The 248456-nt window shown below is 41.2% G+C and overlaps 5 protein-coding genes, 2 long non-coding RNA genes and 2 other non-coding genes across 15 annotated transcripts; 5 read left to right on the top strand and 4 right to left on the bottom strand.

The window, feature by feature from the left end:
* The first annotated feature begins 45854 nt into the window (after positions 1–45854).
* LOC127484053 (small nucleolar RNA SNORA26) lies at positions 45855–45975 on the top strand. Its single transcript, XR_007910834.1, has one exon. It is a non-coding gene; the product is annotated as a small nucleolar RNA SNORA26 (small nucleolar RNA).
* A 56457-nt stretch (positions 45976–102432) lies between these two features.
* SEC23A (SEC23 homolog A, COPII component) lies at positions 102433–168465 on the bottom strand. Its single transcript, XM_008269515.5, has 20 exons — positions 168284–168465; positions 161538–161779; positions 160042–160099; positions 159745–159831; positions 157941–158177; positions 156087–156166; positions 154890–155034; positions 151994–152152; positions 149296–149411; positions 146128–146251; positions 144316–144396; positions 142080–142169; positions 139177–139283; positions 125611–125764; positions 119404–119481; positions 117192–117353; positions 113886–113972; positions 112023–112178; positions 109079–109144; positions 102433–103837 (listed from the first exon to the last, which is right to left on the bottom strand). Exons 2-20 carry the CDS (start codon positions 161756–161758, stop codon positions 103748–103750), a joined length of 2298 nt encoding a protein of 765 aa, XP_008267737.1. The 5' UTR covers positions 161759–161779; positions 168284–168465; the 3' UTR covers positions 102433–103747.
* Positions 167749–172287, top strand: LOC108178360 (uncharacterized). The gene is made up of 5 exons (XR_016217372.1): positions 167749–167918; positions 168141–168255; positions 168737–168911; positions 170736–170925; positions 172049–172287. It is a non-coding gene; the product is annotated as an uncharacterized LOC108178360 (long non-coding RNA).
* On the bottom strand, positions 168625–180709 carry LOC149122995 (uncharacterized). The gene is made up of 2 exons (XR_016217373.1): positions 180573–180709; positions 168625–168825 (listed from the first exon to the last, which is right to left on the bottom strand). It is a non-coding gene; the product is annotated as an uncharacterized LOC149122995 (long non-coding RNA).
* Positions 180710–182194: 1485 nt separating this feature from the next.
* Positions 182195–208596, top strand: GEMIN2 (gem nuclear organelle associated protein 2). Of its 3 annotated transcripts, XM_070053731.2 has the most exons (10): positions 182196–182408; positions 182757–182841; positions 185038–185127; positions 185363–185422; positions 189267–189380; positions 194536–194580; positions 197705–197773; positions 198878–198988; positions 202994–203052; positions 208106–208596. In XM_070053731.2, exons 1-10 carry the CDS (start codon positions 182236–182238, stop codon positions 208143–208145), a joined length of 846 nt encoding a protein of 281 aa, XP_069909832.1. In that variant the 5' UTR covers positions 182196–182235; the 3' UTR covers positions 208146–208596. The 3 variants fall into 3 exon arrangements, with proteins under 3 accessions (XP_002718197.1, XP_017203760.1, XP_069909832.1); XM_002718151.6 differs by lacking the exon at positions 194536–194580 and having other exon boundaries at positions 182195–182408; XM_017348271.4 differs by lacking the exons at positions 194536–194580; positions 197705–197773 and having other exon boundaries at positions 182195–182408.
* On the bottom strand, positions 201519–201625 carry LOC127483873 (U6 spliceosomal RNA). The gene has a single exon (XR_007910667.1). It is a non-coding gene; the product is annotated as a U6 spliceosomal RNA (small nuclear RNA).
* Positions 208597–214133: 5537 nt separating the features above from the next.
* TRAPPC6B (trafficking protein particle complex subunit 6B) lies at positions 214134–228012 on the bottom strand. 5 transcript variants are annotated; one of them, XM_008269516.4, is made up of 6 exons: positions 227554–228012; positions 223911–223978; positions 223059–223212; positions 221683–221766; positions 216583–216676; positions 214134–215242 (listed from the first exon to the last, which is right to left on the bottom strand). In XM_008269516.4, the coding sequence occupies exons 1-6, from the start codon at positions 227632–227634 to the stop codon at positions 215211–215213; spliced, it is 513 nt and encodes a 170-aa protein (XP_008267738.1). In that variant the 5' UTR covers positions 227635–228012; the 3' UTR covers positions 214134–215210. The 5 variants fall into 5 exon arrangements, with proteins under 5 accessions (XP_008267738.1, XP_002718202.1, XP_089165457.1 ...); XM_002718156.6 differs by having other exon boundaries at positions 223059–223176; XM_089309331.1 differs by having other exon boundaries at positions 223059–223176; positions 223878–223978; positions 227554–228000.
* Positions 219478–220330, top strand: LOC100338677 (large ribosomal subunit protein uL15-like). Its single transcript, XM_051822184.3, has one exon. The coding sequence runs from the start codon at positions 219484–219486 to the stop codon at positions 219928–219930; it is 447 nt and encodes a 148-aa protein (XP_051678144.1). The 5' UTR covers positions 219478–219483; the 3' UTR covers positions 219931–220330.
* Positions 228013–239266: 11254 nt separating the features above from the next.
* PNN (pinin, desmosome associated protein) lies at positions 239267–246493 on the top strand. Its single transcript, XM_002718158.6, has 9 exons — positions 239267–239420; positions 240107–240178; positions 240570–240638; positions 241093–241165; positions 241279–241373; positions 241523–241598; positions 242951–243106; positions 243192–243330; positions 243996–246493. Exons 1-9 carry the CDS (start codon positions 239308–239310, stop codon positions 245408–245410), a joined length of 2208 nt encoding a protein of 735 aa, XP_002718204.1. The 5' UTR covers positions 239267–239307; the 3' UTR covers positions 245411–246493.
* Positions 246494–248456: the final 1963 nt, after the last annotated feature.

Below are 248456 nucleotides of genomic sequence, written 5' to 3'. Positions count from 1 at the left end.
TAAAATGGCATGATTGGTGAAGGTATGTCTGCTTTTCCTTAGGCAGAATAAAGAAAGAGAAATAAAATATATGTATAAAAGTACCTCTTTCTAAGAAGTTTAAATGTTTTATCATATTCTATTCAATAATTTTTAACTTTATGGGGCATACTTACTTTAGAGAATTAAAAACATATATCTGTCTGTACCCCAGGGAGCTGGCATCTTGTCTACAACCAAGGTTGAATGACTTGAAGCCTACAACAGCTACTTACTTGGCCCAAATTCACAACGGAAAAGAATCTTCCAGAACCCCAAAAGCCAAATTCCTTACTCATGCAAAGCATTTTATGTGATTTATATCAGGCATTTTTACATTTGCAACAAATAATTAGAAGAACCAAAAATGCATTTTCATAAACTTCATATGCTATCTGCAATTGCAAACTGACAGCTGGAGTGCAATTTTGCTCTATATTTAGAAGTGTTTTTTTTTTTTTTGATTGTGGGGGTCGGTGTTATGGCATAATAGTTAAAGCTGCTGTGTGTAACACCAGCATCCCATAGATACCAGTTTGAGACCTGGCTGCTCCACTTCCGATCCAGCTCCCTGCTAATGTGCCTCAGAAAGCATCAGAAGATGGCCCAAGTGTTTAAGCCCCTGCACCCATGTAGGAGACCTGGTAGAAGCTCCTGGCTCCTGGCTTGGGTCTGACCCAGCCGTGGCCAGTGCAGCCATTTGGGAAGTGAACAAGTGGATGGAAGATCTCTCTGTGTCTCTGCCTCTCTCTGTAAGTTTGCCTTTCAAATAAATAAAATCTTTAGAAGTAGGGTTTTGTTTGTTTGCTTATTTGCTTACATAGTGTTTGTAATTTTGTTTTTGTTGTCATTGTTAATGGGTTTGAATATATTTAAGCCAGAATACACCGCCCATCTTCCAGAATCATTTCCACTGCCTCAGGACTTACACCAGCTTTTCCCTTTCAAAGCAGCACCTAATGCTGAAGGCCTTTCCATTCATGTCCTAGATCTTACAGATTAAGTACTCTATTTCTAATCCAAAACTTTAATTTTCAGTGTTTAAAGATTTCATGTTGTCATTGCTTCAGTCTTCCAACCCAGTGTGCACACTGTCAACTGCATTCATTCAGTAAATATTTATTGCATCCCTACTAGTATGGTCTAAGTGCGGCTGAAAACAGACAAAAGAGGCAGACAAAATATTCTGCCCTCTGGGGGAGCACATTCTAGTACAAAAGAAAAATATAAACAAATGCAGATCTGAATAGAGGCAGCGCAGTGTTTTGAAGGAGATACCAAGAAGGTCTCTCTGAAGAAATGACATTCTGAGCAGAGGTGTAAATAAAGAGAAGGCAAATTCCTGGGAATAAACAAGTGCAAAGTTGTAAGACAGAACGCTGCTTGGTGTGTGTGCAGAACAACAACAAAGAGCACAGTACACAGAGAGGCCTGGGAAATAAGATCAAAGGACCTAGTAACTAGATCAGCGACCAGTTCACACACAGTGTTTTTTTGTTTTTGTTTTTGTTGTTTAAGATTTATTTATTTTATTTGAAAGGCAGAGTTTCCAAGAGGTAGAGGCAGAGAGACAAAGAGAAAGAGAGGTCTTCCATCCCCTGGTTCACTACCCAGATAGCTGCAATGGCCTGAGCTGCACCAATCTGAAGCCAGGAGCCAGGAGCTTCCTCTGGGTTTCCCATGTGGGTGCAGGGGCCCAAGAACGTGGGCCATCTTCTACTGCTTTCCCAGGCCACAGCAGAGAGCTGGTTTGGAAATGGAGCAGCTGGGACTCGAACCAGCACCCATTTGGGATGCTGTCACGGCAGGCAGCAGCTTTATCCACTACGCCACAGCGCTGGCACTGGCACACACAGTGTTTTGTTTATTTGTTTGTTTGGCTAGCACAGTATTGATTATTTTTGGTTGTCCTTAGTGGGTTGAATACCTTTAGGCCACTGAATACCTTAGAGGCTATAGTAAGGCCTTGGACTTTTCTTTAAATTGGATCAGAACTACTGGAGGTTTTGAGCAGGGGAGTGAAATAACCTGACTGGATATTTTTTTTAAGAATTTAACAGGGGCCGGCGCTGTGGCATAGTGAGTGAAGCCACCACCTGCAATGCCAGCATCCCATATGGGCAATGGTTCGAATTCTGGCTGCTCTACTTCCGATCTAGCTCTGTGCTGTGGCCTAGGAAAGCAGAAGATGGTCCAAATCCTTGGGCCCCTGTGCCAACATCGGAGACCCAGAGGAAGCTCCTGGCTCCTGGCTTTGGATCAGGGCAGTTCTGGCCTTTGTGGCCAATTGGGGAGCGAACCAGTGGATGGAAGACCTCTCTCTCTCTCTCTCTCTGTCTCTCCTTCTCTCTGTGTGTAACTCTTTCAAATAAAAAAGTAAATCTTTAAAAAAAAATTTAATCCAGGGGCTGGTGCTGTGGCATAGTGGGTTAAGCATCCACTTGCGGCACTGGCAACCCATATGGATGCCAATTCTTGTCCCAGCTGCTCTATTTCTGATCCAGCATCCCTGATGATGTCCTGGGAAAGCAGTAGAAGATAGCCTAAGTTCTTGGGCCCCTTCACCTGTGTGGGAGACCTGGAAGAAGCTCCTGGCTTCAGATCAGCCCAGCTCCAGCCATCGCTGGTGGGGAGTGAACCAGCAGATAGAAGACCTCTCTCCCTCTCTTTCTGTCTGTAACTCTGTCTCTCAAGTAAATAAATCTTTATAAAAAAAATAAGAATTTAATCTTGTTGCTATGTTTAAAATAGGCTCTGTGGGGGAAAGAGTAGATGAAGACAACCAGCTAGGATACTACTACAATGACTCAGACAAGAGATCTGAACGTTAGACTCCTTAGTAGTATCGGTACAGGTTTGGGCTATAGGAGGTGAGAAGTGATCAAATTTGGGATACATGTCAAAGGTAGAGTTTACAGAATGTGATGATATGAAGCTGGAAAATATATGAATCAAGATTCTCCTGAGAAACCAATAGGAAATATTTACAATTAGAAATTGGCTTGCACAATTATGGAGACTGAGAAGTCCCACGATCTGTAGTCAGCAAGCTGGTGAGGGGACGCTAGGAACCAGGAGAGTCAGTGGTGTAAGTACCAGTGCAAGAACAAGAAAATGCCAGTGTCGCAGCTCATGTATTCCAGCAGGGACAGAGAGTGAAAGAAACAGAGAATTCTCTTTTCCTCTACCTTTTTTGTAATACTCAGGCCCTGAATGGATTGGATTATGCCCACCCATGTTAGGCAGGGTAATCTACTCTAGCTACACATTCAATAGCTAATTTGAATCTGGAGGCCACTTTACAGACAGACCCAGAAATAAAGTTTAACAAAATATCTGTTATTTGACTTGTCCTCCAGTGAAGTTGACAAAAAACTAACAATCGGGGCCGGCACCATGGGTTAATCCTCTGCCTGCAGGCCAGCATCCCATGTGGGCACCAGTTCTAGTCCCGGCTGCTCCTCTTCCAGTCCAGCTCTCTGCTATGGCCTGGGAGAGCAGTGGAGGATGGCCCAAGTCCTTGGCTCCTGCATCCACATGGGAGACCGGGAAGAGGAACTTGGCTCCTGGCTTCAGATCAGTGCAGCTCCGGCTGTTGCGGCTATTTGGGGAGTGAATCGATGGATGCAAGACTTTTCTCTCTGTCTCTCCCTCTCACTGCCTGCAACTCTGCCTCGCAAATAAATAAATAAAATCTTAAGAAAAAAACTAACAATCACAGAAAGTAAGAGATGAGAAAGGATGACTCCAGGGATTTGAGGCTGAGCAACTAGTTAAACAATTTTGTCAATTCTTCTCATGGAAAGTCTGGGAGAAGAAAAGGTTAGAAGGCAGAATCAAGAATTAACTTTTGGTCAAGCAAATCATATGATGTCCACTTGACATCTAAATGGAAATATCTCATAGTCCATTAAATGCTATGGATTTAGAAGAATATTATGAATTATAGAAGAAAAATTGTGGGCAAATATTTCAGCTGATAAACACATAGATGGTGCATAATGTCATGATAATGGGAAGAAACTGAAGAGCCAAAGTGACTCCATTTTAAAACAATAAAAAAGCAGCCTCCGTTTCCCATAGCAGACCCGAGTCCTTGTAAAAGCAGACATTCAGGCATTCCGGAGATGTCAAAGCTTACCAGGGACAGCTAGCTCGGGAGACCAAGGACAGCACAGTAGAGATTGCTGAACAAAGTAACTCCCTGCACCCAGAGCTTCCGTGCTGTAAGCCCCCGCTAATGTAACTTTTTTCCTGCTGATGTAGCCCTTTTTTCCTTTAAAAACTCTCCCAAACAAAGACCGGGGCCTCACTCCTTCCTCCACTGCACCGGTTGGTTGGATGGGGTCCCTGTCGCGGTTTGTACTCCTGAATAAACCTTGCTTTTTGCAGTTGGGTGTGATCGACTCTCCAGGGGTCTCTGTGGGGATCTAAGGATCTGGGCACAGCAAAACACCCAGGAGTTAACACAGAGAAGAACTCAAAGAACTAAGCACTCTCAGGAGCACACCACCACTTAGCATAAGGAGGAAGAGGACACACAGGATTGGCTGGTGAGGCCTGGGAATGTAGCATCCGGGGAGCCAAGTGAAGAATAAATTAAAGTATGTAGCAGTGAAGGAACAACAACTTGGAGCTTTTTAGAAAGGCAAATTCTCAAGTCCCATCCCAGAACTACAGAATTTGAAAGTTGTTTCATGCAGTCCTTCAAAAGAAGATGATACACACTACAGTTTGAAACCCAAAGGAAGTGAGTAAAGGGAAAGTAAAGGCCATGTTGAAAAAGAATTACAATGTTCTCTAGAAGTATTAGTCAAAATTCGGACTGAATACATTCTCCTTTAAACTCTGAGGTGTGCTAAGCTGAAATAGTTTTCTTTTGTAGTGTCAAGGGATATTTACATAACTAGCATCTTTGTACAACAAATTCCTTAGGAGTCTCCATTCAGTTTCACTTTCACTGGATTTATCCAATGCATATGGTGGCTGTTGTTTCAAGAAACTTGCATCCTAACACTTTCTTTGCAAACAGATACTACCACATCCACCCCTCCCAAAACCCTGAACCACATTACAATTCACACTGCAAGTTGGAATATATATATATATAAAAAACATGAAAATACAGTACCATGCTGTTTTGATTATAACTGTCCTGTAGTATGTCCTGAAATCTGGTATTGCCATGCCTCCAGCTTTGTTTTTGTTGTACAAGATTGCTTTAGCTATTCGAGGTCTCCTGTGCCTCCATATGAATTTCAGCATCATTTTTTCCAGATCTGAGAAGAATGTCTCTGGTATTTTGATTGGTATCACATTGAATCTATAAATTGCTTTTGGGAGGATGGGCATTTTGATGATACTGATTCTTCCAATCCATGAACATGGAAGATTTTTCCATTTTTTGGTATCCTCTTCTATTTCTTTATTTACACAAGATAAACATTAATTTCTTACATAGTTTAGACCACTGCCTCCCAAATTTATCTACTCAACAAAATCACCTGAGAGGTTTTGTTGTATGTTTGCTTATTTGTCTTAATACAGATTTCTGGGCTCTACTTCAGACCTACCCCCAAAAGACAGTCTTGGAATCTATATATATTGAATTGACTTTGAAGATTACCTGGGCTTAGAAGCCACTATTATAAATTCTAAGTGCTTTAGAAATTCAGAAACCACCAAAATCTGCCAGGGCTTAGCAGTCAAGTAAAACTGCGGCAGAAACAGGATTTGACTGCAGAGTAGACTATCAACTATAGTAGCCCACAAATGGACAGAGGAAAGGGAATGGATTCTCTAGGCAAGAGCGATGTTATGACAAAGGTGAGCAGCAACAGGAGATGGTGCTTGTGATCCTCTGAGATGGCTAGACTCTCAGAAAGTAGAGGAGACACAGTGAGGAACGACAGGAGACAAGCCACATAAGGAGGCACCTTATTTTTAGTTTTAGCAAATAATAGCTCAAGCTTCAACACAGATGGATGTGACACAAAGAACTGGAGGAAGGGAGTCGTAAGTTTTAGCTCAGCTCTAAACTAACCTGCCAAAGTCCCAAGATAGGTGATTCTGGGTTATGATTCTGAATTAAATGAGATTTTTTTCCAGATTGGTGATTGCGGTTAAAACAAAAACACAGGACTAAATAGCACATAATATTTTTTGCAGACCTAGCCTTTATAATTCTATTTATAAGTCTCACTCTTTCATCATTTCTGGAGGGTCCCTTTAAGTATCCTATGTTGTTCTTTGAATTCTGCTTCTTCACATTATAGAGAGAATAAATTTCTACGTAATGTGGCAATGGTGGATGATTTCATTTCATTAATTTCACAATAGGACACTCTGTATGTACATTCCAGTAGCAATCAACCTTGAACAACACACATCTTATCCCAAGATTTGCTCTGAAGAGCAAAAAAAAAAAGATAGATTCACACAAAAGATAGATTCATATGCCACACTGACCTAGAAGAATAAAATTCTACAGTAAACAACATGTTAGATAAATCTGACATGACAAGCATTTCTGTGGTAGTGGCCATTTTTAATAAGAGACTTACTGATATATGAAGACTAATACACTCATGGGATAAAAACTACACCTTATATTTCCAAGTACACCTGACACAATCCAAAATCAATTTTTTCCTCTTTTTGAACTTAGTTCCAATCTGTCAAGATCCATCCCTATTTAGCCTCATCTCTAGTATGTCCCTATTTCCATTATATTATTTAATGATGACCATTGCAAATCACAGAGATAAAGACTGAATGGAAGATAAAAAGTTGTTGCTGAAAAATAATTCAGTGTTTCTTACTTTAATACTGTTTTGCTGAAAGCTCACGAGATTATTCTCAGGAACAATTCTTCAGATTTTTTTCTATAAAGTAAGAATGTTCAAAGGAAATTTCAAGGACAAAGGAATTATGATAACAATCTCAAAATGAAGCAAAAAGCAAGAGATGCCATTTAAAGAGACTCTTTTCCTTAATTCTGCTTAATACTATATGAGGATATCTGATGGATTATACAAGCTCCCCATAAGGGACACAGAGGATAAAAACTATAGAGGAATTACAATGATTTATTCTAGAAGTCCTTTTTTCTCTTCATCTCGTATAATTTCAGTCCTGGAAAATGATCTCTTTTAAGGTAGTAACAGGATGTAGTGAAACTGACCTTCCTATCAAAAATTTCCCAGGTGGGTGCCCAGCGCTATGGCACAGAGATTAAACCTGTCGCCTGCAGTGCCGGCATCCCATATGGGTTCTGGTTCAACTCATGGCTGCTCCACTTCTGATCCAGGTCTCTGCTATGGCCTGGGAAAGAAGTAGAAGATGGTCCAGGTGTTTGGGCCCCTGCAGCACGTGGGACACCCGTAAGAAGCTCCTGACTCCTGGCTTCGGATCAGCACAGCTCCAGCCATTGTAGTCATCTGGGGAGTGAACCAGCATATAGAGGACTTTCTCTCTCTTTCTCTCTCTCTCTCTCTCTCTCTGTAACTCTCCCTTTCAGATAAATAAATAAATATTTTTTAAAAATTCCCAGGTAAAGAACTCCAATATCAAAACCATTCATTGTTTTTCTGACATGTTTATTAGGTTTAAGGACTTCCAAATAGCATTAAAATAGTTTTAAAAGCTAACAAGCAGTTGGATAAGAATAACATCAAGGCCGGCACCGTGGCTCAATTGGCTAATCCTCCACCTGTGGCGCCAGCACCCTGAGTTCTAGTCCCAGTTGGGGCACCGGGTACTAGTCCTGGTCGCTCCTCTTCCAGTCCAGCTCTCTTCTGTGGCCCGGGAGGGCAGCAGAGGATGGCCCAAGTGCTTGGGCCCTGCACCAGCATGGGAGACCAGGAGGAAGCACCTGGCTCCTGGCTTCGGATCGACACAGCGCCAGCTGTAGCAGCCATTAGTGGAGTGAACCAATGGAAGGAAGACCTTTATTTCTGTCTCTCACTGTCTATAACTCTCGCTCCGTCTCTCTCTCTCTCTCTCTCTCTCTCTCACTGTCTAACTCTGCCTGTCAAAAAAGAAAAAAAGAAAAAAAAATAACATCAAGACAGGTGTCACAAAACAGTAAAATCCAGTATATGCTTTTAGCAGGTACTTCAAACTAAATGCTTATGTGATGCATAGCAAAGACAGGAGTCTTAATTAGCTACAGTGATCAAGACTAGTTTTATGAAAACTCAGATTTTAACAAACTATGAGTGCTCAGCAAAGTTAAGACCTTAAATTTTGAGGGCACCCTCTGAAAGTCCAGTCTGTTCTATCACCTACATAAATTTTATATTTGTCCCCTCCTACCCATCTTCTCTGCCATTGACTGCCATCAGCTCTTGCCTGAATATCTGCATCAGCCTTGTTTCTGCTTCCACTTTTGCCCCCTCCAATCCATTGATAATGTTGGTCTATTTTCAGTTGCTGTAACATACCAAGCCATCTCAACCTCACTGTCCCTATATCTTGTTTTTACTGCTGTATCTGCCCAATAAATGTATGTTCATTGAATTAATAATTGTTTCTTCTGATTTGTGAACTCCACAAGAACACAGATCAGGTTTGTTTTATCCCCTACTGTATTCCCAAAATCCAGCAGAGAACCTAACAGAAAATGGGTATGCTAGGAACAGTTATTAAAGGAAGAAAAAAAAGAAAGGAAGGATTAAATGAACAAATATCAAAATTGCTGAATTAGTTTTTCTTTAAGGACTTACTGTTATCTTTGTCATTATTATAATACTTGTTAGTTTCCTTTGGAAGAACATAATAACACCATGACTCATCATAAAATTAAAAACAGGAAAATTCCACAGAAATAATTGCCCTGTTAGAATTGCTTTATAGCTATCTATTTGGCTGTTTAAAAAATAATTAATTTCTATTAAAATTTAATAACTGCACCTAAATTAGCCCCAAAACAGCATCACTAATACCTGCTGTCTTTATTTTCAAATGCTAATATATAAATAGCATGCTTTCCATATTTTAACAAGCCTTTTACATGAATATTAAAAGGACTATGTACATGATAGAAACTGTCTTAGTAACAGCCACATAAAGTAATTTGATTCCTATAAAATAATTGTATCTGCTCAGGGAAACATCATGTTTCTAATGCTGGAGGTAATATTACCTCAGCGACATTAGCAAAATGAATTGCACTTTTTTATTACATCAAGACATATGCCATTTAACAAACACCACCAAGGATGTTTCATATTTAGTACCCCAGGGTATACCCTGCAGTAAAAATGCACTATGAAAGGAAAATTATTTTATACTTTTCCTTGTAAATTATTCTTTCTCTCCATGTGTTGGGTCTTATTAATAACATTTTTTAAGCACAAAGACATGGATGGCACTTGACCATAGTTACTAACAAACTTATGCTACGTTTGCCCACCAGGATCAGTGTTATGGTATAAAAACAGTGCAAATGGGGCCGGCGCTGTGCTGCAATGAGTTAAAGCCCTGGCCTAAAGCACAGGCATCCCATATGGGTGCCAGTTCTAGTCCTGGCTGCTCCTCTTCCCATCCAGCTCTCTGCCACAGCCTGGGAAAGCAGTGGAGGATGGCCCAAGTCCTTGGGCCCCTGCACCCATGTGGGAGACCCAGAGGAAGTTCCTGGCTCCTGGCTTCGGATGAGCACAGCTCCGGCAGTTGCAGCCATCTGGGGAGTGAACCATCGGATGGAAGACCTCTCTCTCTGTCTCTACCTCTCTCTGTAACTCTGTCTTTCAAATAAATAAAATAAATCTTTAAAAAAAAAAAAGTGTAAACACAGACAACAGGATGAGAGAATTTTTTTAGTGTGATATCAAAAGATCTGCAAAGACCTTTAGAGCAAGGAATTTAAAAGCATATGATATACCTTGTGGGGTATATGTAAGTCCTGCAAAGTATAAATTTGGTCTCTGGGAATACTGGTCTTGTTTAAGTATTGCAAGATTTCTCCAGAACAGTACACTGACATCTCAGTAACTGTTTCTCTGGGATTGTAACTGACCTTAATAATTCTCTTTGCTATCAATTATCTATGGCTAATTTAATTGATCTTCTGCTAGTATGTTAACAACACAGGCCTTCTATTATAGCAAACTATGCAATTTATTAAAAATTTATTGCTTTGGTGCTTTGCTTCTAACCTTCAAAAATAACACAATTAGGATAGGCATTTGGCCTCCTATTTAAGATGCTCATGTCCCACATAAGAGGACCTGGGTTCATTAAACAGCTCTGGTGCCTAACTCCACTAATCCAGCATTGATGGCTCAAATAATTGACTTCCTAAAACCTATATGAGAGACCTAGACAGAATTCCTAGGTTCTAGCTTCAACCCCACCCAGACATAGCCACTGCGGGCACTGAAGAAATAAATTATGGGTGCCAGATTCTAGTCCCGGTTACTCCTCTTCCAGTCCAGCTCCCTGCTGTGGCCAGGGAGGGCAGTGGAGGATGGCTCAAGTGATTGGGTCCCTGCACCTGCATGGGAGACCAGGAGGAAGCACCTGGTTCCTGGCTTCAGATCGGTGCAGCGCCTACCGTAGCGGCCATTTGAGGAGTGAACCAGCAGAAGGAAGACCTTTCTCTCTGTCTCTCTCACTGTCTACAACTCTACCTGTCAGCCGGCACCGCGGCTCACTAGGCTAATCCTCCGCCTTGCGGTGCCGGCACACGGGGTTCTAGTCCCGGTCGGGGTGCCGGATTCTGTCCCAGTTGCCCCTCTTCTAGGCCAGCTCTCTGCTATGGCCCGGGAGTGCAGTGGAGGATGGCCCAAGTGCTTGGGCCCTGCACCCCATGGGAGACCAGGAGAAGCACCTGGCTCCTGCCTTCGGATCAGCGCGGTGCGCCGGCTGCAGCGGCGGCCATTGGAGGGTGAACCAACGGCAAAAGGAAGACCTTTCTCTCTCTGTCTCTCTCTCACTGTCCACTCTGCCTGTCAAAAAAAAAAAAAAAAAAAAAAAAAAACCTCTACCTGTCAAATAAATTAAAAAAAGAAAGAAAGAAACCAGTGATTTGGGGAGCAAACCAATGGATTAGATCTCTCCCTCTCTCTCTCTCTCTCTCTCTCTCACTCTCTTTCTCACCCTCAAATAAATAACTTTTGAAAAATACACAGTATAGGGGCTGGCACTGTAGTGTAGTGGGCTAAGCCTCCGCCTACAGCACCAGCATCCCATATGGGTGTCATTTCATGTCCCAGCTGCTCCTCTTGCAATCCAGCTCTCTGACATGATCTGAGAAAGCAGCAGAGGATGGCCCAAGTGCTTGGGCCCCTGCACTTGTGTGGGAAACCTGGAAGAAGCTCCTGGCTCCTGGCTTTGGGTTGGCCCAGCTCTAGCTGTTGTGGCCATGTGGGGAGTAAACCAGCAGATGGAAGATCTCTTTCTCTGGCTCTCCCTCTCTGTTCATTACTCTACCTAATAAATAAAATCTATTTAAAAAATCACACAGGATACATTTTTAAAATTCTACAGGTTTATAAATTAGGCTTTCTATACCAATTTTAATAATTGTCTCCTAAGTAGAGAAAAGTTGGAAAAAATAGAGTAGTTCCAAAATAACACTGTAATTCTGCCATTAAATGTTATTTGCTGATAATATTTTGTGTGTCACTTGCTATTTAATTTATCGTAAGCAGTCATTCACACAATTAATAAATATTTATTGATTGCCTTCTATGTCATTATTCTAGATATTGGCAATATCACAATGAATAAAACAAAGAAGCCAGCTCCCATGAAAAAAGTAGTGTTAATGAGATAGACAATAAACATATAGATATGTGGGAGTACAAGTATTCTGAAGAAAGGTATTTTGGCTACATGGTGTCATTTTCAGAAAAAGCATTGGAGAGGGGCCAGTGCTGTGGCACAGCAGGTTAAAGCCCTGGCCTGAAGCGCCAGCATCCCATATGGGCACCGGTTCTAGTCCCAGCTGCTCCTCTTCCAATCCAGCTCTCTGCTATGGCCTGGGAAAGCAGTGGAAGATGGCCCAAGTCCTTGGGCCCCTGCACCCACATGGGAGACCCAGAAGAAGCTCCTGGCTCCTGGCTTCAGATTGGCGCAGCTCCAGCCACTGAGGCCAATTGGGGAGTGAACCATTGGATGGAAGACCTCTCTCTCTCTCTCTCTCTCTCTCTCTATCTCTCTCTGCCTCTCCTCTCTATGTGTAACTCTGAATTTCAAATAAAAATAAATAAATCTTAAAAAAAAAAGCATTGGATGGAATCAAGTGTTTACTTGATTTATAAGGACTTTTATAAGTTTATAAGGATTACCAGATCATCTGGGTAGTAGTGATGGTATCCTATTGTTTATAATGGTTTCTTTTCTTTAACTTTTATTTAATAAATATAAATTTCCAAAGTACAGTTTAAGGATTACAGTGGCTTTCACCCCCCATAACTTCCCTCCCACTCGCAACCCTCCCATCTCCCACTCCCTTTCCCATTCCATTCACATTAAGATTCATTTTCAATTCTCTTGATATATAGAAGATCAGTTTAGTATATATTAAGTAAAGATTTCAACAGTTTTCACCCACACAGGAACACAAAGTGTAAAATACTGTTTGAGTACTAGTTATAGCATTAATTCACAATGTTCAACACATGAAGGACAGAGATCCCACATGAGGAGTAAGTGCACAGTGACTCCTGTTGTTGACTTAACAAATTGACACTCTTGTTTATGGCGTCAGTAATCGCCTTAGGCTCTTGTCATGAGTTGCCAAGGTTAAAGAAGCACTTTGAGTTCTCCAACTCTGATCTTATTTAGACAAGGTCATAGTCAAAGTGGAAGTTCTCTCCTCCCTTCAGAGAAAGGTACCTTTCCACTGGGTTCTCACTCACGGAGATCTTTCATTTAGGTCTTCTTTTTTTTTTTTTTCCCAGAGTGTCTTGGCTTTCCATGCCTAAAATACTCTCATGGGCTCTTCAGCCAGATCTGAATGCCTTCAAGGCTAATTCTGAGGACAGAGTGTTGTTTAGGACATCTGCCATTCTATGAGTCTACTGTGTATCCTGCTTCCCATGTTGGATTGTTCTTTCCTTCTTAATTATATCAGTTAGTATTAGCAGACACTAGTCTTGTTTATGTGATCTCTTTGACTCTTAGACCTATCATATATTGGTTTCTAGTCTGCTTCTCCCACTTGGCCTTTGTGGGTATTTTTTGTAAAAATCATATTTCTATATGGTAATCTTAGAAATCTATCTAGAAATTAATCAAAACTTACTAATTACCTATTGTTGAATATTTGGCAATTTTAACAATTGTAGAAGGCTGCTGCTGTGGCGCAGCAGGTTAAAGCCCTGGCCTGAAGCGCCGGCATCCCATATAGGCACCGGTTCTAGTCCCGGCTGCTCCTCTTCCAGTCCAGCTCTCTGCTATGGCCTAGGAAAGCAGTAGAAGATGGCCCCTGTCCTTGGGCCCCTGCACCTGCATGAGAGACCCAGTAAAAACTCCTGGCTCCTGGCTTTGGATCGGCGTCGTTCCGGCTGTTGCGGCCATTTGGGGAGTGAACCAATGGAAGGAAGACCTTTCTCTCTGTCTCTCCCTCTCACTGTCTATAACTCTCTCTCTCTCAAATAAATAAATAAAATCTTTAAAAAATTATAAATAACTGTCAGCAGAAATTCTTTTACATACATATTGATACAAATACCTAATTATTTTGGAAATACTAGTCCCTATACATCTTAATGTTTTTGATTTATTTATTTCTCCAGAATTATGCCAATTTTTGTACCCCAACCTGCAACTCAAATTTTTCTATCATTCTTTAAAAAAAAAAAACGCATTCCTTTGCTGTTTTAATTTCATAGAAAAACTGTAGCTAACATATACTAAGAAATTACAAGTTGGCAAACACTGCAAAATGCTTACATATATCTTTATATTTGAAAGTTAAAAATCTAAAATTTTAAAGAGCTAAATAAATGGCAAAATTCCCTCAGCTATTGAGTCAGAGCTAAGATGTGAATTCAATTCATTTGATTTTTTTTTTTTGACAGGCAGAGTGGACAGTGAGAGAGAGAGACAGAGAGAAAGGTCTTCCTTTGCCGTTGGTTCACCCTCCAATGGCCGCCGCGGCTGGCGTACCGTGCTGATCCGATGGCAGGAGCCAGGTACTTCTCCTGGTCTCCCATGGGGTGCAGGGTCCAAGCACTTGGGCCATCCTCCACTGCACTCCCTGGCCACAGCAAAGAGCTGGCCTGGAAGAGGGGCAACCGGGACAGAATCCGGCGCCCCGACCGGGACTAGAACCCGGTGTGCCGACGCCGCTAGGCGGAGGATTAGCCTAGTGAGCCACGGCGCCGGCCTCAATTCATTTGATTTTATAACCTATTAAATCACAACACTATATACAACCTAATTAATTTAGAAATAATGACTAGTGTTTAATTGATATTGTATTATTATTATATTGTCATATATTTATTTGTAACCTTGAGGCTGTCCATTAATCCATGAATTTCTTCAACTATCCATGTGGTAGACCCTATGGAAATGATGTTGAGTGAAAACAGACATGAGCTCTAGTCTCTCAGAAGACACAGTCTAGATTAAGAAAAGTAGCAAATTCAAGTTTAAAAAAAAAAGCTGCAGGCAAGGTCAAGTACAGATTTGTTTTCCAAATCTATTCCCAGTTATGGCAATTTTGGAAGGTCAGGATCACAACTGCTGCTTGCAAGGACTCAGAGATGGACTCCCTAGTATGCTGAAGAGCTGTAAGCCCTGTTGCTCAACTAGAAGCCCCACACCATGACTAAGAAGTCAAGTCTGAGTTTTGAGCAGCCCTATGACAAGGACATTGCTTTGAGGGAGAGCTCAAAAGAGGCTGCCCCTCTTCCAGTCCAACTCCCTGCTGTGGCCTGGGAAAGCAGTACAAGATGGTCCAAATGCATGGGACCCTGCACCCGCATAGGAGACCAGGAGGAATCATCTGGCTCCTGGCTTTAGATTGGCGCAGCACCAGCTACTGCGGCCATCTGGAGAGTGAAACAATGGAAGGAAGACCATTCTCTCTGTCTCTCCCTCTCACTGTCTGTAACTCTAACTCTCAAATAAATAAATAAAATTTTTTTAAAAAGAAAAGAAATTTATGTACCTTAAATAAAATTTTTGGGGACGGCACTGTGGCATAGCAAGTAAAGCCGCCACCTGCAGTGCCGGCATCCCATATGGGCACCGGTTCAAGCCCTGGCTGCTCCACTTCTGATCCAGCTCTCTGCTATGGCTTGGGAAACCAGTGGAAGATGGCCCAAGTGCTTGGCCCCTGCACCCATGTGGGAGACCTGGAGGAGGCTCCTGGCTCCTGGCTTTGGAGCAGCACAGCTCCAGGCGTTGCTGCCAAATGGGGAGTGAACCAGCAGATGGAAGACCTTTCTCTCTTTCTCTCTCTCTCTCTCTCTCTCTCTCTCTGTGTGTGTGTGTAACTTTGACTTTCTAATAAATAAATAAATAAATCTGTAATTAACACACAATTATTCTTAGGTGTTTAAATTTTAACTGAAAAGTGATCCCTCTTACGAATTTGGAAAACATTATGTTGAGTGAAATAAGCCAATCCCAAAGGGACAAATACCACTTGTTCTCCTTGATAGGTGACAACTAACTGAGCACCAAAAAGGAAACCTGTTAAAGTGAAATGAACACTATGAGAAACGGTGACTTGATCAGCCCTCACCCTGACTGTTGCTGTGCAGCTTAATATGTTATCCCTCTTAGTATTTTGTTTGTTTGTTCTACTTAATACTTTTGGTTGAATACTGTAATCAATACACAATTCTTCTTAAGTGCTGAAACTTAACTGAAAAATGATCCCTGTTAAATGTAAGAGTGGGAATAAGAGAGGGAAGAGATGTGCAATTCGGGACATGCTCAAGCTGACTTACCTCAAACGGTAGAGTTAGAAACATACCAGGGGATTCCAATTCAATCCCATCAAGGTGGCATGTACCAATGCCATCTCACTATTCCAAGTGATCAATTTCAGTTCACAATTGATCGTAATGATAGGACTAAGAACCAAAGGGATCACATAAACAAGACTAGTGTCTGCAAATACTAGCTGATAGAATAAAAAAGGGAGAGAATGATCCAACATGGGAAGTGAGATACACAGCAGACCCATAGAATGGCAAATGTCCTAACAGCACTCTGGCCTCAGAATCAGCCCTTAAGGCACGCGGATCCGGCTGAAATGCCCATCAGAGTATTTCAGACATGGAAAGCCAAGACACTCTGGGGGAAAAAAAACCTAAATGAAAGATCTCCGCAAGTGAGATCCCAGTGGAAAGAATGGGTCATCAAAGAAGGAGGTACCTTTCTCTGAAGGGAGGAGAGAACTTCCACTTTGACCATGGCCTTGTCTAAATATGATCAGAGTCAGTGAACTCAGGGGGCTTCCATAGCCTTGGCAGCTCATGACAAGAGCCTAGGGTGATTACTGATGCCATAAACAAGAGTGTCAATTTGTTAAGTCAGCAACAGGAGTCACTGTGCACTTACTCCTCATGTAGGATCTTTGTCCTTAGTGTGCTGTACATTGAGATCTAATGCTATAACTAGTACTCAAACAGTATTTTTCACTTTATGTTTCTGTGTGGGAGCAAACTGTTGAAATCTTTACTTAATGTATGTTAAACTGATCTTCTGTATATAAAGAGAATTGAAAATGAATCTTGATGTGAATGGAAGGGGAGAGGGAGTGGATAAGGGGAGGGTTGCAGGTTGGAGGGACGTTATGGGGGGAAGCCATTGTAATCCATATTCTGTACTTTGGAAATTTATATTCATTAAATAAAAGTTAAAAAAAGAAATAAAATAAATTAAAAAAATTTTTTTAAATCCAATAAAAGAAAGAGAAAAAGAGAGGGAGAATAAGATGTAATGATGTGACTTCGTGGGTTGGAAAAGGATAAACACGAGCATGAAAAAACTCGTAGCTCCTCTGCCTGGAAGGACCCCTACCAAGCTGGTCACAGAAACCAACAAACCCAGCGTGTACTTGCAAGTAGAATAAGGAGGGCACAGAGTAGGTCAACCACTTTGCCAAGACAACTTTTGTTCTCTCTGGTTGAGAACCTTTTCTACAGAAGACCTCTAACTTCCTGCTATTGGTTTTCGACAGCCTGGGTCTCTAAATCTACAAGATTATGGGCAAAGGAATCTTGGATCAACTCCATCATCAGGGACTGAATATCATATATACTTGAAAAAATTTTTCTGAAGGAAAAAGTAAATTGAAAAATCTCAGAAAATCCGGGGATTCCAATTCAATCCCATCGAGGTGGCATGTACCAATGCCATCTCACTGTTCCAGGTGATCAGTTTCAGTTCACAGTTGGTCTGGTGGAGGGACTGGGAGTCAAAGGGAGCACATAGACAAGTCTAGTACCTGCTAACGCTAACCGATGGAGTAAATAAAGGGGAGAGTGATCCAACATGGGAAGTGAGATACTCAGCAGACTCATAGAATGGCAGATGTCCTAAATAGCACTCTGGCCTCAGAATCAGCCCTAAAGGCATTCGGAGCTGGCTGTAAAGCTCATGAGAGTATTTCAGGCATGGAAAGCCAAGACACTCTGGCAAAAGATCTCTGCGAGTGAGATCCCAGTGGAAAGAACAGGTCATCAAAGAAGGAGGTACCTTTCTCTGAAGGGAGGAGAGAACCTCCACTTTGACTATGACCTTGTCTAAACAAGATAAGAGTCGGAGAACTCAGAGGGCTTCCATAGCCTTGGAAACTCATGACTGGAGCATAGGGAGATTACTGATGCCATAGACAGGAGTGTCAATTGGTAAAGTCAACAACAGGAGTCACTGTGCACTTACTCCTCATGTAGGATCTCTATCCTTAATGTGCTGTACATTGAGATTTAATGCTATAACGAGTACTCAAACAATATATTTCACTTTGTGTTTCTATGGGGGTGCAAACTGTTGAAATCCTTACTTAATGCATACTAAACTGATCCTCTGTAAAAAAAAAAAAAAAAGAAAGAAATTATCAATTCCCAACTTGACTCTCACTGGGATTAAACATGACAATAGGTCTGCTCTGATTTCATCATCATTTTAAAAAAAATCATCTATTATTTTTCACTTTATGTTTCTGTGTGGGAGCAAACTGTTGAAATCCATACTTGATGTATACTAAGCTGATCTTCTGTATATTAAGATAATCAAAAATGAATCTTGATGTGAATGGAAGGGGAGAGGGAGTGGGAAAGGGGAGGATTGTGGGTGGGAGGGACGGTATGGGGGGGAAGCCATTGTAATCCATAAGTCGTACTTTGGAAATTTATATGCATTAAATAAAAGTTAAAAAAAAAATCTCCGAAAATCCTACTGTAAATGGAACACAGAAAGTATCAGTTAAGTTTCAGCACTTAAGAAGAATTGTGTATTGATTACGGTATTCAACCAAAAGTAGTAAGTAGAACAAACAAAAAAAAATACTAAGAGGGATATGATATTAAGTTGTTCATCAACAATCAGGGTGAGGGCTGATCAAGTCACCGTTTCTCATAGTGTTCATTTCACTTTAACAGGTTTCCTTTTTGGTGCTCAGTTAGTTGTCACCTATCAGGGAGAACATGTGGTATTTGTCCCTTTCGGATTGGCTTATTTCACTCAACATAATGTTTTCCAAATTCGTAAGAGGGATCACTTTTCAGTTAAAATTTAAACACCTAAGAATAATTGTGTGTTAATCACAGAGTTCAACCAATGGTACTAGAACAAAAAAAAAAATACTAAAATGGATAAAGTATTACATTGTACATCAACAGTTAGAACAAGAGCTGATCAAGTCACTGTTTCTCATAGTGTCCATTTCACTTCAACAGGTTTCCACTTTGCTGCTCAGTTAGTTGTCGCCAATCAGGGAGAACATATGATATTTGTCCCTTTGGGACTGGCTTAATTCACTCAGCATGATGTTTTCCAAATTCCTCCATCTTGTTGCAAATGACTGGGTTTCGTTGTTTTTGACTGCTGTATAGTATTCGATAGAGTACATGTCCCATAATTTCTTTATCCAGTCTACTGTTGATGGGCATTTGGGTTGGTTCCAGGTCTTAGCTATTGTGAATTGAGCTGCAATAAACATTAATGTGCAGACAGCTTGTTTGTTTGCCAATTTCATTTCCTTTGAGTATGTTCCAAGGAGTGGTATGGCTGGGTTGTACGGTAGGGTTATATTCAGGTTTCTGAGGAATCTCCAGACTGATTTCCATAGTGGCTTAACCAGTTTGCATTCCCACCAGCAGTGGGTTAGTGTCCCTTTTTCCCCACATCCTCTCCAGCATCTATTGTTGGTAGATTTCTGAATGTGAGCCATTCTCACCGGGGTGAGGTGAAACCTCATTGTGGTTTTGATTTGCATTTCCCTGATTGCTAGTGATCTTGAACATTTTTTCATGTGTCTGTTGGCCATCTGGATTTCCTCTTTTGAAAAATGTCTATTGAGGTCCTTGGCCCATCTCTTAAGTGGGTTGTTGGTTTTGTTTTTGTGGAGTTTCTTGATTTCTTTGTAGATTCTGGTTATCAACCCTTTATCAGTTGCATAGTTTGCAAATATTTTTTCCCATTCTGTCGGTTGCCTCTTCACTCTCCTGACTGTTTCTTTTGCAGTACAGAAACTTCTCAATTTGATGCAATCCCAAATGTTATTTTTGGCTTTGACTGCCTGTGCTTCTGGGGTCTTTTCCAAGAAGTCATTGCCGGTACCTATATCTTGCAGGGTTTTTCCAATGCTCTCTAATAATTTGATGGTGTCAGGTCATAGATTTAAGTCTTTAATCCATGTTGAGTGGATTTTTGTGTAAGGTGAAAGGTAGGGGTCTTGCTTCATGATTCTGCACATGGAAATCCAATTTTCCCAGCACCATTTATTGAATAGACAGTCCTTACTCCAGGGATTGGTTTTGGATCCTTGATCAAATGTGAGTTGGCTGTAGATGTTTGGATTGATTTCTGGTGTTTCAATTCTGTGCACTCTGGCCTCAGAATCAGCCCTTAAGGCACGCGGATCCGGCTGAAAAGCCCATGAGAGTATTTCAGACATGGAAAGCCAAGACACTCTGGGGGAAAAAAAAAACCTAAATGAAAGATCTCCGTGAGTGAAATCCCAGTGGAAAGAACGGGTCATCAAAGAGGGAGGTACCTTTCTCTGAAGGGAGGAGAGAACTTCCACTTTGACCATGGCCTTGTCTAGATATGATCAGAGTCGGTGAACTCAGGGGGCTTCCAAAGCCTTGGCAGCTCATGACAAGAGCCTAGGGTGATTACTGATGCCATAAACAAGAGTGTCAATTTGTTAAGTCAACAACAGGAGTCACTGTGCACTTACTCCTCATGTAGGATTTGTCCTTAGTGTACTGTACATTGAGATTCAATGCTATAACTAGTACTCAAACAGTATTTTTCACTTTATGTTTCTGTGTGGGAGCAAACTGTTGAAATCTTTACTTAATGTATGCTAAACTGATCTTCTGTATAAAAAGAGAATCGAAAATGAATCTTGATGTGAATGGAAGGGGAGAGGGAGTGGGAAAGGGGAGGGTTGCGGGTTGGAGGACGTTATGGGGGGGAAGCCATTGTAATCCATATTCTGTACTTTGGAAATTTATATTCATTAAATAAAAGTTTAAAAAAAGTATCAGTTGAAAAGATAGCTTAACAGAGGTGTCCACATTATAAACCACTGAGGAATTGCTCTTATCATTTGCTTAGTGTGGGGCTGTCACCGTGGCTCACTTGGTTAATCCTCCGCCTGCGGCGCCGGCATCCCATATGGGCGCTGGGTTCTAGTCCCGGTTGCTCCTCTTCCAGTCCAGCTCTCTACTGTGGCCCGGGAGGGCAGTGGAGGATGGCCCAGGTGCTTGGGCCCCTGCACCCATATGGGAGACCAGGAGGAAACACCTGGATACTGGCTTCAGATCAGCACAGCACCGGCTGTAGTGGCCATTTGGGGAGTGAACCAATGGAAGAAAGACCTTTCTCTCTGTCTCTCTTTCTCACTGTCTATAACTCTGTCAAATAAAAATAAATAAATAAATTGTTTAGTGTGAAGAAACTAGATGTTGGCCAGAAGATCACTGGATAGCCTGTACAGTATTGCATTTGTCATTATTTAGCTAATTTAGACTCAATTGTATGTTGTCTCATTACAATACAAATTCAATCATTCTGATCAAATCCTTTTAGTCATCTTAATGAAACCTAAGCTGAGGACTCTCCTCCTCTGACTTATTTTATATGGATCGCAGAATAATTAAATCAAGATTCTAGAGCCCAAAATGAACAGAACCAGAAGCATAACTTCTCTTAAAGAATACTGTCTTGTGGGCTGATTTCTCCTGGGCATGCTATTCTTTCTCATTCATTATTTCATTTCTTCCTAACAACAGTTATGAATTATTCTGGGACAGATATTATTAAGCCCCTGTTAAGAATGAGGAAACAGACTAAAAATGAATGTCTTGACCAAGGTCACACAACCAGTAAGTAAGGCCTGAAACTCTGGCTACTATTCAACCACATCATACTTCATCCTTTCATTTCATCAGATGTTTGCACTGCACCATGATTTGGAAATATGTGTATTTATTTATTTATTTATTTATTTTTCAATTCAATAATCTTACCATGAAACTTTATTTTTAAAATAGAAGTACCACGGTTGGTCATGGAAGCTATAAAAACTCGCCACGGCTTTGAGAGACTTGTTTACTGCTCACTGATCGCCACGACAATGCTACCATAAATAACCTCAGATAGACTGCTATGCATATACGCAGAAGACATCCATATGCATGAGTCACCTGTCAGCTAGCTCTTCAAGCCCATCATTTCCAGTACCTGTCAACTGTCATCAAGGACTCTCTGAGTTTGTGACACAAACAAAACTTACTCTCTCAAGAAGTTGAAAAGCATACAGTGCCATAGAGATTTGAGATTAAAAAAAAAAAAGTAATGCCCACTATTTGATGAGAATTATGTATATAGATTTGTTGTTTCACTCATAATTGTTCTTTTTCACACTTAGAGTAAGGATACAATACCAAAGATAGAAATTCAAATACATTTTTTTATTTGTGCTTGAACAATATTCACAGTATTCACTTCTTATGAACCACCAAAGGCAACACATAGAATAGAATTATCTCTTGGAATCTTCCAGAACACACTACCAAATGACAATTTATCCTGATGTGGTACCTATAAACTACAGCAATTCTTCAGGAAAGCCTTTGATCATGTGGGCAGGATTAGTTTGATGTGTTAGTATGTTTAGAATGAGGAAGTCATTGATATTACAAGTCCAGGCAAGAACCAGAAGTTAGGACAGAAGGGCCATTCTACAGGCTAACAAGGAATGCTTTATGTAATTGTTTAAAACTAGGAAGAAGAAAGAAGAGATCCCAACAGGAAAGATCAAAATCAATCACAGAAGAGAAAGACAAGGAAAGAAAATCATCCATGCAGACAATTCACAAGTAGTAGAGATTTCAGCAAGTAAGAGATGCAAAGCCTGGGTAGACAAGTAAGTAAGTTCAAGGCATCAGTAGTCAAGGCACCATGATATAAATCTGACTGATACAAAATCTGACTGATACAAAATTTGTCTTGTCTAAGAGCTCTTTAAATACTGGCTGCCAAGTCTCAGTACATAGCTGCAAAGAAAAAAGTGGGTTCACCTGTCTCAGACTTGGCTTCTGGTAGTTCATAAATTAAACAACGGTATCTTTGTATAGGAAAAAACCCTCTCTCTCTCTCTCTCTCTCTCTCTCTCTCTCTCTCTCCCCCTCCCTCCCTTTCTCTTTCTTTCTCCCTCCCTCTTTGTCTCTCCCTCTCTTTTTCTCTCTCCCTCTCTCTCTCTCTGTGTACATATATATGTTTTTTGCCTATACAAATATATAGAGAGAAATATATGTGTGTGTATATATATATATATATAGAGAGAGAGAGAGAGAGAGAGAGGTAAATTGAGACAGAGAGACAGAGACAGAGAGAATGGGTTTGGTACTTTCTATGGTTTCAGACACCCCCTGGGGTTTTGGAAGATATATTCATTCCATGGATAAAGGGGGTGCTACCCTATCCCCATTTTACAGATGAGGCACAGGGGTTTTAGGTAATTTTCTCAAGGTCACATAGTCAGTGTACCTGGACTGTAACTCATATTTTCCAACTTCAGCAGCCACACCTAGGAAGAAGGACATAGGGGTAGTGGACTGTTTTCCTGCAAAGATCCATCTGGATATTTAACATAATTCATGGTCCATACAAAATTATCAAATTAAAAATTAGCCTGCTTTAGATTTATTGAATTTTCTGTACCACCCGAGGCTGCCGTGGCAGGGCCAGACCAAATGATTTCATGGGCCTTATACGGTCCACAGATGAGACATTCTCCACCCCTGCATGACATCAGATCTAATAACAAAGTAAAGGAAAGAGAAAAACAATTATTCCACACTCCAAAATCTCCCTTCTTTACAATTCTGATTCCATATAGCAAACAGCTTAACTTTTTAGCTTTCTTTCACCATCACCTTCTCTGACATCTAAAAATGCTGAGGATGGAAAGTGACAAAGAATTAACATTTACTGAAAATATACTTAGTGCAGATTCTATGCTCAATACAGCAGCACCTTGGGGCACTTTTAGAATATTCCTGCATTTAGGTTCTTCCAGAGTCAGGGGAAGATCAGGGAGTCCTCTTACTAGCAACTATTTTTGCCCAAAATCAAAAAGCAAACACCAAATATTCCCAACAGTCATAGCCAGAAAGGAGGGTTCTAGAGGGTGCAGTAGGTCAGAAATTGAAGGTAAAAAACAGGAAGGGAACTTAGACAGTCAATGAACACTATAGAAATGAATTCTGTGGTGGATGCCTACACATTTATATGTTCATGATAGCCTTTGATCTGAGCAGGTAAGAGGTATTTGGAAGGCCTAAGAGTAAACAGATGAGTTCTCTGAACTCAGGAAGCTTCCTAAACTTCCTGTGTGATGAGTAAGTACCACATTCTCTCAATACTACCTTCCCAACCAATGACAAATATATGGGGGCAGAAACTCTTTGACCATAACCAGACACTGAAAAATGATAACAAACAGGGAATACATTGGAAAGAAAATGAAGAATGAATACTATCATGGGTATGAGAGCAGAGGATAGTTAAGTGGCTTTTTCCATTCAATCTGTCTACTCTAACCTTTCTCATGAGGGCGTCTCACACATTAGGAAAGGACAAGAAAGCAACCAATTAAACATCTGTCACCACTTTCCCTTTAGTGTTTAATTTGAAACAACTTTCTATTTCCTTCTAAATTAGGGTTGATTATTCAAGGGAGAGCTGGCTGCATTGTACATGACTTTGGCTTGGCCCAGACAAGCATTAATCAGCCAACACATCAACAGCAAAGCCTGCAGGTTCAGCAAGATTGAAAAGGAACATTTTCACAATGGTTCAGCAAAGCTGCCTGTGTGAGCACTCCATTCACTGACAGTAACAAGATTAATGAATACAGCCACCTGTGTGGTGCTTTGAACATTTCCCTCAAGCTAATTTTCAAATACTGCTAACCAAGGAGTCAAAAATCACATAATGAAACACATCATATCTGATGTTTATATAGCACTAGACTGTCTATTAGTGAATGTAGAAAATGCTTCATGTTTTACTCGAATCTTAATTTTTCAGGTATTCATTATAACAGGCTGACTGCCTCAACTGATTTTGTGATACAAATCTATTTAGATCATCAGCTCTGTTTAGATCATCAGCTTTGACTTTCCTTGCGTAGCTGAGGTATTTTTCTATTGCTGCTCCTTTTGCTCACAAAAATTCATGACCAGTATTTACAACCACAGAAGTATGAACACCAAGTGGCCACTTCCTTCATGATCATCTGCACTTAGTGGACTGACTTCTCTCTCATTTCCCACCACATCGCCTCACATGCCCTTGCTGAGCATCATAGAAATTCTCATCTTTTCCCTAAATATATCATGTGCATTGCTCATTGTATTAGTCTCCTAGGCTGTCACAACAATACACCACAAGCTAGGTGGCTTAGTTTATGTTCTCACAGTTCTAGAAGCAAGAAGGCCAAGATCAAGGTGCTAGAAAAGTTGGTTCCTAGTAGGGTTCTCTTCCTGGTAAGCACATAATAGCATTCTCACGGTGGCCTAACATGACCTCTTCTCTGTTAATCATGGACAGAAAGCCAGTTCTGGTGTCCTCTTTTTTACAAAGTTACCAGTCTTAACAGATTAGAGCCCACCTTTCTGACCTCAATCCACTACACTTTCATGTACTGTCATCAGTCTGAAAGGTGCTTCTTTCTCTCTTCTCCACTACAAAATGTTTCACTCAGGTTTCCAGATCCATTCAAGTATTTTCCACCAAAGAAGTCTCCCCCAATCCGACTAAAGAATAGACTATAACCATTGTGTCATTTATTTCATTATCCCCCACACTGTTTCTTGTCAGGTATTTCTTTGTGTTTTTTTTTTTATTTTTATTTTTTTATTTAGTAAATATAAATTTCCAAAATACAGTTTATGGATTACAATGGCTTTCCTCCCCATAATTTCCCTCCCACTCGCAACCCTCCCATCTCCCGCTCCCTCTCCCATTCCATTCACATTAAGATTCATTTTCCATTCTCTTTATATACAGAAGATCAATTTAGTATATATTAAATAAAGATTTCATCAGTTTGCACCCACACAGAAACACAAAGTGTAAAATACTGTTTCAGTACTAGTTATAGCTTTACTTCACACTGGACAACACATTAAGGACAGATCTCACATGAGAAGTACTCCTCTTGTTGACTTAACAATTTGACACTCTTGTTTATGGCATCAGTAATCACCCTAGGCTCTAGTCATGAGTTGCCAAGGCTCTGGAAGCCTTTTGAGTTCGCCAACTTTGATCTTATTCAGACAAGGTCACAGTCAAAGTGGAAGTTCTCTCCTCCCTTCAGAGAAAGGTACCTCCTTCTTTGATGGCCCCGTTCTTTCCACTGGGATCTCACTTGCAGAGATCTTTCATTTAGGTCTTCTTTTTTTTCCCAGAGTGTCTTAGCTTTCCATGCCTAAAATACTCTCATGGGCTCTTCAGCCATATCTGAATGCCTTTAGGGCTGATTCTGAGGCCAGAGTGCTATTTAGGACATCTGCCATTCTATGGGTCTGCTGTGTATCTCGCTTCCCATGATGGATCATTCTCTCCCTTTTTGATTCTATCAGTTAGTATTAGCAGACACTAGTCTTGTTTCTGTGATCCCTTTGACTCTTAGACCTATCCGTGTGATCAATTGTGAAATGAAATTGATCACTTGGACTAGTGAGATGGCATTGGTACATGCCACCTTGATGGGATTGTATTGGGATCCCCTGGCACGTTTCTAACTCCACCATTTTGTGCAAGTCTGATTGAGCATGTCCCAAATTGTACATCTCCTCCCTCTCTTATTCCCACTCATATTTTACAGGGATCACTTTTCAGTTAAAATTTAAACACCTAAGAATAATTGTGTGTTAATTACAGAGTTCAACCAATAGTACTAGAACAAAACAAAACAAAAATACTAAAATGGATAAAGTATACGTTGTACATCAACAGTTAGAACAAGAGCTGATCAAGTCACTTTCTCATAGTGTCCATTTCACTTCAACAGGTTTCCCCTTTGCTGCTCAGTTAGTTCTCACTGATCAGGAAGAACATATGATATTTGTCCCTTTGGAGCTGGCTTAATTCACTCAGCATGATGTTTTCCAGATTCCTCCATCTTGTTGCAAATGACCGGGTTTCATTGTTTTTGACTGCTGTATAGTATTCGATAGAGTACATGTCCCATAATTTCTTTATCCAGTCTACTGTTGATGGGCATTTGGGTTGGTTCCAGGTCTTAGCTATTGTGAATTGAGCTGCAATAAACATTAATGTGCAGACAGCTTGTTTGTTTGCCAATTTCATTTCCTTTGAGTATATTCCAAGGAGTGGTATGGCTGTGTTGTATGGTAGGATTATATTCAGGTTTCTGAGGAATCTCCAGACTGACTTCCATAGTGGCTTAACCAGTTTGCATTCCCACCAACAGTGGGTTAGTGTCCCTTTTCCCCACATCCTCGCCAGCATCTATTGTTGGTAGATTTCTGAATGTGAGCCATTCTCACCGGGGTGAGGTGAAACCTCATTGTGGTTTTGATTTGCATTTCCCTGATTGCTAGTGATCTTGAACATTTTTTCATGTGTCCGTTGGCCATTTGGATTTCCTCTTTGAAAAATGTGTTCTCTCTCTCTCTCTCTCTTTCTTGTGGGGAGCAACTCGGACTAGACTAAGTTACTGGAATTAAGACTTATTCTATGCATCTGCTCTCCCACAATATGGCGCTGAGAAGGGAGAAACAGCTTCTACACAGCTGCCTCCAGTTCAACCAATAAACTGTAGGACCTGCTCCTGATTGGAGGAGAGCAGCGTACTCGGCGTGTGGGTAGCAGAGTTGGGATTGGTGGAAGAGGACTATAAAGGAGGAGAGAGACAACATGCACCAGGAACATCTAAGGGGAACATCTATCTGAAGGAACACCTGTGCAGCCCCCGAGAGAGCTGGCCGGTGGTGTGCCGCTCCCCCGAGGAAGTGGGGAAAGTGGCTAGGGGGAACCGCCCTTCCACGGAGGTGGAAGGGACGGTAGCCAACCCGGGAAGAACCAGCAGCAAACCCGGGGAGGGCCGAGCAGACAAAAGAACAGCGCAGGGTCCTGTGTTGTTCCTCCACGAAGAGAGGGAGCGACACTTTCTCTCTCTTTCCTAAAGCACTATGAGTTCCTTAGAAACAAAGACACTGCCAGGCTCATCTTGGATGGACTGTAACACCTTGATAGCCTTGTGTGTCATAGTCACTCACTCATTCTGTATCTAGAATGCCTACTGTATTGACTGTATACAGTAGCCACTCAATAAGAAAGAATAAATGCATTTTCTTTTTTCCCCAAGACTGATATTTTCTTATTTAATACCATTTTTTCCTTTCCAAACTCATTTCCTTTATCTTTTTTCTTCCCTACAATATCAATTAACATTTTTCAAATCTCCCTAAAAGTACGGTCTAATCTCTCTTGCCTTACTCTGTTCCCTGTGTTGTTTGCAAACAAACTCTGAAAGCCTCAATATTAACTGATGCCTATATCCCACTAATCCCAAATTCTGTCTGCATCCCAGACCTCCCTGTGGAGCTTCAGTCCTGCATGCCCAGATTCCTGCCTGACTTCTCTTTTGGATGTACCACAGGCAACCCAAGTACAGCCATCCACCTAAATCAACCCCACATCAAATCATTCTCCAAACCCTGTAGATTAGACATCCTCAACATTTCTCTGTCTCTTCCTTTATTGAGCCTGTAGGCTAATTCCCAAGATTATAACAGTGATGGTGGGTGTGAGGATGGTATTGAGAGTGGTAGATTATGGTGCAATGGTGATGACAACAACAATTACACCACCTTAATTATTTTGTCCAGTGATGGACTAGGCACTTTCCTACCGCTCTCCTACATTCCCTTTTGATCTCATCATACTAAATGCAATTCCCCCAATTACATGTGATATTTCTCAAATGTTTCTTTCAATACACCATTCTCTCAGCCATTGGTATCATCCTCCATATTTTATATCCAGTTAATTCTCAGTTATTCTTCAAAACTTGTGTTGTCACCAACTCCCAAAGGAAGATTTCCAGGGTATTCTTTATGTTCCAATGAACAACAAGCATGCCTCTTCCATTACACTTGTGTTGGGGTAAAATCTGGCAAGATGAACTAAAGGTTACCCCTGCCAACTTTTGTCTTCCACAATTTAATCAGGAACTGTTGCTGCCTAAGAAAAGAAACACACACATACTCACACACTCACAAACACACACCATGAATTGAGGAGCTGTTTGACTTTAGAAATAAAAATTGAGGATCATTTTGTTTTCCCAAATCACTTATTTGAATTATTCAAAGTACATGAAAACTTGGACTCAATTTTTTAATATAAAACTTATATTCAGTGATATTACGTATCATTGTCTTACACAGAATGAACAGATGATTATTTATAACTCTTTTAGGGTAAAATGAAGAAATGAATGAATTTCAATTAAGAGCTATTTTATAGCACTGACATATTCTTAGGACCCCCAGTTAATCTCAAATGAAGTTAAAATCAGTAAAATATCTGATAGAGTTGCAAGGTTGTCAGGCTTCAGTTACATCTTTCAGACTAAAGCAATTATGTACAAACTACAGTATGTGTCTGAGTTCAGCAACTGCCCCTGACGACAAATGGCTCCTTAAACAGTTTCATCAATGTTGCTAAACACCAAATTATGAGATAGATCACCAGTATCCAGAGCCCAAAATGTAATCAATATTACAACAAAGAAGCTAGGCTTATTACATTTCAAATGGCTAAGTTTAAATGGATAACAGAAGAATGCACAAATAGTCCTTTCTGTGCCTCTATGAGAGGACACAGAACAAACCCTTAACAAATGGGATAAAATACAGCCTCACAAGAAAGAACAAATTTTGATTGATTAGCCTAGCCAGGCTCAAGCACTACCCTGGAACTAAGGGCTATGATCACTTGAAAAATGTCAGCCCAACTGGTCAAACGTTAGTAAAAAATGTGGGGTATTCCGGTTTTACGATTTCAAACTGACCAGTCATCAGAGCACTCAAACTGCTTAAACAAAAGTGCTCCTAAAAAAGCTATTAAATTATCTAGATTTTAGTATGGTTTTAATCACCTCCTAATTTATTTCAAAACACTATTTACTAACTGACTAATTGGATTTTTAAAATTTTATTCTGCAAATTACTTTCAAAAAATTTTTATTGCATTTAATCTACATTTTCTTTCACAAACTGATTCTCTAAGGTAGGAGTTTAACTGAATGTGTTGCAAAGAACAACAGACTACAACTGTGATGACTCAAGCAAGCTGAAAAATGACCCTTCTGGGAACAGAGTGTTGAAATGTTCTCACAGCCCCTATTACATGTACAAAAAGTAGCAATAAGCCACATACCACCTTCCCCACATAAAGGATATAGATCTAGACACATGTGTAATAGAAACAAGTAAAAAATGGCAGGACTATCTTACACAACTTGTAAGTCTCATTGCTTTATAATTGTACTAGATACACCTTGAATTTTATACCATAATATCAAATAAACTTAATTTATCTCATGAGCTATAGATTACCAAGTACTTTCATATACAAGGATACTTCAAAAAAGTTCGTGGAAAATTGAATTAAAAGGTAAGCTTATTTTGGTGCAGAAAAATTTTGAAATCCATGCATGTGAGTACTTCATCTCAAGAGATCCTCATGACATCACCCAAAAGTACTATTTTTCTCTATTTCCTGCTGAAGAAACCAAGATTCAAAAAGTTGAGAACTTTGCCCAAGATCGTATAATTGGAAAAGTTGAAGTCACAGCTTTGTCATTAAATCTAAATCCAGGATTTTTTCTAATATACCCTACATTTATATCTCTATGTCTACTCAAACACATACACAGAATATGAACCCATTTCACCAAAAACATGTATGTACTGGATGCTTAGTACTGTGTTAAATGCTTACTACTCAAAGATTAATCAGATAACCTCATTAAGCCCCTAAAAGCACAGTCCACAGGAATACAGAAACATTACCAATATTTTCTTTTTTTTTCTTTTTAGCTTTATTTAAGATATACAAGTTTCATGTATTTCATAATATACAAATTTAGGAACATAGTGACACTTCCTCTCCTTCCACCCCTCCCGCCCATGCTCCAACAATTCCTCCTCCTCCCTCTCCATTCCCATCTTAATTTTTACAAAAATCATATTCAGTTTACTTAATAATCATATAATCAACTCTACACTAAGTAAAAGAGTTCAACAAATAGCATGAAGAAAGAAAAAAAAAAAAAAAAACACTGTTCCTCAACAGAAGAAACAAGGGCTATAAACAATCACAATCATCAAATCTCAAAATGTCTATTTCATGCCAATACATTAATTTTAGGTACTCTATTACTTATCTCAGATCAGGGAAAACATATGATATCTGTCTTTTTGGGACTGGCTTATTTCACTAAGTATAATGGTTGCCAGGTACGTTCATCTTCTTATAAAAAAAAAAAGGATTTTATTTCATAGAGTACTACACTTGAGTAGTACTCTATAGCATATATATACCATAATTTCTTTATCTAGGAAAAAGCTGATGGACATCTGGGTTTATTCCATATAATTGCTATTGTGAATTGTGCTATAATGAACATAGTGGGTACAGATAACTCTTTCAGATGCAGATTTCTTTGGGTTTGGGTAAATCTCCAAGAGTGGGATGGCTGGATCATATGGTAGGTCTGTATTCAGATTTCTGAGGTATCTCCATGCTGTCTTCCACAGTAGCTGCACCAGTTTACATTCCACCAACAGTGGACCAGCATACCTTTTTCCCCACATCCTCCCCAGCATTTGTTGTTTATTGATTGCTATATGAGAGCCATTCTAACTGGAGCGAGGTGAAACCTCATTCTGGTTTTGATTCGCATTTCCCTGATGGCTAATGATCCTGAATATTTTCTCAAGTGTCTGTTGGCCATTTTAATTTCCTGTATTGAAACATATCTGTTCAAGCCTTTTGCTCATTTCTTAATTTTATTGTTTGTTTTGCTGTCGTTGAATTTCTTGAGCTCTTTATAGATTCTGGATGTTAATCCTTTGTCAGTTACAGAGTTTGCAAATATTTTCTCCCATTCTGTTTATTGCCTCTTCACTTTGCTGAGTGTTTCTTTTGCAGTATAGAAACTTCTAAGCTTGAGGTAATCCCATTTGTCAATTTTGGCTTTGATTGCCTGTGCTTCAGGGGTCTTTTCCAAGAATTCTTTGCCTATGCCAATGTCTTACAGGGTTTGCCCAATGTTCACTAATAATTTGATGGTATCAGTTTATAGATTTAGATCTTTGATCCATTTTGAGTAGATTTTTGTGTAAAGTATAAGGTATGGGTCTTGTTTCCTACTTCCATATGTGGAGATCCAGTTTCCCCGGCACCATTTGTTGAAGAGACTGTCCTTGCTACAGGGATTGATTTTAGTTCCTCTGTCAAAGATAAGTTGGTTGTAGATGTATGGATTGATTTCTGGAGTTTCTATTCTGTTCCAGTGGTCTACAAGTCTGTTTTTGTGCCAGTACCAGGCTGTTTTGATTATAACTGCCCTGTAGTATGTCTTGAATCAGGTATTGTGATGCCTCTGGTTTTGTTTTTGCTGTATAAGACTGATTTAGCTATTCAGGGTCTCTTGTGTTTCCATATGAATTTTAGCATCATTTTTTCTAAATCTGAAAAAATATCATTAGTATTTTGATTGGGATCATATTCAATCTGTACATTGTTTTTTGGTAGAATGGAAATTTTGATGATGTTTAATCTTCCAATCCATGAACATTTTTCCATTTTTTAATGTGTTCTTCTATTTCTTTCTTTAATGTTTTGTAATTTTCATCATAGAGATCTCTGACATCCTTGGTTAAACTTATCCCAGGGTATTTAATTATTTTTGGCATTATTGTGAATGGGACTGATCTTAAATGTTCTTTCTCAGCCATGACAATGTCTATGTATACAAAGGCCATTGATTTTTTTCATGTTGATTTCATATTCTGTATGAATATGAAAATATTCATATTTTGTAACTCTTTACGAGTTACAAAAGTCTCTCATTGAGTCTTTTGGAGCCACTATATATAGAATCATATCATCTGCAAATAGGGATAGTTTGATTTCCTCCTTTCCAATTTGTATCCCTTTGATTTCTTTGTCTTGCCTAATGTCTATGGCTATAACTTTCATGACCATAGTAAACAGAAATGGTGAGAGTTGGTATCCTTGTCTGTATCTTAGAAGGAGTGCTTCCAGCTTTTCCCCATTCAACAGGATGTTCCTTCTATACCCAATTGCTTAAAGCTTCCACCATGAAAGGACATATTTTATTAAATGCTTTCTCTGCATCTGTTGAGATGACCATATGGCTTTTGTTCTTCAGTTTGTTAATATGATGTACCACATTTAATGATTTGTGAATGTTGAACCACCCCTGCATACCATGGATAAATCCCACTTGGTCTAGGTGGATGATCTTTCTGATGTGTTGTTGAATTCGATTAGCTAATATTTTGATGAGGATTTTTGCATCCATGTTCATCAGGGATGTTGGTCTATAGTTCTCTTTCTCTGTCATATCTTTTTTGTGATGCAGGTTTCATAGAAGGAGTTTGGGAGGATGCCCTCCCTTTCAAGCTTTTTGAATAGCTTGAGAAGAATTGGAGTTAGTTCTTCTTTAAATGTCTGGTAGAATTCAGCAGTGAAGCCATTGGTCCTGGGCTTTTCTTTCTTGGGAGGATCTTCATTACTGATACAATTTCCATTGTGGTTATTGGTCTGTTTAGGTTTTCTATGTCTTCATGTCTCAATTTTGGTAGATTGTAAGTGTCCAGAAATCTATCCATTTCTTCTAGGTTTCCCAATTTGTTGGTATATGTTCTTTATTGTAATTCCTGATGATTCTTTTATTTCTGTGGTATCTGTTGCTTCATTTAGTATTTCATCTCTGATTGTGCTGCTTTGGGTCTTCCCCTTCTTTTTTTTTTGTTTAGTTGCACCAGCAGTGTATCAATTTTGTTTATTTTTTCAAAAAAAAAAGCAGCTCTTCTTTTCGCTGATCTTTCATATTTTTTGGTTTCAGTTTTGTCTATTTCTTCTGTAATTTTAATTATTTTTTTCTTCCTACTAATTTGGGGTTTGGTTTGTTGTTTTTCTAGGTCCTTGAGATGCTTTGATAGTTCATCTATTTAGTATCCTTCCAATTAGTTTATGTAAGTACCAATTGCTATAAACTTCCCTCTTAACACCACTTTTGCTATAACCCATAATTTTTTTTTGTTTTCTTTTAAAGATTTTTTTTATTTATTTATTTTAAGAGAGAAGAAGAGGCAGAGAAAGAGCGGTCTTCCATCTACTGATTCACTCCACAATTGGCCTCTACAGCCAGAGCTGCACCGATCCAAAGCCAGGAGCCAGGAGCTTCCTCCAGGTCTTCCCATGTGGGTGCAGGGACCCAAGAACTTGGGCCATCTTCCACTGCTTTCCTAGGCCATAGCAGAGAGCTGGATTAGAAGTGGAGCAGCTGGGACTCAAACTGGCACCCATATGGGATGCCAGCACTGCAGGTGGTGGCTTTATCTGCTACACCACTGTGCCGGTCCCAACCCATAAGTTTTGGTATGATGTAGTAGTCTTCATTTGTTTCCAGAAATTTTTTGTTACTCTTTTGATTTCTTCTATGACACACTGTTCATTCAGGAACATGTTGTTCAGTCTTCATATGCTTGCATATGATCTAGAGATTCTTGAATTGTTGATTTCCAGATTAACTTCATTGTGGTCTGAAAAGATGCATGATATGATTTTGATTTTTTTTAGTTTGCTGAGACTTGCTTTAAGGTCTAGGATATGGTCTATCCTAGAAAAAGTTCCATGCATTGATGAGAAGAATGTGTATTCTGCCACTATGGGGTGAAAAGTTCTGTAGATATGTTAGGTCCATTTGGTCCGCAGTGTCAATTAGCTATGTTGTTTCTTTGTTGATTTTCTGTCTAGTTGATCTGTCCATTGATAAAAGTGGGGTATTGAAGTCCCCCATTACTATTGGAGTCTATATTTCTCTTTATATCCATTAACATTTCTTTCAAATAGCCAGTCACCTTATAATTCAGTATGTATACATTTGTTATAGTCACATCTTCCTGTTGAACTGATCCCTTAATCATTACATAGTGCCCTTCTGTATCTCTTTTAACAGTTTTTAATTCTAGAATCTATTTTGTCTCATACAAGGATAGCAAAACCTGCCCTTTTTTGCTTTCCATTAGTATGTAATATCTTTTTTCATCCTTTCACTTTCAGTTTGCATTTACTTTCTTTGGTTAGATGTGTTTCTTGTAGGCAGCAAATAGATGGGTCTTGTTTTTTAATCCATTCAGCCATTCTGTATCTTTTAACTGGAGAGTTGAGGCCATTTACATTCAAGGTGAGTATTAATAAGTAATGACTTGGCCTTGCCATTTTTCCAACATTATCAGCATTTCAACACAGCCAATTTTTTAGTATTTACCATGTGCTAGATACTCTTCAAAGCACTGTACAAATATTAACTCAATTCTATATCATAAAAACACTAAGTTGGGCAGTATTAATATCACCAGTTACAGATAAATAAGCAGAGGCACAACCAAACTATTATGAATATTGATAAATGTGGTGGAATGAGAGGGCCATGCCAAGGTGGCCACTGGCAAGCGAGCATTAGTTACTCAGGAATGGCTTTGGAAACTGCCTGGCAACAGGCTGTGATTGGATGGCTTTGGAAACCGCCTGGCAGGCTGTGATTGGATGGCTTTGGAAACTGCCTGGCAGGCTGTGATTGGATGGGGCATAGACTGCCCCTTGACCAGACTGGCTGGTCTTGGCTATATAAGACATAGTTTCAAATGAGTCTGTGGGCTGCTCGCCTCAAGCCTGCTTTCACCCGACTCCTGGGGTCTGTGTGGTGACTCCGGGCCTCTTGCCCCCACCACGCTGTTCCTCTCAGAAACGAATCCACTGCAACATTGTTGAGAAATCAATGGCAACAGATAAATAGTAAAAAAACAGAATAGTTTGGTGCTAAGGTTAAAGAAATGTCAACAAAGTAGTTGTTATTTGAGCTGAACTATAAAAGACAAACTGCACTGTGGAAAGTAGAAAGGAAGAAATTTCCAAGCAAAAAAGGAATAGCATTAAAAAAAACTGGCAAAGCTGAAGAAGAGTTACCCTGCCTCCTCGAACATGATATGTGCTCTCTGGTGGGCCTACCTTTGTGTTATTCCACTACCTACAATTCCTTTCCTTCTTACCCAACCTGATGTATCCATCAAGGCTTACTGATTAACTGGACATGATTGGAAACAAAAAAGAAACTCAAGGATGTTTCCAAAATATTTGAGTGAAACATCGGATGGATGGAGCTGCAACTAACCAAAATGGAAACCTATAGTGGTTGCTATTTGAAGGAGAAGATAAGGGAAGCTGAAAATGGCTGTGTGCATGTGTCCAGACAAAGCTGTACTCCCCAAACAGGCACCATCTGCCTAGAGGAAGATAAGCCTTTTTTCTTGTTTACACAAAAGCAAATGCTATAGCAACTCTAAGAAAAAATCAGGGGTTTGGTTTCAGGCTTGTTAAGGGATTTATTAGACATCTAAGTAAACACTTGGATAAACAAATCTGGAGGTCCCTGAACAGGTCCAAAGAGAAAAGATAATTTGTGAGTTACCAGCTTAATTATACTATGAAAAGCAGGAGCCTGGATGAGTTCATCAATTGAGCGGGAACAAGTAAAGGAAAGATTCAAATGCTGAGTGTCCAAAAGAGATCAAAGTGATGTACAGAAACCAGCAAAGGAGAATAAGAAAATGTAACCAGTGAAGTAGGAGGAAACTCAGGAGATACCCTGGAAATTCAGTAAAGAAGAAATAAAGCCAAATGTTCCTGACAGATCAAATAGGAAAAGGACTGAGAAACTACACCTGGAATAACAATATGACAGTCATTGGTGACTTTGACAAGAGCAATTCAGGTTTTTTTTCAACTTTTATTTAAAGAATATAAATTTCCAAAGTACAGCTTATGGATTACAATGGCTTTTTCCTCCTCATAACTTCCCTCCCACCCGCAACCCTCCCTTCTCCCACTCCCTCTCCCCTTCCATTCACATCAAGATTCATTTTCAATTATCTTTATATAAAGAAGATCAATTTAGCATATATTAAGTAAAGATTTCAACAGTTTGCACCCACACAGAAACACCAAGTGTAAAATACTGTTTGAGTACTAGTTACAGCATTAAATCACAATGTACAAATGTACATTAAGAACAGAGATCCTACATGAGGAGTAAATGCACAGTGACTCCTGTTGTTGACTTAACAAATTGACACTGACAAGAGCAATTCTAGTGAAATAAAAAGGAAGAATATCTAATTGTATTGTGTTTAAGAATAGAATGGAAGGTGAGGAACTCGACACAGTGAGAAGACAACTCTGAAAGCTTTGCTGTAATAAAGGAAAACAGGAAAATGGAGCTGTTTCCGGCAGTGCTGTTAACTACCATTAGTTATGTCTTAAGCTGGGAGAAATAACTGCAGGCTTGTATGCTAATGGGAATGACCCAGTTGGGAGAGAGGAAATGATGATGCAGAAGAAAAAGGAGAACTTTAGTGGAACAGTGTCCTCGTGTAGATATTAAAGGAAGGAATCTAGGACACAAGTGGGATGATTGGCCTCAGCAAAGCACACACAATTCCTCCACAACAATAGGACAGAATGAAGAGTAGAGCAGCGTGCAGGTGCAGGTAGGCACGTGGAAGCAGTGGTGGGAATTCTGTCATGTCTCTTCTGGTCTATCTACTCTGAGAAATGAAAATGTAAGTCAGCAGCTGACAGCAAGCACTGCAAAATACTACAAGTGTTACTGGCTTATTGTCTGACAAAAAACAAGTTGTCAAGGATGCAGAACAACAGAAACTCTCATAACAACTGTTGGGCCTTAAAATGGTGGGACTACTTGAAAACTAGCTGCATTCAGTAAAGGCAAGGACATACATATTCAATGACCCAACAATATCACTGCTAGGTTTTTATCCAGAGAAGTGTGTTTGTGTGTGTGTGTGTGTGTTCATGATAACTATACAGGAATGACTATGGCATGATTGTGCTTATGGTAGTTGATAAAAAATATTTTCCCCAAAGAAACCTTTTATTTAATGAATACAAACTTCATGCGTTTCATAAATACAACATTAGGAATACAGTGATTTGTCCCACAATTCCCGCCCTCCCACCCGTACTCCCATCCCTTCTCCTCCCTCCCTTTCCCATTCCCCGCCCCATTCTCCACTAAGATCCATTTTTTATTAACTTTATACACAGAAGACCAACTCTACACGAAGTAAAAAGTTCAAAATATGCACACACACAAAAAAACTATTCCTCAATAGTCAAGACAAGGGCTGTTCAAAGTCATTGCATCCTGAAGTTGATAAAATATATTTTTAGGGGCAGTATTTGACACAGTGTTAGGCCCTCTCTCAGAACACCCACGTTCCATATCAGAGTACTTGGGTTCATGTCCTAGCTCCACTCCCAATTCCAACCACCTGCTAATGCACATCCTGGGAGGCAACAGGTGATGGCTCAAGTACTTGGGTCCACATAACACATCTGATTGAGTCTTTGGCTCCCAGCTTCAATCCAGCCCAGCCTTGGCTGTTGTGAGCATTTGCAGAGTAAACCAGTAAATGGGAGATCTCTTAATCTCTCTCTCTCTCTCTCTCAAAGAAATACAAATAAATATTTTTAAAAGTTTAAATAAGATAGTGGTTACCATTAGGAAGGAGGGAAGGAGATGTTATGATCACAAATGACCATACAGGAAGATTCTGAAGTGTTGACAAGTCCTCTTTCTTAAGCTTGATTCTTTGTTAAACTGCACGAGTACATATATTGTCCATGCATTTTAGTTTAAACATTTTTAATATTTAATTTCAACATTAAATGTTTTGAATACCTCAGTCTTGCCTCCTGGCGTTAACTTCTGATTTACAAATGTCTCATCAGATAAATATTCCATCAGTTCAAGATACTCCCACTCTGCTCACGTTCCTTTTCCTCCAAAGACAATTTTTCAAGGGGATTATATGAAATCTTGACAGCTGGAGAGGGGCATCTGTAAATCTGTCACATCCCAGCTGGCAACAGGACATCATGCGTTGCTGTCTCATCCATATGTGCTCACTTCCTGCTTCAACTGTGTGCCAGTCTCAAAGGCAGTGCATTCTAAACCCTCCTCCCTGAAACCTGGGTCTTCTTTCAACTTCCCAGTGCTCTGGTCACTTTCACACGGCCCTCCATGTGTGCATCATCATAGAATCAAATTGGGCAAGGATCACCCGGGGTACTTTGGGAAAGTTGGTACAAAGTGACTTGTCAACCTTGATAAATTGTAGATATTTAGCTAGTGAATAGGTAAATGCTCTCAAAAACAAGATAGGAGCTGCTCCCATCATCGCTGTAATACAGCTGGGCTACCACAAAGTACAGGGGAAGGCAAAGTTCCCAAAGTAGCCAAAAGTAGTTCCCAAAGCAGTAGCCATTATGAAGATCAAATTCTTCAGCAGAAGAGTGGAGTAGAAGATTGGAGGTGGAGGATGGCTATGTCCTAGGGGCTTGAAGACACATAGAAGAGAGTTCATTACATGGTAACAAATTACAAAGAAGAAAAAGAAAAAAAAAATTGAAGGTCATTGTTTAGCTTCAGCGCTGAAAGTTTCACAGTAAACAAGAAGGGGGAAGATGCAGAGATAAATGTTTCAAAATATCCTTCTGGAAATGTAAATATATTGTGAAAGAGATAAAATGTCATTTGAACAAATTAGGTTGCTGGTCAGGAAAGCCTTGAACAAGAAGTGTTCACAAGAAGAGGATGCACAGATTAACAGCTAGAGTTGAGGGTGAGCCAGAGCTGGGTGAGTACCCTATGCGAGGAAGAAGATGGGGACAACAAGGAGACCTCTCACAGGCTATGAAAGTGCTCCAAAGATAGCACAGGGTCTAGAAAATGGAGAGACCCCAAATTTTAGAATCATTATTTCCTCAAATTTTAAACCTAAAAGGTACTCAACAGATCACCTAAATCCAAAAGCTGTCTTTGAGAGACAAGGAAACTGAGTCCCTCACTTTGCCTGCCTCATAATTTACTCTAGAGTCCTGCTTCCCTTTGCACAGAGTGGATGCTGTCCTACTCTTCCCAGCCACAGCCTTTATCTGTTCACATTTGTTTTTTGTCTAATCAGTGTTGCATGTGATGGTTTCAGGTCAGAGCCACTCAATCATGCTTCACCATGAAGGAGATTCTAATAAAGAGTTTTTGTTCTTTCTTTGTATAATTTGGAGTTTTAATCATAGCAGAGTTGATTGAGGCTTTTTTTTTTTTACAGGCAGAGTGGACAGGGAGAGAGAGAGAGACAAAGAGAAAGGTCTTCCTCTGCCGTTGGTTCACCCTCCAATGGCCGCCACGGCTGGCACGCTGCAGCCAGAGCACTGCGCCGATCCGATGGCAGGAGCCAGGTACTTATCCTGGTCTCCCATGGGGTGCAGGGCCCAAGGACTTGGGCCATCCTCCACTGCACTCCCTGGCCACAGCAGAGAGCTGGCCTGGAAGAGGGGCAACCGGGACAGAATTCAGTGCCCCAACTGGGACTAGAACCCGGTGTGCCGGCGCCGCAAGGAGGAGGATTAGCCTAGTGAGCCGCGGCGCCGGCCTGATTGAGGCTTTTTATTATTGTATATAGTACACCAGGCTCAAAGTCTCTTTTCTAATAATGATAAAACCATGTGGTCTCTCATTGACTGCCTGGCATAGTATCCAGGCATTGATGGATCGTGGGATTTTATAAAGATTATTTCAGATTAGCTAATCAATTTATTGAAGGAGGTATCTATTAGATGCTCCTGTCATATGAGTGACTGCTGTTGACAAGAATAAAATGATATAAGTTTCAAATTCCCTTCTCCCATGCTGCCTTCAGATTAAACATTAGTCTGAGTCTGCATTCTTACATAAGGCATTCTCTTATCATCTCAAATAAAATGACGAACTGACATAAGTGAACTTAAGAAAATTTATTTTAAATTCTGCTACTATTTCTATGGGTTTATCCTATCTGCTCAATATGTATAACAAAAGACATCCTCTTTGGGACAAATCAATATACATTGAGATGACTATCACTGTCTTTTTACTCAAACTATATTATATGCATCTAATGACAGCAGTGACCAAGTGAAGTGAGAGTAAACCATTGTTTTCAACCCAAGGTCAAGAGATATTATAGTTTAATGATACATCATATCCCTCCACCTTCCTCCTAGCCTGTGACAGCCCACTGGTGCTACTCAAGTAGTAATTTAACAAATATCTCTAAAGTCTCCAATGTAATCAAAGGGCAACATGGGAAAGGGAAAATAAATAAAGTTTTGAAGCTTATTTTTATCTCCTTGCCTTAAACAAAAAAAGAAATATAAATACTTTTAAAATCTCCAAATATTAACCATATTATTTTTGAAGCTGCAGTTGTATAGCTCAAATATAATTTAAATCTCAGCATTCACAAATAATAAAAACAACCAAGATCCTTTCAGCAACTATTTGAGCAATGTACTTGATACAAGCTTTGTAATTTCCACAATATGTAACCCAAGTTCATTCATATTACAAATAGAAAGCTAGGTCCTGACTATTTCTAAAGAAAACATAAATAATTTAGTATTTCTAAGCAACAGCCCATGTAAATACACCATGAAATAAATGTTATCTGATTAAGCAGATTTACAAAATCAGTAACAGCAAGCCCCACCCACTGGGCTATAAGAGAGCATCCACATAACATAGTCAAGGTCCTGTGTCAGGACCATTACCAAAAGCAGTGATCAGCACCAATAAGCTGAGGAAGAAGGGGAGGTAAAGGAGACGTGTATTTGACATTTTCACAGTATATCTTTGACTCTTTTGTTAGATATTTTCCCCATTATGTCCCTGGTAATTACTAGTCACTATTTCCCCTTAGCAGGGACAAAGTAGTCAGTACCAGCTCCCTTGGACCTTCAGGCAACTTTATCCTACCTGAATATAGTTGTTGTGCAATATTAATTGGACACACACCAATCTGGATTTGTCATTGTTGTTGTTAGTGTCCTAAGGCTAACTCACAGACTCCCCGTCTCACTAATTATTGAATGTACTTATTCAGTGAACAAGTATTTGAATGCATGCTAGATGTCAAGCAATGTAGAATCGCAGGAAAGAACTATACAAAGAAGAAGGAGATGGATGTCCCAGACAGAGGAATGCCACCTGCCTTATTTTCCTCATTCCAAGCAAGATGTCTTTGGCTGCTCCATTTTCTAACCACTCAACAGCTCTGACCTGTCTGGCGTCTTTGGTGAGCTTATCTCTACTAATCTTGACCCACTGTATCAAGGAAGAAAATAGATTGCATGTAAGTACTTATTCATTTCGGTTTTTTAATTTATTTTTATTTATTTGAAAGTTAGAGAGATAGAAATAGAGACAGAGAAATTGTGCAGCCACTGGTTCACTCACCAAATGCCTGCCCTGCAATCACTGATGCTTACCAGGCAGATGCCAGGAATCTGGAACACCATCTGGGTCTCCCACATGGGTGGCAGGGATTCAAGTACTTAAGCCACCATCTGCAGCTTCCCAGGATGCACAGTAGCAGGAAACGGGATAGGACACAGAGTAGCCAGGACTCAAAGCAAGCACTCTGACATAGAACACAGGCGTTCCAAGCAGCAGCTCTACCTGCTGCACCACAATGCCCAGCCCAAAGCACTTATTATTTTAGTAGCAGCTTGTAATTCACTCCAAATTATTTCTAATCTTTGAAAATTAACCCACTAGGCTAATTTTAAGAAAAAATGTAATAATCACATAGTAGTGACTATATAAGTGATTATCAGTGTGACAGTACCAGGTTTTCATACAGGAAATGCATTATTCCATAAATGTATCAGTGGGGTTAATAGTGTAAATAATAAGTCAAAAATCAGATAACAGGTGAGAATGGTGGTATCAATGTGATCTGTAAAAAGAATTTTCTTCAGAGCCTCAAATGTCTTCTGACCAAAATGCTTAAATAAATGAATTGTAACTTTTGGTCCTAGGTAACAAAACAAAAATCTACTTTTCATGTATCATAATTGCTTAAATCTTTATTGAATTAATTCATCTTAAAATGAAAAATATAACTTAAGGCTACACTTGTTTAAATTGGAAAATACATTTTTTGTAGTTTTTATTTATTTAATTTATTATTATTTATTTTATTTATTTAATTGAGAGAAAGAGCTCTCCTCAGCTAGGTCATTGTTCAAACGCCCACAATGGCAAGGCAAAAGCCAAGAGCTAGGAAGTCAACCCAGGTCACCACGTGGGTAGCAGGAACCAAATTACTTGAGCCAACACTGCTACCTCCCAGGTTTCTATACTAGCAGGAAACTAGAGTCAGTAGCTGGAGCTAGGCATTGAACCCAGGTACTCTAATGTGTGATATGGACATCATAAACATCCTGTTAACTGATATGCCAAACACCTGCTCTTAATTATATTTTTTAAATATACAATATGTACCTGAGGGTTTTACTTCAGCAATAATCCCAGCTAGTACATCTCAAGACATAATACATATCTATACATATAATTAATGTATTATCATAAGTGTGGTATCATAAGAAAATTAACTGAGTCTCACTTTTAAAATTTTAAAATTTTAAATTTTAAAAATTTAAAAATCTTTTGTATTATTACACAAAATAATATTATAAGCACAATATTTAATATTAAAACTAAAAAAAATCAAACACAAAATTACCTCAAATTCATTCCTTAAGAATAAATTTTAAAGAAAAATATAGTAACCCATGAAGATAGTATCAAATAAGATTATGAATATCCTTGTGGAAAAATTAAAACTGTAATCTTATTTTGAATAGAAATAAATATATATATATATATATATATATATGTGCGACTTCAGCTCTTCCCTCTGCAGTTTTCTGAAAACAAATGGAAAATAATGGAACTTCCTGAGTGCCTTTGCAGCCTCTGATTTAGGCCCAGGAGATTTGGTAGGGAACAAGGCAGGTGTGTTCTGCCCCTATGGAATTTGTATGAAAGAGACAGACAAGAACTGAGAAACTGCAGTGTTATAAACAATGGGAACCTCACCTAGTATCATGGGAAGGAAAGATGGAAAGCTCTACTTTAGGACCTACTAACCACTGGTTCCCAAAGTTAAATACAGGAAGGCTTTTTTTGTCTACTTGAACATGTTTAATGTTAATAACTGGCGGGTGACAAAAATAAATGATGTGAAAGCTTATGAAACCACATCCCAGAGTTATAACCCTCATCCCTGGGCTGGGGTTCCTGACTCCTTTTCTCTCAAGTCATAATGAAAGCACAGTGTTTACTCTCTATTGAAAAATAAAACTCTTTTATGAAGAAGAATAGCCCATTTCAAGGGTGGCCTGTCTATATTTGACCCCAGGGCTGGTACCTTACATAATGTATGGCCTTTGGAACAGTCAAAATGGAAAGTAAGAATGAACATATGTTAACATGGTTGCAGTACTCCATCTAGTCTTTTTAACTACCAATTCTAGACTCCATAAAATCGATTAGGTGAAGACAGATATGGATCATGAAGACAACTAAAGCAAAGAAATCAACTCTGTCCGTTTCTTCTCATTTTCCCACAGCTCCTCAAGGTCAGGGCACATGTCTGCTTCATTCTGTAAATCTTCCTTAGGTTTAGGACAAGGTTGTCCACAAAGGGAGCTCTTCCACACACCCTTGAGAGAAGAGAAGATTTTAAAGAATTCAGTGAGTTATTTTCACTGAAAGTAAATGTGGCATCTTGAAACACTGAATAGATAAATCTGACTGAGAAAAAGATGCCTGTGAGAAAATGGTAAAAAAAAAAAAAAAAAAGAGTCTGGAATTGTGGGTAGAGGCCGACCTAAAGAAGGTCTGGGAAACCAGTTCAAGGAGCTGGAATACTGTAGAAAATAAAACTCCACCAAAAGCAATTTTGGATGCACTTTTCTTCCTTATAATGGAAAGAAGCTACAGAGAGCTTAAGAGGGAAGAGAGACAGAATTTAGGGAAACTAGCAGGATATGATCCAAAGAGAAAGTAGGAAGGAATGAGGGCCAGAGGTAAGACGGTAATGGACTCATGATAATCAATGGTAAGAAGGAATACGGGGTAGGAGGTGGAACTAAGAGACCTCCAAAATACCCACTCACTTCACTGAGAGAACAGTAATGCAACTGACAAAATGAATCCCCAGGAAATCAGGAAGGGATTTGGTTGGAGGGAGCGAGATGAGTTTGTTTTAAACACGTTCAGTTAGAGCTAATAGTGAAGATGCAATGAATAAATTCAATTAGGACGTGTTTATTTGGAATTTATCATCTGTTTTCTTTTTTTTACAGATTGAGGGGCACAGCACAGCAGGTTAAGACAGTGTTTGAGATGCCCACATCCCATATCAGAGTGTCTGGTTCAAGTCCTGGCCGCTGTTTTCCTGATCTACCTTCCTGCTAATGCATCTGGGAGGCAGCACATGATGGCTCAAGTACTTCAACCCCTGAACCTTCAGGGGAACGAGACCCAGATGGACTTCCTTGCTCTGACCTTGGCTGGCCCAGCCCTGGCTGTTGCTGGCGTCTGGGGAGTGAACCAGCAAATGGAAAATATTCTTTCTCTCTCTCCCGCCCCCTTCTCTTCTTCCTCCCTTTCTGTCACTCTGCCTTTCAAATGAATAAACAAAGCTTTTTTAAAAAAAGATTGGAGTAGCTTAACTAAATTCAAAATAACACAAAGTACAGTTATTTTTGGAATGACAGCAATTCAAAAGCCCACAAAAAAACAATTAGGGAAATAACAACTACTAGATATTAATGAGTTAATTAAAAAACAACTGGAAATTCAGAAATGGTGCTCAAAGGAGTGGTAGGTTTAGAATGATATGTGTAAGCCACCCTTTCCTGTGCCCTTTTACAGCTAACACAGTGCTTTAAGAGGCTAACACAGAAGGGGAAACTAAGTCTCCACAAAACCCAGAGAAGAGAGTGTGACCTCTTCTTTGGATCCTGTCTGGAGTCACAGCTGAACAAAAGAACTGTATATGTATAAGTATAATTTATGTATCAGTATTTTCCAATGTCTGCTCTGACTCCTGTTTGGTGCAGGGTGTACAGGAGCAACAATAGAAGGTCTGGAATGCTATTTAAAAGGTGCGGGGGAAACATTGCAATGTAGGAGGTTTCTCTTGAAGCCACGTTTGCACAAAAAGAGAGCACTGTTTTTATTTAAACTGAAAGGTTTTCCTGAAGTGGCCTGGGATAAGCGCTAAAGGAGGTAACATGAGGTATAAAACTCTCCCCTAAACACCTCTTGGCTCTGACAATGGCTAAACGAAAAAGATCCTCTCGTCATCCTGGCCCTCAGCCCTCTAAGCTACAAAGAGTTCATGTTTTCAAAAGTGGAGAGAAAAGACAATAAGAAATTATGTAAGACAATAATTCTGATGGGGTGAAAGACATTATCTAGGTTGTAAAAATCAGGGAAGGCCTTCTAACTAAGTGATGTTTGAGTTAAAGCCTATAAATGAGTTGGAGGAAACTAGAAGAGAGATTTGTAGACAGAAATAAAAATCCATGCAACCTTAATTCACAGGGAAAGATGAATAGTGTCAAAACATGCTCATGACTATGGATTTCTAGCTCAGGCAACCCCTGATATTAGAGAAAATCTTCAAAAATTAGGGATGAGACTGAATACCCCCTTGGCTGACATCCTAAAGGTGGCCTCTACATTCTATTTTAACAGAAAACAGGAGGAAGAAGAGTGAGCTATGTAGAAGCAGCAAAATAAGAACAGAAAGCGGGCCCAATACATAGCTGCCTTATACAGTGATCTGCTGTCATGGAAACCCAAGAAGGTCAGTCACCCCTAAATGGCACCTGTTACTGATATGGAAATCCAGGACATTGGCAAATAGTTGTCATGACAGAAGCTGGGTTCCAGGCCAGCGCCACGGCTCACTAGGCTAATCCTCCACCTGCAGTGCCAGCACCCCGGGGTTCTAGTCCCGGTTGGGGCACCGGATTCTGTCCCAGTTGCTCCTCTTCCAGTCCAGCTATCTGCTGTGGCCCAGGAAGGAGGTGGAGGATGGCCCAAGTGCTTGGGCCCTCACCCGCATGGGAGACCAGGAGGAAGCACCTGGCTCCTGGCTTCGGATCAGCGTAGTGCGCCGGCCATAGCGGTCATTTGGGGGGTAAATCAACGGAAGGAAGACCTTTCTCTCTGTCTCTCTCTTACTGTCTAACTCTGCCTGTCAAAAGAAGAAGAAGAAGGGGGGAGGGGGAGAAGGAGGAGGAAGGAGGAGGAGGAAGGAGGAGGAAGAGGAGGAGGGGGGAGAAAGAGGAAGAGGAGGAAGAGGAGGAAGAAGAGGAAGAGGAGGAAGAAGAGGAAGAGGAGGAGGAGGAAGAGGAAGAGGAAGAGGAAGAAGAAGAAGAAGAAGAAGAAGAAGAAGAAGAAGAAGAAGAAGAAGAAGAAGCAGCAGCAGCAGCAGCAGCAGCAGCAGCAGCAGCAGCTGGGTTCCAAAGAAGCCCTGCCTACTCTGCCAAGAACCTAGCTACTAGAAGCAAGACTCTCTCCAGGGTCAAAGGAGTCCCATATCAGAATCACAAAATCTGTTGACCCTAAGCTGAAAAATCCCTTCACTCCTCCTGGCACCCAAGTCAGCCGTCACTACTGAGGGGACACAGTTTACAGTCAATGTTGACATAGAATAAGGGACATGAATTTTCTTTTAGATATAGTAGCCACCTACTCTGCTAGTCTCCTATTCAAGTTAGTCCAGCCAGGTAATGGGAGTCAACGGGTGCCTTCCATAAGGAGGTTCACACCTCCCTGTAATATCTCTTTCAGTACCCATGCAAACCCATAGGCCTAGGCCTCACACATACCTAGCCATCCTTGAAAGCCTACCCAATTATTATTAAGCCTAAAACCCCTTCCTGTCAGTTCCTACTTGCCTTTAAATGGATTAGAAAAAGGCTACAAAGCAATAGCCAACCTGGACAGTGTTGCAAAAAAGGTTTATAGACGGCCTAAACCTATTTGGGTAGGCCTTGTAGAGACCCTAAAGGAATGATCTCTTGAGAGATGGAAAAGATAGTCTAAAATATAGATGATTTGTTAGTCTGTTCCCCAACCCAGGACTTCAGTTTTAGGCATCTGACTAGCACCCTTAACTTCCTAACAGAATGTGGCGACCTGCTATCCAAGACAAAATAAATACAACTGCTCTTTCAGGAATTTAACTATTTAACAGAGACTTACCCCAGAGAGGATACAAGCCATTTAGCATATTCTTATATGCCACAATTTTAAGGTAGCTCTGAGAATTTCTTAGACCAACAAAATACTGCAGGTTATAGATCCCTAGTTATGGGGAAATATCAAAGCTCCTATATCAGGCTCTCAAGAGCAAGCAAAAAAGGGCCCACTCCTTTGGGGAAAAAAAAAAAAAACAGAATGCAGCACTCACCCAGTGAAAGGCTACATGACTAGGACCTACATGCCAAGGTTGCCAAACCATCTTAGTTGTTTCCTTTTTTTTTTAAGATTTATTTATTTATTTGAAAGAGTTACAGAGAGGTGGAGGCAGAGAGAGAGAGAAGACTCATCCCCTGGTTTACTCCCCAAATGGCCACAATGGCTGGAGCTGAGCCAGTCTGAAACCAGGAGCCAGGAGCTTCCTCTGGGTCTCCCACGTGGGTGCAGGGGCCCAAGGACTTGGCCCATCTTCTACTGCTTTCCCAGCCCATAGCAGAGAACTGGATCGGAAGTGGAAAAGCCAGGACTCAAACCAGTTCTCATATGGGATGCCAGCACTTCAGGCAGCAGCTTTATCCACTACATCATAGCACCGGCCTCATCAAAACATCCTTCAAAACAGATCTTAGACATGCTAACTGCTGCTCTAAGGGGTGTCTGTGCCATGCATCATAAAGAATGTTGCTTTCGGGTAAAACTGGTAGGGTACAAAACCGTATTAGCCATTTCTTGGATGAGGCCAGACAACTCCAGGACCAGAATGAACAGAGATGGAATTTCTGACCCAGGACTGATTGGTGGAAATCCTGGTTATTGTCCCTCCTCGATCCTATAGTTCCTACAATCGTACTGCTTCTCTTTATACCATGTATCTTTAATGTATTTATTTGTTGTGTCTGTAATAGAAACTGTCCAGCTCCAGAGGATCATAAGCCATGACTTCCAGCCTACCTCATCAGATGATGTGACCAGCCTTCTGGATAGTGCAGGACAGTCCTTCCCCAGGCCACCTTTGAAACCATAGAAAGAACAGCAAGACTAATATCCGTAACAAGCTCTATGCCCGTATTCCAGCTCAAAGAAAACACAGAAGACAAACCTTCACACATGCTTCCTTCTTAAGATTTTATTTAGGGCTGGTGCCAAGGTATAGTAGGCTAAGCTTCTGCCCGTGGTGCAGGCATCCCATATAGATTCCAGTTCGTGTTCCAGCTGTTCCTCTTCCAATACAGTTCTCTGCTTATGGCCTGGGAAAGCAGTGAAAGATGGCCCAAGTGCTTGAGCCCCTGTACCTGTATGGGAGACCCCGAAGAATCTCCTGGCTCCTGCTCCTGGCTTCAGATCAGCTCAGCTCCAGCCAATGCAGCATTTGTGGAGTGAACCAACAGATGAAAGACTTCTCTCTCTGTCTCTCCCTCTCTGTGTCTGTAACTCTGCCTCTCAGATAAATAAATCTTTAAAAAATTTATAGGTTACTTCTCTTGAGGAGGGAATGTTAAAGTAGTTAGGTAGACATTAGCCTGTGTGTATATGAGGTGCCAAAGAAAATGGGAATTTCTTCTGTGCAGTGGAATGAGGAAAAACGTAGAAGTAAGCCTAATCTGCAACAACTTTATCTAAATATTGATTTCATTTGATAAACTTGCTAGGTGGGTCCCATCCCTCTCCTGGAGCATTTTAGGGGGATCTTCACCACACTGCACCAAGGGGGCTAATAGATCCAGTATGAAGTTCTGCTTGCCCAGCAAGCCCTCTACCCAACAATATCCCAGACAGAGAGAAGGGAAGAGAAATGGAGGGCCCAGACCCAAATCCATTAAAAACCCAGTCCAGATGTAGACTGGGCTCTCAGTTGTTTCCTGATATGCTTGCCTGGTCTGTAAGGTATGTACTCTGCATTAAACTTGGCTAGCAGCAGTTAGCATGTCTAAGATCTGTTTTGAAGGATGTTTTGATGAGGCCGGTGCTATGATGTAGTGGATAAAGCTGCTGCCTGAAGTGCTGGCATCCCATATGAGCACTGGTTTGAGTCCTGGCTTCTCCACTTCCCATCCAGTTCTCTGCTATGGGCTGGGAAAGCAGTAGAAGATGGGCCAAGTCCTTGGGCCCTGCACCCACGTGGGAGAGGGAGGGAGGGAGAGAGGAAAGGAGGGAGGGAGAGAGGAAAGGATGGAGAGAGGGAAGGAAAGAGAGAGAGAGGGAGGAAGGAGGGAAGGAAGGAGGGAGAGATGAAAGGAGGGAGGAAGGAGGGGAGGAGGGAAGGAAGGAGGGAGAGAGGGAGGGAGAGAGGGAGAGAGGGAGGGAGAGAGAGAGGGAGGGAGGGAGAGAGGAAAGGAGGGAGAGGAAAGGAGAGAGGGAGGGAGGGAAGGAGGGAGGGGCTAGTACTGTGGCGTAGCAGGTAAAGCCACCGCCTACAGTGCCAGCCTCTCATTTGGGTGCTTGTTCAAGACCCAGCTGCTCCACTTCTGATCCAGCTCTCTGTTACGGCCTGGGAAAGCAGTGGAAGATGGCCCAAGTCCTTGGGCCCCCGCACTCATGTGGGAGACCAGAAAGAACACCTGGCTCCTGGCTTCGGATCTGCACAGCTCTGGTCGTTGCAGCCATCTGGGCAGTGAACCAGCAGATGGAAGACCTCTCTCTGTCTTTTCCCTCTCACTGTCTGCAACTCCTTTTTTATTTTTTCCAAACCCTTGTGTCAAGGGCTAACTTTCAATAGATCGCAGCGAGGGAGCTGCTCTGCTAGCGCCAGGTTCCCCCCACGAATGTGCGGTGCCCTTTCCAGCAGCGCCCAGGAGGAAGGGCTGTCCGCCCCAACCCCGGTCCTGACGCGTGGCAGGGAGCGTGGCACAGGCCACTGGCGGGAACAAATTTTCCAGTCTAAACTCTGCCTTTCAAATAAATAAAATAAATCTTTAAAAAAAAAAAGAAAGAAAGAAGAAAGGGAGTTTGCCACCTTTGAGGGTCAGGGGTAAGAGGGCAGGAGGTAAATTCAGAACAAGCAAGAGCCACAAAATCAGGCTGAAGTGGTAAGCTTTTATAGATGAGGAAAATGAAGTTTGAAGAGGTTAAGTAATACACCATACCTTCCCCAGTGGGAAACTGAAAGTCAATCCCAGAATCCATGTCAGTTTAACTCCCTACCTATACTCCTAATGTCTCCAGCAACCTCCTGATATTGAGTCCCTTTGAGGTTCTTGTTGGCATACAGATTCTAAGGCTCTACCCCAAAATTTCAGTATCAGAATCTCATAAAGAAAATGATCAGTTAGCATCGCACTGAAACAAGTCAGTACATTCATATTCAGTCATTTGAGGAGAGTTTGATAAAGGGTCCGGTTTAGTCATTAAAACAGGTGGGAAGCCCGAGTTCCAAAATTGCATCTGTGCCCCATGCATAAGAACATACAAAATATTCAGGGCAGGTGTTGGGGTGCAGCCTCTTCTTGCAAACCCAACATCTCAAATGTGCACTGGTTCATGCCCAGCTGCTCCACTTCCGATCCAGCTCCCTGTTAATGGCTTGAGAAAAGCAGCAGGGGATGATCCAAGCGTTTGAGCCCCTTGCCACTGGCTACTGTCTCCTGGCTTCAGCCTGGCCCACAGCTGGTTGTTGCAGGCATTTGGGGAGTGAACCAATGGACAGAAGATATCTCCATCTCTCTCTGTCTCTCCATCTCTCTCTGTAATTCTGACTTTCAAATAAATAAATAAACCTTCAAGAAAAAGAACATACAAAACATGCACCAGCTGAACCAAACATGGTACCTATATGAGTTCAGCACCATCATTCGGGGAATTACTTTGGTTTCCAGATCTGACTTGTTTTTCTAGAACACAGTAATACTGCATTATGAAATGCTGATTGTTTCTGCTACCATGCATGACCTGCCTGGAGCATGAAATGAGAATTAAAGCACAATACAATTATGGCTGTTCTCATCCTTCTCAAATGTGTTCTTCTTCCCCAACAGGCGCAGGTAAGTGCCCCTTATTTTATTTAATTTCCAACATCCTACTCTGCCTCCCACCTCGTGTAGCCTGGAGATCCAGCCGTAGTCAATGCCTAACTTAACCATAAACAAACATGTCAGAACTTCTGCATCCAATTAAGTCTTCTCTTTCTAAATAATCACCTTATGAAGCTAAATATTTAGTCCATATAGCTGCATTTTTATTCTGAGGAATTCTCATTAAAAAAAACTATTATTTCAAGACAAATCCTGAAAGAGAAAAAAGGAGTCATCAGGGAAGAATGACATCCATACATCAGCTTGAGAAGACATAGTGGTATTCTGCCCATATGGCCATGCACAGTACACAGGTGAGCAAAAACCTCTACTCACAGCTACCAGCCAGCTGTTAAAGCCTCCTGTTAGCCTCTTTGCCAGCTACTCACCATAATTCAACTCTTTCATCTTAGGAGGACAGAACTAAATACTTGACCCACAGAAGTGTTTCCAAAAATGAGAGAGGTAAGAGTGGAGAGAGAAAAGAAAGAAGGAAGGGCGTAAAGGAGGGAAGAAATGAGAGTATCAAGGGGAAATAAATGTATCTGAAATTTGCTATCAGTAAGACATTAAAGGGTGGGCATTTCACCCTAAAAGTTAAGATGCTGGTTAAGACATGTACATCCCATATCAAAACGTTTGGGTTTGAGTTCTAGCTCTTGTCCTGATTCCAGGTTCCTGCTGATGCAGACCCTAGGAGTCACGGGTGATGGCCCAGGTGATTGGTTTCCTGCCAATCTCCTCAGCCGAGAGAATGAAGTTCCTGACTCCCATCCTTGGCCCAGCCCAGCCCAGCCCCAGCCATTGTTGGCATTTGGCATTGAACAAGCAGATAGAAGTTCTCTCCCAACACCACCTCCCCACTCCCTCCAGCTTTCTCTCTCTCTCCCTCTGTCTCTCAAATAAAAATAAATAAATAAATAAATAAGACACTGAACACTTAAGAATGCTGTAGAGTGTGAGCTGTTTCAGCTAAAAATATTTGAAGCTGCTGAAGCAACCACAGTGGACTAGCTAAATAATTTATGGACTACACAATGGAAAATTTTGCTATGATTTAAAGTTATGATATAGACCTATATTCATTGAGCTGGAAAAATCCTAAGTGAAAAAAAGCAGGTTACAGAATTATATTCACAATGTGATCTCAGTTTTAAAATATGTGTGCCTATACTTGTGTATATATGTACCCAGAGAGAGGGCAAGAAAGAAACAAGGAGAAAGAGAAGAGGAAAGAAATATCAAGATGTAAATGGATATCTTCAGAAGGGAAAAATATGAATCATTTTTCTTTCTTTTTGCTTATTTCTGTTTTCTACAAGGAATATGGTATGTAAAGAAGGCTGTCAAAAAGAAAACTGGGTAACTGTGGTTGAAAATTATCAGCCAAGTATTTACTCAACAATTACTATTTATTCTATGTCATCTTCTATTAACTTTTTTAAATAAGATCCACACTTGGATAGTACTTCCCAAGTGCAGGTGCTGTTTTTTGTTTCATTTTGTTTGCTTTTCAGACAGTGAGAGAGAGCTCTCATCCACTGATTTATTACCCAAATGCCCATAGCAGCCAGGGTCAGGGCTGAAGTCAGCAGACAGGAACATAATCCAAGTCTCCCCATACAAGTGGGCAGGAACCCAACTACTAAGTCATCACTGCCCCCTCTGAGGATCTGCACTAAAAGGAAAGCAGAATCAAGACCTGGAGCCAGGAACTGAACCCAGGGACTCCAACATGGGGCACAGGAATCCTAACCAGTGGCTTAGACTGAACTGCTAGGTCAAAGTCATGTCCCAATATTGTTTTTTTTTTTAAGATTTATTTATTTATTTGAAAGTCAGAGTAACACAAAGAGAGAAGGAGAGGCGGGGTGGGGGGGGTCGTCCATCCTATGGTTCACTCCCCAATTGGCCACAACAGCCAGAGCTGAGCCCATCTGAAGCCAGGAGCAAGGAGCTGCTTCTGGGTCTCCCACATGGGTACATGGACCCAAGGACTTGGGCCATCTTCTACTGCTTTCCCAGCCATAGCAGAGAGCTGGATCAGAAGTTGAGCAGCTGGGACTCGAACTGGTGCCCATATGGGATGCTGGCACTGCAGGCAGCGGCTTTACCGATATGCCACAGTGCCGGTCCCCTATGTTGGCTTTTAAAGGAAGCCAATACCATATCATAGACATAGTGATGAGAATTAAATACTGGCCGGCACCACGGCTCACTAAGCTAATCCTCTGCCTGCGACGCGGGCACCCCGGGTTCTAGTCCCGGTTGGGGCACCGGATTCTGTCCCAGTTGCTCCTCTTCCAGTCCAGCTCTCTGCTGTGGCCCGGGAAGGCAGTGGAGGATGGCCCAAGTGCTTAAGCCCTGAAACTGCATGGGAGACCAGAAGGAAGCACCTGGCTCCTGGCTTTGGATCGGCGTGGTGCGCCGGCTGCAGCACGTTGACCGTAGCGGCCATTTGGGGGATAAACCAACGGAAGAAAGACCTTTCTCTCTGTCTCTCTCTCTCACTGTCTAACTCTGTCAAAAAAAAAAAGAGAGAGAGAATTAAATACTAATATCTAGAGTCCATATCTAGTGCACGCTAAAATTATCACATTTTGCATCTCCAGCATGCATTATTAGCTGAAAAAGCAAGAAGAAAATACAGAAAATATATAAAGTATTGCAACTGATTGCTTACAAAAGAGAGAAAATAGAAATTATTAGCATATGTACATAAAAATCATCTGGAAGGGTTAAAATGAAATGTATAATAGCCAGCATCTGTGGGGAATGGAAACTAAGCTGAATGGGATGAAGATAAACCTCTTCATGTGTTTTGATGTTTGAAATTCATGAATGTATTGCCTTGGATAGAACAAAACATTAATTTTTGTACTTCTCACAAACTTACTTTTAATCATGTTACCCCACGATTGTTCCTATGTGATTGGTTTAGTGATTTAGTTTTGATTTCGTATTAATAGTCAAATATGAAATATGATTTCATATTAATAGTCAAATATTCACATGCATCTTTTACATTTTTTTACTTGTCTTTTTGGCTTCCTTTCAAATGTTAAAGGTATGAAGACCTGAGTAGAAAAGAAGTCTCAGGACATGAGCAGCCAAATGAGTAAACCCTCTGGGAAGTTAACAAAGGTCAGATACTCAGAAAATAAACCACAGTTGAGGATTCATTGCTAACAGTCATGTAGGAGGCACGTGTTCTCATTATTATTCTATTTTGGATTCAATATTAACTTCTCTTGAGTCACACTTCTGCCTCTATTGTTTTTCCATTAACAAGGGTGCACCCAGTGGGGACATCTGCCCAACACTAATGAGCCATTCACAAGAGAAACAAGAACAGGGAACCAGGAGCCAAAGTAAAACAATTAGAGGGAAAGGGAGACTGTCGGCTCCTGACCTAAATTGAATTGCTTTTATGAGACAGAAACAGATTTTTTAATTATGTAATCCCTTTGTTTCTCATTTCCTTTAAAATGTAAAGGTCAAATTCGCCTTGTGAATGCACAAGACCAGATCTGATGTTACTGTGTCTGTGATGACAGAAACAAGAAGAGGTGCTTTGTTCACCTCAATGGATGCAAGGCTTTTTTTTTTCTTTATGTTATAATCCATTATGAAGTTTGGATCAATTAATTAATAACTACAATCTTTCACCTTTTCCATCTTATTTTTCTGTCCAAATATTATTCTAAGAGAAATTTAGTCTGCATTTACTAAGTAACAGAATTATATGAAGGCTTAAAGATTTGAGATAAGCAAAAGTCTAGTTAACAACTTTTGCAAGATTTGCTTTGTTTGAGATTGCTTTAACATACTCATCTTTCCTCAAAGTTTATTAGTGTTACATTTCAATAACACAAAAGATTTTTCTTCTTATACATTTCCCTCTGCCCTACGTTCTGCTTCCCTCCTCCCTCATCCCCAGCTGATGTCCCCATACTCTGGAGCCCAGCTAAGTGAATCCACCTCTTCAACAGTGACCTCCTCTGTGGCATCAGCACCCTCTCTGATTTCCTGCATATTTCTATTTACACCATACACCTTTGCACTTAAGTCCCCTTTGTCTTATCTTTCATTGGTAAGAAATCTAATGAAAGGACAGAAAATAAAAGGAGTTAAGGCACAGCTGTCCCTGAGTTTCAATCAGTGTCATCAAAACCTCCCCTCGTGTCATCAAAACCTCGTGATGTATCAGGTAAAGCCATCGCCTACAGTGCCAGCATCCCATATGGGCAACAGTTCAAGTCCAGGCTGCTCTACTTCTGATCCAACTCTCTGTTATGGCCTGGGAAAGCAGTGGAAGATGGCCCAAGTCCTTGGGCCCCTGCACCCGCGTGGGAGACCCAGAAGAAGCTCCTAGCTCCTGGCTTCAGATCAGCCCAGCTCCAGCCATTGTAGTCATTTGGGGAGTGAACCAAAAGATAGAAGACTTTCCCTCTCCCTCTCTCTCTCTGCCTCTGCCTCTCTGTAACCCTGCTTTTAAAATAAATAAATAAATAAATAAATAAATCTTTTTTAAAAAAAAAAAAGGAACCTCCCCCATCTGTTCATCTCTTGCCCCTGCTTTCTGTCTGCACAGGTTTTTTCAAGCAAGCTCTTCCCACAAGGTGTCTTATATAATCCTAGCAATTGAAGACCCTCACAAAGAGAACCTCCTTTCCCAAAGTTATGGCAGGGGTCCCAGGACCAATGGTAGATGCTCAGCCCTGAATTACTAACTCGCTCCATAATAGCAGTAGAGATCAGCTCCACCCAAATTCCAATTTCTCAAAGGAAAAAGACATGTACCCCCAAAAGGAAGCAGAGATTCTGACAACAAAAGCAACAATGCTGGACAGACACATGCAAAGAGACAACAAGAAAAATTGTCCTCCTGGGACTGGCATTTTGGAGCAGTGGATTAAGCTGCCATTTGTAATGCTAGAATCCCACATCAGAGTGCTGGTTAGAGTCTGGGCTGCTCTGCTTCAGACCCAGCTTCCTGCTAGTGTGCCAGGGAAAGCAGCTCACGATAAACCAAGTACTTGGGGCCCTGCCACCACGTGGGAGACTCAGATGGAGTTCCTAGGTTCCTCGCTTGAGCCTGGCACAGGAGTGAGTGTTGCAGCCATTTGGGGATTGAACCAGTAGATGGAAAACCTCTCTTTCTTTCTCTCTCTCTCTCTCTCTCTCTCTCTCTCTCTCTCCCCCTCTCTGTCACTCTACCCTTCAAATGGTTTTTTTCATAATATGCATTTTCCACAAATTTTTTAAGATCCATCATAAGCTTGATCTGTTACATATATATATATATATATAAAATAGTCACTAAATAAGAAAATTTCTCTTGCCAAAACCATGAGAAATCAAATATAAAGTTCAGTGTCTACAAGGAAGGACACCTCCACAAACAGTAAGGGCCAAAACACTCTATTTTCAGTGCTGATAGACCCCAGCCTCTGAAGATTTCCTATCTGGAAATCCCAAACATTGGACTTTCATTATGCTTCAGGGAAATTTTAAGATGCTCTGCTTCCTTTTTGAAGCACCTGGAGCAGGAATCAGTGAACTTTTCCTGTCAAGGATCAGATAAGACATATTCTAGGCTTTGTGGGCCATATGGTCTCTGTTGCAGCTATTCAGCTTAGCTCCTTTAGTGCAAAAATAGCTTCAGACACTGCATAAAAGAGTGGGCATGGCTGAATTCCAATAAAGCTTTATTTATGGATGCTGAAATTTAAATTTCACATAATTTTCACATGTCATAAAATATTACCCCCTTTGATTTTCTTTCAACCATTTCAAACTGAGAAATACATTCTTAACTTGTAGGCTACACTGAAATAGGCAGGGAGCCAGAATTGGATAATGGGCTTTAGTTTGCCAACTCCTGTCTAGTGTATTTCATTTTTTTTTCTATAAGGACCATCTATGACTTTACTGGAATAAGATGGAAGCAAAAACTAAATCTGGAAAGTTGAATGCTTTCACTTTTTCAAGGTGATAGTCAGTTGAAGTATCAACAGGCATGATTCTTCAGTGTTAAAGATAAGATGACCTCTGTCTGTGGGCCTACAAAAACCAATTAACCATGTTCACTGTGCTTTTCTAGAATTGATGCCATAGAGGCTTGAGATGGAGAAAAAATCTTTTGCAGATTTAAATTGTATCACTAATATATTAGATATTGGGGTATCATTGTCTAAACAAGATAAGAGTCGGAGAACTCAGAGGGCTTCCATAGCCTTGGAAACTCATGACTGGAGCATAGGGAGATTACTGATGCCACAGACAGGAGTGTCAATTGGTAAAGTCAACAACAGGAGTCACTGTGCACTTACTCCTCATGTAGGATCTCTGTCCTTAATGTGCTGTGCATTGAGATTTAATGCTATAACGAGTACTCAAACAATATATTTCACTTTGTGTTTCTATGGGGGTGCAAACTGTTGAAATCTTTACTTAATGCACACTAAACTGATCCTCTGTAAGCAAAAAAAAAAAAAAAAGAAATTATCAATTCCCAACTTGACTCTCACTGGGATTAAACATGACAATAGGTCTGCTCTGATTTCATCATCATTTAAAAAAAATCATCTATTATTTTTCACTTTATGTTTCTATGTGGGAGCAAACTGTTGAAATCCATACTTAATGTATACTAAGCTGATCTTCTGTATATTAAGAGAATCGAAAATGAATCTTGATGTGAATGGAAGGGGAGAGGGAGTGGGAAAGGGGAGGGTTGTGGGTGGGAGGGATGGTATGGGGGGAAGCCATTGTAATCCATAAGTCGTACTTTGGAAATTTATAGTCATTAAATAAAAGTTAAAAAAAAAAGATATTGGGGTATCAGTGAATATATGAATAGTCCAGCTAACTTTTTTTTATTTTTAAGGCCCAAATTGAACAACATATCTCATTAATTGGGGGGGCAGACTTTTTCTAAATTAATGTATAGATTCAATCAACATTAATTAAAGGCTTCCTATGTTCTAGACATTGGCTGACAATAAGTAACATTTTGCTTTATTCCACAAAGGAATTGAAGGAGCTAAATGACATATACATGATGTTTTAAAATTGTTAAATAAGGGCCAGTGGTTGTCACAGCAGTAAAGACATCACATGGGACACTGCATCCCATACCAGAGTGCCTGTGTTTAGGTTCCCACTGCTCTCCCAACCACAGCTTACTCCTAGAAAGCAGCAGGTGATGGATCACATACTTGGGTCCCTGCCACTCATGTGGGAGACTGCATTGAGTTCCTGGCTCCTGGCTTTGCTTGGCCCAACATCAGTTATTGCACCATTTAGGGACTGCATCAACAGATGGGAGCCAGTCTCTCTCTCTCTCTTCCTTGCTCTCTTCCTATCAAATAAAACAAATTTTTACAAATAAAACTGTCAAATTGTTTTGAGAATTATTGTGTAATGATGTTATTTAATTCCACTTCTAACTTGGTGAATCCACTGAGAAAGTTTACATTATTATGTAAATCTACATTGTTGCAAGGAAATAGAAAGCCAGGGAAGGTAAGGGACTTCAAGGATCAGATCGTAAATCTAAGTCTTTTGGCTCTAAATGTTTTTTTTTTTTCATAACACTTGCTTATGTTCAAAGATAGAGATTTTGTGTGTAAAGTCAGGCCCTTTGTGAACAAATATCAATTACCTATAGCATATGTGAAATTTTAAAATCCACACTTAAAGACAAATACAGAATAGTGAGGTTATCATTCTCTACAAGCACAGAAATTTAAATTGAAAATTGTGTCTTGTGAGGTAAAAAAAATTCAAGAACAAAAGAAGTCCCAATTTATTGTGCATTTGTAAAACCCAACAGTGGAAACACGGGCATCATTCCTGCAAAAGATACAAATACATTTCCTTATAAAGATAGACCAATCTTAAAATAACAGACGGTCTCATCTTTGCCTCTACCTGGCCAAGCTTTATCCTCTGCTCTTGCCACACGTGTGCCCACATTTCTTTCCCCCTGGTCTAACACCTGCCCAACAAACTAAGAGCCATTTGCAGAATATGGTGGACTAGAAAGCCTCTAAGACATAGTTGTTCAGAAGGGACATCAACCATCCCATAGGTGGGTTGAGAGCTTAATGACTCTGTAAATACACAACTAGCTCCTTCCTCCTGGAGAAACCGACTTATCTTTCAAGACTCAACCTCAGGCGTTCCAAGACGGCTGAATAGCGGCCTTGCCCTTGCCTCTGCCACAAAGAAGAACCAGGACAACAAAGGAAGGACCATGTTTCCAGGAGATTGAGTAAAGTGATGGGAACTCCACACAGCACAGAGACTAGGAAGGCCAGTAGAGAGAAGCACAAAGCATACCACAGCCACTGCCCTCCTCCCTAGCCAGGGGTACTCAATACTACCAGGAAAAGGTAAGCAGAACACTCTGTGACCCTTCCTAGTTCTTAATGACAAGAAAATCCCATAGTTCTCAGTGGCTTTAAATCCAGTCTAGAAAGCTGACTGGGGTCTGAGTGACTGCTTTGATCCAAGTAAGAAACCCACATTAGATACCCTATCTCCCAAAGCCCTAAACCCAGGCTGCTGCAGCATAGCCACTACAAAACTTCATTCTGTATCAGGTAACAACAAGCAGCCCATTGCCATCAAAAGCCCCTAGAGACAGAGGCAGAACACTTAACAGATTAGGCCCCTCTTCATCCTGCTTCTGCAGAAATATTGGGCAGTGGTAGCCAGCACTCTGGCTTAGTAGGCTAAGCCTCCGCCTGCAGTGCCAGAATCCCATATGGGCTCTAGTTTGTCTCCTGGCTGCTCCTCTTCTGATCCAGCTCTCTGCTTATGGCCTGGAGAATCAGTGGAAGATGGTCCAAGTGCTTGGGCCCCTGCACCTGCATAGGAGATCCAGAAGAAGCTCCTGGCTCCTGGTTTCCGATCACCCCAGCTCCAGCCATTGTGGCCATTTGGGGAAATGAATCAGCAAATTCCTCTCCCTCTCCCTCTCTCTGTCTATAACTCTACCTCTCAAATAAAAATTCTTTTAAAACAAATTTGGGGTACTATCCCTGGACCCACACTTGCTTACAACATGCAGTCTCTGCTTCTTGGGGCTCAGTGTCAACAGCAAACACATGCCCAGAGGACCAGAACTGAGGAAGTCCCCTTCTGCATCTAAGGCACAGGGTGCTGGGTGGCCAGGAAATAGGTCCCAGCATCATCCTTGCATAGCCTGTGGGAACTGGAAACTGACCCTTCTGTGGCCGTCAACTCAGGGACTGCGATTCTTGGTGCTCCAATCCCTGTAATGACTTAGTCTTACTGGTGGGACCTGGAGAGCCCTATGTGCATTCCTCTGCTTCAGACTCATTGCTGGGAGTCCACAGTCTCCAATACAACCTGCCCTCACCTTATAATCCCCGGTAAGGACCCCACTCCATCTTGCAACTCTGAAACTGTGACTTGATTCTGTAAGTCTCAGGGACACCTGCACTCCCCTGTGGGGCATGGAAAGGACCCTATCGCCATTCCTCTTCTTCAGGACTACACCTGCTACTGCATAATCCTCAGTAAAACCTGAAATAACTGTGTGGAGCTGAGTCAAGTTGCTCTTTGAGTGCTACAGCTCTGGGACTGGGACTGCTGGAGCTATATTCACAGAGTCACCTTAGTTCACACTTAGTGACCTGGGTAGGGACCCCATTATATCTTGAATCTCCAAGTCTGTGAGTGTTTATTCTGTAAGTCTCAGGAACACCTGTGCTGGCCTATGGGATCTTGGGGAAGCCCTATCTGTATCCCATTGATCCAGACTTGCATCCGCTAGTGCACAATCCCCAGAATAATGCATGACCAACCTGTGGTACATGGGTAAGGTACCTCCAAGTCCAAAATGCTAGGACTGGGACTGATGGAGCCATATTCCCTAGAGTCACCTTGAGTTCCCCTCATGGGAGGATGCTATCTGCATTCCTCTGCTCCAGATCTGTGCCTAGCAGTACACAATCCCCAGCATAACCTGCATATGAAATGTGAGATGTATGTAAGGTCTTCACTGTTTCCTGCAGCTCTGGGATTATGACTGCTGGCTCTACAAATCCTCAGAGCATGATCATATGCCCTGTAGGACCTGAGAAATAGCAATCATTCTACTATGCATGCCCATGATTTCCAGTGAATAATATCTAGCATAACCTACATTTTCCCCACAGGACCTGGGACGTTATCCTTCCTGCCCTGCAGTTCTAGGACTGTGACTATTAGTACTATATTCCTCAGAGTCACCTGAACCCACCATGTGGGACATAGGGAAGATCCTACCTCCATTCTACTGCTTGAGGCCCATACCTGGCCACTACACAATGCCTTTATAACCTGTATTCATGCCATGGGACTTGCACAATGTCCTCTTCACATGCTTCAATGCTGGAAATGGGGCTTTTGGTGCTATAAGCCCCAGAATCACCCATGCCCTCCAAGCAGGACCTAGGAAAGCCCCATTCACATTGCACAGTTCCTGAGTCATAACTATTGGTGCCACAAGCCCCAGAATCACTCAGATTAGGTTGGTGGGACAATGGGACAGTTGTTTCTGTGTCCCACGTCACCAAGAATGACACTAATGCACCACAAATACTAGTGTGATAGAAACCCAACTTCCTGAGACCAGAAGATACACACCTAGAGAAGCCCAAATCCACTTCAAAGTCACTGCTGATCTGCTATAGATTAGACAACTGGGCACTCATAGACAGTGTTGACACTGATTACAGCTGAAGAAATTACTCAGCAGTTATACTTCTGGGCTTATCTAGAACCAGAGGTAAAGTGACTGACAGCCTATATTACATCTAAAAAAAAAGTGTTTTCCAACAAAATCTACTCCATAAAAAAGAAGCCATTACACCAGATGGGAAAACATCAATGCAGAGACATGGGAAACATGAATAAAAGAAGCATGACAACATCTCCCGTGAAGAGTACAATAGTTCTTCACAAATAGATGCTGATTTGAAGGAAATCTATAAAATACCTCAAAAACAACGCAAAATAAAGAACCTAAGGGAACTCAGTGAGCTGCAAGAGAACAGAATACAGATAGATAATTCAAAGAAATTGAGAAAACAATGCATGAAATGAATGAGAAATTGAACAAAGAAATAGAAATCATTAAAAAGAATCTATTAGAAATGTGAAGCAGGGCTGGTGCTGTGGTGCAGCAGGTTAACGCCCTGGCCTGAAACACTGGCATCCATGTGGGCACCAGTTCAAGTTCTAGCTGCTCCACTTCCAATCCAGACCTCTATTATGGCCTGGGAAAGCAGTGGAGGATGGCCCGAGTCCTTGGGCCCCAGCAACCTCGTGGGTGGCTGGAGGGGGCTCTTGGCTCCTGGCTTCAGATGGGCACAGCTCCATCCATTGCAGCTAGTTTGGGAGTGAACCAGCAGATGAAGACCTCTCTTTCTCTCTCTCTCTCTCTCTCTCTCTCCTTCTCTCTCTCTCTCTCTTTCTCTCTCTCTCTGCCTCTCCTTCTTCCTCTGTGTAAATCTGACTTTAAATAAATAAATAAATCTTTTTAAAAAATCTCAGTAAAAAATAAGACGGGGTATAAGAGAGGGAAGAGGAAGTTTGTAACTGTAAAGCTGTAAAATGACATCGTAATTGTTAAATTGATCATATCAAGTGTTAAAGTAAACATACAGATTGGATTAAGCTTTAAACAGACCACATAAATAGCATCAAGTGCCTGGTAATAACAATAGACAGAATTATAAAGGAGGGTATGTCCAACATAGGAAGCAGACCACACAACAGACTCATAGAATGACAATCGCTTCAAGTAACACTCTGACCTCAGAATCAGCCCTTAAGGCATTCAAATATGGCTGAAAAGCCCATGAGAGCAATGCAGGCATGGAAAGCCAAGACACTGTGGCAAAAGATGATCTACACAAAGGATCTCTGTGAGATCCCAGTGGAAAGAAGGGGCCATCAAAGAAAGAGGTACTTTTCTCTGAATGGAGGAGAGAACTTCCACTTTGCTTATGGCCCTGTCTAAATATCGATGGAGTGTGTGGACTCAAAAGGCTTCCATAGCCTTGGCAGCTCATGACAAGAGGCTCAGGTGATCACTGACATCATAAACAACAGTGTCAATTGTTAAATCAACAATAGGAGTCATTGTGCAGTTACTCCCCGTGTAGGACCTCTGTCCTTAATGAGTTGTACTATGAGAATTAATGGTAAAACTTGTCTTCAAACAGTACTTTATAATTTGTGTGTCTATGTGGGTGAAAACTGTTGAAATCTTTACTTAGTATAGAGTTGGTCTTCTGTATATAAAGTTAATTAAAAATTAATCTTGGCTGGCACCGTGGCTCACTAGGCTAATCCTCTGCCTGCGGCACTGGCACCCCAGGTTCTAGTCCCGGTTGGGGTACCAGATTCTGTCCCGGTTGCTCCACTTCCAGTCCAGCTCTCTGCTGTGGCCTGGGAAGGCAGTGGAGGATGGCCCATGTCCTTGGGCCCTGCACCTGCATGGGAGACCAGGAGGAAGCACCTGGCTCCTGGCTTTGGATCAGTGCAGCGCGCTGGCCGTAGCAGCCATTTGGGGGGTGAACCAACAGAAGGAAGACCTTTCTCTCTGTCTCTCTCTCTCTCACTGTCTAACTCTGCCTGTCAAAAAAAAGATGAATCTTAAAGAACGGGGTGGGAAAGGGAGCTGGAAGTGAGACAGAAGTGGGGGTGGGAGGACAGGTATGGGGGGAAGTACTACTATATTCCTAAAGCTGAACCTATAAAATTTGTATTTATTAAATAAAAGCTTTTTTTAAAAAAAGTAAAGGGGTCCCAACTATGCTCCTGATTCCAGGTTCCTTCTAGTGTACACCCTAAAAAACCCACATTGAGGCTGGCGCTGTGGCTCAATAGGCTAATCCTCCACCTTGCGGCGCCTGCACACCAGGTTCTAGTCCCGGTCGGGGTGCCGGATTCTGTCCCAGTTGCCCCTCTTCCAGGCCAGCTCTCTGCTATGGCCTGGGAGTGTAGTGGAGGATGGCCCAAGCCCTTGGGCCCTGCACCCCATGGGAGACCAGGAGAAGCACCTGGCTCCTGCCTTCGGATCAGTGCGGTGCGCCGGCTGCAGCACGCCGGCCGCGGCAGCCATTGGAGGGTGAACCAACAGCAAAAGGAAGACCTTTCTCTCTGTCTCTCTCTCTCACTGTCCACTCTTCCTGTCAAAATAAATAAATAAATAAATAAATAAATAAATAACTCCACATTGAGTTCCCAGCTCCCAGGTTCAACCTGGCCAAGTCCAGGCTGATGCAGGCATTCGGGGAGTGAACTAGCATATGAGAGATACCTCTCTCCCCAACTCCTTTCAAATAAATAAATAAAATTTAAAGCCAGAGGGGCCAGCACCAAGGCTCACTTGGTTAATCCTCCGCCTGCACTGCTGGCATCCCATATGGGCACCGGGTTCTAGTCCCAGTTGCTCTTCTTCCAGTCCAACTCTGCTGTTGCCCAGGAAGGCAGTGGAGGATGGCCCAAGTGCTTGGGCACCTGCACCTGCATCAGAGACCAGGAAGAAGCTCCTGGCTCCTGACTTCGGATCGGCATAGCTCCGGCCATGGTGGCCATTTGGGGGGTGAACCAATGGAAGGAAGACCTTTCTCTCTGTCTCTCTCTCTCACTGTCTAACTCTGTCAAATAAACAAATAAATAAATAATTTAAAGCCAGATATTATCCAAAGCTTAATTTTTTATTTCTTCAACTATGTGAAATCATATCTACAAACATACCAAAATAAAGGTTTTCTTATTTAATAAACTGGAAAATGAATAAAATCTCAGAACTTTTCTTTGTTAACCTTTAGTTTAAACATGAATGACAAAAATACATAATCAATTTTATCAGCCATATAATAGAATGAAATTCTATCATTTGCAGCAAAATGGAACTAGAGGACCTCATATTAAGTGAACTAAGCCAGAAACAGAGAGACAAATGCAGCACATTCTCACTGATATGTGGACAATAAAAGAAAAACTTAATCTGAACACAGAATGGTGATTACTAGAGACTGGGAGTAGTAGCGAGGGTTCAGAGAGTTTGGATAATGGGTACCAAATCAGAGTTAGATCAAAGGAACAAGTCCCTAGTGTTACACAGCATAGTGGAAAGACTACAGTTCACAATAACCTAGTAGATGTTATATGAACAAACAGAAGTAGAAGCTCCAAGCCTCCAGTCATAAAGTAATGTCAAAGAAGGGGAAATGCTGATTACCTTGTTTTGATCAGTACACATTGCATACATGTATTGAAATGTCACAGTGTAGCCCATAAATTATTATTTTTAATTTTAAAAAAAAGAACCCACCTCATTCACTAACCATGCACCTTGTTTGAGCATTTCATCCCAATATAGCACTCTCTTAGCACAGAGTTTCACTTTAATAAGCCTGATAGCCTTAACCTAGTGTTAACAGTACCTGCATATTCACAATATTTCCAATCAGAATATAACTTTTTTAAAATATTTATTTATTTGAAAGGCCAAGTGACAGATAAACAGAGGCAGAGACAGAGAGATCTTCCATCACTGGTACACTCCCTAAATTCCAGCAACAATCAAGGCTGGGCTAAGCCAATACCAGGAGCCCAGAACTACATCACAGATGGTAACAGTCTAACCAACACAGGTGATAAGGACCTAACCACTTGGACCCCCACCTGCTGCTTTCCCCTATATTAGCAGGGAGCTGGATTAGAAAACAGAGCAACCAGGACTTGAACCAATGTCCTGATGTGGGATACCAGCACAGCACAATCAGCTGCTTAACCCTCTGCCCCACAACACTAGCCACAGAATATAACCTTTTGACATCAGTTTCATTTCCTTCTATCCCTGATTCTTTGTCAATATCTATCACAGCAGCAGTGTGAGAGTCCATTACGTCAGTGGCCCAATTGGCAGAATCCACATACTTGTATACTCTCCTGTTTAACTGGGGTTCGCCATGTAATTCCTGATCTTGAGCACTTAGGAATTCTGAGCTAAACTCCGCTGGAGCGAATGAGGCCCTACCATTTCAGTGTCCCAATTTAGTGCAGCTTCCAACTGACCCACAAGCAAATGAGCCCTAGAAGTAATTTTCAGTAAAGTCAGAAGAACTATCCAGCTGAGCCCCTCTCGGCAGAACCATAAGAAAATAAGTTTGACTGCTCTAAGCCACCAAGTTATAGGTTTTTTTATGCAACAATGGATAACTGAAACAGGTACCTGGAAAATTTTCACTGACTGAATGAATGAATAAATGGAATTCTTGATTTTTCATTGCTTTTGCCACAAAATTACCATACCAACAAACATGACATTAAAAACTCATACAGAGTTGATTGAGGAAAAGGAATGCAAAAAGAGGAAATAGCATTTATTGAGAACCTTCCATGCCCAATACACTATATATAGGCATTTTCTCATTCATATCTAAATTTCTCAACAACAGCCCATTAAAGCTGATATGATTTTTCTTATGGTTTTACTAATGAGCAAACTGAACCTGTAGAAAGCAAATTAAGTTGGTCAAGATGAAACAGTAAGAATATGTAAAAACTTGGATTCTAATACGAATCTTTGTACTTACAATGTCCATGTTGCTTCCATGCCATTTTACTGCCCTCACAGACACTGGTAGCCAACCATACTCTCAGGTTTCAGTTCCTTATGCATGATACTACTCATCCCAACTCCCAGAATGGGTACAGAATTCCAGAAACTCTTGTGAATCACACTTACCCATTCAGGATAGTCTGGCACAAGAAGTCTTTGAGACCAGGAGACCAGACCTGAGACTAGATTCAGTGACCCCCCCTCACCCAGATGTACCTATGCCAGTAGTACCCCAGAAACTTAGAAAAGCAAAAGGAGAAGGGATGCATCTCTGCTCAATGGCCCCTCTTTAATATGTGTATCTACAGCTTGGCATATCCATGAATATTCTAGATCAGTAAGCTTGAAATGATAGAAAATAAATATGTATTTTGACAAGAGCCTCAGTTGATTCCAATGCATAGCCAGGTTTGAAAACCACTATTCTGCTCTGTTTAAAAGCACAACTAATTCAGGAAAACTGTTATCTTTACTCCTCAGAGCACATGTCATACTGATAGTATATGCACGATGATACATTTTGAATTATGTGGACTGACTATCTTGACATCTTCATTTCACTAGATGTCATTAACTATATTCCTTAATGCTGACTTTTTTAAAAAAAAATATTTATTAAACATGGAAATCAGTCTGGAGATTCCTCAGAAACCTGAATATAACCCTACCGTTCGACCCAGCCATCCCACTCCTTGGAATTTACCCAAAGGAATTTAAATTGGCAAACAAACAAGCTGTCTGCACCCTAATGTTTATTGCAGCACAATTCACAATAGCCAAGACCTGGAACCAACCTAAATGCCCATCAATGGTAGACTGGATAAAGAAATTATGGGATATGTATTCTTTAGAATACTATACCGCAGTAAGAAACAACAAAATCCAGTCATTTGCAACAAAATGGAGGAATCTGGAACACATCATGCTGAGTGAAGTAAGCCAGTCCCAAAGAGACAAATACCATATGTTCTCCCTGATCGGTGACAACTGACTGAACACCAAAAAGGAAACCTCCTGAAGTGAAATGGACATTATGAGAAATGGTGACTTGATCAGCATAGCCCTGACTGCTAATGGACAACTTAATACATTATCCCTCATAGTATTTCTTTTTGTCTGTTCTACTTAATACGACTGGTTTAATTCTGTAATTATCACACAGTTATTCTTAAGTGTTGAAAATTAACTGAAATGTGATCCCTGTTAAACATAAAAGTGGGAATAAGAGAGGGAAGAGATGTATAATTTGGGGCATGCTCGGGCTGACTTGCCCCAATTGGTAGAGTTAGAAACATACCAGGAGATTCCAATTCAATCCCATCAAGGTGGCATGTGCCAATGCCATCTCACTATTCCAAGTGATCAATTTCAGTTCACAATTGATCATAATGAAAGGACTAAGAGTCAAAGGGAGCACATAAACAAGTCTAGTATCTGCTAACACTAACCGATAGAATAAATAAAGGGGAGAGTGATCCAACATGGGAAGTGAGATACTCAGCAGACTCATAGAATGGCGGATGTCCTAAATAGCACTCTGGCCTCAGAATCAGCCCTAAAGGCACTCGGATCTGGCTGAAAAGCCCATGAGAGTATTTCAGGCATGGAAAGCCAAGACACTCTGGCAAAAAGATCTCTGTGAGTGAGATCCCAGTGGAAAGAACAGGTCTTCAAAGAGGGAGGTGCCTTTCTCTGAAGGGAGGAGAGAACCTCCACTTTGACTATGACCTTGTCTAAACAAGATAAGAGTTGGAGAACTCAAGGGGCTTCCATTGCCTTGGAAACTCATGACTGGTGCATAGGGAGATTATTGATGCCATAAACAGGAGTGTCAATTTGTAAAGTCAACAACAGGAGTCACTGTGCACTTACTCCTCATGTAGGATCTCTGTCCTTAATGTGCTGTACACTGAGGCTTAATGCTATAACGAGTACTCAAACAGTATATTTCACTTTGTGTTTCTATGGGGGTGCAAACGATTGAAATCTTTACTTAATGTACACTAAACTGATCTTCTGTAAAAAAAAAAAAAAAAAGAAAGAAATTATCAATTCCCAACTTGACTCTCACTGGGATTAAACATGACAATAGGTCTGATCTGATTTCATCATCATTTAAAAAAAATCATCTATTATTTTTCACTTTATGTTTCTGTGTGGGAACAAACTGTTGAAATCCTTACTTAAGGTATACTAAGCTGATCTTCTGTATATTAAGATAATCGAAAATGAATCTTGGTGTGAATGGAAGGGGAGAGGGAGTGGGAAAGGGGAGGGTTGTGGGTGGGAGGGACGGTATGGGGGGGGAAAGCCATTGTAACCCATGAGTCGTACTTTGGAAATTTATATTCATTAAATAAAAGATAAAAAAAAAATAAGAGTAAGAGTGGGAATAAGAGAGGGAAGAGATGTACAATTTGGGACATGCTCAAGCTGACTTGCCCCAAATGGTAGAGTTAGAAACATACCAGGAGATTCCAATTCAATCCCATCAAGGTGGCATGTACCAATGCTATCTCACTAGTCCAAGTGATCAATTTCAGTTCACAATTGATCATAATGAAAAGACTAAGAGTCAAAGGGAGCACATAAACAAGTGTAGTACCTGCTAATACTAACCGATAGAATAAATAAAGGGGAGAGTGATCCAACATGGGAAGCGAGATACTCAGCAGACTCATAGAATGGCAGATGTCCTAAACAGCACTCTGGCCTCAGAATCAGCCCTAAAGGCATTCGGATCTGGCTGAAAAGCCCATGAGAGTATTTCAGGCATGGAAAGCCAAAACACTCTGGCAAAAAAAAAAAAAAAAAAAAAAAAAAAAACAAAACAAAACCACCTAAATGAAAGATCTCTGTGAGTGAGATCCCAGTGGAAAGAACAGGTCTTCAAAGAAGGAGGTACCTTTCTCTGAAGGGAGGAGAGAACCTCCACTTTGACTATGACCTTGTCTAAACAAGATAAGAGTCGAAGAACTCAAAAGGCTTCCATAGCCTTGGAAACTCATGACTGGTGCATAGGGAGATTACTGATGCCATAGACAGGAGTGTCAATTTGTAAAGTCAACAATAGGAGTCACTGTGCACTTACTCCTCATGTAGGATCTCTGTCCTTAATGTGCTGTACATTGAGATTTAATGCTATTACGAGTACTCAAACAATATATTTCACTTTGTGTTTCTATGGGGGTGCAAACTGTTGAAATCTTTACTTAATGTATACTAAACTGATCTTCTGTAAAAAAAAAAAAAAAAAAGAAAGAAAGAAAGAAAGAAAAAAGAAATTATCAATTCCCAACTTGACTCTCACTGGGATTAAACATGACAATAGGTCTGATCTGATTTCATCATCATTTAAAAAATCATCTATTATTTTTCACTTTATGTTTCTGTGTGGGAGCAAACTGTTGAAATCTTTACTTAATGTATACTAAACTGATCCTCTGTATATTAAGAGAATCGAAAATGAATCTTGATGTGAATGGAAGGGGAGAGGGAGTGGGAAAGGGGAGGGTTGTGGGTGGGAGGGACGTTATGGGGGGGAAGCCATTGTAATCCATAAGCCGTACTTTGGAAATTTATATTCATTAAATAAAAGTTTAAAAAAAATTTATTTATTTAGTTGAAAGTCAGAGTTACACAGAGAGAGGAGAGGCAGAGAGATAGAGGTCTTCCATTCAATGGTTCACTCCTCAATTGGCCTCAACAGCCAGAGCTGCACCAATCCCAAGCCAGGAGCCAGGAGCTTCTTCCGGTTCTCCCACATGAGTGCAGGGGTCCAAGGACTTGGGCCATCTTCAATTGCTTTCCCAGGCCACAGCAGAGAGCTGGATAGGAAGTGTAACAGCTGGGACTCAAACCGGTGCCCATATGGGATGCCAGAACTTCAGGCCAGGGCGTTAACCTGCTGTGCCACAGCGCCGGCCCCTCCTTAATGCTGACTTATAAAAAAAAACAGTTTAGTATCTCAAAGTTGAGTTTTGAAAATCACAGTACTCATCCTAAAACTTATGGCATTACCTCATAAAATGACAAAGTAGATTTAGGTTTGGTTCCTTGAACAGACACTAATGCATCCTTACTATAGTATTTCCAGTTGATATAAAGTCATGATGCATAATAATGTTTTGGTCAACCATGGACCACATATATACTATGTAACCAAGGTGTGTAGTAAGCGGTACCACTGAGTTTTGTTTAGGTACTTTCTTTGATGTTTTTATAACAAAATTACCTAATGATGCCTTTTTCAGAACATATCCTGTTGTTACGAGTCTGGTGATTTCAATGTATTTCCTGGTGTCATATTTCTCTACCTTGTGAATTAAATGCAATATATTATTACTTTCAGATAAAGTGGAATCTGGCTAACATACTCCCATCACTCTATTTCTCTGCATTGAAGTATCCATGAAAATGTGAGACAAAATCCACATGTGTAGGTAGGTAATCAATAACCTCATGCCAGAAACTCCATGGTAATCAACACAAAGCCCAAGGCACTTGACGTTGCACTGGGAAAAACCTGTTTTTTGTTGAGCATATCAAATACCCCGATTTGCATCATGAAAAAGCAGCTACTTGGGGGAAAAATAAAAACAATGCACAAACCGAATAGATATTTCTGTTTTCCCACTTTCAGTCCCCTTCTCAGAGTCCTAAAAATGTAGCAACCAAAGAATAAAGCAATGGCCCACTGTGCTCTCTTGAGTGCTTCTCTATATGCCAAACACAATATCACAAAAAACCCTCCTTCCTGATCCCACTCTTCCAAATCATTGCACCTAGGGAGAGACTGTAAATTTGACAAAACTGTGTGGCAATAAGAATGTGTACAGAGGTGAGAGACATGCAAGGAAGAACTTGTGGCTTCTGCCATGGAACAATGAATGCTGATGGTAATGGCTGTTTATACATTATGGTGACTCACTTATTACAGAAATCAAGCATTAGAAATAGATGCTGGGGCCAGCGCCATGGCTCACTTGCTAATCCTCTGCCTACGGCGCCAGCACTCCGGGTTCTAGTCCAGGTTGGGGCGCCGAGTACTAGTCCCAGTTGCTCCTCTTCCAGGCCTGCTCTCTGCTGTGGCCCAGGAGGGCAGTGGAGGATGGCCCAAGTGCTTGGGTCCCTACACCCATAGCGTCCATTTTGGGGGTGAACCAACGGAAGGAAGACCTTTCTCTCTGTCTCTCTCTCTCTCTTTGTCTATTACTCTCTCTGTGTGTCTCTCTCTCACTGTCTAACTCTGCCTGGCAAAAAGAAAAAAAAGAAGAGAAAAGAAATAGGTGCTGGGGCTGGCGCCATGACGCAGTAGGTTAATCTTCCACCTGTGGTGCCAGCATCCCGTATGGGTGCCAGTTCGAGTCCTGGCTACTCCTCTTCCAATCCAGCTCTCTGCTGTGGCCTGGGAAAGCAGTAGAAGATGGTCCAAGGCCCCTGCACCAATATTGGAGACCAGGAAGAAGCACCTGGTTCCTGGCTTCGGATCGGCGCAGCTCCGGCCAATGCAGCCATTTGGAGAGTGAACCAACGGATGGAAGATCTTTCTCTCTGCCTCTCCCTCTCACTGTCTGTAATTCTTCCTCTCAAATAAATAAATAAAATCTTTAAAAAATAAATAGATGTTTAGGTACTTTCTTTGATGTTTTTATGATGTCATAAAAACATCAAAGGCCAGCGCTGTGTCACAGCAGGTAAAGCCACTGCCTATGGTGCTGACATCCCTTGTGGGTGCCGGTTTGAGTCCCGGCTGCTCCACCTCCAATCTGGCTCTCTGCTATGACCTGGGAAGGCAGTATAGGATGGCCCAAGTCCTTGGGCCCCGGCACCCATGTGGAAAGACCCGGAGGAAGCTCCTGGCTTTTGGCTTTAGATCAGCACAGCTCCAGGTGTTGTGGCCAATTGGGGAGTGAGCCAGTGGATGGAGGACCTCTCTCTTTGCCTTTCCTTCTCTCTGTGTGTAACTCTGACTTTCAAATGAATAAATAAAATCTATTTTAAAAAAAATAAAGAAAATTAAAAAAAATAGATGATGTGTCTGTTGAAAAAATGCCTATTGAGAAATGAAAAACTGTGTTGACGACTCAGTTCTTTGACCTGCCCTTTACGTCTAGAAGAATAACTTCCTAGAAGAATATTTTCAAACTCTGATTGGACTTCTAAATAAGTATAGTATAAAAAGACATGGGTTCTGTTAGAGAAGCAGGACAAGAAAATGAGGCAATAAAATGATGAATGACTTTAAGGAAATTAAAACTATAGTGCACAGCATTGTGCTGATGAACAGTTTGTCAATATATATTCAACCTGATTTTATGTATGGCCTTGTAACCTACAAAGCCCCTCATAGGTGTAATATTTACCCTAAGAAACCTTACAGGGGTATTAGGATACAAATTTCATGAACATTGCTGCATTATTTAGCCAAACACCATAGACAAACCAATCATCCAACTGTTGACAGATAATATGGTGCTAGACACAAATGATGGAACACTGTAAAGAAATGAAAATGAGCAACTATAGTAATTCAAATGAAAACCACCACACACACAGTGACTTATGGAAGAAGCCAGGCAAAAATTCCATATTGGTTGAATTTATATATGCAAAGTTTACAAACTAAACAACAATATTTAGGGATCCATACTTAGGTTGCCGAACCATTTTCATAAAAACAAAAAGTGAGGCAGTGATAACAGACAAAGTCAGGAGAATGCTACTATTAAGAGTGGCAAATGTCTGTGCTTGGGACAACATATGTAGGAGACTTTGGTTTCTTAACCTGCAGACATCCTCAAAATTTTGCAAGATCTCTATTTAGGATTATATACTTTTCTTCATGTGCTCTATACTTCATGATAATTAAAAGTATTAGAAACATATTAGTCAAATAAAAATCCAGGTTATGGAAAAGACATACTTGATAAAAGAAAAAAAGATGATAAACTTGTATATTCTTATATAATATAAAAGAATAAAGTTAAAAACAAGGAGAGATGAGATAGTAACCATGAGGAGAGAATGGAGATACTGAAATTTAGACAACTGATATTGTCAGGGAAAAAAAAGCCAAAATGAAACAGAAACTACAGTAGGTACCAAGCTAAGTATTTTATATAAATTAACTCTGTGAGGTTAAATACCATAAATGTCTAACTTTCCCAGGCCCTTATGAATAAGTAGTAAGCAGATAAGTGGTAGACAGAAGTCTTGTACCCTTGCCTGTGAGCTACAAAAGTCAGTCATCCAAACCAGTAAGGATCACACTGCCTCCTACTTTCCTACTTTGTATTTAAAATATAATGTATTGTAACATTCCAAGCCAAAGAGAATAAGAACACCTTTCAAAAGATTTTAATGGGGTTAGCGTTGTGGCATAGCAGGTTAAGCTGCTGCCTGTGATGCCAGCACCCCATATAGGCACTGAAAGACATCACAACTGCTCCACTTCCAATCCAGTTCCCTTCTAATGTGCCTGGGAAAGCAGCAGAAGATGGCCCAATTGTCTGGGCTCCTGCCATCTACGTGGGAGGGAGACCCAGACGGAGTTCCAGGCTCCTGGCTTCAGCCTGGCCCAGCTCCACTCACTGTAGCCATTAAGGGAGTAAAACAATGGATGGATGATCTCTCTCTCTCCCTCTCTCCGTAACTCCGTCTTCTAAATAAATAAATAACTCCTTAAAACAAAAGATTTTAGGAAAATATATTTTGATCCACAAGTTTTAAATGTAGCTATCTTGTTCCATTTGGGCTGCTCTCACAAAATATCATAGATTAAAAGGATTATACTTAGTGAAATAAGGCAGTCCCAAAAAGACAAATACTATATGTTCTCCCGAGCTGTGGTAACTAATAGAGTACCTAAAAGGTAATCTATAGAAGTGAAATTGACACCTTGAGATACAATGACCTTGAACAGCCCTTGTCTAGACTGTTGAGGAACAGGCTTTATTTCTTTTCTCATAGTATTTGTTAAACTCTGTACTTAGTGTAGGGTTAATCTTATGTGTATAAAGTTAATTCAAAATAGACCTTAATAAAAAATAAAAATGGGAATAGGAGAGGAAGGAGGAAGAAGGGTTGGAGTGTGGGTGGGAAGGAGAGTAGGGTGGGAAGAATCACGATGTTCCTAAATTTGTATTTATGAAATGCATGAAGTCTGTGTAACTTAAATAAAAGGTTTCTGGGGGGGAAAGGATTATCAACAACAAAAAATTATTTATTTCAGCTTTAGACTGGGAAGTCCAAGATGAAAGCAATAGCAGATTTCATGCATGGTGAGAGCCCACTTCCTGACAGTCTTCTTACTCTAACCACATAAGGCAGAAGGGGTGAGGGTGTCTCTCTTGGGCCACTAATCCCATTCATAAGGGCCTCACCCCATGACCTAATCACTCCCACAAAGGCTCCACCCCCTGACACCATCACTTTATAGATGAGGATTTCAACATATGAATTTTGAGGGGATGAAAACATTAATGACCAGAACAGCAGTCAAGTTATTTCATATTTGTAAAGCAATTAAGCAAACTTAGTTATTTCAGGAATATATCGATTCCCACATAATTTTTTAAACGTTCGTAGGCAAATTTCAGTTGACCAAGAAAAGAAACCTAGAAGGAGATAAAAATGAAGAAGTAATGACACAGAGGTATTGTCCCAGAACTCCAAAAACGACTGAAACAAAAACATTTGAATATGGTGATAATCACTATAAATACTAAACCAAAGCAATAGCAAAACATTCTTGATAGACAGGATTTTTAAATTTTGTACATTAATCTAGATTTTAAAATCCAGATTGCATGAATAAAAACTTGCAAAAAAAATTAAGTGAGAAAAAATGAGCAAGGCCAGTCTGCTCAAACATGTCATCAAAGATAGAGTTTTACTTTTTAACAGAGAAATGTAAGTTACATAATGCTTTGAAAACTGAATGCTACCAGCAGAATTTAAATGCATGTGTGTCTGTGTGTTTATCTCCAAAGAAAGATAAAAGCAAAGAAAATGTGATCCATATTTCAAAACAATGGAAATGCAAAGAAACACGAAAACAAAACATGAAACAAGATAACAAAGACCAAATATATTAAAGTCAAAGGGTTTCAGATTGAGTGCAAAACTGCTGTTTTTAAGAGACCTATCTAATATAAAGTGACATAAATGGGACAAGAGTGAAAGAAAAGGAAAATGTATGAAGGACATAGGGAAACATAACAGAAGCAGCAATGAAAATAATAATATCAAATTAAGACAAACTTAAGGCCAACAACATCACATAGACAAACAGGATCATTTTGTATTGTGATATGACCCTTGGTCCACAATTACAGTCGTCCTTTTATATGCTAACTAGTATACTGAAACACATATAGGAAATATTTCCTTTAAAATACAAGGATACATTCTCAGTAACTCAACAGTAATGGGAGAGTCTGATGTAGTCTTCATTGTAACAAATCAAGTAGGCAGGGAAAAAAGACAATGCTTTAAGAAATAACAGGATCAATATTATATAATTATAAAATTATGCATCCCACAAAACAAAAATATTCTCCTAAAAACCTTGTAAGTGAAAGGAAAAAAATCTAAGCTACCATTGGGATCAATTTAGTTAATGACCAAACTGAGAGCACTACTTATAAAAGAATGTTAAGGGCAGCCACTGTGGCATATAAGGTTAAGCCACCGCCCACAGCGCCAGCATCCAAGTGGGTACCGGTTCCAGTCCTGGCTGCCACACTTCCCACCCAGCTCCCTGCTAATGCAGCTGGGAAAACAGAAGAGGTGGCCCAAGTGTTTCTCCCCTGAACCCACATGGGAGACTCAGAGGAAGCTCCTGGCTCCCACGGCACTGGCCTCGCAGCCACTGAAGAGTGAACCAGCAGATGGAAGACCTCTCCCTCTCTGCCTCTGGCTCTCCCTCTCTGTAATTCTGCCTTTCAAATAAATAAATCTTTAAAAAAAATTGAAAGTATCCCTCTCCCCTTCTTTAAAAAATATATCATTCATGAGGTAATCAGAGGAAAATATTCATAAACACATTTGCTTGTGTGTTTTTCTTTTTTTATTTTTTTATTTAGTAAATATAAATTTTCAGTTAATGGATTACAATGGCTTCCCTCCTCCCCATAATTTCCCTCACACTCCCACCCCTCCCATCTCCCGCTCCCTCTCTCATTCCATTCACATTAAGATTCATTTTCAATTATCTTTATATACAGAAGATCAATTCAGTATATATTAAGTAAAGATTTCATCAGTTTGCACCCACACGGAAACACAAAGTGTAAAATACTGTTTCAGTACTAGTTATAGCATTACTTCACATTGGACAACACACTAAGGACAGATCCCACAAGAGAAATAAGTACACAGTGACTCCTGTTGTTGACTTAACAATTTGACATTCTTGTTTATGGAGTCAGTAATCTCCCTAGGCTCTAGTCATGAGTTGCCAAGGCTGTGGAAGCCTTTTGAGTTCGCCGACTTCGATCTTATTCCAAAAGGGTCATAGTCAAAGTGGAAGTTCTCGCCTCCCTTCAGAGAAAGGTACCTCCTTCTTTGATGGTCCCATTCTTTCCACTGGGATCTCACTGGCAGAGATCTTCCATTTAGGTCTTCCTTTTTTTTCTGGGGTGTCTTGGCTTTCCATGCCTAAAATACTCTCATGGGCTCTTCAGCCATACCCGAATGACTTAAGGGCTGATTCTGAAGCCAGAGTGCTATTTAGGACATCTGCCATTCTATGAGTTTACTGTGTATCCCATTTCCAATGATGTATTGTTCTTTCCCTTTTTGATTCTATCAGTTAGTATTAGCAGACACTAGTCTTGTTTGTGTGATCCCTTTGACTCTTAGACCTATCAGTGTGATCAATTATGAACTGAAATTGATCACTTGGACTAGTGAGATGGCATTGGTACATGCCACCTTGATGGGATTGTATTGGGATCCCCTGGTATGTTTCTAACTCTACCATTTGGGGCAAGTCCATTTGAGCATGTCCCAAATTGTACATCTCTTCCCTCTCTTATTCCCACTCTTACATTTAACAGGGATCACTTTTCAGTTAAAATTTAAACACCTAAGAATAATTGTGTGTTAATCACAGATTTCAACCAATAGTACTAGAACAAAACAAAACAAAAATACTAAAATGGATAAAGTATTACATTATACATCAACAGTCAGGACAAGAGCTGATCAAGTCACTGTTTCTCATAGTGTCCATTTCACTTCAACAGGTTTCCCCTTTGCTGCTCAGTTAGTTGTCACCGATCAGGGAGAACATATGATATTTGTCCCTTTGGGACTGGCTTAATTCACTCAACATAATGTTTTCCAGATTCCTCCATCTTGTTGCAAATGACCGGATTTCATTGTTTTTGACTGCTGTATAGTATTCTATAGAGTACATGTCCCATAATGTCTTTATCCAGTCTACCGTTGATGGGCATTTGGGTTGGTTCCAGGTCTTAGCTATTGTGAATTGAGCTGCAATAAACATTAATATGCAGACAGCTTGTTTGTTTGCCAATTTCATTTCCTTTGGGTAAATTCCAAGGAGAGGTATGGCTGGGTTGAATGGTAGGGTTATATTCAGGTTTCTGAGGAATCTCCAGACTGCCTTCCATAGTGGCTTAACCAGTTTGCATTCCCACCAACAGTGGGTTAGTGTCCCTTTTTCCCCACATCCTCGCCAGCATCTGTTGTTGGTAGATTTCTGCATGTGAGCCATTCTCACTGGGGTGAGGTGAAACCTCATTGTGGTTTTGATTTGCATTTCCCTGATTGCCGGTGATCTTGAACATTTTTTCATGTGCCTGTTGGCCATTTGGATTTCCTCTTTTGAAAAATGTCTATTGAGGTCCTTGGCCCATCTCTTAAGTGGGTTGTTTGTTTTGATGTTGTGAAGTTTCTTGATCTCATTGTAGATTCTGGTTATAAACCCTTTATCTGTTGCATAGTTTGTGAATATTTTTTCCCATTCTGTTGGTTGCCTCTTCACTTTCCTGACTGTTTCTTTTGCAGTACAGAAACTTCTCAATTTGATGCAATCCCAATAGTTGATTTTGGCTTTGACTGCCTGTGCTTCTGGGGTGTTTGCTAAGAAGTCTTTGCCAGTACCTATATCTTGCAGAGATTCTCCAATGCTCTCTAATAATTTGATGGTGTCTGGTCATAGATTTAAGTCTTTAATCCATGTTGAGTGAATTTTTGTGTAAGGTGAAAGGTAGCGGTCTTGCTTCATGGTTCTGCATGTGGAAATCCAATTTTCCCAGCACCATTTGTTGAATAGACTGTCCTTACTCCAGGGATTGGTTTTCGGTCCTTGATCAATATAAGTTGGCTGTAGATGTTTGGATTGATTTCTGGTGTTTCAATTCTGTTCCATTGGTCTATCCATCTGTTTCTGTACCAGTACCATGCTGTTTTGATTACAAATGCCCTGTAGTATGTCCTGAAATCTGGTATTGTGATGCCTCTGGCTTTGTTTTTGTTGTACAAGATTGCTTTAGCTATTCGAGGTCTCCTGTGTCTCCATATGAATTTCAGCACCATTTTTTCCAGGTCTGAGAAGAATGTCTTCGGTATTTTGATTGGTATTGCATTGAATCTGTAAATTGCTTTTGGGAGAATGGACATTTTGATGATATTGATTCTTCCAATCCATGAGCATGGAAGATTCTTCCATTTGTTGGTATCCTCTTCTATTTCTTTCTTTAAGATTTTGTAATTCTCATCCTAGAGATCCTTAATGTCCTTGGTTAAGTTTATTCCAAGGTATTTGATTGTTTTTGCAGCAATTGTGAATGGGATTGATCTTAGAAATTCTTCCTCAGCCGTAGCATTGCCTGTGTATACAAAGGCTGTTGATTTTTATGCATTGATTTTATATCCTGCTACTTTTCCAAAATCTTCTATGAGTTCCAATAGTCTCTTAGTAGAGTTCTTTGGATCCCCTAAATAAAGAATCATGTCATCTGCAAAGAGGGATAGTTTGAGTTCTTCCTTCCCAATTTGTATCCCTTTAATTTCTTTTTCTTGCCTAATAGCTCTGGCTAGAACTTCCAGAACTATATTGAATAGCAGTGGTGAGAGTGGACATCCCTGTCTGGTCCCAGATCTCAGTGGAAATGCTTCCAACTTTTCCCCATTCAATAGGATGCTGGCTGTGGGTTTTTTATAAATTGCTTTGATTGTATTGAGGAATGTTCCTTCCATACCCAGTTTGCTTAGAGTTTTCATCAGGAAAGGGTGTTGTATTTTATCAAATGCTTTCTCTGCATCTATTGAGATAATCATATGGTTTTTCTTCTGCAGTCTGTTAATGTGGTGTACCACGTTGATTGTCTTGCGCACATTAAACCATCCCTGCATACCAGGGATAAATCCCACTTGGTCTGGGTGGATGATCTTTCTGATGTGTTGTTGCATTCTATTGGCCAGAATTTTATTGAGGATTTTTGCATCTATGTTCATCAGGGATATTGGTCTGTAATTCTCTTTCAATGCTGCACCTTTTTCCAGCTTAGGAATTAAGGTGATGCTGGCTTCATAGAAAGAATTTGGGAGGATTCCCTCTTTTTCGATTGTTCTGAATAGTTTGAGAAGAATTGGAGTTAGTTCTTCTTTAAATGTCTGGTAGAATTCAGCAGTGAATCCATCTGGTCCTGGGCTTTTCTTTGTTGGGAGGGCCTTTATTACTGTTTCAACTTCTGTCTCAGTTATGGGTCTGCTTAGGTTTTCTCTGTCTTCCTGGTTCAATTTAGGTAGGTTGCATGTGTCCAGGAATCTATCCATATCTGATAGGTTTCCGTGTTTGCTGGCATACAAGTCCTTGTAGTAATTTCTGATGATTCTTTTTATTTCTGTGGTGTCTGTTGTTACGTTTCCTTTTTCATCTCTGATTTTATTGATTTAGGTCTTCTCTCTTCTTTTTTTAGTTAGTTGGGCCATGGGGTGTCAATTTTGTTTATTTTTTTCAAAAAACCAGCTCCTCGTTTGGCTGATTTTTTGTAATGTTTTTTTTTATTCAATCCTGTTGATTTCTTCTCTGATTTTAATTATTTCTCTTCTCCTATTAGATTTGGGTCTGGTTTGCTGCAGATTTTCTAGATCCTCGAGATGCATTGAAAGCTCATCTATTTGGTGCCTTTCCAATTTCTTGATGTAGGCACCTATTGATATAAACTTTCCTCTTAACACTGCTTTTGCTGCGTCCCATAAGTTTTGGTATGTGCTGCTGTTATGCTCATTTACTTCCAGAAAATTTTTGATTTCTCTTTTAATTTCTTCTATGACCCATTGTTCAATCAGGAGCATGTTGTTCAGTCTCCATGTGTTTGCATATGCTCTAGGGATTTCTGAGTTGCTAATTTCCAACTTCATTCCTTTATGGTCTGAGAAGCTGCATGGTATGATTCTAATTCTTTTGAATTTGCTGAGACTTGCTTTATGGCCTAGTATGTGGTCAATCCTAGAGAAGCTTCCATGTACTGCTGAGAAGAATGTAAATGCTTTCTGTGTAGGATGAAAAGTTCTGTAGATATCTGTTAGATCCATTTGGGCTATAGCGTCATTTAAATCTACTGTCTCCTTGTTGTTCTTCTGTCCTGTTGATCTATTTCTGAGAGTGGAGTATTGAAGTCCCCCAGTACTATTGTATTGGAATCTAAGTCTCCCTTTAAGTCCCTTAACATATCTTTTAAATAGACTTGTGCCCTGTAATTAGGTGCATATACATTTATAATAGTAACATCTTCCTGTTGAATTGAACCCTTAATCATTATATAGTACCTCTCTTTGTCTCTCTTAACAGTTTTTGTGGTAAAGTTTATGTTGTCCGATATTAAGATGGCTACGCCCGCTCTTTTTTCATTTCTGTTGGCATGGTATATCTTTTTCCAGCCTTTCATTTTCAGTCTGTATGCATCTTTGTTGGAAAGATGTGTTTCTTGTAAGCAGCAAATAGATGGCTTTTGTTCCTTAAGCCAATCAGCCAGTCGGTGTCTTTTAACTGAAGAGTTAAGTCCATTAATGTTTAATGTGACTATTGATACATAGTCACTTTGCCCTGCCACTTTCCTGGAGATATTTTCTAGTATATGCTTTGAGCTTCCTATGCTCTTTTACTGGTAGGTGTTCTTCCTTTACCTTCTTTCATATTGATGGCCGTGTTTCTGTGTTTCTGACTGTAGCACATCTTTAAGTATCTTTTGCAGGGCCGGAAAAATGACCACAAAGTCTTTCAATTTCTGTTTGCTATGAAAGGTCTTTATTTCACCTTTATTTCTGGGCTGGCAATTTTTCTCTCTTAGCACCTGTGCTATGTCTCGCCATTCCCTCCTAGCTTGTAGTGTTTCTGATGAGAAGTCTGCTGTGAATCTGATTGGAGATCCTCTGAGAGTAATCTGACGTTTCTCTCTTGCACATCATCTTTTCTTTATGTTTCACTGTGGTGAGTTTAATTACAACGTGTCATGGTGGGGATCTCTTTTGGTCATGTTTACTAGGGGTTCTATGAGCTTCCTGTACTAGGATGTCTCTGTCCTTCTCCAAACCTGGGAAATTTTCTGCTATTATCTCACTAAAAAGGCCTTCTAATCCTTTCTCCCTCTCCATGCCTTTAGGAACTCCTAGAACCCGAATGTTGGGTTTTTTAATAGTATCCTGTAGATTCCCAACAATATTTTTTAGATTTCTAATTTCCTCTTCTTTTCTTTGGCTTGACTGTATCCTTTCCTGTTCTCTGTCTTCTATGTCCGATATTCTCTCTTCTGCTTCACCCATTCTGTTTTTAAGGCTCTCTAATGTGTTTGTCATTTGATCTATTGAATTCTTCATTTCATTATGATTTCTCATCACTATCACAGTTTCATGTTCTACTAGTTGTTTCATTTCATTTTGATTCCTCCTTAATATTTCATTTTTGCAAGAGAGATTTTCTATCTTGTCCATTAAGGATTTCTGTAGTTCAAGAATTTGTTTTTGAGAACTTCTTATTGTTCTTATCAATTTTTTGAGATCCGCTTCTTGCATTTCTTCTATCTCATCATCTTCATAATCTTGAATTGGGGTGTCTTTTTCATTTGGGGGCGTCATAGTGTCTTCCTTGTTCTTATTACCTCGGTTTTTGCGTTTGTTGTTTGGCATATTGGAGATATTTGGTTTCTTCACTGTGGTGTTTTTTTTTTTAACTTTTATTTAATGAATATAAATTTCCAAAGTACAGCTTATGGATTACAATGGCTTCCCCCCCATAATGTCCCTCCCACCCACAACCCTCCCCTTTCCCACTCCCTCTCCCCTCCCATTCACATCAAGATTCATTTTCCATTCTCTTTATATACAGAAGATCAGTTTAGCATACATTAAGTAAAGAGTTCAACAGTTTGCTGCCACACAGAACCATAAAGTGAAAAATACTGTTTGAGTACTAGTTATAGCATTAAATCTCAATGTACAGCACACTAAGGACAGAGATCCTTTCATGAGGAGTAAGTGCACAGTGACTGCTGTTGTTGACTTTACCAATTGACACTCTTGTTTATGACATCAGTAATCACCCTAGGCTCTTGTCATGAGCTGCCAAGGCTATGGAAGCCCCCTGAGTTCACTGACTCTTATCATTTTTAGACAAGGCCATGGTCAAAGTGGAAGTTCTCTCCTCCCTTCAGAGAAAGGTACCTCCTTCCTTGATGACCCATTCTTTCCACTGGGATCTCACTCGCAGAGATCTTTCATTTAGGTTTTTTTTTTTTTTTCCCCAGAGTGTCTTGGCTTTCCATGCCTGAAATACTCTCATGGGCTTTTCAGCCGGATCCGCATGCCTTAAGGGCTGATTCTGAGGCTAGAGTGCTGTTTAGGACATCTGCCATTCTATGGGTCTGCTGTGCATCTCACCTCCCATGTTGGATCGTTCTCTCCCTTTTTTATTCTATCAGCTAGTATTTGCAGACACTATTCTTGTCCATATGATCCCTTTAGTTCTTAGTCCCATCATTATGGTCAATTGTGAACAGAAATTGATCACTGGGACCAGTGAGATGGCATTGGTACATGCCACCCTGATGGGATTGAATTGGAATCCCCTGGTATGTTTTCAACTCTATACTGTTTGAGACAAGTCAACCTGAGCATCTCCTGAATTGCACATCTCTTCCCTCTCTTATGACTCTAGATTAAGTGGTCTGTCTGTTTTTGATGGAGCCTTAGAGGCATGAGATGTGTGTGGCCTGAGAGCTCTGTTTGGTTCCTCAGGGTTAAGGGTGTGCCAAAGGTGACACTCCCAGGTTAGGCGTGGTAAATCTCTCTCTCTCTCTCTCTCTCTCTTTTTTTTTTTTTTTGATTCAAAAGGGAAGTAATTCCACACAGCTGAACAGAATTGGAGGTTGTTATCAGGCAAATGTTATACCCACAGGAGCCAGAGATCGGAAGCTCTTTCCCAAAGACCACACAGGGAATCTTTCTTGCCCTCAGTGTGGGCTCAAATTCTCCTGCAGTCTCCCACTGGGTTGCCAAGGTTACCGAATTGTAGTGTCTCTGGAGAGTACTCACGTGAATTCTGTGAGCTCTCTCCCCCACCGTCTCTTTTTTCACAGTCTCAGTTCAGTAGCACCACACATTCACTAGGTCCTAATCTCCTGTTAATTCACCCCCCCACCCCGCCCCCAGAGTTAGGTTTTTCTGCTAGGCTCAGGGCCGGTGCAGACCTGAGGTCGTCCTGCTTATGACGTATGTCCAGAATGGCGCCTGCTCTTTGTCTTGCTCACCTATAAGAGGAGAGCAGAGAGAGAGAAACTTGTGTCCATATCGGTCACTTTTTTTTCTCTCTCTCTCTCTCTTCTAGTTAGCCTGGTGAACTTTTACCCACAGGGTCGTTCCCTCTAGTCTCCCCTTTCTGCTTGCCTGCCGGTGTCTCGGGCTATTGAGGTTCGGCTCACCTTGCGTTCCAGCGCTGGTGTGTTGAGTCTGCCACTGGTGTCCCAAACTGTGGGCTCCCACATTCTCCACGCAGGTCCACCAAAGTCTTAACTCCAGAGATTGATGATGTTTGCTCAAGTTTTACTGAGGCAGTTTGAGCTTCTTCAGTTTTCCTCCTCCCCTTCCAGCACTGGCTCGCAGACTCTGCGGCTCCCGCGGCTCGGCTTCCACACGATGGGCGACCTTGCTCTCCCCGTAGGTCCTCTAAGTCACAGCCACTAGATCTGGAAGTTTCCTCTGCAATTTTTTCCTGATCCTTTTCCTCAGGCTACCGTAACTCCACTTTTATTAAACTATCTTTTCCCGGACTATTGGTGCGCGCCCTCACTATTCCACCATCTTGGCTCCGCCCCCCATAAACACTTTATATAACTAGCAAGAATGTGTCAAAAGAAAACAACTGAGCACTTAGAAGAAAGCAATAAAGAAAGTCAAGGATTGGCACAAGGAATAAACTAACCAGTAAGATAATAATGGGCGCACAGCGCTGGCGGGAGAGGGCGGCCTCAACTTGGGCTGGCACTCAGTGTGGTGGCCGGCGGGGAAGGCACGTGTGCGCAGGCCCGGAGCAGCACCCCGCCGTCGCTTCCGCTCTCCGGGTCTGCGCAAGGACATTCTGGGCTCCCGGCCTGGGTCCTGGTCGGTTTCTGGCTGGCGCACCACAGTCTTCGGGTGGCGCTTGGACTTGCTCCCTATCTCTGGCTGCGGACTCCCTGGACCCTCCTGGCGAGCACCTCTCATGTTTGCAGGACAGTGGCGTCAGCAAGGTGGCTGAGTTGAGCTGCCTGCCGCTCAGCCCCTCTGCAGAAGGGATAGCTATGGAGTGAGGGACTGAGGACAGAAGCTGGATGGTGGCAGGGGAGTGGCGAGATTCCTATGGAGCACAAGAACTCAACACAGCACCATAGAGAGGACAGCTAGGCACCCTGTTTGTCCTGGAACAAAGGCAAACATCTCTTAATGGCGAAAAGGTGAGCTGGAGGCCTCCTTTGCCGTGTAGATGGCTGCCTCAGAGACTACCATTTGGAGAGTTGCATGGAGTTTGCATGGCTCTAGTGTCACAGAGGAGCCCATTTCGTAAATCCCCATTCCTCATGACTTCAGCTCCTACAGTTCTAAACCATCTTGATAGGGCCCTCTGCTGGAATGCATCTCACGCTAGGAGTAGCCAGCATGCAACTCGACTTTTGAGCTCTCATTCCACCCTGCTCACACAAGTGGCTGCAGCACCATAACCCCAGCTGCTCAAAACCTCGGCCTAGGGGCCAGCTCTGTAGTACAGCAGGTTGAAGCCCCAGCCTAAACTGCTGGCATCCCAGGTAAACTTCACAGAGGGGAAGCTGACACACAGCGGCAACCTGACACACCCACATATGCCTGCACCCAACCTGCCAGCCAGCTAGGCAGCAGCCCTAACCTGGTGAACCTGCTGTGCAGCCACCTGGCCCACAGCACCCACAGGTGCCTCAGCCCAGCAGCCAGCCAGATCATGGCCCTACTCACTGGGGAGTATGCCACAACCATTGGCCATCAGCTTGTACTGGCACCTGTGTCCAGCACAACAGTCAGGCAGCAGTTCTGTCCCTAGCAAAACTGCACCACATCTCTGCCTTGTAGCCGCAGCTACTGGGGCTACCATAGACATTGTGACAAGGTCTGAAGAAACCAGACAGAAAGTTCAGTGCTGGGGCTGGCACTGTGGTGTAATAGGTTAAGCATCTGCCTGCGGTGCCAGCATCCCATATGAGCACCAGGTCGAGTCCCTGCTGCTCTGCTTCCAATTCAGCTCCCTGCTCATGGCCTGGGAAAGCAGTGGAAGATGACCCAAGTGCTTAGGCCCCTGCAACTTCGTGAGAGACCTGGAGGAAGCTTCAGCTTCAGCCACTGTGGCCATTTGGGGAGCGAACCAGTAGACAGAAGATCTCTCTCTCTCTCTCTCTCTCTCTCTCCCTCTCTGTAACTATGCCTCTCAAGCAAATAAATAAATCCTAAAAAAAAGAAAGAAAGAAAAGAAAGTGGTGTACTGTGCCCACCTACAATCAAAGCTAACATACAATAGAAAAATAACACCTAATTCTTTCCTAAAAGGAATTGTAAAATTGGAAAAGTTCACTGTTGCACCAGTGTAGGTATCAACAACATAGAGACACTAAAAACATTGAATAGCTAAAGCAATCTTGTACAACAAAAACAAAGCCAGAGGCATCACAATACCAGATTTCAGGACATACTACAGGGCAGTTGTAATCAAAACAGCATGGTACTGGTACAGAAACAAATGGATAGACCAATGGAACAGAATTGAAACACCAGAAATCAACCCAAACATCTACAGCCAACTTATATTTGATCAAGGATCTAAAACTAATTCCTGGAGCAAGGACAGTCTATTCAATAAATGGTGCTGGGAAAATTGGATTTCCACGTGCAGAATCATGAAGCAAGACCCCTACCTTAAACCTTACACAAAAATCCACTCAACATGGATTAAAGACCTAAATCTACGACCTGACACCATCAAGTTACTAGAGAACATTGGAGAAACCCTTCAAGATATTGGCACAGGCAAAGAGTTTCTGGAAAAGACCCGGGAGGCACAGGCAGTCAAAGCCAAAATTAACTATTGGGATTGCATCAAATTGAGAAGTTTCTGTACTGCAAAAGAAACAGTCAAGAGAGTGAAGAGACAACCGACAGAATGGGAAAAAATATTTGCAAACTATGCAACAGATAAAGGGTTAATAACCAGAATCTACAAAGAGATCAAGAAACTCCACAAAAACAAAACCAACAACCCAATTAAGAGATGGGCCAAGGACCTCAATAGACATTTTTCAAAAGAGGAAATCCAAATGGCCAACAGGCACATGAAAAAATGTTCAAGATCACCGGCAATCAGGGAAATGCAAATCAAAACCACAATGAGGTTTCACCTCACCCCGGTGAGAATGGCTCACATGCAGAAATCTACCAACAATAGATGCTGGAGAGGATGTGGGGAAAAGGGACACTAACCCACTGTTGGTGGGAATGCAAACTGGTCAAGCCACTATGGAAGGCAGTCTGGAGATTCCTCAGAAACCTGAAGATAACCCTACCGTTCGACCCAGCCATCCCACTCCTTGGAATTTACCCAAAGGAATTTAAATTGGCAAACAAACAAGCTGTCTGCACCCTAATGTTTATTGCAGCTCAATTCACAATAGCTAAGACCTGGAACCGACCTAAATGCCCATCAACGGTAGACTGGATAAAGAAATTATGGGATATGTACTCTATAGAATACTATACCGCAGTAAGAAACAACGAAATCCAGTCATTTGCAACAAAATGGAGGAATCTGGAACACATCATGCTGAGTGAAATAAGCCAGTCCCAAAGGGACAAATACCATATGTTCTCCCTGATCGGTGACAACTGACTGAACACCAAAAAGGAAACCTCCTGAAGTGAAATGGACACTATGGGAAACGGTGACTTGATCAGCATAGCCCTGACTGTTAATGAACAACTTAATACATTATCCCTCTTAGTAGTTTTTTTGTCTGTTCTACTTAATATGACTGGTTTAATTCTGTAATTAATACACAGTTATTCTTAAGTGTTAAAAATTAACTGAAATGTGATCCCTGTTAAACATAAGAGTGGGAATAAGAGAGGGAAGAGATGTATAATTTGGGACATGCTCAAGCTGACTTGCCCCAAATGATAGAGTTAAAAACATACCAGGAGATTCCAATTCAATCCCATCAAGGTGGCATGTACCAATGCCATCTCACTATTCCAAGTGATCAATTTCAGTTCACAATTGATCATAATGAAAGGACTAAGAGTCAAAGGGAGCACATAAACAAGTCTAGTACCTGCTAACACTAACCGATGGAATAAATAAAGGGGAGAGTGATCCAACATGGGAAGTGAGATACTCAGCAGACTCATAGAATGGCAGATGTCCTAAATAGCACTCTGGCCTCAGAATCAGCCCTAAAGGCATTCGGATCTGGCTGAAAAGCCCATGAGAGTATTTCAGGCATGGAAAGCCAAGACACTCTGGCAAAAGATCTCTGCGAGTGAGATCCCAGTGGAAAGAACAGGTCTTCAAAGAAGGAGGTACCTTTCTCTGAAGGGAGGAGAGAACCTCCACTTTGACTATGACCTTGTCTAAACAAGATAAGAATCGGAGAACTCAGAGGGCTTCCACAGCCTTGGAAACTCATGACTGGAGCATAGGGAGACTACTGATGCCATAGACAGGAGTGTCAATTGGTAAAGTCAACAACAGGAGTCACTGTGCACTTACTCCTCATGTAGGATCTCTGTCCTTAATGTGCTGTACATTGAGATTTAATGCTATAACAAGTACTCAAACAATATATTTCACTTTGTGTTTCTATGGGGGTGCAAACTGTTGAAATCTTTACTTAATGTATACTAAACTGATCCTCTGTAAAAAAAAAAAAAAATTATCAACTCCCAACTTGACTCTCACTGGGATTAAACATGACAATAGGTCTGATCTGATTTCATCATCATTTAAAAAAAATCATCTATTATTTTTCACTTTATGTTTCTGTGTGGGAGCAAACTGTTGAAATCCTTACTTAATGTATACTAAGCTGATCTTCTGTATATTAAGATAATCGAAAATGAATCTTGATGTGAATGGAAGGGGAGAGGGAGTGGGAAAGGGGAGGGTTGTGGGTGGGAGGGACGGTAGGGGGGGAAGCCACTGTAATCCATAAATCGTACTTTGGAAATTTATATTCATTAAATAAAAGTTAAAAAAAAAAAAAACAGGAAATATGCCACTTTGAAGCGAGCACAATAATTTTTTTATTTTATGCTTTGGTGTTTATTTATTTTCCTTTCTTTTTTTAGAAAGCTTTTATTCAATAAATATAAATTTCATAGGTACAGCTTTTGGATTATAGCAGTTCTTCCCCCCATACCTGCCCTCCCACCCCCACTCCCGTCCCAACTCCTACTCCCTCTCCCATCCCATTCTTCATCAAGATTCATTTTTAATTATCTTTATATACAGAAGATCAACTTTATACTAAGTAAAGATTTCAACAGTTTGTACCCACACAGACACATAAAGTATAAAGCACTGTTTGAAGCCAAGTTTTACCATAAATTCTCACAGTACAACTCATTAAGGACAGAGGTCCTACATGGGGAGTAACTGCACAGTGACTCCTGTTGTTGATTTAACAATTGACACTGTTATTTATGACATCAGTGAACACAATAATTTTTTTAACAGCACCTTTCGAAGAAGAGGAAATTGTCTGAAGGGAATTCAATATATTAGTCTTAAGGATGCTCCATGAGATAGTATCAGTTAACACTTTAAAGGCTTTTTTTTTAAAGTGATTAATAATTTGAGGAATGCATTCAACATAGGGAAAGACATCACAGATAAGAACCAACCAGAAGCCTTGCAGCCAAAGAATTCAGTGAAGAACTACAACAAGAGAGTAGATCAAGCAGAAAAAAAGGATTTCTGAACATGAAGAAGGACTTTAAGCCTCAATTTCCTTGTTTGTAGAAAGCAGACAATAATGATGGGTACCTACTACATAATAAAAAGTCATAGGGTGGGGCCAGCGCTGTGACACAGAGGGTTAACACCCAGGCCTGAAGCGCCGGCATCCCATATGGGCACCGGTTCTAGTCCCAGCTGCTCCTCTTCCAATCCAGCTCTCTGCTATGGTCTGGGAAAGCAGGGGATGGCCCAAGTCCTTGGGCCCCTGCTCCCACATGGGAGACTTGGAAGAAGCTCCTGGCTCCTGGCTTCGGATTGGTGCAGTTCCGGCCATTACGGCCATCTAGGGAATGAACCATCAGACGGAATACCTCTCACTCTCTCTCTTCTCTCTCTCTCTGTGTAACTCTGACTTTCAAATAAATAAATAATAAATCTTTAAAAAAAAGTCATAGGGCAAGGCCTCCAGTGACAATGATGACAGCCAACTCTTAACAGGGCATTTATTAAGTAGTGGGCAGTGTTCTAAGCAATCACAATCAGTTCATTTTCACACTTCTAAGAGCTGGATACTATCATTTTCTCTATTGTGTAGCAGGGGAAGCAGGCTCAGGAAGTTTAGGAAATGTGCCCAGAGTAACTCAGTCATGGACAGTGAAGCTGAGCCTTGAACCGAGGCAGTGTCCCAGATGCTGAGCTCCTACCCACTTCCTAGGGCCAATTTTCTGCTCTTGGCATTTGTGCTTGGGTAGAGTCAACTTCAGTGGGCTTTTTTCTTTAGAAGACACGAACTATATCTGCTTTCCTTACTAGATGAAAATGTATCTGATTATGCACTTGAAAAAAAAATTTCTGAACCTGAACTGTTGAATTACTCCTACTGGACATAGGAAATACTCAGACCTTTATGCTTAGAAATAGGTGACACAGGCCGGCGCCGCGGCTCACTAGGCTAATCCCCCACTTTGCGGTGCCGGCACACCGGGTTCTAGTCCCAGTTGGGGCGCCGGATTCTGCCCCGGTTGCCCCTCTTCCAGTCTAGCTCTCTGCTGTGGCCAGGGAGTGCAGTGGAGGATGGCCTAAGTACTTGGGCCCTGCACCCCATGGGAAACCAGGATAAGTATCTGGCTCCTGCCATCGGATCAGCGCGGTGCGCCGGCCATTGGAGGGTGAACCAACGGCAAAGGAAGACCTTTCTCTCTGTCCCTCTCTCTCACTGTCCACTCTGCCTGTAAAAAAAAAAAAAAAAAAAAAAAAAAAAAAAGTGACACACACTATTTCTAAGGCTTACCAAAGCTGTTTATCCTCACAGGAGATCTCCACTCATTTGATAAGTAATTCATTCAAGCATGAAAACTGGCACAATGGTTAAAGTGTCACTTAATGTAACTACTTCCCATACAGGAATGCCTGGTTCGAGTCCCAGCTCCACTTCCAATCCAACTTTCTGCCAATGCATACCCTGAGAAAACAGAAGGTTATGGCTCAAGCTCTTGGGCTGCTGTCACCGATGTGGGACACCCAGATTGAATTCTTGGCTTTAGCCTGGCCTAGCCATGTCTGTTTGTAGGCATTTGGAGAGTGAACCAATGGAAGGGAGCTCTCTCTCTCTCCCTCCCCCCTCCCTTAAATAAAATTTAAGATTTTGAGAAAAAAGAAAACTGACTAGAATTGAGAGAATTTTTAACACTTTACAAATTTAACACTTTAGAATCTCCCACTACAGATATACTTTCTGACATAAATTACCTTGAGTGTGGTTCCTGTGCTTTTGCTGAATAAAGAGTAGCACCATGCTTTAAATGTGTATTTAGATCATGAACAAAATGAAGATGTGATCAAATTATATGTTCTACTAGAAATTAAAGGTCAAAAATGCAGTCAGTCCTGGAAAAGTTAGGAGGTAGCAAAATAAAAAATCCACCCAGCCTGTTTTGTGCTCTAGAGCACATCTTTTGAAAGAATTGACTTAAAGAGCAAATAAAAAAATTTCCATGTGTTTATCATTTCCTTCTGAGAACTCGGACTTTAAAGGTTTTCATGCATGATATAGAGCTAAAGTAATTCCTAGCTTTATACCTTTTCAGCAAATTATTTTTTATATTTGGGGTCCAATTACTTCATACAGGAGTAAAGATAGCTTTCAAAATTCAAAGACTAAAGCAGGGGTGTTGATAGAAAAAAAAATCACATAAATGATTGGAAGTGTTCAGAATTTAAAGTGGAGAAGAAAGGTATTAAAAGATTTTTCTGTCTTACGTAGTGGGCACTGCCTCCCTGCGGTGAAAACATGCTAGTGCCTTCGATGTATAATCACTTCTTAATTGCAGTTTAATTTATCCTTTCTAACTTGTTACTCTGAACTATTTCCTTCTTTATTTTTAGTACATTTTTATTTTCTTTCCTTAGCCATTCTCTCTTTTGTTCACTGAAAGCTTAATAATGTAAAAAAGTGACTTAAAGCATTCACTCAATTCAGTAATTCTACAAAGACAAGTAAACAGAAAGTGAAAATAATGCAGAGAAATGTAAAGACATGTCTCAAAACAAAAGGGCACAAGTTTTGTTTCGAGATCTCTCTGAAGTTTAATAGAAAGAAGACTTGGCTACAAATAAAATTGCAACACCGACTTTGTTAAATCATAAGATTCAGAAATAAAGGACATACACTATAAAGTATGACTCATCTAACACATGGGGAAGATTTTTCGTTGATTATTTGAGCTGAAATTTTGGTTTGTTGCAGGGAAGTTCCTTTCAAGAATACACAATTAAATGCTTTATGCCGCTCTTTCTACCGATATGCACCTGGTAGGCTAGTTCCATTCCTAACATTTTAGAGTCATCAGCAGCTGATATTTTTAGCACAAGGCATTGCTCTATAAATTATTTTTATCTCTAGCCTATCAGCATTTATTTAACCTACATACTATTGCATAGAAAACGTTAACCAATAATATCCCTGAACTATTTTTTAGACACCAGTACCAAAAAACATCACTGATGCTATACAAGGAGTCAGAGAGCTTTGCAAGGGAGTGTCCACTTTTGGCTCAAACTCCAAGCAAGGAGGGACTCTTTTCATTAAAACGTCTTTCCCATGGCTACAGTCCACAAAGAATCCCTCCTGCTACACTGCAGATCAGCAGCAGAAAAGCCATAAACACACAATATTCTACAGAATGATGCAGCATCATGTCATCATTTTCATTAACAAGAAGAATGGACAAATGGTCTTGCCCAGGGAGGCTGGTGCTATGGTGTAGTTGGCTAAGCCTCCTCCTGCAGTGCTGGCAATCCCATATGTGTGTCAGTTCATGGCCCAGCTGTTCCTCTTCCGAGCCTGCTCTCTGCTTATGGCCTAGGAAAGCAGTAGAAGATGGCTCAAGTGGTTGGGCCCTTGCACCTTCATGAGAGACCCAGAAGAAGCTCCTGGCTGCTGGCTTCCAATCAGCCCACCTCCAGCCATTGCAGCCATTTGAGCAGTGAACCAGCAGAAGAAAGACTTCTCTCTCTGGCTCTCCTTCTATCTGCCTGTAACTCAAATAAATAAAGTAAAATCTTTCAGGGGGCTGGCCCTGTGGCGTAGCTTGTAAAGCCACCACCTGCGGTGCTAGTATCCCATATGGCTGCTGGTTCGAGTCCAGCTGCTCCACTTCCCATCCAGTTCTCTCCTATGGTCTGGGAACGCAGTAGAAGACCTGGGAAAGGTGGCCCCTGTGTAGAGGGACCCAGAGGAAACTCCAGGCTCCTGGCTTCGGATCGGCCAAGCTCTGAACTTTGCAGCCATTTGAGGAGAGAACCAGCAGATGGAGGAGATTCTCTCTCTCTCTCTCCCCCTCCCTCCCTCCCTCTCTCCCACCTTTCCTCTCTTCCTTCCTCCTTCTGTGTAACTCTGCCTTTCAAACTAGTAAATAAATCTTTAAAAAAAAATAGGCAATTTAAAAAAAATTACCTTGTCCAGTATTTTGGAGGCAAGCACAGCTTTTCATTAGAATTAGTTGATAAGGGCAGGCATTTAGCCTACTGCTTAAGATACCTGTGTCCTGGGGCTGGCGCTGTGGCACAGCAGGTTAACACCCTGGCCTGAAGCGCCGGCATCCCATATGGGTGCTGGTTCTCGTCCCGGCTGCTCCTCTTCCGATCCAGCTCTCTGCTGTGGCCCTGGAGGGCAGTGGAAGATGGCCCAAGTCCTTGGGCCCCTGTACCCGCATGGGAGACCTGGGAGAGGCTCCTGGCTCCTGGTGCAGCTCTGGCCATTGCAGCCATCTGAGGAGTAAACCAGCAAGTGAAAGACCTCTCTCTCTGTCTCTCTCTCTCTCTTTCAAATAAATTAAATAAATCTTTGAAAAAAAAAAAAAAGATACCTGTGGCATTCACTGGAGTACTAATATTTGATATCTAACTCCAGCTTCCTGCTGATGCAGGCCAGGCCCTGGGAGGCAGCAGTGATGGTTCAAGTAACTGAGTTTCTAATACTCACAAGGGAGACCTGAATTGTGTTCTTGGTTTCTGGCTGCAACAGGGCTCAGCCCCAGACACTACAGGCAATTGGAGACTGAACCAGCAAAGGGGAGCATGGATGCTCTTCCTTTCACTTTCTTTTCAAGGAATAAATAAAAATTATAAAAAGAATTAGTTGATAAAAACTCTTAAAATTTGATTTGAACATTTATAAGCAAATCCTCTGACTAGAAAAGGATCTAAAATAAGAACAGCGTATCCTAGAGAAAATATGGGGGAACAATTGGGTAGATAAACTAAAAAGAAAATCTTCATTTCCAGGGCCATGAGTACATAGGAGAACAGAACTATTCTCAAGATGGACTGATTGCCGGCGCTGCGGCTCACTAGGCTAATCCTCCGCCTTGCGGCGCCGACACACTGGGTTCTAGTCCCGGTCGGGGCGCCGGATTCTGCCCCGGTTGCCCCTCGTCCAGGCCAGCTCTCTGCTGTGGCCAGGGAGTGCAGAGGAGGATGGCCCAAGTGCTTGGGCCCTGCACCCCATGGGAGACCAGGAGAAGCACCTGGCTCCTGCCATCGGATCAGTGTGGTGCGCCGGCCACAGCGCGCTGGCCGCGGTGGCCATTGGAGGGTGAACCAACGGCAAAGGAAGACCTTTCTCTCTGTCCCTCTCTCTCACTGTCCACTCTGCCTGTCAAAAAAAAAAAAAAAGATAGACTGATTAAGAAATATCCTCAGGGGCCAGCATCATGACATAGCAGGTAAAGCTGCCACCTGTAAAGCAGGCATCGCATACAGGTGCTGGTTTATGTCCCAACTGCTCCACTTTTGATTCAGCTCCCTGCTAACGTGCCTGTGGAACACTGCCAAGTGACTGGGCCCCTGCCACCCTTGTGGGAGACCCAGAAGAAACTCCTGGTTCCTGGCTTCAGCCTGATGCAGCACTGGGCATTGCAGCCATCTGGGAAGTGAACTAGCAAGTAGAAAATTTCTTTCTATGTTGCTCCTTCTCTCTTTCAAACTAAATAAGTAAATCTTAAAAAGATGAAGTATCCCAGAGAGAAGAACCAGAAAGGAACTCTGCTCAGCAGCAAGTGGCTTGGAATAAGGTATTAAGATAACCCAGAGAGCAGATCCCAAGTGAGTGGCGAGACAGACCACCATTCAGAAACAGATGAGGAATGCATGTTTCCCACCTAGCACATGACTAGCCATTGTTCAGCTGGGCCAGGTCTATGAGCTAGAGTGATCTAAGTTTATTAGATAAGTGTGACTCAAGTATCCCAAGCATCCCAAGCATTTAGATGAGATACTCAACCTGTGCTATGCCATTTTAGATGAGACTTGAGTGCACGATGCAGAGATTGCCAAGGGACAACTGTACAATGTTAAGGATTTGAGTACTTTATACAGGTTAACTTTGGATTCATTTATTAAGAGATTTTACCTGTTATAGGAACAGAGCCATATGTAACATATAGCATAGCTACATTATTAATCACATTCTATGATTACATTCTTCTTAACAAATAAAAGTAAGCTCTGGACATGTTTAAACATATCTCTATTTGACAATCACAGCTTCAATAACCTGTTTAATCATAAGAAATCCTCACATTCTCCCACAGAGTTATTATTTTGTGGAAGGTCTCACAGAAAGGTGATTTCTTCAGTTGGTTTCTGACACAACAGATACTCGAGTTAGGAAGCTAACGGTACTGACTTAGAAGTGAAAAGTGCATATGGAGAAGCAGATATGGCTTTTAACTTACAGGCTGAGTAAGCACAACTGGTGCACTGGAATGTTCTTTCCAGACAACCCACAATAATAAAAGACTACCTCCTTGAAATCATGCTGGACACTAGACTCCAAATGGAAACTCAGGATTACAGTCATTTACAATAAGCCATGTCAGAAGTGTATATGGCTCTCAGTTAGTAATGTAATTGAAAAGACCCAACACATTTGATGATGAGAAAAGCCACCACCCAACAAATGAAAAAGCAGGAGTCCTCAGTCCAAAATCAGTCCAGAGGCAGTCAAATTTATTTTTCTAACTCCAAGTAGAGTCATATTTATCTATTCTGTAATGATTATCTAATCACTTAATAAGCATGCCTAATTCAGAATATTTCATTACATGCCTTGGCAATCTATTTCATGCTCCCTCTCCACCAAAAATGGGAGAAATCTCCCTTAAAATAACTGAAGACAATTATAAGTTAAGCCATTTCGCGATTTATTACTCAGCATCTTATTTTCTCAATATCCCTATTACAATATAAAATCTAATTCTGGGTATTATCAAAATCCCGAATTCAATGAAAACATCCTCTTCAGTTACATGATGTTGTACTACCACTAATATTTCAGCAACTTGATAGCCTTTTTAGTAGAAAGGGTATTTTTTGCTGAAAAAATATATTTGGTAAATCAGTGGGCTCAATGTTCTCACTAAAAATAGAATTTTAGAGTTAAACATTGCTGTCTCTCAGGGTCTGTGTTAGCAAGAATCTGGAATGAGTGGAGCAGTGACTCAAATCCGGGCACTCTGATATGGCATGTGGGCATCCCAACTAGTGGCTTACCTGCTAAGCCAAACACCTGCTTCAGGTTTAAGTTTTATCATCCCATCCAGGAATTCAAAACAATGTCAATGAAAAAAATACTCCAAATTAAAAAAAAAAAAAAAAAAAAAAAAAAACCACCTTCTATTGCTTTAAGATCTATACAATCACTAAGATTGCAGCCAAGTTTTAATATGCATGTTTTTGTAACTTAACACATATTCAGAGAAATCCCAGTTACATAATCTGATCCCAACATTAAGCCTAGACCACCTGTAGTTTTAATAGTCTAACAAAAGAGAAAGAATGGGCCAGCGCTGTAGCTCACTTGGTTAATCCTCCACCTGCAGCGTCGGCACCCCGGATTCTAGTCCCAATTGGGGCGCCGGGTACTAGTCCCGGTTGGGGCACCGGATTCTATCCTGGTTGCTCCTCTTCCAGTCCAGCTCTCTGTGGCCCAGGAGGGCAGCAGAGGATGGCCCAAGTGCTTGGTCCCTGCACCCGCATGGGAGACTGGAAGGAAGCACCCGGCTCCTGGCTTCAGATGGGCGCAACGCCAGCCGTAGCGGCCATTAGGGGAGTGAACCAACAGAAGGAAGATCTTCCTCTCTGTCTCTCTCACTGCCTACAACTCTGCCTGTCAAATAAAAAAAAAAAAGAGAGAAAGAATGAACAGAAAAGAGAGAATAGTTTAATTTCATAAGGTAATCTATTAAAAGCCAGTAAGAGAAACAGAAACATCTGTAATGTTCTTTGATAAAATGTGAGAAGGATATAAATCAAGGACATGCATAAAAAGTATATATGCATGTATTTTGAGGAAACAGAAAATGAAGATAAAAAATGTAAAGATAAGCATTAGAGAGCAAACAATACCAACTTGTTAGGATTGTTGGAAAAACAAATTAAAATATTATACTCATTTAAAATAAAACCAATTGCAATAAGCCACAGAATTTAATTTGTAGCAACTAATAAAAAACTAGTTACCTGTCTCCAGTGCCAACTTTTCAACTGTATCCCTTGTACATTTTCCTAAGGAAAGCTGGGGTCCAATTTGATGCACAGGATACATCATTGCCAGGCCAAAGTGCTGGGGTTCGATTGTGTAAGGTTTGTATTTCGTAACTAGCACTCCTGTGCACAATATGGAAAGGGAGTGAATTGAAGGAGGAATGAGAAAAGGAGACTGGGAAAAGCAGGCTGTTTATGGGGCTAATTCACTCAACCAGGTGAGACACGATGAAGGTAGAACAACAGCAAGAGGCAGGACAGTAAATTGATTAGGGAGATACCAAAGAGATATAGAAGAGTTAGCAGATCTCAGTTACTGAAGACACTGAGGAAAGTTAAAGCTGAAAATGATTGGTCTCCAGCTTGAACTGGACAAGTACATTCATTAGATGCTGTCTCCCACCTAGGGAGTATGAGAGGGGAGTTTATCCAGTGGGAAACTGGATTGAGAAATGTCAGGACAGTTGGAAAAAAAAAAAAAAAAAGAAGAAACTTATCCCATTACTCCGGAATATAAGTGTACACAGACAAGGCCTAAGGTCATGTCAAGAGAGCAGGTCAACAGAGCTGCAAGGGTCAAGAATGAATTCCAAAACAGTTCTGGGCCATACACAAACACCTCTCATTGCTGGCAGCAATTTAGTAAATTTCTTTAGCCCCAAGTTGCTTAAAAGGTGCTTGGATCCTCTCAAAATTCCTATGCTGAAATTTTTATCCCATGTCACATTAAAAAGTGGAGCCTCCAGGAGGTGAGAGCTCAGCCCTCATGAGTGGGTTGGGTATCTAAATACTTGCATTTGTGGATTTTAACTTTTTTGGAGCACCAAAACAAACATATTTTAGTTCCATTTTCTGTGAACTTTTAGCAGTGGCCTCACTATAGGCCAGAGTGTGTTCACCCCCCTCCCTTGTGAAGACACTCAGAAGGCACCAGCTATGCAGCAGAGCCCCCACCAGACACTGATTATACTGGCACCTTGACCTGATACTTTCCAGCTACTAGAACTGTGAGAAATAAATGTCTGTTGCTTGTAAACTGCCAAGTCTAAGGCAATGTTATAGCTGCTCAAACAGACTAACACAAAGGGTAACAAGCTAAACATATTTTTCAACTGTCTAAACAGCTAGTAATTTAGTGGTAGCGGAACTATGCTAAGAAAATGACCCACAGTGTTTTCTTTAAAATGGTAAGCTGGGGCCGGCACTGTGGCGCAGCGGGTTAACGCCCTGGCCTGCAGTGCTGGCATCCCATATGGGCGCCAGTTCGAGACCCGGCTGATCCACTTCCAATCCAGCTCTCTGTTATGGCCTGGGAAAGCAGTGGAAGATGGCCCAAGTCCTTGGGCCACTGCATCCATGTGGGAGATCTTGAAGAAGCTCCTGGCTTCGGATCGGCACAGCTCCAGCCATTGCGGCCAATTGGGGAGTGAACCAGCTGACCTCTCTCTCTCTCTCTCTCTTTCTCTCTGTTTCTCTGCCTCTCCTCTCTCTGTGTAACTCTTTCAAATAAATAAATAAATCTTTAAAAAAAATAAAATAAAATAAAATGGTAAGCTAAGAGTATGGTGATGGGGCCAGCACCGTGGCTTAACAGTTAAAGCCATTGCCTGCGGTGACGGCATCCCAATGGGTGCCGGTTTGAGTCCTGGTTGCCCTACTTCCCACCCAGCTCCCTGCTAACACACCTGGGAAAGCAGTGGAAGACGGCCCAAATGCTTGGGCCCCTGCACCCATGTGGAAGACCTGGAAGGAATTTCTGGCTCCTGGTTTCAAATCAGCCCAACTCTGGCCACTGCAGCCATTTGGGGAGTGAACCAGCAGAAGGAAGATATCTCTCTGTCTCTCCCTTTCTAACTCTGCCTTTCAAATAAATAAGTAAATCTTTAAATTAAAAAAAAAAAAGTATGCTACATTTGTTCATCCTTATCCCTTAAATACAGAGGTACTTTATGCACCTTACACTGCAATTGACTTAGAAGTAGAGGACAGTTTAGGAGTATCATCTTACCACTTAAAACAAGAAACAGCATCCTTAAAAGACATTACAAAGGGACAGGCAAGTTAAGCATATGTTATCATCACAGGGTCATTCCTCAACTCAAAACATGTGAGCTCCCAAACACTGCCTTAAAGCAAAAATGATGCTACTTTTGGGGTGATGAAAATGCTTTAAAATTGATTGTGCTGGTTACCTAACTCCATGAAACTACCAATGTATGTGAATTATATTTCAATAATAAAGCTATTTAGGCCGGTGCTGCAGCTCACTTGGCTAGTCCTCCGCCTGCGGCACTGGCACCCTGAGTTCTAGTCCCGGTCGGGGCACCGAATTCTGTCCCGGTTGCTCCTCTTCCAGGCCAGCTCTCTGCTGTGGCCTGGGAAGGCAGTGGAGGATGGCCCAAGTGTTTGGGCCCTGCACCCGCATGGGAGACCAGGAGGAAGCACCTGGCTCCTGGCTTTGGATCAGTGCAGTGCACCGGCCGCAGCACCCTTTGGGGGGGTGAACCAATGGAAAAAGGAAGACCTTTCTCTTTTTCTCTCTCGCTGTCTAACTCTGCCTGTCAAAATAATAACAATAATAATAATAAAGCCATTTTAAAAAATGAATCATTTTTCAATCCACTAATAGATTTTTTTTAAGATTTATTTATTTGAAAGGCAGAGTTAGACACACACACAGGCACACATACAGAGAGAGAGATCTTCTGTCCACTGGTTCATTCCCCAAATGGTCATAGAAGGAGGGGCAGAGACTCCTGGAAGCCAGGAACCAGGAAATCCATTAGGGTCTCCAACATGGGAGTAAGAGCCCAAGCACTTCGCCATCTTCGGCCGCTTTCCCAGGAAAATTAGCAGGGAGCTGGATAGGAAGTGAAGCAGCAGGGACTCGAATCTGCACCCATATGGGCAACAGCTTAGCCCACTGTAGCACAACACAGACCCCCCTCCCCCCACTAATAGATTTTAAATGCTATAATCTACCTTAGGCTTCTTAGACTTTCTTAGATTTCAAAATTACCAAAACAACAGAGAAAAGTGTATTTTATTGGCATTTAGGCCTAGCATAGTTCAATTCAAATAAAATGGAACAAGGCAATTTATTTAAGCTAACTGAATATAACATATAAACCATTTTAACTTTGTTTTATCATATGATTGTGTTCATGCAAGTACAATCATCCAAACTGTCTTTCTAAGCATATATCATAGCACCACCTTTTATCTGCAGTACTTGATAGGTAAATTTCATTGTCAAAACATTTCAGGCTTTAGTGATGTAAACATGTTTGCTACAAGTAACCTTTAAAAGGTAAAAGTGAATGATACTAATGAATATATCAAGATAGAACAGATAGAACCACATAATATAATTAAACAAACATTATATAATACTGTTTCAATAAGAATCACAACTTAATATATTTCAGAAAGGAAGCAAAAATAAAATGTGTAAACTCCCAAAATAGTGTTAAAAATACTGAAGGATATAATGTAAAATTTATCTCAGTAAGACAAGGGGAAACAACAAAACCTTGCAATGAAAACCAAATTTGGTTTAGTAGGTACACCAAGCATTTTAATGCAAAGGCCTGCTAAAATGCACCCTGACACAACAGCTTATTATTCATCTCCTGTAAAAAAACTTACCAAGTTTTATCACCTTTGTTGGTTACTTTGTAGAAATTTCATATTTATTGTCAGTTGTGAGATTGTTACACCCAAAAAAACTTTTCATCTTTACATTGTTTGTGCAAATAATCAAAAACACTAAATTATTCTTTTGAAAATTAACATTAAAGCCAGATAATTCCTAAATAAATCATCATAAAAATAAATCTGCCTTAACAGGATAAGTACAAAAAAGTGTATATGTAAGTGCTGAAAATCACAGAAAATATCCAATGAATAAGCAAAAATGTTCACATTTATCATTACTACTCATATTGTTTCTTTCTGGCTTAAACTAGGAAGTTTTGAAATGGTCAGCAATGACATTCAGTGCCACTTTGGATTTGTCTTGCAATACACAAATAAGTTCTATTTGTCATAAAAGGCAGACTCTATTTTTATTCCTAAACATTATTAAACTATAAACACCTCAAAATTTTAAAACCAGATATAATACTGTGGTAAGCAAAACAAATTTGTTCTTAATGCTCTCATTATATAAGCTTCATCTACAAATGTGAACATTTTTCCAAATGTTGTCTGAAACCATACTAATAGAAAAAAAAGTCTAGCAAGATATCTGTTGTTTTCCACAGATAAACTGAAAAGCAAAACAATTTTAATTGAGATATTATTTCATCATTTTGAGTGTCTTGAACATGTTTAGCATTTCATGCGGCACTGGACACAGCAAGTTTCTTCAGATGATCCATAAATACTTGTAAACTAACGTCATCTGTGAGAATAGGTGCTCCAGATTCCTAGAGGGAAAAAAAAAGTATTTGCTATGATTACAACACAGTGATAACCTTGGACCGGATAAGCAATGTATAAACAAATGTCTAAAATACGTAAAGAAATCATTTTAAGTAAAATGTCTATGCCCTTGTTGAGTAAAAAAAGACTCTGAACTGGTCCTCATCCTGGTTCTTGAGGGAAGCTCGAAATACTTCGAATTCCCTGAGTAACAGGAATGTCACTGCTACTCACTGAGCACTCAGATCACACGTGAGTTTATGATGTGAGACGAGAAGGTTCTGGATGGCAAGAGAGCACCAGAAAGCCCAGATGTGATTGGAGCTGGAGCTTTCAGATAGCCTGAGCTCCTGCCTCTGTCTCTCCAGCATTTTAACAGAAACGTCAGCTGAGAGGAAGCAAATTCATAATGTCATTTCTAAAACAAACGTCCCAAGCTTTCAAGGAATTTTAAATCTATTTCTTTTGAGTTCCAATTAATTAACAAAAGTTAGAGAAAATTCCTAACAACCATTTTAACAAAAATTATGTTGACAGAACAACCCTCGTGACCCCAATCCACTAAGAATGCAATTTTAGGGCAGGCACTGTGCCGTGGCAAGTTAAGCTGTCACTTGGGAAGCCTTGCTGCTCTACTTCCACTTCAGCTTCTTATAATGTGCCTGGGAAGGCAGAGAAGATGGCTCAAATAATAGGTTCCCTGCACCCACATGGGAGACCCATATGGAGTTCCAGGCTCCTCGGCTTCAGCCTGGCCCAGCCCAGATTGTTGCAGGCATCTGGGAAGAGAAGCAGTAGATGGAAGATCTCTTTTGTCTGTCTCTCTCTGCCTTTCAAATAAATAAATACATAAATCTCTTAAAAAATGAAATTGTACTGTAGCAAGAATATGTATTTCTAGGTAATTTTTTATTAAATTTAAAATTTTTTTGAATTTATTTGACAGGTAGAGTTGTGGACAGTGAGAGAGAGAGACAGAGAGAGAGAGAGAGAGAGAGAGAGAGAGAAACTGGTCTTCCTTCCACTGGTTCACTCCCCAAATGGCCACTACGGCCAGCGCACCACGCTGATCCGAAGCCTGGAGCCTGGTGCTTCTCTTGGTCTCCTATGCGGGTGCAGGGCCCAAGCACTTGGGCCACTGCACTCCCTGGCCACAGCAGAGAGCTGGACTGGAAGAGGAACAACCGGGACAGAATCTGGCGCCCCAACTGGGACTAGAACCTGGTGTGCTGGTGCTGCAGGCGGAGGATTAGCCTATTGAGCCGCGGCACTGGCCTAAATTTTAAATTTTTCTTCTCACCCTCAAGTTCTTCTGTATTGATAAATATAGGGGCCAGTGATGTAGCACAGCAGGTTAAGCAATACCAGCATCACATACAGAGCACCAGTTCAAGTCCAGTTGTTCTGTTCCTAATTGAGCCCCCCTGCTTATGCACCTGGGAAGGCAGCAGATGACGGTCCAAGTACTTGGGCCCCTGCCACCCACGTGGGAGATCTGGATAGAGTTCAGGCTCCTGGCTTTGACCTGGCCCAAGTCCCAGGCCATTGCAGCCATTTGGGGAGGGAATCAGCAGATGGAAGATCAAACCCCTCCCCTCTCTGTTACTCTTTCAAATAAATAAAATAAATCCTTTAAAAATGTTCATATAAAAGTCTAAAACAAGAAAATTGATTTTCAGAAGAGATCAGCAAAATAGTGGCGAATATGAGATAAGAGTTAACAGTTCTTGTGGTTCTGGTCTAGTACAGCCATAGAGATCAGGCTCTCTGCCATAAATTTCCCTGAATAAAGGAAAATCAATTTTATGTCATGTCAGTTCATTCACAAGAACTTGAAGAACCTGACAAGGGAGGGAGGCAACAGCACTAGGATTAACAGCATTAAGTCTGGGGCCACACCGCCCGGGTACAAATTCCTGACTCTGCCACTTATTCCCCGACATCTATACACCTCCCCCATGATTTGGAGAAGTTACATAACCTGTGTCTGTCCTAGTTTCCTCAAATGTAAAATAAAGAGAACAGGATCTATCTCATATGTATTACAATGATTAAATATGACTTACACTGTATAAGGCAAACAGAATACTTCTCACATAGTAGGCACACACATGCTTAGGATATTTTCATTATTACTTCCTTTGAAAACCTATTATTTTAAACACTGATACACTTCTATTTATTCTACATTCAGAGTCAGAGAACTATAGGTCTCAAAAATGTGACCTAAAGCAGTAAAAACTCAGTGGCTCTTGCTCTAACTACTCCTGATTTTTTTTTTATTTTACTTATGTTTCCCACCTTAAATCACCCGATCCCAATCTATTTCCCCTACTTAACACAAAATAGATATGAAGTTTCTAGCTTATACACTACAGAAATCTTATTTAAAATTATAAATACTAGTGCCTAGCTCAAATTTGTTTCAAAAATTAGCAACTGTTTGTCTCGATTTTTTTTTAACGTCCCAATATTTTTTTCTCTTCAAAATATATCCAGGATTAGGCAGAAAGGTCCCAGCTTAGTCACTTAGTTATATGAAGCACTACAGCAACAAAGTTCTCCAGCACCCTGCCTACAAAGCAGTGTGACAGTGGTGCCCTCTTCAGGCCACTCATGGGTAATACCTCTCACTGGGTACTTGATTTCTGACCAGAAAAAAGAAAAGATGAAATGCCATTAATTTTTAGTGAAATGCGTTGGCTACCAAGTTAACTCACTAAATTAAAAATATCAAGTTATCTTAGAGATTAAAATATCAGAGTCTGAAGTCAGACAGGCTGGGTTATATCTGGATCCTCCAGTTTAGCTATGTGATCTTAGGTAAGTTACTTATGAAGCCTCAATTTCCTCTTCTGGAAAACAGGGTTAATAGCATCTACCACACACAAGTTTTTTAAATAATTAAAGTGCATAAAAATATCAGCATACCAGCAACAACAATATAAAGATTTAATCTATTAGTTATCATGATTACCTATAAAAATACTAACATAACTTCTTCTAAAAATTGTAGTCAATAAAGACCTTTGTTTATACCTTTTGTGCCCCTACTTTCAGAGAGTAATAATTAAACTTCCAAGTGTAACACAGGTTTCCTTTCCTGTGTTAAATATCTTTAGAAAGAGACTGTTCTATCCACTGATATCAGTGAAAACTAATAGCTAAAATTTACTGAGTATTACTGTCCAAATCAAGCATAAATTACTATTAAACTCTGCAGACAAAGAAATTAACTTGCAGAGTCTACATCCTTAACTACCAGCCCAGAATGATGCCTTTCCACGTTTAACAACTCAATAAGTTCTTTGTAAGTCTACCAACTACATCACCACATTGTAATTTAAACCCAGAGAAATGAGAAACAAGTCATTATTTCCATGAACTATAATTACAAACTAAACCATGCTCAAATGCAAATCTAGACACAAACAAGTATGTTTTATCTGGTCTGTGTTGTGTTGGTTTTCATTTTTTTTTTTTTAACTTAATTATGGAAAGGGCAATAATCAGGTACAGGAGAACAGCAACTGCCTCCTTTAGAGAAGGATTTGCGAACTCTCCACACAAACCCTCATTCACCACAGTCCCCGGACTCCCGGGTCTGCTTCCAGATACTCAGTGCCAGGTTTTCTTAAATCCAGACGGCTTCACCCATTTGTTGCTCACCTGGACCCTACATGCATTCCATGTCTGGCCCTTGACAAATAACTATTTTAGTCTAATTTAACTTTCCCTTTCCATGTTGATCAACTATTACTTCCTTAAACTGCATGGACTGATGCTACTTCTCTATCCTATTGTGATTTCATTCTTTGCATAACTATACATAAGTTCCCCTTAAGTTGCAGCATTTGGAACTAAAACCAATACTCAATTGCCAAGACTAAGTATAATGAAAAGGCTGGTTCATGATACATTTGGTATACCAATCTTCCACATGATAGCATTGTACTTGACTTTTTCTGCCCCCAGCAAGTGGAATAGGGTAGAGGATTATATTGAGAGTGTGTATGTGTATGTATTATAGGAACATAGCTTTTTCTCTTTTATCTGTACCCTTTTCCAAACTTCTATGATTAAGCTCCTTTTCTTGCTATAAAGACTCTCATCTTTCAGGACTTTCAGATCTTGCATTCAACTTATCTCTTAACTCCTAACCAACTCTACACTCTTCCACACTCTATTCTCCACTCTCAAGTCCTGTTCTGTTATACTCAATATTTACTATGTTTAAGGTATTGTGGGAAACCAAAAATGAAAATCATACAGGTATTTCTCTTAGTAATGTATAATCTAAAAGGAGAAATAAGTGCCTCAAAAAATGTTTAGAATAAAAAAGGAAGACAAGGCAAGGACATTGCACAAATTCAATCATGCAATCATATTCAAAGAAAGAGGTCTTAATCCCAGTTATTGCTTCATTTATCTTCAACCCAACCTGGATCTCATAGTTGGTCAATCAACATTGCCCCCAATTATTCTACTCCCTTTCTAACATGCTCATCTTTCTCATCCCCAGTACTAAATTATCCCCAAGTCTTCCATCTTGGATCCAGTGCCTGAACCATAAAGCATGGTTGAGAAACTTTTTGGAAGTATGCTATAAAAATTGTTAGTAAATAAAATGAGCCCTCATACTGATATAAAAACCTCTTAATCATCTTCTATTGATTTCTTATATTCCTTAATCGTTTCATTTTCCAGTCCTTAACCTCACCTTGCTCACTCTTAGCAAATAATGTATTACTGAAAGAAAGGTAAATATCCAACAGGTATTTACTCTCCACTTCAAAATTTGGCTTCACCCTTCTCATTTCTTGCCTTTTTAAAAATCTTTAATAATAGGCTGGTATTGTAGTGTAGTGGGCAAAGCTGCCGCCTGCAGTGTCAGCATCCCATATGGTGCCAGTTCGAGTCCCAGCTGCTTCACTGCAGATCCAGCTCTCTGCTCTGGCCAGGGAAAGCAGAAGACAGCCCAAGTGCTGTGTATTATATACTTTATTGCTTTTGGTTTCTAGGGTGTGGTGCCACACTTGGAATATGAAGATTCTGTCCATTCAATAGGATTATTTTTCTTCCCCTATGTTGTCAAATACTGTTTTCTACTCATTTTTTTCCATTACTTTTCCAATAATGGAAAAATTTATTACTAAATACATAGGAGGAAAAATATACCTCTCACTAAAATGACGAACTGCAAATACACAGAGAAATAACTTTTAAGACCTGCTATTTATACTTACCTGTCCCCAGGCATACATATTATTATGGGTCTGTGAAGGGTTGACTTTTGAAAGCAGAAAACGGGCCTTAAAAGCAAAGAAGAAATAATATTATCTATTAGAAATATATTTAGTTAACAGTAGCTCAATAAATACATTATAACATGTATAATCAATTTTATTTAACAGGTATTAGTATATTTTTTTAAAGTGCAACTTTTAAAAATATTAAGTAAATTTTAAATTGTATAGACTACTATTATAAATAGTAAATGTGGGGCTGATGCTGTGGCATAGTGGGTAAAGCCACCTACCACAGTGCCAGTGTCCCAAATGGGCCCAGTTCAAGGCCCAGCTGCTCCACTTCGATCTAGCTCTCTACTGTGGTCTGGGAAAGCAGTGGAAGATGGCCCAAGTCCCTGGGCCCCTGCACCCATGTGGGAGACCCGGAAGAAGCTCCTAGCTCTCAGCTTTCAATCAGTGCAGCTCCAACCATTGCGGCCAACCAGGGAGTCAACCATGGGATGGAAGACACCCCCCCCCCCGCCTTCTCTGCCTCTCCTTCTCTCTCTGTGTAACTCTGAATTTCAAGTAAAATAAACAAATCTAAAAATAAAAAAAAGGAGATGGCTCAAATCCTTGGACCCCTGCACCTACATGGGAGACCCGGAATATACATTGAGAGACATCAATGAGAAAATTAGTCATAAATTTTCAAATCATATTGGAAGAAGACTGGTGATTACACAAACCTTTCTCTATACTCTAATCAAATTAACCCAGCAGTGAAAAATACTGGCTCTGCAGTCAGAACACCAGAATTCAAAACCCAATTTCTCCATTTACTGTGTCTCCTTGGCCACATATAACCTAAATTTGTTTTATTACCTGTAAAATGAAGTTACAGAATTCTTATAAGAATCAAATGAGAAAAGGCATGCACTATGAAAATTCTCAATTCATGAGAACAGTATAATACGTTATGAGAAGTACAGTAAGTACAGTAAAACCCTAATAATAACTGTAATCATTTCTAAATAACAGTGACTAGTACTTGCTATCTATTTTGTAATACTGCACTAAGCACTAGGGATATAGCAATAAGCATGGTCCCTGCCTTCAAGGAGCAAGTGAAACAAACTTGTAACAACTTTTAACTATTTTATTACTAAAACTAGTAAGATGGCTAATCCTCCGCCTGCAGGTTCTAGTCCCGGTTGGGGCACTGGGTACTAGTCCCGGTTGCTCCTCTTCCAGTCCAGCTCTCTGCTGTGGCCCAGGAGTGCAGTGGAGGATGGCCCAAGTACTTGGGCCCTGCACCTGCATGGGAGACCAGGAGGAAGCACCTGGTTCCTGGCTCCAGATCAGCGCAGAGTAGCGGCCATCAGGGGAGTGAACCAACGGAAGAAAGACCTTTCTCTCTGTCTCTCTCTCTTTCACTGTCTATAACTCTTTCTCTGCCTCTCTCTCTCACTGTCTAACTCTGCCTGTCAAAAAAAAAAAAAAAAAAAAAACAAAAAAAAACAAACAAAAAAAAAACTAATAAGAATTACCGGGGACAAATAAGAGGTATTTAAGAGTGTATGTTGGGAGCCGGCACTGTGGTGTAGCGGGTAAAGCTACCGCCTGCAGTGCCAGCATCCCATATGGGCACCAGTTTGAGTCCTGGCTACTCCAATCCAGCTCTCTGCTATGGCCTGGGAAAGCAGTGGAAGATGGCCCAAGTTCCTGGGCCCTTGAACCCATGTGGGAGACCTGGAAGAAACTCCTGGCTCCTGGCTTCAGATCGGTGCTGCCCTGGCCATTACGGCCAATTGGGGAGTGAACCAGCGAATGGAGGACCTCTCTCTCTCTCTCTCTCTCTGCTGCTCCCTCTATCTCTCTGTAACTCTTTCAAATAAATAAATAAATCTTAAAAAAAAAAAAAAAGGAGTGTATGTTGGGGCCAGTGCTGTGGCGTAGAGGGTAGAGCTGCTGCCTGTGGCACTGGCATCCCATATGGGTGCCAGTTCGAGTCCCAGCTGCTCCACTTCTGATCCAGCTCCCTGCTGATGCGCCTGGGAAAGCAGCAGGAAGATGGCACAAGTCCTTGGGCCCCTGCACTGCATGGGAGACCCACAAGAGGCTCTTGGCTTTGGATGGGCCCAGCTCCAGCTGCTGCGGCCATCTGGGGAGTTAACTAGCAGATGGAAGACTTCTCTCTCTCTCTCTCTTTCTCTGTAACTCTGCCTTTCAAATAAATAAATCAATCTTTAAATTTAAAAAATATATATATATTTTAGAGAGAGTTAACCTATTCTTCTGAAAGGCTCAAGACGGGTGTATGTTTGCACATGTATTGTTTTCAGTCCTCACAATTGCAATATCACAATGCTTTCCTTTCACATGACTATTTATTTTTAAAAGCTGAAGTGACAGAATGAGAAAACATGAAAAACCTTGCTTCAGACTTCATAGATTTTTATCACTAAACAAACATTTTTTAAAAAAGAACATTACATTATTTCCCAAGTTATTCACATCTCTTTAATCAACTAAAGCTGACATACTACCACAATGCCATCCTAGCTCTGAGACTGAGAGCTGGGCTGGGGGCAGAAGATGGAGAGAACTGCCAGCTTCAGGCAACTAGTCAGTCTGTGCTGTCCCCCTTTGCTGGCTCAGGGCCGTCTGCCCGGGACCCCTGACAGGTGGCTCCATCTGTGTGTAAAGTCTTTCCTTCTGGTGTTCCTGTGAATCCCACACTAGCAGGGGCTTCCTGTCTTCCCTGGGCACAAGCCGGTGCTGGGACAGCTCTGATTGCCTTGCTCTCAAAGCTAACACAAAAACAAATCAGGATACACCTTCTCCCTTCTCCTTCCTTTTCCATTGGCCTTGCAAAGCCAGATATTCAAATTAAAGTAAGGAATAATTCATTGTTAAAACTATCCACAAAGAAACACACAAACAAATCAACACTACTCACCTGGCTGCCCCCATGCTCAGTGTCAATGTATCTCGGCATTGGAAATCTAGAATGAAGAATCTCCTGTGCGTCATCTACTGGGGCTTGCAGAAGGTGGCGGAAATTTTCATATTCCGGCATGTCCTGGTATCCTGACTTCCGCCATTGTGCTATTGTCTAATTTTAAAACAATTAAAGAAATCAGTTTTAAATTTCTAGCCTATCCAAAAATCTTAACATTTTTTCTAACGGAAACAATTTTCAGCAAATATTACTCGAGGATGGCGTTCATAGCTCCTGGCTTTGGCCTGGCCCAGCCCAAGCCATTAGAGCCATTTAAGGAGTAAACCAGCAAATGGAAGATTTCTCTCTCTCCATCACTCCGTCATTGAAATAAATAAACCCGAGGCTGACGCTGTGGCGTAGCAGGTAAAGCCATTGCCTGCAGTGGCAGCATTCCATATGGGTACCGATTTTAGTCCCGACTGCTCCACTTCTGATCCAGCTCTCTGCTATGGCCTAGGAAAGCTGTGGAAAATGGCCCAAGTCCTCGGGCCCCTGCCCCTGCATGGGAGAACCAGAAGAAGCTCCTGGCTCCTGGCTTCAGATCAGCCTAGCTCCTGCCATTGCAGCCATTTGGGGAGTGAACCAGTGGATGGAAGATCTCTCTCTCTGTCTGCCTCCCTGTAACTCTCCCTTTCAAATAAATAAATAAATAAATCTTAGGAAAAAAATCTTTTTTTAGAAAAGTAGAGATACAATCATCTGTACTTCTGAACTGTTAAGCACATTAAGTTATTTGAAGATTAAATTGCCATTAAAAAGCAAAAAAATCAAGCATGTTAGCACTACAGGCATTATTCTTGAACTGAAATATTAGAAACTGGCATCAACTAAAAATAGTTATAATCAATGTCTTAAAAGTACTGGAAAATATTATTTAAAAGGAGATTCTGAGCAATTCTTTTACTGTTAGAGCAAAAATCTCAGATTATTCACAATTAACGAAAATGGAAAGATAAATCCGTATAATTTACTAAAATACTAGATTCGTAAGCTTGAGTACAGGTGTGTGAAGAGAGAGTCTCTGTATCTTCCAAAGCACCCTGAGTATAGTTCCTTTCTACACAAAGCAAAGCATTGAAATACTGGCTGAAAGAATCAGTGCAGGAGCAAGTAGAGTTCTGCTAACTACCTCGATTCAAGTCTAACAGCTGCTCAGATGCGCCGCTCTTTTCCATCACTAACCATTCCAATGAAGTGAAGCTGTGAATGGTAGTTGCTTTAGCCTTTCATGAGTTTTCAAGATGATGCGGAACACTTTCAAAACATGACTGCTTATAATGATTACAGGAAATAATGAAAACAAAAGCCTGCCACTGACAAAAGCTGATTTTCCCTCTCCTAATGTCTTTAGGCTTAAGCTGAAATGTCATGTCATTGTATTTGTCAATGTTCTTACTTTCACAACACTATGCTTTATGCAAATCCATTTGTCCAACTGTATGTGGACAGAACAAAATTATCACTGGTGGATCAACTGCAACTGAAGCCCAAACATCTGCAGCAGTAAGAATTACATTTTACACATATTTTACACAAATGGAATTCAGAGCTTATTATACATGAAACATTAGCCATCTAATGGAAGGGGAAAAGTTTCCCTAAATAAAAAGACTTTATACATGCATAGCTTTATTATTTGTTTCCTTTTATTTTTAGCTAACACACAAACTGTACATATTTAAGAGGTACCATGTGATGTTTCTATACATGTTTACATAGCCAAAAGCCCAATTTGGGTAAATATATCTATCTGCTCAAACACCTAATATTTCTTTATGGTAAAAAACATACAAAATTATGCATAGCTGTAAACCTTACCTCACCATGATAAATCAAAATCTGGAAGAATGTGTCCATGAGAAGAATACGATCTGCAAGAATGCTGCTGCTATCAAGAAGAACCGGCTAACATGAAAACAATATCAGAAAAAAATGAAAAATAAATTATTTGTTTAAAGATACATAATAGATTTTTCCAGGATACTTTCCAAATTTTTAATTTATAATTTATTACTTAAAAGCTCCTGTTCTTAGGAATTTTCTCAGCATTTTTTTTTTAGCATTTTTTTTTGACAGGCAGAGTGGCTCAGCATATTTTAATTTAGTTTGCTAAGTAATTTCCTTAAGCAGAGGCAACAAACAATTATAAACAACTAAAAACCCAGATGTCCATCAGCTGTTGATTGGATAAAGAAATTATGGTGTGTGTGTGTGTGTGTGTGTGTGTGTGTGTGTGTGTGTGAGTATATATATAGAGAGAGAGAGACTATGGAGTACTACTCAGCTGTAAAAAAAATGAAATCCTGTCTTTTGCAATGAAATGGACACAAGTGGAAATCATTATACTTAGTGAAATAAGGTAGTCCCAGAAGGACAGATACCATGTTTCCCCTGATCCAAGGTAATTAATTAATAGAGTACCTAAAATGTAATGTATTGGAGTAAAATGCACATTTTGAGATTCAATGATTGTTTACAGCCCTGTCTCTTCCGTTAATGAACAGTATCTTTTTTCTTCATACTATTTGTCGAACGCTTTTACTTACTGTAAGGGTTAACTTTACAATCATTAAGTAAACTGAAAGTAGATCTTTGTAAAAATTAAGAGTGGGAATGGGAGAGGGAGGAGGAATAAAGGTTGGAATGTGGGTGGGAGGAAGGGTAGGGTGGGAAGTGTCACTATGTTCCTAAATCTGTATATATGAAATACATGAGACTTGTATAACTTTTTTAAAAAATTCAATTTTTAAAAAAGCAAAAAAAAAAAAAGAAAGAAAAGAAAAAATCAAGGATGACTCCTAAGCCCGATAGTGCAGAACTAAGTAAAACAGAAAACACTTAGGCTAGAGAAAATATGGAGCACACAGGAATATGTGAAATGAAATGCAGTGGTTTGAGCTGATGAAATCAACTCGGGTATCACATGCAAAAAGATTTGGGATTTGCAGCATTACGTAGAGAGAGGAAAAACAGGGAAGGCCAAAAGATCAAGCCCTGAAGCATGCCAACAAGGTCTAAAAGAGAGAAGTCAGAATCAGGAAACTGAGAAGGGATAGTCAGTGAGTAAGAGGAAAACCAGTAGGGGTTATACGTGTCACAGAAGCCTCAGCAATGATTCACTAATAAATGCTGTTGAGAGCATGTTGAGGAAGCTGTGAGATATTTCTGGTCTCCACAGAGCCATTTCAGTATATGTTAGGGACAAAAGTCTGACTATTACAGGTTGAGAAAAGAATGTAAAGTAAGAAAAGATAAACAATAAACAAGATAGGCAATAAACTTTTTAACTGTGACCAGGAGCAAAGATATAGAATAGTAATTAGAGAAAACGTGGAGTCAAGGTAGGGTTTCTCAAGTTTTCTTTTTTAATATTTGTATGAGTGCTACTAAAGCAGCTATGTAAAGGGCTGGCATTGTGGCATAGCAGGTTAAGCCATGACTTGCAATGTTGGAAACCCCCATGGGCACTGGTTCAAGTTCCAGATGTTCTACTTCTAATCCAGCTCCCTGCTAATGTGTTTGGGAAAGTAGTGGAAGATGGCCCAAGTCCTTGGGCCCCTCTCATGAGGGAGACCTGGATGGAGCTCTTGGCTCCTGGCTTCAGCCTGGCCCAGCCCTGGCCATTGTGGCCATTTGGGGAGTGAACCAGCAGATGGAAGATTTCTCTGTCTCTCCCTCTCTCTGTAATTATTCCTTTCAAATAAATAAAATAAATCTTTAAAGTTTCTATGTCAATGAGAATGACACAGATGGACAGAAATTATGACCTAGGAGAGAAAGAAGATAACTCCAAACATACAGCCTTAGGAAAATGAAACTAGTGATATTCATGAGTAAAACAAATTTGGAATTTGACAGGAACAGGCTATTAGGAATGATGGGACTCAAATTTTCTTCAAAACATCATACATTTTTCAGATGTCTACAATTTACATGTATTACTCTAAAATAAGACGTTAACTCTAAAACTGATCAAAGAACTACAAGATAAAAATATATAGGTAGACCAACATTATATTTTAAAATGTTTTCTTAAAAAATAGAAACTATTTCAAAAATTAAGAACAACAAAAAATCCAAGCCTGTAATAACAAAATAGAACACTTTACTCAATAGTTTACAAGTAAACAGTGAATAAGTATCATGAGGGATCATGATCAAATTTTTTTCCTTTATACTTATCCTTTCTAAAGTATTACTTCCAAATGTAGTCATTTCATACATGGGAGTGGTAAACAGATCACTTTAACTACAAGTGGAAAAACTGCTCGTGTATTAATTTGGTCTCACGGTAAGAGGCCTACACCCCTACTGGAGTGCGTGGATTCAGATTCCAGCCCCACTCCAGACTCCAGCTTCCTGATAAAGCTCAGCCAGGGAGGCAACAGGAGATGGCTCAAGTAATTAGGTCCTTGCCACCTACGTGGAGACCTAGACCGAGTTCTCAGTTCTGTTTCAGCTCCCCACCCAGTGATGTTACGAGCAGTTGGGGAGTATGAAGCCTGTGGATGCTCTGTCTTATCTGTCTCTGTCTCTCAAAAAATAAAAATTTAAAAACCAAAGTAACTGGGATAGTCTGCCAGAAATGTTAAATGGATGACTTTTTAAAAATTTTTTTAAATGGATGACTTTAACACTCCTCTATCTATATATCTTTAAAAACAACTGTATCTTACTTTTTTAAAAGACCAAAAGAAAATGACATTTTATAATACAGAAAACTATATAGACAGAAGGTCCTGTCAGACACTAAATTCTGGAATAAGTGACAGACTATAGACTCATAATCATATCTGGACATTGTTAAATACATAAAAAATAATCATAAGCTCTAGAGGACTGATCAACCAAATACCTAGACAAAATGGTCTAAAGAGCTCTTCCACCTCATTTAAAATAATTTTTAAAAGGAAAAAACATAACTTCTAAAATAATGTATAATCAGCTTAGCAAGATACATAGCATAAATAATTTAAAGTGAAACATGAATAGCTTGAGATAAGTATTCTTTTAACTAAATTCTTAAATGTAATAACTATATTTTTAAAAAATGAGTTGCTTTTACCTTTTTAACGCCATAAATCACAATAACAAGATCAATTTCATTTTTTCCTGCACTCTTACCTCCGGTGGCCCACTAAAAGAATATGCATACAGAATGGGCTGAATCATGATTAGAGACTGGGTCAGATCTTGACGCATAAAATGGTGACGATAATAGGAACTCTCATCAGGACTATTGTTAAAAATTTGTAAGAAAGGAGATCTTCTTAAATGAAACATAAACTGCAAGATAAGACAAGCAAGAGAGCTTTTACTGATTTTAATATTGTGATAGTACACTATTAACAAAAGAATCTGATTATAACTACTAACAAAATAAAACAAGTTTTAAGAACATACTAAACTGTATTCCTCAGAAAGGAATCTAATCATATTTACTAGCTGCTTAAAAATATAATTCTAGGAGCTGATATTGTGGCACAGCAGTTTAAGCCGTGGCCTGTAATGCCGGCATATCATATGGGCACCAGTTAAGAGTTTGGGCTGCTCCACTTCTGATCCAGCTCCCTGCTAATGTGTCTAGGAAAATAAGTGGGAGATGACCCAAGCATATTTGGCCCTGCCACCCATGTAGGAGATTCAGAAGAAGCTCCTGCCTCCCAATTTTGGCCTCACCCAGCCCCAGCTGTTGTGGCCATTTGGGGAGTGAACTAGCAGACGAAAGCACTCATACACACGCTCATGCTCTCTCTTCTAACTCTGCCTTTCAAAAAAATTAGTAAATTAAAAAAATAAAAAACAGGCAGAGGAGATGAAAGACTGAATAAAGAACAGCTACACTGGGCCTTTAATACAATCCACGGGATCAGCCCCAAGCACTCCCACTGAACTTAGTCACTTCTCTTAAAGCTTCAGCCATCAGGTCCAAGTGCCTGCTGTGGCTCATGGCTGGAACTCACCCTGAAATTCCTCTTTCATAGCTTTTATCAGTCCAGACCCACCAAGAGGCACTCAGCTCTTACTACTTCATTCATTCCCGTTTAACCACAGAGATGTCTGTTAAGTTTTAGGTAAATATTTTCTGATGAAGACTTCCCTTTTGTCTATGCCACCTTTCAGAAGATTATAAAGATTTGAAAACCCAAGAAAAAAAGACAGCTGAAGGTTTAGACAAAGTTTCCATGGATAAAAGGCTGAATTTCCATATTTCAATATTAATTATCCTTCCAGGCTAAACTCCTTAATAAAGATATGTATCAAATCATCTATTTGAAAGGATTCCTTTAATTTCCTTTAAATTCTATTTATGTTCCATAGCATTTTTCAGTTTGTCTTCTGTGTTCATTGTATTTCAGATCTCATCCTGGAGCCAGAAAGTTCCTTCTAAGTGGGATCCATACCATCATCTTTATCCTACCAAAGTTCTCTGCACAAGGTACTTTGTTGAACGCAACTGAATAAATGCTACCTCTGTTACTTTCTTATTACGCAAACCTAGATTTTAAAACTGTCTATTAAATTGAAAGATACATGGAAGGATAGGTTCCATGGCTCCAAGTAAAAAAGGTTCTATAAGGTGATTCAAATTAGTTTCTTATTACTTACCTGGTATAGCCCAATTAAGTTGCTCTCAGGTGATGATATAATGCTGGGAAGATTAGCTAACTGGTAAAATTACTTCAGATAAAGTCTTTTGGTACCACTATAATTAGATCCATTTTTATCAAATAGAAACCCAGTTACCCTTATACTTAATTGTAGGGTTCCACTGTAAATATCTAATTGCACCAAATAAATGACTATTTGCAAAGTCAATATAAAAATACCATATACTAGGGCTGGCATTGGGGTACAGTGGGCATAGCCACCACTTGCAATGCCAGCATCCCTATCAGAATGCCGGTTCAACTCCCGGCTACACCACTTCCAAACCAGCTCCTTGCTAATAATCCTGGGAAAGCAGCAGATGATGGTCCAAATATTTATGACCCTGTCACCTATGTGGGAGACCCTGATGGAGTTCAAGGCTCTGGCTTCAGCCTAATCCAGCTCTGACCATTGGGGCCATTTGGGAAGTGAGCCAGCTGAAGGAAGACCTCTCTTTCTATCTCTCTCTCCGGCACTCTTTCAAATAATAAACAAATAAATAATAAATCTTTAAAAAAAAAACACTGTATACATTCACTGATTACAAACAGCACAATATTAAATTTTTAGCTATCCCCAAAACTCCCCTAACAAAACAGGTCCTATAAAAGACAAATAACAGGAAAGGTAAGATCCAATGCTACTGGCAACACAGGAAAAGAACATTCATCTTGTACCTACTTACCTGTGGATAAAGGGAAAATGTTTCTGAGAATCTGAAGGAACTTGGATCATCTTTGTGATATTCTCCAAACTTCTGACACTAAATACAAGAAAATGTGTTAGCAAGATATAAACCATCTGAAGTGCCCTCATATTGAAAAAAAATTAGAACATTACTTACAGACTTACCAAGAGACTAATTATAACCAAAAGAAAACATCTGTACTTCAGAAGCAATACTTCACACCAATGCAGTAAAAACTCCCCAGAAAGTCTGAATTTTTCTTTAACAAAGCATCTCTCACAGCAAATAAAAAACTCTTAGGTACCTACCAAAAAAGTGTAATATAAGCCCTGTAAGACTCTTAAAAACACAGCTAACTGGGGCTGTCATTGTGGCAATATAGCAGGTAAAGCCACCATCTGTGATGCTGACATCCCACATGGTGCCAGTTCATGTCCCAGCTGCTCCACTTTTTTTTTTTTTTAATTTATTTGACAAAGTTAGACAGTGAGACAGACAGAGACAGAGAGAGAGGTCTTCCTTTTTCCATTGGTTCATCCCCCAAATGGCCACTACAGCCGGTGATGCGCTGATCCGAAGCCAGGAGCCAGGTGCTTCTTCCTGGTCTCCCATGCAGGTGCAGGAGCCCAAGCACTTGGGCCATCCTCCACTGCACTCCCGGGCCACAGCAGAGAGCTGGACTGGAAGAGGAGCAACTGGGACTAGAACCCAGCACCCATATGGGATGCCGGCGCCGCAGGCGGAGGATCAACCAAGTGAGCCACAGTGCCGGCCCCTGCTCCACTTTCAATCCAGTTCCCTGCTAGTGGCCTAGGAAAAGCAGCAGAAGGCAGTCCAGGTGTTTGGATCTCTGCCACCGATGTGGGAGACATGGATGAAGCTCCTGACTTGTGGCCTCTGGCCTCATACCTAGCCCCAGCACTGGCCATGACAGCCATTTGGGGAGTAAATCAGTGGATGGAAGATCCCTCTCTGTCTTTCCTTCTTTTTCTCTGTAACTCTTTCAACTAAATAAATCTTTAAAAAACAAAGAAGACAGCCAACTGACAGAAAGATGCTCTATAAAATGCCACAGCAGCTATGAAAGTAAGTTACTGGTATACCAGAAATACAAGAAAGGCAAGTTGAAGAAAAGAAAGCCAGACGGAAGGGTGATACACTGGCACAGTGGGTTAAGTTGCTGCTTGTGATGCCAGCATCCTATGTGGGAGGGCCAGTTTGAGTTCTAGTTGCTTCACTTTTTTAAGATTTATTTATTTATTTGAAAGGCAGAGTTGCAGAGGCAGACAGAGAGAAAGAGGGGTCTTCCAGGTGCTGATTCACTCCTCAAATGGCCACAATAGCTGGAGCTGTGCTGATCTGAAGCCAGGAGCCTGGAGCTTCTTCCGGGTCTCCCACGCAGGGGCAGGGGCACAAGCACTTGGGCCATCCTCTACTTCTTTCCCAGGCCATAGCAGAGAGCTAGACTGGAAGTGGAGCAGCCAGAACTTGAACTGGCGCCCACATGGGATGCCAGCGCTGCAGGAGGCATCTTTACCCGCTATGCCACAGCATCGACCCCTGCTTCATTTCTGATCCTGTTTTTTACTAACACCCCTGGAAAAACAAAGGAGAACAGGTCAAGTACATGAGTTCCTGCCTCCCACATGGGAGAACAGGATGGAATTCCTGGTTCCTGGCTTCAGCCTAACCCAGCCTTAGCTGTTGTGGGCATTTAGGGAGTAAATCATTGAATGTAAGCTCTCTCTCCCCAATACTTTGTCTCTTACACAAATAAATCTAAAAATAAAAGAAAAAAACCAAGAAGACCAACAGGTAATCAGGTAAAGAAACACAAAGACAGACATTCAAAGAAAATTTTACAAACATTGGCATTAAATTCTGCTTATAATATTTTTAATCAATTTGACTTCTATCATTTTTCTTTATTGGCTTTCTACCTTTGGTTTCATGTTAAAAAACACTTCCACATCTAAAGGTTTAAATACATATTAACCTATTTTTTGACAAATATTTATCTTCATCTGAGACTTCATGGCACATATACACTAATTTTATTCAATCAATTAAAGGAAGGACCATGAAGACCACAGCTTCACCACTTTTACTACATATGATAGGAGTTTTCAGTCACAAAGGGTTCTGTAACAGGCTGTGACTTTTTTTTAATTGAATTCTGTGTACTTCATGGCCAGCCATACAGATGGATAGTGACCAAGTGTCCTGCTGGTAATTTCACAGAGAAGCCAGCTTTGTGGCACAGTAGTTTAAGCCACCAGCTACAAAACCGGCATGCTGTATCAGAGCAGTGGTTCAAGTTCTAGCAGCTCTGCTTGCAATCCAGCTCCTGCTAGCCTGGGATAGCAATGGAAGATGGTCCAACTACTTGGAGCCCCTGCCACTCACTTGAGAGATTCAAATGTAGTTTCTGGATCCTGGCTTTCGCCTAACCCAACCCTAGCCATTGCAGCCTTGTGAGGAGTGAACCAGCAATGGAAGAACTCTTTCTCTGTCACTCTGCCTTTCAAATAAATAAAATAAAGCTTAAAAAAATTTTTTTCCCATAGAAATCTTTCAGCCCCACACAGCAATAGGCAGTATGACTGTTCGCTTGGATAACCTCACTTAGTTTCTGCTGTTTTACAAAGAAGCAGAACAGCAGTCTAATGACATCAGTCTCTCCCTACTAAATTATCTGCACAACTTATACCTGCACACATGCTGCCACCAACTGACTTATGGTGAAGTTCTACTGGTGTGACAGATAAGTTCTATTGGTGTGACAGGTAACTTGTGTGACAGATCTGTGCCATGAAAGACCCGTTCTCCAGCCCCAACAGCCCCAACAGCCCCAACAGCCCTGCCGCTATTATAACCACTGCAAAATACAAGACCTGTACAAGTTCTCCTGTGAGATGTTTGGTAAACTTTCTACTTATTGCAGCTCTCTGCTATTTATTAAGCTCTTCTGTTTTATTAGAGTGTGTTTTACAAACATTTCAAGTAATATGGTAATTTCTGAAGTTGAGGTGTGAGTTAGAAAGACAGATTCCAGACCTAGGTTTGTTGGGAATTCTGAAGATTTACAATCCTTTGTCATTTCACTGTACTCACGCATCAAGGGACTCAGAAAAGATCCATCTTCACAATGAAAGGTACTTATCAGCGGTTTTAATACAAGTTGAACTATTCAATTTTGCATCATATGTGACAAATTAAATAGAGCAGCAGCTCCAAAATTGGAAAAAGTACTTTAGTGGAAATCACAGCCACTTGACAAGGAAAGGTTTTGATTACTTCAAAGAGCTTTTTAGAATCGCAAAACAATAAAGTATTTTTAATAACATTCTTTTTAATTTTTTATATTATTATTATTTATTTGAAAGGCAGAGTTAAAAAGGGGCAGAGGTGGTCTTCCATCCTCTGGTTGACTCCGCAAGTGTCCGCAACGGCCGGAGCTGGGCCCATCTGAGGCCAGGAGTTTCTTTCAGGTCTCCCAAGAACTTGGGCTGTCTTCTACTGCTTTCCCAGGCCATAGCAGAGAGCTTGATCGGAAGCGGAGCTGCAGGGACTTGACCCGGTATCCATATGGGATGCCGGCACTGCAGGTAGCAGCTTTATCCTTCATACCTTTATACCATAGTGCCAGCCCCAACAATAAAGTATTTGTAAAACAAAGTTAAATTCAAGGAAGAGGCTTGGGAAACAAGTGTTTCAGAGTGCAACTTACTACCAAGACAGTGGTTAGTGAGAACCCAACAATGCAATGTCAACATGTAAAATTACAGTAAGTAAAATGCTAACACAAGATGTAGTCTGAGAAATTGAAAAAGTTCCAGTTTAAAACAGTCCAATAGGGGCCAGTGCCGTGGCTCACTTGGTTAATCCCCCGCCTGCAGTGCCAGCATCCCATATGGGCACTGGGTTCTAGTCCCAGTTGCTCCTCTTCCAGTCCAGCTCTCTGCTGTGGCCTGGGAGTACAGTGGAGGATGGCCCAAGTGCTTGAGCGCCTGCACCCTCATGGGAGACCAGAAAAAGCACCTGGCTCCTGGCTTCGGATTGGCGCGCGCCAGCCGTAGCGGCCATTTGAGGGGTGAACCAATGGAAGGAAGACCTTTCTCTCTGTCTCTCTCACTGTCTAACTCTGCCTGTCCAATAAAAAAAAAATGTCCAATAAGTTAAAGTACTAATGATACATCATATAATGCTGAAGAGGATTGCATAATAAGCTGGGAAAAAATAGTTTCTCTGTTCAGGTTGATGAGTTAGCAGGTTTTACCAATGTCATCTCAGGTTTCTAAATAATAGTGAAATTCAAGAAAACTTTTCTCTTACAATGAGAAACTTCTCTGCCACCCTAAGCAAGCAAAGGACAAAATATTTTTAATGTTTCATTCTCCAATCTAGAACCAAAAGGTCCATACTGAAGGAACTGATGGTGTCTCATCAGTGGCTGAGCCTATGAGAGGTTTAAATCTCTCTGGTTAAAAATGTTAATATTGTCACAAGGCTGCTTTCTTCACAAAAATAAAATGCTAATGTAAAACAACTCTTGGAGACAAAAACTAAAAAGCTCTGGATGATACTATAAAAATGGTTTGCTGGAGCCCGCGATGTGGCATAGTGGGTAAAAGCCACCACCTGCAGTGCCGGCATCCCATATGGGCGCCAGTTCAAGTCCCAGCTGCTCCACTTCTGATCCAGCTCTCTGCTATGACCTGGGAAAGCAGCAGAAGATGGTCCAAGTCTTTGGGACTCTGCACCCATGTGGGAGATCTGGAAGAAGCTCCTGGCTTCTGGCTTCGGATCGGCACAGTTCCGGCCATTGCAGCCAATTGGGGAGTGAACCAGGGATGGAAGACCCCTCTCTCTGCCTCTCCTTCTCTCTGTGTAACTCTGACTTTCAAGTAAAATAAATAAATCTTTAAAAAAAAAATGATCTGCTTTATTAACTAGGTTACTCAGGGGCTAGCACTGTGGTATAGCAGGTAAAGTCGCTGCCTACAGTGCTACCATTCCATATGAATGCCAGTTCATGTCCTGGCTGTTCCACTTAGAATCCAGATCCCTGATGATGTGCCTGAGAAAACAATAGAGGATGGCCCAAGTATTTGGGCCCCTGCACCCACATGGGAGATCCAGAAGAAGTTCCTGGCTCTTGGCTTCGGCCTGTCCCAGTCCCAGCCAGTAGTGAACCAGTAGATAGAAGATTTGTCTCTGTCACTCTTTCTTTCTCTGTAACTGCCTTTCAAATAAATAAAGTTTAAAAAAAAAAAAAAAAAAAAAAAACACCAAAAACGGAGTATCAGGATGGTTTGTGTGCACATCGGGTTAAACTGCCACTTGAGATGCCTGCATCCTGTACTGGAATGACAGTTTGAGTCCCAGCTACTCCACTTCCCATCCAGCATCCTTCTAATACATCCTGGGAGCCCCTGCCACCCACGTGAGAGACCCACATAGAGTTCTGGGCTCCTGACTTGAGCCTGGCCCAGCCCTGGCTGTTGTGGACACTGGGAGAATAATCCAGCAGATGGAAGATCAATCAACCAATCGATTGATCAATCAATCTCTCTCTCTCCCCCTCTCTGTTGCTCTGCCTTTCAAGTAGATGGAAGTAAATACATAAACATTTAAGAAATAAGTAAAAATTTATAAATTAGTGTCAGGAATTAAGCCTAATGAAATTCACTAGGTCCTAATATAAGTAATGAGCTCCTAGCATGTTTAAAAAAAAATGTCAGTTAACATTACTAGCACACATTTAGCAATCCAGAGCCATATGGTCAAGACCTGTCTATATGTTATATCTTAATATGTACAATTTATGCATCAATTAACTTTTTAAAATATGCATTTCTATTCAAATGCAAATAGAAAACTGAAGCCACAGCAATGAAGAAATACACATAAAGTAATAAAAGCAGCTGTAAAAATTTAGAATGTGGAGCTAATTACACACCAGGACCCCCAAAATAGAAAAAATAAAGGTCTATTTAATTGTCACTCCTTTGTTTTAAGGAAAAAGGACAGTCTAGTTTATAAGAAGAGATAACTAAATTCTACTATTCATTACTATGCTACTATCTCAGTAATTTCAATAGAAATCCTTCATAGTTCAGGTACACTGTTAAGTACTATTAAGGTTAGCTGAAAATTTATTACAAATTAAAACAAATGGATTCAGAGAGCATTACATCTTACCAGTCGAATGAGCTGTCTATCCAGCCATCTAAGCACATCTGGCCCTTCTTCCGTTTCTGCTCTATATATGGCCAGCCGGGCCATAAGAATAGCAGCTGCCTCCTGGTCAAAAGATGCAGCGATGTTTTGGATTTGAGTTTGAGCATCTGCCCAGCTACAGACAATAGGAAGTACAGAAAAGCAGCTCAATTACTGTATTCACAACATCACAGTTAGCTACAACAGACTTAAATTAAAATGATACCAAATGCTACTTCAATATTTTGAAATTTCAATACTACCAAGACAAATTAGCAATTCTTCTAAAACACTAATAGCAGTTTCAGAAGAGTATTCACTGTTTTTCAGAAAAATATAATCTAACCTTAAAAAAAAATCCTAAGAATAAAGGTGAGGAGTTTTCAAGATGGCGGAATAGGGAGGGAGCTCAATGTCTAACCTAGAGGAAGATAGTTTAAAAAAAGTGGAGAGAGTGCAGCCTCAGGGAAGAGTTAGGGAGAAAGCAGCAGAGGAAACTCTGCGCAAATTAGAGGAACACAGCAGACCCACATGGAGGGTGTGGAGGCACACAGCTCAGGACCCCAGCAGCTGAGAGCCTCAGCACCAGCATTGGAGAGTGAGGTAACACGAGACTGCAGCAGCCCAAACAACTGACAATAAAGCTGCAGGAAGAGCCTGGCATGAGTCAGGGTTGAAGCCTTGTGGGGGACAGTGTACCCGCCAACCTGGAGGGAAAAAAAAGGAGGGTACATGTCTCTCTCCCTGACCACCTGGCACCAGAGTCATATAATTAGCCAATAGATGGCAGGTGCCATTTTGGACATCAATAATAACTGTGTTAGCTCATGGCCATGCGCCCAACAATCTGCTGAGAGGAGATGCCTGAGTCTGGCTGGGTGCTCATAACTATGGGGCTCCTGTGTACTAGGACGGTGAAAACACTGTGGGTATGTGGGAGGGTGCAGGGGGCAGCTGGGACTGTGGGCAGTCACTGTGGCAGCTCCATATGCTCGGGTTCCCCGATTCCCTGGTGAGGGTCACTGCTGCGGGATCTGTGCTCAGACCTAGGACTGCCATGGATATTTTGTGTGGTTCTTATGACACATGGATGAATAATGTAACCACTGGAACTAGCACCCAGGCATTGGTCTCCTTAGAGGGGAGGAGGTGAGCATGAGAATACACCAACAGAGCAGAACAAACCCCCCCTGATTAAAAAATAAAAATAAAGAGATTTACCATGCCCAACCTGGGTGTCACCTTGGACACCTCCCTCTCCCTGGAGCACTGAACAGAGCTCCCTGACTGCACCCAGCACATGCCTCTGGGTATTCACTGAAAGAACAGACAATCCACTAAGCCACAGAGGCATACACCAAAGCTAAATGCCATCGCAGAGGAAAAAAAAAGTATCACCACAAATGTCTAATAATAAATGTAGCAATTTAAGAAACAAGAATAAAGAAGACAACATGACACCCCCAAAAGAACACAACACTTCAATACTAAAATGTGAAGATGGAAAGATTGGCCAGCGCCACAGCTCAATAGGCTAATCCTCCGCCTGCAACACTGGCACACTGGGTTCTAGTCCCGGTCAGGGCGCCAGATTCTGTCCTGGTTGCCCTTCTTCCAGGCCAGCTCTCTGCTGTGGCTAGGGAAGGCAGTGGAGGATGGCCCAAGGGCCCTGCACCCGCAGGGGAGACCAGGAGGAGCACCTGGCTCCTGGCTTCGGATCAGCGCGGTGCGCCGGTTGCAGCGCACCAGCTACAGCGCACCGTGGGGGCCATTGGAGGATGAACCAACAGCAAAAGGAAGACCTTTCTCTCTGTCTCTCTCTCACACTGTCCATTCTGCCTGTCAAAAAAAAAAAAAAAAAAAAGATGGAAAGATTGATGAAATGTCAGAAAAAATTAATCATAGGATTACTTAGAAGTAATCAGAGGCAAATCACAAACTGAAGAAATCCTTACATGACATGAAAAAATTTTAATCATTAAATTGAGATATTAAAGAAATCAAAACAGAATATTGGAAATGAAAAATTCAACAGATCAAATAAAAAATACAGTGGGAAGCCTTAACAACAGACTCAGTAGGTGAGAGGAAAGAATATCCAAGTTAGAGGACAAATCTCTGGAAATTTTACAGTCAGACCAAAAAAAAGCAGAAATTAAAACATTAAAAAACACTGTTGGATATTGATGGGATACTATCAATCAACCCAACATATGGGTCTTAGGAGTTCCTAAAGACATGGAAAGAGAGAATGGGTTAGAAGGCCTTTTTAGTGAAATAATTACAGAAAACTTCCCTAATTTGGAGAAAGAAAGGGACGTCCAAGTACAGGAAGCATATAGAACTCCTAATAGACATGGTCAAAAAAGATCTTCACCACAACACATTGTAGTCAAACTCTCCACAGAAAAACATAAAGAAAAAATATTAAATGTGAATGAGAGAAACGCCAGATTACTATCAGAGGATCTGTAATTGAACTCATAGCTGACTTCTCATCAGAAATCCTACAGGCTAGGAGAGAATGGTGAAAAATTCCAAGTCTTAAGAGGAAAAAAAACTGTCAACACAGAATACTGCAACCTGCAAAGCTCCCATTTGAGAATGAAGGTGAAATAAGGACCTTGCATAACAAACAGAAATTGAAAGACTTTGTCACCACTCTTCCAGCCTTACAAAAGATACTTAAGGATGTGCTGCACACAGAAACACAGAAAAATGGTCATCACTATGAAGGAAACTGAAGGCAGAAAATCTCCCAGGAAAAGACAAAAGAAATCCAAAGTAAAATAAAAGTGTTTATGGGAAAATGGCAAGGCCAATGGTTACTTATCAATAGTTTCCTTGAATGTAAATGACCTCAAGTCTCCAGTTAAAAAATACAAACTGGCTGAATGGATTAAAAAAACAAAACCCATCTATGTGCTGCCAAAAACAAAAACAAAAACAAAACAACAACAACAAAAAAAAAAAACACACACATCTCACCAACAAAGGTACAGGCAGACTAAAAGTGAAAGGATGGAAAAAGATATTTCATGCTAACAGAAACCAAAAAAGAGCTGGTGTAGCCATCCTACTATCAGACAAAATAGACTCTAACACAAAAACTGTTAATAGAGAAAAAGAAGGGCACTATATAATGATTAAGGGATCAATTCAACAGGAAGATGTGACTATTGTAAATGTGTAGGGACCTAATTATAGGTCACCCAGCTATTGAAAAGAAATGCTAATGGAACTAAAGGGAGACATAGACTCCAATGCAACAGTAATGGGGGACTTCAATACCCTACTTTCAGCCAGACACAAAATCAATAAAGGAACAACAGAGTTAATTGACACTATAGACCAAATGGACCTAAAAGATATTTACAGAACTTTTCATCCTATAGCCACAGAATACACATTCTTCTCAACAGTGTATGGAACATTTTCTAGGATTGACTACAGGTTGGGCCATAAAGCAAGTCTACACAAATACAAAAAAATCAAAATCATACTATGCATCACCTCTGACCATAAATGCAATGAAACTGGAAATCAACAACTCAAGAATCACCAGAATACATGTAAACAAATGGAGACTGAGCCACATGATCCTGAATAAACAGTGGGTCATAGAAGAAATCAAAGAGAAATCAAAAAATTTCTGGAAATGAATGAGATGACAACACAACATATCAAACCTTAGGGAATACAGCAAAAGTAATGTTAAAGGGAAAGTTCATAGTATTTGGTGCCTATGTCAAGAAATTGGAAGGGAACCAAATAAATGCATCTCAAAGACTTACAAAAACAACAGCAAACCAAACCCAGAACTAGTAGAGGGAAAGAAATAATTAAAATTAGAGAAGAAATAAAGAAAATTGAAACAAAAAAGTACTAAATTTTAGTAAAATGAAGAGCTAGTTTTTTGAAAAAAGAAACAAAATTGGCAAACCATTGGCCCAACTAACCAAAAGAAGGAGAGAGAAGACCCAAATCAATAAAATTAGAGATGAAAAGGGAATGTAACAACAGACACCACAGAAATAAAAAGAATCATCGGGGCCAGCGCTGTGGCTCAGTGGGTTAACGCCCTGGCCTGAAGCGCCGGCATCCCATATGGGCGCTGGTTCTAGTCCCGCCTGCCCCTCTTCCAATCTAGCTCTCGGCTATGGACTGGGAAAGCAGTAGAAGAAGCCCCTGCACCTGAGTGGTCTCCTGAGTGGGAGACCTGGAGGAATCTCCTGGCTCCTGGCTTTGGATCAGTGCAGCTCCAGCCGTTGTGGCCATCTGGGGAGGGAACCAGTGGATGGAAGACCTCTCTCTGTCTCTACCTCTCTCTATAACTCTCTTTCAAATAAAATAAAATAAATCTTTAAAAAAAAAAAGAATCATCAGGAATTACTACAAAGAGCTATATACTAACAAACCAGGAAGCCTAGAAGAAATGGATAGATTCCTGGACATATACAACCTACCTAAACTGAGCCATGAAGAAGGCATAGAAAACTTAAACAGATCCATAACCAAGACATAAATTGAATCAGTAATAAAGACCCTCCCAACAAAGAAAAGCCCAGGACTGGGTGGCCTCACTGCTGAATTCTACCAGACATTTATAGAAGAACTAACTACAATTCTTCTCAAGTTATTCAAAACAATTGAAAGGGAGGGAATCCTCCCAAATTCCTTCTATGAAGCCAGCATCACCTTAATTCCTACACCTGAAAAAGATACAACAGAAAAAGAGAACTCCAGACCAATTTCCCTGACGAATATAGATGCAAAAATCCTCAGCAAAATTCTAGCCAATTGACTCTAACAACACATCAAAAAAATGATTCACCCAGACTAAGTGGGATTTATCTCTAGTATGAGGAATGGTTCAACATTTGCAAATCAATTAATGTGATATGTCACATTAACAAATTAAAGAACAAAAATCATGATTATCTCAATAGATGAAGAAAAAGCATTTCATAAAATACAACACCCTTTCATGATGAAAACTTTAAGCAACTTGGGTATAGAAGAAACACTCCCCAACACAATCAACGCAATTTATGACAAAACCACAGCCAGCATCCTATTGAACAGGGAAAAGTTGGAAGCATTCCCACTAAGATATGGAACCAGACAAGTATGCCCACTCTCACTGCTATTCAATTTAGTCCTGGAAGTTTTAGCCAGAGCTATTAAGCAAGAAAAAGAAATCAAAGGGATACAAATTGGGAAGGAGGAAGTCAAACTATCCCTATTTGCAGATGACATGATTCTATATATATGGAATTCAAAAGACTCCACTAAGAGAGTATTGGAACCGGCGCCACGGCTCACTAGGCTAATCCTCCGCCTTGCGGCGCCAGCACACGGGGTTCTAGTCCCGTTTGGGGCGCCGGATTCTGTCCCGGTTGCCCCTCTTCCAGGCCAGCTCTCTGCTGTGGCCAGGGGAGGCAGTGGAGGATGGCCCAAGTGCTTGGGCCCTGCACCCCATGGGAGACCAGGATAAGTACCTGGCTCCTGCCTTCGGATCAGCGCAGTGCGCCAACCGCAGCACGCCGACCGCGGCGGCCATTGGAGGGTGAACCAACGGCAAAGGAAGACCTTTCTCTCTGTCTCTCTCTCACTGTCCACTCTGCCTCTCAAAAAATAAAAAAAAATTAAAAATAAAAAAAAGAGAGTATTGGAACTGTAAAGTGGCAGGATACAAAATCCACAGGGAAAAATCAATAGCTTTTGTATACACAAAAAAATGCCACAGCTGAAAGAACTTCTAAGATAATCCCTTTCATAAAAGCTACAATAAAAATCAAATACCTTGGAATAAATTTAGCCAAGATGTCAAAGATCTCTATGATGAGAATTATAAAATCTTAAAGAAAGAAATAGAAGAAGACACAAAAAAATGGAAAAATCTTCCATGTTCATGGATTGGAAGAATCAATATCATCAAAATGTCCACACTACCAAAAGCAATCTATAGATTCAATGTGATATCAATCAAAACAACAAGGACATTCTTCTCAGATATAGAAAAAAATGATGCTGAAATTCATATGGAAACACAGGAAACCCCAAATAAAGCAATCTTATACAACAAAAACAAAGCTGAAGGCATCACAATACCAGATTTCAAGACATACTACAAGGCAGTTATAATCAAAACATCCTGGTATTGGTACAAAAACAGATGAATAGACCAATGGAGCAGAACAGAAACACCACAAATCAACCCACACAACCACAACCAACTATCTTTTACAAAGCAGCTAAAATCAGTCACTGAGGAAAATACAGTCTCTTCAACAAATGACGCTGGGAAAACTGGATCACCACATGCAAAAGACAAAGATCCCTATCTTACACCTTACCCAAAAATCTACTCAAAATGGATCAAATACCTAAATCTATGACTCAATACAATCAAATTACTAGAGAACACAGGGGAAACCCTAAAACACATTGGTATAGGCAAAAGTTCTTGGAAAAGAAATCAAAGCCAAAATTGACAAATGGGGTTACAAATGGGATTACATCAAATTGAGAAGCTTTTGTACTGCAAAAGAAACACTCAGCAACTGAAGAGGAAACCGACAGAATGGGAAAAATTATTTGCAAACTATGCAACGGATAAAGGATTAATAATAAGAATATATAAAGAGATCAAGAAACTCAACAACAACAAAACAAACAATCCAGTTAAGAAATGGGCAAGGCTGGCGTTGTGGCTCAATAGGCTAAATCTCCGCCTTGTGACGCCCACACACCGGGTTCTAGTCCCGGTCGGGGCGCCAGATTCTGTCCCGGTTGCCCCTCTTCCAAGCCAGCTCTCTGCTATGGCCCAGGAGTGCAGTGGAGGATGGCCCAAGTCCTTGGGCCCTGCACCCGCATGGGAGACCAGGAAAAGCACCTGGCTCCTGGCTTCGGATCAGCGCGATGCGCTGGCCGCAGCGCACCGGCCGCGGCAGCCATTGGAGGGTGAACCAATGGCAAAAAGGAAGACCTTTCTCTCTGTCTCTCTCTCTCTCACTGTCCACTCTGCCTGTCAATAAATAAATAAATAAATAAATAAAAAAGAAATGGGCAAGGGACTTAAACAGGAAGTTTTCAAAAAAGGGAATCCAAATGGCCAACAGACGCATGAAAAAAATGCTCAAGATCACTAGGCATCAGGGAAATGCAAATCAAAACCACAATGAGGTTTCACTTCACACTCAGGAGAATGGCTCTCATACAGAAATCAACAAACAACAAATGCTGGTGAGGATGTGGGGAAAAAGTTTACATTCCCAACAGTGGGAATGTAAACTGGTAAAGCCACTACAGAAGACAGTATGGAGATACCTCAGAAATCTGAATATAGACCTACCATATGACCCAGCCCTCCCACTCCTGGGAATTTACCCAAGGGAAATGAAATCAGCATATGAAAGCATTATCTGCACCCCCATGTTTATTGAAGCTCAGTTCACAATAGCTATGATATGGAATCAACCCAAATGCCCATATACTGAAGACTAGATAAAGAAATTAAAAAAAAAAAAAAAGGAAAAAAAGAAACAAAAAAGAAACCCTGTCGTTTGCCACAAAATGGATGAATCCAGAAAACATCATACTTAGTGAAATAAGCCAGTCCCAAAAGGACAAATACCTTATGTTAACCCTGATCTGTGATAACTAATAGAGCACCTGAAAGGTAGTCTATAGAAGTGAACTTGACACTTTGAGATGCAATGACTTTGAACAGCCCTGTCTTGACTTTGAGGAACAGTTTTTCTTTTTTCATACAGTTTGTTGAACTGTTTACTTAGTATTTGTATAAAGTTAGTTGAAAATAGATCTTGGTAAAAAATAATGGGAATAGAAGAGGAGGAAAAGGGTGGGAGGGCAGGTATGGTGGGAAGAATCACTATATTCCTAAAGTTGTATTTATGAAACCCATAAAGTTTGTATTCTGTAAATAAAAGGTTTCTGGGGAAAAAAATCCTACAAAGTAACTACAAAAGCAGATTCCCAACCACAATCCTTAAAACACTAATTAATATAAGTGGAAATAACAGTACACATGTGTAAGACTGGCACCTTTAGACACACAAGTCTCTATGTCAGACTTTAAAATTTAATTTGGGGTCGGGCATTTGGCACAACAGTTACACTACTTGGGACACTAACATCTTGTATTGGCATGCCTGGGTTCATGGCCCACCTAGACTCCCAGTTCTAATACTGCTGGTGTGAACCTTGGAAGACCCAAATTGAGTTTCTCACTCCCAGGTACAATTTGGCCTAGTCTAAGCTGTTGCAGGCATTTGGAGAGTGAACTAGCAGATGGAGATTACAATCTCTCTTTTCTCTCTCTCTCTCCCCCCCTTTCTTTCTCTCCCTCTCTTCGTCCTCATTCCTTATCCTTCAAATAAATACATGGAAAAAAATTTATAAAGCCAGATGTTCATCAAACTTTTTTTGAGTTATCCAACTATGTGAAAGCATAGCTATAAAAACAAAAACAAAAGTTTTCTCATTTGTTAAGTTGGAAAGTGAATAAAAGCTCAGATTTCTCCTTGTTGGTTTTTAGTTTAATCTCCAATGATAAAAATCACATAATTAAAATTACTTTGTATCAACCAATAAAAAGTATGAAATCTTATCATTTGAAGCAAAATTGGAGGGAACAAGAAGACATCATGTTAAATTAAGTAGGCCAGACAGAAGGACAAACAGCACATGTTTTCCCTCATATGTGGAAGCTAAAATCAAAAACCTAATCTGAACATAGAATGCTGATTATGATTGACTAGGAGATAGAAGTATAGAAATATAAAGGGAGTTTGTATTTAAAAAATTAGGGGAGGCTAAGTGTAGTTCATTAACTGTGACCAATATACTAAAATATCTTAACAGGGAAAGCTGCGTAAATGGGGGGTATTCTTGGTACAACTTCACAACTTTGTTTCATAAATTTAAAACAATTTTAAAATAAAAAGTTTTTTTTCAAAAAAATTACTTAGTATTCTTTTCTCTCCATGTTAACACACTGATCCAAATCAATCAAAAGTTAAGAAAATATTTTAGTCTAAGGGATTAATTTGGTATTATGTACAAAAATAATACTAGTTTATTAAATTCATTCTATAACTTCAATAAAGTCAAACTGGTATACCCAGCAACAGTTTTTGCATTTTAGCTTAATATTTCACAGATGAAATTTTGTATCCTACTTATATTATAAAGTATTTCACTTTAAGGAACACTGGAATATTTCTAGACTTCCTGAAAATAAATGTTAAAACGCTTTTTGATGCAAGTGGGATCTCAAGGGAATTAAGGTGGTACTACTTAAAACTGTTCTCTGTTCCTTCTTAATTTTTAATTTCATTCAATAGACAAGTAATTTTTCTGTTTTCCAGGAGGTTAACAAGTGTAAGTCTCAATCTAGTAAAATACTAAGAGGCAGAAAAGAATAAGTAAAAGAGGACACTAATAATTTCGAAAGTTGTATTTTCTTGTAATTTAAACATTTAAAGGCTACACTGTTTAATTATTAATTTTTTGGTGCAAGAAATTTTAATGTAAAGATTTAAGATTCACATCATGAAAATTAAGATTTATGAATTCCCCCAGAGATGCAGCTTTGGAACTACTACCTTGTCATCTTTCTCAAGCTTTCCCGTCACCTTTCCTGGTCTATTGTCACACAGACGAGTCCCCTCCCACCAGTGGCATAAAAAGTTTACTAATTTACAGGGTAGCAATTATTAATTTTTAATCTTAAAAAAATCAAAGAGAGGCCAGCACTGTGGGTAAAGCCGTAGCGGGTAAAGCCACCGCCTGCAGTGCCAGCATCCCATATGGACGCCGGTTTGAGTTCCAGCTGCTCCACTTCCTATCCAGCTCTCTGCTATGGCCTGGGATAGCAGTAGGAGATGGCCCAGTTCCTTGGGTCCCTGCACCTGCGTGGGAGACCTGGAAGAGGCTCTGGCTCCTGGCTTCAGATTGGTACAGCTCTGGTCATTGTGGCCATCTAGGGAGTGAACCAATAGATGGAAGACCTCCCTCTCTCTCTCTCTGCCTCTGCCTCTCTGTAACTCTGCCTTTCAAATAAATAAACAAACAAACAAAAAATCTTTGTAAAAAAAAAAAGTCAAAGAATGACAAACAAATTATTTAAATCCGAACTTTTTCAATTTGGATGCCTGTGATATTTAGTTGCTTTAAACTAAAATAAACAGGTGATTTTTTTTTCTTCTGAAAATATAATGATGTTCAATAAATAGAAATACATTAGCAATAAATACAAGTAAATTTCTTAGAATTCATGCTCTTAAAGCTAAGATGTTCATTTTCCATTTTATTTGAGACAGGGAGTGAGAGACTGACAGAGATAAAGACATTTAGAGATCTTTCATCCACTGGTTTACCACCCCCCACCACCACCACGCTACCATCCCCAACAGACCTACAACATCCAGGGCTTGGCCAAGCGTAAGCCCAGAACACAATCCAGGTCTCCTACACGGGCGGCAGGGGTCCAAGCACTTAAGCCATTACCTGCTGCCTCCCAGTATGCACATTAGCAAAAAGTTGGTCTAGACAATAGAGTTGGTATTCAAACCAACTACAGTATGGGGCAAGGATGTGCCAAGTGGTATCTTAACCACTATGCCAACCACTCACACCCCTCTTAAAGCTAAGGGCCTCTGGACATAGTAAAATCTCTCTTGTACATTTCTAATACTTTTTCACTGTGATTTTTTTTTTTTTTTTTAGATTTATTTGGAAGTCAGAGTTACACAGAGAAAGGAGAGACAGAGAGCGAGCGAGTGAGAGAGCGAGAGGTTTTCTATCCGCTGGTTCACTCCCCAGATGGCCGCAACGGCCAGAGCTGCGCTGATCTGAGAGAGAGAGAGAGAGAGGTTTTCTATCCGCTGATTCACTCCCCAGATAGCCGCAATGCCAGAGCTGCACTGATCCGAGAGAGATAGACAGAGAGAGACAGAGAGAGACAGAGAGAGGTTTTCCATCCACTGATTCACTCTCCAGATGGCCGCAACAGCCAGAGCTACGCTGATTCAAAGCCAGGAACCAGAAGCCAGGAGCTTCTTCCCAGTCTCCCATGTGGGTGCAGGGTCCCAAGGACTTGGGCCATCTTCTACTGCTTTCCTAGGCCATAGCAGAGAGCTGGTTTGGAAGTGGAGCAGCCAGGTCTCGAACCAGCGCTTCAGGCCAGAACGTTAACCCATTATTAACCAGCACCAGCCCCACTTTGATTCTTAAAATTGCAAGGCAATCTTCTAGATCAAACTTATTTTCTACAGAGAAGATAGAATAATTTGATTGTCAAAGAGTGAGTCATTTATTTTCACACAGCTTATTCACTTAACAAAAACACCAGCCCAGGCCCCTACAGTCATATTCTTAGCAAATAAACAAAGCAGTAAACCTTGATTATCGAAAATGGCCAGGATAATTTGAAAAGATGGATACTTTGGTGGGATACATGCTATAGATGATATCCTAACACATAAAACACCTCTTCAAATAGGAACAGAAATTCTGTAAATAAACTGAAAAATATATAAATCCATGAAGTTTCTCACAAGAAAGCTTCCTTTCTCTTTTATAAATTAATTAATTAGTTAATTTTAGAGACCGAGACAAAGAGTTCTCATTCACTGTTTCACTCCCCAGATGCCCACAACAGCTGGGCCTGGGCCAAGTCAAAGCCAGAAGCCAAAAGTTCAACCTGTTTCTCCCACATGGGTGGCAGGAATCCAACCACCTGAACCATTGTGGATGCCTCCAAAGGTCTGCTTAGCAAGAAGCTGGAGTAAGGAGCCAGATCCAGGAAATGAACCCAGGTACTCCGATGTGAGACATGGGTATCAATAACCATTAGGCTAGACACAAGGCTAAACCCTTCATTTACCTTGAAAGATTGATGTAATTTTGAAAACCATTCATTTTAAAAAGTTAAAACACAAAAGCTACAAGAATAAACTATATACTCATCACCTTTAATCATTAACATTTTAACATGCTTGCTTTATCATTTTCTGTCTCCCTTTACACATACATACTTTTCCTCTTGCAGAGCTTTCCAAGTTTAAGCTGGAGATATTATGACTCTCTCCCTGAAATACTTCAGTGTATATCTCCTAGGAACAAGTCATTCACATAGGGTACTTCAAGTGGATAGAAGGGTCAGAGCTGTGGCATAACAGGTTAAACCATCACTCACAATGACAGCATCCCATATGGACACCAGTTCAATTCTTGACCATTCCATTCACTCCAGCTCCCTGCTGGTGCTACTGGGAAAGCAGCAGAGAAAGGGCTAGGTGTTTGGGCTCCTGTCACCCACAAGGGAGACACACATGGAGCTCCTGGATCCTGGCTTTGGCTTCATCCAACCCCAGCCATCACAGCCATTTGAGGAGTGAACCAGCGGACGCAGTATCTCATTCTCTCTCCCTCCTTCACTCTGTAACTCTGCCTTTCAAATAAAAAAAAAAAAATGATAGAAAGGCAGGACTTAAAAATAGTAAGCTTTTTTTGGTACAAAAAAATCTGAAATCCGGGCCAACACTGTGGCATAGTAGGCTAAGCCTCCACCTGAGGCACTGGCATCCCATATGGGCGCCAGTTCGAATCCTGGCTGCTTCACCTCTGATCCAGCTCTCTGCTATGGAAAGCAGTGGAGGATGACCCAACTGCTTGGGCCCCTGTACCCTCATGGGAGACTGCGGAAGAAGCTCCTGGCTCCTGGCTCCTGGCTTTAGCTTGGCCCAGTCCCAGCTGTTGTGGCCATTTGGTGAGTGAACCTGCAGAGGAAAGACTTTCTCTCTGTCTCTCCCTCTCTCTGTAACTCTGCCACTAAAATAAAAATATAAATCTTACAAAGTTTGAAATGCATGCATTATTTTTTTTTTTTTTTTTGACAGGCAGAGTGGACAGTGAGAAAGAGAGACAGAGAGAAAGGTCTTCCTTTGCCGTTGGTTCACCCTCCAATGGCCGCCGTGGCCGGCGCGCTGCAGCTGACGCACCGCGCTGATCCGATGGCAAGAGCCAGGTACTTATCCTGGTCTCCCATGGGGTGCAGGGCCCAAGCACTTGGGCCATCCTCCACTGCACTCCCTAGCCACAGCAGAGAGCTGGCCTGGAAGAGGAGCAACCGGGACAGACTCCGGCTCCCCGACCGGGACTAGAACCCGGTGTGCCGACGCCACAAGGCAGAGGATTAGCCTAGTGAGCCACGGCGCCGGCCTATTTTTTTCATAAAATGCTTTGCCATGAACTTTGTAAAGATACTTCAGATAACCCCAATTAATAAATTTGTGACAATTAACAGTGATGCTTTCATCCTATACAGAGACCATATTCAAATGTCTCCAATTGTCTTAAAAGTGCTCTGCATAGCAATTTTCTTCCTCATATGATTTTATTGAAGATTATACATTGACTTTAGTTATAACCCACCTCAGAAGCACAATCCAAAGTAGTTTTGCTATTAAAACTACTACAAGTTAACAGTTTTGGTAAATTAAAACTCTTACAACTTACTTCCTAGCAATGGTGGTCACTCGGATGCGTCTCTGCCCGCTTGAATGCTGATACTGAGTCACAAACTGGATTGCACCACGCCCTCCTTGAGGAATTGGAGCATTATGCTGTGAAAAATGGAGTAAAAACTAAGCAAAATCTACTACATATAAAAATCATAGACCACATATCCTAGCGCCAATAAAATTCATTCTGAAATTGATTTAGAAGGATGCTTGTTTCTAGTACTTACAAAACAGTCAAGATTTACCACATAAAACAGAAATAATGGATTTGGGAGAGAGGAAAAATGACAAAGGATGAAAGGACTTGAGTGAATCCTACTGAGGAATCAATTTTTAAGTAATATATAATTCGGAGGGACATAAAAAATAAGGTGAAAGGAAGAGTTTAAAAAAATTGACAAGGAAAGGCCTACATAAGGATATTGAAGCCCAATCATAATTGGATCTAGTAAAATTGAGCTAAGCCGTCCTCCCCTGGGTATAATAAATGAAAGCAGAACTCCTAGAAAGATGATCACATGGTCAAGAGAGGACCAGTGGAAAACTATTAACAAAAAAAGACTAACAATGATACATAATGATAAGATTATCATAAAGAAATAACAAGTAGTCAATGGGGAAACTTTCTTGGCTTCACCCCTAGGCCACAGCACTTGACCCAGTAAATAAAATCTCTACGCCGGCGCTGCGGCTCAATAGGCTAATCCTCCACCTTGCGGCGCCGGCACACCGGGTTCTAGTCCCGGTCAGGGCACCGGATTCTGTCCCGGTTGCCCCTCTTCCAGGCCAGCTCTCTGCTATGGCCCAGGAGTGCAGTGGAGGATGGCCCAGGTCCTTGGGCCCTGCACCCACATGGGAGACCAGGAGAAGCACCTGGCTCCTGGCTTTGGATCAGCGTAGTGCACCGGCCGCAGCGCGCTGGCCGCAGCAGCCATTGTGGGGGTGAACCAATGGAAAAAGGAAGACCTTTCTCTCTGTCTCTCTCTCTCTCTCTCACTGTCCACTCTGTCTGTCAAAAAAAAAATTTTCTAAAAAAAATTTTTTAAGAAAGTATTGGTGGCCGGCGCCATGGCTCAATAGGCTAATCCTCCACCTTGCGGCACCAGCACACCGGGTTCTAGTCCTGGTCGGGGCGCCGGATTCTGTCCCGGTTGCCCCTATTCCAGGCCAGCTCTCTGCTGTGGCCCGGGAGTGCAGTGGGCGATGGCCCAAGTGCTTGGGCCCTGCACCCCCATGGGAGACCAGGAGAAGCACCTGGCTCCTGGCTTCGGATCAGCGCGGTACGCCGGCCACAGTGGCCATTGGGGGGTGAACCAATGGCAAAGGAAGACCTTTCTCTCTGTCTTTCTCTCTCACTGTCCACTCTGCCTGTCAAAAAAAAAAAAAAATTTTAAAAATAAAAATAAATAAATAAAAAAAAGTATTGGAAAAGAAGTCAGAAAGTTTTATCATTATTTATGTGAACATTTCCTCCTATAGCAGAAAAAAAAAACTTTACAAATACAAGTTCCTTCTTAACTTTTTCATCAATATTAATGTACTGGACTTTCTTATAGGAGTTATCAATACACACCTGTGCCAAACTGTGCCAACCAGGAGATAGACATCTAGTTACAAAATTGCATAGCTAGGGGCTGGCACTGTGGCGTAGCAGGTAAAGCCACCGCCTGCAGTGCCAGCATCCCATATGGACATTGGTTCAAGTCCTGGCTGCTCTATTTCTGATCCAGCTCTCTGCTATAGCTTAGGAAAGCAGTAGAAGATGGCCCCAAGTCCTTGGGGCCCTGCACCTGTATGGGAGGCCCAAAAGAAGCTCCTGGCTCCTAGCTTCAGATCAGCGTAGCTCCAGCATTGCAGCCAGTTGGGGAGTGAACCAGTAGATGGAAGACCTCTCTCTCTGCCTCTCCTTCTCTTTGTGTTATTCTGACTTCCAAATAAATAAATAAATCTTTAAAAAAACAACTGCATAGCTAGAAGGGAATTTAAATAATTTTATTAACACTTCAATTTTATACAAAAACAAAGAAAGTGGGGAACCTGTGCTGCGGCACAGTGAGTAAAGCTGCCGCCTCCAGTACTGGCATTCCATATGGGCACCACTTACAATCCTGCTCTCTGCTATGACCTGGGAAAGCAGCAGAAGATGGCTCAAGTCCTTGGGGCCCTGCACCTGTGTGGGAGACCTGGAAGAAGCTCCAGGCTCCTGACTTCAGATCAACCCAGCTCCAGCTGTTGTGGCCATTTGGGGAATGAATTAGCGGATGGAGGACCTCTCAGTCTCTCTCTCTCTCTCTGCCTCTCTGTAACTCTGCCTTTCAAATAAATAAATCTTAAAAAAAAAAGAAAGAAAAGAAAAAGAAAACTTAAACTGAAAGGTAGACTGCCCAAGTTTTGCATTTGTCCTCTCACCAAGGAGTTTATCTTTCAGAAATAGAAAATGACAAATAAGAATTATAAAACAAAATGAGGGGGCCGGCGCTGTGGCGAAGCGAGTTAACGCCCTGGCCTGAAGCACCAGCATCCCATTTGGGTGCCGGTTCGAGTCCTGGCTGCTCCACTTCCGATCCAGCTCTCTGCTGTGGCCTGGGAAAGCAGTACAAGATGGCTCAAGTCCTTGGGCCCCTGCACCCACATGGGAGATCCGGAAGAAGCTCCTGGCTCCTGGCTTTGGATTGGCACAGCTCCAGCTGTTGCAGCCAATTGGGGAGTGAACCAGTGGATAGAAGACCTCTCTCTCTCTCTCTCTGCCTCTCTTCTGTGTAACTCTGACTTTCAAATAAATAAATCTTTTTAAAAAAATGATAAACTCTGGATGTTTACTAGTGAAAAAATATGAAATACTCGTGGCCTAACTTAAATACCTGTCTACCTTTCAGTATTCAATACAGAAAATCATACCTGATTGACGACTTCAAAATATATGGCTAAGGTTGTAGTGGGACTGAGTCCACATATCTTCCACTGACAGGTGCCACCTGTTCCTATTTCCTGTAAAAATATAATAGAGTATATTTACAAGCTACAGAACACAATTTGTTAGTATAACATATGTTAAGGAGAAAAGAGGAGGAGATAAATTTCCAATGAAAAATTCTTTTCAGGTTTCAAACTAATTCAGTGAATATTAAAAACCTAGGCTTTTTTGTTAAGATCCTATCATAAATATAACATGAAATAAAATTATGCAACTGTTATACAATAAAATTATATCAATTTTTGAATGTATAAAAGTATTAATACAAATTGTTTATATTTGTTACCTTCAGAAGCATGTGCTGTTTAATAAAATCACTACAACTAACATTATCTTTCTATCCAACTACTTGACCTGTGTAAAGAGATACTGATTTCACACACAATACATGTACTTACTGATACAGACTCTCTGGATCAGAACTATAAGCAGTGTGATTTCCAAGAAATCCTCTTAGATATAGATCTTCCCTTTGAAACGTGATCATGAATTAATTTTTATTTGTCATCTTTAAAGCTGATGACCCACTTGGGATTATTTGCTCCATCATCTTCTCTACAGCTATATGATTTTACCACTACAAAGTGCATTAAACTCCTACTACATGTGATAAAGAAAAAGGAATGGAAACTTAAATCTAGACAATGAAGTTATTTTCTGGAAATTCTGGTACCAAAAGTCCATTTGGAATTAATATTAATTTTCATAACTCTCCAAAATTCAAAATCATGAAGTTTTTTGTTTAACTACACTGAGTTGCCACTGTGGCATAGCGGGTTAAGCCACAGCCTGCAGTGCCAGCATCCCATATGGGGACCAGTTCAAGTACTGGCTTCTCCCCTTCTGATCCAGCTCCCTACTAATGCTCCTGAGAAAGCAACAGAGGATGTCCCAAGTCCTTGAGCCCTTGCCACCCATGCCTGAAACCTGGAAAAAGCTCCTAGCTCCTGGCTTGGGCCTGGACCAGCCCAGGTCGTTCATTGCAACCACTGGGGGAGTAACCAGCAGATGAAAGACCTCTCTATCTCTCTCTCTCCCTCCCTCCCTCTCTCTCTTCTTTATAATTCTGCCTTTCAAATAAATAAATAAAACGTTAAAAAAAAAAAAGAAAGAAAGAACTTAGAAACAAAAAAATAGAAAACTAGTCAAAGTCTAAAATGTTTAGTTAGGGGTGGATGTGAAAGCATATACGAAAAGAACCACCACAAATAGAGACACAGCAATGTGTAAACCATCCCATACAAGAATTTTGAAAGGTGGGACTGGCACTGAGGAATAGCTGCTAAAGCCCCCGCCTGGGATTCCAGGATATGGAAATATGAGTATTGGTTCATGTTCTACTGTTCCATATCCAATCTCGCTCCTGGCTAATGGCCTGGGAAAAGCAGCAGAGGATGGCCTAGTGTTTGGGCCTCTGTCACCTGTAAGGGACAGTCTGATGAAGCTCCTCGCTCCTGGTTCCTGGCTTTAGCCTAGACCAGCCCTGGCCATTGAAAAGATTTTTTTTTTTTAAGATTTACTTTATTTATTTGAAAAACAGTTACAGAAAGAGGTAAAAAGAGGGGGTGGAGAGATCTTCCATCTACTGGTTCGCTTCTCAAATGACCAAAACAGCCAGAGTTGAGCCAATCTGAAGGCAGGAGCTTCCTCCAGTTGCCATGTGGATGCAGGGGCCCATGGACTTGGGCCATCCTCCACTGCTTTTCCAAGCACACCAGCAGGGAGCTGGTATGTAGAAGTGGACTCAGATTCAGGACTCAGACTGGTACCAATATGGGATAATGGTACCACAGGCCAGGACTTTAACCCACTACGCCACAGCACCAGCCCCCTGTTGAGAATATTTTGGGAGTCAACCAGCAGATGGAAGATCTCTCTTTCTCCTCTCCCCTCCATCTCTACAAATAAATATTTAAAACAAATAAATATAGGAAGTTATGGGGGGAAAAAGCCATTGTAATCCATAAACTGTACTTTGGAAATTTATATTTACTAAATAAAAGTTTAAAAAAAAAAGAAAGTTAACTTTAAAAAAAAAAGAAAACAAATAAATATAAAACCAGAATTTTGAAAGGAATTCTATAGGCTGCTATCCCACTAAATCTCTGTTGGTGCTGTCCTGAAAATTAACTATTTCCTTTTTAGAATAAGGAGACTTACATTTTCAGACACACACGGTCCTTTAGAATTAAGCGAAACACAGGGCCCAATAGCTCCCGAAATCTTTATTTCCCTTGAGGTCTGCAAAATAAAAATACAGTACATTTGGTTTCCTCATAGATGAGCCCAAGCACCCACTTAGAATTATATGAAAATATGATATTCTTCTATATTTAAACACAAAACCAATGAAAATTTATTAACATTAAAAATAATATATCAGTGAGCACCTGCATACTGATGTAAAATCCACCCCTAAACCTACTATTAATCTTCTATTTCTATTACCCAAAAGAGGTCTCCATTTGGGACCCACACTCTGGATTCAAACTCATATCATACTCAAAACTCACATATCCTAATACAAAACTTTAGACATCACTTTCTAATTTTGCTCCCAATGAAAATCATTCACAAAAGTGGTATCTCTTCCAGTCTCTACAGCCACCAAAATTAAAGTTATTATATTAACTTCCATCCAAAAAAATTAATAAGTCTGTTTGTTTTCTTGAGGTTTTTTTTTCTGACATATCCTGAATACCACTGGCCAATAAATCTTATTCAGAACACTATTTATTAACCTACAATGACTTCTGCCTACACATGCAATCAACCCACAAAATAACACCGTCTCTCTGTCTCGCTCTCACTTTCTCTATGTGTGTATGTGTGTATGTTTCCATCTTTCTAGGTCACTCTCTGAAATAAATAAATCTTTTTTAAAAAGAAGAAATATTTAAGGAAAACTCAAAATCAATGTACTTGTAATAAACTTGTAACAAACACCTAAGGCTTTGGGATTTTATACACAAATTTGATGTGAATGATAAAATTGTGTAGTATAAACTGACTTACCACAGAACAAATATTGGATTATCCAAATGACACAGAACAGTTCTCATTTAAGCTATATAATTCCTGCCATTAAAAAAAAAAAAAATACTACCAGGGCAAACATTTAGCTGATTCCTGACTTCAGCTTCCTGCTAATGCAGACCCTGGGAGACAGCAGTAATGGCTTAAGTAACTGGTTTTCTGACATCCAAATGGGAGATTGGATTGATTCCCTCCAGCTTTGGCATGGCCCAGTCCTAGTTCCATGAATGACAGCATTTTAGGGGAGTGAACCAGCAAATGGGAGTTCTCTCTCTCTCTCTCTCTAGTAAATAAATTTAAAAACAATTTTAAAAATTACTACTAAAATTAATAAATGCAGTACTAAAAATGGTTAAACATACTTAAAAAGTTAAACCCAATATTAGAAGGAAGAGTTACGATACAGGTGCTGTGGCACGGCAGTTTAAGCCATTGTTTGAGAGGCCCACATCCCATATCAGAGTGCTGATTCAAGTCCCAGCTGCTCTGCTTCAATCCAACTTCCTGCTAACATGTCCTGGGAAGCAGCAGATGATGGCTCAAGTGTTTGGGCCCTGGCCACCTATATGGGAGAACTGATGGAGTTCCAGGCTTGTGGCTTGGGCCTGGCCCAGCCCTGGTTGTGGAGAAAACCAGCAGATGAAAAATTCTCTCTCTTTCTCTTACTCTGCCTTTCAAATGGATAAAAATAAATACTAAAAAAGAAAAAAAAAAGAGCAAAATGAAACATGACCTACATAATTCTACTTTTGTAACAGTTGTTTAGAAATGCTCAAAAGAGGTCTCACTGTACATTTGACAAAATCTCTAAATTGAGATATCAACACAAAACAACTATTTTTAAAGCATAATAATGAACTTGATTAGTGATATTTAAGAATTATACAAGTTTCTCTCTTGATCAACATATCAGACATATCAAGTATTGGTTCTTACCTTTATTTCCAGTGTACCACCAAAGCCCATTTTAAACTGTCCGTGCATATCTTTGGTAAAGACTCTCTGAAAAGTTTGTTTGAATAAGGAAGTGTTGAAAGAGTCCCCCATTACCATGTATCCACTGCATGGAAAGAATAAGACACAAGGTGTATGACACAGTTAATGACTTCACATATTCAAAACATTTTAAAAAAATGACCTCTCAAGACATCCAATAAATTTTAAAATTAAGTTCCAAAATATGCTATGTTACCATTAACTTTTAAAACTCAAATATATATGAGAAAATTCTCACCCCACAAATAATCTCAATTCTGAGAGTATCAGAAGGTTTGTAACACTTGCATTTGTCCTCAGCAATTATCTTAATTTTTTTTTTAATATATTTTTTTTATTTTTTTTTTATTTTTTATTTTTTATTTTTTGACAGGCAGAGTGGACAGTGAGAGAGAGACAGAGAGAAAGGTCTTCCTTTGCCGTTGGTTCACCCTCCAATGGCCGCCGCGGCAGGTGCGCTGCGGCCGGCCCAACGCGCTGATCCTAAGGCAGGAGCCAGGTGCTTCTCCTGGTCTCCCATGGGGTGCAGGGCCCAAGCACCTGGGCCATCCTCCACTGCACTCCCTGGCCACAGCAGAGGGCTGGCCTGGAAGAGGGGCAACCGGGACAGACTCCGGCGCCCCGACCGGGACTCGAACCCGGTGTGCCGGCGCCGCTAGGCGGAGGATTAGCCTAGTGAGCCGCGGCGCCGGCCTTATCTTAATTTTTTTAAAGATTTATTTTATTTATTTGAAAGACAGAGTAGTTACTGAGAGAGGCAGAGTCAGAGAGAGAGGTCTTCCATCTGCTGGTTCACTCTCCAGACGGCTGCAATAGCCGGAGCTGCGCCGATCCAAAGCCAGGAGCCAGGAGCCTCCTCTGGGTCTCACATGTGGGTGCAGGGGGTCCAAGGACTTGGGCCATCTTCTACTGCCTTCCCAGGCCATACCAGAGAGCTGAATTGGAAAAGGAGTAGCCGTGACTAGAACCGGCGCCCATATAGGATGTCAGCGCTTCAGGCCAGGGCTTTAACCTGCTGTACCACAGTGCTTGCCTGGCACAGCAGGTTAAAGCCCTGGCCTGAAGCGCCAGCATCCCATATGGGCACCAATTCTAGTCGCGGCTACTCCTCTTCCTATCCAGCTCTCTGCTATGGCCTGGGAAGGCAGTAGAAAATGGCCAAGTCCTTGGGCCCCTGCACCCACATGTAAGACCCAGAGGAGGCTCCTGGCTCCTGGCTTTGGATCAGCTAAGCCATATGCGGAGTGAACCAGCGGATGGAAGACCTCTCTCTCTGCTTCTACCTCTCTCTGTAACTCTTTCAAATAAATAAAATAAATCTTTAAAAATATAAATATATATATTGGCAGAGCTTCCAAGATGGCAGAGTAGGAAAGGAGCTTACTGCTCTAGTCTAGAAGACAGTTTTTAAAAAGTGGAGAGAGTGCGGTCTCAGGAAGAGTCAGAGAGAAAACAGCAGAGGAAACTCTACCCAAATTAGAGGGACAACATGGACCTATGTAGAAAGCATGGATACCCACAACTCAGGACTTCAGCAGCCAAGAGCCTACACACCAGTGTTGGAGAGTGAAGTGAAACCAGACTGCAGCAGCCCAAGCCACTGGCAATAAAGCTGCAGGAAGAGCCTAGAGGGAACCCAGAGCCAAGTGGGGGATAGTGTACTTGCTAAACTAGAGGAGGGGAAAAAAAAAAAAAAGGAGGGCACATTTTTCTCTCCCAGATCACCTTACAATAGCGTCCTGTAACAAGCCAATAGAGCATAGGCCATTTTGGACATATGTAACAGTTGTTCCGGCTCATATCCCCACTCCAGCCAAGTGGAAACTCCTGACTCTGACCAAACACTAGCAGGAGTTCACAAGGATGTGGAGAAATGAGAATCCTCTACTACTATGGTAGTGAAAATGTAAACTGGGCCAGTTACTTTGAAATACAGTTTGACAGCTGTGGTGTAGCAGGTAAAGCCACCTCCTGCAGTGCCAGCATCCCATATGGGCACCAGTTCGAGTCCCGGCTGCTCCACTTCTGATCTAGGTCTCTGCTATGGCCCGGGAAAGCAGTATAAGATAGTTCAAGTGCTTGGGCCCCTGCACCTGCATGGGAGACACAGAAGAAGCTCCTGGCTTTGGATCAGCCCCACTCTGGCTGTTGTGGTCGTTTGGGGAGTGAACCAGTAAATGGAAGACCTCTCTCTCTCTCTGCTACTACCTCTGTAACTCCACCTTTCAAATAAATAAATTAATTAACCAAAAAAGAAAAAGAAAAACAGTTTGAAAGTTCTTTAAAACATTAAGCACCAATTGCAATGGGACCCACCAATCCACTCCTGGGTGTAAATTAGCCACTAAGAGAAACAAAAACATGATGTCTTCATAAAAATTTAAACATAATGCTCAAAGCAGTATTCATAATAGCCAAAAAGTGACAAGGAGACATTCATTAATTGATGGGTTGATAAAATGTAATATATCCATGCAATGAAACATTATTAACATTAGATCCTTTTTTTACTTTTTATTCACCAATAAATAAAATGAAATACTGATACATCCTACAATATGGACAACCCTTGAAAACACAATGCTAAATCAAAAAAAGTCAGTCACAAAGAAAGGTATATGTGATTTACAAGAAATGTCCATCATAAGCTATAATTAGCAATTGCCTACAGGTAACTTAGGGTGAGGAAAAGAGGAAAGAGTAAAGAATGGGGAGTGACTGCAAATGTCTAGAGTAATGCATATGCTGTAAAATTATATTATAGAGATAGTTGTGCAACCTATAAATATTCTAAAGATCATCAAATTGAACACTTTAAATGGACACATTTTATGTCATATGAAGTATGTCTCAAAAAAGCTGCTAAAATAATATTCACTTTAAGATATCAAAACGAACTTTATAAACCAATTTCTACCTCTATAATCCTGTATTTTAGAAAAAACTGAAAAGTGAGCTTTACTTAAGGAATATCCAAACTGCAGCAGATGTTGTCCTGAAGTGGTAGGACAGAAACTTTTTTCTGTAAATAGCCATTATTGGCATTTATCTGTAAACTGTCATTACTAAGACTATAGCTGCAAAGACTGGAAAAATGCAAATACATACCCAGTAAGGTTGGGGCAGCATTTCATTTCCAGGAGCCCTGTCTGATCTAACGCACATGCATAGATGTCAATGACATGGCCAGTTGTAGCAGCTCGATTAGCCAATGCTTCAAAATGCTACAAAAGATGTATTAAAATTCAATCAAAGTAATACATAAACTGAATCATCCTATAAAACCTGGATCAAAATAATCTAAAGTAGACTAAAAGAATAGTCCATCATAATCTAAAATTATTTATTCTTATTGAATTTTCTGTCTCCTAAAATGATATAATATCTTCTATTGCTCCTACATCTCCACATCCTTTTCATTAAATGTGCCCATAAACTTGTTTTTTTTTCAAACTTTTCAGATGTAACTGTTAATATAAATAAACAATGAATCCAATTTTTCAAAAAAGATAACAGTATCCCATTCCACTACAGAAACACCACATACTGAACATTTGCTTCTTCGTATATAAACATGGTAGCAAAACAACACAAAACTCTTCTTCCTGTCTAAACTCACACTCAAATCTTCCAAAAATAGAGGTAGGCATTTTGCCTAACAGTTAAAATGCCAGTTTGGATGCCAGTATCCTGTTATACTTGAGTGCGTGAGTTTGTGTCCCAGTCCACTCCCAATTCCAACTTCCTGCTAATGTACACCCTGGGAGGCAGCAGGTGATTATTCAAATAGCTGAATCTCTGCCACCCACATGGTCGACCTGGATGGAGTTTCCAGCTCTGGTCTCAGGCCATTGCAAGCATTTGGAAACAGAACCAGAAGAGGGGAGATCTCTCTCTGATTCAATCTCTCTCTCAAATAAATAAATACATATGTAAACTTTTTTATTTTATCTTTTTAAAATTTTTAAAAAGATTTTATTTATTTTAAATGCAGAATTAGAGAGAGAAAGATACTGAGAATCTGCTGGTTCACTTCCCCAATCGCCAGGGCTGGGCTAGACTGAAGCCAGGATCTAGGAACTCCATCTGGGTTTCCCAGCTGAGTGGCAGGGACCTAGGCACATCAGCCATCTTCCACGGTCTTCCCAGGTGCATTAGCAGGAAGCTAGATTAAAAATGGAGCAGCTGGGCCGGGATTCAAACCAACACTCAAATGGGATGCCAGTGGTGTAGGTGGTGGCTGAAAACCACTGCACCACAATGCTGGCCCTGTCACTATTTCAAATAAATAAAAATAAACAAACATTAGAAAAAATATAATAACTACCCAAAACATTAAATAATATAACACAATTCAAACTGTGAACTCTAGAGAATTTCTTAGAAAAAATTAACAGGGATATTAACAAGCAGAACCACTGTTAAGATAGTCAAGAACCAACATTAGTGAAATACACTTTCACAAACCCGAAAAATATGAAGATGAACAAAAAACAAGTCACAAGAAAATTTTGGGCTATTCAAACTATGAACATATACATACACACATACATATCTAGAGGAAACATTAGGGACTGTCTCTTGGAAATGAAAAACTTGAAAATCTAAGAAATTTTTCCTGAAGAGAAAGATCACTGCGCTGATCCAAAGCCAGGAGCCAGATGCTCCTCCTGGTCTCCCATGGGGTGCAGGGCCCAAGCACTTGGGCCATCCTCCACTGCACTCCCTGGCCACAGCAGAGAGCTGGCCTGGAAGAGGAGCAACCAGGATAGAATCCGGTGCCCCGACCGGGACTAGAACCCGGTGTGCAGGCGCCACAGGCAGAGGATAGCCTATTGAGCCACGGCGTCGGCCCCAGGAGTTGTATTTAAAAACCAACCTATTTGTACTTACTATTAAGACTAAATATTTCAAATCAGAAATGGTATAACTTGTCAAGAAAAAAGAGGAGGGCTGGTGCTGTGGCATAGCAGGTAAAGCTGCCATGTGCAGTGCCAGCATCCTATATGGGCATGGGTTCATGTCCCAGCTGCTCCTCTTCTGATCCAGCTCTCTGCTATGGCCTGGGAAAGCAGTGGAGGACGGCCCAAGTGCTTGGGCCCCTGCACCCCTGTGGGAGACCCAGAAGAAGTTATTGCCTCCTGGCTTCAGACTGGCCCAGCTCCAGCCGTTGTGGCCATTTGAGGAGTGAACCAGCGGATGAAGACCTCTCTCTCGCTCTCTCTCTCTGTAACTCTACCTTTCAAATAAATAAATAAATCTTAAAAAAAAAGAGAGAGAGAGAAAGAAAAAAAGAGGATATTTCTCCCATTATGAATAGTAGCTTAAATAGTATCAGACTTTGTAATACCAGGTTTCTATTAAAAAACATCTGTATTCTTCCTCTTCCATCAAATGAATACCTGGGACGGCGCCAAAGCTCACTAGGCTAATCCTCTGCCTGCGGCGCTGGCACACCGGGTTCTAGTCCCGGTTGGGGCGCTGGATTCTGTCCTGGTTGCTCCTCTTCCAGTCCAGCTCTCTGCTGTGGCCCAGGAAGGCAGCAGAGGATGGCCCAAGTGCTTGGGCCCTTCACCCGCATGGGAGACCAGGAGGAAGCACCTGGCTCCTAGCTTCGGATCAGTGCAACACGCTGGCCACAACACGCCGACCATAGTGGCCACTTGGGGGGTGAACCAACGGAAAAAGGAAGACCTTTCTCTCTTTCTCTCTCTCTCATTGTCTAACTCTGCCTGTTTAAAAAAAAAAAAAAAAAAAAAAAGAATACCTGTTTTCTACCAAAGTAAGACTTAAAGATCAAAATTACCTTAGTTCCCTTTTTAACATATTTTGCGTTGTCTTTTTCAATGTCATGCCACGATCTTATGGGTGTCTTCAATTCATCTCCAACCACCATTCCAGGTCCCTGAGTAGCAGGACCGCCAATGAACATCATGATGCGAGCACCAGTGTTGGGGAAAGTACACTATGGGAAAAAAGTAACTCATCAAAAGAGTTTAAAGGAAAATGGAAAGCACATGGTTATACATTTCTTATAATGATTACTGATATATTATTTCTAAAAAAAGCATATATTCTCTCCAAAATGATTTTGATTGTATTGGATTGACAAGAGAATTTTTAAAAAGGATATCCAGATATCAAAAATAAACCACATCTTCCCAAGGGAATACTTGAAAAGCTCCATATTTGGAATCAAAAACAAAAACTGCAATGGACCAAAGAAGATACTGTTTATCTGTACCTCCAGATACAGCAGCTGATGACAAATTCTGACATCAGCAATTCCTGAGACATGCCCTCTGTGCAAAGTAGGCCATCTGCCTGGAGAGGGATTTTAGCACTGATATTGGGGGCTAAGGACACAGAACAGAGCATGCGTTACAATGCATATCACAGCAAACACGGATAACCACAAACACGTTTCTGGAATTAGAAGCATTGCAAAAATAAAACAACATTAATGGATGGACTAAAAAGCATGTCAGAAGATCGAGTTAATGATGTGGAAAATAAATTTGAGTAAAGCAGCAGAAACAGGAGCAAAGAAGGAAAACACAAGAGGAAACAATAAGGATATAAAGCTATTGAATACAAAATAAAAAAGATAAATAAATAAAGAATGATAAAGTCTTCATGATGAAAAGGCCCAATAAAAATCAAACATAGTTAATGAAACAAGAAGTAAACCTAAACACAGCTCAATGAAATTTCAGTACTTTAAAATTGAAGAGAATGTTTGGGGCTGGTGCTGTGGTACAGCGGGGTAAAGCCCTGGCCTGAAGTGCCAGCATCCCATATGGGCGCCAGTTCTAGTCCAGGCTGCTCCTCTTCTGATCCAGCTCTCTGCTATGACCTGGGAAAGCAGTAGAAGATGGCCCAAGTGCTTGGGCCCCTGCACCCATGTGGGAGACCCAGAAGAAGCTCCTGGCTCCTGGCTTTAGATAGGCACAGCTCTGGCTGTTGCAGCCAATTCGGGAGTGAACCAGCGGGTGGAAGACCTCTCTGTCTCTACCTCTCTCTAACTCTGTTTTTCAAATAAATAAAATAAATATTTTTTAAAAATTAAAGTGAATGTTCTAAAAATGTCCAGTTGGAAAAATAAGTTTCCTTAATAAAAAGAAAGGAAAACTATATCAAATATCACCAATAAACTTTTAGAATAGTAAAGGAATGCTTCAAATTTTTGAGTGAAGCTCATTTTGAACCTAGAATTCTACAGCCACCTAAACTATTAATGAAGCAAAGGGCAATATTTTAAAACATTTTTGGATATGCAAAACCCAAAAAATATATATAAGAAACAAAAGGGTAACTAAGCATGATCCAAAGGAAATGAGAGAATACAGAAAAAAAATTTTAAAGGTACTCTTGAATTCTGTACATGAAATAGAATCCACCAAGAAGGAAAGTTGCAATAACCAAGGATTACATCTCCTATACATATATACTCTGCCTTATTCACCATTAATATTTTATAATCATATTAACAATGCTATTTTATTTCAAAATTCTATAAGCATTTATCAGATAAAATACAGCATTTATTTTTAAGATACATTATAACTTTACAACAGAATGTAAATGATATAAAATCTGATGGTAACTTTAAAAAATAATATAAGTAATAATTTTGGGAGACAATAAAGAAAACTCCATTTTACTTTTCATTTTCATACATCCTTCCATATCATTTGAATTATTTTTACAAAGTAAGCTTATAACTTCTATAACTTTCTTAAACTAGTTTAATCACAAAAATATTCTTTTCATTCTGGTTATCTGTGTTACTATTAGCCATGTAAAGATGAAACAGCAGGGAAGAACAAGACCAAATAAATATACGTAAACACACACTTCACAGAATCAGAACACAAATAACATCCAAACTTAAAATGACCTAAAGTCCAAAACAACAACAAAGAAAGAATAAAACCTTCTATATCCAAGTGAGTTATCTCCCTGCACTCTCACTGCAAGCCTTCACACAGCATTAGTTCAATTTGCAAAAAGGATATGCAAGAGAGGAGAAAGAAACTTCCAGCCAGCCTAGAACTACCACCAAGTTCAAATGAAAATTTAGGAAGGAATACTGAAGAAAAGCAATAAAATAGCCAAGAGAATAAAAATAAAAGGAAGAAGTAAAAAGTAATGAAATAGAAAGCAAGCAAAAATGATCCAATTTATATAACTGGAGTTCTGAATAAACAAAAAAATGGAATAAACTCTTAAGTAACCCAAGAAAACTGTATGGGAATAAAAGACCTGCCTATACATATTAGAAACTACTAGATAACATTAATCTACAACAATCATCCTACCAATATTATAATATCTAAAAATAAAGAAAAATTATTCGGGGACTGTGATGTGACACAGCAGGTTAATCCGCCACCTGTGAAGCCAGTATTCCATTTCAGAGCGCTGGTTCAAGTCCCAGCTGCTTTGCTACCAATCCAGTTCCCTGATAATGCACCTGGGAAATCAGTAAAAGATGGCCCAACTACTTGGGCCCCTGCCACCCACACGGGAGTCGTGCATGGAGTTCTAGGCTTCTGGCTTCAGTTTAACCTAACCCCAGCCATGGTAACCATTTGGGGAGTGAACTGGCAGACAGAAGAGCTCTGTCTCTCCCTTTCTCTTTGTCACTCTGCCTTTCAAATAAATAAAATAAATCTTTAAAAAAAAAAAGTCATCACTACCTCTAGCAGTCCTACAGCTATGGAAAGGGCCACCCCAGAGGAGCGCAAAGGTCTCTTTCCCTGTGGTACAGGCCAAGGGTCTCGCTGAAGTTCTCCCAGAAGATCTGTGAGATTCATGTCTATTTTCTGTACTGGCTGTAGAAATCTGCGAATTAAATAAAAAGTCACTTACAACATGTTTGTGGGTGAGGGTATAAGAAACAAATGGCTTACTTTCCTAAAAATAGAGAAAAATATTTTGAATATACAGCAGGCCAAGAGTTCTCAAACTTTCATGTGCTTCAGAATTAATTGAAGGGTTTAACAACAACTGCTGGGTCCCAGTTCTAGAGTTTGCTTTGAAAAGTCTGGGAATTTGAATTTCAAACAAGTTACCAGGTGACACCAATGCCACTGATCCAGGAACCACACTTTGAATACAACTGCTATAAAAGAAACACTCAAATCAAGTATTACTTTGGGACTTCATGGTTCATTTACTAATCTAATGGGTTTTAGGGTTACTGAAATAATGATGAGAAGATACATAACTCGCTTTTAGTAATAGTACCTCTGATAAGAAAGTTTAAGGGAAGGGAGCAGGCTTCTAGCCTAGCGATTAAGGTGCCCACATCCCACAGTGGATTGCCTGGGTTCAATTCCCAGTTCCAGCTCCAGACTCCAGTTTCCTGACAATGCAGATTCTGGGAGGCAAAGGTGATAGTTCAAGAAATTTGGTTCCCGCCACCTATATGGGAGACCTGGATTGCATTCCCAGCTCCTGGCTCCTGCCCTAGTCCAGCCCAGTTACAGAGGGTATTTGGGAGGAAACCAGCCAATGGAGGTCTCTTTCTGCCTCTCAAAAAAAAAAAAAAAGTAAATTTGGACAGAAACACTACCTATAAGGCCAAGAAAAAATGAAATGATTTTTGAAACTCTATTTTTGCATAGCTTCCCTCAAATCACAAAAATTACATTTTTTCTGAAATTAAAAATATAAAATCAATATGTCAAAACTAATGTAACTCCTTACATAATAATGAAAAACCATTTCAGTGACATGGCTCTGTTGCAATTCTTCAAAAAGCTTAGTAATATAATTATATTCCTAAAAATATATAACAATATGGTAGTGTTACTATGTTTAAGTTAAAGGTATGAAATGTTTAAAATAGCTGCATGAATTGTAAAATCCTGTTTGCCATATTTAATTATTACCTGTTGGAAGGAGGTGGCTGCTGTACCTGAGGACCACGTGTTGCTTGAGTAACTGGCACTTTAGAAAGCCCCAGCATTTCCTGTAAACAGAATATTTGTGTGATCTTCACTTAATTACTTCTACAGATTTATCAACAATTAAACATGTACAAGGTGCTGTGCTAGACATCAGGAGCACAAAAATAAAGAATACAAAGTATCTTTCCTCAAAATGCAAATAGTCCTTCTAGGAAGACTATCAAAAGAATAGTAACAATACAGTGAAATGATCATCAAAAGAAATCAAAGTATAAGGTGTTATGTGAGCCAAGATACTAGCTCAGATATACCTTATATCTAGAGGTGAGCATTTAGCCTTGTGGTTACAATGTCAGTTAAGATACCTATACCTCATATCAGGGTAATCAGGGTACCTGGCTTGATATACAGCTCTGGCTACTGATTCTAGCTTCCTGCTAATGTATACCCTTCGAGGCAGCATTGATGGTTCAAGTTAATTGTGTTCTGCTATTCACATGGGGGACTTGGATTGAGTTCCTGGTTGCTAGCTTCTGGCTTGGTCCAGCCCCAACCATTGCAGGCATTTACGGAGTAAACCAGCAGATGGAACCCCTCACTCACTTACTCTTTCTTCTCAAGATTAAAAAAAAATGTTTGTAATTAATGGTCAATATAAGTTATTGAATCACTTAAACATCCATACTTAACTTACATTCATCCATTCCTTTCAGCAACTCTGTCTCAAGAACCTTCAATACGCCAGAATATAATGGTGAAAAAATAAATGGTCCCTACCCTTATGGAAAATGTGGATATGCAAAGAAATAAATCAAATCATCTGCTAAATAAGTGTAAATCTGGAATTCTACTAAGTCCTATGAAGGAGAGGTATCGGAGTAACATACAGGTTATTAGATATAAGATACTCATATCTTGTGCAATTTCAAAAAGTTCAAGAAAAATGCATATCATGAAAACATTATGCCTGGGTTTCAAAAATATTTTGCACCAAAATAAACTTTTAATTTTTAACAAACTTTCTTAGCATCCTTGTATACATGAATTCGTTTGGGATCACAGCATATATATAAGGTATTTGCTGTGATCTTGAAGGAATCCATGCATGTCTTCTGAAACTTCACTCTCCTCATCTCACTCTTGCTTTCACTTAATCTTTTCTTTCCCTTCTCTGTATAACCACACTCAAGTGTCTCTCTTCCTAAAATAAGTATCTTTTAATTCAATTATCTCTCAGATTCCCACACAATCTCCTTTACTTTCAACAAACCTCAACTGAGGAAAACCTCTGGGGAATAAAAGATGTTTGAAAGATATCCCTAGATGTTCCTGGTATGCTACACAAAACTCCCTTGCCTAAGGGGGAAAAAAAGCTTCAATTTTCCCCAATGATAAGATCATTCATTGGAAAAAAATTCACAAACCTATAGTTCACATATTAATAACTCTTACATCTCCAAGTATCTCCTTACCCACTAGACTAGAAGTATTTAGTTCCTATATGAGATGCCAAGAAACAAAAGCTAACATTCTGTGGTTGTTCCCTCTTAGTCTTCAACATGACTGTTGTATGAGTCCTTCCAATATCACCTTCAGTTTTATTTTAAACTTTAAAGACACAGTTAAAAGTAAAGGATCTTCAATCTATATGACAGGAATTTAAGGCACATAAGTAAAGTTGATGGCAACGCTCAACTTAAAGTCGTTGCTGCAATACAATTATATTAGTCAGTCATAATAAAAATATTTTCTATTAACATATATCCAGAAGGAATCTATACACATATCTACTGTGATGTTCACAGACATGTTGAAAAGAGCATTCTTGCTGTTTACCTGCAGCTGCTTAGCAGATAGATCTTTCGTTCCTCTGAAGACATAGCTTTTTGAAATGCCTTCACATCCAAGTTCATGAACCTGCACCATTCTCCCAAAAGTAATTAGTCCAACCAAAGCTGTAGGTGGTAAAAGACTTAATGACATCTGCATGGACTCTTTCAGGGCTTGTAAATCTTCATCTTCCATGCAAGTATCAACCACATAGAGGAATATCAAAGGCATCTGAGGACCACGCTTTTAAAATGTTTTTAAATAAGAAAAATAGTTATTTAAAAGGTACTAACACTTCAGCACAATATATGACAGTCAACAGAAGTAATTAATTAAGTAATGAATACAATGGAATCCTAATAAAGTCATTTCAGAAATGAAATTGACTGTATGCACTGTCAAGGACAGAAATCCAAGACATAGTATAACTAAGTGAAAAATCAAGTTTAAAAACATTATGTACAGTTATAGTTACATAGAGAGAGTTTTCACTCTCCATTTCATTTAAGTACGTGAGGTTTCATTTCTTACAGTGAATTTTTTTTATTTTTAAATAAAGTAACACCTATGAAGTTAATCACAAAGTGAAGCAACTTTTATAAAACAATTTTCTAAACCCGAATTGAATTTTCAGAGAACCATAAACTAGCAAAGCTGGACAAATTACTGATTGGCTCAAGGGAATGATAATTCTGTTTTCCCTACAACATTCATAAACAATATTATTACTCCCACACTTAAATATATACACAACTATGTGACGCTTGTCAGAAAAGGAAGAAAAAGTATTTTACTAAAAAAAAAGTAACGCAATAGGGACCGACACTGTGGCATAGTAGGTTAAGCCTCCACCTGTGGCACCAGCATCCCATGTGGGAGCTCCAGTTGCTCCACTTCTGATCCAGCTTCCTGCTAATGTCCCTGGAAAAGCAGCAAAGATGGCTCAAGTGCTTGGGACCCTGCACCCACGTGGGAGACTTGGAAGAAGCTCCTGGCTTCTGGCTTTGGATTGGTCCACCTCTGGCCATTGGAGCCATTTGGTAAGTGAACCAGTGGATGGAAGACCTTTCTCTTTGTCTCTCCCTCTGCCTGTAACTCTGCCTCTCAAATAAATAATAATAAATCTTCAGAAACAAAAAGAGAGGCAGGTGCTGTGACATAGCGGGTAAAGCCACAGCCTGCAGAGCAGGCATCCCATGCTGGTGCCAGTTCAAGTCCTGGCTAATTCATTTCCAATCCAGCTCTCTGCTATGGCCTGGGAAAGCAGTAGAAGATGGACCAAGTCCTTGGACCCCCTGCATCAGTGTGGGAGCACACTGGTAAAAGCTCATGGCTCTTGGCTTCAGATTGGCCCCTCTCTAGCCATTTGGAGAGTGAACCAGCAGATGGAAGACCAATCTCTGCCTCAGCCTCTCTGTAACTCTGCCTTTCAAATAAATAAATAAATCTTTAAAAATAAATAAAAACAAAAAAAAATTTTCATTACTTAGAGACACAGCAATAGATTCCAGCATCATACTAAGTATTTGTAAACCGACCTTCCAACTACAGACCAAGACTGATACTTAATTGCTTACTGATCCACCCAGAATAGCAAATAACACCACCCTAACCAGTATCTGGTCACCCATCAAATAACTAAGAGAAATCATCTTGCTCCAATTGATCTTAACAGTTTCTACTTTTAAAATACGCCATCAGTTCAATGTGTGAGGATGCTTTAAGTCATCTCAACTTAACAATTGCTTTGGTATAAAATAAACTACTGGATATTTAAAACCTTCTTAAATATTTGCTCTTATGTTCTTACCAGAACTACATATTCAATGCTAGAAAACTGAGGTAAAAGTTCAGCAGGCTGATTCAGTTCAGATATACCAGCATAAGTAGGTGGAAACTACAGACAGAAAAAAAAAAAGAACCAAAAATTTTAACAAATTATTTTCCAGAATGATAAAATTTTAAACTACAAATATTTGCTTACAATTTAGTTATTAAAAGTGGGTATTTTAATTATATGAAAAGTAATGATTTAGTCCTTTTTAAATACACACTTTTCATATGACTATTTTTGTAGCACTGACATCTGCAATGGAGGTTTTCATACCTGATTTCTTTGATAACAAAAGTTGCAAGCCCAGAGTTTTGCTCGATAATCCACTTGACTATTTTAAGAAAAGAAAAGATGTAGACATTTCAGTTCAATTTGATAAGAATCATAATTTCAATAAAATAATTTATTTCTAAAAGAGTAACATTCAAATTGATAGTCAAAATGATCTTTAAAAGCTATGTAGTTTTAGTTGGTGACAATATCTCATTCATACTTCCTACACATAATTAAAAACAATATATAATAAATTATGTGCCACATGAACAATAAAAACAATCCTATTTTTTTTTTCAAATGGATTTAGTAACACTACATTCAGACCACCTAGAAAACATTTGTTCAAGTCAAAAATGTATTCATTGATGGCCTAACATGTACAAAAACTACTTTAGGTGGATGTGATAGAATAGTAACCAAGAAAGAAAAGATCTCTGCTCTGACGGAGTTTACACTGTAGAAGAGAAAGAGACAAAAGACAAGTGGATGCATAAATACAAAAAATACATTTTAGGAATATAGATGAAAGAATATAAGGCAGGATCTGTTTGGGAGAGCTACATCAAAGAAAAATTCTTCTGAAATAGACAACTGAAGTATGATCTGAATGAAAAGGAACTTACAGTCATAGGAAAATGTGGGAGCAGAGCAATCCAGACAGAATCCATAACTACTGCACAAATTCCAAGGTAGAGATAAATTTGGTATGCTCAAAGGATCAGAGGAGAGCACTAGGGTTAAAGTATTAAATAAGAAAAATGGATGATACAAGATAAAAGAAGAAATACTTAGAAACTAGATCAAGTAGTGTTTTACAGGACTTGATAAAAGGAATGGATTTTTCATTCCAAGTATAAGGAGCTATTGGAGGATTTTATTAATCTAACTCTCATTCATAAAACCCTGGCATCTTGGCACAGAACAGACAGCTAGAAAGACAAGAATGGAAACAAGGACACCAGTTAGAAGGATGTTGAAATGGCTCAAGAAAAAAATGCTGGTATCTTGAAACAGGGTATACTACCAGAGATCAAGGATAACACACAGAATCCATGCCATTCTGAAGGCAGAACTGAAGAGATTTGCTAGTGGACTGGACGGAGAGGAAAGAAGAATAAAGATGGCCCTTGGGATTTTTGGCTTAAGCAACAAGAAATAGCATTTCTCAAATCCAAGCCACCTAATAATTATGACTTTTCTGACATAATATGACTTTTCTGTGTGATACACAGCCAGCACGAGTATCCAGAAAATACTGATAGATATAACAGTTTTTATAGTTTTTATAGTGACACTTTTCCACTTGGTCTCCTTATCTTATCAAATCAGTACAAACAGAATTATTCTAAAATTCTACAGCTCTTTGGATACTTTTCCAATCATAATTTCAAAAATAACTACAAAACAAAGAGATTTTTATATAAACAAGCAAGAAATAAAGTAAATTTTTGAATCATAGTGCCACATTAGTTTTTCTCATATATTTTAATTACCATAAAGGATTCAAAACTGCACGGCAAGTGGTCCTACTACAAAGAACAGGTTCATATTGAATAGGCGGTAAGTCAGGTCTCTCTTTCAGTGGTGTAAACAGGGCTGCCACTGGAACAACCATTCTTGTAGCTTCCAGTCGACTTGATGGCCAAACATTCCAACTAAATCGGACTCCATCTCGTTCTTCATTTTGTTGGATAAATTCCAAATAGGTTGTCATTGTGGAGCTTGATTCTTATTTCTGTAACAAAATTAAAAGACATTTTAAAATCTAGGAACCTCTTAAGAAGATGGAGCCAGCGCTGTGGCGAAGCAGGTAAAGCTGCCACCTGCACTGCTGGCATCCCATTTGGGCACCAGTTCAAGACCTGGCTGCTCCACTTGTGATCCAGCTCTCTGCTATGGCCTGGGAAAGCAGCAGAAGATGACCCAAGTGCTTGAATCCCTGCACCCATGTGGGAGACCGGTTAGAAGTTCCTGGTTCCCTGACTTGGGATCAGCCCAGCTCTGGCCATTGTCATTCGGGGAGTGAACCAGCAGATGGAAGACCTCTCTCGCTCTGCCTCTGTCTCTCTGTAACTCTGTCTTTCAAATAAATAAATAAATAAATCTTTTTTAAAAATTAAGTATATTTCCCTATATTCAGCAATATTAACACATTAGAACTCAATTCTACTCTCTTATTACCAAACTTAAGACTTTGGAGTTTAAAGCCCTTCATGAATTTGAGAGCCAAATTATATTAAACCATAGAGGCAAATAATTCTTGTATTGTACCAACACAAAATATTTGTGACACAATAAATAAAATTCTTGATAAATCAGTTTTCCCATGATTTATAAATCATTTACATATCATTTAATATCATTCTCATGATTTATAATCATAATTTAAATGACATCATTTAAATCTCAGAAATTTAATTCAGAATTTTTTTAAGATTTTCCTTTATTTATTTATATGAAAGACTGATAATAAGAGAGAGACAGAAGGACAGAGAATGAGCCTCCATCACTGGTTCACTCCCACAAATAGCCCCAATAGCTAGGGCTGGGCTTGGCAGAAACCAGGAGCCAGTAACTCTATCCTGGTCTCCCAGGAGCCTAAGTCCTTGAGCCATCTTCCACTGTTTTGCCCAGGCACATTAGCAGGAAGTCGGATCACAAGTGGAGCAACCAGGACTCCAACTGAATTCCAATATAGGATGCTGGTGTCGCAAGTGGCAGCTTAACCTGATGAACCATAACACCAGACTCTTGGAATATTTTTAACATTACAACTTATGAGAACATATCAAACTTTCATTTGAATATATAATTTTCTTTCTTTCTTTCTTTCTTTCTTTCTTTTTTTTTTTTTTTACAGGCAGAGTTAGACAACGAGAGAGACAGAGACAAAGAGAAAGGTCTTCCTTCCATTGGTTCACCCCCCAAATGGCCGCTATGGCCGGCGCTGCGCCAATCCGAAGCCAGGATCCAGGTGCTTCTTCCTGGTCTCCCATGCGGGTGCAGGGCCCAAGCACTTGGGCCATCCTCCACTGCCTTCCCGGGCTACAGCAGAGAGCTGTAGCCAGAGCAACCAGGACAGAATCCGGTGCCCCAACCGGGACTAGAATGAATATATAATTTCAAAAAATAATTTAAATTTACTACCGGGAAGAGGATGCCACTCTGGGGAGGGCCTAATATCAAGAGACATCTCTCTCTTGTTACTCTCTAACTGCCAACCTGGGATGCCAGCTTTCCTCTCTAGGCAACAGTTCTACCTCATGCTCTCAAATGCCAACAGTGATTAGTCACTAAAGGAAGTTGCAGAATTTAGAGCTGTGGAAAATAGTTTCAAGTGCTATGTAGCAAAGATGAAGGCCCTCAAGTTAAAAGAACTGAATTATGAACCTACAATGCCAGAAGAACCAGCATGGATGTTCAAATTGCTAAGAACAATGGTGGAGCAAAGAACTAATTCTAATAAGTGAGAGAAAGAGAGGTAGTTGAAAAACACAGGGGGCTGGCACTGTGATGTAGTAGGTAAAGTAGCTGTCTACAGCGCTGGCATCCCATATGGGCACCACTTCAGGTCCCAGTTGTTCCACTTCTGATCCTGCTCTCTGAAAATGCACCTGGGAAAGCAACAGAAAATGACCCAAGTACTTGGGCCCCTAGTACCCACATGGGAGATTTGGATGAAGCTCCTGGCTTCAGACTGGCCTAGTCCTGGCCATTGCAACATTTGAGAAGTGAACCAGAGGATAAAAGATCTCTTTCCCTCTGCCTTTCTTTGTTTTTTTTGTTTTTTTTTTGTATTTTTTATTTATTTATTTTTTTTGACAGGCAGAGTGGACAGTGAGAGAGAGAGAGACAAAGAGAAAGGTCTTCCTTTGCCGTTGGTTCACCCTCCAATGGCCGCCGCGGCTGGCATGCTCAGCCGGCGCACCACGCTGATCCAATGGCAGGAGCCAGGTACTTCTCCTGGTCTCCCATGGGTGCAGGGCCCAAGCACTTGGGCCATCCTCCACTGCACTCCCTGGCCACAGCAGAGAGCTGGCCTGGAAGAGGGGCAACCGGGACAGAATCCAGCGCCCCGACCGGGACTAGAACCCGGTGTGCTGGCGCCGCAAGGCGGAGGATTAGCCTAGTGAGCCGCGGCCCCGGCCCTGTTTTTTTTTTTTTTTTTTTAAGATTTATTTATTTATTTATTTTGAAAATCAGAGTTATAGAGGGAGAGGAAGAGACTGGGGGGGGGGGGGGGCGGATTTTCCATCTGCTGGTTCATTTCCCAGATGGTAACAGAAGCCAGGAGTATCTTCCAATCTTCCGGGTCTCCCAAATGGTTGCAGGGGCCCAAGCACTTGGGCCACCTTCCACTGCTTTTCCTAGGCCATTAGCAGGAAGCTGGATTGGAAGTGGAGGAGCCAGCACTCAACCAGTGCCCATACAGGATGCTGGCATCGAAGGTGGCAGCTTTACCAACTATGTCACAGAGCCGGCCCCACCTGCCTTTCAAATAAATAAATAAATCTTAAAAAGGAAGGAAGGAAGGAAGGAAGGAAGGAAGGAAGGAAGGAAGGAAGGAAGGAAAAATTAAACACATTTCCTCCTATCATACCAGAATCTTGCAGACAATTAGCTAATTTTATGCTAATAAAGAGTAAATTTTTCAAAGGCATTTAAAGGGTGAAGAGGAATCCTAAGACTAAACTTGTTTAGGAAAAGGCTATCCTGAAAAACTATAAAGGAGATAGCTTTGAAAAGGATGGCATGAGCTTTCAATGAAAAATGGTCGTTGAATGATAATGATTTTTCAGAAATATAGAACAGAAGGGAATTAGAACAATCAACCTCCCCAGGTCAAGAAATCCAGTTTTTAGCACATTTGCATGTAAGACCATGAGATTCCTCTCTTCTACAGAACATATGAAATAAAATGTTCTGTTTATTACTTAATTGTACCTATAGCCTATGATGCATCTAAAATGCATCTTCATAAAACATTAAAATATTCACTAAAACACACTAGAACAACCATGATAACTTATCTGAAACACAGAACACAAAAAATACGTGGAGTGACTAGTTTCTCATATCTCCCAATGGCAGTACATAAAGAGTATTTATGTATTTGTCAGATATTTTTCTCAAAAATGGACAAAATGAATATATCATTTTACTTCATGGAAAAACAACTGACATCTTTCACCAATGACAAAATTTGAACTTCCATGCAAATATTAAAATTTTCTGAAAACTTTACCAACAAAAGTTTGACAGCCTCCTAAATGCGTAAAAATTTTTCTGATGAGATCAGTGTTGTGTTTTTTTGTTTTGTTTTGTTTTCACAGGCAGAGTTAGACAGTGAGAGAGAGAGACAGAGAGAAAGGTCTTCCTTCCGTTGGTTCACTCCCCTAATGGCCGCTAAGGCTACACCGATCCGAAGCCAGGAGCCAGGTGCTTCCTCCTAGCCTCCCATGTGGGTGCAGGGGCCCAAGCACTTGGGCCATCCTCCACTGCCCTCCCGGGCCACAGCAGAGAGCTGGACTGGAAGAGGAGCAACTGGGACTAGTACCCGCCACCCCAACCAGGACTAGAACCCGGGGTGCCGGCACCACAGGCGGAGGATTAGCCAAGTGAGCTATGGTGTCAGCCTGTGTTGTTTTTAATAGGATTTTAAAAACTTATATTGTTATCAAGAAATATGTCACCATTTGGAAGATACATATTACTTAGTGAAGCAACATCTCCCCAATGGTCGATTCACAGTGTTACAGCAACTTGCAGGAGCAGATGAACCTATCAAAGTTCAGGATGGACCAATGGGTTTTAATATAACAGAAGTACAAGGGGCCAGTGGGTTATCGCCCTGGCCTGAAGTGCCAGCATCCCATGTGGGCGCCAGTTCTAGTCCTGGCTGCTCCACTTCCAATCCGGCTCTCTGCTATGGCCTGGGAAAACAGGAGAAGATGGCCCAAGACCTTGGGCCCCTGCACCCACGTGGGAGACCCGGAAGAAACTCCTGTCTCCTGGCTTCGGATAGGCACAGCTCCGACCATTGCGGCCATCTGGGGAGTGAGCCATCGGACAGAGGACCTCTCTCTCTGCCTCTCCTCTCTCTGTGTAACTCTGCTTTCAAATAAATAAATAAATCTTTAAAAAAAAATAACAGAGTAAAAAAGCTTAATTCTGAGTTTTCAGATTCAACACTGCAATTAACCATTAATTTCTTCATTAAAATCACTGAGTTTCAGTGTAGTATCAAAAAAGAATATGCACAATTATCTGAAAAAACTATTAAAATATTTTTCCAACCATATATCTACCAGATTTCCTTCGTACAATTCAACTAAACAACAAAATGCAATAAATTGTAGAAGTTTATATGAAGCTTACACTATCTTCGATAAAGCCAGCTTTTTTCCTCTGGATTCTCAATAATGCTTAAGTGCATACTGGATCCTTAGAATCAGCTTTAGGACTCCAAGGGACCCTCACTGAGAAAGGTTCTAACAGTCTTAGCAGGAAGACATTAACATACAGGCAAAGGCCAGGTGTAAGTTTCTACAACAGGTTAACAGGCTGGATGGTTACTTTTTATTAAGATATTTTAAATATCATCTGAGTGATATTTGAGCATCTTTCTCCTCCTCTTCCTCCGAGTTTTCTCTCTCTCCACTCCAAGATTATATTTACTTCCTAAATCACATCCATATTTCTAAGATTCCCTCTTTTCAGCAGTATTTTGAAGACAGTACTACCTGTTTCTTCCTGATTGATCCAATTACAGGGCCATGAAAAACACTTCCCTGACTTCCCTCACCTTTCCAAGGCAGGAATTGCTCAATCTTAAAACATAAGAATTGTAAAGCCTTAAATTACTGATTTGACTGCAAAAGTTCTTTTGCATAGCAGCTTTTCTTAAAATGGCATTATTTGACAAGCACTCCTTTAATATTAATATGTTCACATAAAAATATAAACCAACTATTATTCACATATTATATTAGAATACATTAAACATACTAGTCTTTTTTTTTTTAAGGAAAAAATAGAAAACACAAAAGGCCATCAAGAGCATTATGTCACCTCAACATGGTATACCAAATATATGCCCTAGTATTTTTATTTTATAAAATGTTTTTATAGTGATAGTTTTTCAGAATTACAATTTTAGCCCTGTCAAACATATTTAAATGGAAAACACAAAATTGCAGTACAATTTGAGTCCCTTCCAATCAGAGGTATTTACTAGTCAAATGTATTTCTCCTACTTCTCAGTTGTAAAATTCTCAATGAAGTGTTTTCAATTACTTCTGAATGCTAGCTTTGGGATCTTGGACAGTTTAACCACTCCTGATTTTCACTTTTCTCATCAGTAAGTGAGAGATTTGGTATAGACAACTACAAGGTCCCATCTAAATCTAAAATTCTGACTCAAACGTGGGTCGACATCTGAAACAACGTTAATTACACTACTGGAGAAGCGAGAGAAGGAAGATGTGACATGCATTTACATTTAAATCCAATACTTGTTTAAAGTAAGTTAACTTTCAGCAAATGATTCGTGGCTGAGAAGATCAGGTGAAAAGGTGAATTCAACACCCCTCAAAATCCGCGATTCCATGTATATTTACTCTGACTTTTCCTAAGGGAAAACATTATGGCAAACTAGAAACCCAACGGGGTAAGACGGGTCCCGTCTGAAAACCTAACTCCGCTTGTAACCAAGGCCCAAGGCATTAACTGCACCTGGCACTTTTCTCCTTAACCCCTTGAACTCCCAAGGCCGCGTTACTGGTGACGAAGTTACCTCGGTTCAAAGTCTAGGACACCTCGGATCACGCCGGAATGGAAGAAGCCCCAGTGCCCAGGAGCGACGACGGGCTGGGGTGGGAAGGCGGGGCGCCCAGGACGGTGGGTGGGTGTGGGGCGAGATGCTCGGACTGCCATTTTCACCCGACTCCCACCTAATGCAGGGACGCTGGGAGAGGGCAGGGCCCCCAGGCCCCGGGAGGGCGGAGCAGTACGTGGTGGGCGACCGGGTGACAGGCTCGGGGCGCAGCGCTCACCCGCCGCACTGGTCCGCAGACGCCCGCGCGCTTCTCCCGCAGCCGAGCACCGAGAGCCAGAGTCGGGGGACCACCGAGACCCCAGTCCGCCCGCGGCGGCCCGCCCGGATTCCCGCTGAGCACCGTGCGCCCCCGGGGAGCGGAGAGGAGGCGGCCCGTAAGTCGGCGTTTACCACACTACTTACTCGTTCCACCAGATCCGCGCCGGACGCCAGCCTCAGCCACACCAAATCAGCCCTCTCCGCGCAGCCGAAGCACCGGTAGCACCGCAATCAAGGCCGGCACCGCCCCGCCCCCGGCCTCCGCGAGGACCTCGGCCCGGCCAACATGGCTGGTGCCGCCTCTGCCACGTCAAGGGGAGGGGGCCGGGGCGGGGCTGAGGGGAGGAGGGGCGGTGCTAAGGGAGGAGAGGGCGGGGCGTGAGGGGAGGCGAAGGCGTGGCGACGGACGCTGCAGGCGGGATAGGCGGGGAGAGAAGGGGCGGGGCGCTGGAGGGGCGGAGTGACCCGGGCAGTGAAGCAGGGACCTGGGAGTGGGGCGGCGCTGAACGACCGCCCTTCGGCTCTCGCCGGAGCCACGGTGGACCCAATCCCTGCAGATCGCTAAAGGGCTGGAGCATTTCTTCCATTATCACGCAGACTCCTCAGCTGCTGAGAGAAATGGAGCCGTCCTCTGGGAATCGTCTTCTGGAGAGTCTGGGTGTTGCTGAGAACCGTAAACCACATCTCTGCAAGGACAACGTGGGAAGTTGGTTCTTAGTGCAACAAACGTTTACTACTTTACCGGACACAGTTGAGATGCTGGTGATACAATGTAAGCAAAACAGGCCAAAATCCCCCACCTGGAAGAATTTTTTAAGATTTATTTATTTTGAAAGAGTTACAGAGAGAAGAGAGACACAGAGAGATCTTCCATCCTTTGGTTCACTCCCCAAATGGCCGCAATGGCCAGGGCTGGGCCAGGTGGAAGCCTGGAGCCTCTCCTGGGTCTCCCACGTGGATGCAGGGGTCCAGAGACTTGGACCATCTTCTACTGCTTTCCCATGCGCATTAGCAGGGAACTGGGTCAGAAGTGGAGCAGCCGGGACTCAAAGTGGCACTCCCATATGGGATGCTGGCATTGCAGGTAGCGGCTTAACACCCTAAAGCACAGCATGGGCGCCACTTCCCAGAGGCACTGCTTCCTAACGTGATCACCTTGGGAGTCAGAATTCCAACATACGAACTTGGGTGACCCAAACATTCAGACCATAACCAGATGGATGAGAAGATCCATGGGGATATAGGAATTCAGTTAGGAATAAATCAAAGTATAACACTCTGGTAATTTCATTCATTTCATGATTCTCAGAAGGGCATCTTTACCAACTAGCTCAAAGAAACCTAAAAAGTCATAATTCCTTTCCTCTCAGCTGAGCCAAGCCTTTTAGTCCTATGAAATGCCATCACGCAGCACACAATGATGGTTTAGTCAATGACAGATCACATATACAATGATGGTTCCATAAGATTACAAAGGAGGTTAAAAATTTCATAGTACCTAGTATTTTTACTCTACCTTTCCATATTTAGATACACAAATCTGTGGTGTGACAGTTGCCTACAATATTCAGTATGGTAAAAAGATGTATAGGTCCGTTGGTAACCTAGGAGCAATGCGCTACACTGTATTTCCCAGATATGCAGGACCATCTGGTTGTAAAAGTCCACCCTATGATGTTCACACAATGATGAAATTGCCCTAACAATGCATTTCTTAGAATGTTTCCCTGTTATTAAGCAAGGCATGACTGCAGAGGTCAGGATGGGTAACAAATTTATCTGTATTTATCCTATGTACTTTACAATTAATGAGTTTAACCCTTAGATATACCAAGAAGATGTACCGAATCCAACTTTAGTTTTTCCGGTTTTCTTTCTTCTGCCTGCCTGCCTTCCTTCCTTCCTTCCTTCCTCCCTCCCTTCCCTCCTTTCTTCCTTCTTTATTTTTCTTTTTCTTCCTTCCTTCCTTCCTTTTCTTTCTTTCCTTTTTTTTTTTTTTTGGAATTCTATTTGCAATTATCACATGCATCCACTGGACTCTTATAAATGGGGCCAGCGTTGTGGCATAGAAGTTAAAGCCACAGCCTGCAACCCTGGTATCCTGTATGGGCACTGGTTCAAGTACTGGTTGCTCCACCTCCAATCTAGCTCCCTACTAATGCACCTAAGAAAGCAGCAGAAGATGATCCAAGTGCTTGGGCCCTGAGCACCCACATGCTCAAAGACTCAGCCAGAAGAAGCTCCTGGCTCCTGGCTTCAGTCTGGCCCAGCCCTGGCCCAGCCCATTGTGGCCATTTGAAGAGTGAACCAGCAGATGGAAGATTCCCCATCCCATTTCTCTCTCTCTGTAACTCTGCCTTTCAAATAAATAAAAACTAATTAGAAAACAAATAAATCTAGGATATAGCAAGGGATTTTAGTGACATTATTTTTCTATATTGTGATACATCCCATTTCATCATCTATAGAATCATGTCATCATTATTCATCAACTGTTCCAAACCATGCTTTAAATAGAAGGATGGTGGAATTGCCTAAGAGGATACAATAGTGAAAAGTCATCATTATTCATTTTCCTTTGGTTTTCTTTTTGCAGTGCCCAAAGTACAGCAGCATCCTTCAGGACCTTTGTATCATGCTTTTAGCTTTTATTATAATTTGCCTTTGGCTTTCATTGAACATTCTTGAGAATTTGGAAGATGAATGCAATGGAGTATTACTCAGCCAAAAATCAAGGCAGAAATCTTGACATTTGCAGCAAAATGGATGGAACTGAAGATCATATGGTAAGCAGAATAATCCAGATACAGAAAGACAAATAACTGCATGCTCCCTCTCATAAGTGGAAGTTAAAAAAAAAAAGTCTATCTGAACTTTGAAGGGTTTGGGGAGGATAGAAGGAGATTAGCTAAGGAGTGAAAAAAGATCAGTGAAGAAGAGCTGAGTAGGCTCCAAATACAAAGATAGAGAAATGGAAAGGCTAGTTGCCTGGTTTGATTGGTTTACACTGTGTATAAGTGTTGATATATACTCTATCTCATAAAAATGTACAAGTATTACATTTCAAAGTTTTAAAAGAATTCTTCAAGAGGTGGGCATTGTGGCACAGCAGTTTGGAACACCCCATCCCAAATGGGAATGCCTGGGAATGATCCCCGCCTCTGCTTCAGATCCAGCTTCCTGCAAGTGCACATCTTGGAGGGGAGGGGCCAGCAGGTGGATAGCTCAAGAATTTGGGTACCTGCCACCCATACAGGAGACCTGGATTTAGTTCCTGGCTCCCAGCTCCCAGCTCCCAGCTCCCAGCTCCCAGCTTTGGTCTGGCCCAGCCCAGGGCCATTGCAGATATTTGGGGAGTGAACCAAAAGTGGAAGCTCGCTCACTCACTCGCTCTCGCTCTCTCTCGTTCTCACTTTGTCTTCAAATAAGTAAAAATAATAAACTTTTTCAATAATCATCATTATTTTTGATGATGTGAGTGAGAAGAACCAGAAGTAACAAGTTAGGATTTAGTGGTGATGTACTTGAAATCTGGAATTACTGTCTCCGGGATTGCTGTTTCAGATTCACAGATGGCGGGTAATGAGCAGTTTAATGGCATTCAGGGAACACTGTCTGTTTTGAGTATTTTATCTTCAAAATCAGGAAAATAGGGAATAAAAACTGGGATTTGCTCTGTTTAAATGCTTTTAAAAAATTCTAATTTGTTTTCTACTATTTACTTATTTAAATAACAGCTTTACTGGATATCTCTTTATTCTAAATTGCATAAATTACTCATGAAATGACTTAAAGATATAAAACCTGAGGGCCAACTTTGTGATATAGCAGGTAAAGCCACTGCCTGCAATTCCAGCATCCCATCTATGGGCACTGGTTCATGTCCTGGCTGTTTCACTTCTGATCCAGCTCCCTGCTAATGTGCCTGAGAAAGCAGTGGAAGATGGCCCAAGTCCTCAGGCCCCTGCCACCCATGTAGAAGACCTGAAAGAAACTCCTGATTATTGGCTTCAGACCAGCCCAGCTGTAACCAGTGTGGCCATCTAGAGAACAAACCAGCAAATGGAAAACTTGTCTCTCTGTCTTTCCCTTTCCCTCTGTAACTGTGTCTTTCAAATAAACAAATATTTCTTTAAAAATATACAAAATCTAATGCAAGCCTCTTTCCCTGAAAAGGTCTTTTTTAAAAGCAAGGAGTCTTAATATCATTGCATCCTCAAACTGGCATTTCTAAAAATGCCAGAGATTAAAGAAAGAAGAAGAGGTTCTATGTTCAAATCAAATTGGGACATACCAAGTTAAATTATGTAAATTAGGCCTCATGTGTGTGCATGTGTGTGTGTGTGTATTGTGGGAGACTTTAAATGCTAATATTCCCTTTGAATCTTCAAGAGTAGGATTTAAGTACATTTTTCAAAGATATTTAACCTTGGGATTTTTTTTCTGTACTATAAGGGACAAATATTCTAAACACCCTATGAAAGCCTTTATCTTCCACCCTGAATTGTTTTAAATATTAGTTAATACGTAACAGCCAGTAGGTTCCTTACCACTTCATAACCCACAAAGATTTCAAAACTGGAGATTCCGGTACTGCATAATCTGGTGAAGCATAATGTAGTTTTGGAATTTTATATTTAACCACAAGGTGGCGCTTTCAGCTCTACTTTTTCTTTTTAGTTAACTTTCTAGTATGAATGAAATACTTGAAGTTTTTTCAACATGAATTTTCTTCCATTTGTTCAAATGGTAACAGATGAAGTCTCTGACCAACTATTTTTGGAGTACTCACTAGAAAAAGCAATATTTGTTTTCTGCCACATTTGAATTTTCAGCAACAATAGTGTGCCTCGTCTATAACTTGAGAATAATACCCACATTCAAAAGGACTACTGGGGCTGGTGCTGTGGCTTAGAGAGTAAAGCCCCCGGCTGCACTGCCGGCATCCAATATGGGCGTCAGTTCGAGTCCCAGTTCTTCCACTTCCAAACCAGTTCTCTGCTATGTGTGGGAGACCCCAAAGAAGCTCCTGACTCCTGGCTTCAGATCAGTGCAGCCTGGGCTGTTGCAGCCATTTGGAGAGTAAACAGCAGAGACCTCTCTGTAACTCTGGATTAAAAAAAAAAAAAAAGACTACTATTGGAGCCCACATTGCAGCACAGTGGATTAAGCTACCACCTGCCACACCAGCATCCTATATGACCACCTGTTCCAATCCTTGCTGCTCTACTTCCAATCCAGCTCTCTGCTAATGTGCCTGAGAAAGCAATGGAGGATAGCCCAAGTGCTTGGGCTCTGCCACACATGGGAGACCTGGATGGAGTTCCAGGCTCCTGGATTTAGCCTGGTCCAACCCCGGCTGTTGTGGCCATTTGGGGAGTGAACCAGCGGATGGAAGATCTCTCTCTCACACCCCCCCCCACATAATTCTGACTTAAAAATAAATAAAATAAAGATTATAATAATGTTAGATAAAATAAATAAGGCTAATTAAATAAACCACACTTGAAAATTACAGAATTCTAAACTGAAATGGACTTTAGCTATCATTTAGTCTAATCCCCATACATGGTAAGTGACTAAGGACAAGAGAAGTAAATGTCATACGTGGAACTGTAATGAATATATCTTCCTCTCCTTTTTCACATGCTGACTAACCAAAGCTAACTGCTGATCCTGTGACTAATTAGAGTATCTTTCCAACTCAACAGATAAATAATGCTTGACTAAGAGTTCCAGGAGCTAACCTGCAAGGAAATGGCTAGAATGGCAGATATCAGATAAGGAAGAAATTTAGTCACCAGCTACAAACTGGAAAGCCTCACACCAAACCAGCCTCCAACTAATTGGCGTCAGGATGACTCTCAGAAGCGACCTTGGAAACATACCTAAAAATCAGCCAAGTAGACCCATTATATTTCCTAACCTGTCCAACTATCCTTTCTCCTTAAAAAAATCCTCCTGCTGACTTGCTAGTTGAAAAGAGTCCTTTTTGGATCAAAGGGTCCACCTTCTTTTGGATGGCCACTTGAATAAAACGTACTATCTCCTTGCAGCAACTCATCTCTGGTGTATTGGCTGTCCAGTGTCCAGCAGGAGGGTCTAATTTTGTTCTGATAACAGGGAGACCCCACTCTCAAAGGAAGGAATTAGATTTGTATTTTTATTTTAACGATGGAATACAGGCGGGTGTTTGGCACAGTGGTTAAGACACTAATTAGTATGCCTCCATTCCATATCAGGGTGCTGGGTTTGAGTCCCAGTTCCACTCCCAATCCCAGCTTCCTGCTAATATGCCCCCTTGGAAAACAGCAGGTGATAGCTCAAGCACCTCAGTACCTGCTACCCTGGACTGAGTTCCTGGCTCCCAGTTTCCAGCTTCAGTGTAGCCCAACCTGGCAGTTGAAGGCATTTTGGGAAGTGAACCAGAGGATGAGAGCTCATCTCTGTTTGCCTGCCTGTCTCTTTCTCTCTGCCTCTTAAATAAATAAGGAGTAAGGTTTTTGATTTGTGTTCCATAATTAAACTAGACCTTGACTTGATCTTCTGACGTCAAGTCAGCTTCCTAGCCATCTTGTGGATCTGTACTCAGAGCCTGAGGACAGTGTTCTCAGACAGAGATAAGGAAACTGCCCTTGCCCACAGGCAGGTACTATGACTAGGAAGAAAATGGGACCTCTGCATCTTCATTGCTTCTCTCTAAGACCAGGGGTCATAAAGGCTCGCAAGAACCCCTCCTGAGGTTTATTTGTTTGTTGTTTTGGGTTGTTTTTCATTTGTTTTTTAGTTTTTGAACTGTATTTTGTACAGTGGTTTAGAGCAATAGTTTGGAAGTCTGACCACCCAGGATATAATTTCAACCCTTTCACTTCCTAGTTATGTAACTTGGGCATGTCACATAACCTCTCTTGAGCTACAGTTTCTTCAGCTGCAAATGTAGATAACAAAAGTTATTTGGGGCCAGCGGTATGGCATAGCAGGTAAAGCCACTTGCATGCACTGTCGGCATCCCATATGGGTGCCAGTTCAAGTCCTGGCTGCTCCACTTCCAATCCAGCTCTCTGCTGTGGCCTGGAAAAACAGTAGAAGATGGCCCAACATAGAAAACGCACATAGAAAACCTAGAAGAAGCTCCAGGCTCTTGGCTTCGGATTGGCCCAGCTCTGCCCCTTGCGGCCATTTGGGGAGTGAACCAGAGGATGGAAGACCTCTCTCTCTCTGCCTCTGCCTCTGCCTTCCTGTAACTCTGCCTTTCAAAGAAATAAATAAATCTTTAAACAACAACAAAAAAAGTAACTACCACTCAGGGTAACCACATATAATGTGATGTGAGGATCAAAGAATAACCTATGCAAAATATTTAGCCCTAAGAAAGAGAAACATTAAGTCCTGAAAGCAGCAAAGTAGCCTATCATTTGCTGATTAGTGCTGCCAGGCTCTCTCAGCCAGGCCATGTTGTCCTCCTGCTGAACGTGAACCAATTTACAGCATATCAACATCAGAGAAGAACAGTCAATGACAGTGAAGGTTCAGGAGGAAATCAATACCACTCTGCAAGCATATCCAACTCAGACAAAAACAAGATTGTCCAAGCCACAAAATGACTGCATCTTGGCTAGGATGGGTGACCACTGCTCAGTTACTAATTACAGCATAAGTCCGCCTTCTTCCTTCTCCCTTCTAGATAAGAATTACTAAGACATCGAATGATATATCAAGTGAGCAGATGTGCTCAGTTGAAAGCTATACTGTCAGGTGTAGCAGTAACCAATCAAAGCATCGCCAAAATGTTAATAATGGTGAAAGTTCTTAATTATTTTCTGTGATTGTAGTGTAAACTTGCTTGCTAGCACCACCCCCTTCCATTGATTTCCATGGAATGAAGGGCTGATCAAGGGTCAAGTGGGTCAAAACAAACATGAAGGTCATCTCACTGTTAAAGGAGCCCCCATGGAATAGCAGGGGGAGTCTAGGAGTAGAAAAGTACTCATGCTAAGAATAGGAAAGTTTCCAAACAAGGAGCTCTCCAAATGGAGGCACCTGGGCAAGAAATGCAGCTATGCATAACAGCATGGCTGGCTGGGAGGCCTGTGTTGGTTTAAAATGGTATGTGCCCTCTAAAATTCATGTTGTAGTCTAATCCCCATTGTGATTTATTAACGGAAAACTTACTCTGACTACAGTGTTTAGAGATGCGGCCTTTGGGAGGTAATTAGAGAATGTCACCATGGTAGGACCCCTTTATACGGGTGACTTTAAAAGAAAGAGACCCGAGCACATACATGTATGCACTCCCTATCTCTTGCCCTGTGTTGCTCTACACTAACTTGGGACTCTGCCAGCAAGAAGACCATCACCAGATGCAGTCCTTCAACCTTGGACTAGAACTGTGAGCTAAAATAAATCTCTGTTTCTGTAACTTGCCAAGTCTTTGGTATTGTGTTAACAAGAAAAAACAGACTAAGACAAGGCCTGAGCCCTTGACTATAACTCTTGTAAGAGACTACAGTGCACTATGAACCAAGTCTGGTGTGGGGAGGGCAGCTTCCTCCTGTGAGGCTTGCCAGGTAATACCTTTGTATGGTTTAGGGTCAGGCCTGAAAAATCACACACAGGTTTCTTTTTAAATTTTTTTTTTTTTTTTTTTTGACAGGCAGAGTGGACAGTGAGAGAGAGACAGAGAGAAAGGTCTTCCTTTGCCGTTGGTTCACTCTCCAATGGCCGCCGCTGCAGCCGGCGCACCGCGCTGATCCGATGGCAGGAGCCAGGATCCAGGTGCTTTTCCTGGTCTCCCATGGGGTGCAGGGCCCAAGCACTTGGGCCATCCTCCACTGCACTCCCTGGCCATAGCAGAGAGCTGGCCTGGAAGAGGGGCAACCGGGACAGAATCCGGTGCCCCGACCGGGACTAGAACCCGGTGTGCCGGCGCCGCAAGGTGGAGGATTAGCCTATTGAGCCACGGCGCCGGCTTAAATTTTTTTTTTTTTAATTTAAGAGGTAGAGTTATAGACAGAGAGACAGGTCTTCCTTCCTTTGGTTCACTCCCCAAATGGCCGCTAAGGCTGGAGCTACACCGATCCAAAGTCAGGATCCAGGTGCTTCTTCCTGGTCTCCCACACAGGTGCAGGGACCCAAGCACTTGGGCCATCCTCCACTGCCCTCCCGGGCCACAGCAGAGAGCTGGACTGGAAGAGGGGCAACCAGGACTAGAACCAGCGCCCTTTTGGAATGCCGGCGCCGCAGGCAGAGGATTAACCAAGTGAGCCATGGCGCCCTCCCTCCCCAGGTTTTTAACTAGGAGCTAGACTCCTCAGATTTAATCCCATTTCCTGACAACAAAGTACCACTTTCCCTAAATCACCTTAAGAAGCCCAAAATCTGTTCCAAATATATTAGTTCTTCAACTCTGCTACTGAGACATCCCCAGGTCTCTAACATATGACCAGAGAAATGTTGCAGTGGTCTTTGGTTGGAAGGCATTAACAGCCCCTGGCAAACAAGAGTATGCTCCATAAATATTTACTGTATATAGCTACATTTCTCAAAACCCTGTCTAGAACCACTCACTCCCAACTCTGTGCATCAGCCATATTGACCTTCAAGTTTTCCAACATAACCAACTTCCTCTAGCAATAAGGCATTGCACAAACTCTTTCCTCTACCTGCCTGGAGATTAAAGATACAAAGAGACAATGGTCAAATCACATATATATGGTTTCCTACAATCAACAGCAACCAGCCTAGGAAACCAACCCATTGTCTTACAGTAACCAGTGTGAGAAATCAGCCTGCTCTAACTCATACTATATTGGAAGGCAGATTGCTTTTGCTAGTAACAGTCCAGGAAGCCAAACAATAGCCTTTGTAATGATTGTCACAAAATGCCCAGAAACCGATTAATAACTGAAAATTTTCCAGATTTTTGTCCCCACTTCTCACTTAGGACCAACCATAGAAAGCCAAATATGTATCCTTAGGCAATTTTCTGTTACTATAGTAAAACATCAATCTGAGTAATTTATAAAGAATACAAGTTTATTTGGCTCATGATTCTGGAAGCTGAGAGGTCCATGAGCATGGTGCTAGCAACTGTTTGGCATCTGCCGCACTGTAAGATGGTGGAGGGGAATCAGGTGGCAAAATAATGCTAGCGTGCTAGCTCAGATGTCTCCTCCTGGTCTTATAAGCTCCCTAATGTCATCATGGATGCCCCACACTGATGACCTTATTTAACCCTAATTACCTCCAAAAGGCACCATCACCAAATACCACTAACATGGGAATTTGGGCATTAAGTTTCTGATACATGAACTTTAGGGAAGACACATTCAAATCATAGCAGCTGCATTCAGCTTCTCTATGCCAACAGCCTTCTGTAACAGCATAGTGTCTCCCTGCCTTTTTTTCTTTTTTAAGATTTATGTTGTTTATTCGAAAAGAAGAGTGACAGAGAGAGAGCTGGAGATCTTCCATCCTCTGATTCACCTTGCAAATGGCCACAATGGCGAGGTCAGTCCAGGTCAAAGCCAAGAGCCCCAAACTCTATCTGGGTCTCCCACAGGAGACCAAGTACCTGGGCTATCTTCTGCTGCTTTCTCAGGCACATAATCAGGAAGATGGATCAGAGCCAGCGCAGCGGGGACTCCAACTGGCACTCCCATATAGCATACCAGCTTAACCCTTTGATCTCTGCCAATATGTTAGTAGTGGTGGCTGACTCTCTTCTTACAGCCAGCTCTGATTTAAGTGGGCTTTGCTTCCTCTCATTCTGTTGATCTATATTTATTCACACTAAAAAGTTCTTGCACCCACACCCACCTTGAACCTCTCCTTAATAGTATTTACTTATCCTAGTGAACATTTATAATATTTCTCTGTCCTCTAGACTGTGAGCAACATAATAGAAGCAGCTCACCAATGTAACTCCCAATGCCTACCATAGTGCCTGACACACAGTAGCAAACTGGTAGATATTAACTGGATACTAAATTCAAAAACAAATCTTGGGGCCAGAGTCAGGGCGCAGTAGGTCAATCCAGCGGCACTGGCATCACATATGGGCACTGGTTGCAGTCTCGGTTGCTTCCCAGCTGCTCCACTTCCAATCCAGCTCTCTGCTGTGACCTAGGAAACCAGTAGAAGATGGCCCAAGTGTTTGGGCCTCTGCACCTACATGGGAGACCAGGAAGAATCACCTGGCTCCTGGTTTCGGATTGGCGCAGCTCTGGCCATTGCAGCCATTTGGGGAGTGAACCAACTGAAGGCAGACCTTTCTCTCTGTCTCTCCCTCTCACTGTCTATAACGCTACCTCTCAAATAAATAAATATTTAAAAAAAATTTCAAAAGCAAGTGGGGTTGGCGTTGTGGCACAGTGGGTTAAGCTGCTGCCTGGAACACCAGCATCCCATATGGGTACTGGTTCCAGTCGCAGCTGCTCCATTTCCAGTCCAGCTCCCTGCTAATGGCCTGGAAAAGCAGCAGAAAATAGCCAAATTCTTGGGCTCTGCAACCACATCAGAGACCCGGATGAAGCTCCTGGCTCCTGGCCCAACCCCAGCCATTGCGGCCATCTGGGGAGTGAACCAACAGATAGTCTCTGTCTCTCCTCTCTGTAATTCTGTCTCAAATAAATAAATAAATCTTTTAAAAAAATAGCTTAATTCAAGTGAAGCTTAGGCTGTGGCCAAGAGCAAAGAACTAAGAAGAAGCAGAAAACAGCAGAAATTCTACTGCAGTAAATCTTGAAGAATACAAAGTGAAAGGATAAATAGGCTAAACTATGTTTTTCACTTGGGATCTTTCTTAAAATGTGTTTCTGAGCTCCACACTCAATCATCAGAAACTATAGAAAACACAAGCACCAGTATTTTAATTTATTTCTTCAAAATGATTCCTACACACACTCACACACTAACAGCCACATCATCCATAAACACTCAACACAGTGCTCTGTTCTCACAACTCTCAGCTAACCCTCAATGTGAGAAACATTAAACACAGAAGTCTTTCCATTATAAACTGAAAACTGACTGGAAATCTCCAAAAACAGGGCATCTGAAGTAGTCTAGTACCTTAGAAAACAGTTGTACCTCAGAAAACGGTTTTCCCTTTAGAAGACTTTATATGAAATGCTTATTATAGTTTCAGAAGTTCAGTTTTGCATAAATGAAGCATTTTTCAAATAATTTAATCAGCCAAACATAGTTTATTCTCAACTGTCCCACATCTTATTGAAACATTCAAAATACTTACACAATTTCCAACTTATAATCATATAAAAATCGGTTCCAAAACACATCACTAAATCTTTAAAGCCAGATTAGATTTAATAAAACAGGAAGTTTATAAACTACTCTCTGCTGAATGAACTCATCACTGTATAATTAAAATTTCAGAACCATTTCATAATCATTTGTCTGAGTTATTACTCACCTCCTCTTTTGGAAGACAATGTATTAGCATGTCCCAGGACAACTTTTGTTTCATTTTGCTATTCCTCTTTCTGCCTTGATCCATGTGTAGTTCTGAAATTCTGATACGTATAGTGTTAAGCATTGTTCCATTGGTGGTTGGTCAGCTTAGCAATCACCTATTCTCCAGGAAAGTGAGATGGAGCTGCAAATAATTTGTAATTCAAAAAAAAAGTATTTGTAAGAAAATCCAAAAATGAAGTCATTGCTTATTTTTTCAAATTTCTTCTTATCACCCAAATATTGGGGGACAGGAACACTTAGATGTCTCCATTTCTCTTCTCTTTAAGTCTGTTTTTCCCAAAATCAGTGAAAAAAGAATCTTTAATTCATCTGAAAGGCAGAGCAACATAGAGAGGGGAATAGAGAGAAAAACGGAGAGAATAGAAAAAGAGAGAGAGAGAGATCTTCCATCCATGGGTTCACTCTCCAAATGCCCCCAACAGGCAGGCCTGCTTGAAGACAGATCCAAGAAGCCCGGAACTCCTTCTGGGTCTCCCACGTGGATGGCAGGGATCCAAATACTTAAACCATAACCTTCTCCCTCCCAAGGTACACATTAGCAGGAAATCAAACCAAAGCAGAGTAGCCAGGACTCCAACCAGGCACTCAGATATGAAATGTAGATGACCCAAGCGGCGTCTTAACAGCTGCACCACAATGCCCACCCCAGTGAAAAATTTTTGATCAAATAACTTTCCAGTTTGACAGCAACTGTGTAGCTACAATTGGTAAGTACTACTAATTTCTTAGCTCTTTTAAGAACTGTTCTCCCTTTATCTTCAATTAAATGAGTTACATCCTGGTTGGAAAGCTAAAGGCAGTGCCAAAAAAAAAAAAAAAAAAAAAGTCTTAAAAGTATACACGTTAAAAAATAAAGGTCAATTGTATTCCCTCAGAGTCTGTTTACAAAAGATCAGATATAATACTTCCATTGTTTCTTGCACTTTGTGACTCAGAACAAGTTACTTAATTCATTTCTGTCTTGTTTGCACACCTATAAAATAAAAATAATAATAGCAACCACCTCACAGGATTGACCTAATATTAATAATGGTAATTTCTGAATGCTGGTGCTAGTTTTATCCTTTGATTATTTGTATTTAAGCAAAGAGATTTTTCATTCATTTGGTATCAGGATTGTAATTGCTTGGAAGAAAATCACAGTTGTAGAACTTAACTACTTTTTATGTCGATTTCTTCCCCCTCGAAACCGAAATAATACTAGCTTCTTCACAGGGTTGTTGTGAGAATTAAATGAGGAAATTTATAAAACGATTTTCCTGGGGTTTAAGAATTTAGAGCTCCAAAAATGATAATTATGCAAATACGTGATTTGATCCTAAAGCGTTTAAGGATCGTACACTAATAGGGATGAATAGAAGTTAATAACCCTCAGTCTTTACTCCAGCCTTAAACGAGAAAACACGATGTGAAAACCCGAAAACCGCTTTAGGACAACTTCCAGGAACCAAACCTGCGGCTCACTTTCCCACTGAAGCCTTAACCTCCAGGCAAGTAGTGCCTCTGCTCATGCGCACTTACGCTTTCTAAACTGCCGCAGGCTCTGCAGCGCGCCAAAATACACCTACTTGTGCGCCTGCGCCATGACCTAGACTAGGCGCATGCGCAGGGAGGGACCGGCTGGATTGAAAGCTATGGCGTGGGTACCTTCTTCCGAGTCGGCGGTGGAAGAGTTGATGCCCCGGCTGTTGCCGGTGGAGCCTTGCGACTTGACGGAGGGTTTCGATCCCTCGGTACCCCCAAGGACGCCGCAGGAGTACCTGAGGCGGGTCCAGTGAGTGCTTTGGCCCCGTACGGGTGGGCTCATCGTTCCCCCTGCCGCTGGGCAGGGCCCGTGGTGCCAAAAAGTCCCGTCCCTGTTGTCCCAGTTTATGCTCCGCATCTCTGGGTTACATCCCAAGTGGCGAGTTTCCTTTTAACTTGATAACGGATACCGAGATGTGTGTTCTTGGATTTCTTTGCTTTCAATCCAGATAATGTCAGACATCCCGTGTTTAGTACCCCAGTTGGAATTCTGGATTTTTAATTTCCTAATGAACTGTGGAAGTGGATCGCTTGTTTTACTGCACGCGAACAAAGCGCGATAGTAATTAAATTTCTTGCATTTATTGCTTATTTGTAGGATCGAAGCAGCTCAATGTCCAGATGTTGTGGTAGCTCAGATTGACCCAAAGAAGTTGAAAAGGAAGCAGAGTGTGAATGTTTCTGTGAGTTTTATAATCTTATGGGGATTTCCCTGACACACACATTCTTATAATATCCGAGAGTGTCGACTGTGGTGTACGTGATAGCTGACTGCTTCCTCTGGAGTTAAGCATTGGCTTGCACGCTTTGCCTCTGCCGCCTCGCAAGAACCTTTTCGTGACCTGGAGTTTATATGAAGACTTGCTCATCTTACTTTAGGGACGTGACCCAATACCTAAGGAGCCTTTAAATAGGCTACTTGCACTTTTATTTTTAAGGAACCTTTTTCCAGTTACGTTTTCATAATTACTTCTCTGGTGTTTATTTAGTGTAGTTTGCATGTTCTGAATTTGGCTGGTTTTTGTTTTTCTAAGAATAGAAAGCTGATCTCTTAGGCTTTTCTAGTTATGTGCATTTCTACTTATGGACACTTTTATTTATTTATTCAGCAAGTAGGAAAAGTAAAGTTAGTTGTTTTTGTTGTGACTAGGTTGTGCCAGGCTCTGGGAATACAATACAGGAAGGGATAAAAGATGCCTACCCTGATAGAGCTTACATTCTTCTGAAGAAGTTGGAGTAAACAAACAAAAATTAAAATTATGTATTGTGAATATTGCAGTGAAGAAAATAAACATCTATGATAATAAAAGAGAGAGCCCAGGTGGGCATTGTGGTGCAGCAGGTTGAGCTACGGCTTGGGACACCCATATAATAGTGCTGGTTACTCTGCTTTTGATCCAGCTTCCCAATAATACACTTGGGAAGCAGCAGATCATGGCCCAAGTATTTGAGTTCCTGCCACCCACATGGGAGACCTGCATGGAGTTCCTAACTTTGACCCAGCCCCAGCTGTTGCCATCTTTTGAGAAATAAACCAGGAGCCAGTGCTGTGGAGCAAAGGGTTAGGCTACTGTCTGCAGTGCTGGCATCCTATATGGGCACCAGTTTGGGTCCCAGTTGCCCCACTGATGGTGCACCTGGGAGAACAGTAAAGGATGGCCCAGGCGCTGGGTCCCCTGTCTCCCATGTGGGAGCCTTGGAAGAAGCTCCTGTCTCTGGGCTTTGGCCAGCCGAGCCCTGGCTGTTGGGGCCATTTGGGGAGTGAACCAGCAGATGGAGGATCTCTCTATCTTCTCTGTCTCTGTTTATCCCTCTTTTTCTGTCACTCTGATTTTCAAGTAAATAAATAAACCTTGGGGAGGAGAGAAGGGAGAATTACTTTAGTTGGAATAGTCATGGAAAGTCTATCTAATTTAGATATATCTAAATTATATTTAACCGAAGACCAAATAAAGAATGGCATTTTAAATTTTTATACTGGTATATCCTTTTCTTTCTACATTCTAAGCAATTTCTTTATCTGATATTTAAAATTATGAACATTTTAAATATTAATTTGTTATTACTATTGTTAGAGAGGGAGGGAGTACTTCCATCTACTGGTTCACTCTCCAAGTGCCCAGGATTGGGCTGAAATGAAGTTGGGAGTACAATGCTGGTCTCCCACCTTGGAGGCCAGAATCCAATTATTTGAGCTATCCCCACTGTCTCCCAAGGTCTGCATTAGCAGGAAGCTTGAGTTTGGAGCCAGAGCAGGGAGTGAATCCCTGGCACACCAGTGTAAGACACAGGCATCTTAGCTGTGAGGCCTACCCACTCCTCATCAGACACTAATGGGTTCATATAATTCCTTTTCATAAGTTTTTTAGTTTGTGGAACATGTAGTATGTATCTTACTTTAAAAAAGTGACCCTAATGAGTTTTATTTCAGAACAGTCCTATGTGATCAATTATGGACTATATACTCTTTTGGTAAACAAAAGTAGACTTCTTTTAAAGTCATGTCTTCAAATTATTTGAGTTCATTTTGTCCATACCAAAACTCTTTATTCTGAATATTTTTGTTTCAGTTTTATTATTATAGAAATGTAGGCCTAGATTATATCTCCAGAGATCATGTCATTTAATTTCCTAGAAACTCCCAACTATAAACCATTCCAGATTTCTCTTATTAAATAAAATATAGTGATCTTTTTTCTTACATTTTAAACCAAGACATAAATAGTGCAGTGAAAGGCCTACTTTTGTGTAACTGCAAAATGTACTTTTTGTCTTAGATCTTAGTTATTCTTCATCTTAGTTTTACATGTACCTTACAAAGGCATGGATTCTAGTTATAACACTAACATTGAACCTAACGCCTGTGAACTGATCTCTAGCTTTCAGGATGCCAGCCTGCCCCTGAGGGTTATTCCCCAACACTTCAGTGGCAACAGCAACAAGTATCACAGTTTTCAACTGTTCGACGGGTAAGTATCACATTTCATCAGATTGATTTCTCTGACTGTAGTTGGAAAAATAAGATTTATGATTCTGAAATATGCAGAATATTTGTGAATCCATTACCAATTTATAATCACTATGTAGCATACAGTTTGAAACCTGTTTTCCAAATTTTAGGAAGATTAGAATCTTATGCAGAAATTGATTGCTCTTCAGGTTACTGTTCTCAGAAGATCACTGTCTTAACTTTTCTTCCTTTAGAGTGTAAACAAACATAGAAGTCACTGGAAGTCACAACAGTTGGATAGTAATGTGACCATGGTATGTAATCTCAACTTAATTTGTAAACTGCTTGAAATAGTCTGTATTTACCTCCAGTCTTTAAAGATCTGTTTTCCTGGTCCATATTATTTTCAATCTCTTCCATATACCATTAATGGTATTAGTTCTGTTATGCGAGTAGTCAGTCATGTTAAGGTGTTAACTTTCATGATAATTTTAATGCACAGTGTCTTGAGGGATTGGGATGGGTAACTGGTTGGCCTCTGCAAGTCCTTATGGTTTCTTTGGGATGTTTACTTTTTATAAAATAAGTACGTTCCATGATTTACAAAAAGATTGAATAAAGGCTAATTGGAGGATGGGTATTGGGACTAATGGTATGCCTGTCTCCTGTATCAGAGCGCCTGGGTTTGAGTCATGGCTGTGCTCCCAGTTCCAGCTTCCTGCTAATGCACACCCTGTGAGGCAGGGGTTGATGGCTCAAGTGGAAGGCTCCTTGCTAACCACATGGGAGACCTGGATTGAGTTCCTTGCTTCGGGCTTCAGCCTGGCCTATCTTTGACTGTTGGGGACATTTGGGGAATGAAACAACTGATAAGAACTCTCTTTCTGTCTTTCTCTCTTTTTCTTTGTTTTTGTCTGTGCATGTATGTCTGTCTTCCTTTCAAATAAATAATAAAAACAAATAATTTTTTAAATATTTATTTATTTATTTGAAAATCAGAGTTACACAGAGAGAGAAGGAGAGACAGAGAGGGATGTCTTTCTTCTGATGGTTCACTCCCCAATTGGCTGCAGTGCCTGAAGCTGCGCCAATCTGAAGCCAGGAGCCAGGAGCTTCTTCTGGGTTTCCCACATGGGTGCAGGGGTCCAAGGACTTAGGCCATCTTCTGCTGTTCTCCCAGGCCATAGCAGAGAGCTGGATTGGAAGTGGAGCAGCCAGGTCTCGAACTGGTGCCTATATGGGATGCCAGCACTGCAGGTGGCAGCTTAACCCGCTATGCCACAGCGCCCCTACAAACAAATTTTAACAATACTTTTTAAAGACTTGTTGGATTTTCCTGATGAATTAATGGTGTCATACAGTAAACCCATATATTTGTAGGGTATCATATCTATTTCACAATAAAGTGACATAGTAATGAAACCAATCAGCCATATAAGAAAGTTGTCTTTCCTGTGTTTTATCAGCTTAGAGATAATTTTAAGTTCTTCAGGAGTCCTGAATAAAAAGAAATTGGGAGAGCACCAGGATCCTGTATCAGAGTACTACTTCAAGTCCCAGCTGCTCCATTTCCAATCCAACGTCCTGCTAAATGCTCCTGAGAAGGCAGCAAGTGATGGCTTAAGTACTTGAGCACCTGCCACCCACATGACATCACATGATTGATTCAATCAGCTGTTGAATCAGAACAGTCCATCACTACAGTAGAGTATTATAAAGTAAACGTGTTTAAAAAATGAAAATTTTAGAAGTACATTGCTGATGGCAACTATGTAAATATATGTAAACATTTATTTATTGATTTATCCAGTCATCTATCAAGTATTACTGTGTATTTTTAAAAAGCTTTTTCATTTGAAAGGCAGAGTGACAGGCTCAGTGGGAGGTTGAGAACAAGGAAAGAGATCTTCCATCTGCTGGTTGACTCCTCACGTGGCCACAGCGGCCAGGGCTGGGCCAGGCCAAAACCAGGAGCCACAAACTCCCTCCAGGTCTCCCTATATGGGTGGCAGAGGCCCAGGTACTTGGACCATCGTCCACTGCCTTCCCAGGCCTACTAGCAAGAAGCTGGATCGGAAGCAAAGTAGCTCAGACATGAAGGGGCACTCCAATATGAGAGGCGGGTATTGCAAATAGTAGTTACATTTGCTGTACTGCAGCAACTGCCCCACACTGATTGATTGATTTCTTTTTTTTTTTTTTTTTTTTTTTTTTTTTTTTTTTTTTTGACAGGCAGAGTGGACAGTGAGAGAGAGACAGAGAGAAAGGTCTTCCTTTGCCGTTGGTTCACCCTCCAATGGCCGCCGCGGCCAGCGCGCTGCGGCCGGCGCACCGTGCTGATCCGATGGCAGGAGCCAGGTGCTTTTCCTGGTCTCCCATGGGGTGCAGGGCCCAAGCACTTGGGCCATCCTCCACTGTACTCCCTGGCCATAGCAGAGAGCTGGCCTGGAAGAGGGGCAACCAAGACAGAATCCGGCACCCCGACCAGGACTAGAACCCGGTGTGCTGGCGCCGCAAGGCGGAGGATTAGCCTAGTAAGCCGCGGCGCCGGCTCTTTTTTTTTTTTTTTTTTTTTTTTTTAAGATTTATTTATTTACTTGAAAGTCAGAGTTACACAGAGAGAAGGAAAGCCAGAGGTCTTCTATCCGCCGGTTGACCCCCTAATTGGCCGCAGTTGTCGGAGCTGCGCTGATCCGAAACCAGGATCCAGGAGTTTCTTCTGGGTCTCCCCCCTGGGTGCAGGTGTCCGAGCACTTGGGCCATAGCAGAGAGCTAGATCAGAAGTGGAGCAGCTGGGACTTGAACTGGTGCCCATATGGGATGCCAGCACTGCAAATGGGAACTTTAGATGCTACGCCACAGTGCCAGTGCTTGCCCCACTCCACAGTGATTTCTATCTTTATTATCCTCTTTTGAACATACCCCAGTGTGCATTAAAATGTGATGTAAGGTAAACATATCCCACATAGATTGTATCCACCCAAGCACTGTAATTTCTATGACTGTCATAAGAAACTAGATGGCTTAAACAGAAATGTACTGATTTTCACGATCTTGAAGGCTAAAAATTCAAGAACAAAATGTAAATGTCAATAGTCAGTTTTTTCTAAGGCTTCTCTCCCTGACAGATGCCCTCTTTCTCTTTGTTTTGTCTTCACGTGCATTTTCTCTGTGCATGTAAATCCCAGGTTTCTTTGTGTATCCAAATTTCCTCATAAAAAGAAACCACTGAGGGCTGGGTTTTTGGCACAGCAGTTTAAGTCACCATTTGGAATGCCTCCATCCCTGGTTCAAATCCTACCTCTGCTTCCAATCGTACCTTCCTGCTACTATGCACTCTGGGAGGCTGCAAGTGATGCTCCAGTATTTGGGTCCCTGCTACCCACACTGGAGACCCAGATTGTGTTCCTGGCTCCCAGCTTTTGCAGGCTTTTGGAGAGTGAACCAATGATGGAATATTCCCTACCCACTCTGGCTTGCTCTTACAGGAGTAAATTTTTAAAAATTTAAAGAAAAAATTTTAAAGAAAAGTTATAAGACACCCTGGGATTAGATCAGAGACTACCCTAATTACATAACTTTAATCACTTCTTCCTAACTTCAAATATAGTCACCTTCTGAGATATTAGAAGTTAGGGCCTCATGGGCCAGCGCCGCGGCTCACTAGGCTAATCCTCCACCTAGCGGCGCCGGCACACCGGGTTCTAGTCCCGGTCGGGGCGCCGGATTCTGTCCCGGTTGCCCCTCTTCCAGGCCAGCTCTCTGCTGTGGCCAGGGAGTGCAGTGGAGGATGGCCCAAGTGCTTGGGCCCTGCACCCCATGGGAGACCAGGAAAAGCACCTGACTCCTGGCTCCTGCCATCGGATCAGCATGGTGCGCCGGCCACAGCGTGCCGGCCGCAGCGGCCATTGGAGGGTGAACCAACGGCAAAGGAAGACCTTTCTCTCTGTCTCTCTCTCTCACTGTCCACTCTGCCTGTCAAAAAAAAAAAAAAAAAAGAAGTTAGGGCCTCAATATATGAATTTTGGGGCACACATTTCTGCCCATAACTGACCCCATATATTTGTGTTGAGCTGGTAAGAATAGGGCGATTCTTTTTTTAACGTTCACTATAAAGAATAAGTACAGGAAAATTAATTCCTTTTTTTTTCCTCTTAGCCAAAGTCTGAAGATGAAGAAGGCTGGAAAAAATTTTGTCTGGGTGAAAGGTTATGTGCTGAAGGGGCTGTTGGACCACCTACAAATGAAAGCCCTGGAATTGATTATGTGCAAGTAGGTAATAATGCAGATAAACAAAGCATAGCATTTTAATTTTGGTGCCTTACTTAGTGTAAATACAACCTGGGCCAAATCAAGTCTGTAGCCTGTTTGTCTATACCCCATGAACTAAGAACGATTTTTGTGTTTTTAAAGCATTGTAAAAAAAGTAACATACAAAATGTGAGAAATAATATGTAGCCTGCAAAGCCTAAAATATTTACTGACTAGCTGTTTACATGAAATATTGCCAATCTTTCATTTATTTTATTGAGTATAATCTACAGAGTGGCAGACTAGTTCCTGAAACAATTCACTGTGGCATATTGTATGTCGACTTCATATCTCATGTCTCAGTGGTAGAAGAATTTTGAGTTAGATAGGAATTAATTTGTGGAAATGATTAGGCACAGGTCAAACACTGAGTTAAGAGTACTTAAGAAAACATTACATAATCAGAGAGATGGCTTTAAAATCTTCAGTAAGTTACCTATTCTGGAGAGGAAATGTTAAGAAAGTATTTATTAGGGGGCCAGTGTTGTGGTATAGCAAATAAAGCTACCACCTGCAACGCAGCATCCTGGTTCATGTTTGCTCACTTCCGATCCAGCTCCCTGCTAATGACCTGGGAAAATCACCAGAACATGGCCCTAGTGCTAGGCCCCTGTACCCAAGTGGGAGACCCAAAAGAAGCTTCTGGCTCCTGGGTTTGGCCAGGCCCAGCTCTGGCTATTGTCATCTTTTGGGGAGTGAACCAGCAGATGGAAGATAACTCTCTGTGTGTGTCTCTTCCTCTCTCTCTGTAATCATGCCTTTCAAATAAATAATTTTTTAAATATTTATTTTATTAATTTGAAAGACAGAGTTACAGATAGAGGCAGAGACAGAGAGAGAGAGAGGTCTTCCATCCGCTGGTTCACTCCCCAGATGGCCACAACAGCCGGAGCTGGGCTGATCTGAAGCCAGGAGCCAGGAGCTTCTTCTGGGTCTCCCACGTGGGTGCAGGGGCCCAAGAACTTGGGCCATCTTCTGCTGCTTTCCCAGGCCATAGCAGAGAGCTGGATTGGAAGAGGAGCAGCTGGGACTAGAACCAGCGCCCATATGGGATGTCAGTGCTTCAGGTCAGGGCTTTAACCCACTGCACCTCAGCACCAGCCCCTAAATAAATAAAGCTTAAAATAAATAAATAAATAAATAAATAGGCAGCTCCTGGCTCCTGGCTGTTGCAGCTTTCTGGGGAGTGAACCAATAGATAGACTATCTCTCTGTCTCTCCTCTCTCTGTAATTCTGCCTTTCAAATAATTTTTTTTTTAAAAGAATCCATTTAAGTTTGACATGGCTTCAGTCGTAAATTACGTGGCCCACTCCTTGTCCTTCAGGATTCACCTGATCTCAAGTAGGTAGATGTTTCTTTTTTTTGTTTAAGATTTTATTTATTTATTTATTTATTTGAGAAGTAGAGTTATAGACAGTGAGAGGGAAAAACAGAGAGAAAGGTCTTCCATCCATTGGTTATTAATTTGAAAGACAGAGTTACAGATAGAGGCAGAGAGAGAGAGAGGTCTTCCGTTCGTTGGTTCACTCCCCAAATGGCCGCAATGGCTGGAGCTGCGCCAATCCAAAGCCAGGAGCCAGGTGCTTCTTCCCAGTCTCCCATATGAGTGCAGGGGCCCAAGGACTTGGGCCATCTTCCACTGCTTTCCCAGGCCACAGCAGAGAGCTGGACTGGAAGAGGAGCAGCCAGGACTAGAACCAGTGCCCATATGGGATGCTGGTGCCGCAGGCAGAAGATTAACCTACTGCGCCATGGCACTGGCCCCAGTAGATGTTTCTATAAAACCCACTGCAGGGAGCCACTGTTGTAGTACATCTGGTTGCTGCTGCTGGGGAAGCTGGCATCCCATATCAGAGTGCCAATTCCAGCCCCTAATGCTCCTCTTTGGATCCACTTCCCTATTGGAGTGCCAGGGAAGAAAGAAAAGGATAACCCAAGTACTTAGGTCTTTGCCACCCACGTGGACGACCGAGATGGAGTTCCAGGCTCCTGGCTTCTACCTGGACCAACCCAGCCATTGTGGACATTTGAGGAGTGAACCAATGGATGGAAGATGTGACTCTGTTTTTCACCCTCTCTCTTTCACTCTGCCTTTCAAATACATAAATTTTTTAAAATATAAACAGCTCCAAAAATCATTTAAAAGGCCAAGAGTCACCTCACATACAGACATATCAAACAAAAACAAGAAGCAAAAGATCATACATCCCACAGAAAGGAAATACAATTTGTTTCTGTATGACTGGATGCCCAGCTTCCATTTTAATAGAAATATAACTTGGCTGGCGCTGTGGCGCAGGGGGATAAAGCCCTGCCATAAGGGTGTCAGTTCTAGTCCCAGCTGCTCTTCTTCCAATCCAGCTCTCTGCTGTGGCCTGGGAAAGTAGGAGAAAATGACGCAAGTCCTTGGGCCCCTGCACCCACATGGGAGACCCGGAAGAAGCTCCTGGGGACGGCGCCGTGGCTCAATAGGCTAATCCTCCGCCTTGTGGCGCCGGCACACCGGGTTCTAGTCCCGGTCGGGGCGCCAGATTCTGTCCTGGTTGCCCCTCTTCCAGGCTAGCTCTCTGCTATGGCCCGGGAGTGCAGTGGAGGATGGCCCATGTGCTTGGGCCCTGCACCCCATGGGAGACCAGGATAAGTACCTGGCTCCTGCCATCGGATCAGCGCGGTGCGCCGGCCACAGCGCGCCACCCACAGCGGCCATTGGAGTGTGAACCAACAGCAAAGGAAGACCTTTCTCTCTGTCTCTCTCACTGTCCAATCTGCCTGTCAAAAAAAAAAAAAAAAAAAGAAGAAGCTCCTGACTTCTGGCTTTGGAATGGCGCAGCTCCAGCCATTGGAGCCATCTGGGGAGTGAACCAGCGGGTGGAAGGCCTCTCTCTCTGTCTCTACCGCTCTCTGTAACTCTGTCTTTCAAATAAATAAAATAAATCTTAAAAAATAAAAAACAGAAATAGAACTATAATGAGCTACTTTTCAGATAATATATTGGCAAAAATCAATATACCATATATAGGCTGGAAAAATAGGCATTCTTACACTTAATAGAGGAATCTATATAGTCTCAGTCCTTCAGCAAAGTTAATTTGATGCTTTCTTACACGAGAAAGTTATTCTTTGGATAATTTTTTTTTTTTAAGATTTATTGATTTACTTGAAAGGCAGAGTTAGAGAGCTTCCAGCTGCTGATTCATCCCCCCAAATGGCCACAAGGGCCAGGTTGAAGCCTGGATCCTGGAACTTCATCCACATCTCCCATGTAGGTGGCGGGGGCCCAAGTACTTGGGCCCATCTTCTACTGCTTTCCCAGGCACATGAGCAGGTAGCTGGATCAGAAGTAGAGCAGCCAGGACTCACAAGGGAGGCTGGCATTGTAGGCAGTGGCTTAACCTGCTGTGCCACAATACTGGCCCTTTGGATAATATTTTTCTTAAGATTATGTATTTATTTATGGGGCCAGTGCTCTGGCATAGCTGCTAAAGCTGCCACCTACAGTGCCAGCATGCCATACAAGCACTGGTTTGAGTCCGGCTGCTCTACTTTCAATCCAGCTCTCTTCTATTGCCTGGGAAAGCAGATGATGGTTCAATTTCTTGGGCCCCTGCACCCATGTGGGAGACCGGGAAGAAGCTCCTGGCTCCTGGCTTCGGATTGACACAGCTCCGGCCGTTGCAGCCATCTGGGGAGTGAACCAGCGGATGGAAGACTTCTCTCTCTCTCTGTCTCTGCCTCTCTGTAACTCTGCCTTTCAAATAAATAAATCTTAAAGTAAAAAAATTATTTATTTATTTATTTTGAAAGAGTTAGAGAGAGGGAGAGAGAGAGAGAGGAGAAAGAGCTTCCATTCTGCTGGATCACTCCCCAGATGGCTGCAATGACCAGCGCCAGGCCAGGCTGAAGCCAGGAGCCAGAAGCTTCATCCAGGTCTCCCATGAGGGTGGTAGGGGCCCAATTCCCCAGGCCAACATCTTCTGCCTTCCCAGGTGCATTAGCAAGAACTGGATGGGAAGTGCAGCAGCCAGGACTCAAACTGGCATTCTAATGTGGAATGCAGGCATGTAACTGGTAGCTTAGCAATGTACCACGATACTGGTCCCACAGTATTTAATAAGTTAATTTTTTCAAATAGTATCTTGTTTTAAACTTTATAGTTCAACATTTTAGTTATTAAAACCATACCTGGCGCCGGTGCTGTGGTGCAGCTGGTTAATGTCCTGGCCTGAAGCACCTGAAGCACCGTGGGTGCTGGTTCAAGACCTGTCTGCTCCACTTCTGATGCAGCTCTCTGCTATGGCCTGGGAAAGCAGGAGAAGATGGCCCAAATCCAAATCCTTGGGCCCCTGCACCCATGTGGGAGACCTGGAAGAAGCTCCTAGCTCCTGGCTTCAGATTGGCACAGCTCCAACTGTGCAGCCAGTAGGGGAGTGAACCAGAAAATGGAAGGTCTGTGTGTGTGTGTGTGTGTGTGTGTGTGTAACTCGTTCAAATAAATAACTAAATCTTTAAAAAAAAAACCATACTTTACAATTTATGTATTCAAATTTGAAGACATTATTTCTGTGGTATCATCAGTGTGATAGTCCCTGGGGTGTCTCTTTACAGTGAGCAGGGAAGGAATTTTCTCTTATCTGTTCTTTGTTTCCAAACAACTGTTGTAAATAGTCTTAAAAAAAATAAGTTTTTTTAGCCGGCGCCGTGGCTCAATAGGCTAATCCTCCACCTTGCGGCGCCGGCACACCGGGTTCTAGTCCCGGTCGGGGCGCCGGATTCTGTCCCGGTTGCCCCTCTTCCAGGCCAGCTCTCTGCTATGGCCAGGGAGTGCAGTGGAGGATGGCCCAGGTGCTTGGGCCCTGCACCCCATGGGAGACCAGGAAAAGCACCTGGATCCTGGCTCCTGCCATCGGATCAGCGCGGTGCGCCGGCTGCAGCGGCGGCCATTGGAGGGTGAACCAACGGCAAAGGAAGACCTTTCTCTCTCTGTCTCTCTCTCTCACTGTCCACTCTGCCTGTCAAAAATAAAAAAAAAAATAAAAAATAAATAAGTGTTTTTTAAAAATGAAGCCCTCCCTACAGTGCCATTTAGTAAATTTCAGTCTCATCTTCTCTTTCAGATTGGTTTTCCTCCCTTGCTCAGTATTGTTAGCAGAATGAATCAGGTAAAATCTATCTAATGCTATGGATATGTGCACTTTTTGCATTCTGTTGTTTGCAATGTGAGAAAGTATTTGAATACATTTACTGAACATTTAAAATGTGTAAGACCTTGTCCTAAGCTCTACAATAGTTCTTGTTTAATTCTCACTACAACCCTTTGTCAGGAGTTCGTAATATCTTTTTTTTATAAGTGAGAAATAAAATTTGAGCTTAAGTGATTGCAAGTGGTTTTTTTTTTTTTTTTTTTAATTTTTTTTTTTAATTTTTTTTATTTTTGACAGGCAGAGTGGACAGTGAGAGAGAGAGACAGAGAGAGAAAGGTCTTCCTTTGCCATTGTTTCACCCTCCAATGGCCGCTGCTGCAGCCGGCGCACCGCGCTGATCCGATGGCAGGAGCCAGGATCCAGGTGCTTTTCCTGGTCTCCCATGGGGTGCAGGGCCCAAGCACCTGGGCCATCCTCCACTGCACTCCCTGGCCATAGCAGAGAGCTGGCCTGGAAGAGGGGCAACCGGGACAGAATCCGGCGCCCCGACCGGGACTAGAACCCGGTGTGCCGGCGCCGCAAGGTGGAGGATTAGCCTATTGAGCCACGGCGCCGGCCCGCAAGTGGTTTTTGAACAAATAAATGGCAGCACTGGGATTCAGTGTCCTGGTAGATCTAACTCCAAAGCCCATGCTGTTAGTCACAGTGCTAAAGTATTGTGTACCTTTCAGTTCTAAATCTTAGATTCTGGGACTTGACTTAAATAGTAAGGTTAGATTACTGTTTGTATCTAGATGTCCTCCACATTTCTTTAAGATTGAAATACAGAATTTCTTGCATCAGAAGAGGAGAAATAAGTTTATTCAGTCATTTAGGAATGGCGTTTGTAGCTACTTAAAAAGCAAATAAATTGTTTAACTGTTTACAGAGCGTTGTGTACCTTTGGAAAATGTCTTTTTTTTTTTTTTTTTTGAGGCTTATACTCTGTTGAAAATCATACAGTAGGCTGCCAGTTTCACGTACTTGATCATTTGTATGAAGATACTGCAGCTGTCATTGTAAATTCTATCAGTGTAGGTTTTTTGGTAAGCCATATTTGAATAAGCCACAGGATGTTTTTTCAAGAGTTTGATAAATTCTACCTGTATAGCTGTAAAACAGGTCTTTCTAGATTTGTTTCTTCAGATTTGTACTTTGTTTTGAATTGAGAAATGGACTAAAGGTAAAGACTCTTTTTTTGAAGAGTTTGTCAAGTTTTTCAAATAGTTTTAAATTATATTAGTAGTTACAAACTAAATCCTAGTATTTTAATCAAGGCATTCATTGATATTTGAAAGTATAGGAATATTTGTCTTAGAAGCCTATTCCCACCCCAAATCCCCTTAAGCTGGATGGTAAAAATAGCATTTTAAGTGTTAAAGCATTCATATAAATAGGAGTAAGTGTCTGGATTACATTTCTGTAATAATAGAATTAAAAAGGAGTCAATGCTCCAACATGGGCATCAGTTCATAAAGCAGACTGATAGAATGACAATTGCTTTAAGTAGCACTCTGACCTCAGAATCAGCCCTTAAAGCATTCTGGTCTACCTGAAAAGCCCATGGAGATCATTTCAGGCATGGAAAGCCAAGACACTATGGCAAAAAATGTCCTACATGAAGGACTTCTGTGGGTGAAACTCCAGTAGAAGTGGTGGTCATCAAAGAAGGATGTACTTTTTTCTGCAGGGAGGAGAGAACTTCCACTTTGCTTATGGCCTTGTCTAAATTTTAACAAATTCTGACTTAATTAACTTTAAAGAAGCACCAAGAACGATACATCTTTTGTGAGCAATTAGACATACCTATAACTTATAAGACCTTGATTTATACAGTAAAAGAAAATAAGTCCATACAGTTCTGACGGAGTTTGTGAATTCAGAAGGCTTACATACCTTAGACAGCACTTGTCAAGAGCCTCAGGTGGTCACTGACATCATACATAAGAGTGTTAATTGTTAAATTAACAACAGGAGTCATTGTGCACTAACTTCCCATGCAAGACCTCTGTCCTCCAAAGAGTTGTGTTATCATAGTTAACAGTGAAACTTGTTCTCAAAGATTTATTTTGTTTTAGTGTATTAAGTGAATGATATTTTTAAGTCTCATAAGTTTTACATCTGCCTAAGTGTCCAACTCCTTTGCTTGTTTTCTTAGGTGCTTCCTTAACTAATGATAAAATTTGTTCTCAAGGACTTATTTTCTTTTATTAAGTGGAGGTCTTATGTCTCATAAGTTATAGTTATGTCTAATTGCTCCCAAAAGATGTATCATTCTTGAATGCTTCTTTAAACTTAATTTTCTCAAAAAAAAAAAAAAAGGTAAAATTAACTTCGAGATATAATGACCTTGAACAGCCCTTGTCTCAAGTGTTGAGAAACAGTTTTGTGTGTGTGTGTGCAAATTGTTGAACTCTTTACTTAGTATAGAGTTGATCTTCTGTGTATAAAGTTGATTGAAAATGCATCTTAGGGCCGGTGCTGTAGCTCAGTAGGCTAATCCTCCGCCTTGTGGCACTGGCACACCGGGTTCTAGTCCCGGTCGGGGCGCCGGATTCTGTCCCGGTTGCCCCTCTTCCAGGCCAGCTCTCTGTTGTGGCCCGGGAGTGCAGTGGAGGATGGCCCAAGTGCTTGGGCCCTGCACCCCATGGGAGACCAGGAGAAGCACCTGGCTCCTGGCTTCGGATCAGCACGGTGCGCCAGCTGCAGCGCGCTGGCCGTGGCGGCCATTGGAGGGTATGCATCTTAGTGGAGAATGGGACTGGGAATGGGAGAGGGAAGAAGAAGAGGGGTGGGAGTGTGGGTAGGAGGGAGGGCAGGTATGATGGGAAGAATTACTGTATTCCTAAATTTGTACTTAAGAAATTCTGAAGTTTGTATTCCTTAAATAAAAGGTTTCTTTGGTTTTTTTGGAAAAAAGAAAGCCTATTCCCAGAGGTGACTCTTATTAATGAGTCAGTTTTCTTTGGAAATCTAAAGAATGAGACAATCTTAAATGTTGCTTTCTAACTAAATTTAGTGAAACTCCTATTGAATTTGTCAGTATTTATTACTAATATTATAACTGTTCTGTGCCACTATCCCCCCCCCCCCTTCTTTTTAGGCAACAGTAACTAGTGTCTTGGAATATCTGAGTAATTGGTTTGGAGAAAGAGACTTTACTCCAGAATTGGTAGTGTTATCTTTTTATTTTCATAATTCAGTTTTATTTTCATAGGATACATGAGGTGTGACTGTATGGTATTTGTGTGTGTGTGTGTGTATACTCAAATGTGTTACTAGCCTTGTGCCACACCATGATGTTTTTGGGCAAGGAGGGCTTCATCTACAGTAGTGGTCCTCTAAGATTATATAGCCTGGTCTTAGTTTGTGTAAGTACTTGCTATGTGTATGCATAATGACATGATAGCCTGATAATGTATTTCTCAGAATGTGGCCCTGTCCTTAAGTGATACATGACAGTATACGTGTAATCTGAACTATGCTTGTTTGTGGTGCAATAAGGAACCTACACCAGGGTGTAAATCAACATACTGCTTCCTTCGTTGACAAAGTCTTCCTTTGGCAGGGAGGGGGAAGAGGACAAATGTCAACCAAAGAGTTAATTTATATCCTGGTACAAACTACTTATCTCAGTGCTGAGCAGTAACAGTGTGCTCACAGGCTGGCAACAAGTCTGCAAACCCCACTTCCAGTGGCACTGGTTAAAGTTTAGAATGCATTTTCTAAAATGACCTTGAAATCAGTCCACAAAAGGATCAGAAGTAACAACAACAGCAAGTACTACATGCTAGACATTATTCTAAGAACCTTACATATAATAATTCATTGGGCCCTCAACAATTTATTAACTGTTATTATCCACAATACTCAATTAACATAATACAGCTTGTAATTGGCAGAATTCAGACTCAAGTCAGGGCAGTCTGGCTCTATTTCTACACTGTTAGAACTATGCTACACTGTGTTTACTTTATTGCTTTATATTCACAACTCATTTTTTTTTGGCCTTAAAAGTTGGGTTAATTTGATGAATATTTTTAAATGAATTACCTGTTTGTTCTTTCTAATTTTAATAAATTTTATCATCTTTGAAAGATTTAGTTTTTAGAAACCAGCAGTGTTTCACAGCTAAAGATATTTGTGAAAGAGTGTATCTGAGGGTCTAAATGTAACACAGTAATGAGTTGTATGAATTTATTCATGGAAGATAACCAGGCACAGCTTAGAATATTTAAACTTGTGATTTAATAGTTTTTTTTTTAATCCTATTTAGGGAAGATGGCTTTATGCTTTATTGGCTTGTCTTGAAAAACCTTTATTACCTGAGGCTCACTCATTGATTCGGCAGCTTGCAAGAAGGTGCTCTGAAGTGAGGCTCTTAGTGGTAAGTTTCACCTCACTTTTCCAAATTGAAAGCATCCAGCAGTTTTTATAGTGGTGAAAAATTCCAATAGAAGGGAGACCTTTGGCATATTTTGTTAGTTGCAATTAGAATTGGCCACATAACAAGAAAGTGGAAAATACTAGCAACTTAAATAAAATGGCATTGTTGTCCTCAGATAAAGGAAGTAGGCAGACAAGATGTAATATAGCAGTAACCCAGGCCTTTGGGTTCTGCCACATGTGGCTTCCTCAGGTTCATCTCAGGATTCCAGATGCCTGCTGGAGTTTTGGCCATTATTTTTTTTTAAAGATTTATTTATTTATTTGAAAGTCAGAGTTACACAGAGAGAGGAGAGGCAGAGAGAGAGCGAAGTCTTCCGTCCGATGGTTCACTCCCCAGATGGCTGCTCCAGCTGGAGCTGCGCTGATCCGAAGCCAGGAGCTTCTTCCAGGTCTCCCACGTGGGTGCAGGGGCCCAAGGACTTGGGCCATCTTCTACTGCTTTCCCAGGCCATAGCAGAGAGCTGGATTGGAAGAGGAGCAGCTGGGACTAGAACCAGCGCCCATATGGGATGCCAGCACTTCAGGCCAGGATGTTAACCCGCTACGCCACAGCACTGGCCCCAGCCATTAGTTTTCATTACAGGCAGCTTTTCTGGAAAGAATAAAGGGAAGAAGGCCAATCCCCCTTTAAATAGCCTTCCCAGAGGTTCTGTAAGCACATCTAACTGTGTAGTTCATTGGCTGGAATTTAGTCATATAGCCATAAGGGACTGTGGAAAGTGTTTGCTTTTGGCTTAAGTGGCAGTATGCCTGGCTAAAAATGCCTGCACTGTTACTATATTAATTAATCTGATGCCAGATTAAGCCCAGTTTTGATCTTTCTCTTTATCACTCTTTCCTTGTTCCCAAAAACACATACTTGGTCTCTGTTGAACACTCCAGAATATTTTCATTGAATTTCCACAGTGTGACCCAAACCAACTACTGTTTGGCATGTACTTGAAGCAAAATGTGCTGGCCATTCACTAAATATATCCCAAGCTTTGTTGCTAAACCTTCCTCCCTCACAAAAATGACTTTCTATTCTCTTCCAGTCTGCATCTAAGTACCACTTATTTTTCATAACCTGGCTTATATTCCACCACTTGCTATGATGTGTTCCCTGATCCAGACAATTAAGAATCGCTCTATTTTCTCTTTTAAAAAATAATAGCATGCATACACAGATCTATTGATTCACTCTCCAAATTCTGCAACAGCCAGAGCTGGGCAGGGCTGGGCTGCACTGAAGAGAAGAGCTGGGGAGTCATTTGAGGTCTCCTACCTAAACCCAATTACTTGAGCCATCAGCACCACCTCCCAGGGTCTATATTGGCTGAAGCTGGAGTCAGGAACCAAAGACAGGAATCACTCATAATGGGATGTGGGTGTCTTCACCTCAAGGCTAAACACTACTCCTGTCCTCTGTTTTTCTGACATACTTTGAATCATTTTTAGGGCTGTTAATACATTTTTCCACTTACTAAATTTAATGTGGCTATTTCATCTTCTGTGCTGTTAACAGATAATGGGTTTTATTCAGCTTTGTTCCATACAAAAAAAATTTTTTTTTTGACAGGCAGAGTTAGACAGTGAGAGAGAGAAACAAGAGAGAAAGGTCTTCCTTTTTCCGTTGGTTCACCTCCCAAGTGGCTGCTACGGCTAGTGCTTTGCAGCCAGCGTGCTGCACCGATCCAAAGCCAGGAGCCAGATGCTTCCTCCTGGTCTCCCATGCGGGTGCAGGGCCCAAGGACCTGGGCCATCCTCCACTGCACTCCCAGGCCACAGCAGAGAGCTGGCCTGGAAGAGGAGCAACCGGGACAGAATTGTTAGTTTTCCTTGAAAAACTTTTAAAAAGATTTATTTATTTATTTGAAAGGTACAGTTACAGAGAGAGAGAAAGGAGAGACAGAAAGATCTTGCATCCCCTGGTTCACTCACAAAATGGCTGCCGCATCCAGGGCTGTATCTGGACACCAGGAACCAGGAGCTTCTTCTGGGTCTCCCACAGAGGTGCAGGAACCCAAGCCATGTGGGCCATCTTGTACTGCTTTCCCAGGCCATAGCAGAGAGCTGAATCGGAAGTGGAGCAACCAGGACTCAAACTAGCTCCCATATGGGATGCCAGCACCACAGGCAGCAGCTTTACCTGCTATGCCACAGCACCAGCCCTGCTCCACTTCTGATCCAGCACCCTGCTAATGTACCTGGGAAAGCAGCAGAGGATGGCCAACTGCTTGGATCTGTGTACCTACATAGGAGTAAGAGTTTAGGTCCTGGCTCCTAGCTTCAGTCTGGCCCAGTCCTGGCCATTGTGGCCATTTGGGGAGTGAACCAGTGGATAGAAGGTCTCTCTCTCTCTCTCTTTCTCTCCCTGTCTCTGAAATTCTGCCTTTCAAATAAATAAAATGAATTTTGAAAACAAAAAAGACTACCTTCCATGTGTCTCATACCTGGCATTTAAAATTTTTATTTATTTGTTTATTTTTTTAAATATGGAATGCTTCATGAATTTGTGTGTCATCCTTATGCAGGGGTCATGCTAAGCTTCTCTGTATTGTTCCAATTTTAGTATATGTGCTGCCAAAGCAAGCACAGGCCTGTCATTTTAACAAATATTTTAAAGTGAGCTTTCTATAATGTACAGTTCAAAGTTTCCTCTATCATAATTCAGAAATTTGATCTGGAATATTTTTTAGTATGTCTTTAACTAGAAGCCAAGATTTTATTCCTTCTCAGTTATAAATTCCTTAAAATATTTTTTTAGGGGCCAGTGCTGTAGCGTAGTGGGTAAAGTTGCCGCCTGCAGCGCCAGCATCTCATATGGGCGCTGTGTCATATCCTAGCTGGTCCACTTCCAATCCAGCTCTCTGCTATGGCCTGGGAAAGCAGTACAAGATAGCCCAAGACCTTGGGCCCCTGCACTCACATGGGAGACCTGGAGAAGCATCTGGTCCTGGCTTCGGATCAGCACAGCTCTGGCCATTGCAGCCAATTGGAGAGTGAACCAGCAGATGGAAGACCTCTGTGTCTCTCTGCCTCTCCTTCTCTCTCTGTGTAACTCCGACTTTCAAGTAAATAAATAAATCTTAAAAAAAAAAAAAAAAAAAAAAGATCTTCCATCTGCTGATTCACTCCTCAAGTGGCCGCACAAGTCTGGGCCAGGCCAAAGCCAGGATCCAAGAACTCCATCTGGGTCTCCCACATGGGAGGCACCTTGACCATCATCCACTAGATCAGGAGTAGAACAGCCAGAACTCAAACTGCTATTCTGGTAATGGAATGCTGGGGTCACAAGCAACAGTTTAACATGCTAGGCCATAATATAGGCCCATCCTTAAAATACATTTATGTTTTTCATTACTGCCCAGTCAGGACATGCCTTTTTTTTATTGCTCCTATAATTGAGGCCAAGGGAAAAAATCTCTCTTGTATTACTGTCTTCAGAACCTCCAATTCTTAGTTGTTTATCTGTTCAAAATCTTTGTAAAAGGTGATCTTAGGGCTGGCACTGTGGTTTAGTAGGGTAGGCCTCCACCTGCAGCACCAGCATCCCATGCCGGCGCCAGTTTGAGTCCCAGGCGCTCTACTTCCAATCCAGCTCTCTGCTTGTGGCCTGGCAAAGAGGTGGATGATGGCCCAAGCACTTGGGCCCGGAACCCATGTTGGTGGCCAGGAGGAAGCTCCTAGCTCCTGGCTTCGGATCAGCCCAGCTCCATGTCTGTAACTCTGCCTCTCAAATAAAATAAATAAATCTTTAAAAACAAAAAAAAAGGTATCTCAACCGTTTCTCAAGTAGTCATTAATTCTACAGTTTATTTCTTTGACAGTTCCATTTTCATGTTATAGTTATTATCAGCTTATAAAATTTTCATATTTTACATCTTAAAGTTTATTTCAAAATATCGGAAAGAATAGTCTATACTTAATTTTTTCTTTTTCTCTTTTTTGAAATTTTTTTTAGGACAACAAAGATGATGAGAGAGTTCCTGCTTTGAATTTATTAATCTGCTTGGTTAGCAGGTATACTTAAGTAATCCTGGATTTCTTGTTTGGTTGTTTATTTTTTTTTTTTTTTTTTTTATCTTTTATTTAATGAATATAAATTTCCAAAGTACGACTCATGGGTTACAATGGCTTCCCCCCCGATACCGTCCCTCCCACCAACAACCCTCCCCTTTCCCACTCCCTCTCCCCTTCCATTCACATCAAGATTCATTTTCGATTATCTTAATATACAGAAGATCAGCTTAGTATACCTTAAGTAAGGATTTCAACAGTTTGCTCCCACACAGAAACATAAAGTGAAAAATAATAGATGATTTTTTTTAAATGATGATGAAATCAGATCAGACCTATTGTCATGTTTAATCCCAGTGAGAGTCAAGTTGGGAATTGAAAATTTCTTTCTTTTTTTTTCTTTTTTTTTTTTTTTTTTTTTACAGAAGATCAGTTTAGTGTACATTAAGTAAAGATTTCAGTCGTTTGCACCCCCATAGAAACACAAAGTGAAATATACTGTTTGAGTACTCGTTATAGCATTAAGCCTCAGTGTACAGCACGTTAAGGACCGAGATCCTACATGAGGAGTAAGTGCACAGTGACTCCTGTTGTTGACTTTACCAATTGACACTCCTGTTTATGGCATCAGTAATCTCCCTATGCACCAGTTATGAGTTTCCAAGGCTATGGAAGCCCCTTGAGTTCTCCGACTCTTATCTTGTTTAGATACGGTCATAGTCAAAGTGGAGGTTCTCTCCTCCCTTCAGAGAAAGGCACCTCCCTCTTTGAAGACCTGTTCTTTCCACTGGGATCTCACTCACAGAGATCTTTTTGCCAGAGTGTCTTGGCTTTCCATGCCTGAAATACTCTCATGGGCTTTTCAGCCAGATCCGAATGCCTTTAGGGCTGATTCTGAGGCCAGAGTGCTATTTAGGACATCCGCCATTCTATGAGTCTGCTGAGTATCTCACTTCCCATGTTGGATCACTCTCCCCTTTATTTATTCTATCGGTTGGTGTTAGCAGATACTAGACTTGTTTATGTGCTCCCTTTGACTCTTAGTCCTTTCTGGTTGTTTATTTATCACTGAGTATAGAACATGTTTAATTTTTTGATTTGTATTTTTTAATTGCTTAAATCATTTGTTCATTTTCAGTTGGGGTATATTTTTATTTAGTACATGTTTGATTCTATTTCTTACGTAAGAATTCTCCCTGGGACTTATTTAAAAACTTTTTCATACTCTAAATAAAACATATATATTTCTTTTAGGTATCTTCCTGGATGTATCTTTGTTCCACTTATCAGTGAATCTATTGCAATGCCAGTAGCTTTCGATTCTTTTTTCTAAGTTATGTATTTGAGCGAGAGCAGCACCCATCCTCTGGTTCACTCCTCAAATGCCTTCAAATGCTTGTGGCTGGAAACAAAGCGGGGGAACCAGAAACTCAATCCAGGTCCTATTGGCAGGGACCCACTTACTAAAGAAAGCTGTCAGTACTGCCTGCCAGGTTCCTACTTAGCAGGAAGCTGGGAATTTAACCCAGTACTCCAATCTGGGATGCCAATGTCTTAATTTCTAGGCTAACTGCCTGTCCCTGTCAGTACCATTTTAAAACTTTATAATAGGTTTTAAACATCAGGAAAGTGAGTAATCCTGTGCCCATTCCTCCCTCTCCTAAACAAGATTCTTTTTTAATATACATATTCAGTATCTGGTTTCCTGATCTACAGTAATTTTGCTGCTAATGATAATTCTTTCTGCCAAGCATTTCTCTTAGTGCTATGTAGTAGGAATTCATTTAATCCTCGTAAGATAGTTATTTTATCAGTTTACTGATGAGAAAACCATGGCAGAAAGAGGTTAAATGACTTCCTACCGTTGCAAAGCTAGTAGATGATAATGCTAGGGCCCAAACCCAAGCAGCTTTACTCCAAAGCTAAGCTAAACTATACTCATCACCATTTAAACTAATACCTGCTTTAATCTATTTGTGCCCTAGGCACTCTGATCCTTACAACATATCAAGATTTTTTTTCCCTTTTGCAGGTTCAGGAATGTTAAGTAATTGATAGTTCAGTAAACCAGTTATTAATAAAACCAGAGACTTAAACATGGTTTCTGATTGCTTATCCATTGAGATTGTACAACGTGATACAGTTATGAAAGAGGAAATACTCAAGTGTATTGATCATATTTTTCCTCAGAAAGTTAGATAAAAATGAAAAAAGTTCAAGACAACAAAAAGTTTGAAAATATAAATTATAAATAAAAAGATTATGACAAATTTGAAAAAAAAGAGTAGCTCTTTATTCATTTTGTGGTCGTGGCTTCCAGACAAGTATTTGCTCTTATTACAAATCTTGATTTGTTTGTTTTGGTAGCTTCAAGACAGTAACTCCTTTGTAGAAGTAATATACTCAAGTGAATGGAATCCCACTTGACTGGGACCAAATACACATTTAACCACTTTAATAATTTTACCAATGATAAGCATCTTTTTTAAGCTTCTTCTGGAGATGTTCAAACAAACACAAACATAGAATAAGCCCCAGAACCATCCATCACCCAGCCTCAACAAGTATTAACTGTTCACTAGTATGTTTCATTTCTCCCCATTTTTTTTGTTAATGTTTTTTAACTAAATCACAGACATATTATTTCTTCTGATCAAAACTTTTCAAACACGTGATTGTAATACTGGTAGCAAAGCTTATAAATTTTTTAAATACCCCAGTAACACCTACCAGTCTATGTTTCAGATACTGTAGTTGTCCCAAAAATGTCACTTTACATTTGAATTGTTGAAGTCAGAAAACAAATAAGATCCATTCATTGTATTTGTATATTTCTCAAGTCTCCCCAACAGCCCCTTGGAATGGTTGCATGTGCTCTCTCTCTCTCTCGCTCTCACTCACTCTCTCTCTCTCTCTGCCATTTATTTGTTTAATAAATTGGGCCACTTGACATAAAATTTCCCATATTCTGGAATGACTGTATCTTAATGGTAGTATTTAATATGTTCATCTAACCCCGTATTTTCTGTAAGCCAGTACATAGTCTAGAAGCCTGATTATATTGTTAGAATTTTTTTCTATTAAAAAAATAACTTCCCGGCCAGCGCTGCAGCTCACTAGGCTAATCCTCCGCCTGCAGCACCGGCACTCTGGGTTCTAGTCCCATTTGGGGTGCCGGTTCTGTCCTGGTTGCTCCTCTTCTAGTCCAGCTCTCTGCTGTGGCCCAGGAAGGCAGTGGGGGATGGCCCAAGTGCTTGGGCCCTGCACCCGCATGGGAGACCAAGAGAAAGCTCCTGGCTCCTGGCTGCAGATCAGTGCAGCACACCAGCCATAGCGGCCATTTGGGGGGTGAACCAACGGAAAAAGAAGACCGTTTTCTCTGTCTCTCTCACTGTCTTAACTCTGCCTGTCCAAAAAAATAATAATAACTTACCATTAATAGTTTGGTTGCCCTGATATAATTTGTAAAAAAACAACCAACCAACCTGGGGGAGGCATTTGCCCTAGCAGTTAAGACACTGGTTAAAGGGTATGCATGTAGCCACCAATTAAGTCACCTGTATCTCAGGTACTTCTACCCAGGTTCGATACCTGGCTCTGGTTCCTGACTCTGGCTTCCTGACAACACAGAACCTGGGAGGCAGTGGTGATGCCTCAGTTAAGTTTCTGGCATTCACATAGGAGATCTGGATTGAGATTTCAGTTCCCAGATTTAACCCAGCCCAATTCCAAGCATTGTAAGCATTTGGAGAATGAGCCAGTGGAGTGGAGCGCTCTCTTACTCTCTCTGCCTCTGAAATTAATTTTAAAAAGTAATAAAAATTAAAAAATCATGGTACATGCTAGATTATTTCCCTTTATTACTAATTTTGGAATAAAAACAGGTGACTTAGCAATTTCCTAAGACAACCAATAAGGTTGTTTCTATTTTTTAATTATCTAATTTAATAATTGTAACATTGGTGTATTTCAATCCATTGGTGTCGTTATTCTTTTTAATGTGCAAATTGTTCCTTCCTTGACCAGTGGGACCACTTTAAGTCTGTCCCTATATCCTTTTGACACAACTCTTCGTGGTCTCTTAAACCTTTATTACTTTCTGGTATGCCAACATGATTCAAATTTATCTTGGACATTTCTGGCTTCAGAAATGGAATCAGTCTTTCTCCCCTGGCATGCTGGTTCCTTATTAAAAGTTGGAAATGGTATTTAGACACCACAGTTTGAACACGAGGGAAGCTAGAAGTCATCGCTCTTAGGCCTGTTCAGTCCACAGGGCTAGGGAGCTTTTTTTTTTTTTTTTTTTTTTTTTTTTTTGGACAGGCAGAGTGGACAGCGAGAGAAAGAGACAGAGAGAAAGGTCTTCCTTTGCCGTTGGTTCACCCTCCAATGCCCGCCGCGGCTGGCGCACTGCAGCGGGCGCACCGTGCTGATCTGATGGCAGGAGCCAGATACTTATCCTGGTCTCCCATGGGGTGCAGGGCCTAAGTACTTGGGCCATCCTCCACTGCCCTCCCGGGCCACAGCAGAGAGCTGGCCTGGAAGAGGGGCAACCGGGACAGAATCCGGCGCCCGGAACGGGACTAGAACCCGGTGTGCCGGCGCCGCAAGGCGGAGGATTAGCCTAGTGAGCCGCGGCACCGGCCAGGAGCATGTTTTTTTAGAAAGAAATAAATTTTGAGTTTAAATTAATATTTCAATTCTAATTTAAGATTATGTGACAATTTCTTTAAAGTTATTCAGTGCTTTCCCTGACCCCCAATAAATGCCTAAACCTCAGATGGTACTAAATTCTACAAATATGTTTGCATCCCTACACACAGATGGTAGCATGCTAAATAATTGTTCTATACCCTCTTTTCACTTAGTAAATCTAGAAATCACATTGTAGCAATGTAAATTTTTGTTCATTCTTCATAGTCTTCCATTTGTAGATAAACTATAATTTAGTTAACCAGTCTGCTTATTGATGGACTTTTCAGTTGTTTGTCGTCTTTTGCTACCACAAGTAGTGCTATAATTAATATTTTTATGCATAAATTCTTTTTTCATCCAGGTATTTTGACCAACATGACTTAGCTGATGAACCATCTTGATGTAGGTGATCTCAGGGACTGAAGACATTTCTGATGCAGGCAGCCTAAAACTGAGGCGGTACAATGCCAGTTCAAGCACAGATCGTTTCACATCTTCAACACTGTGTGAAGGGTTTGCATCTTAACCTGTACAACTAAAGTTGACACTCAGAATATAGATTGTATTAATTTGAATGCCTGAAATATCTGGAAAATCCCACTTGGTTTTTGATTAACAGTTTGAATAATTTTCTGCAATCACGTGTGTTTATAACAAATTGAATGCCATTCATTAGTAAAACAGCCTGCATAAAAAAATGTATGCTGAGATTTTTACAGAGGTCATTGGTGCTGTTTCATTGTTTGTTTACATAATTCATGAAATATCTTGCTGAAAATATATTTTGGTTACTAAAATTGTTTGATTCTTGAGCAAAATAAAAGGCAATGAATGTACTTGGTATAATCTAAATTAAATGGCAGATTTGTTCATAGTCAACAACAATATATTGTTTTCCATTTAAGCTCAGTACTTTTATTTTTAAATTATTTATTGTACAAACAAAATCTTTTCCAACAAAGCATTTTCAAAAATTTCTTGTTAAGTCAACTGTTTTGATTTTATTGACCAATCTGTTTATATCAGTCATAACATCTATTTCTGTATCTGGGATATTTCCTACATTAAGTAACACGTAGGGATTGATCTCTCTCACAAAGCAAGTCTAGAGGTGATGAAAACTGGCATTGATTCAGTGACTCAACAATATCAAGGTCTCTGAGATTCCTTCAGCCTTTCCCACATTATTACATGCTGTCCACTGTAATTCAAAACAGTGTTTCTGTATTCAAGAGAGGAAACAGGGAAGAAGATGAGCCTTCTACATCTCATCTTTTTCTCATAAAAGCAGAAGATTCCCAGAAATCCACATCAGGTTTATTTAAATCTGTTGGCCACAACTATAAAACACAGTAATGGGGCCGGTGCTGTCGTGTAGCAGGTAAAGTCACTGCCTACAGTGCCAGCATCCCTTATGGGTACCGGTTCAAGTCCCGGCTGCTCCACTTCCAATACAGCTCTGCTATGGCCTGGGAAAGAAGTGGAAGATGGCCAAATCCTTGGGCCCCTGCACCTGCATGGGAGACCCAGAAGAAGCTCCTTGCTCCTGGCTTCAAATCAGCGCAACTCCGGCCATTGTGGCCAATTGGGGAGTGAACCAGCAGATGGAAGACCTCTCTCTCTCTCTGCCTGTGTAACTCTTTCAAATAAATAATTTCTTTTAAAAAATTATTTTTGTTCCTCATATAATTCTGGTGTGAGTAGTTTGGGATGCTATGATAGCTCTATAATATGTTAAAGGGCTTGGGCTGCATCCACAATTCTAGTATGTGATTTTCATGTTTTTGACAATTTGGCTATTTCCTGAGTCACATCTGCATTTATTTCATGAGGGGGAAAAAAGGTGCCACAGCTCCTTGTTGCTCATAACAGGGAAGCAAAACTTTGTAAGAAATCCTCAACTTACATATTTGACAGTTATGACACATGACCAGCCCTAATAGTAAAAAAAGTGTGCTTAAACTGAGCATGGTGCCACTTATAACAAAAATGGGCCTCTATTAAACAGGGGAAAGTGGCTATTGGGCACACAGCCAGGAGTATCTTCCATAAAGGGCTTAGATAACAATCTGTACTAAAATCAACCAGCTTTTTTTTTTAATAAAAGATTTATTTATTTGAAAGAGTTACAGAGGAGATTTAGCAGCAGAGAGAAAGAAAAAGATCTTCGTGTGCTGGTTCACTCCCCAAATGGCCGCAACGGGTGGAGGTGAGCCAATATGAAGCCAGGAGCTTCTTCCTGGTCTCCCAAGGGGTGCAGGGGTGCAGGGGCCCAAGCACTTGGGCCATCTTCCACTGCTTTCCTAGGCACATTAGCAGGGATCGGGATCAGAATGGGGAGTAGCTGTGCCTCAACTGGTGCCCATATGGGATGCTGGTGCTGCAGCCAGCAGCTTTACCTGCTATGCCACAGTACACGCCCCAAGTTTGTATATATAGCCTCACATTTTTTTGCTGATCTGTTGGAGGAGGATATCTTTGGTATTGATATAATAATAATAAAATGTCAGTTACTAATTTTTTCTAATATTTTTTATTCATTTTAAAGTCAGAGCTCGAGAGAGATCTTCCATCCACTGGTTCACTCCCCAAATGGCCACAATGGCTGAGGCTGTGCCAGACCAAGCCAGGAGCCAAGATTTTCTTCTGGGTCTCATATGGGTGCAGGGGCTCAAGCACTTGGGCCATCTTCTATTACTTTCCCAGGCCCATTAGCAGGGAGCTGGATCGGAAGTGGAGCAGCAGAGACTCAAGTCCACTGCCTAGCGTGCATATGGGATGGCGGCATTGCAGGCGGCGGCATAACCTACTACCACCAAAATGCTGACCCCTACTGTTATTTATATTTCTCTATAACAGTAACTGAGAATATATCTAACACATGCTACTTGCAAAGAATAAAATTCTTGAAGACAGATAACATTAAGAAGGCAATTTTACAAGTGCAATAGACAAAGTTGTAAAAATTATTTTAATGGAGTTCTGCCTGTTTACTAGCAAGCTGGAGGATCTCTAATTGTTAACTATGAAACAATTTTTATAGCGAATCAATTTGGCATAGGGATATTTTTCAGGAATACAGAAACAAACAAACCATTTTACACCACAGACGCAAACATTTTCAAAGGACCAATAGTAGGTGCCCCTGTTGATATCACCCCCACCCAGCTCTGAGTCCAGGTCACCCCGTGGAATCCCAGGATTTCAAAAACCAGTTTTAAAATCCCATTGGTTTTAACATATTTTCTCAACCTCAAGTAGAAAAATATCTACTGTAGGATTGTTTTAGAAATAATATGAAAGCTAAACATCAGAAATCTCAGAGTCTGTATAGTTATAACTTTCCAGTCTTTTTTTATAATTTAAGCATGTATTCATAACAGATACTTAAATAGTGTACATGCAGGATCTAGTAAGACTTTTTTCTCTTAATACACCAATTAACATGTTTCCATATAAATGTTTTCACCCTTTTTTTAAAGATTTATTTGAGGGGCCGGCACTATGGTGGTGTAGAGGGTAAAGCTGCTGCCTGCAGTGTTGGCATCCCATTTGAGTGCCGGTTTGAGTCCTGGCTGCTCCACTTCTGATCCAGCTCTCTGCTGTGGCCTGGAAAAACAGTACAAGATGACCCAAGTCCTTGGGCCCCTGCACCCACGTGGGAGACCCGAAAGAAGCTCTTGGCTTTTGGCTTTGGATCAGCTCAGCTCTGGCCATTGTGACCAACTGGGGAGTGAATCAGCAGATGGAAAAAGACCTCTCTCTCTGTGCCTCTCCTTCTTTCTCTGTGTAACTCCTTCAAGTAAATATATCTAAAAAAATAAAAATTTGAGAGACTTAAGAGAAAGGGGAAAGACAGAGGCCTTCCATCCTCTGGTTCACTAACCAAATGGCCACAATGGCTGGAGCTGAGCCAATCTGAAGCCAGGAGCCAGAAGCTTCTTCAGGGTCTCCCACATGGGTGTAGGGACCCAAGCACTTGGACCATCTTCCACTGCTTTCCTAGGCGAATTAGCAGGGAGCTGGATTGGAAGTAGAGCAGACGGGACTTGAACTAGCACCTATACAGGATGCCCGTGAGGTAGATGGAGGCTTAACCTACTATGCCACAGCGCCAGCCCCTGCTTTCACCCTTAACAGCTGTAGAATTCCCATATATGCCAATGCCATAATTTAATCATATGTATTCAATAACCAAATAGTGAAAATCCTTATATACAGTTTTTCATCACTCATTTATTTTCTTAAACTTTATATAGAAATGGAATTGCTGAATTAAACAATGTTTTAAATTTTAAGTGTAGCTTCAAAATGCAAGTATTATCTTTATGGTCTGAGCTATAAAAATTTTTTATTAAATGATTTTTATTAAAAATTTTTAATAATTTTTTTTAAATTTTTTTGAAAGAGAGTTACAGAGAGAGGCAGAGAGAGGTCTTCCATCTGCTGGTTCACTCCCCAGATGGCTGCAATAGCCAGAGATGCACCAATCCAAAGCCAGGAGCTTCTTCCAGGTCTCCCATGTGGGTACAGGGGCCCAAGGACTTGGGCCATTTTCCACTGCTTTCCCAGGCCATAGCAGAGAGCTGGTTTGGAAGTGGAGCAGCCAGGACTCGAACTGGCACCCATATGGGATGCCGGCGCTTCAGGCCAGGGCGTTAACCCGCTGCACCACAGCGCTGACCCCCCCAAAAATTTTTTCTTGAAGATTTATTTATTTATTTGAAAGGCAGAATTACACAGAGAGGATAGGCAGAGAAAGAGGTCTTCCATCTGCTGGTTCTCTCCCCACTTAGCCACAACAGCCAGAGCTGCGTCAATCCAAAGCCAGGATCCAGGAGCTTCTTCCGAGTCTCCCATGCAGGTGCAGGGGCCCAAGGACTTGGACCTTCTTCTACTGCTCTCCCAGGCTATAGCAGAGAGCTGGATCGGAAGTGGAGCACCTGGGACTTGAAACAACTCCCATATGGGACACCAGCACTGCAAGTGGTGGCTGTACCGTCTACCTCACAGCACCAGCCCCCAAGTTTTTCACTATTTAAACAATTTCATGGTGCTCTCTGACCTCTAAAATTTTATTATAATAAACATGAAATACAAATTTGCTACTGTACAGCCAGTATTGTTAAATATATAGACATCGTTGTACAACACATCTCTAGAAGTTTTCTAACTTGCATTACTTAAACTATTATACAATTCCCATTTTCCTCCTTCCACTGCCCTGGCAAGCACCATTCTACTTTCTGTTTCTAAGTTTGTCTAGGTAACTTCATATAAAGTGAAATCATGCAGTATTTGTCCTGTGACTGGCTTATTTCTTTTAGCATAATGTACTTAAAAGTTCATACATGAAGAAGCATAACAGGATTTCCTTCAAGGCTGAGAAATATTCCACTTTATCTATGAGAGATGCTTTAAAGTTTGTGGAAGGGCCAGCACTGTGGCATAGCAGGTAAATTGCAGCCTGCAGTGCCAGCATCCCACATGGGCACAGGTTCTAGTCCTAGCTGCTCCAATTCTTATCCTGCTCCCTGCTACGCAGAAGATGGCCCAAGTCCTTGGGCTCCTGCACCTGAGTGGGAGACCTGGAAGAAACTCCAAGCTTCTGGCTTCAGATCTGCCATTGCAGCCATTTGGGGAGTGAACCAGCGGATGGAAGACTTCTCTCTCTCTCTCTCTCTCTCTCTGCTTCTAACTCTGCCTTTCAAATACATAATCTTTTTAAAAAAAAGTTTGTGGAAACTTTGATTAAAACATGTTTATTTTGGGGCCAGCAATGTGACACAGCAGGTAAAGTCAGTGCCTGTCTGCTCCACTACAAAACCAGCTTCCTGCTAGTACGCCTGGGAAACCAGTTCAAGACGGCCCAGGTACTTGGGTCCCTGCCCCGATGTGGGAGAGACCCAGAGGAGGCTCCTGGCTCCTGGCTTTGGATCAGTCCAGCCCCAGCTGTAGTGACCATTTGGGGGTGAACCAGCAAATGGAAGAACTCGCTCATCTGCTCTCTCACTCTTTCAAATAAATAAAGCTTTAAGAAAAAAAAAGTTTCTTTTCGTGCAAGAAATCCTGAAACCCATACATAAAGGTCTTAGAAAATTTCTTGGAAGATGTGTATTATGTGAAAATTATACATGGATTTTGAAAATTTTTTGCACCAAGGTAGGCATGTGGCAATGTTTGCATCTCATATTGAAGTGGATTTCGAGTCCTGGTTGGTGGAAGATGGCCCAAGTGTGCCCGTTATCCTCACAGGAGGCCAGGATGGAGTTACAGGTTTCTGGCTTTGGGGTGGCTTAACCCCTGCAGTATTTCTTGACCCTGCTTTTCTTTTGCTTCTATAAGAAACATTTCATTTTGGCTACAAATAACAAAAACAAAAGCCAAAGTGGATTGAAATAAGGAATTTAATATTTTACATAATAAAATTCCAGAGGTAAAGCAGCTTCAGCATTAGTTATTCTAAAGCACAATTCAGGTGCTTTCCGTCTGCATCCTGCTATTTTCATGGTGGTGGCTTTTACGTTCATGTGTGTCCTTTCATAGTCACCAGGAGGCTGCAGATTCAGTCCACACATCCCAACCATCATCACTGAGAAGAAAGCGGGGAGGCTGGAGAAGGTGCTACAAGAGATATACTAGCTGAACACTGACCCCAACCCACTGAGAAGATATGGTCCAGTAAATGTCAATGGATAAGGCCCCATGAATGAGTCTATTATCTAACCCTCTGTCCACTGTAGAAGAGTAGACAAGCGAATATTGATGCTTGAACCTTTACCAGAACTTCCAATGCACCACAGGAGGTTGAAAAACTAACAGGAACACACCCTTCCCAACACACCTAATATTCTTTGGCCCTAATGTCACCAAATTAACATTTAAACTATCATGTACTTCACTTTTATTATATTAATGAAGGTCTCAAAGACTGAAAGTTATTAAAATGAAATTAAGGTTTTAAGCAATTTAGGCAGACAGACATACAATGTATACACATATGAAATCCTTATACAAACAAAATCAAATAAATTATAAGCAATAAAAAGCTTAACTTAGTGTATTTTTTAAAAATAACTGATATTCCCACTTTATCAAAATTTATTAATTCTTACACAAATGATCTGATTGGTCATATTTTTCTTTGCTAACTCAACAAACCCTGAGTTTTGTGTTTCCATCTATGGTTAAATACACATCACTCTAAGCAAACAACAATATTTAAAATAAAGAGTTACAACTTGGAGTCTAGTTATTTGAAATCAGGTTTTCATTTTGAATAGTTCCAGTAAAGTGTAAGTCATAGTAGATGTCCCTTTATCTGCTTTAACTTGTTTTGTATTAGATTAATAAAATACACCCTCAGTTCTGTACAAATGTCCAACAATGTAGTTAAATCATACTACTTGAATACTTCACACATAATTTATCTCTTTACACTGTTGAAGCTTGTATTCCGCAATGTTCTACAGCTTCTGTATCATCACCTGAAATTTGCCTTAAAAAAGAAAATATACAAAATCATTATCTGATTTTATATACAAGGAAAACAAAACAAGCCTACTCATTTATTTTATATTATACTTAAGAAGTAGTTCCTATTAATAAACTTGCTGTGTCAAACAGTTTTTCATAGTGCCTTTGTTTCTTTGTGAGGCCTACATTTTTAGGTGTTTCCTTACCAATGAGCACAATGACTGGGAAGGAAAGATAGTGAAGCTCAAGTAAATTTTATTTTTTAGTGATAGTTCTGGTAAAAAGATCTTTAGGAAGATCTTTAGTGATAAAAGAGTAGCTGGTTTTATTTAGCTTTAACAATAGACATAACCTAAATAACTGTTCAAAAATACATTTTCAATACCACAGGAAAAAGTGCTATCTTAAAAGAACACTGCGCATTTTCCTTTAAAAGTTAAGAGTTTTCCCTTATATTGTATTTCTTTAGCAGTTTTTCTTAGAGAATTTTCTATCACTAATTAAAATATTGAAGGGCCAGCATTGTGGCACAGCAGAATGCAACACTAGCATCCCACATGAACACCGGTTCAAGTGCCAGCTGTTTGATTTTTTTTTTTAAGATTTATTTATTTATTTGAAAGTCAGAGTTACACAAAGAGAGGAGAGGCAGAGAGAGAGAGAGAGAGAAGTCTTCCATCCACTGATTCACTCCCCAGTTGGCTGCAACAGCTGGAACTAGGCCTATCTGAAGCCAGGAGCCAGGAGTTTCTTCTGGGTCTCCCACGTGGGTGCAGGGGCCCAAGAACTTGGGCCATCCTCTACTTTCTTCCTAGGCCGTACCAGAGAGCTGGATCGGAAATGGAGCAGACAGGACTTGAACTGACACCCATATGGGATTCTGGCACTGCAGGCTGTGGTTTTACCCGCTATGTCACAGTGCCGGCCCCTGTTTCATTTCTGATACAGCTCCCTATTAATGCGCCTGGGAAAGCAGCAAAAGATAGCCCAAGTGCTTGGGCCCATTTGGAAGACCTGGATGAAGCCCCTGGCTCCTAGCTTCCACCCGGCCCAGTTCCAACCCTTGTGGCCATTTGGAGAGTGAACCAGCAGACAGAAGCACTCATGCGCACGCATGCTCTCGAGCGCTTGCTCTCACTCTCTCGCTCTCTCTCCCCTCCCCTGTTTAAGTCACTCTTTCAAATAATTAAATAAATCTTTAAAATAAATGTCATTGAATATGAGTATAGTATGCTACATGTTAAACTGCTAAAACTAAAATGAAACAGTTTTAGCATTTTTAATTTCCTCTAAGTTTAAAAAAAAGACCCTCCTCCCCCTTAGAAAAATAACACATTTATAAGAAATATGAATTCAACTTACAGGCAGGCATTGAAGACACTTCAGCTGTTACAATACTTTTTATCCCCAAGTTTGACAAGCCACCTCTGATTAAACCACATGTAAATGCTAAATACTAAAAGGAAAAAAAAACTGTTAAAAATAGTAATGATTTACTAAAGTAGTAAAGCTACTGATAACTATGACATTTACTTAAACCACACTATCAATAAGTCACTGCTGTTTTTATAAAAGGTGGACTTCTACATCTTAAGCAACTTAAGCTCATGGACACATGGCAAGCTTGGCCAACTAGTTGCTCTAAGCCAGTACTCTAAATCAAAAATGAGTGAAAAAATAAGCCGAAAACAGGTCAGAGTTAGTTCTGATGGCACCAAAAGTAGCTACATCTATTGTTTACCCTGCCCACAGAAGTCTAATCACCCCCTGTGGAGTGATCCAGCCTCTGGCTACTTAAACCTCCCATGGTTCTTGCTTGTTTTCTGAGCCCTTCCATGAACTCTATATGCTAACTAATGATATTGCATTCAATGAGAATTGGCTTCTAGTATTTACAATCAAGAATGTCAACTTGTTCAAGACTTAGAGCCTGCTACAACAGACTTATCAGGTTCAAATTATCAATACTGTGGATAGTGAGAAACTGTCAGCAACAAAAGGAAAGGGACTAAACTACAGCAGAAAACAGTCTGACAAGAATGGAAACTGAAAAATGAATAATATAAGGAATTTTTATTTATTTAATTTTTTTTGACAGGCAGAGTTAGACAGTGAGAGACAGAGACAGAGAGAAAGGTCTTCCTTCCACTAGTTTACCCCCGAAATGGCCGCTGCACCGCACTGATCTAAAGCCAGGAGCCAGGTGCTTCCTCCTGGTCTCCCATGCGGGTGCAGGGCCCAAGCACTTGGGCCATCTTCCACTGCCCTCCTGGGCCACAGCAGAGAGCTAGACTGGAAGAGGAGCAACCGGGACAGAATCAAGCGCCCCAACCGGGACTAGAACCTAGGGTACCGGCGCCGCAGGTGGAGGATTAGCCTAGTGAGCCGCAGCACCGGCCTATTTATTTAATTTTTAAGATTTATTTATATATTTGAAACGCAGAGTGATAAAGAGGCAAAGGCAGACAGAGATACCTCCCATCTGCTGGTTTACTCCCCAAATGGCCAAACAGCCAGAGCTGGGCTGACACAAAGCCAGAAGCCAGGAGCTTCTTCAAGGTCTCCCACGCAGGTGCAGGGGCCCAAGGACTTGGACCATCTTCTACTGCATTCATTCCCTGGCCATAGCAGGGAGCTGGATCGTAAGTGGAGCAGCCAGGACTTGAACTGGCACCCGTATGGGATGCCAGCACTGCAGATGGTGGTTTAATCTGCTGCACCACAGTGCTGCCCCCCCAAAAAAAATTTTAAAGCTTTATTTTATCTATTTCAAAGAATTAGAAAGACGTAGAGACACAGAGAGAGAGGTCTTCCACCCACTGATTCACTCCCCAAATAGCCACAATGGCCAGAGCTGAGCTGATCCAAAGCCAGGAGCCAAGAGCTTCTTCTAGGTCTCCCACATGGGTGCGGGGGCCCAAGGACTTGGGCCATCTTCCTCTGTTTTCCCAGGCACATTAGCAGGAAGCTAGATCGGAAGTGGAGCAGCTGAGATTTGAACCAGAGCATTAGCAGGAAGCTAGATCGGAAGTGGAGCAGCTGAGACTTGAACCAGAGACCATATGATATGTCAGTGCTATAGGCCGTGGCTTTAACGCACTGTGCCCCAACGCCAGCCTCTCCAACAATTCTAACCGAGTAACTGAACTCCATAAAAATAAAAATCATGGGGGCTGGATCGGCATTGTGGCATAGAGGGTAAAGCTGCCGTGTGCTATTCAGGCATTTCACATGGGCACTAGTTCATGTCTTGGCTGCTCCACTTCTCATCCAGCTCCCTGCTAATGGCCTCAGAAAAGCAGCAGAAGATAACCTAAGTGTTTGGGCCCTGCTAGCCATGTGGGAGACCTGGAAAATGCTCCCTGCTTCAGGCTGGCCCAACTCTGGCTGTTGTGGCCATCTGGGGAGTGAACCAGCAGATTGAATATCTTTCTTTCCATCTCTCCCTTTCAAATAAATAAAAAATAAAATAAAAAAATCTTGGGATTTGGCACGGTAGCTCAGGGTGCTAAGCCACTGCTTGTTACACCAGTATCCCATGTTAGAGTGCCAGTTCAAGCCACAGCTGCTTCACTTCCCATCCAGCTCCTTGCTTACAGCACCTGGAAAAGCAGGGGAAGATAAACCAGGTACGTGGGCCTCTGCCATCCATATAGGAGACCCAGATGGAGTTCTTGGCTCCTAGTATTGATCTGGACCAGCCCCAGCTATTGCAACCATTTGGGGAGTGAACAAGGAAATGAAAGATCTCTATATCTGTCTCTCCCTCTGCCTTGTCAAATAAATAAATAAATAAATAAATAAATATTTTTAAAATAATAAAAATGAAAATTACATATGTGTGCATACTTATGGGGAGAGGTTTTCCACTTCTCAAAGATATCTATAATCTTGGGACTGGCGTGTGGCATAGTAGATTAAGTATTCCACCTTTGGTGCCAACATCCTATATGGGTACCAGTTCAAATCCCAGCAGCTCCACTTCCAATCCAGCTCTCTGCTACAGCCTGGAAAAGCAGTAGTAGATGGCCCAAGTGTTTGAGGCCTGTACCCATGTGGGAGACCTGGAAGAAGCTCCTGGCTCCTGGCTTTGGATCGAACCAGCTCCAGCCATTGCGGTCATTTGGGGAATAAACCAGTGGATGGAAGACCTTTCTCTCTATCTCTCCATCTCTTTGTCTGTAATTCTACCTCTCAAATAAATAAATAAAATCTTAAGTGTTAAAAAAAGATATCTATAGCTCTTTCGTCTCGGCAGCCGACATGCCATCCAGACTGAGGAAGACCCGGAAACTGCGCGGCCACGTGAGCCACGGCCACGGCCGCATCGGCAAGCACCGGAAGCACCCAGGAGGCCGAGGTAATGCGGGTGGCATGCATCACCACAGGATCAACTTTGATAAATATCACCCAGGTTACTTCGGGAAAGTTGGCATGAGGCATTACCACTTAAAGAGGAACCAGAGCTTCTGCCCAACTGTCAACCTTGATAAGCTGTGGACATTGGTCAGTGAGCAGACACGGGTAAATGCTGCCAAGAACAAGACTGGAGCTGCTCCTATCATTGATGTGGTGCGGTCGGGCTATTACAAAGCTCTGGGAAAGGGAAAGCTCCCAAAGCAGCCTGTCATCATGAAGGCCAAATTCTTCAGCAGAAGAGCTGAGGAGAAGATTAAGGGCGTGGGGGGAGCCTGTGTCCTGGTGGCTTGAAGCCACGGTTCATTAAATGCTAGCAAATGCTTTTCAAAAAAAAAAAAAAAAGATATCTATAATCTCAAAATAGTTAAAAATCATGGCCGGCACCGCGGCTCAATAGGCTAATCCTCCGGCACCCTGGGTTCTAGTCCCGGTTGGGGCGCTTGATTCTGTCCCGGTTGCCCCTCTTCCAGGCCAGCCCTCTGCTATGGCCTGGGAGTGCAGTGGAGTATGGCCCAAGTGCTTGGGCCCTGCACCCGCATGGGAGACCAGGAGGAAGCACCTGGTTCCTGGCTTCAGATCGGCGCAGCACGCCAGCCATGGCGGCCATTTGGGGGGTGAACCAGCGGAAGGAAGACCTTTCTCTGTTTCTCTCACTGTCTAACTCTGCCTGTCAAAAAAAAAAAAAAAAAAAAAAAAAAAAAGCACTGAAGCATTCCATCTTACTCTTTCACTCTTTCCACAACTGAAGAAACCAAACAGGTGAGACTCAGAAATATTAGAAGGGGTAATAAAGTGAAAAAAAAATTATATATTAACTACAAAAATTTAATTAGAGCCTGGACAACCCCAAAACACAGGAAAAAAAGCAATTGTGTATTAGTGAATTATAAAAACAAAGTATCATGCCCATTTCTTGGCTAATTTTATTGATATTTTATAGCTGTAATAATGTAATAATAGTTTAATAAGCATCTTTTATGTATAAAGCACTAAGTTATTTTAATGGGAAAAAAGAAAGGTCCAAAAGAATTAGGTAGCTTAATGTCACAAATCCATTAATTATAGAGCTTAGCTTAAAAGCTAGATTTATTTAGTCGCCAAATCTATGATCTTACCACTATATACTGTCATTCTGTTAGATAATTTAAGTATAAATGAATTTTTACAGATAAATAGTAGCTTACATTTGCCCAGATAGCTTAATCACTTCAAAGGAACCCTTAGATTAAAATCTGTCTGAGGGCTGGTGCTGTGGTGCAGCGGGTTAAGGGCCCAGCCTGCAGTGCCAGCATCCCTAATGGGTGCTGGTTTGAGTCCTGGCTGCTCCACTTCTGATCCAGCTCCTTGCTAATGTGCCTGGGAAAGCAGCAGAGGATGGCCTAAGTCCTTGGGTCCCTGCATTCACATGAGAGACCCAGAAGAAGCTCTTGGCTCCTGTCTTCAGACTGGCTCAGCTCTGGCCATTGCGGCCATTTGGGGAGTGAACCACCAGATGGAAGAATTCTCTCTCTGTGACTCTACTTCTCCCTATAACTCTGTCTTTCAAATAAATAAAATAAACCTTTAAAAAAACTTGTCAATTTTCTTATCTAGTAATTGATTCCTACTTGAAATTAAAAAACAAAAAACTACATAAAGCCAAGCAATATAGATATACCTAACAGAAAACATGTATTCTTAGAAACAAAAATTAATTTAAAACATTTTAATTTATATGAGGTGAATAATTTTGTACAGCTAATGTCAGTTTTGTAAATTGGAATACGCTTACCAATATAGCTACGTTGTTTTCAAAAATCTATCATAAATCTACATTATAGTGGCATTACACTGTAGTGTTTCTTTAACTGGTTACTGTAAGTCCATTTACCTACAATTTAGTACAAATTATTGTAACATGACAGACATGTCTCCTGCTTTATAGAAAACAAATAAATAAGAAATTTTTAAACCTATTTTTAATTCAAGAGTCTATTGTAATTGGTGTTGTATTTTTCCCTCTGTTTTTAATAGAAAACCCAAATCTTATTTTACATGAAATACCTTGGATGCGTGTTCCAAATACTGTTTTCCTGCAGACATCTGAGTAAGCAAACGAAATTTGTTGTCCTGAAGCACATAGATGCCCTGTTCCAAAATAGAAAAAACATCCAAATCAACATAATTTGTCGTCTTTAAAAATTATCTTATCCCCTTGGGGCCGGTGCCGTGGCGCAGTAGGTTAATCCTCTGCCTATGGCGCTGGCATCCCATATGGGCATAGGTTATAGTACCAGCTGCTCCTCTTCCAATCCAGCTCTCTGCTGTGGCCTGGGAAAGTAGCAGAAGATGGCCTAAGTGCTTGGGCCCCTGCACCTGCATGGGAGACCAGGAAAAAGCAGCTGGCTCCTGGCTTCAGTTCAGTGCAGCTCCGGTTGTTGCAACTATTTAGGGAGTGAACCAACGGAAGGAAGACCTTTCTCTCTGTCTCTCCCTCTCACTGTCTGTAACTCTACCTCTCAAATAAATAAATAAAAATCTTTTAAAAAATTATCCCCATGAAACAACTTAAGAGTTTTCTGAAATTACTTAAAATTCTTCTTTCCATTAGTCAAATCTTCTTTAAAGGATGAAGTTTTGCAATATTTAGGTTAGAGCTGCAACTTCATTATTTCACAGTACTAATATTCGTGAATGTTTTAATACACTGAAGACACCAAGATGCATAGGACACAGACCTCACCCTTATAATAAGATCTCAGTCTTGTGCAAAGGAATCATAATACATGTTCATATGAAATTATGTCAAAAAGTCAATAAACAGAGTCACTGTTTCCCATTACCATTTGAAGTAATTTCATACTAAGGTTGGTGCTAGTGTATGAAAACATGAATTATAATGGTAGTAACAGACAAGTTATTTTCATGTATTATACCTAAGATGCCAAATCCACTGGAAGTATTAGAGGTTTATAAAGTCAAATCAATTATCAAATGCATAGTTTTCTATGTAATCTAATTTTATAGTAACAAAACATTTTAAGAAGAGGAAATATGACAGCAATAATAGTTAACTGAGTTAAATATGCTCTGTAAATTAGACTTTAGTAATTAATCTAAAGGCATAAATGTGAGATATACTGATGACTCCCCATATTACCACTACTTACTAAGTATAAATAACTAAGAAATCAAATCCTAAAACCAATATCATTCTGACATTTGCTACTTTTTAAAGCTTAACATCACTTATATAACTGGAAGAAAGAAACAATTTTCATCTTTATTCACTCTACCCTACTAAAGAAAAAACTAATAACCTTAAGAAACATTCCAGAGTTGATCAGAAATTATTTTGTTTTAAATAACTGAATTACTAAAACAAGACATTTATATTAAGTTAAATAACTTTTAAAAGAGGCCTTCGTATATCTAAATACCTGATGATTTGTCCTTAAATTGTCAATTTGTTTCTTGAATACTGTAGTCCAAAAATCTTTACAAATGAACTTCATGATGTCTAACTCATCCTTGAATCTCGCGGTATCTTTTGTAAACCTAAAAAGATCAGCTAAAAGTAATACAGTGTTTTTCCTCCAAAGGAAGCAAAAAGGGCAAATTATTAACTAACTTTTAAATGTCAGAATAACACTGAACATTTCTTGATAATCATGAAGTAAAATAGATCCCCCTCTCAATGGATTCACGCTCCATTCTATTAAGTATGGGGCCTAAAATTAAGAGTTTATCAGTCCAACAATCTATCCAAAATTTCAGGTACATCAAAATAAAGAACTAGCACATCAAAATAAAGAACTGATCATGATCATGGTAACGTACAAAGTATAATAATTTAACTAGTCACACAGTGAGAAAGGAATACTAAAAAGAACTGATCTACAAGTAAGAATATTATTAAATACATAAACATTGAATCTAATTTCCACCCCTATACACTTAAACAAAATTACATTCAGGAATTTTTTAAAGGACCTAATAGATCTCAAGTAGAAAATGCAATGAGACTTTAGATAACTGTTTCAATACTTTTCAGGAGAAAAAATCTGGATAAAAATATATTATCATCAGATATTAAAACATAATATTTTAATAACTAAATTAAAACAGAATCAGGCCTAGAAAGAAATTTCTATCTATGAATTAAAGTACAGACAAGAATTAAAATTCAGGAATTCAAACTGTACTATCCCAGAGTTTATGCAATCGTTTGAAATGGATCACCTTTGTTCATAACCTACCTGGAAGAAAATTTTCAAATCCATACTGCTCACCTTTCTATCAATCCTTGTCCTACTCGAAACCCCATGTTTTCCAGCTTAGTTATACACCGTCCATTTTCCTAAATAAGAAATAAGTTGTGAAATAAGTTTGGAAAGCCAGATATTAGCACTCAAAAACTTTTAAAATACTGGCTAAATATTAATGTAATCATTCATATTTGTAACTGAAACATTTTAATAGAAAGTGTTTTACAAGACATCCTTCAATTTTCTCAATAAAATTACTTATCTGTCACTTACAATTACTCTTCTTAGAGGCTTCTCCATTGTTCTCTCCTACCTTTTTTTTCCTCAAGATTTATTTATTTGAAAGTCAGAATTACAGAGAAGGAGAGGCAGACACACACAGAGAAAGACAGAGAGAGAGATCTTCCATCTGCTGGTTCACTCCCCAAATGGCCACAACAGCCAGGGCTGGGCCGGGCCAAAGCCAGGAGCCAAAAGCTTCATTTGGTCTCCCACGTGAGTGCAGGGGCCCTACTTGGGCCATCTTCTGCTGTTTTCCCAGGTGCATTAACAGGGAGCTGGATAGGAAATGGAGCAGCAGGTACTGAACCAACTCCCATATAGGATGCTGGCACCCCAAGGCAGCAGCTTTACCTGCTACAGCACAGTGCCAGTCCTTCTCCTACCTTATAAAACCTGGTATCACCTTTGATTCACTTCCATCAGTCACTACCTTTATGTTCTCATTAAGTTCAATAGTTCTATACTTTAAAATGTCTGCTAAAGTCATCTAAGCTCCTTGGTTCTCAGTGTGCCTTGATTGATGACCATACCACTTCTTGAATCATGCCATTGCTTTGCTCTTCCTATGAAGAGCCAATCTTAGTATCTCCATGCTGAACACTTCTAAATTCCTACAGCTGATCTGCAAAGCTCTACACAATCCAGAACCCATACCTCTCTGGCCTGAACCCTCTGGCCTGAACCTTCTACTCTTCACACTCATTCAGATCAATCTGCTCTGGTCTTCTTGCTGACCCTTAAACATGCCAGCAACAGTACAATTTTAGGGCCTTTACAATGGCAGCTCTTCGTCCAGATAGTGATATGACCAACTTTATTAGTTCCTAGAAGTCTTTGCTCTCAAGTCACCAACTCGATGAAGCCCATTTTAAACATATCGCTAAAACCACAGCATCATCTCCCTTCAGCAACTCTATCCTCCTGTGCCCCCAGACCAGCAATATCAGCATCTCATGAGAACTTGCTAAAAATGCAAATTCACTAGCCCCACCCCCAATCTACTGAGTCAGAAACTCTAGGTGTGGGGGCCAGTATCTGTGTTTTATTAAGCCTTCTGGAAGTAACTTCTGATGCCCTATGCCACTTCTCTGTTTAATTTTTCTCTGTGGAACGTCTTTCTGGGGCTGACACTGTGGCTTAGTGGGTTAAGCTGCAATCTGCAACAACGGCATGCTGTATGAGTGCCAATTTGAGTCTCACATGCTCCACTTCTGATCCAGTCCCCTACTAATGCACCCAGGAAAGCAGCAGAAGATGGCCCAAGTACTTGGGCTGCTGTCACCCATGTAGGAGACCCAAATGGAGTTCCAGCCTCCTGGTTTCGGCCTGTTGTGGCCAGTTGGAGAGTGAACCAACTGATGGACTCTCTCTCTTTCCCTCTCTATAATTCCACCTTTCAAATAAATATTTTTTTAAAAAAAAGAAAAAGAACTTCTTTCACCATTTAACATAGGTTTAATATTTTACATCACTCATGTTCACTTATCCCTACCCTCTACTAGAACACAGTTCCAAGAAAGCAGCGATTTTGTATATTCTGAGGCTCATCTGATTTCCAGCAAGAAATAAACCACAGGCTTCACTATTTGCAGAACTTTTTTCTAACGAACCACACATTCCAATTATGGGCTGCGCCAAATCAAACTGTACTTCTAGTATACACTTTACTGGACATAGCCATTGAAAGGTCTCACAAAGCACTCATATGAAGCATATTTAAATCTGTATTTGGGGCAGACGTTTGGCACAGCAGTTGGAACACCACTTGAAATTCCCAGCCTCCCTTGTCAGAGTGTCCAGGTCCAAGTCCTAGCTCTGCTTCTAATTCCAACCTCCTGCATACTTTGGCAGACTGGGGGTTGGGGGGTTGGGGTGGGGCGGCAGGATAGGGCAGGAAGGGAATAGCCTATAATGGCTCAAATACGTGGGTCTCTGTCGCCCATGTGGGAAGCTAGGATTGAGTTCCAGACTCCTGGCTTTGGCCAGGCCCAGCCAGCTGTTATGGGCACTGGTGAGTGAACCAGTAGATGGAAGCTATCTCTGTCTCTCTGTCCTTCAAATAAAATAAAAATAAATTTAAAAAAATGTATAATCAAATCTGCTTCATTTCTGAGACTCTTTCTACTCTCACTCCCACACTTACTCAAGGCCTATAGATTCTGTCTCCTACCTCTCAAGTTGTATCCCTGTCTTAATTCAAACCTAACCTGCTGTGACTCCTGCAACAATGGATGTTACTACAAGAATCAACCCTCTCTAACCCAAACACTGAATCATCTTTCTATAATTCAAATGGGCCACATCACTCCCCTTCCCCTGTTCCACTGAGAAGGCCCCAATTATTTAATTATATAAAGCTGTTTCTAACGATAGCTCTCAATTCTTTTTACTCTCCATTCAACACAGTCAAAATGAAACGCTCAATCATATTTCAGTAAATCCACCTCTCTCATACTTTATGTCTTTAACCTTATCTAGGATACCTGTCCTATTCCCCCTCACCCAGCCTCCAGCCCTCTTCATCAGCAGCATTACAGAAAGGGTTCCTGACTTGACCATGACTGGAATATCCCAGTTCTAAAATCCGTGACATCTCTGTGATTCTATACCTCATACCTAATACACAACTCCTTTCTCATTAAATCACACCCCCAAAGGCTGTAGAGCAGGCATTTAATCTGACTTAGCCAGCGAAGTGTTAGGCCCCAAACGCGTCTTTACTCTCGTCTTCTGAAAGAAACAAGGCGTGCAGGAGAACTTCACGTATCAGAAGTCTCTCTCACAAGGATGGATCCATTGTTTCACGCACTACTTTATCCTTAGCTCTTACAACTAGCTCTGAAATTGTGGGTGCTGAATATTTTCTGTATTTAAATCCTATTTTCCTAAGTATCGTTAACACCTCCGTATTTCCTTTGCTATGACCCCACATCTCATTAACGCTTCTGCCTTCGAGTTGTGTGCAGTGGTACCGAGGATCTGGAACGGGGAAGGACGGGATAGGGTTCTCAGGCCGGGACAGGTTTGCCCAGTGGGAGGCTCTGAAGTGCTGCAGAGTGCTGGCAAAATTCACTAGGGGTGCGAAAATCAGCTCTGCCATAAATCACGGTAGGAACATTAGAAGAAAAAAAAAATCTGTGACTTGCACGACAAACGGGGGAACTGCAAAAAAAAAAAAAAAAAAAAAAAACTCACACACACACACACACAGACACCAAAGAGAAAAGGATGGAAGGTAAAGGTGTCAGAGTAGACGGCCGACAGGTTCAGGATGCCTGGCGCTGGGACAGTTTACACCCGGAGGGATGCCGGGTGGCGACGGCACAGGGTTGAGGCAAAGAATGGAGGTGAAACAACCGGTGCCAAGGCGTGCGGCAGCACTCACCACCTCCCCCTGCTCCGCGGACTTGTACACTCCAGACACCATCTCGTTATGGAGCAGCAAAAACAACGCCTCGTCCGCCATTGCTTGCTTATCCTTCTAAGCTCCGGGTTTCGGCTCCCGTTCGGGCCGGCCCGGAGGTTCCGGCCCTTGTCTGAACGACTCGGCCCGAGCCCTGCTCCCTCAGCCGGCAGCCCGGCGCCGGGTTGCTAGGAGACACAGGAATTCTCTCCGCTTCTCGAAGGCAGGTACCCGCGCGAGGTCCGTACGGGGACGAGCCCAACACTAGGGCAAGCCCACTCCCCGGGCTAGGAAGCCCCGGAGCCGAACCAGCCTGACAAGCGGTGGGAACCAGACCCAGCCCGCGGAGACCCGACCCAGCCCCTAGGCGGGGGGCGAAGAAGCGACTTCCGGTCCCCTCTAGCCCGGCATTCCGCCAGCTCTATGGTCACGGAGTTCCTCTCCCGCCCGGGTTCACGGCCAGTGCTGAGAGGAGCAAAGCTCCTCCCCCGAGATGTCCGGGGTGGGTACGTAGAGGATTTAAGAAGACAGGGTGGCGTTGCTGCCATCCCTGTGTTAATCAGCTATAAAAGTTAGAAAAGGTAACAAGAATTCCTGCTGGCTTCATTAAAAGCTTTTGGTTCCTATTCTGTGTTCTTCAATATGAAAAGCTGTAGAAAGAGTAAATAAATCATCAATTTTCAGGCGGTGAAATTTAGATATATTGAGATAGTGTCCAGGTGTATATTGAATTAAGCCCAGGTACGCAAACAGGTGTAGGGACATTTTGGCCACCAGGAAGTTTACTGGAAGTGGAGTGCAAGGGACTAAAGGCATGAAGTGAGAAAACAAAACAAACCAAGTAAACAAACAAAAAACAAGATGAAATACCTGAAGCAGAACATACAAATTAATCAGAAGATACTAGGGGTCGTGGCCGAAGTCAGGGCCAGAACTGGAACCAAGGATTTAATAACTATTATGATCAAGGATATGGAAATTATAATAGTGCCTATGGTGGTGATCAAAACTATAATGGCTATGGCGGATATGATTATACTGGGTATAACTATGGGAACTATGGATATGGACAGGGATATGCAGACTACAGTGGTCAACAGAGCACTTATGGCAAGGCATCTTGAGGGGGTGGCAATCACCAAAATAATTACCAGCCATACTAAAGGAGGACTCTGGAGAAAACAGGAGATGCTAAAGAAACCCATCTTGCAGGAGGACACTGAAGATTGGTCTTCTGTTGATCTAAGATGATTATTTTGTAAAAGACTTTCTAGTGTACAAGGCACAAATGTGTCCAACTGAATATAGCTGCCAACTAGCTTTTACTTTGTCCTTTGCTATCTGTGTTACGACTCAATGTGGATTTCTGTTTACACAAATTTTATTTGTACGATTTCATGTGAAACCTCAAATAAATGCTTCCTTATGTGATTGTTTTTCTGCGTCAGGTACTGCATAGCTCTGTAAGATGTACTTTAAATAAGCAATAATTAAGGCACAGTTTATTTTGTAGGGCGTATGTAGTCTATAAGGAGACACTGTGGTCCTTCATGAACAGCCAGCTACAATGTGACCCTGTTCCCTGTTTGTGTAGATGCATCCTGTGCTCTCCAAGGCTTTGTATGAGGCTTCTACCATATCCCTGAGTAATGTTCTTTCCTCTCTGGTTGCTTGGAGGCTATGAAAGCCATTGTATTGGGATTAGTGGAGGCTTTTCTGGTAGACCTTATGTCTTCTAGATTGTGTTTTCACTTTTACAACAGAACTTGTTAACAGCTCCCATTTGCTTTATTCCTATCTCTGGAAAGCCATTTGAGATTTCCTAATTACTTGCTGAAGAGTTAATTGGTAGTCTCCCTGCAAAAACTTTTGCTAATCTTAATATTCTGACTTTAGTTTCTTCGATTTTAAAAATCTCCAGATGAACAAGAAATATTACTGTAAAATCAGTGGTTTAACAAGAGCATTGACGGGAGCTGGCGCTGTGGCACAGTGGGTTAACCCATATGGGCACCAGTTCTAGTCCCGGCTGCTCCTCTTCTGATCCAGCTCTCTGCTATGGCCTGGGAAAGCAGTAGAAGACGGCCCAAGTCCTTGGGCCCCTGCACCCATGTAGGAGACCCAGAAGAAGCTCCTGGCTCCTGGCTTCAGATCGGCATAGCTCCAGCCGTTGCAGCCATCTGGGGAGTGAACCAGCGGATGGAAGACTTCTCTCTCTTTCTCTCCCTCTCTCTGTAACTTTCTTTCAAATAAATAAATCTTTTTTTTTTTTAAAAAAGAGCATTGACAAGGGTTTTGGCAGACAGGTCTGATGGTATCCATTGAAATTAGAGCGAAAAGATTAAAATTGGAAGTAGTGGCAGAATACTTTCCTTGTGTTCTGTTGGTAAGCTACCAGACTAAATATTTTCTATTTGGGAATTCTTAGGAAGCTGAGTTAATCTGTTAACATGTCAAGTTAGAAAAAGTTACTGATAGCTAAATACCATTTTTAATGCAGTTAGTGCATGAGCTGAGCAGTTAAGTGCTGTTTATTTCCATATTCAGGCACAGAAGGAGTGATGGAAGGGATATACATTAAGTCAGGTGTGTTAATGTTGATTTCATATGTGACTTGAGTCATATCATAATGTGTCTTCCTGGTGCACTGGAGGAAGTTTTATATCTAGGTTTTAGAAAAAGTCCTAGGTAAATAGAAGCTTTTAATTTTAAATGTAGTATAGTTGGGTTTAGGGAAATTGGTTTCCATGGTTCCATATTAGCTTCTGGAGTTGGCATCCATGTTCACATGCAGAGTAATTGGTCTCACACTCTACCACAGTAAGTTTGCTATCCAGTTACAGTGCTCTTGGCCTTGTTTTGCTCCTGCTTTACTATTTGACCTTAGACCTAGGCCAAATACCACTGCTGGCTGTTGGAAGGGATTCTGTTTGTTTGAACATGCAACATTAGGAAATGGAAGAGAGATTTTCAGTTGTTGTCAGTAGGTACAGTAGGGTAGTGAATCCTGTAAGTTCAAATTTATGATTAGGTGATGAGTTGACATTGAGATTGTCCTTTTCCCTGATCAAAATGAATAAAAGCTTTTAAAACAACAACAACAACAACAAAAAATTAACCAGAATAAGAGATGAATGGAAAAGGACTGAACAATTCAGAAAAACAACATCACTGTGGATGTGGATGGAGTTCCTAAGAGTGTATGGCAGATGTGAGACTTAAATCCTACAGAGTTGCAAATAAATATGCTATATCATGTTAAATTTGGCAAACTGGCCTTAATGTTACTTTGCCTGTGGTTACATTATTTTTTTTACAATTTAAGAAACATATTTTTTTTTCAATTGAATTGTTTTCCCCAAATTAACATACTGAGTTTCCTCAAATCTTTTACATTTATTTTTATTTATTTGAAAGGCAGATTTACAGAGAGGGGGAGGCAGAGAGAGAAAGAGAGATCTTCTATCTCCTGGTTGACTCCCCTAATGGTCGTAATCCCAAAGCCAGGAGCCTGGAGCTTCTTCCAGGTCTTCCATGTGGGTGCACCGGCCCAAGCACCTGGCCATCTTCACTGTGTTTCCAGGTGCAGGGAGCTGGATAGGAAGAGGTGCAGCCAGGCCTCAAACCAGGGCCCATTTGGGATGCCAGTGTTGCAGGCAGGTTTACCCCCTATGCCACAATGCCACCACTCCCCCCTTTTCAAGATTTGTTTATTTTATTTGAAAGGTAGTGTTACAGAAAAAGGGGGAGATAGAGATCTTCCATCTACTAGTTAACTCCCTAAATGGCAGGGATGGCAGGGGTTGGTCAAAGCCAAAGTCAGGAACTCCATCTGGATCTCCCTCATGGTTGGCAGAGGCTTAAGCAGTTAGGACATCATCTGCTGCTTCCCCAGGCACAATAGTAGGGAGGTGGATTGGAAGTGGAGCAGCCAGGATTTGAGCTGGTGCCCATATGGGATACCAGAGTCGCTGGCTGTGGTTTAACCCACTGTGCCACAACACTGGCTCCTGGTTTTCTCAAATTGTTAACAATAATGTCTTGGGGCCAGCACCATGGCTCACTTGGTTAATCCTCCACTTGCGGCACTGGCATCCCATGGGGGCACCGGGTTCTAGTCCCCGTTACTCCTCTTCCAGTCCAGTTCTCTGCTGTAGCCCAGGAGGGCAGTTAAGGATGGCCCAGGTGCTTGGGCCCCTGCACCCGCATGGGAGACTAGGAGAAAGCACCTGGCTCCTGGCTTCAGATAGGTGCAGCGCCGGCCATAGCGGCCATTTGGGGAGTGAACTAACGGAAGGAAGACCTTTCTGTCTCTCTCTCTCTCAGTGTCTATAACTCTACCTGTCAAATAAAGAAAAAAAAATGTCTCAAGTCTTCATACCTTCTCACAAAAATTTAAGAATATGTTCCATAATTGTAATTATGGTATACTTTTTAAAAACACTTTCCTTCTAATGCTTAAATCACTTTATTCCATTCATGTAAATCAAGTATAAAAGTTCCACCTAAGGTGCCTTTGAAAACACAAAATAACATAATTTTGAAGAGTATTTTTCCACAATATTTGTAAGTTTTCCAGCACTAAGATTTGCCATATGTAAAATCAAGTCCTTTAGGTTTAGATTATGTTGTCATCCTCATCACCTCCATCAAGGAAAAGGAATCCAAAGTCCCCACAAAGGTTGAAAAGTAGCACCTGACTGACTTACTAAGACTGCTTTTTCAAACCACAGAGTCCTGAGGTTTTTAAGTCTTTTGGAAAACAAAATGGAAACTAAAATGTATTGAGAACCTACTGACCTAGTGAGAACAGAATCTTTCTCCATAAATCAGACTGCTGATTTGCCAGGATCTGGGAATAGAGTCTACAGAAGCAAGAGTAGATGTTATGTTTTTGGTTAGCATTTTCCCACCTAAAGTATGTCAACCTAAGTAACAAAACAAACAGCAGTCAGAAAGAGATTCTCTAAAAAATAATATTAGGGCTGGCATTGTGGCACAGCAAGTTAAGTTGCAGCCTGAAATGCCAGCATCCTACATGAGCAACAGTTATGTCCCGGCTGCTCCACTTCCAATACAGCTCCTTGCTATTGCACCTAACAAATCAGCCTCTACTGTGGGAGACCCAGATAGGGTTCCAGGTTCCTGTTGTAGCCATTTGAGGAGTGAAACAGCGATGAAAGATCCTTTTCTCTCTAAGATCTCTGTCTCTCCCTCTTTCTAACTCTGCCTTTCAAATAAATAAATAATTTAAAAAAAAAAGGTTTAAAAAAAGAATCATGATATTTAAGTGGGAATACCAGAGCATTGCAATGGGAATAGGTATATCATAGTGAACTAGGGCTGTATTCAAAAGAGGCTGAACAAAGGGAAAGTGTATATACATATATGTGTGGGTTTTTTTTTTTTTTTACAATTTTTTAATTTATCTGAAAGGTAGTTACAGAAAGAGGGAGATAGACAGCGATGGAAAGGTCTTCCATCTACTGGTTCACTTCTCAAATGGCTACAACATCCAGGTTGAACTCCATCCCCATCTCCCACATGGATAACAGGGGCCCAAACACTTGGGCCATCATCCACTGCCTTCCTAGGTGAATTAGCAGTAAGCTGGATCAAAAGCAGAGGAACTTGGGACTTCAACCAGTGCCCGTATGGCACATGGCAGACAGGGCTTAACCCATTGTGCTATCACACCAGCTTAAGGGAAAGTTTTCGTTGTTGTTTTTAAGATTTATTTATTTATTTGAAAGTGAGAGTAATAGAGAGGGGGAGAGAGAGAAACAGACACAGAGAGAGATCTTCCATCCATTGGTGCACTCCCCAAATGGCCATAAGAGCCAGGACAGGGCCAGACTGAAGCCAGGAGCCTGGAGCTTCTTTCAGGTCTCCCATATAGATGGTAGGGACCCACACACTTGGGCCATCCTCCACTGCTTCCGTGGGCACATTATCAGGGAGCTGGATCGGAAGTAGGGCAAGCTGGTATTCAAACCACATGGGAAGCCAGCACTGCAGGTGGTGGCTTAACCTGGAATGCCACAATGTCGGCCCCCTGTTGTTTTTGTTTTAAATTTTTTTTTTCCAAAGAAGCCTTCTATTTGAGGAATACAGACTTCATGTACTTCATAAGTACAACTTTAAGAATACAGTGATTCGGGGCCTGTGGGGTGGCGTACAGGTTAATCCTTTGCCTGCAGTGCCGGCATCCCATATGGGCACCGGGTTCTGGTCCTGGTTGCTCCTTTTCCAGTCCAGCTCTCTGCTTTGGCCCAGGAGGGCAGTGGAGAATGGCCCAGGTGCTTGGGCCCCTGCACCCACATGGGAGACCAGCAGGAAGCACCTGGCTCCTGGCTTCAGATCAGCATAGCTCCAGCCTAACGGCCATGTGGGGAATGAACCAATGGAAGGAAGACCTTTCTCTCTGTCTCTCTCTCTATCTGTAACTCTACCTGTCAAATAAAAAAAATACAGTGATTCTTCCCACCACACCTGCCCTCCCACCCACACTCCTACCCCTCTTTCTCCTCCCTCTCCCATTCCCAGCCCTATTCTCTACTATGATCCATTTTCAATTAACTTTATACACAGAGACCAACTTCATACTAAGTAAAGAGTTCAATGATTTGCACAACAAAAAACTGTTCCTCAACAGTTGAGACAAGGGCTGTTCAAAGTCATTACATCTCGAAGTTAATTTCATATTTTTAGGAATTTAACTTTAAAGAAGCACTCAAGAATTATACATCTTTTGCAAGCACTGAGACATAACTATAACTTATGAGATGTAAGAATAGCCTCCACTTAATACATTAAAATGAAATAAATCTTTGAGAAAAAGTTGTAATGTTAACTTTCATAATACAACTCTTTGAGGACAGAGGTCCTGCATGGGAAGTTAGTGCACAGTGACTCCTGCTGTTAATTTAACAATTAACGCCTTTATGAATGACATCAGTGATCACCTGAGGCTCTTGACAAGCACTGCCTATGCTATGGAAGCCTTTTGAATCCACAAACTCTGTTAGTATTTAGACAAGGCCAGAAGCAAAATGGAAGTTCTTTCCTCCCTTCAGAAAAAAGTACATCCTTCTTTGATGAGCACTTCTTTCCACCAGGGTCTCACCCACAGAGGTCCTTCATGTAGAACATTTTTGCTACAGAGTCTTGTCTTTCCATGCCCTAAATGCTCCCCTGGGCTTTTCAGCCACACCAGTGTCGCTCCCCCTCTTCGTGGAGGAACGACACAGGACCCTGCGCTGTTCTTTCGTCTGCTCGGCCTTCCCCGGGTTTGCTGCTGGTTCTTCCCGGGTTGGCTACTATCCCTTCCACCTCCGTGGAAGGGCAGTTCCCCCTGGCCACATTCCCCACTTCCGCAGGGGAGCGGCACACCGCCGGCCGGCTCTTCTCGGGGGCTGCACGGGTGTTCCTTCAGCTAGATGTTCCCCTTAGATGTTCCCCATAGATGTTCCTGGTGCATGCCGTCTCTCTCCTCCTTTATAGTCCTCCTCCGCCAATCCTAACTCGGCTGCCCACACGCCGAGTACGCTGCTCTCCAATCAGTAGCAAGTCCTACAGTTTATTGGTTGAACTGGAGGCAGCTGTGCGGAAGCTGTTTACTTCTCTCCCAGCGCCATATTGTGGGAGAGCAGATGCATAGAATAAGTCTTAATTCCAGTAACTCAGTCCAGTCCGGATTGCTCCCCACACACCAGAATGCCTTAAGTGCTGATTCTGAGATCAGAGTGCTATTTTTAAGTGATTGTCATTCTGTGAGTCTGCTGTGTGTACTGCTTCCCATATTGGAGCATTCACTCCTTTTAAATCCTATTATTATTACCAAACACTTAACCCTATCTACATGATCACTTTAACACTTGATCCTATTCATATACTCACTACTTAAAATGCTATTTTTACCACCCAGCTTAAGGGGATTTGGCAAGTTTTTAAACTGTACTCTTAGAAGTAAATCTGTAGGAATGTATGAAGAACTATACAGTTTTACAGTTACAAAATCCTACACTTCATAATTACAGTTTTAGGAACATGGTGAGTCTTCCCACTATGCGCCTTCCCATGTTTTTTGTTTTTTTTTAAATAAGTTTGATTGCCTCTGATTTATTTATTTATTTTTGTTTGAAAGACAGAGAGATGAAGAGAACAGAGACAGGTCTTCCATCTGCTGCTTTGCTCCCTACATGTCCACAACAGCCAGGACTCTGCCATAGCAAAGGCAGAAACCCAAAACTCCATCTGGTTCTCTTATGTATAGCAGGGATCCAAGTACATGACCCATCACCTGTTGCCTAGCAGGGTGCACGTTAGCAGGAAGTTAGATTGGAAGCTGAGAGGGGACTTGAACCCAGGAACTCTGATGCAGGATGCTGATGTCACACGCAACATCTGGACCACAACACCTACCACAGGGGAAAGTTTTAAAGGCAAACATGAGGAGGATTACATAAGATATTTTGAAACACTAATTTTTGGCCACAATGATTAATAGCTAGGATGATGTTAGTCTCAGATTGGTACATGTTCTTGTAGAAGTACTTTTTGTGGCCGGCGCCGCGGCTCACTAGGCTAATCCTCCGCCTAGCGGCGCCGGCACACCGGGTTCTAGTCCTGGTCGGGGAGCCGGATTCTGTCCCGGTTGCCCCTCTTCCAGGCCAGCCCTCTGCTGTGGCCAGGGAGTGCAGTGGAGGATGGCCCAGGTGCTTGGGCCCTGCACCCCATGGGAGACCAGGAGAAGCACCTGGCTCCTGGCTCCTGCCATCAGATCAGCGCGGTGCGCCGGCCGCAGCGCGCCGGCCGCGGCGGCCATTGGAGGGTGAACCAACGGCAAAGGAAGACCTTTCTCTCTGTCTCTCTCTCTCACTGTCCACTCTGCCTGTCAAAAAAAATAAAATAAAATAAAAAATAAAAAAAAAGAAGTACTTTTTGTGTAATGCTGTGATCCAAGCAATCTTTTGAGATTGGTACTATCAGGTGATTATGTGTCAGAACTCTTTCTTCATAGCCTCTTGGATTTTTTTAATTAATTAATTAATTTTAGAAATACCATTTACTTATTTGAAAAGCAGAGCAACAGAGAGAGGCAGAGAGAGATGCCATAGATGCTGTCCAAGGTTGCACACGGGATTGTAATAAGATCACTAAGTAGGGGCTGGCACTGTGGCTTAGCGGGTAAAGCTGCTGCCTGCAGTGCTGGCATCCCATATGGAGGCCGGTTCAAGTCCTGGCTGTTCCACTTCCAATCCAGCTCTCTGCTCTGGCCCAGGAAAGCAGTAGAAGCTGGCTCAAGTCCTTGTGTCCCTGCACCCATGTGGGAGACACAGAGGAGTCTCCTGGCTCCGGGCTTCAGATTGGTGCAGTTCTGGCCTTGTGGCCAATTGGAAAGTGAACCAGAGGATGGAAGACCTCTCTTTCTGTCTCTCCCTCTCTCTCAGTGTAACTCTAACTTTCAAATAGATAAATCTTAAAAAAAAAAAAATCACTAAGTATGCTTAGAATCAGAATTACATAATTGGGGGGTGGGTATTTGGGACACCCACACACCATATCAGAGCGCCTGGATTCAAGGCTGAGCCCCAAGGGGCTAGCTTTATGGATTAAGTGGATTAAATTACCACTTGCAATGCTGGTATCCCATGTGAGCTCTGCTTTGAGTCCCAGTTACTCTGCTCCTGATTCAGCTTCCTGCTAATACATTTGGAAAAGAAGAAAATGATGGCCCATGTGCCTGGGTCCCTGCCACCCACCTAGGAGACCAGGATGAACTGTGTTCCTGGCTTTGGCTTGGCCCAGATGTGTATGTTGCAGCTACTTGGGGAGTGAACCAGCAGACAGAAGATCTCTCTCTCTTTCCCTCCGTTGCTGTACCTTCCAAATAAAATAAATCAATTTTTTTAAAATTAAAAAGGAAGCTACTTCAAAAGATGGAAGATCTCTATCTCCCTGCTTTTCAAATAAATAAACTTTAAAAATAAATAATTCTCATCTCACCTTTTTCCCTTTTTCTGTTAAAAATTTTTTAATTTATTTATTTGAAAGGTAGATTTACCGAGAGAGAAAGAGAGAGAAAGAGAGAGAGAGAGAGAAAGGTCTTCCTTCTATTCTTTCACTCCTCAGATGGCTGCAACCGCTGGAGCTGCGCCAATCCGAAACCAGGAGATTCTTCTGGGTCTCCCACGCGTTTGCAGGGGCCCAAGGACTTGGGCCATCTTCTACTGCTATCCCAGGCCACAGCTGAGGACTGGATCGGAAGCGGAGCAGCGCCCATATGGGATGCCAGCGCTGCAGGCGGAGGATTAATTTACTGCGCCACAGCGCCGGCCCCTCTGTAACACTTCTAACACTCCACATAATTTACTTTTGTTTATAATCTGTTTCCACACCTTTCCTCCCTGCAAGCTCCTTTAGAGACCTCTGCTGCTCACCACTTTATCCAAAGTGCCTAGAACAGTGTCTGGCTCACAGTAGACACTCAATGGTGGATCCAAAGATCTTTGCTCCTTTAGGAGCTACCCATTCCACAAAAGCAGGAGCCACAGCTAACTTGTTTTAGGAAATTCGCCCCCCCCCCACACCCCCAGTCTAGCTTACTGCTGATACACAGTGATCGTTTTAAAGGATAGATCCTGAAATAAAATGGTAGCTCTAGTTAAATATAGTCGCCCTGCTAATGTTTAGTGCAAGGAGGATGGCTGGCTGAGATTATTCAAGTGGTTTCCGTGGGGAAATGTTTTCTGACCTACGCTTTATACTACATTTTTTTCAAACAAAATCAGTTCATACGTTGGCGGTGCAGGCAGAGTAGAACCAGAGGCCAGTTCTCTCTCTCACATACACACACCAACAATAATGGGGACACCACAGACTGGGTCTTAAACCAGCAGGCTGTAGACTAGGCGAAGGTGCTCAGTCAGTCGTGCCTGCGTCGACTTTTTTCTTCTCGTCGTCGGTTTTTTCTTTTAATAAAGCCTGGCACCGGGTCTGATCGGATGGCGACTTCTGGCATGACCTAGGGGCAGTATTCCTTATCAGTATTAACTGGTACTGTTTCAAAGCGCTTGGTGGTGAGGAACAAGGCACGTAAAGTTTCACACGGCGTCCAGAACCAGACCAGCTCGATACAGCTGTCAGTTCTTAGGAGTATGACGTTTCTTATTCTTCATCTTTCACTCTGCTTCCCCCTACTCACTTTAACCTAATGGAGGGAAGCAGACGCCCACTCCACCTCCGGGCATGCGCACCAACCATTTGGCCACGCCCTTTCTTAATTAGATTATTGATCCGGGTGCGAGACGGAGGAGAAGCCGACTGGCCTCCGTCCCACCCTGGTGGGATTTTGTCGTTAAAACGATATAACGTACGTCACACCACAGGTTAAAAGGGCTGAACAGCCCAGCGCTCTCCGCCAGAACTGCAGGTCTGCGAGTACGTCCCCGAGGACACACGTCTCTCTCAAGCCCGCCCTGACTCTGCGCTAGAAGCGGGACCCAGCCACCCGCAGGAAACTGGGGAGGGAGGCGACCGCCTGGCTGACTTTTCATTGGTCCAGAGCCACAAAGATTGGCAGTGTCTCCCCTTTCCAGTCTCTGAGTGGTTGAGACCAAAAATCAACGCCGCTCGTCATTGGCTGAATCCGGCTGTCAGTCCTTTCAGGTCTCGCGGCGCGGCGCAGCGCGGCGCGGCCTGTAGAGCAGTCTTGAAGCCTGCTGCAGGGAGAAAATGGCGGTCGCAGTGAGAACTTTGCAGGAGCAGCTAGAAAAGGCCAAAGAGAGCCTAAAGAACGTAGATGAGAATATCCGCAAGCTCACCGGGCGAGATCCCAATGACGTGAGGTAGGAAGCGGACGGGAACTGCGGGCTCGGAGAGGCAGCCAGCAAGTCAGGGTGAATTGGGGGCGGGGAGAGCGGCCAGCCCTGAGAAGGCAGGAACATCGAGGCCTGTTCCCGGGCGGCGGTAGATTCCCGTCCTCCCTGATTTGGGGAGGCCCCAGCCCCGCCGTAGCGCGCTGGGCTCAGGTGCTTGAGGCAGGGGAAGCGAGGCCTCGTTGCGCCGGCATGATGTCCCGGCTTGTGAGATGGGCTGGACTGGAGATTCCCGCCCTCAGCCCCGCGGGCCCCGGAACTGCAGTACAAAGCCCCTTCCCGCTGCGGCGGCCGCCCTCCCTGCCCGGGGTTGGCCCCAGACCCTCCGGGCCGTGCCCACCGCCTCGCTCCCAGCCCTTGCCCACGTGCGTCTAACTCCGGGATGGCGCCATGGGGACCCGGTCCTGGCTTGGTAACGAGTGGTGGCATCGAGGTAAACATAATTTCTGAGATAATGGTCTCGAGAAAAACGAGGAAGTTAAATGAAATAGGACTCCCTGCCCCGTTTCAAACGTGTGGCTTTTAAACCGTCTTAGAATTTTGGGGAAGTTATTATTATTATTTTTTTTTTATGATCTAACACAGGTAGGAAGGGATTTGGTGCCGTTAGATTGGTCTTCCTGTAATTTTTGTACTGACGAGTAAATCCCTTCCAGGCCCATCCAAGCCAGGTTGCTGGCCCTTTCTGGTCCTGGTGGAGGTAGAGGACGTGGTAATTTATTGCTGAGGTAAGATTCCCTTACGCTTTTACTAGTGTTAAAGGCTAACTAAATTAATACACTGTTTGAACAAAACCTGTGTTGGAGCCAGTGTTAGAGTAACGTGGTATTCTCTGTCTCTCCATCTCTGTGTAACTGTCTTTCAAAATAATTAAAATACATCTTAAAAAAGAACAACACAGTATTTGCATTTAATGTTGTAATCAGCTAGTTTTCTATGTAACTAGCTATTCTGAAGCTTCATTTATATGTAAGAGGTTGGAGAATTTTGTGCAACTTTCTTGTATTTTTTCGTGAAGTATTTTGGAGTGAATCCCACTTAACATAACTTTAACTGAAAGAATGCGTTCTCTTGTATCTCGTGTTTCAAGTGCTTTCTGTTGAACAATTTTAATTGCAGGCGTGGATTCTCAGATAGTGGAGGAGGACCCCCAGCCAAACAGAGAGACCTTGAAGGGGCAGTCAGTAGGTAGGTTTGAAAGATTCTTAAGTACACAAAAATAAGTATTTCATGAATATTGTTTTGTTGCATTAGAATTGACTAGTATCCACTTTCCCTAAAGCTTGCCATGGTATTTGACTGAACTGAGATAACCAGTGTTCCTCAAAATTCAGTTCTTTGCTCAAGGTGATCCAGTTTTTATCAGACTAAGGTCATAAGAAGTCCATTTGTACCGTATTTTTATGTCCTGTACTTAAAGAACTTAAATAGCCTAAGAAATAATTTATATGTCATAGGAGTTCAGAGTTTGGGCATTAGTTGACACGTTTTATCCTTTCTTTGCCAGAGGAAAAAGTAAATGGGATGGAGACTGCTAAATGAGTTTTCTGGGAAAGAGACCTAGCAACAGTAGGCATTTGCCTTGCTATGCATTTACATCAAATTCTGCAGTGGTTATTTAAATTACTTTTTGCCATGACAGGCTGGGCGGGGAGCGTCGGACAAGAAGAGAATCACGCCAAGAAAGCGACCCAGAGGATGATGATGTTAAAAAGGTACTGAGATTAAAAGAACTTAATAGAGAGTGAATGGAATATTTATACTCTGTGTTTAAAAGCATGGCACTCATATACTAGTTAGATTAATAAGATTTTCTTTTCGCCTACAGCCAGCGTTGCAGTCTTCAGTTGTAGCTACCTCCAAAGAGCGTACACGTAGAGACCTTATCCAGGATCAAAATATGGATGAAAAGGGAAAGCAAAGGTATCTTTAGAATTCTTTTGGGGAAACTAATCTGTCAAATCCTGCAATTTAAAAAATGTGAAGGGATTATTCAACTGTCTGCAGTATCAGAAAATGGCAGATTTAAATGTACAGCCTGTTAAAATGGGATTTTCTTTTTCTATTCTTAGGAACCGACGAATATTTGGCTTGTTGATGGGCACCCTTCAAAAATTTAAACAGGAATCCACTGTTGCCACTGAAAGGGTATTTATGGTTTTTGTTTTGCTTTATCAAAATGGTTGATTAATGTTTTTTGAAAAGAACTTAAAAACTCTTCTAAAACTTCATTGCAAGCCTAAAATGGAACTAAGTTAAAACTTTGAGGTTATTGTATTATTAGCTGGTATAATTTTGAAGGACTGTGAATTGCATGAACTATTTGTGATAAAAAGAGCCCTAGTCTGTAACTCTTAAGGATCTAAGTTGTGATCTAAACTCTTTGTCTGGTCTTGGATAAATCCCTTTGTTAGTGCATTTCAGAGTAGTTTCTGGCAAATAAAGGAGTTGAACTCTGATCTTGGCAACTAGTGATTCTAGCTTTTAAGATTTATTTACATTTAAAGGCAATACTTAGTAATACTTAGCATTCTAGAAGCCAGATTCCCAACCCTCCCTTTATTTAACTGTGTCATTTTCCTGGAAGTTCTTCTTTTGTTAAAGCTGCAAAATTCTGTCTGAATTAAATCCAGGCTTTGCTTCTTGGAGACAACTAGTAAACTTTACTCAGCTTTGACATGTTTACTTTGAAAATAGAAAAGCCTTAGAAAGTGTTTAAGTGTTTGAAGAATGAATTAGGTAGTTTTCTGAAATAGTTGAAGAGAAAGTGATAGTTACTTCATGAATTAGGATTTCTGTCACATTCTTTGATTTGGAAAAAAGAATGAAGACAAACTCAAAATACTGTGCCTTTCTGAGATTAACTTTTACTTAAACATCATGTTGGGATGGAACGGTTATATGGCTAATGATCTTAACATTTAGATGTTTGTGTGAAAAAACTTTAATCCCTAGCTCCTGAAAGATAAGATTACAGCCAGTCTCAAATGTTAATATGCAATTAGTTGGGATTGGCACTGTGGCATGGTGGGCTAATCCTATGCCTGTGGTGCCGGCATCCCATATGAGCACCGGTTCAAGTCCCAGCTGCTGCTCTTCCTATCCGGCTCTCTGCTATGGCCTGGGAAAGCAATGGAAGTTGGCCTAAGTGCTTGGGCCGCTGCACACACATGGGAGACCTAGAAGAAGCTCCTGGCTCCTGTTTGGCCCAGCTCTGGCCGTTGTGGTCATTTGGGGAGTGAAACAGTGGATGGAGGACCTTTCTCTTTCTCCCTCTCTCTCTAACTCTACCTCTCAAATAAATAATAGATCTTTAAAAAAACAAACCATGCAATTAGTTTAGTATCCTGAGTCAGAAGTGAGAAACATACACAGAAAACTTTGCACAGTAAAATCGTAGTGTTTCACATAATCAGAACGTGTGGCATAAGTTTTTAACAAAGCAAGCGTATTTTTTGATCTTTGTAACATAAATCTCAAAGTAGATTACTTAATTTTAGCAAAAGAGGCGCCAGGAAATTGAACAGAAACTTGAAGTTCAGGCTGAAGAAGAGAGAAAGCAGGTTGAAAATGAGAGGCGAGAGCTGTTTGAAGAGAGACGTGCTAAACAAACAGAACTGCGGCTTTTGGAACAGAAGGTTGAGCTTGCACAGCTGGTGAGTGGTGCTTTGGAATCGTAAGAGTGGGAATCCTTCATGTTTACAAAAGCAGTGACCTTTTTACCTTTTTTGTTGTTGTTAGCAAGAAGAGTGGAATGAGCATAATGCCAAGATAATTAAATATATAAGAACTAAGACAAAGCCCCATTTGTTCTATATTCCTGGAAGAATGTGTCCAGCTACCCAAAAACTAATAGAAGAGTCACAGAGAAAAATGAATGGTAAGTACAGGAAGAGGTCCATTGAGATTTTCTTAATAGGTAAGATAATAAATTCAGACATACATATTTGCTAAAAATAATATTGATTCAGTGGTTGATTTGATGGTTTTGCTTGTCTAAAGATCTGAGAGACTGTTGAGTTTGGAGGGTCTGCTGTTTCTTGGTGAAAGTTAACCTAAAACTTAATTTGTAGGTAGTCTTATGTGTTTCTTAAACATTTGCATAAATTACTTTTTGCTTGAAGTTTTGAATTGACAGATAAAACCAATGAAGCAAGACAAAATTGAACATTGATAATAGTTCATAGAGGAAGTACGTGGAAGAATAAGCTGCTAGTTTAAATGATTTTTTTCCTCCTTGGAACAGAAAAGTTAGTGAATTATATGATGCTGTGAAACTAGTTTTATTTATCATCTAGCATAAAGTCGGTAGCAAAGGATTGACCTGTTGTTCCACCCATTAGATAATGTGGACTAGTTTTGACTACTAATTTCTTAGTATATAGGTTTCAATGGATCTTTGCGTTTGTCATTTTATTGTCATTTTGTAATTCTTTGCCATAATCTTTAGTCCTTTCTCAAAAAGACATTTAGATGAAGTTCAGTAGTAGTTGCATAGGTGCAAAATTGTGACTAAATTTATGCATGTAAATTTTTATTCTTTAGCTTTATTTGAAGGTAGACGCATCGAATTTGCAGAACAAATAAATAAAATGGAGGCTAGGCCTAGAAGACAATCAATGAAGGAAAAAGAGCATCAAGTGGTGCGTAATGAAGAGCAGAAGGCGGAACAAGAAGAGGGTAAGGTGGCTCAGCGAGAGGAAGAGATGGAGGAGACAGGTAATCAGCACAATGATGTAGAAATAGAGGAAGCAGGAGAGGAAGAAGAAAAGGAAGTAGGTGTAGTGCATAGTGATGCAGAGAAAGAACAGGAGGAGGAGGAACAGAAACAGGAAGTGGAGGTTAAGATGGAGGAGGAACCTGAAGTGAGGGAAAGTGAGAAGCAGCAGGACAGTCAGCCTGAGGAAGTTATGGATGTGCTGGAGATGGTTGAGAATGTTCAAAATGTGATCGCTGAGCAAGAGGCCATGGAAACGAATCAAGTTGAAAGTACAGAGCCTTCAGAAAATGAAACTAGCAAAGAGTTAGAGCCAGAAATGGAATTTGAGGTTGAGCCAGATAAAGAATCTAAGTCTCTTTCTCCTGAAAAAGAGAGTGTTGGTGCTCTGGAAATAGAGAAGGAGTCTGAGGGAAAAGAAGAGAAAGAACCTGAGCCCCAGCCTGAGCCTGTGGCGCAGCCTCAGACCCAGCCCCAGCCCCAGCCCCAAATCCAGACCCAGCCTCAGCCTCAGCTCCAGCCCCAGTCTCAGCCTCAGCCTCAGCTCCAGCCCCAGACTCAGCCCCAGCCCCAATCTGTACTGCAGCCTCAGCCTGAAACTTTACCAGCAGCAGTTTTACAGCCACCACCTCAGGTTATTCAGGAGCAAGGGCATTTACTCCCTGAGAGAAAGGAGTTTCCTGTAGAGTCTGTAAAGCTCACTGAGGTGCCAATAGAGCCAGTCTTAACAGCACATCCAGAAAGCAAAAGCAAAACCAAAACTAGGAGCAGAAGTCGAGGTCGAGCTAGAAATAAAACAAGCAAGAGCAGAAGTCGAAGCAGTAGCAGTAGTAGTTCTAGTAGCAGTTCAACCAGTAGCAGCAGCGGAAGCAGTTCTAGCAGTGGCAGCAGTAGTAGTCGAAGCAGTTCTAGTAGCAGCACCAGTACAAGTGGCAGCAGCAGCAGAGACAGTAGCAGCAGCACTACTAGTAGCAGTGAGAGTAGAAGTCGAAGTAGGGGCCGGGGACATAACAGAGATAGAAAGCACAGAAGGAGTGTGGATCGGAAGCGAAGGGATACTTCAGGTCTAGAAAGAAGTCACAAATCTTCAAAAGGTGGTAGTAGTAGAGATACAAAAGGATCAAAGGATAAGAATTCCCGGTCCGACAGAAAGAGGTCTATATCAGAGAGTAGTCGATCAGGCAAAAGATCTTCAAGAAGTGAAAGAGACCGAAAATCAGACAGGAAAGACAAAAGGCGTTAATGGAAGAAGCCAGGCTTTCTTAGCCTATTCTTTGCAGCAGAAGATTTCTTGATGAGTAAAAGGATTACCTTTCCTTGTAAGGAGGATGCTGCCTTAAGAATTGCATGTTGTAAAAAATCTTTTTGGAAAATACAGACTGTTTGTTTACCAGACATTTCTTGTACTTTTTGCATAATTTTGTAAGAATTATTTATCAAAATTATGTGAGGTTCCAGAATATGTAAAAATAATAATAATAAAAAAAGATTAACATCCCTTGTCATCTTTTTTAAATATCCTATACTCCAGTAAGAATCTGTATATTTTAATAGGTAAATCTTTAAGTCTGTTCCCTTCTGATTCTGTATCATACATTGCTTTTGTAGAAATAAATGTGTGTTTCTTTTCATTAATTTTGGGATGTCCTTGTTGGCACTTGTATAATAAATATCCTCTTGGTATCATTTTCAGCTTTTATCACTAGATACTTAACAAGAGAATGTTTTTGAAGGTTTTCTCACTTTTATTTGCCTTAGATACTTTGAGTTGTCAGTTCTTTGCAGCTTTGAAGAGGAATAGTTCTCTTTAAAATCTTGCTGTTTTCTAATCTCCCTTGTTATTTTAACCTAAGTTTTTTCCATGTTTCATATTTAAACCATAATATTTGGTAGATAACTTAAAACAGTATGATTTGATTGGCATTTTCTTCCTTCAATGGGAACATCATTTGGTCTTCATGGTTACTTGTGTGATTAAGCATAATACATTTATTAGAGAAGATAATCACTTTCTAGGGGAGGGAGGTAGAAACGTATTTTCAAAACCTGGTTTTTGAGTTTGTGGTCTTGTCTTAACTTGTTTTGGCTCTAACTGAAACATGCCAATATGTGTCTTCAAGAATTTTTGTTTAAGAAAATATTGTATGAAAGTTTACAAAATGAAGGAAATTCATCTAGACTTGAAATATGTAAGCCAGATAACACACAAGTGTACCAAGTGATTATTAACTTTGTTGTTTTATAAATTTGTATAAACCTGGAGTATCTGTTGCCCATTACTATACATGTGCAAATAAATGTGGCTTAGACTTGTGTGCCTGCGCAAGACTAGTACTTGTATTAACTTTTTGATGCTTTATACAGACAAGCACATATATTGCAAGTGGCCATTTTGGTTCATGATTTAACATAGTTTTTTGGCTTGACTTTCAGTATTCATTTCAGTGTTTCCTGGGCAAGTCAATGGTTAAAGTAAAAACATGAACAAGCATTTCCAGTTACTGTTTTTCTGTCTCTGTGATTCACTTCTAAGTGTAAATGAATGCATTGAAAGAATTTTTTAATTTTTTTTTATTTTTTAAAAATTGATTTATCTGTCTGAGAGGAAGAGAGAAATGTTCTGTCTGATGATTCACTCCTCAAATGGCTGCAGTGATCAGAGCTGGGCCAGTCAGAAGCCAGGAGCTTCTTTGTGGTCTCCCAAGTGGAGCAGGGGCCCAAGTACTTGGGCTGTCTTCCACTGCTTTTCCAGGTACATTAGCAGGGAGCTGGATTGGAAGTGTAGCATCTGGGATTCAAACCAGTGCCCATATGGGATGCCTACTATGCCATCATAGTGGCTCCTAAAGAACTTTTTTAGAAGTCCTTTTCTTGGAATAATAAGTGAAAAGAACTTCTCAAGCTGTAGAGCTGCTTATTTCCATCAACAGTAGCCTCAACTGCAGCTTGCAGTCCTTTTTTTTTTTTTTAAGATTTATTTATTTGAGAGGCAGAGAGAAAGGTCTTCCATTTGCTGGTTCACTCTCCAAATGGCCTTAACACCGGGACTGTACCAGTCTGGAGCCAGGAGCTTCCTCTGGGTCACTTCTGCGGGTGAAGGGGTCCAAAGACGGGCCGTCTTCTGCCTTCCCAGGCCATTGCAGAAAGCTGGATCTTAAGTGGAGCAGCCAGGACTCAAGCTGGTGTGCCCTTATGGGATGCTGACACTGCAGGCAGCAGCTTTACCTGCTATGCCACAGCGCTGGCTGCAGTCCTTTATAAGACTAATTTTCCTGTACCATGGCAGGGAGAGCTTTAGCAAACTGAATTACAGGGTTGGTCATAAATTAACCTGGTTAAGAAAAATTGCCTTATTTAATGAATCTGTGTTAAGATCCTTTCTACAACGTGGTTTGTTTTTTTAAGATCTTTGTATGTTGAAAGGTAGAGTTATAGAGAGTGTAAATCAAATCTTTCAAACATTGGTCCACTCCAAATGATTACAGTGGCCGTGCTAAGCCAGGCAGAAGCAAGCAGCCTGACACTCCATGTGGGTCTCCCAACAAGAGAGGCAGGGACTCAGGCTCTTGGGCCATAAACTGCTGCTTTCCCAGGTATGTTAGCAGGGACTAAGATCAGAAGCAGAGAAGCCGGAACTTGAACTGGCACTCTGATAGAAGATGGTGTTGCAGACACTGGGTTAACCTGCTGTGCCATAGCACTTGCCCTGGATACAAAACTCAGTTTACACTCTTTTTTTACCTGGAGAATTTGAACAATTTATTTATGAAAAGGAAAGACTGGCTTTAATTAAGCTCAGTTGTTGAAGAAGGGGCAATAGAGGAATGATGTATGGGGAGGAGAGGAAGGAGTGAGTGAAGCAGAGTTAACTACAGTATATTTGGAGATAATTTCAATACTTTGACTAACATTTTTAAGTGTTCATCCTCTTCTAAAAGATTTGTTTTTATTTGAAAGGCAATGACAGGAAGAGACAGATATTCCATCTGCTAGTTCATATAGCAAATGGCCTCAATGGCCAGAGCTGGGCCAGGCCAAGGCCAGGAGCTTGGACCTACATCTGCATCTCCCATGTGGGTTGGCAGAGGTCCAAGTATTTGAGCCATCACCTGCTTCTACCCCAGGTACATCACCCAGGATTCGAACTGCCACTCCAATACAGAATGCTCATGCTGCAAGTGGCAGCTCAAACATCACAACACTAGCCCCTGATAAACATTTTTAAATTGGAATATTTACTTTTTTAAAAAAGTTATGTTTGGGGCTGATCTTGTGCACCAAGTTAAGCC

The sequence above is a fragment of the Oryctolagus cuniculus genome, chromosome 12 (assembly GCF_051225735.1).
Source record: "Oryctolagus cuniculus isolate XC-2025 breed Fujian yellow rabbit chromosome 12, ASM5122573v1, whole genome shotgun sequence".
Lineage (NCBI taxonomy): Eukaryota > Metazoa > Chordata > Mammalia > Lagomorpha > Leporidae > Oryctolagus > Oryctolagus cuniculus.
The sequence above is the reverse complement of the archived record's forward strand: the minus strand, read 5'-3'. Positions and strand labels throughout refer to the sequence as shown.

Coding starts and splice junctions, on each gene's coding strand:
- SEC23A (XM_008269515.5), bottom strand. CDS start 161,758: ATGACAACCTATTTGGAATTTATCCAACAAAATGAAGAACGAGATGGA. Junction 139,284..142,079: donor ATTTTGAAGTCGTCAATCAG/GTATGATTTTCT, acceptor CATTTTTCACAG/CATAATGCTCCAATTCCTCA. Junction 103,838..109,078: donor ATATGTATGCCTGGGGACAG/GTAAGTATAAAT, acceptor TTTTCCCTCTAG/GAATCTGGAGCACCTATTCT.
- GEMIN2 (XM_070053731.2), top strand. CDS start 182,236: ATGCGCAGGGAGGGACCGGCTGGATTGAAAGCTATGGCGTGGGTACCT. Junction 194,581..197,704: donor TTGTTAGCAGAATGAATCAG/GTAAAATCTATC, acceptor CCTTCTTTTTAG/GCAACAGTAACTAGTGTCTT. Junction 203,053..208,105: donor TTAATCTGCTTGGTTAGCAG/GTATACTTAAGT, acceptor TTTTTCATCCAG/GTATTTTGACCAACATGACT.
- LOC100338677 (XM_051822184.3), top strand. CDS start 219,484: ATGCCATCCAGACTGAGGAAGACCCGGAAACTGCGCGGCCACGTGAGC.
- TRAPPC6B (XM_008269516.4), bottom strand. CDS start 227,634: ATGGCGGACGAGGCGTTGTTTTTGCTGCTCCATAACGAGATGGTGTCT. Junction 223,213..223,910: donor GGACAAGGATTGATAGAAAG/GTGAGCAGTATG, acceptor CTTCCTTTGGAG/GAAAAACACTGTATTACTTT. Junction 216,677..221,682: donor ATTTGGAACACGCATCCAAG/GTATTTCATGTA, acceptor TTTTCCTTTTAG/TATTTAGCATTTACATGTGG.
- PNN (XM_002718158.6), top strand. CDS start 239,308: ATGGCGGTCGCAGTGAGAACTTTGCAGGAGCAGCTAGAAAAGGCCAAA. Junction 241,166..241,278: donor AGGATGATGATGTTAAAAAG/GTACTGAGATTA, acceptor TTTCGCCTACAG/CCAGCGTTGCAGTCTTCAGT. Junction 243,331..243,995: donor GTCACAGAGAAAAATGAATG/GTAAGTACAGGA, acceptor TTTATTCTTTAG/CTTTATTTGAAGGTAGACGC.